A 274,150-nucleotide genomic window follows, 5' to 3' on the forward strand; every position below is an offset into this window, starting at 1 on the left:
CGGCGTGGCAGCTCGGGGTTCCTCTTCTCCGGCGTGAAAACCGGGGCTGAGCCGAGCATGGCGGGACGGGCCGCTGCCATTCCCACCCCAGCGCACCCAGGGTGCTCCCGCCGGAGCAGGATGGGCGCAGGCAGCGTCCCGTGGGTCCTGTGCCCCGCTCAGCCTGGGTGCGAGGTGCCAGGGTCCCCCCGCAACCCTTTCCAAACCTTAAACCCAGCTCCTGTCGGGCTCCCGTTGCTTCAGAGCACTTAACCCAGCTCGGCGGCATCGGGGCTCTCTGCCCAGGCCAGCCGTCAGCTAACCAGCCCTCCCCGGCACCCCAGCCTCCGATTTCTCGGCAATCAGGACTTAAGAAAATACAAGCTGACCCCGGGAGGTGAGAGGGGAGTGGGGAGGCGACGCTGAGCTCTCCGCCTGCTTCTCATTAGCAGCAGCTTGTTCTGCGTCGTCCCCGCTCCCCCGTCCCACCCCGGCGAGCTCGACGTGTTTCCCAGTGATGGTTTGCCCATCTCAAACCACCATGAGATGAGAGGCTGAGCTGTAGAGCATCCTTCCACCCGTCTGTCTGTCCCTCCTGGCAGGGCAGAGCTGCTCCACACCCCTGCACCCTCTGCAAGCCCTACCAGCGTCCCCGGGCACCGATCCTGACCCGGGAGGCAGTGCCGGGGGCTGCCCCCATCCCAGTCCCCGTCGCCATGGGACAGAGGGGGCTGTGTTTTCGGGTGGCGGAGGTCGGTGCGGGGTGGTGGGGTCAGCTGGTGGCGTGGGCCCCGTTTGCCGAGCCGAACAAAGGGGCTTTCTTTCGGCTCGGTCTCGGCGGGAGCGCGGCCCGTCTGGAAACGAAGCCGCCTGCGTCAGAGGCAGACGGCGGCAGGACGGGGGGTTCTTCCAGAGGGCAGGAAAAGCGGTGGCGGGGCTGAGCCGGAGCCCCCGGGGAGGGGGGAGACGAGACCTCGGGACCCTCATGCCCCAGCCCTGGGTTGCCCACACCCGTTGGCAGGAGGATGCTGAGTGCCCAGGGCCGATGCACGGCCGCTGTTCTCATCCCATGATGCCACCACGATGCCAGCGGTGCTGCCAGTCCGCCCCACAAGCCAAGCAACCCCCAACTTTGCAAAATATCCTTTTTTTTGGCTCTGACATGTGCAAAAATGCCCCATGGAAAGGCGAGAGCAGGCGCACGGGCAGTTGTTAAAGCAAAGAGCAAGAGACCTGGCACAACACCAATTTCAGCAGGTCGGTGTTGATGGCAAGTGCCATTTCCTGGCCTCTCCCCACCGTGCCAGGCACCACCAACACCTTCCCACAAAAGCCAGCGGTGCGACCCACCGAGACACAGGCAGCTCTGTGCAGCCCTACAGGCGCTGCTGGCGCGGCCGCCCGCGCGTGTTCTGGCACCGAAACGCACATCCTATTTCCACATGATGGATGTGCACGAAAATGTGTTTGCCTGCAGAGAGGGGATGTGGATGGCGGGAGGGGATGGGGAGCGGGGCTGGCAGGGGGGTGGGATGCACGGGTACGGGGCTGGAAACAGGCTCGGCTGGACTGGGGCTGGGTTTGGGAGGAAAGCTGGTACGTGGGTGTGTTGGTGCGTGAGGATGTCGGGCTCGGGAGTGTGTTGGAACAGAAGGGTTTGATTTTGTCATTTGAAATGGCTTTTCTGATCTCTTGGAATATAAAACGAAACGTTACCAAAGGGGAAAAATAAAAGGGAAAATATCAGCACTAATCGTTCCTTCCCACCCTGAAAAATCCCCTTCGCAGACACATTTTTTTCTTGCGTGTTTGTTTTTCAGCCTCAGCATGAAGCTGTGCCGCAGAGGCTCACATGTCCCTGTGCCACGGCTCTGCCGGCCCCAGGCTGCCAGGCGGCGATGGCCTTTGGGACAGCCACGCTGCGCCATGGTGTTTGGAGGAAGGAAGAAACCTCATAGAATCGTTTTGGTTGGAAAGGACCTTTAGATCATCAAGCCCAACCATTAACCTAACGCTACCAAGCCCACCACTAACCCATGTCCCTCAGCACCACATCTACTCATCTTTTAAATCCCTCCAGGGATGGTGACTCCAGCATTTCCCTGGGCAGCCTGTTCCAACACTTGACAACCCTTTCAGTGAAGAAATTTTTCCTGAAATCCAAACTAAACCTCCCCTGGCGCAACTTGAGGCCGTTTCCTCTCGTCCTGTCACTTGTTACCTGGAAAAAGACACCAACACTGCCTCGTTACAGCCTCCTTTCAGGCAGTTGAAGACAGCAATAAGGTCTCCCCTCAGCCTCCTTTTCTCCAGCCACTCCTCATCAGACTTGTTCTCCAAGGATGTAGCTCAGTGCTGAAATATTACAAGAGGGCACCCAGAGAGTGCCCGATCCTGCAGCGAGGGATGCTCATGCCCAGGGACCGTGAGCTGGTGCCCCCAGCCCTTCACGCCAGCCCTCAGCAGGAGCAGGGTGTTAGCCCAGGGGCAGGGGGATGCTCCGGGGGTGGTTCATGCTGTCGCATCTGGACCTGGCATGGCGACATGGTTGTGCTGTGAGGAGCTCCTGCAGGATTCGCTTTTGCAGCTGTACATCTAACGAGCAGCGTGTCCGTGGGCCAGCTCTGTGGGGAAGGGTGCTTCCAGCCACACGGGGCTTCGGGGCTCCAGCCCGGCCTCTCCGCGGCTACGGGCACAGGCGGGGGCTGCGGGGGCCGGAGGGGCTAAGCCACATGCGGGTGTCTGGCACAGCCCGTGCCCCTGCCTGTCCCTGGGCTTCAGCCCAGGAGGATTTGGAGCTGTATCCCTATTCCCACGGGGAGGCTAATTGACCCCCCGGATTCCCACTTTTTATTCTTTCTGGCAGTATTTGGTGTGATTTGTCCCCGGTGAGGTGTTGGAGCCTGCGGGGCGGCATGGCTGGAGCCATCCCAGCTATAGCCGCTGCCATCCCACACCGGCCACCGCGTCCCCGTGCAGCCCTCCCCGTGCCCTGTCACAGCACGAGGGACACCCCAGGGTGCCGATGTTGACCCCCCCACCCCGGGGGGGCTCTGGGCCAGCCTGCTCCACTCATTGCCCCGTCTCCACAACTTCCCCGCTCCCCGCCAGCGCCCCAAGCCCCAGACCCCGCTGATTAGAGACATTTAACATTCCTCCCAACGCCAAAGGGGATATTTTATCAGCAGGGTTTTTTTTTTCCTGCAGACTATTTTCTTTTCATGAAAACATTAAATGGCTTGAGAGATAAGGAGCAAATTTATAGCAGTTCACACCGAAGCAGCCAAGACACTGGCAAGGAAAAAATGCCTTCCCTCCCGCTACCCGCCTTCCCTCGCACGCTCCCCGCCCCGGCCGCTTCCTCTCATTCTCTCCAAATTCTCCCGACTCCCACGACAAGCTCGGCCGCCCCGTCCCGGCTCTTCCTGCCCCATGGCAGAGCTCGCTGCGAGGTCGCCCACCGATCCGGAGACCGTGGCACGAGGAGGTGCCGGCACAGTCCCGCTCGCCATCGCGCCGGGGATGCTTGTGAGCACTGCCCGCACCCCAGGGCGACGCAGTCCCGTGTCTAGAGGACACACAGCCTGGATCCATCCTCACACCAGGGCTTCTGGAGCCAGGCTGTGCAAAGCCTGCCTTGCCTTAAAAATGAGCAGGTCTAAAACCAGGTCAATGTTAACTGTGGGTCTGGGTGAGAACTGCAAGCCCTCCCCTTCCCTCCCCCAATAAAGCATCCCTTGTTCCATCCCTGCTGCTGGGAGCTGCTCTGCAAACCAGTCCCGGGGCTCACAGAGCTGTAATGTTTAACTTACCAAAATCTGCAATAAATTTTCCTCACGGCCCCCAATCAGCTGGCCCCCATCCGCCAGCGCTGCAGGTTTATGAGCTCTGAAGAGCTGTAAAGGCCTTTTACTGGCTGAGTTTTTTATTTCAAATTAGAGTGTGACTGGATAAACACCGGACAAAGTGCCAATTTACCGGGCACCCCATGGGGCTGGGGGTGCGGGGACAGGCTGAGCTGTGGCCTCGCAGGATGGACAACGTGTCCCTTCACCCCAGCCGAGCTGGGGGCTGATGCCTTCTCCCCCCCCCCGGCCGGCCAAAAACACAAGGGCTTGGGAAGGGGAACCCACTTCAGGTCACCCTGTGGGTGCTGGGGCAGGGGGTGAGCTCCAACGAGGGCCCCAGTGCTGAAGGGTCCACATAATTTGCAGAAATCAGGGTGCGTCGGCTGGCTCCTCCGTCTCAAACCCCGCTTGGGGGTTTGCCACCAGCTGATGTCCTCTCCTGCCCAGAAGGTCAAAGCCATCATCTCTCCTATGGGATGCAATGCCAGGGACCCCAGATGTCCCCATCCCACATTGAGGTGGCCGGTGGGATCTGCAGGGAGCAGTGCCAGCCACCCCCTGTGCTAGGGACCCGGAGGTGTCCCTCCCCTGCTTGCAAAAGAGGTGTCACCCTGTCTGACAGGCACTGTGGTCTGTCCCCAGGTGCCACAAAGGGAGACAGAGTGGATAAAAAAGAGTGAACAGCATGTGGGTATCCAATGTGGATATTTTCCAGCCCTCCCCTGCCAGCACTTTCCCTGCTCACTGCTCCGGGGATGCTCGTGTGTCCCCAGGGTGCAGGCAGGGAGGGGACACACCGCCAGCCCTCCCCAGCCCCTCTCTGCCACCGTTCGTCACAGCTCCACGGGGCTCTGCCGTGTCCCCGGGACGGGAGGGCTGTTTGGGGCCTCACACCCTCAGCGATGGCAGGGCTGGTCCCCCCCACTCCACCGCAGGGACACGCAGCGTGTCTGGCAAACAGGGACACCCCTTTCCTGGCCTCGAGTTTGGGGTTGGCTGCTCTTTTGGAGGGACAAAATCATGCAGCAGGGTGATCCTGGTGCAGCCGAGCAGTTTTCCAGGCTGTAATTAAGGGTGTCCCCCCCCGCAGGGAGGGGTCCTGGGGCAGAGGGGCTGCTTGCTGCCACCTCCAGCCCCCCGGGACAGACACACCGTGCCCTGGAGCCGAGCGCGGGGCCGTGCTCCCAGCGGCTGCGAGCGCTTGAAGGATATAGGTGGTTAATGCCTTCAGCATGTATGAAATATCCCATATGCTGGGAAACAAAAGGGGCTCTGTGCTATTAAAGTTTCATTTCCCCACTCCCCTCCTCCCGCCCCTCTCCCCGCTGTTCACCCTGCCCTGCGCGGCGCGGCTGGAGGAGAGCAGGCGAGGAGACCCCGGCGCTGCCGACCCCCAGCTCCCGGCCGGGACCCCGGGGTCTGGGCACGGCGGGGGGGACCGTGGGCTTCACCCCCGCCGGGCTCAGCTGGAGCACATGAAGAGCAGAGAGCTTTGCTTCCCCCCAGGAGAAAAGGCAAGGGGAAAGAGGTGAGCGTGGCGAGTACGAGCATCCCTGGTCTTACCGGAGTTGCCCTGGACTCTGTGGCCACCCCAGCAGGATGCTGGCCAGGGACGGCTCTCGGTGCCCGTGTCGCAGGACACGCTCCTCCGGCATGACCATCAGCAGACCCCAGGATGGAGGCTTTGGGCAGAGCCGAGGATGGAGGTGGCCTTCCCTGAGCCCCCTGCGATATTTTCCCCATGACCTCTCTTGGCTCCTCGGTCCTGCCCGGGATGGGGCTGGGGTCCCTCCTGCCCGCTGGGTGGGGCTGGGGATTTTGGGGGGGAGCAGTCTTTTCCCCAGGACCCCCTGGAGCTGCTGGGGAGAGGATGAGCTGTGGGGGCTGCGCTGGAGGGGACAGACGGGGAGGGGGAAGACGAGGGAGAGCAGGCGGGGGGCTCGTTGGCAGCAGGGCCAGCCCCGTGCCCGGGGGGACCCAGGCACCCCGTCGGTGTCCCCTCGCACGGACAGCCCTTCCTCACAGCCGGACCCCCGGGGCTCCACGGGGTTTGGCTCCAGCAGCTCCCCCGGGGTCCCGAAGGGGTTAAGAGAGGAGAGGAAAAGTGGAGAAAGAAAACAGAGGGCTGGGAGAGAGCCGCTCGGTCAGGGGCTGTTTGCACTGGCTTGGCTGTGTCCTCGCCGTGTTTATTCCTACTGCACAAGCGCTTTTGCCAGCACGAGAGCCAGACTGCCAGCGCGCTGCACACACACACACAGAGACACAGACACGCTGCTTGGGTCGCTCACACTGCACAGCCTCATCCTTAACGCTTCCCAGTCGCACCCTTCCCCTTCCACCTCCTGCCAGGATCCCTCTGCCTTATGAATCGCCCAGGGACCCCTCCGAGTAGCGATGGCTGGTGGCTGTGCCCCGGCCTCAGGGACCCCCAGAGCCCAGCGGCAGGCCTGGTCTCCCCCCTCTCCTGTCCCCACCCTGCCTGTCCCGGCCGGGCTCGCAGCCTTGGGTGAGCCGGATGGGAGCAAACCTCGTGTCCCAAGGCCACCAGCCCGCTGTGCCACTGAGGCCAAGGCCTGGGAACGGGCATGTGCTGGGGTTTGGCTGCTTTCCTGGGCTGGAGTGAAACCCCACCCCTCCCCGGGATGCTCTTTGTTTCCCATGGACCATCTCCAAGCGCTGCCTGGGGGGCTCAGAGGGACCAGACCCTGCGCTCGGGTGCACTCGGTCCCTGTCTTCTCACTGTGCTAAAACATCCTTTCTCCTGGCTCTGGCTGTCCCCAGGCTCTGTGCACCCACCTCTCCTCTCGGGTCCCATCCTGCCTCTCAGGGGTCAGAGCTGGGGACCACGGGACTGGCCGGGGCTGCGGGCACGGGAGCCGGCAGGGAGCTGCTCCCCATCTCTTAGCAGCACAGTCCTGATCCCCAGGCTTTAGGGCTGCAGGGACGCTTGCCGGGGGGTCACAGCGGGGAGGATGGGGCTGCCAGGGGTCCGCAAACCTCGGCTGAGCGGCCGGTGCTGACATTGACCTTGTATCTACGCGTGGGCAGGTCGTGTGCCATGATCCCGGCAGCCCTGGGTCGTGGCCCTTCGTTTGTCTGCTCGGGGGGAGCTGGGGGGGCTGCGAGAGTGGCAAACCTGCCCCTGAAACCAGGCAGCAGGTCATGCCACGCCAGCCCCCGGGACGGCCCGGGAGGCTTGGCAGCCCCTGGACCACGGGGGGCTGAGATGCTCCGGCTGTCAGTCGTCCCAGCTCGGGCGGCCCCAAGGTTGCCTAGACTGGATTTTTGAACCCCTGTGGGTTTTTCTGCTTAGTTAATGGGTCGTGGTTTATGTCTGCTGAGGCCAAGCTCCTGGGGCCAACATGGCTGAGCCCTAACCCCACTGCGGGGTGAGCCCAAACCCCACTGTGGGGTGAGCCCCAACCCCACTGCGGGGTGAGCCCCAACCCCACTGCGGGGTGAGCCCTAACCCTGCAGTGGGGTGAGCCCTAACCTTGCTGCGTTGTGAGCCCCAACCCCGCTGTGGGGTGAGCCCTAATCCTGCTGCGGGGTGAGCCCTAACCTTGCTGCGTTGTGAGCCCCAACCCCGCTGTGGGGTGAGCCCCAACCCGGATGGCTGCCTCCACCCCGTGTGTCCCAGGGGCTGGAGGGAGCCCCCGGTTCCTCACTCAGCCCCGAGCGGGTTTATAGCAGCGGGGATGTGCCTCCTCACCTGGCTGCCACCAGCCCAGAGCTTGGTCTTTAAGGTTGTCTTCTCTCTTGGACCTCCCTGGTTTTACATTTCATTTGAGCTTCGAAAAGGCCAAGCTGCAGTTTCATCCCTGGCTCCCCACAGCGACCTGCCAGGGCTCCAGCTGACCGCCCTGTGTCCCTGAGCAGCGGTGACCAGGGGTCCCTGGGGACGGCCACCCACCTCGGTGGCACCTTGGGCTTGCAGTAGGCTGCAGCTGGTGGGACCTGGGGTCTCTGGTGCTCGGCAAACCTGGTGTTTTGCTCCCCAAAACTGCTCTGAGAAGGGCTTGGGGCAGCTGTAACAGCCGGGCTGGGGCTGTCCTCACCCCCAGGGACACAGCAGCTGAAGCTGAAGGGTCTGAGATAAGCAAAGGGCAGGAGGACAGGCTGGGACCTTCTCCGTGCAGGGCTGTACCGTGCAGCCGGGGTGCGGGTGGCTCCCAGGATGGTCCGGATGGGACCCCCAGGTCAGTTGACCCCATTAGGGATGATGGGGGGGGTAGGTTGACTTCTGGACCCAGCCAGGAGGGCTGAGCAGGGTCAGTATTGCCCAGCTGGAGTGCACAGGCTGATGTTCAAGGGGTGTAAATCCCCACGGAGCATCGGGGTTTGCTGAAGCCCCCACCAGCCTGGGGCTGGGAGGTGGTTTGAATGGTGGGAGGAAGAGAGAAGGTTTGCTGAACACTGTAACCTGACAAAAAGCACCCCTGGGAGCTGGGGCAGTGGGGAGGGTGTAAACACACACTGGGGTTTGATATGGGAGGTTTGTGCTGGGGTACAAAATGCATTTCACTCCAAGTCCAGCCCCGCCTGCACTGTGCTGCCTTCCAAGGGACCAGCATCCCCCCCAGCCCCTCCAAGGGACCAGCATCCTCCCAGCCCCATCCTCTGCCCCAGCCCGCTCTCAGCCTCCTCGAGCAGAGAGATGAGCTGCCAGGGTGACTCCTGTCTTCCCCTGGATGGTGGAGGGACGAGCCCAGGGCCTGCGGGAGGAATCATGCAGCAGCACAAAGGGACGTGGAGAAGCGCAAAGGGATGTGGAGCAGCCCCTGCAGCCATGTCCAGCCCTTGCTTCCAGCGTGGGGTGGAGGAGGGAGGGGACGTGGCCCAGCTGTCTGGGATGCCACTGTCCTCCCTCCTCCTCTGCCCTTGCTCCGCTCCCCACTTAAGGAGGATAACTCTGCTGGTGCTCCACAGCCCCTGTGCTGTCCCCAGGCTTTTCTCCTGCTGCTTCTCCCCACCAGCTGTGGGCAGGGCACGAGGGCACAGCTCGGCGTGAGTACCCACGTGCCAAGACCAGCAGCCCCGTGTCCCCATGGGCAGCCCAGGGCATCGGGCACCACGGGGGTTGCACGGGGACAGGCACTCAGGAATGTTGTTTTTTCCATCCCGGTTTCCGCCAAGGTAGTAAATCAGCCCTGCAAAAGGCCTTTGTTTCCCCCAGCACGCTGGCGGCTGCTGTGCCTGCCTGCCCCTGCCTCCCCTGCCAGGGCCAGGATGTGGCCATCCTTGCCCACACTCCCAGGGCTCGCTCCGGGGACGGGGTCTGGCCTGGCCTGGCCAGGCTGGGGACCTGTCATGCCACGGGAGGTGACCTGGCATCTCCTCGCTCATCCTGGCAAGGATTTCCAGGGAAGCAATCACATCACATCCCAGTTCCCTTGCGCCCCTTCCCCGGGTGCTGGACCCCCACAGAGAGCCCTTACCCCTGAGGAGGAGGTTGTTCTCCATCCATCCTGCACATGCTCCCATTGCCATCCCCTCCCTGCTGGGAGATGTCTCGATCTCCCATGGAAAGATGTTGGGGTGGCACGGGGTGACACCAATGGCATGGGGTGACACCAAGCTGGCCCCAGCCCTGCAAGGCTTTGTGGTTTAGCAGTGGGGTCCTTGTGCAGGATGGGGGGTCACCCCACAAGCAGCTCAGCTGTCCTCCCCCCAGCACAGCTCGGCAGCACAACCCGGCCAGGTACCGAGGAGCCATGGAGGGGATATTGGATTGCAGCACATGGGAGAGTGTCCGGGCACAGGGTGACCCCGGCGCGGCTCCAAATGCCACCGGGTGACAGCTACACCACAAAGACGCCTCCCATATGGGCTTAAAGAAACGTGGGGACCCCCAGGGATGAGCGGTTGCCCTTTGGGCATGCAGCCGACGCAGGCTCCTTGCCCCGTCTGGTGCCACAGGGGGAAGATGCCACAGGGGGAAGGCGCCCAGCTCCCCCGAGGGGACATTCAGCTGCTGGCGCAGGAAAGGTGTGAAGATCCCCAGATGTCTGCGTTGCGGCTGGGCTATTTTGGAAAGGGACAGAGCCGATCTTGTGACCGGAGCTGGGGACTGCAAGTCTGGACAGCAAGGTCCTGCCTGAGTGACAGCGACCCGCTGCCTGACCTTGGGGAAACCCGAGAGCCCCCGCTGTGCTGGGGACAGCTTTCGCACCCCTTCGCATCCCCATCCCGGCGTGTCTGGTGATGATGGAAACCAAGAGTTGGGCAGCGACGTGGCTGGGGGCAATGCGGGAAACTGGGGACAGAGCCCAGGCTTTGGGTGCAAATCCAACCCCCACTCTATGGCATCCCTGTGGCCGGGCCACCCGCGGTCCCCTGGGCTGTGCACCCCATATTTGTACAGCTGGGCCACCTCCTGCGCTGTGGCTGGGACAGGACCAGCCCAGGCCACCGCGGTACCCCGGGTGGGTATCGGGAGCAGACAGAGACGAAGACTTTCTTCAGGCCCTGTCTCCCTTGGGCTCGGCAGCCTGAATGCCAGCAACGCCTGCCAAAAATATTTGTGTGGGAGGTGGAAAGTTAACTTTAGTTTTCCTTTTTTTTAATGGCGGGGGGGTGGCAGGGTGTGAGAAAGGCAGGTGGGGGGGCTGCGCATCGCCTGCCAGCGAGTGGGCAGGGAAAGATAGCCGAGCAAAAGGTCTCCCTGCTGCCAGATTTCAGTGCTTTGTGAATTGAAGGATTTATTATTTTTTATTCTTCTTCCCTCCCCTGGCACCATTTTGCAGATTCTCGCAGGGACTCGCTGCTGCTGGGGAGCGAGAGGTGCTTCCGCGGGGGCTGAGCTGGGTGCCAGTGCCGGACTCGAGCATCCCTTGCTCCCCGATCTGGTGCTGCGCCCCTGAAGTGGTCCCTGAAGTGACCCTCAGACCCCGTTACAGCCTCACTTTGTGGCTGGGGCTCTGCCCAGGCGGGCGGTTGTTCTCTCAGCCTGGTTTTGTGGATGTGGCTGGCAACGCTGCTCCGCTTCCCTGGTGCAATGATGCACCCGGGGCATATCTACCCACCCTACCCAGCCAGTCTGCTAGCCGGCAGGATCGGCCCCGCGGTGTTTGCTAGATGCTCGTTACCCATCGCTGTGCCCTCCCCGTGCTGCTTGCAGAGCCCAAGAGCCGTGTCCCGGGGGGAAGGCGGCTGCTCCGCCGGCAGCTCCATCACTATTCCCCCGCCGCAGTGCCGGGCTCAGACTGGCCCCCAGCAAAGCAGCAGACGCGTGATTTGGTATTTTGGTGGCGTGGGCAGCCCCGTCCCCGCAGCGTGTCCTCGGGGAACGCCGCCGCTGGGGTCTCGCCAAGGAGGGGTTTGCCTGGGGAACGCCGGGCCTGTGGGCGCCCATCGGTGGATGGGGGTGGCTTCGGAGGATGGTTGTCAAGGCGGTACGGGCTCGCCCAGCAGACTGTCAAGGCAACTCTGGTGTAGGATGGGCGGGAGTCGTGCTGCCCGAGAAACCTTCTCCCTACAGATGGAGCGAGGGGGTGGGAGCGGGGAGAAGGATCCGGGAGGATCTCTGCTGACCCGGGCTGGGCGGGGGCTATTTTCAGCAACTTTGTCCTCGTTTGAGATAAGCCAGCTCCCTCCAGCTCCCACAACTCACCATGTGTCTAAGGAAAGATGTGGGTGGCTTCCCGCAACTATTGGAGCTCCGAATGACGTAAAGAGCAGGGTGAGATTCCTTTTTCAGAGAGAAACATTGAAATTTCTGCTCCCCCCCCCAGGATCTCTTTGCAAAGCCGCGTTGAATAATTGCAGCAGAGCAAGGCAGGAGGGAGGATTTCAGAAAGGGCAGAAGATTTCCTTTGGGCGTTCGCAAAAAAATGCAGCCTCGTGTTTGGGAAATGCCTGAGCGCCTGTTCGGCAGCACAAAGCTTTCACTGGCTGTTTTCAAAACTGCCTTCGTTTCCAAAATAACCTTGCTAAGGACGGGAAAAGTTTTGCAGAGGAGCTGTGTGAGCCCCAGCTGAAGATGCAGGGTGTATTCCTGCCTGGGCTCAGCCTGCAGCGTTGACCTGGTGCATTTTCTTATTTCACTGAAAAACCTTGCAATAACTCAGGGAGGGTTTTGGGTCGAGCAGAAACCTCTTTTCCTCCCCGGCCGGGTGTTAGGCTGTGAAATCCATCGCGGTGCGTGTGCCGTGGGCTCTGCAGAGCTGGGTGCTGCTGCGCCGAGCGAGCGGCTGCGCAGGATTCACAGCGCAGGAATTTCCCCCGTGCGCTGTAATCCTGCCCCGGGAGCGATGACACCCCCCTCTCCCGGCTGATACCTCGCCTCTCACTGTGTCGGGGCCGTCACTCAGCAGGATTTATGCTCGGCGGAGGGGAAGTGGGTCTGTCTGCGCTTGTCCCGGCGCCGCGTGAGTCACGCAATGGTTAAACACAGCCTGGCTTTGGGAGCTGGGTGCTGGGGATTTGGCTTTCCAGCGGGATGGAGGTGAGAGCCAGGGCTCCTGCTAACCCTGAGCAAGTCCCTGTCTCCCCCTGAGCAGCCACCGTCTCCCTGCACTGGCCGCAAACGGGGCTCCCTGCAGCTGCGTCTGGGCTGCTAAAGCAAAGGGAGCCGGGCGCTGCCCCAGGGCGAGGATGGGTGGGCGAGGGTGCTGGGGTGATACGGGCGAGGTGCCCCTGTTCTTCACCCCCTGGCATCCCAGCAGCATGGCCATCATCGCGGGGAGACACCCCACACCACCCCTCCTGTCTGGGAATGGGTGCTCAGCAGGGAGCGTGGCAGCAGTGGGGTGCTGGGGCATCTCCAAACGAGCTGTTCAGGAGTGGTTGTGTCTTGGGGGGAGCAGTGCTGGGGCTGGAGCTCAGGCTGGGGACGCTGGGAGCTGCTCCGCCAGCTGCAGCCAGAGGAAATCAGTGCATGAGTCTATGCACAAGCATCCTCAACCCTCCCCTTTCCTTTTGCACAGGTCCTTGGACGCTGCTCCTCTGCCCGCCTGGACAAGAGAAATTCCTGCTAAATCCTCCGTGGTGACGTGTCTCCCTGGGGCAGATCGCAAAAGCTGCCCACTTCCGTGTCTTCCTGCCTGCAAAAAGAGTGAAGCTGGGCTCATGGCCGGCATGTGGCCACCATCCCTCTCGGACGCTGCCCGTGCTCCGAGGGATGCTGCCGGGGAGCAGCCAGCCCCTGGCCATGCCGAGCGGGTCTGAGAGGCCAGCGTGACGTGACAGCGAAGGACAGCGGCAACGATGCTGAAGGCCACGCTCCGGCAGCCCTGCCTGCAAGCCCAGCCCAGCTGCCCCACACCCGGCGAGGCCATGCAGAGCTCGTGTGTCTGCGGGACGGCCGAGGGGGACACCGAGGGGGACAGCAGCTGTTGGCAGGAGAGGGGCAGCAGAGCGGGGCAGAGGTGCCGTCAGCTCCGGGATGCTCCTGCCCCCGAGACAGCCGGGCAGGAGGGATGGACGGGGCCGTTGGGAGGGAAGGCGAGTGGGAGCTGCCAGCGGGAGCCTGGGGGGTTCAATGGGGACGTGCCAGGTCCCTCGTTGGACGGTGGCAGCCTGGCCTTGGCGGCTGAGCCTGCAGCCCCCTCAAAATGCCCCGTCTCCGCCCCAGAGCTGCCCCCTGCAGCAGCCAGCCCCGCAGCCGACCCCAGCCAGGAGTGGAAAGTGGTGAAGATCCAGCGGGTCCTCATCAACCCCACCGACAAGCCGAGGAAAGCGGGTAAGAGAAACCCCCTTTGGCCACCATCCCACACCCCAAAAAGCGCTGCTGTGCTCCCTGGGCCTGGGCTGCCACTGCCCAGCACGGTGGTGGGAACACCCAGCTCTTCCCAGGGCAGGACCTCCGCCGGGTTAGAGGTCCCAGGCTCCCGGCCGAGCCGCTGGGACTTTTTTAGCTTGAGATGATCCCTCTGGCCTTAAAAATAAGGAGGAATGCATGGCTTTTCTCAGGATGGGGGTGGGAAGGCAGTGGGCAGGTTCCCGCAGCCTCCAAGAGCTCAACTGAACCCTGAGTGGGGCACGAGCAGGGTGGGTTTCCTGGCCCTCACCCTGGCCTTGGGGCTTGGTGGGACCCTGCCAAAAGCGGGGTGATCAGGGCCAGCTCCTGGGGCACTGCCTGGGACAGGCACATCTCTCCCTGGTCGGTCGGGGTGGAGATGGCCAAGCATTGGTTACGTGGCTTGAGGCCATCTCTCTTTCAGCCCCTGGTTTAAAAATTAAGCGCTTTATTTCAGGCCGGTGGGTTCCTACAATGCTCTCTGCCATCGCCTGGCTTCACAGCCCCGCTCCGCAGCCGTTCCTCTCTGTGACTGTCCCTTGGGCCACAGTGACACAAACACAGGCGCATATCTAGGGTTACCGCAGACCTCCCCACCCGGGGGAGATGCTCCCACAGGATTAGACCCCTTACAAGCATCAGACCCATTTTTAAACCCCACTTCCACCCTTCTTTCTATTTTGCTCCTGCCCAGCTGTTATCTCAGCTGCCACGCGGCGCCGGGGCAGATGTGTCACTGTCCCCCTGGGATGGTGTTATGGGATGCTGCTGCTCTGCTCAGAGCCTGCTTTGTCCAAAGCAGCCCCCAGGATGGCGAGGGATGAGACAATCTGGGGATGCTCGACATGAACCTTGGTGTCCAAAATCTGTCCCCCACCTTTTTGGGGTGTCAAACGTCCTCAAAACCAGTGGCTCCCTGGATGGGATGAGGGCTGGGAAGCTCAGCCAAGCCCTTTGGCTCGCTGCAGCCCCAGAGTCGTGTTTCAGGGCTCAGCACACAAACCAGACGGATCCAAATACTCTTCCCCTCTCTCACGCTGCTCTGAGATGGCAGATCTGCAGCAGGGAAAGGTCAGGCCTGATTCTGTCCAGGCTCAGCATTTTCCTCGCCCGAGCCGCCATCCAGCACTTTTGCTGCCAGCCTGGAATTTTAAAGTAACTCAACAGGTTTGTTGGAAAGACTTTGTCTGTCCCGTTTCCTCCCCCTCCAAGTGAGATCACCACCAGCCACTGCCTGCGGGACCCGTCAGACTTTCCAGAGCCTCCGGGCAGGATGTCCCTGAGGGTCCTGGGCGCCGGCGGCAGCGCCGGGACCTTGCAAAAAAACCTGCAGGTTTGTGAAGGAGAGGTTTGGTTCAGAGCAGGGACAGCGGTGCAGGAGGGAGGGAAGGGCAGGTCCCCGTGCAGGTGGCATCGGGGCTGCCTCTGCAGCGGGGTGTTCGCAGGAGCATCCCCAGGAGGTGTCGGGGATTTGCTCCTCTTCTCCTTACCTGGCTGGGAGGAAAATACCTCTCCCTCCTGTGCAAGAGAAAGGGGTGCATCCATCCGCACCCAAAACCATGCAGGGGTGATCCTGAAAGCTGGGTGCAGCGCAGACCCACCCAGGCAGGTCCCGGGGGCCCCTTTGGTCCCTGTCCAGCAGCCCAAGGCCAGGCTGGCTGCTCCCAAATATCCGGCACAGCGGCCCGGGCTGGTTGGCACCTCTCGGGGCAGGCTGGGGAGCGCAGGAGCCCCAGGTAGAGGCAGCGGCTGGGAGATGCAGGAGGCAGGACTGGTTTCTCTGTCTGGTGTGCAAATAAACGGAAGGTTTCGCTCCCTGGGGGCTGCCGAGCCAGCGCCAGTCTCCCTCAAAAACCAGAAAAGCACAAAAAAGCAAAGAGGGGCAGGAAGAAAGGAAATTAGAAAGGCAAAAAATCAGGCCAAGAGCTCATCCTGCGGTGTGGACAGGGGCGGGAAGGGGGGGAGGCTGGTCCCACCGGTGACAGTGCCCAGGAGCGCTGCAGCTCCAGTGGGACCGGGGTGGAGGAGGTGGGAGGTGATGCTGGCTCCCCAGGAATCCTCATGCTGGGCTGGGGTTGTACCATCGCCAGGAGCAGGGCACCCCTGACAGAGGGCTTTCGGTGCTCTTCCCAGAGGGTCCCCAGGGCCGTGACACCGGTGCTGGATTTTTGCCCAGCTCTACGTACCCCAACACTTTGGGCACAGGGAGGAAACTGGCAGGAAGGGGAGGCCCTGCTTCCCTGCCAGGTAAGGTGCTGCAGGTCCCTGGCGGGCTGGGAGGAGGGAAAGGGGGTGAGTGGTGGGGTAAGGGGATGTGCAGGGCTGGGTAGGGGATGTGCAGGGCTGGGTAAGGGGATGTGCAGGGCTGGAGTAAGGAGGATGCCCCAGGATGGGGTAAGGGGTTGCTCAGGGCTGAGTAAGGGGATGCTCAGGGCTGGGCAAGGGGATGTGCAGGGCTGGGGTAAGGGGATGCTCAGGGCTGGGTAAGGGGATGCTCAGGGCTGGGTAAGGGGATGTGCAGGGCTGGGTAAGGGGATGCCGCGGCTGCTCTCATCCCGGCAGCGGGCTCAGGGCAGAGCCAGCCGGGATGGGAAGCAGAGGGGCGGCTGCCGGTGCTGCCGGGGAGGGGGACCCGTCCCGTCCGGTCGGGCAGGGGCAGGGGCCGGGACCCGCCGCCCCCCGGCCCGGCCCCCGCCCGCCGCCCCCCCCGGCCCGCTCCGAGGGCGGAGCTGCCGCAACTTTCCTGCCCGCCGCCTCCTCCCCGGTGCAGTCGGGCTGCGAGGGGCGGCGGCGGCACCGGCACCGGCTCCGCGGGTAGGGCCGGGGCTGGGGGGGCCGGGGGCAGCCGGCCGGGGGGGGCCGGGGCAGGGACGGGGGCGCCCGGGGGTGGCAGTGCAGAAGGAGGGGGGGGGAGCGCAGAGGGGGGTGCAGGGGGTGCTGGGGTCTGGGGGTGTCCGGGGGTGACGGGGGGTGCTGGGGGGGCACGGGAGGTCGGGGGTGCGTGGGGGTCCGGGGGTGCTCGCCCAGCGCACCCCGTGGGGTGCTGGTGGTGGGCGAAGAGCAGGCGAGTGGGGCCACCAACAGCCCGGGGTGGGGGAACGAGGGCTGAGCGGGGTTTCTCCCCCTATAAATTAGCCGGGCGGGTGTTGGTTCCCTGTGCCCACATCTGGGGGCCTGGCACGGGGCGTGGGAGGCACAGCAGGGGGATGTGGGGGACGTGGGGGTCCCCCCGGGGCTCGACAGGGTTGCACCTCTCAGCTTTGCGGAGCGTCTTCCCAGGCAATGTCCGCTGTCCCCCCGGCGGGGACATGATCTCCCCTGGCAGTGCCACCCTGCGCTGGAGACACGAGGTCTGTCCCTCCGGCTTGGCAGCCAGCGGGATGGATCCCTTACGGGTTGTGCAAGGGACAGGCGAAGGCCCCGTTTCATCCCGCTCCCCTCCCCGCTCCGTCCATCCGACGGGGACAAGCCGAGCCAGGTGACATTCTCTTGCCAGGCCAGTGCCTCTGGCTCGTGGCACCAGCCTGGCGGGGCTGTCACCGGGGCCTCGACAGCCTGGGATGTGTCACGGCGAGTCCGAGCACCAGCGAGCATAGAGGGGCTGGGACTCACCTGCCAAGGCAGGATGGGGTCCCCGTGGTACCCAGCCATGGGACGGGCTGACTCTGCTGCGCACCGGGCAGATGGGTGGCAGGGCAGCCTGGAGGAGGTCTGCCTGGCTCCAGCCTCCTTTCGCAAAGCTAAAAGCTTAATTTTGGCTGGCTGGGGGAAGGTGCTGCCTCCACTTTTGCGGTAGCAGCAGCCTCTTCTTCCCCAGCATGGATACACGCAGGGCTGGGGCTGCTCGCTGCATCCCCTCGGCTTGGCGTGCCCCAGGGAAGCAGAGCTGGGGCAGGGGCAGCCAGCCCCTATTAAAGAGCAAAAAAAACCCCTCCAGTCCCTTCTCCTGCTCCCCCCGGGTGGCAGATGGGTGCCCCAGGGCTTGGTGCTTGGAGACCGCAGGGTGCTTTGCAGCAGGATTTGGGTGCTGGGCAAGGCAGGGGCACGGCTGCGAGCTGGGAGGAGCGTGGGGCAGCAAACAGCTCCAAATCCAGCAAAGCCCTTGCAAACAGAGCCCAGGGAAAACTTGCAAGCGCATCGAATTTTCTCGCTGTGCCAGATTTTGTCACTGGCAAAGGCACCGGCGAGGAGAGGCTCAGCCCGGTGCGCCCTGCCAGGCGGGCGAGCTTTGCTCCCACCACAGCACCCACCGCTCGAGCCGGGCCTTTTCAGGGCCAGCACGGATAAAAACTTCATAGAGGTTTTATATCTGGGGTATAGGAGGGCTGGAAGCTGAGAGCAAGGGAGAAAATAGTCATATTTTTATCCATATGTTTGAATCGTGTCTGTTTCTAGCTAGCTCACTGCCTCTCTGTGCGACCCTCCTTGTTCTCCCACCTGCAGATTATTTGGGGTAACTCTGGGAGCTGGGGGGAAGCACAGGCTTAAATGTGTGCGAGTTAGTGCACAGTGCAAAAAAAACCCTGCACAGCTGTAGTTGGGGCAAAAGGCCAGTTGGCTTCTCTGCCAAAAAACCTGCTTACATTTCCTCGGTGACCAAAGCCCTCGGTGTTTGGGTGAGAACATTGGGTTCCCCCTCCCCAGCACCGCCTGGCTGTAGGTCTGTGTTCGGGTTGGTGGCAGGGAGGTGGCACGGTGGCGTGTCCCTCTGGAGATGGGGTTTGTCTTGGTTTAATTCTTGTTTTTGCCAGTGGGATTTTGCCAGCCAGAGGCACAGTTTGGGTTGACCCACAGCAGCCCAAGAGATGTTGGGAAAGGGGGAAAAGCGCCTGCGGGTTATGGACGGCGGCTGCCATATGGTTTGGGGTTTCTGGTGCGTGCCCTGCCTGGCCCTGGACAGCCCTAGGGCCAGCGGGTGGCCCGGGGGGACATCCTCTGAGCTGGCCAAGGTGGGCTACAGCATTGGGATGGCTGAGCATCCAAACCAGGCGCAGGCGAGGGACAGGTTTTGGAGTGACCCACCAGCCTTGAGTCCAAGATTTCACATGGCCTGTTGCATCCCGCTGGCCCCACTGGGACTCTGGTACCTCTTGGCTTCTCTGTACAAGGACTTCTCACCACCACGCCCGGTGCTTGCAGCCACTCAGACCTGCAAGGTGACAGCTCCCAGGTCGCTGGTTTTCTTCATGTGACATCCTGGCCACGTCAAGACCAGTAACTTCCCCTGAATCTGTCAGCTCGGAGAGCCTTGGGTTATCTCCTCTCCCTGCAATTTGGGGCCAAATCCTCATCTCATTCCAGCTCTTGGAGTCCACGTCAGGGCAGGGTGGGCCACAAGCAGGGTCTGGTACATCCTTCACCATCATCTGGTGTTGGATGGTGACTCCAGCCCTTGCTGGCAGGACTTCAGACGCTCTGCAGTAGCGCTGTGTGGGGGGACCCATCCTTTGCACGGAAAGCTGAGCTGGGAGGAATTTCTTTTTTTTTCCCATCTGGCCAGGAGGGGAGAGCAACAAAAATGCCTTTCATCACCCTCGTCCTCCTCGCTGTGGAGGAGAGAGCACAGTACGTGCTGCAGGCAGGGTGACTGACAGCTCGGTGAGAAGCTGTTAAGCCCCACGCTTGGGGGGTGTTGCTGGAAGTCACCCCTGGAGCAATGGGAAACCTAGGGAGCAAGTGCCTACATAAATACGTAGATAGAGATCTACAGGCTCCCCTGGCCCCAGCTGAAGTGCGTTGCGCCAAAACAGAACCCGGTGGCTGGTGGCCAGCTGCTCGCCTGCACCGGGAGCCCAGCGGTCCTGCGGGATGCAGGGAGCACCTCCCGGACCGCAGGGCTGGGGGCTACCAGGGGACCCCCCAACGCGGGGACGCGGCAGCGGAGAGGGCTGGCGGGGCTGGATTCATTGTTCTTGGAAGAAGCCAGGACATTTGGAGAGGGGAGACGTTTCCTTCCCTAAGGGCAGTGCAGTGGCGAGGCGGTGTGCGGCGTGGGGAGGAAGGAAGGAAGAGTGGAAGAGCACCAGAAGAGCCTGTCACCCTGTGGGGTTTGGACTGGGCCCCCGTTAATGGGCGGAAGCTGGTTTCCAGCCCCAGGCGCCCTCGGCCACCGTGGTTTTGCGTTCGCCTCCTCCCGGCGCTGTTCAGGCTGCCTTCGGCCCCGCGCTCCTCCTCCTCCTCCCCAGCACCTGGACATTTTCAGCGCGATGAGCTCCCTCCCGTCTGCCTGGGGCCAGGGGGGAGCGCACAGCCGGAGCCCACCCGAGGCTCCCCGGCTGGCAGGGGATGGCGGGGAAGGATGAAGGGGTGTTCCCTGCGGCCGGGAGGGGAGCGAGGGGTGATACAGCCTCAAGCTTTGCCAGGGGAGGTTCAGGTTGGACATTAGGAAGCATTTCTTCTCAGAAAGGGTCATTAGACATTGGAACGGGCTGCCCAGGGAGGTGGTGGAGTCACCATCTCTGGAGGTGTTTAAGAAAAGACTGGACATGGCCCTTAGTGCCCTGGTCTAGTTGACATGGTGGTGTCAGGGCAATGATTGGAATCGATGATCCCAGAGGGCTCTTCCAACCTGACTGATTCTGTGATTCTGTGATTCTGTGGGTGCAGGAGCCACTGCAGTGGTGGGGGTCCCTCCAGCCACTGCGGCACATGGCTAAAGCTCTTGCGCTGGGTCGGATAACCTCATCCCATGGCTCAGACTGGAGGGGAGAGGGGAGGGAGGTGGTCCCCACCATTCATCTGGGGATGGGGTGTCACTGTGGGTCAAGCAATGACCATCTGCAATGGTGCCCACAGAGAAGGGCTGTGGGGTCTGTCCGTCCGTCCCTGCGCTGGGCTCTGCAGCTGTGCACGCAGGGCAGTGTACAGTGGTGTTGTCGGAGCCTTCGGTGCGCTCCATCGAGCGATAAAAATTGGATGCAAAGAAAAATTATTACCCCATCCCCATTAGTACCCTGAGGGGTTCATTTCCAGCAGGCTGGGGTGGAGCAGCCCGAGAATGGCGGGGATGGGGTGGGCAGGGGCAGAGGGGTCCGCAGGGCGATGCTGGGAGCAGATACTGGGTGGGGGATGATTTCAGGTGGGGGATTTCAGGTGGGGGGCTCCCACCCTGCAGCACCCCATGGCCCGGAGGGACGCCTGTGCCTGGGGTGGCAGCAAGGGATGGGGATATCCGGGGGGCAAAATCCCGGGGTACATATCCCGGTGCTGGTCCCGGCTGTGCGGGAGTGTATCCGGCGGCTGGCCCAAGCAGGACGGGGCTGGCCAAGAGCTGACTCATCCCTCCAGAGCGGAGGAGATCCCCCAACGCCCCCCGGTTGCTGTTAAAAGGCAGTAGCAGGAGCGAGAGGCTGCGAAATGGCTCCGCCGAGAGCTCAGCTTCTTAGGCGGCCTCGGCCTCCGAGGAAGCGGGATGCTCGGCTCGGAGCATGGATTTCGCAGACATCTGGAGCCTGTGGCTTGTTTCTCAACGGCTCCCTGGCTGTGTTTCTGCTCCGTTTCGGAGATAAAGGCGGCGACGGTGACCCCGCGGAGCGGGAGCCTCGGTGCTGGCCGCCCTCCAGCCAGCCCGGCCGGAGGAAACCGCGGCCCCGCTCTGTGCCGCCGCCAAAGCAAATAGAAATGGGGCGTTAAACAATGCCGGGCGCTAACCGGGGGAGGTGTTGGCCGCCGGCGTTGCCGCTGTGGACGGGCTCCTCGTCTCCAGGAGAGAGTTTCCACTGGCATCTCTGCCTCCTCTCCCCCATGCGCAGCCAAAACGCTCCTGTCAGGCAGCCCAAAGGCTTCATCCACCCTTCTCCTCCTCCTCCCCAGCCCCTGTGGGGAGGCAGGACCATCCTGCATGCCTTGGCGATGCTGGGGCCAAGGCAGGGACTTGCTGGGTGCTGAGGGAGGTGGGAGGGATGAAGGGTGAGGAAGAGGAGCTGCCCAGCTTGCAGCAGCCCTCTTGCTTCACCGTGGGCTCGCTGGAAGGATTTGGCTTAGTCATCCATCCCTTCCCTCGCTGGTAGGCTGAGCCACTGCTGAAAATATCCTGGAAGGCTCCCAAGCGGCTCAGAAGGCAAGAAAATGAGAAACACATGAAGGAAGGGGAGAAGGGAAGGGATGGGAAGGGATGGGAAGGGGAGCGGGCGCTGGCAGCGCCTGGGGGAGCGGGGCTCAGGTTGGGCGGCCCTGGCCACCCACCTCCCTCCCGGGGCTGGAGCAGGGTCAAGCATGGGGGCTGCACCCTTGGGGAGGGGGCTGCACCCTTGGGGAGGGGGCTGCACCCTCAGTGGGTGCTGGGGTGATGCCGATGCTCTGCGTCTGTGTCTGTCCCCGAGCAGTGGCCTCGGCGGGGCCGGGCACGCTGCCCTTCCCGCGGGTGCTTCAGGGTGCGCTCATAGGAAATTGCTCACCCCGAGAAAAATGTGTTCCCGGCAGCACACATCCTCCTGGCCCGTGGGAAGGGCTGGCACCCTGACCTCCTGGCCAGCACGCTGGAAGCCCAGGGGCACTCCAGCCACTCGCCGCAGGGCTTTTGCTGGGCTTCTAGCACGTTGCTTTCAGCACTCGTGTAGGCTCCGAGGGCACGAGGTTGGTGCCTGGCTGCGTGTCTGTGTCCGTGTCCGGCGGATCAGGACCTGCACAGCTTCTGTCGGCTGCTGCCATCTCGTGTTGCTCCATAAATCAGCCCCCATGTGGGGCTGCCCACCGGCCTTGCCGTGAGGTTATGGCCAGCTGGCATCTCCCCACCCAGGCTGGGTTTGCTCTCCTGGCCGCTCGACAGGCTGAGAGTGCTGGGGTTTGGGGCGAGAGGCCGGGGGACGTGTGTTGGCCCCTTCCCTGCCCGCTGCCCATTCGAGCCAGGGGCCAAAACCATGTGAGCTGCAACCTGAGACCTGCCGAAGCCCTCAGAGAAATTCCTTTCCCATGGGGTCACCGCGGTGGGTGCGCAGAGCCCAGCCGAAACACGGGGTGGGAGGGGAGGAAAGGTGCTGGGTGTCCCCTGGCCTTTGCCGTCTGTCCCCCCGGCGTGCAGAGCTGCAGCTCAGCGTCTCGGTGGGGCTGCGCAGGGTCCCCAGCACCCCCGGACTGCGATACCCCCCTGTGTACCCCAGCCCTGGAGCATCTCTCCTGCCTTCCCCCAGCTGCTGGGAAGGGGTTGGGATGCTGGGGGATACCTGGAGGAAGGGCTGCCAGGCTGGGCTGAAGAGGGCTGAGATCCCCCGTCCCCGCTGAGCCCCCCCTAACCCGCCTCTCCCCCCGCCCAGGTCTCTCCCGCAGCGCCAGCCTCTCCGAGAAGGAGCTGAAGGAGGCGAAGGCGCGGAGCCGGAGGATCGCAGCGCAGCTCACCACGGCCCCCGGCCCCAGCTCCAAGGGCGTCCTGCTCTTCCACCGCCGCAAGCAGCGCGTCGACGGGCTCGCCGAGGCCGGGCATGGCGGAGGGCGGCCACTGAGCCCCGTGCCCTGGCCTCGGCACGCAGCCATGGAGGAGGACGAGGGGCAGGGGACGAAGGCAGAGCCCAACCAGCCCAGCACCCCAGGAGAGGGGCTGCAGGTGGACGCCTCCCCGTGCCGGGAGCCACCTGCCGAAGCCCAGCAGGTCCCGCTTAGCACCTACCTGAAGGAGAACATGGCATCAGCCACCACCAACGGGGTGCAGGAGCAGGCAGCCGGCAGGATGGAGAGCGGGGCCGGGGGGCTCGGGGGTGCGGGAGCCCCTGCGGGGCCGAGCACGGCGGCTCTGCCACAGAGCCCCGAGGAGGAGAAGAACGGCGAGGTTTCCGGCGAGGTGCCTGGCGAGGTGCCCGGCGAGGTGCCCAGCGCGCCAGCGGGGACGGCCACGGGGACGGCATCCCCGGCCAGCCGGGAGCAGAACGGGGCGCGGGGCCGACAGTACTTCGAGGTCCATCTCACGCTGGCCAAGCCCAAGCCCGTGAAGAACCGGACGGCCAGACCCTTCGGCACCCGGGCGACCCCCGCCAGCAGCCAGCCCCAGGAGGGACCCCCTGCCGCCGAGCTGCCCCCGCCGCCCACCTACGCGGAGACCCTGAGCAGCCCCCCGCCACTCACCCGTGTCCGCTCACCCCCCGCCTACTCGGCCCTGTACCCTCCCTGGGAGCAGAAGGTGCTGCCGGGTCCCCCCGTGGGCTGCGGGGTGAGCGGCCCGAACCCCCTGCCCAAAACGGGGATCCTGGAGGAGTCGGCTGCCCGGAGAGCCGGCAAAAAGTCCATGTTCACCTTCGTCGAGAAGCCGAAGCTGGGCCCCAACCCCGATCTGCTGGACCTGGTCCAGAGCGTGGACAGCAGGAAGAAGCAGAAGGAGCAGGGGGAGCCCGGTGCCGAGGAAGAGCCCTTCGCCCTCGGGGCCGAAGCCGCCGACTTTGTCCCCAACAGCGCGGCCAGGGCCGGGCAGCACCTCCCGCCGGCCGACGATGCTCCGGCGTGGTCCTCCTGCCTCAAGTCCCCCACCATCCAGCCCAAGCCGAAGCCGCAGCCCAGCCACAACCTCAGCGAAGCGAGAGGGAAGGGGGCCGAGCTCTTTGCCCGCCGGCAGTCCAGGATGGAGAAATTCATCATCGAGGCTCCCTCCCAGCCCGAGCTGCTGCGGTCCCCGTCACCCACCATGTCCCTACCTCCCTCCTGGAAGTATGATGCCAATGCTTGCCTGTCACCCATGGTCTCCAGACACCCCTCCAAGAGTCCCTCCAGGCCCTCCAAAACCCCCCCGGCATCTCTGTACGGCAGCAACCTGATGGAGAACGAGGTCTCCCAGAAGGAGCTGGAGATCTCCAAGCACCAGCCCTACCAGCTCCAGTCTTCGCTCTTCATCCTCTCCCCATCCAAGGCACCAGCAAGATCCATGCCCCGGGAGATGCCTCCACCCAGACCCTCTCTTCCCGACGCCTACCCCTACCCCCAGCAAACCTCCTGCCTGACCTCTCCGTTGCCTCCTTCCCCGGTTTGGCATCCCCCCGCTGTGCCCAGCGCTGGCCAGACCATCTCCAGCCCCTTCCCTGGCGCTGCCGGGGCTCTGCCCCTGACTCACAGCAGCCGTGCCGGTCCCGGAGCCCCGACCGAGGTGCTGCTGGCCTCCCCGTGCCGCCTGCCGCCCCGAGCCAAGGGGGGCTTCCAGGCGCCCCGGCCCTCCTACTCCACCAGGAACGCCGGCATCGAGCCGCAGGTGTGGAAACCTTCTTTTTACTACAAGTAGCAGTGGTGGAGAGAAAACCAGGGGCGTTTCAGGCTTCCCTCCACTGGCCGAGTCCTCCCTGTGCTCACGGGTGTGCCAAAAGCTGAGCCAACCACAAAAAAAGGGGGAAAAAAGGAAAGGAAATAGAAAAAAGAAGTAGCTGGGAGGCTGCAGTGCTGTGACAGTGGGTGAGACAGGCGCTGCCGAGCCCCGGTGTGATGGGAGCTGGCAGGAGCCGGGGCCGTAGAGCCCGCAGGATCCCAGAGAGCCGCCCGGAGCCTGCCCGGCTGGCGGCACCACCGGTGCTTTCTCTCTTCTCTCTCCTGGAAACTGTGTGGAGCATCGCACCTCTGGCTCCGTCCTTGCCTTGCCTCCTGCCTCTCCAGCTCTCGCAGCTGGCTCTGCCCGCTCAGCCGCGGCCCCTCTGTCCTGCCGGCTCCTATCGCCTCCTACCAAAGCAGCCCCGGAGGGGACTCGCTGCCTTTCCGCCTCACTGTGCCTGCTCCTGCCTCCTCTGCTGCTCCTTCAGCATCTGTCCTCGTTTGTTTCCACGCCGCAGAGGAGAGCCACATCCCCGGGGGAACAGCAGAGCCCCGTGGTGCCAGGGGTGCTGTGGGGCCCTTGTCCCTCCCCACGCTCGGGGCTGGAGCTGCTTGGCAGGGCCAGCTGGGTGATGCTCAGCCTGGTGCTCCTGGTCCAGCCGTCCCTTGCTCCCGCCGCTCTCCCCGCGGTAACAAGTTGCCTTTCGACTGTGCTTTTATTTCTCCTCCGTTTTTTCTTTCTTTTCCCTCTTTCTGAATACACTCTGCGCTGTCAGACCTGGCTCTTCTCTTTCCTGCCGGCGCCGGAGCAGCTGCGGGGCGATGGGCCCTGGGATGGCACAGGGGGGCTCCGGGCATCACCTCGAGGGAGGCTTGAGGAAGCTGCAGGTAGTGAGAGGTCCTGGGTGATATTTTGGGCGAGGATGATTGATTGCAGCCCCAACCTCCCTGGCTGGCGAGGGGGTGCAGAGGCAAATGCATTTCTGGGGAGCCCTTGCCGGGGGTGCAATGCACGAGGATGCATCCCCGGTTCCTGCAGGGCTGAGCCAGCACGAAGCGTGCTCCAGCACCAGTCCTGCCCTGTCCCCCTGCTCTGTCCCCCTAAGCAGTGCCACACTAACCCGCTCTCTGTCCCCTCCAGGAAAGGCGGCCGTCCCTCCCCGCCTCGCCCACCTGGACGCCCCGGCTGGCGCGGCACCCGGGCAGCCTGGACGGCTGGGCCAGCCCGGCCTCGGTGCCCGAGCTGGAGGAGGGACCCCCCATGTCCCCTCCGTGGAGTGAGAGGTCCCTGTCCCCGCTGCGGCAGGACGCCGACCCCCAGGCCAGCCGGCAGATGCAAGCACGGCTCGCCAGGAACATCATCAACGCTGCCCGGAGGAAAAGCTCCTCTCCCAAAGCCGGGGGGCCGGAGGGCTCCCGGCCCTTCACCCCCATCCCCGCCGGCCCCCCCAGCCTGCCCCAGTCCCCCCGGCCGGTGCGGCCGGTGGGCTCCAGAGCCCCGGTGCTGCAGGCTGCAGGCAGTGTGCCGGGGAGCCTGGGCAGCCCCTCCCCCATCCACAAAAGCCCCCTGCGATCACCCCGGGTGGACAGCCCCCAGTTTTGTGCCTCCCCCGGGATGCCCCGAGCTGCCTGGGCAGAAGGTCGCCAGCTCCTGCTGCCACCCAGCGTGTCCTCCTGCCCTGTCCCCGGGCTGTCCCCCAGCCCCAAGAGCCCCCTGCCATCCCCCGTGGTGGGCGGGCGGTCCCCGGCCAAGCGCTGCACCTCCCGGTCCCCGACGGACTCGGACGTCTCCCTCGACTCCGAAGACTCGGGGGCCAAGAGCCCGGGCATCCACGGCTTCAACCTCTGTCCCCGGGGCTGGACCGGCAGCCTGCGGCTGAAGCCAGGGGGGCTGCCCTCGGGGGCCCCCTGCACCTCCTAGACACGCCAGCCCTGGCCGGGCCACCCTGTTCCCAGCCCTGCCAGCCCGGGCGATGCCACCCGCTGACCCTAAACTGGGAACACCCCAACCCTGGGGGGCTGCAGTCCCCAAATCCGGTGGCCCTGCTCGCCAGTGGCCCCTCGGCTGGCCGGCGGGGTCAGGTGCCTCCCGCCTGCCCGCCGTCCCATGGCCCTGCTCTATTTTTACCCCGCTAACCTTTCGGGGCAGGACTGCCTGGTCAGCAGGCAGCGGGGGGAGCCGGCCCCCTCCCTCCACAGCCCTGCACCACAGAGCGGGGATGGGGACGGGCGCAGCAGTCCCCTGCGAGCCCCCCGTCCGCAGCACCGGGGTGTCACAGACCCCGGCACCTGCAGCTCTGCTTTCCCAGTGGCACGACCGGTGCTGCTGCCCGCAGGGTCACGGTGCACCGGGCAGGGCTGGGCAGTGCCGAGCGGGTGCCGTGGCCAGGGCACCCTCTCCCAGCCTCTCCCAGCCTCCAGATCCGGCTGGTTTCAACTGAAACCAGATTTTGGGGAGGAAAAGTTTATTTTTCATTCCACCCCCAGTTCTTCATTGCCTTCTTTTTTTACTTTTGACCCCTTCTCAAAGAAATTCCCCCAAATCCTTCCCTGGTGACCAAAAAGCCAAAGTTATTTATTGCCATGTCAAGGGGACCCTTTACAGCTGCCCTCCTGCCCTATCCAGGCAAAGAGGGACAGCCCCATCCTGCACCCTGTCACTGTCCCCATCCCTGTCCCCACCCCTGTGGGCTGGAGGGACCCACGGGGACCGGTGGGTGCTGCGGCAGCTAGGGCGGGTGGGAGGAGGTGGGGGGCTGTAGGGGGGGCCGAAGGAAGCAGTACAGGTTGCAGAGGGTTTGAAGGAGGTGTCGGTGCAGGAGGTGATGCTGAGAGTGTCTCGGAGACGAGCTGGTGTCCCCATGGGGAGCCCTGCAAGGGGCTGGGGGGGGGCAGAGGCTCCCCGAGGGCAGCGGTGTCAGAGGGAGGCATGGGGTGATGGAGAGGGGAGGGCATCAGGCCTGGGGAGAGCAGTGGGTGCCCAGGAGGGCGATGGGTCCCCAAAGCACTTGTCCCCACCCAGGGGTGAGCAGGGCCTGGTTGGGGTTCCAGGAGATGCTACGGCAGTGACCGCAGCCACCCCCCCAGGGGACACAGCCTGGGTGCCGGTGAGGCCAGTGCCGAGAAAGGAGGATGCATTTGGGCTGTCGGGGCCCTGGCACCCCTTCCCTTTGCCCAGGACACGCTGTCAGAGCCAGCCCACCCCTGTCCCCCGGGTCCCCCCCGCCCTGCAGCCTGCCTTTCCCAGGACACAGTCCCCCCCCCACTCACCAGACATCACGACCCACCTTTGCCTCACAGTTGTGTACCCAGCTCAGAAATAAACTGCGGTTATCCCACCCTGCCTGGCTCCGATCCATCCCGGGGGTGGACTGGGCACACGTGGCACATGGCCACCTCCTGCTGCTTCTGCATGGCCACCACCCTGGTCCCCAAATGTCAGCCCTGCGCCGTGCCGGGGTGTTGGCATCCCGGTCCTCAAGGGTTAGCCCTGCTCCATGGGGGTGGTGACAGTGTCCATCCCCGTGGGTCAGCCCTGCTCCATGCTGGGGTGATGGCATCGTGGTCCCCAAAAGTCAGCCCTGCTCTGTGCCAGAGTGACAGCATCGCAGTCCCCAAGGGTTAGCCCTGCTCCGTGGGATGAGTGGTGCTGTCCCTGTCCCCAAGGGTCAGCCCTGCTCCGTGCCGGGGCGACAGCGTCCCCGTCCCCAAGGACCAGCCCTGCTCGGTGCCGGGGTGATGGCATCCCGGTCCCCAAGGGTCACCCTGCTCCACCCCCTTTCTGAGACAGAAATAGCTGCTGTCCCGCAGCCGGACCTTGGCATCTGGGCTGGAGCCCAGCACGGGTTGGGGCGAGCGGCAGGGAGCCCCGGGGTGCCGCGGAGGGCCAGCCAGGGCCACCGAGCACTGGTGGCCACAGCTTGGCTTCAGCCTCGTCCCCAGCGCAGCAGGAGAGCATCTCCAGTCCCAGGCGTCTGGGCGTCCCCTGACCAGGTAGGGCAGGTGAGGTCCCACCCTGGGGCTAATGGGTGGGTGGGCGCACGGGGCTTGGGGACGTCCCAGCCTTGGTCACAGTGGGGGTCAGGGTGTGATGTCCCGTGGGACACAGCAGGTGCCTGGAGGGGGGTTGAGGGAAGGACAGGGTGCAGGTCCCAGGCTCGCCGTGCAGGTGAACTGGAGCTGGCAGGGAGCTGGGTGCCAGGCAGTCGTGGCCCCACAGGGACCCCCCGGCTCCCCAGGGCTCTTGGGGGAAGCTGCACAGCAACAGCCCGAGCCTGAGGGACACGAGATGCACCGAACAGGGCCAAGCCTCGCACTGGCTGAGCCGAACACCCCGGCTACGCGGGAGGGTGCTGCTGTGGGTGGGCAGTGCAGGGGGCTCCGACCAGGGCTGGTCTCCACCTGCCTCCTCGCGACGAAGCTGGACGCCAAGGAGCAGCCCAGCGCCGAAGAGGGGACAGTGACCCCGCACCCCGTCTCTGCGGGCTGGGCTCGCCGGCTCCCCGGTACGGGCAGGGCTGTGGCTCCTGCACCCTTGGGGCCAGCAGCTGAAAATAGCTCTGCTGAGGAGGAGGTGCTGGGGAGGGGGGCAGCCAGGGCCACTGCTCACCCAGCAGGCAGCAGGTGCTGCTCCAGGAGGGCTCAGGACATGAGGACACTGGCTCGCTGTGGGCAAGGACAGAACTGGGGACATTTTCTGCCCTAAAGAAAGGCAGAGAGGGAAGATGACAAGCAGGGGCTGAGGGGTAGAATGCTTTGGACATTTCCCTACATCTACTGAAGGGAATGGAGAGCAGCATGGGGATGGTGCTGGCCAGGGGTGATGCTCAGGGATGGTGGGGGCCAGGGGTGATGCTCAGGGATGATGGGGGCCAGGGGCGATGCTCAGGGATGGTGCTGGCTGGGGCAATGCTCAGACGAAGCCTGTCCTCTCCCCGCCACACGCCTGGGGCTGACGCGTCCCCACGCTCGGCATCACCCCAGGGCTGCCTCTCTCTTCCAGCCGCACAGGACCCGTCCCCCTCGCACAGAGCTGCCCCAGGAGTGCGGCACAAGTGATGACCATCATGAAACCGGGCCCTGAAGACGGTAAAGGGGGCTGGGGGTGCCACCAGGCCCAGGGCAGCGCTGCCCCCCTGCCTAGGGGCCAGGCCCAGCTCTGGTTGAGGCCACTGGCCCCACTCCCCAGGGCCTCTGTGCCTGCTTTCTTGGTCCCCTTTTGCCCTACAGCCCCAAGGGGCAGCAATTGCATGTCGAAGGCTGGAGGGGTCCATGCACGGGGGCAGGAGAGGCTGCTTGAGCCTCCAGAGCTGAGAGAACTCCCTGACAATTCCCCCCACCAAGGAACCGCCGGTCCCGGGTGCAGCTCCCGGCACGGGCGCACGACCAAGCCGTGCGACAGGGACCCCGGCGAGGGGACACGCTGTCCTTGTGCTGGGCACAGGGGTCCCCAGCGCTGCGGCAGCCTCAGTCACGGCTGTGCTCTCCCCCAGCCTCCCCAGCACCCCAGCTGGACCTGGGCAAGAAGGTGAGCACGCCGCAGGACCTCATGGTCGAGGAGCTCTCCCTGCGCAACAACCGCGGCTCGCGGCTCTTCCAGCAGCGCCAGAGGAGGATGCAGCGCTTCGTCTTTGAGCATCCCGGCGGCTACAGGCAGGTGGGTCTGGGGCTCAGCACCTGGCTCCGAGTGGGACAGCCCTGCCCTGGCTCTCGGAGCCGTTGCAGGGAAGCGATTCCCCGTGGGGCTGGAGGGGGGTCTCAGCAGGGCGGCTGTGCTCAGCTGCCCGCTGCACTGAGATGAAGCATAGACTGGTTTGGGTTGGAAGGGACCTTAAAGATCATCTAGTTCCAACCCCCTGCCACAGGCAGGGACACCTTCCACCAAATCAGGTTGCTCCAAGCCCCATCCAACCTGGCCTTGAACACTGCCAGGGAGGGGGCAGCCACAGCTGCTCTGGGCAACCAGAGAAGGGAGAGAAGAGCTGGGTCGGTGGGCTGGGCGCGGAGGTGGGCAAGCAGCAGGTTCAGCATCCACCCAAGAGCAAGGGTGCCGGTCCCCCCCTGCACCCACTAACCCCTCTCCTCACCTCCTGCAGCTCCCAGGGCCGGGGGCAGGCGGCTCACACCACACCGAGAAGGGCGACGCGGAGGGAACGGCAAACGAGGGGACGGTGAGTGTGTGGAGGAAGCTCCGAGGTGCTTTTGAGAGCCTCCCGTGTCCAGCCGGGGCAGGGGTTGCTCCCCGCGCCCACTGACTCTCCCCTCCGCAGGCAGGGGAGGACGCCAAGGGCCAGCAGAGTTATCACTCCGAGCTCCACGTGGCAGCCTCGCCCCAGGGCGGCCCCCCGGAGGTGCCCAAGAAGACGGAGAAAGTCTTGCAGATGAGCAAAGTCCTCAACCCCGACAATCTGGCCCCAGGTAAACGCCGCCTGCACCCCAAAGCTTACATGTTGTACCCTCAGTAACGTGGGGGCACTTCGAGCTGCTGCCTGCTGAGGGGTCCTCCCCAAAACCCTCCCCCAGAGCTTTTATACCTGTATCTATATAACATACATTTATATGTATGTGATCCTGCCCCCCAGCAGCAGGTCCTCTGTGGCCGTGCGAAGGCAGGGCTGTCCCCAGCTTCCCCTCCCCTGCTCGGGAGGTTGCCCCAGCCCAGCTGTGGCCACAGCAGCCCACACCACCTCTCCCTCCACACAGGGTATTCAGGACCCCTCAAAGAAGTTCCCCCAGAGAAGTTCAACGTCACTGCCATCCCCAAGGGCTACCGCTCCCCGTGGCAGGAGCTCCTTGGTGACAAGGACAACGCTGTGCACAGCGAGAAACAGCCACCCATGAAACCCTCTCCATGGGACTTCACAAGCTTCAACAGGTAATGGCAGCCAGTGAGCAGGCACCGCCAGCCTGGCCATCCCTTGGCCAAGCCCTTCAGCCTCAAGAAGCACCTACCATCCTGCCAGGGCAACGCAATGGTCCATGCCCTCTTTATACACCACAGGGGAGCAGCAAGGGCTCAGGTTGCTCTTTGCCTGCTCAGGAGCTCCTCCGTGATGCCTCTGCAAAGGTCCCTGCCTCCAGCAGCTCCCCAGATCTTGTCTCAGCTCCACCACTGGGCTTGTACGGCCTTAAGCATCTTGGTTTCATGGGGTAGCCTCAGGGATGATGGCTGAAATTTGGGAGGGCTTATCCTCACGCACATGGTCCTGGAGAAGGAATCGCTGCAGTTCCCCGCCGGGCTCAGCTCTGGGCTGGGTGCAGGAATGGCACAGGCAGTGCCAAGTCTCTCTCCTATTTTCCTTAAGGTATCCAAGCAGCTGCTGGAAGTGGTGGGGGATGTAAGGTTAATCTTCCCACAAAGTGCTAAGAGGTCACCAGATTCCTTCCAAACACCTGCTTGAGATTGAAGTCTCCAGGCCCGGGAGTTTCGGGTGGCTCAGCCTGGCCAGCCCCATGCCCTGCGGCTGCCCCCCAGAGAGCATGGCTGCTGTGCCTCCTCGCACCTCCCAGTTACGCTGGGGTCCTGGTTAGGACCTCAGAGCAGAGACCGCCAAGGAAAACCTCCGCTCTGGAAAGGTGCTTGGTGGGGATTCAGGAGATGGAGATCTGATGGTAGCAAAGTACCAGCAGCCCAAGGTAGAATAATGAGAACTGAACCTTTAAGCTGAACATCATTCCAGGGAATCTGCAAACCAAGGTCCTGGCTCTCCTCCTCACTGACAGCCTCTTTCATGAGGATGAAAGTACGCTAGCCTTGGTGTTCTGGCCAAGGTCACCTTCCAGTAGGCAAGCTCCCGCTGGAGCTCCCTTCGGGACACAGCACTGCTCCCCACCAGACCATCTGCCGCGGTGCTGGGCCTCTGCAGACAGCAGCTTTCCTGAGCCCACACCAGGGATTTGAGTTGGGGGGACACGGCTGCTGCGCTGTGAACGCTTGGGGCTGGGGGGAACCACAACCCCTCTGCGTGGAAACTGTGTCCTGATGGGCAGGGGTCAGCCTGGCCACTGGCTGAGCTGAGATGATGCTGCCACAGTCCCTTTGCCACCCTCCTCTCCCTCAGCCCGGGGCTTTGCCGTGGGGCATGGCGAGGTGCACAGCACGAGGCCGCGGCACGCTCAGCCCCCCATGATTCCCCTCCCACACCAGTGAAAGCGTGGCAGCGCACTGGTTTGCACTGGAGTGGAGCTGAGGGCGAGGAGGTTAACAGAAGGGACAAGAACCCGTGGGCAGCCAGGGGAAAGTGTGGGGAAGCACAGGGGCTGCGTTAGCTGCTCCCTCAGGGTCTCCTTCCCGGTTACTCCATCTCGAGCTTTCCTGGAGCAGTAACATCTGCGGAGGTGCCGGAGGGGGAGGACAAGGAGCTGCTGCAGACGCTTGGCTCTTTTCTTTCAACATTTAGCCATGTTCCTGCCTCAGTATTTATTTATGGACAGGGACTGGAGCAAGGGCATGTTTCTGAATAATGCTTTACGCCGTACCATTTCTCCCCTCTCACATGGTGCCTTTCTATTTAAAGTCTGGAACTGTTATTTAATACAGATGGATGCTAATTTAACACCGAGCCTCTCGCCACCTCCTCTAATTCTTCACTGAGGCACGAAGATTCAGAGAGCCAATCTGCTTTTAACTGGGCTTTTCATGATCTTCCAGGCTGTTGGCTTTTAAATCACTTCTCAGTTCATCAAATACCAAACTGAAGAAAAACGAGTTTTTTGGACCAAATCGGCTAGCGAAAAGCCAGCGGCATTGCCCGAAGCGAGGTGAATCCCAGCACAGCTCCCAGGGGTCACAGGGCAAGGGCCAGTTCACCATCTCAACAGCAGCTGCGTTAAAGCAGACTGATTTATTCCCAACTTTAAACGTTGAGGCTGTGATGCAAAGACCTTTGGCCACCTTGCTGAGGTGTGTTGCCTTACGAGAGCGAAAACCAAGCTTTGAAAAGGACTGTCTCTTCCCAGAAAGGAGAAAATGTCTGGAACAAGAGTCTCTCATGTACCTTCCCCCCACTTATTTCTCCTCTGTTGCAAAACTGTGCCACGTTACTCATGTTCGAGCAGCGCTTCCCAAAGCAAACATTCCCAGCTATGCCTCACGGATAGCTCAGCCTCCATGTGCTGCTCCAAAACCAACATTCATGGCTTTTCACGGGCTGGCACTCTCTTCCCCGGTTCTTTTCCACATTTCTCCAGAAAGGGATGACAGCTCTTGCCCCCGCACCGTTCCTCCTGTTAGTCATAGTTCAAGAGAAGCTGTCCCAGAAGGCAGACTGGAGCCAGGGCCAAGAGAAAGCCGTTTGCCTGCACATGTGCTAGAGCAATCAGGAGGCAGCACCGCCAGCCTCAACCCTCTGCAGAACACATCAGCTGCGGACCAGTCACCTTCTAAAGATCAGGGGGGTTGTCACCATCACATGCTCTCTTAATCTAACCCCTTTCACACACAAAACATCTCTACTGCTGTTGGCAGAGCCCATCAGGAGAGACTATGATAAATGTAGCAACACGCTTCCTCCCTCCCCTGCGCAGCCCCTGACGCTCCGACACCAAACCCCCCTCTCCAGCTGCCAAAGCTTGAGGGGAGGTTGGCTCTGTACAAGAGAAGCCCCTTGCTGGGCTAGCAGAGGCTCTAACGGCATCCTGGGGAGGAAGAGGAGGGTTGTCATTTGCTGCAGGCATTGCTACGTTGCTGCTGGGCTCAGAGTTAGTAAATCCAGACCTAATTTTTCCATCACCTTTACAACATGCACAGCCTCTCCTCGGGATGTGCTAAGTCTGCTTTTTCTCGTGCCGCAGGACTCCCACCCCCTTTGACAGAGCGCTGGTCAGTGACCTGTTCTCTGTGCCTGCCCTGGAGCTGGATAACCTGAGCGCTCTGGAGGTGATCTCCCACAGACCCAACTTCAACAGGACGCCGCAAGGTTGGGTGAGGATTCTACCGGAGAGCGACGAGCTGTAGGACGCACGCTCCCTTCCCCATCGCCACGGCTGCTTTTCTCGCTAGACTCAAATGTACTTCGCACTGGAGGGGAGAGGGGAGTGAGTATTCTTCGTGAAAGCCAAGCTAGTGGTCTCGGGTTGTCATCCTCTCCAGCGGGATTTGAACAAGCTCAAGTCTGGGACCATTTTGAATTCCCCTCGTACCAGCCGTTGTCACAAGGGCATTTAGTGCTAAGCTAACGAGCCAAGCTCTCATCGTTAATACAAGGAGATCCCCGTAAGCTCCCGCACAAAACACCCCGTACAGCCTGTCCTCTTCCCTGCCTCGTGGAAAACGGCAGGGCCGCCAGCTGCCACACACCAAGCTGTCTCGCTGCTTCTTCACCGACACACCAGACCTGCTCCAACAGCTGGTGCCTTGGCAGAGAACTTCCACCTACAGGACAGCTCTACATCTGTCGTCGTGGTCGGGACAGCGAGAGAAGGCGATAGTTCAACACCTGCAAGTTACTGGAGGCATTGGCACGTTAAAAGCAGTTACCTTGGGCTTGGCTGGACAACAAAAACCAACGAGGAACCGGGCATCTGCCAGTTTACCAACACACGTACAGCACATGGGGATAGATGGGAGGGGAACACTGGGAGCTGGAAACTCGTGCCACATTTTCCCACAAGCTATTGGCTAGCACTTGGCAGCTGGTATTTTCCCCTTCCTACTGCTATCTGCATGCCTTGCTTAAACACCTAAGCCCCAACACACCATTCAGGCAGGAAACTTGCATTGCTCTGTTCTTCCCGCAGAAGCAGGAGGGGACAAGCAAATGGAAAGAAAAAAAGGTCTGTTCCTTAAACATCATGAATTTATGATGCTCAACTGCTGTTCTGTTCCAAACCCCTCTCTCTCCTCCTTCGTCCATCAGCTGAAGAACCCGCGTACCCCTGGGGACATGGCTGGAAATAATAAATAAATTGTGATCATGTGAAGCCTGCTTGCATTCGAGATCTGTCTGCACAGCGTCCACGGGCCCTGATGGCAGAGGCTCAGGGCCAGGGCAGGGGCAGATGCTGCAGCCCTCCCCCATCCACCAGCCAGCCTCTGCCCGTCCTCCAGCACTGCCCTGGGATGGCTCTTACCTGACAAAAGCTAAAATAATTACCTGGGCCCAAAGCCCAGCTTTCTCCAGAGAAAGCCAGCCTGCCTGCCAGCCATGCCCTGCAGCCACGCGTGCTGTGCCACCGCCAACAGCCTGGCAGGGCTGGCAGCAGCAGTGAGACCAGTGGCATCGTACAGGACAGCACAAAAAAATAAAAGTAGCCCGCTGTCCTTGCCCGCTCTGCATCTTGGCTTTGGCAGCAGCCAAATAAAGTCCTCAGACACTGTGCCCCAGGAAGCAAGGTCTAAGCAAAGTGTTGAAAAATTCAAATATTTTAATGTATTTTTTTTAAACAAGCAAATGAGGCTTCAGAACAGGTCCCATCATGTTTTGCTTTACAGAAAGATGTCCACAGATCCATTATGTGGAAGCAGCTGACACACACATAAAACTTAAAATCCCCCAGCCACATGTACACACACCTTATTCAACAGCATGCTCCACGCAGGGGACAGTTGCTCTTGGACAAACACTCCAGTTGGAATACAGAAAAAAAAGTTTCCTGTCTTAATCAAAGCAGGATGAAGTGGGATCCATCTCACAGTTTAAGAGAAGATTGTAGCCACAGGCCTCAAAAGCCCCACTCATGCTCCAAATACACCCGGGACAAGATCGCAGCTGCACCACGTCCTCCCGCAGCAGCTGCCAGCCCCACCAGCGCAGCCCCTGGGGGCCTTCGCCAGGCTAATCCAGGCAAGGGTTAACCTGTCACTCCATGTCACACCTGCACTACCTGGGGGCTGCCCGCAGAACCTCACACTTCACTTGCTCAGGATGCGCAGGATTAGAAGTGAAGCATCAAAAAAGGTTTTGCTTTTTTGGGGTTTTTTTTAAGCAAGACGTCAGGAAAAAGGAAGGAGGACAATTATGTGGCAATAGTAAGGCAAAGCCATGGGTTTGGCACATCTGATAAGCTTGTTTTTCAGCTCTTATTCAGTCCTGGCTTAATACCTCATTAGAATAATAAGTCATTAGTTACCTGACATAGAGAAGAGTCTCTGGTTATATTTAAATAGTCCATAGTGTTCAGACTGAGGATATCAAATGGGCTTGAAAAGGGTTTGGGTTTGTTTTTCCAGAAGTTTATTTCAAAAGTGTGCAAAGGGGATACACAGCTAGCACTGTAAGTCTGGTACACCCAATCCACAGACCCCCCACGGCCCTTCTGTCCGCCCCCCGCCCCCCCACACTAAATGAAAGACCTGGGATGTATCAACGATCCAATTAACTAGCGGAGACACGGAGCTCGGTCTGCCCGGTGCCTGCAAGCAGGGAAATAAGGCTTCTCTAGCTCACCCACAGCTCAACATACAGCGCTACCATGGTAACTAGAAAATCGCATTTACTTAAAGGAGGAGGGTGGCAGGACGGGCTAGGGGCTGCTGTGCTTTCCCGCGTGGGCACCCATCCTCTGGGGATCTTGAGACGGGTAGTGGATGGGGCCTGGGGCTCTCATGAAGGGAGGCGGGGGCCCCATGGCGTGGAACATGTGCGGTCCGAAACCTGCAGAAACAAAGTCGTCAGGTTCAGAGAAAGCAAGAGAACGACCAGCGCAGATGTACTACTGCTGGGAACCACCGACAGAACACAGCTGGCTTACAGCTGTGCCTCAGAAAGGGGCACATCTCCTGCGACTCCTCAAATCCCCAAACTCCTTCCCTTCTTTCCAGTACACCTGGGGGCAATCCTCACCCAGCACGCATCCTTACTCACAGATAAAAGCTGCTGGGGGGACTGGACAGGTGTCTGGAATGCCAATCTAAATGCTTTCTACTCAACTGTGGAGCAAAGCAAACACATCCACAAGAGTCTGACATCCCATAAAAAGAGGGTCTCTCTTTATATATACACACAGCCAAATACAGGCTGGCATTCAACCAGCTGCAGAATCACCCTTTGAAGTTCACGTTAGTGTGGTATTCACGCAGCCAGCAAAAGCACTAAGTAGGTCTCAGTACCAGTAACAGGGATCTCTGACATGCCTGAGAATTAGCAAGTGAACACATACCACGAGAGGCAGCTCAGTTTAATTGAACTGTGCTGACAGCTCGTTTTAGATCATCGGTTTACATTGTATGATCAGGGATGAGGAAAATCAACTCAGGGCATGCATCAGTGCTACGACGCAGCCGAGCAAGGAGGACTAGATCGTCTAACACCACGTTAGACACCCCGATCTGAAGGGGAAACCCACGTACCTGGAGGTGGTGGCGGAGCAATGCCAGGAGGAGGTGGCAAGGCAATGTTAACCACGGCTGGAGGGCCACTTGGAGGTAGGTTGAAGTAATTTGCAGAAGCCTCCTCCTCTGCAGCTGGAGGAGGCGGGAGAGCTGCAGAAAAAGGACACGATGGTTATGGAAAATCTCTCAGTGAAGATATGCAGAGGTATCTGCCTTCAGAGGAGGCATAATCAGTTCTTCCACAAGGGCAAACTGCTGTTACTATTGCATGTATGAACTGGAACGAGAAGCAGGACCATACTGAAACTCCAGAACAGTCACCATTTTTCTTCACCCGAAACCAGCTTTGCTTTTTCCATCATACAGCACTCAGCCGATTAGGAAAACATTAACCAAGCCTTGTAAAGCGTGGGTTGCCAGTATCTCAGACCTACATAACTCTAATTCAGCTTTAACTTTTCACTCATCACATAAAGAACTCTCTTTTCATCAAGAATTTGCTTCCAGACAAAGCTCCTCTCCCATCCCAGCTGGATCTGCTGCAAACCTACTGTAAGTGCCTGCTCTGGGCTCACCAGTGCCTCTACTGGCCTGAACTCTGTTACTGCTCTCAGAGGTTTAACACCAGCCTCTCTCGTGGAAGCAGGTCAGCCCTAAGTGTTTCAGAGATGAAAACAAGTCCCTCACCTCCGGGAAGTCCTGGAACCGGCTCCAGCTTTATCCCGGATTCTGTAGTACCTTCCTTGTCCTTTTCTTTTCCTCTTGCTGCCTGGGACCTGAAAACCAGACAAGTTTGAGAACAAGGATGAGAAAAAGCAGGATAAGCAGATCTTCACGTCACAATAGTTTCACGTTATCTGATCCAGATCCATTGCTTCAGGCCAAAGATGAAAAATGCACAGAACATCAGAGACAGCTGGTACAAAGTGTGCAACCAGTGCTTACAGAAGATGGATTAAAAGCAAAACTACAGAAACTCAGCCGTAACCCTCGACCAGGAAATCCCTTACACAATTTGTGTCATTTGTGTCACCTCCAAGCCAAATCCCACTGCTGAAAGAAAACCAAACTGTAAGAGGACCCCAACTATTTACCAAATCAGTATCTGTTCCAACTTAATATCCAATCCTGCTCATCAAGACTGCATAAACAGAGTGAAGAATCTTGCAGCAGCATTCACAAGGCTTCCTCCTCCCACACTCACCTGCCCCATTTGACATTGAGCCTGCGACCATTGACGATGAGTTTGTTGAAGGACTTCTCGGCAGCCACCTCCGCAGCTTGCCGGGTGGCAAACTGGATGAAAGCACACTGTTGCCTCTGCACTACAGTTATCGTCCGAATCTCCCCAAACTGGTAGAAGTGATTTCTGTGGGGGAAAAAAAAAAAAAAAGATTATGAAACCTCACTCCTCCTAGCCGCAGGGTACATAGGATCTCATCGTGTGCTGAAACAGATATGCTCAGATCCCTTCTTTTCTCCATCACCAGTTCAGACTAATCATTAGAAATCAAGGCTCTTGCCCTGCTGTGCAATTATGGAGCAATAAAAACTCAGCAGCAGCTCTTCCCAGCAGCTAGCTAGAGAGAGGCTATGGGAAAGCTGCCCAGCGGAAAAGGACCTGAGGGTGTTGGTCAACAACTGGCTGAACATGAGCCAGCAGTGTGCCCAGGTGGCCAAGAAGGCCAACAGCATCCTCGCTTGTATCAGCAATAGTGTGGCCAACAGGACCAGGGAAGTGATCGTCCCTCTGTACTCAGCACTGGTGAGGCCGCACCTTGAATACTGTGTTCAGTTTTGGGCCCCTTGCTACAAGACATCAGGGTGCTGGAGCGAGGCCAAAGAAGGGCAACGAAGCTGATGAAGGGTCTGGAGAACAAGTCTGATGAGGAGTGGCTGAGGGAACTGGGGTTGTTTAGTCTGGAGAAAAGGAGGCTCAGGGAAGACCTGAGAGAGTCTACAACTACCTGAAAGGAGGCTGTAATGAGGCAGAGTTGGTGTCTTTTCCCAGGTAACAAGTGACAGGACAAGAGGAAACAGCCTCAGGTTGCACCAGGGGACGTTTAGATTGGATATCAGGGAAAATTTCTTCACCAAAAGGGTTGTCAAGCAGTGGAACAGGCTGCCCAGGGAAGTGGTGCAGTCACCATCCCCGGAGGTGTTTAAAAGACGAGTAGATGTGGTGCTGAGGGACATGGCTTAGTGGTGGACTTGTCAGTGCTGGGTTAACGGTTGGGCTTGATGATCTTAAAGGTCCTTTCCAACCAAAATGATTCTACGATTCTATGACTTTCTTGCTAAAAGTGTAACACAGAATCTCCAACAGCTCAGAAGGATGACTCATCTTTAAAGAGAGAAATTTTAATCAAAGCGTTTGAAATGTGTCTGTTTATCTGCTCTCCAACAAGCTGGCACTCCTCTGCACTTGCCCACCAACCAGTTCCCCACTACAGAAAACTAGCTTTATTTTTTGTCCCTGTAAGAGATATTTCCCCACTTCAAGACGAGCAGTAATCAAAGCACCAAATAAGAAGGCAAGGGCAATACAAATTCACCAACACACCTGAGATCCGATTCAGTGATAGTATCTCCAAGCCCTCCAACATACAGCGTAGTAATAGTCTTGTCATCAGGGGGGTCTAGGCGAGGCATGGTTGATGCTCGTTTCAGAAGTTTATCAGCCACAGGATCATTAATTCCATAGTAACGATCTTTGATGTTCTGATCAGCCAGAGGATCGTCTGGATCTGTAGGTTTCTCATGTCTAAGGTTTAGCAAACAAAGCATTTCATAACATCAGTGACAGCTGCATCAGATTAAAATGGCTATAACTGCTGCCTTCCCTTCTAAAGGCCTCTGGTCACTTATAGGCTTAACCCTGTTCACATAAACAAGCCAAAATGGAACAAAAAGCCCCGAGAACTTAAACTGCAGCCAGGACTGCCTCAAGTTCTGAATGAATGGCACTTCAGACAGCTCAGCATTCAGCACTACAGAATACAAGAGCTGGATTTCAAATGGGCTCTTGTTCCAATACAAAGATCTCTGATTGAGGGGACTGACGCCACGCAGGGGGAAAATGAACTGTGCCAGAGAAGATCTGCAGTCACTGCTTCGTCAAGACACTACAGGACCACGCAGCTAATTCCTCGCACACGAACTCGCCACAACAAAGGTTCATTCACTGCTGCGTGCCAACCCGATGCAAGTTCCACACTGACCCCAATCAGTGTCAGGTCTCCTGTCCCCTGCAGCACTTCCTGTGCCTCGAACCCCAAGGGGAGCTGTATCTGACCGCGGGGAGCAGATTCACTGTTTCAGCTGTATCTGTACCTGTAGGGACACTCCTCTCCTCTCTTGCATTCTCCTTTTACCCAGAAAGAACAGATGTGAGGACGGTTACGTTTATAGTAAGGAGTGGTCCGAGCCAGCTTCAGCAGCATGTCGCTGGTGGAAGTAGCTTTTCCTAGCGCACCAACTGGTCTAGTGCCATCAGAATTGGATATCTAAACAGTAGTTAAAACACAAATACTTATGTATATATCACCATTGAAAACTAATGCACAGAATCAGAGCAGGCAAATGAGTTTACAATAAGCTAGGCCATCCCTCCCCGTTCCTCCCCTACACACATCCACACACAGACAGCATGATGATAACCATGCTTTCTCACCTCTCGTTCCATGTTCTGGGTGTAATACTCTTTATTGACGTCAGACTTGGGCATTTCATCCTTCAGGGAGAGTCCTGCATCCCGGACTTGAATAGGCAAACCTAGAATGAAACAAACAAAAAAACCCCAACAAATCCGTATGAAGCACAAGCTGAAAGAGCAGAAATAGTTATTGCAGCCTGCATTATCCAGAAACAACTCAGCTACTGCCCAGGTACACCATGCTGCCCCCAAACCTCAGAAGAGACGTGATCATCGAGACTTGTTCTTCTCAAAGACTGTCCAGAGACAACCACATCAATGACATACACACATTTAAAGCCATTTCACCAACTTTCATTTCAGAGGCAAGCAGACCAGCTGCTTCTCTTAGTTTACATTTTTTGGTACATACCATATTCCAGGTCAAGCAGACAGGTTTGACAGACATTCTTCAGCTTGCTGCACGTCTGGCACACTTCTGTTTTCTTGAAACGCATACGAACCCCAGGGCACCAGCGGAACACGGTGAAGGGCCTGGCACAAATCTGAAAGACAGAAAGTCGACACTTGTATCACTGTCACACAGCAACGAAATTCCCGTTCCGGTTCTTGCAAGGAAACTTGAATTCCAAACACATTTAATCTCTTTAAACTGTAAATACAACTTCTTCATCTTAGCGCTGAGATTCAGACCTCAACAAATATTTGTTTCTATTTGGCGCCTTACTTTGACAGGAGAAAGTTTTAGGAAGGTTTTTTTCTTGTTGTTTTTGTGACTTACTACAATAACCCAAATGCTGAAAGCAGATCTACTCAAAGGAAAAAGAAATTCTCATTCATTCCAGGCAATGTCAGTGCAGAGCTATCAGAGATAAATTACCAATTATGTGTGCATCAGTCACCAGCAGAGCAGCAAGCCCAGTGACAGAGACTTTTGGCCCAGAAGACAACTACTGCTCTCTATCTTACCCAGTGGAATGATGCATCTGCTCCTGCTGCATGTACGGCTTGAGGAAGGGAAGCAAGATTTCAACACATACTTTCTCCCTACCTCAGATGACAATTGATAAAAGGGGCAAAAATCAACTTTAATTTCCTTCAGTCAAGGCTACACTAAATATTTCTTGCTCTCTCAGAAATAGATGTAGCTTGTTTCTTAGACAGCTAACACAGATCACCACCTAGCCACGAATAACATGTTCATAGCAAAACCTAAACTCTGGTTATTTATGCACCGCTTACAAGTAAAAACAAGCTTGCAAGAGAAAATACGAGAGCATTTAAAATGCTGAAATACTTTCAAATATAGTACAACAATATTCACAAAACCCAATTCTGATAAAAATGAGCAAATCCTAAGTCTGTCTGAACAGTCTTCAATAATTTTACTGTTTTAAGACTGACTTTGTCTAACGAAGCGTGCAGTAGACTGACCTAAAAATTTATGCAGTTACATAAACATTTTAAGCTATTAACCCAGACAAGCGCTTTTCTGAAGCCAACAGGTTTTTTAACATTAAAATATGTTATTCCTAGATGTGTGCCAATTTAGGTGCTTGTTCTTCAAAAGAAAACAAACATACCTTGCATTCTTTTCCATATTTTTCTTTGGTCTGAAATATAATAAAAAACAATAAAAGAGAATACGACATATCATCAATTCAACATAAAACATGAAACATATCATTTATAAGCACAGCGTTTTTTTGCTAATTATGCTGCTTTTAGACTCACTCACCCTGTGTTTTGGGTTTAAATCTTGGCAGGTCAACAGGACAAAAAGAAAAATCCTAAAAAACTCTCAAACTTGTTTTGTTTTAGAAACATTCATTAAAAACACAGTATTGTAAGTCCCACCTCACGTACTGATGAAAGGGAATATTAATAGCTATTCTTAAGCAAAGATGATGTTACATGAAGTAAGTCCATGAAACAAGCAGGTTTTGAAATACCACCTATACCAGCAGTAGGGTTCTGTTTCACAAAAATATCACCATCTCTCTCAGCAAACTTGGTGGAATGGAAACGCGAAGGGAAGACAATGTAAATGAAGGTCATGTGCAACAGGATTGAGCACAGGGAAAGGCAACATGAAATGGACTGACTCATCCTGCACAGAGGAAGCCCAGGTAAACAAACAAGGACTTAAATTACCGCCGGGCAGCCTTCATAAGACAGTTTTAACTTATTTTTGCAGGTGCATATTCTTCACATTTTAGAAATTGTGCTAAGCTATGTAATATTTCAGCAGCTCACTGTTCTCCATGTCGCACAACTCACCAGTACCAAAGCTTTGTTTTCTAGTATTTCCTGTACTCTAGACATTGGGCTACATCATCTTGCTCTCCTCTTGGACTGATTTATTCTTAAATCATGTACCTAATGCCATGACATCACGTACCAACAATGGCCAGAACCAAATCCTGTTGTGCAGAACCAATTACTTAGGAGCGCCCATCCACCTCAGCATCTCCTCCTGTAGCCAGGCTTATTTTAGTCCCGGATTATTTTAGTCCCCCAACAGTTCTAGGGCCAACACAGAGGAAAGGACTGCATGGTCAGACAGGTACATACCATTCGAATATAAGGGTTTTCTCCAAGACATGTCTGGCACAGAATAGGGAAATCCTGAATTGAGAAAGAAGGAAAATCAGTAATTTCCAACAAACTCTCTCATCACGACAGCATTCAAGTCACGCTCTGAACTAACACCGCTGAGTTTAGCTACCCAGACCGTTTGAAGGATGCAAAGAGACTCATTCAAAAAGAGTCACTGGGAGAGCTGCAAGCCATGACCCACGGCCTGTATTACAGAAGAACCACGACCTGCCAGCTACCCCAGCTTGAAGTAAAACTTAGAACCAACAAAGAGCATATTCTTGAGATCTTAACTCTCCACCGACCTGGCCGCAGCAGATAACATCCCCCCACCATTGTCCTTCAGCGCCTGGTGTTTGCACCGGGCCCACCCAGGAAAGGCCTCAGCTCCAAAGAACGCGGCCACGGGCACACGACGGGCCCAGTTCAGCACCCCCAGCCGCCGGGAGGGCCCCCCCCCAGCTACCGGATACCCCAAACCCCGGCGGGGAGGCGAGGGGGCCCGCCCAGAGCAGCCCGCTCCCTTTTCCAGCCAGCGCTGCCCATGAGGAGGGCCCGGGTAACCGCGGCAGCCCCTTCCCGGATAGGGGGGGCCGCAGGGCCGCGGCTCCCCGGGCACGTCCCCGCGCTGCCCCGAGGGCCGCCTCACCGCGCTCCCCTCGCCCTACCGCCTTGCCCGACCCCCGATCCCCCGGCAGCGGCGGGCCCCGGCGGCCAAGGCCCGCCCCGCTCCTCCCCCGGGCTCACCGCGTCCTCCCAGTTCTGCCGGTTGTAGGTGTTGGAGCCCAGCGATGTCGACATGGCGGCGGGTCCCGACCCCGCTCGGCTCCCCCGAGCCCCTGCGCCGCTCCGCCCCGCTCCCGGCAGGCCGCGGGAGACGGAAGTGACGCCACTTCCGCCAGCAACGCACTGGGGAGCGGACGGGCGAGGCGACGCGATGATGTCAGCAGCGCGTCGCGGGAGGCGCTGAGTGCAGCAGAACGGGCGGGGCAGGCGAAACCAACGGTAAGGGGGTGGGGGAGCGAGGGCGAGACCATTGGGGAACGGGGGGGGGGGGGGGGAACGGGGGGGGGGGGGGGGGCGGGGGAAACAGCTTTTTTTTTCCCCAATTATTACGTTTTTTTAAATGAACCGCAGCGTAAAAACCAGCAAACAGAATCCGAGAGCCACGTTTGCTTTATTGAAGGTCACTACACGACGCCAAGCAGTAAGGCAACAGTCGCCTGTGGGGAAGGGGTGAGCACTCCGGGGAGCGGGGACATGGCGACACCTTCCCTATGGCCTACGAGCACCTACGGGGAGGGAAGGACACTCACCGAGCTAATTACACCGCTCAGAAGATCATACATCGATGCACATGTTTGTTTTCCACAAGAAAGGCCAGGTCGTGTTTGCCTGCAGCAGCCACCGGCCCAACACCAGGGGATGGGGGCTGCGGGACCCCGGGGGCTGCGGGACCCCGGGGGCTGCGGGACCCGTCCAGCAGCTCCAGGCCTCGGTCAGCCGCCAGCTCGTCCCAGGAAGGCTCTTTTCCACATCAGTATCGCAAGTGTAGCAGCTATTTCAGCTACTGAAGAGAAGTCACGGCCAAAGGTGAAGGGCGTTGTTATCTGGACAGGTGAAGCCGCAGGAGGCGCGAGCACTAGACATTAACTACGAACTACAACTCTTAAACTCATGCTGTACATCTGCGTGTAACCTACGCGAGGTTGTAACGGCCACGCCTCGCTGCGTTGGGGCCGGCTGCAGGATCTCGGCTGTAAGGCGCGTGCCCCCTGAGGCACACCAAGGCAGGGGTCTCGCGCTACGGGAGATGTTCTGGGGTGCCGCACCACCACCTCCCCCGGCGAGCAGGCAGCCTCGTCCCGCCCTCCCGCGCAGGGGAGTTGCAGCTCCAGGCTGGCGGAACCATGGCACAAGCGTCTCGAGCACCACAGCCGTGGCTGGCTGGCATTCAAGCCTTCCCCAGCACAGCAAAGCCCGTAAGTGTGTAACGAAGGTCGGTGCCTGAACGGGGAACGCTCTGCAGGAGGAGCCATCTCACCTGCCTGCACTAAGCTACTGCAGTCACTGGTAATTCAGCGTCCTGGATACACTGCTCTTAATTACTCGTTTTAGCTTGGACTACAGCAAATTACATCCTGGATAAATCACCTCACAGTACAGTATACGCTAGGTAACATCTAACTCTCTGTCCACCTTTATACCTCCCTCCCACCCACCCTAACGGGAAAAAGACAACAGTATGAACTCGAACAGCTTCTGTAGTTTCATACATAACAGACCTAATCTTAACTCTCCCAGCTTCATACTCTAATCGCTACCCTATTAACACACGTTAATTGATCTGAAGACTGCCAGGCAGCCTCTCCAGAGCATCCCTGCCTCAGTCAACAGCTGTAGCAGAACCTGGGCTCGCAACGCATCGTGCTACCACATCCACCTGACCACAGCAGGCTGGGTTGTCAGACAAACACTACAGCACACTACATTTTGAGTTTAAAGGCAAACCGATCATTTCCTTTGTGAAAACAAATCTATCACGTCGGCTAAGCAAGCTACGCATGCCAGAGCAGTCGGGTTGTATGTCCCAGTCCCCCACAGCCAAGGTATCCTACGAGGAAGCAGAAACCAAGAGCAAGCATCATGCTGCTGCCAATAACTCATCAATAACGCAGCAGACATGGCCACCTCTTAAAACGTGCGTTCAGGGAGGGCATAGCTGTGTGAAGCAGTCGTTCACTATTGAGTATTTAACACCGGGTTTGTGGGCTTGACATGAAGAAAAAACAATATAGGTTATTTACTGTTGATAAAACCAAATTCAGGTGGGTGTAGTGCAAATCTGGAGAAAGCAAGATCTTTCTCTGGGCCGAAATACGTGCTGCAAGTTAGAACTAGCCTGTGGTGGCGAGGGGAAGCAGAGCGGTAGTGGACACTACGACAAGTGGAGAGAGAACAAACCATCCCAAACCACGGCACCCTCAGCCACCTCCTCGCGGCCTGGCCGGGGCCCGTGGCACACACCCACACATCACAAAGGAGCTCTCGCAGAACGTTTCACCGGGTGCTTTCCTGACTGCCACTGTCCATCCTGCGGCCAGCCGGCGGGGCGTGAGCGCTGGGAGCGTTTATGGGAGCACCGGGCCAAGGCTGAGCTCCACGTGATGGGTGAGCCAGATGACCTCAGAGGTATGATCGCCTTCCTCGCTGGACCGGATTGGAGCAGTGAGGTTTTTAAACTCGTGCTTCATCTTGAAACTCACGGTCACTTCGCCCTCTTCTTTCTGTGGGGTGACCTTGATGAAAACTCCTACCTTATTGGCTTTTCTGAAGGCAATAACACTGGAAGGCAGAAAACAAAAGAACCCTGGGTCAGCCAAGTTCTCAAACAATTGTTCTGAGAGATTTATTCTGACACCACGTAACAGGGATGCTCAAGTTTCTGGCTGAATACGCCCTGCCAGAACAGCTGCCCTGGTTTCTAGCTTACTTCCTGCTGCTCTTTTTGCAGGGGGCCCACAGACCCTCCTGCCTCACCACCAGAACGTGGGTGCCCCCCTTTATGCTGACAGCTGCTGGCACATCTGTCAAACAGATCATGCCCGCTTTGGCCATGGGAGTTATGTACCCAGCTGTGCAACAGGGAAGGGCCACAGTATATGGCTCCAGTTGCTCTCTACGAGGCTGCAGAACATACTCCATTTTAAGGCTGGAGGCAACTCTGTCACACACCTGACTGTGTAGTTCTCACCGCCACCATGAACCCTCTGCTTGCAAAGGAAAGGACAACACAGAGTACTGCTGAAGAAAATTAGTACCACCGCCTATAACTCCACTGCTAGAACAGCACACCTTGCCTCAAAGGGAACAAATGTCTCCTGAATAGTCCAAACCACAAGCAGAATATAAAGATTTGCATTGTTCATCTCTGACCACACCACTACCCCCTCAGAAGACCCCCTCCTCAAAATCCCCAAGACACGCTGAAGACAGAGAGGAGAGCAAGTTGCTTGGTTGAAGTGCCAAGTATTTAAGGGACAGGATGCCCACAGAACAGACAACACTCACTCAGGGTCATCCTGGAAGTCTTGAGGCTCTGCCAGCTCATCATATTCCGCCGCAGCATCTTTGCCAGCCAGAATAAGCTCCTTGGGAGGAACCGCCACCTGAAACAGCATGAAGAGAAGCAGCCTTTCAGCACTGATCACCACCTACACTGCAAGCAGGAGAGAGCCCTCCCCTTCTGAGGGCTGCGTTACTATGGTTTAACAGAAAAGTGATTCATCCTGGGCTTTCCTCCCTTCCCGTACCACCTGGTTACCACTCTACCAGTGAAATTGTGTATTTCTCCCTTGGGTTCTGGATCTCAATGAAGAGACACAATTTCAAAACACTTTATGATCTGATGTTTACATTGGTGACAATCACTTAAGCTCCAAGGAGGAAAATGCAAGACAGTCAGCAGGGACCAAAGGACATATGAAAAGTGTGACCTGTGGGAGGATAAATGGGAGTGGAAAGCCTTGGAAGGGGCTTGGGCTCACGCTGTGGGAGGGTGCAATACCTTGGCAGTGCTGTTGATGTTGTCAGGGTCTCCCTCCTCGCACTCCAGCAGTGTGACGTGCGTGATGTTCTCCACTGGATTGGTCAGAGTCAGAAGGACTTGGCTCTCCTGGGGAGATTCAGGAATCACAGTTCAAGAAGCAATTACTCTAAAATGTGTTACTGTTAGCACCTCCATCTTCTGTGACTGATCAACACCTTCAAAAACCACATCACATACACTCAAGGGATGGATAGTGAACACCCCCAGTCCCTAAGAAAGACGCCAATGCCATGCAGCACTCTTCCTTAATATAAGAAATGCACATCTTTGGAATCTAGCCAAGACCTCAACTCCACACCTTTTATTCTTCAGGTATTGGCATGTGCTTGCGATGCCAGATATCACACTGCAGGGTAATCTACTCCCGCAGAGTGACAAGTACATGCAGTGTTATTCCAACCACTCCCTTAAACCCTGCACTCTCTCTAAATGGAGTGAGCAAAGCCCTCGGGGAACAATCATCACACCATGTCATCTTCCAAAAAGATCCCACATCCGCACCCCCCGGCTGTGTCTCACCCTAAGACACTTCTGGAAAAAAAGTACTGACCTTCATGTAGCGCAGGTTGGGAATAGACATGATTCTCACTTCAGGGATGTAGTTACTAGAACAAGAACAAAGCAAATGACCATGATGGACTCTGTTGCTGTCTATAACCTACCTCTCGAAGTAGCGGGATGTCTTCACAGATATTCAGCTAACTCGTTCGATGCTATTAGAGCTTAGCTTACATTAAACAAGAATAAAGTGCCCTTTTGCTATATAAGCCTAATCCTACAAACTCCTGCTACTGTGTGGGGCTGGCACAGCCTGCAATGTCTTTTTCAAACTGCTGAAATCTTCAGCAAACTTTTTAGAAGATCAGGAACCACACCTACTACAGATAAGCTGGATATAATAAAAAGGTGATTACGCCATCCTAAGAGATGACCCAGTCATGCAAGAGGTCAAATGACAAGTACAAAAGAAATGAAATAGAAGGCATTAACTGAGCATGAATAGGCGGTTGTTCTCCCCAGTCCCCGTATCTTACTTACACAGCAACCAGCTGGATCTTGAATTTGATAGATGTTGGATTGAATTCTGGTTTGCTCAGGTTATGTTCACATTTCTAGAGACAAAGATATTTCAGTCAGCACACAAAGACAGTGTGCAGTCACAAGCCAAAGAACCAGAGCTGCAAGCACCGTGCCACTAGCTACGGCACTACCAGTCTCTAGCACAGAGCAGACAAAAACTACCTAGAGGTGTATATAGCCATCGCTGTGTCAGGTTACTAACACTCTGAAAATGTCATAACCAGCAATATCAGTGCAATCTCAGAAACACAAGATTTGGAACCTGGCTTAAAAATACTTGGACGCTCGCTGACTGCAGCAGGAAGAAGGCACAAATACCTGTAAGCCCTCTGACGTATGCTCCAGAATCCATTACAAAAATAAACAGTTGGAACTCAAGCCTGATCTCCTCATAGGCTACTCTTCAAATACAGGCTCAGCCTGGCATTACTTATTTCTGAGAAAGTATTCTGCATTTGCAAAGCAGTCTGCCTCTTAAATACTTACAATAATATTGCTCCATTACTCTGGGAACTAGATAAATATCCCTGCTTCACTGAGAAAGCAAGCAGCTTTTTGAAGACCATGTAGTAAGCCAACAGCAGAACTTGGATTTCATTCTTGCCTATCTTCGCTTCCCAGCTCTCTGCTTTTCTTCTCCGAAATATCCTCTTTCTGCCTTCACTCTCAGGGCATCTTCAGTACTCTGCGCTGCCTCTCACTAATATTTTGTCTGCTGACTTGATTATTGTCTTTAGTAACAGCAGAAATTTTTACATTCCGACTGTATTGGCAGCCTTCTCCGATTCCTTGGCTAGGCAGAGCTCACAGACCCTTACGCAAACCCACCTCTGTATCTTTATGCACCTTTGACAACGTTGTCCCCCTTTCACAATCTTCATCACGTCAGAGATGCAACAGCCTCCCTCATCTCCTAGTGCTGTTACCAGTAAACTTGGTTGAGAACTTTAAACAACCAGAAGAATTTGAGCACTTATATAAATAAATACACAGCCCATTTCCCACAATGCAAGTCCTACGAGCCTAGAAAAAGCGCTTTTGTGCATTTCATTACCTACCCGACAGCGCAGCGAGCGTTTGATCAGGAGGTGCTTGTGCCGTGGGTAGAGCTGGGAAGCACAGATCGGCTGGAAGTCAGGCTGCAGCAGACGCTGGTGCAGAGTCGTCACTGGGTGCACAACAGAAAGCAAGACCAAATTAATGTCTCACACAGGCACTGAAGCTCGAGCTCGATTGTACATACGCACTGGCCTAAGAGCAAGTATGCCACGCACCGTGTGCAGTCGTGCTGCAATCTCCAAGAAACTTAATTTCACCTGCACCCCGTAATTCAGAAGCCACTAGCGAGTATGACTGTTCCTAGCAGTGAATGAACGGAAGGTAGGAGTTGTACAAGGGGCTGCCCTGACTGGGCACGGTAACATTAGAGTAACATCAGTGCCAGCCCAGGAGAAACAAGGGACCCTGATTTCTAGTCAAAGCTCAGCTGGGGTGGAAGCAGGATTTTGTAATCATCTCAAAAGTTCTTTCCCCCGCCAAGGGCTAATCAGTTTTCTTAGCTTTGTTACTCTCACAGCTGGGTGCTGCACAAGTACAATATACAGCTTCTCAGCAAGGAGTCTGCATAACTGACTCTTGCATAGAATTAGCGACTACATAGTTCCCAAGGCAAGGAACTCCAGCAGCCAACTTCCCATGGGGTTCTCCCCAAAAACAGGCTCCTCACTGTTCCCAGTGTCTAACAGGCAGTGAGCCACCTGGCAGCCTTTCTCTCACTGTGGGGAACCACGAAAGTTGTCTTCTTTACCAGCATCATACTCTCACAATGCTGACAGTCTCATGAGAAAAGGAGACCAAGATGATCGAGCTCTTTCCATAAACCTTCCACTAATTAATTAATATTGGTGGACTTTGTAGGTCTGCAGAACTACCAAGAACATCCGTTCTACTTAGGACTACCTCAGCAGGAAGCCCACTTTGCTTCCTGTACCTGCTGTTTTATCCCATTCGCTCCCAAATTTCATTGACCAATTTACAGTGTCTGCTGATTAAATAACGAGCCAGCTAAATAACTGTCAAGCGTACACAAGCTGTTGCAAGCTGATGGCGAAGTAATGCGCAATTGTTACTTAACAGGTCAGTTAAGGCTCCAACTTCCCAGCAGCTCAGCTACTTCCTTATTTCCTGCTATTATTTGAAAAAGGATGTCAGCTCTTTTCTCCATCCAAAAGTTGACACTTCACATGCAGAGAAATTAAGGTCAGCAAGAAAATGAAACAACAGCTACGAGCTCTGACGTATTTGGCTCTGAGCTTTTCATGTACAACATGAAGCTGAGCTGCATTCAAAGTTACCATTTAAAAAGTCACAAATTTCCCACCATTTCAATCCCAGCATAAAAATTACTAAAACCTCGGGCCATTAGGAACCCCACTGACAAGTTTCCAGGCATTGCTCATGTTATAAAATGTAAGGGCAAAAAGTGACAGAATATTAAGATGTTACCTTCTGTCAGATTGATTGGTCTTGTGTAGTAATCCTCAGGAAGAGGTTCCACTTCTTCCACTGCATCAGCTGGCTCAATCTTGATCTCCTTCTGGTCCTCCCCTTCTTTCAGCCTGAAGCAAAGTGAGGGACAACTCGGTCATAAAATATGGCACATGTGCTCTGACAGAGAGCAACAGCAGTAACTGCATTATAACACAGAAGGCAGTGAAAGCCGAGATTGCAAGACAATAGTATCTGCACAAGGAGGTGAGCAGTCACTTGCTTCTATTAAGAGAAAGCAAACATCTGGAGCTACTGCACAGAGATGCCTGGGGATCTGACATCTCTCTAACGCTCCAAAGAAGAAAGCTCCTTTTGTTGCTATCTGCTAACACGTTCATCATTCTGAAGTTGCTTTATTGCTCTCTTGCCTACACCTTTCCACAAAGGTGACCCCAACCCAGAGACTCACGAGAGTCCAGCGAGGGCACTGATGGGTGCGCCGGGCCTCTGGCGTTGCAGCCTGGTTCCAAGGCCGTATTTGTCCTACAAGGTAAAAAGGAACTGTCAGCTTCGGGTCTGCTTCCCACCAGGACAAAAAGACCTACTGCAAACTCATCCTTTGAGCTGCATGACAAGCATAGGGAGACAAGCAAAGGAAAGCAAAAAGGGAAAGGTATTCAATGCTTACTGAGATTTTTTTTCTGCTCAAACTGTTAGTAAGGAGAAAACAATTACCACCGCGCTGCAGACAGAGAGACGCAGATGTGACTACTGCCCATAAAGCTTTTGCTCTTTCCTTAAATCACCAGCCTGCACTACTGACACATTTTCCCTTGATCTTCTCTTCAGAGCCACTGCATGTCAAGTAGTGCAGAATGAGAGCTCAACTGCCACAAGAACTGGGTCAACGTGGGTATGCCTCCATCTGAAATGCTCTGTAGCGCTACGAGAAGCAGCTGGAAGTCTCAGCCTCCTACAAACCCTGTTACCTACAGGTCTCTCTCACCAGGCACCACCAATTGGCAGGAATAGCTGAGCTACTCCTCAGCTTTCTACAGCTGAACTATACACAGGGTGCTTGGAGGCAGAAATCTTCCTTCTTGGCAGGACTGAAAACCTGAATTCTCACCAAATGAGAACTGTGAGCATCAGCCTACCCTGGTGATTCTTCATGGATCAGAAGACCAACGTTAGTGCCATTTGCCTCAGGCTGAAGGACGGCTGTGCCTCAGCCAAGCTTGGTGAAGGACTGCTTTTCAAGTGTACGTTACTTACCCAAAGACACTGCCCTATTTGTAAACTAACAAAAAAAATACTTCTTTGTAACAGATGTTACCCTCTAACTAGTTACCCTTCACGTCCGTTTGTTCTAGAAACATCCAAGTCAGAGGCCCTGAGGCAAGGTGAGGAGTAGGATCTGTTACTGCCCTTCAGTTGGTACCATGAGAGCTTGAACACCAGCAGAAACTGTGAAAAGACTTACCACTACGTGTATAGTGTGTTGCTGTGGAGAGCCCCCAAAATAGCAGCAGGTAGCAACGGAGACAAAAAATGCAGCCATAAGACACAAGCAAGGGCACAGAGCAAGCACAGTTAATAGAGAAGTAGCAAGCATGTGCAGAGTCACCCAGCTAAACAAAGTAAGCATTTACCTGCCAGTTACAATACACAAGTCATTCAGGCCACAACCAAGTCTTAAGGTTAATTTCAGTCGAGACTTCATGCAGAAAAGTGCCAGACAATCCTGAGCTAACTGTTAGGAGCTGTGGTATGCAACTGTCCTGAGAAAGAGCTACCACTGGTATCGTGATGGCGGTTGCACTGCATTTCACTGCTGGACAACGTATTTCTTTGCATGGCAAGTATAAACCCTTCTGGCATTATCAGAGAGGACTGTTAGAGAGAGAGGCAGTGTAATACATGATAATGAGCGTAAAGCTACTTGTCCCTAAAGAAATCCATGTGCCCTAGCACATTTTCTTCATGTTGTTCTCATTAAAAAAAAAAAGCTGAGGAGCCCTATTGTGCTATCAACTGTCTAATTCTCCATGCTGAGGCTGTTGGGCCTCACTGTTCCTGCTCTAAGAGCACTCTGCTCCCAGCTCACCGAAAAGGCCAGGGGCATGTAGTTTCGGCGTCGCACCAGCTTCTTTCGGTCCCGCTCGATCTTTTCTTTCTGAGCCAACTGCTGGTAATACTCAACCAGTTTGTTAATCTGGAGGGATGAAAAGGAACAGATAGCCAGTGAATGGGGAACAAATGCCACATGAGCTGCTGTTTGCTTGTGAACAAGCTGAGGTCCCTGCTACTTGTTTCACTCCATTCCTAGTACTAGCTGTATTTTGAAGGATACACATTAAAGCAGCCCATGTGTCTTAACATGTCTTGACCCCCACTGCGGGTGACAAACTGACCCTCCTTTGGGAATGATGTCTATTGGAGAGCAGTGCCCAATGCCCACTTTGCAGTTAGGCAACTGAGACTTTGTTCAGGCCATTTGCCGTGACTGGTCAGAGTAATGTCATGTGGCCAAAACACAGCGATTTGGATTAGTGGAGCAAATAGCATCTTTTCCCCACCCTGAGGCTGATCACATTTAGTGTAGAGCCCTAACTGGTGACAGGGAAGGGTAGTAAAGGTGCAGCTCTGTTTTCCAGATCCTAGACACACTCTTGATAGGAAAACAGCTTTTTTCAAGTACATAGGCAGCATATTCATTGGTGTTGCTTTAACAGCAATATTAGACATGATGTTTTCAACTGTGTTTCTTCTGAAAAGGAGATTTTTTTTTACTGCGATATCAACAGGAGAGCCTCTAAGAGGTCCTCCTTCCATTGAGTTCAGTCAAGGTGGACATTAGGAACTGGAACTGGTATCTGAAGGATTATATAGATGCAGAAAAAAGTGATTAAGAGGGCCTGGTGTCTCTAACAGCTCTTTCTAGCTGATGCGTCTCAGCCAAAGCATGGCCTTCCCCCTCACTCACCCTCTGTGTGTGAGGATTCTCCGGCTCCTGCCAGCCACCACTAGCTGCACAAGAAAGAGAAAAAACAAAGTCCTCAGGAGAAGATTTCTAGACTCCACACAGAAATCACATCTTACACCCAACTATCTCGGTCCTACTCATGAACCATGACACTCCCTATTTTCACTACACTTACCATCACAATTCTTCAAGTTCATGCCTGCACAAATACACACCTGTGAAAGCTTTTCACAGGCAGGTTTGGGCTGAAGGCACTCCACCAGCTTTTACACTGTGTTTTTACACAACTGCTGTTTGAGAGATACTCAGGACAGCACCTAGGAGTCACTTTAGCAGCAGGTACATGAGTTTACAAGAACGGTCTCTTATTACTGGCTGTCCATGTCCCTGCATCTTCAGCTCCCATTCTTCAGTCACATCAACACTGGAAGTCAAAGAGAATGTGGTCTACTCAGCCCCATTTCTGGAGCCTGACAGTATTTTTTGCCTGTCTTATGCACCAAAAAATAGACGAAAGCTTTGTTCCAGTGCTCTCATGAAGAGAAAAAACAAGTACAAACACTAACAACTCTGGAATAAGCCTAAGTGAACAAAAGTGACGTAAAATAAATTAGATGTTTACGCTGTCACACTGAGTGGCTTCAAAGACTCTGAAGGTACACAAACAAGCTCTCAACCATGGGGAGAGCACACCAACTAAGCCCCTCGTTTGACAGCTTTCTCACTAGTCAGGTAAAACGAGCATGGAAGCAGGTCACATGTTCCACTAATTCATCTCAGCTCTTCAGAGACCTCAGCAACAAACTGTTTTCCTATGAATTTCCAACTGTGCATCAAAACCTAGATGGATACTACATATATCGTGTGGCCAGAAACTAATCTGATTATCTGTTACCTTCAAAACACAAACTGGGCTCCTGCTGTTACTCAGTTTTCTGTCTTTGACTGTCACTTACCGACAGACTTGTCTGCCATGCCGACATCCCGAGAAGTCCAGCGGCAAAATCCACAGGCCAAGTAATACGCTTTCTTCATGGTAGTCTTGGCTGGGTCGTCAGGAAGAGGAGCAGGAATGCTCGTGGCCCGGGTGGAAAGAGTGTGCATGCAGCAGGGGCAGTCAAAGCAGTTAGCACACCTGTAAAGAGGAAGGTCTATAAGACAGCGCTCTGACAAGGATCCCAGGCCAAGGAAAACGCTCTCAGCAAACAAAGCAAGATTAAACCAACAGACTTTTTCATCCTATTCAACAGCATTAGGGAAAAAGGGCAACAGAGCCACCAACAGAAACAGGAGGGGTTCAGAGCCAACATAAGAATGGCAACAGTGAGAAACACTGGGTGATACTAAAAAAACCTTTGTATTATGAGAGCAAGTCATCAAAAAAACTAGAACACGAAGAGTGCATGCTGCATCATGGAAAGACACTTATTCCCCAAAACAGACTAAAATGTAACAAGAAGCAATGTAATCTTTGAAGAGAGTTTCAGATACACATGGTCAGGTGTTGATTAAGGAGCCATTTAAAATAGTGAGTCTTGATGAAAAAAGCCAAAGAGACCTTACCTATTCTTTTTCAGCTTGGCTTCGGCCGACGGCATGTTTTCCAGGCAGCTGGGGCAGTAGTGAGAGTCCACCTGATGAACAAGATGGTCACATCACACTTCCTGGCATGCATTTGTCTAGATAGCATGCCAGCAGCAGCCTGAAACTCTGCCATACGATTTAACAAGGCTTTGTGTCTGGCAACAGACAGGTGAAGTCAGTGAAGACTTGAGGCATTGTTTGATATCTGAAATCTGAGCCCATCTCAGCCAAATTTTGATCTTTAATAACACAAGTCTGAAGGTTTCTTAAGTCAGGATAAATTAAACTGCTCCGCCTAGTAAGTAGGAAAAGGACAACTGGGTATTGACCTTTTGAGGTTACCAGAATTTAATCTTTCAGCTTTAACAGCAGGTTTTAACACACTGTTGTCCATTTATGTCTAAATTTATTCTTCCCTTGTACTTACACTGGTCAGAAATCCATACAGTTCAGAAAACGCTTTGTATCTGTCTGATGTCACAAACTAATTTTGTTGATTAAAACAACAGTAAAAAGAAGAGAGTCCCCTCCCTGAAGGGAAAAACAAACTTATTCTTAAACACGGAAATGCACAATGACTACACTCATCCCACTACGAAGAACTCACGACAGATGCAGCCTGGTGACAAATCTATTTTCTACTCTTCAGAGGCTTTGACGTTTCCAAAGCGATGACTCTTCAGAGATCTGGGTTGCACTGTCATTCTTTTAAGGCTTTTCTAATCACAGAATCAATCAGGTTGGCAGAGACCTCTGGGATCATCGAGTCCAACCATTGCCTTGAAATCTACCGTAATTTCTTCATTCACCCGGACTTCCACAAAATCAATTTTACCAATTCTATTACAGCCCCCTGTGAAATCCCAAGAGCAGCCCAAGGATCAAGGCTTGCCCGTGTTCTGCTCTGCACAAAAGCAGCGCTCCTGGCAGGCCCCTGTGCGTCAGCAGACTATTGCCCCAGCCTGATGGTAACCTACAGCTTAAGGCTCCAGCTGTTCCTGGACAAAGAACAAACCCTCCCCAGCAGAAATCCCAATGTACAACGTGGGGGAAAAGCTGCTCCAGGTGGAAATAAATCCACACCGAACACTCTCAACCCCGCCTTCATTCTCAGAACAGGCACGATGCTCTCCCGCCTCAGCACACCGCCGGGGGTGGGTGCTTTGCTGCCCACGCCACCACACCCAGCACATCTCGGCAAGCCCTGGGGCCCTCCGAGCGCAGCTCCCCCCCCGAGACAGCACCAGCCCGAGCCCGGGACGGTGCGGGAGCTCCCGGCCCTGCTCGGTCTCCCTCCCAGGCCGGGCCCTGTGGGGCGGTGTGTGCCCCGGGCCCGAGGGGGATGAGTGCGTGGGAGGGGGCCCTCGTCCGCCCCGGCCGGGCCCCGCGGAGGGGCCGCTCCCACCAGCCAGGCCCTACGGGGGGGGCACATCCCCTACCAGGCGAAGCCGCCTCTCGCGGTAGCCCCCACCCCGTATGCGCGCGCCTCAGCCAATCACAGCCCTAACTCCGCCGACGGACAAGCGCGCAGAGCCAATCCAACACAATGCACCGCCCCTTCCCTCATCCGCTACCAATCGCCGCGCTCCATGGAAGCGCCACTGTGCCCACCCCTTTGTCGCGCCACCAACCAATGGCAAGGCAGACAGGAGTGAGCGGCAAGAGAGCCGCCCAATCAGTACGCAGAGAGAGGGCAACGTCCCGCCCCGTCCCACCCGGTGTGCGGGCGCGGCGCGGCCGGGCCGCCGTTACCTCGTGCGAGACGCACTCCAGGGAGCGGAGCTCGCTGCAGTACCGGCAGAAGTACAGCTGCGACAGCGGCGCCCGCAGCGCCTTCTCGCCGCGCACCAGGTACAGCACCCGCTCCGACTGCAGCAGCGACGCCATCTTCGCAGCGGGGCGGCCGCCGCCGCCGTCATGCGTCATACGTCACCGCCAGACGTCACCACGCCGCGCCCACGTGATCCGTGCGGGACGGGGCGGTGGCTGCCGCCACGTGGGGGCGGCGGGGCCGGGGCAGCGAGCGGGACCGGGGCCGGGCTCCAGCCGCACCCGGCGGTGCCGGCGGCCGCGCTCCGCCCGCACCCGGCGGTGCCGGCGGCCGCGCTCCGCCCGCGCTGCGGGGGCTTCCCCTGGACCCGGTCCCAGCGCACCGCTGTGCTCCCCCGTTCCCCCGTTCCGGGCTGGGGGGAGCCCCTGGGGGCTGCCCGGCCACTGTGCCCATCCCAGGGCTGTGGGAACGCGTTCTCCCGCGCTCCTCCCTTGGGAGGAGGCTGCCCTGCACCAGCCTTGGTGACCGAAAATTGTAACCGAGAAAACTCTCCAAACCAAACGATAGTTTAGAAAGCCGACGTTGGTTCATTGCAGACCGGGTTTATTGAGCCGCCTGATATCAATTCCCCCTTTGGAAGCAGTTAATTTATCATCTCGCGACTTCCATGTGTTTTTCTCAATGATTCTGTAACACCGGTAACATGACACATGCTACCGAACCCTTGTTTCAAGGTTAGAATTAAGTTCTCGTCTATGGCTGCGTGGCCTGTCCCTCTGAACCAACTCCTGCACTTCCTGACATCCCTGCAAGAGATACAACCCATAACTTAATGATTCCTGACTTAATCTTAAACGTAACGGTCCTTCTTTGACAGTCCATCCTGGTGATGAGGCTGGTTTGATCCTGCTGTGATGTATCCACGGATTTCGGTGACATGTGGGGGATCACTCCTAGCACGCACACCGAGAGACAAGAGCACACTCATTATATACAGAAAAAAATGAATATTCATATAATATCCGAGAGTTGTCTGCCTGCTTCCAGGGAATCTGATCCATGTTAATACATTGCAAAACTGCCTCTGCACAAGAGTTACTCAGTCAGCAGAACCAGGCTGTGCTATACTGATACCGAGAATCATCCCAAATAGGCCTGAATTGTTCTTTGGCACACACAGACTTGCTTATCTTTGGCACTCAGACCTGCCCGGCCCATCCTTAGCACTTAAGTTCCACAAAGGGGGCCTGTTCTTTACTAAATCGTTAAGTTACACAAAGCGGGGCCTGTTGTTTAATAAATTGTTTAAGTCTTGGGTATCAGTTTCACGGCCCACGTTCCCCTCTGAACCCACGAGGTGCCAGACAGCTTCATACCCCAAAGGTGGCTTCTCTTTAGTCTCAGGGTCGCTAAGATGGCATCCCAATAAAAACTATCATCCCCACGTAGGGGATCAGCAGAAAGGCGTGAGGTCTCTGGGTGCTGCGCTGTGTCCAGAGGGCAGAGGCTGCAGCAGCAAACCGCCTCCGCTTTGCTCCTAGGCACAGCGCCCAGGCGTCTGTGGTGGCCTGGCCTGTGGTGTCACTCCCTCATACTTCTGTTCCCCCTGGTGTCAGCCCGTGGCCTCTGCCCATGCGGCTCCAGAGGAAACGCCTGCCCACAAGGATCCGCCGCCGCTCACGATAAAAACCCCATGTGCTTTTTATCCGACAGCAGCAGCTGGAGGCGGATGTGCGGGTGGGAAGGCGGTGAGGGGGCTGCCCACCGGCTGCCTGTGCACGGCTCTCAGGGGAGCAGGGACCTGCGTGCCCGGAGGTCAGGGGTGCCTGAGAGCACCTGGTAGTGGTTTCCGCCACCCGCAATCCAGCAGGTTTCCCTGGGAAAGGCGGGGGTGAAGGGTGCAGTGCGTGGGTCCCACTGTGGGTGACACCAGGCTTGTGTCCCAGCAGGAAAATCAGAGCATCCCACCTTGCTTCCCGGGGCCAGCTGGGAATAGCTGCTGCTGGGTCTGCCCTTCAGCATCGCCGATGGAGCAGAATATTCCACGGGGCAGCAGAAACGCCGTTCCCAGCTGGCGGGCTGAAGTCTAACGTCTCCCCAGAGACACTCTCTGCCCGTGTCTCTGTACATCAGCCCCGCTCTGAAAGCCCTGGGGAGCGCTGGCTGGTGCCTTGCTGCCGGGGTTTTATGGAGGCTCTCGGTAGTTTTGGTTTTCCCTCTTGCCCCGGGCCTCGGAGGCAAGTGGGTGCATGTGAGCCACGCTGTTGGTGAGGCAGGAGGAGACCAGGGAAGGGGAAAAACGTGTTATGCTGTGAAATGTCCCCATAGCACCTCCCCAGCACCTGAGACCTTCGGCTTTAGCTCCAGATGGTCTCCCCCGGTGGGTCCCCGTCCTGGGCGGGGGGATGAGCTGGAGTGGGATCTTGCTTTATCCTGGTGCGGAAAAAAAGCTCCTGCCTGCCCTGCGCTCCCGGGCCGGGCGGGGCCAGGCGGAGACTCCCCCCTCCTCCGCCGGCGGGGATCCGGCCGCTGCCGCCGCGTCGAGCCGGAGCCGGGCAGCGCCGCAGGTACGGGGGAGCGGACGGGCAGGGGAAGCAGGCAGGGCAGGCAGGGCAGGCAAGGCAGGCAGGGCAGGCAGGGCAGGCTGCCGCCGCCTCTCCCCCGCAGCGGGGCTCGTTCCCCCGCCCGGGCTGCCGGAGCCTGGGGGGCTGCGGGCGGGCCGGGCCGGGGGGCTCAGCCCGTTGCCGTCGGTGGTGTCGCTGGCGGGGAGCAGCTGAGGGGCTCCCGGCGGGTGGTGCCCGGCCCCTCAGCCCCCAGCCCTGCTGTTAATTGTCATTAACTCCGTGACTCAGCATCGGGGGGGGGTGGGTGACGGGAGGTGCGAGGCTCCCCCGAAGCCAGAGGGGCTCCGGCTGCCCTGGTCCCACCGTGTCCCCACCCGGTGACCCACTCGTGAGTGACCAGCGGGACGCAGGGTTGTGGCTTTGCTTTATCAGCTCCTTTAACAACGGTAGCAAGTAACAGGGAAGTTTTTCCCGAGGCTTTTATCATGCTGCATCAAAGCACGCTAGAAATGCTGGGGCTTCTCAAAGGAGCCGTTACCAAAGCCCTTTGCTCTTGAAGAAGCCTGCGGCCAAGACTGGATGTGGCCACGGGGGTTTCCCTGGAGAGAGCAGCGGGGTGCTCAGAGCAATGGGGGGATTCTGGATATGGGAGGGACGGAGGGGGCAGCCCCATCACCCCTGTGCCTCTGCCTTGCAGGATGGACCTCCCTGACCCCGCAGATCCCGCCATGCCCAAGCACATCCTGGACATCTGGGTCATCGTCTTGATCATCCTGGCCACCATCCTCATCATGACGGCCTTGGTGCTCTGCCCGGCCACTGCCGTCGTCATCTACCGGGTACGGACTCACCCCACGCGCAATGGCATCGTCTGAGGTGGAGGCGACGAGGGACGGCCGGCTTGCCAGGCAGGGGACCACAGCTGTGGGATCCTGTGCTGGGGACCCCGCAGAGCCCAGTGGGGCACCCCGAGAGCTGGGGAGACGAGCAGGAGCTGGGGTGGGCCAGCACCCAGATGCCTACCCCTGTACCTGGCTCTCACCAGGAGAACCCACTGCCTCCTATTTACCCACCAAGCTCACGGGCACTGTCGGGGAGACGGCCTGGGCACCAGCGGGGAGATGTGTGACTTTGCGGATGTGTCCAGCTAGAAACGGCTCGCTCCCACGGGGCAGGCAGGCTGGTCTCACCTTCGCTGGTGACCTCGTCTCCTCCCAGGCAAGCAGCAAGGAGTAGAAATGCCCAGCAAAGGTATTTCTTCTTTGGAGTCCCAGCTGTCGGGGTGGTTGGGAAAGAAGGGTCAAAGCAAGACTGATGTGGCTTCTGGTTGTGCCTTTGGAGACCTGGCTAAAAGCATCGGTGACAGAGCCCGTCCTGGCTGCACAGCAGACGTGCAGCTGGCACCGGCTTCTCCTCTGTCAGATATCTGCTGAAACTGTAGGAAAACCGTACAGGGCGCTGGGTTCCTCTGGGTCTCATGGGGCGGAGGAGTGTGGGCAGCTCCTGCCTGCCTGCGCTGGCTGTGCTCGGTGCTCCTGCTGATGGCGAGGACCCCCCCACTCTCCCAGCACGCCAGCCTGTTCGGGGGGTCTGTGTGCCCCTCGCCTGGGCAGGCAAAGCGGGAGGAGCAGAGGGGTTCAGCCCGGGCAGCGGCAAGGGACCACGTACGCTCTTACATTGCCCCTTGCTATGAAATAAATGGAATTTATTTGACATGTGAGCGTGTTGTGTGGCTCTGTCTGTGCTACGGATCGTGTCTGGGTACCCGTGCGCAGGATCTGAGATACTTTGCAGCCTCTCCAGAAGCCCTCCCCACGCTGACCCCCTGCACCGCCTTGGCTCGAGCTCCCCGGGGTTATTGCCCAGCCTTTGAGCCCGGTGGCTGCAGGAGGCACGCTGCCAGCCCGGCCCCACTCTCCGGGAGTGCAAACCCAGATCTGGCTGCGATAGCAGCAGCAACCATCAGACAGCGAACGGGAAGCATCCCCAGGGGCTTTCTGACAGGGGCGATGGCTGCTTTTCTCCTGCTAGGGTGACCGGCATCGCTCCCCTCCACCAGCCTCGTGCCGGGCTCTGGTGTGTGCTGAGAGTCCTGGGGCCAAACCCGGGGACTCACAGCAAGACAGGTCACGAATAATGAGACGAATCAGGCTGGGATGTGGGGAAACGCTACAGTGGTGCTGGTGGGAATTGTTTAAATCCCCTTTTCTCTGCTCTAAAGAGCCACCAGCCCCGCAGTGTTGGAAACCCTACGTCCCATCCCCGTGCAGCTTGATCCACGATAGCCAGCATCAGGTTTGCTTCTGGCGTTGGGGCCGGAGGGGCAGGTAGTTCCCAGGGAAGCAGGACCTTGGGTGAATGTCTCCCTGCCCGGGAAGGGAGCCCAGCACGGGATGCAGCCCCCAGGGAGCAGAAACGCCTGCGCTGGAGCCGCCGGCTGCGGTTGTGCAGGGAGAGAGCGGACATGTGTTCCTTGCCCAGCCCAGAAACAAATTTCTCTTTCGAGCTGTCGTCTCTCTCTCCCCTTGCTCTCAAGTTGCAGAATTTGAGGCCAATAACCACAGTTATTTTCCTGTTGTTCCCCCCCCTCCCTCCCTCGCTGGCACGGTGGCAGCTGGAGGAGATGACGGCTGGGCTGGGTGGGAGCAGCCCCAGCTCTGCCTTCCCCCCATGCTCCCTTCCCTGGGGACACCATCGGGTGTGTGGGGACAGCCAGTGGCATCTGGCACCAGGAACCGGAGCTTTGCTATAAGAGAAATAGGGAAGAAGCCACAAATATTGGAGTGGTTTGAGAAGGAAGCCTGGTTTGGAGCAAAACACCCGAGAAAAGCACGCAAACACCCCTGTCCCTTCAGCCATGCCTTGTGGCTCTTCCCACCTCCCCATGCCCCTTGTCCTGAGAAGCCGGGGGGTACGAGAGGTTTCCTTTCATGGTAGGAGTTTTCTGGGAAGTGTCGAGCCCGTGGCAAACATTTCCAGGAAAGGCATTGCAAAGCCTTGGGATGAAAGGGTTTGCTCATGTCAACAACAAACTGCACGGAGCGAAATGGCAGCGGGGGGAGAGCAGGGAGAGGCTGGGACATGTTTTAAAGCATGAAAATGGGAGGGAGGGGGATGGATTTAGACTGATGTGTGCTGTTGAGCTGGAAATTCCTCCTCCAGGACTGAGCAAGATAAGCAAATCCCCCCATGGCCCTGACTTTGGTGCCTGGACCGCGCTGGAGCTCCGAGGCAGCGTTTGCGTGGGGTGATGTGGGCACGGAGGGGGTTCTGCATCCCTCGGGGCGCTGCCCTGCCAGCGCCAGTGGGTGCTGGAGCACGGCGGGAGCTGGCTGCCGGCTCACGGGGGCTGCTGCTGGGGGAGATGGGTGCTGGCAGCCCCGGCAGGGAGGAGGTGATGTGGGATGCTGGCTCTCACCTTGCCTCTGGGCAGCAGTGAGAGCCGTGCTGGGGATGCAGGCGCCTGGCTCAGCTGCCTTATCCCTGCCGGATAGGGCATCGCGGGCGCTGGGGCTGGGCAGGAAGGTTGTGGGGGGTCCCAATGGCAATTGAGCAGCAGGAGCCAACCCTGAAGATCTTGGGCGCTGTGGGGGAAGCGTCACCTGGAGCAACGGCTGATACAGGACCCAAACGCAACCCCTGTGGCCCTGAAGGGAAGCTTATGGGGTCCCAAACTGCCCTCTCCGCTCCAGGCTGCAGTGGGTTCTCTGGGAGCACATCGCAAACATGGGGACTGGTGGCTTGTCCTTCCCCAGCCTCAGGAAGAAGCACATCCCCGTGGGTTCGGAGCGTTTGGGGGGCTCCTCATGCCGGAGGGGAGAGCAGCAGCACTCAGCAGCCACCCACATCCCCTGCCCTGCTCGGCAGCAGCGGGTCACAGTGTGCCCCTGTGCTGGGGGGCAATGGGCCAGGGGCATTTCTGCAGGAGACAAATCTTGGCCTGGGAGAGAAGGGATGGGGATGCAGGAGGGGCAGCGCCTGCAGCCATAGCCCAGGGGGCATGGGGGCACTCAGGGAGGGGCGTCCCTGCTCCAAAGGGCGCTGGGGACCGTGCCCAGCGGGGAGGCTGCCACCGAACCAGGGCAATGCCTGCGGGAGCCCAGGGGCTGGGACTGGCGGCGAGGGCTGGGCGAGCTGCGGAGGTGGCGTGGGGGCGGCTGGGGCCTCTGGCCCGGCACAGCTTGTTTTGCTTTCGCCTCCCGTTGCACACCTAGAACAAAAGTTCAGAGGTTGCCCCGGGACTGACGCCGTGCCAAGGCTGCCCGAGGGGAAGCAGTGCCACTGCCAGCCGGGGCGATGCTGCCTGCCACTGCCCGAGCCCCTCACCGCTGTCCCCAGCGTGCTGCTGGCACCGTCCCTGTCACTCTGCGTGGAAGAAGCTCCTCGCTCGGCTCTGGGACAAGCCCAGTCAGCAGCAGTACGTGGTCCCCACCACTGGTTTCACGTTCCCTGTGCTCACCATGGCCCTGCAGCCTGGTGCAAGGTCTCTGCAGCCCTCAGCCCATGGCTCAGGGACAGCCGGGGAGGCTGGTGGCAGCGGCAGCATGGCGGCCGGGGGGCTGGAAGTGCCGGCATCGCTGGCCTCCCAGCCCCGGACTCCTGCCAAACATCTGCGGCAGGCGGGGGCTGGCTCCAGCCCGGCTCTGGTGGAAAAACAGCCGAGGAGGGAGGTTCATGTGAGGGTCAGCCCGCCCAGCGCCTGCCATTTGGGGTGGGGGACCCCGGCGCAGCGGGGTGGAGCGGCACGCTGTCCTCGGATGGTCTTGCTGGAGCCCCCAGCACCTTCGGCTCTCCCCTGCTGCCTCCGGCACGGCATGGCGGGGACACTGGGTGACGTGCCCAGGGTCCCACAGAAGCTCAGTGGTGGAGATGGGGCCCATCGACTGTGGCTCATTAAATCCTTCCCCTTTCCCCACCTCCACCAAGGCCCATTCGGCACCAGGACCCGAGGAGAGGGAACTTGGAGAAACGGGCCTTTTATTTTTATTTTGGTTTTAGGAAAACACAGTTCAGGGGTGGCTCAGCCTTTCCCTGTGTGTGGCGGGGATTAGGACATGTGGAAGGGACACAACCATGCCATGCCACCACAGCACGTGCTGCACTGCTCCTCCTGGCCCTCAAGTCCCTAGTAACAACAGAAAAGCCACTAAAGCCCCACACAAGCAATTAGGGGATATAATTAGAAGTGGGTGGCTGTTCCTGTGGTGGGAACTAGTGGGGCGGGGAGTGCAGCCCCGAGCAGCTTCCCAGCTCTGTCCTGGCTCTGTCCCAGGAGATGGCTCAAGCCCTGGCTGGGGTCAGCAGCGTGAACCGGCTGGGGAGCGCAGTACCCTGCCGGGGAGCGTGGCACTGTACTGGGCACACACCAGTCCCTGCGGCTGCAGGAGGCGGCCAGGCGTGAGCAGCATGCCAGCCAGGAGCTGCAGCCCCGTGGCCCCGTGGCCCTAAACCTCCCCTGGGCCTGGGAAGTGGGTGGGAAGGGTTGAGCCCCCGGTTTTGGCTCCTGCACACTTGCCGGTTTTGGCAAGGAGCCACCTCATGCCACCCATGGCCACATCAGTGAGGGGTGACATGAGCATCCCTGGGGCCAGCCTGGCTGTTGGTGCGTTGTGCTGGGCTCTGTGCAGCCCCCAGGCAGTGCCTGGGCATCTCAGGGGTTTGCCTGCGCCTAGGGGAGCACCCCACACCGCTCGGGGACGTGAGCCAGGGCAGGGCTAAGCCACCTCTCCAGTAGCGGTGCAAGTTTAAAGCTTTGTGAAACGCTGCCAGTGCCAGGGACCCGCAGCTCCCCTGCCCCATGGGTTCCCCGGGTGCCCAGGGGACGTACCCGACCCCCAGCCCTCCCACACCAGCTGAGGCTGCACTCGGAGCCCAACAACATCAGCCTTTCCCAGGACATGGCGTTCCTGCTGGTGAAGGACACGGGATGGGAGATTGCTCCCAGCCTCCCCTGACCCCGTGGCCCCGCTCCCCGGCCCCGGTGGTGGCTCTGCAGCCGGCTCAGGGACAGCACCCTGCCAGGGCTGGCCCTGCTTTCTAGCAAAGCCAGACCCCAAGCTGCCACTTGTCACTCCCCTGGGGCTCACCCACTGCCACCCCATCTGCCCTCTGTCCAGGCCAGCCCCCACCCTTGACCACAGCTCCCCCCCCAAGCCGGTTAATCCTCCCATAAAATAATATTTTGCGGGGTTTCAGGGAATTTACACCTCATCCCGGCTATTTCCCTTGGAGCCAGCCCAGGGTAAATGTTTTCGTTCCCCGGGTAAGTAAATAGGGCCCTGGAAAGTCCTGCCCCGGGGGACATCAGGGGCTAAGGGATGGCTGTGCCCCCATGGGGCTGTGCCCCCCCAGCCCGTCACAGCCCACCCCCCGGGAGGGTCCCTACTCCCGGGCTGCTTCTGGGAGCCCCCGAACTTGCTGCGCTGCGAGGCAGAGGAGCTGGGTTAACCCTTCCGCACCCCCGGGCAGCCCCCCGTGGGAGGGGGGACACCGGCCCCCAGCCCCGCCTCCCCGGGGGTGCTGCTGGGGCGGTTCGGTCCCCGCTCGGGGGTGGATGTCACCTCGTCCAGGTGGCCAGCGCAGGATGGGGACATCGCCTGCCTCCTCGCTCCCACCGTGCGGGTTTTAATCCGCGGCTCATATAACGCGTTGCATAAACCCCGTGGGGTGTTCGCGGGTGTCCCATGTCCCCGCCACGCCGAGGTGCCTCCATGGCACTGCCACACCCCCACCCCGGCCCCCTCCGCCCCCCGCCCCGCTCGGTGCCCGCCCCAGGGCCCCCCCGGTGCCCCCCGCCCCGCTCGGTGCCCGCCCCAGGCCGCACACGGTTAACGCAGCCCTGGGCCCGTCCTTCCTCCCGGCGATTGGCTCCCCCCGCTCAGCCCAGCGGCTATTTCTCGGCTGTCGGGCTCGGAGGTGGCAGAAGGCGACAGGGAGAGGTGTGTCCCGTGTCCCCTCGCCGCCAGCGCTGGCCCCGGGGCTGTGAGGAGGGTGCCCGCACCCCACGCCCGCCCCGGCCATGGGGGGCTGGTGCCGCAGCGCCTGGATTTTGCCCCTTTTCTTGGCTGGGCTCGTCCAGCCGGGGCAGAGCCAGGAGAGGGAGAAGGTAAGAGATGGGGCGGGGGGGGGAGACCCCCACGGGGGTTGGGGGGGTGTGGGATGTGGCATCCTGGGGACCCGCCTGTCCCCAAGGCTGCCCCAGGGGCAGGAGTGGGGCACGGCGGCCCTGTGATCCCCCCCCACCCCAGTCCCGGTGCCTGAATCACGGGGGGGATTTTTCTGAGCTTGTTCTTGCAAAGGGGCAATTGCTGTCCCGAGGACAGAGGGGGACAGAGCCTTGTAGCCCCCCAGCGACCCCCACAGGGGCAGAGCGCAGGGCTTTTCTTCCATGCACAGTGTCCAGGGGGGTGCACCCCTGTTTGGGGGGTGCAGGGGCTGCTGCGTCCACACACCACAGCGGGCAGAGAGCAGGGGTCACCCCTGTCACCCCCGGTCCCCAACCAGCCTCTCCACCCCGGGGCGGGGGGCAAACAGAGCCCTGCCACCAGGATCCCGCCAGCCCCATGGAGGCTGAGCTCCCCGAGCAGAGCCCCCGGGACTTTATCTCCTGCCAGATCCCAAAATAGCCCCTCGGTGGCACTTGGGTGAGCCTGGGTCCCCGATGGGAACAGGAGCTGGGCTCCCCTGCGTTAACCCCTGCGGCGCTGCAGGCTGAGGCTGCTCCACCCCAGCACGTCCCTGCCCCGCTCTGATCCAGCCCCGACCCCTCCTTTGCCTGGGCCTGGCTCGGCCATGGCACCGCAGCCGGGGCTGCTCCAGGGTGCTGGGGCTGCCCCTGCCCCAGAGGGGTGCGCGCAGGGGTGGTGGGGTCCTGCCCGCCTGCAGCCCTGCGGAGGCTGGGGCTGGTCTCCCCACAGCAGCTCAGGCTGTTTTCCAGCCTCTTGCCTTCCTGCCTCACCCTGGCCGGGTAAACATCCCTCCAGCTGCAGCCAGCCCCGCTAGCTGGGCGTGCACATGTGTGCACACGTGTGTGCATGTGCATGCACACGCCAGCCTGTCCCACCACCCCCTGACCTTGGCGTGCCGGAGCCTGGCTGCTGCCAGCAGCATTTGGGGCAGGAGACACGGCGCTGGCAGCTGCCATCTCGGCCAGCGCCAGGGCTGGACCCGCTGCTCCAGTGGGCGTGGGGTGGGCGAGCGGGGTGGCCGGCAGCCACCAGCCTGGTCCCACTGGATGCTCCTCGCCCCACAGGTGAAATGCTACGGCTCGGTGCAGGGCACCATCTACGACTACGGGGCCCTGACCATCGACGGGGACGAGTACATCCCCTTTAGGAATTACGCGGGGAAGATGGTGCTCTTCGTCAACGTGGCCACGTACTGAGGCCTCACCCTGCAGTACCTTGGTAAGGGTCCTGCGAGGCACAAGCACCCTGGGGGACAGGGCAGGTCCCCATGGTCCGTCCTGCCCCAGGGAGCTGGGGGAAGGGGTAACGCCTGCTCCCCAGGACCCAGCATGGCCGGAGATGCCCCGAAGGAGTCGGTGCAGGTGTGGGGGTAAGCCCAGACCCCTGCTAACCCCTCCCTGGCTCTGCTCGCATGCAGAACTGAATGCACTACAAAACGAGCTGGCGCCCTACGGGCTCGTCGTCCTGGGCTTCCCCTCCAACCAATTTGGGAAGCAAGAACCCGGCCAGAACTCGGAGATCCTCCCCGCGCTGAAGTGAGTACTGCGGCAGGGGCCGCAGGGCACCTGCCCCACCGAGCTGGGCTGGGGTCCCCAGACAGGTGGTGGGTGCATAGGCTGCAGTGCCTGCGGCTGTGACCCCCCTCCCAGCCTGGGGCTGCAGCCCCCCCAAAGCACGGGGCTTGGGGTTCCCCCACTACCCCTGTGCAGCCCCGAGAGCTGCCCGTTGCGCGACCCCCTGCCCACCCTCCCCTTGCAGGTACGTCCGGCCGGGGGGTGGCTTCGTCCCCAACTTCCAGCTCTTCCAGAAAGGGGACGTGAATGGGGCCAAGGAGCAGAAGGTCTACACCTTCCTGAAGGTGGGTGCAATGGGGGGGATGAGGGGCAGCACCCAGCTTGTTTTTTGGGGGGGCAAGGCAGTGATGCGCTGCCCCCCCCCATTGCAGAACGCCTGTCCCCCGGTGGCGGAGGAGTTTGGGAACCCCAAGAACCTCTTCTGGGAGCCTCTGCGGAACCACGACATCAAGTGGAACTTTGAGAAGTTCCTGGTGGGCCCCGACGGCGTGCCCGTCATGCGCTGGTACCACCGCACCAACATCGCCGTCGTGAAGAACGACATCATCGCCTACATGAGGCAGCAGCAGCAGCAGGAACAGCAGCAGCAGGGCCAGTAGAAGGGTGGCTTCTCCCCCCTGCCAGCATTCCCATCCTGTCCCCTCCCGGGACGCTCCCCAGCAGCAGGAGTAAACGCCGAGCCAGCACAACGCCCCCTCCATCGCTCCCATCTCTGGCACCCCCCCCGGCCGTGATGCTGGGCTGGGCAACTGGGTGGCAGAGCCCTCAGCGATGGGAGGGGGACGTTTCCCAATAACCCCATGTCCCACCTCCACCCCCAGCCATGCCATCTCCTCCTGGCCCCCAGCTTGCCCCCCAGCTCTGCCCTGCCACCTTGGGGGGGGCGGGAGGATGCAGGGGCCAGCCACCCTCGGAGCAGAAGACCACGTCTCCATGAAGGCTCGGCCCGAAAGCCCCCGGCACGGGGCGGGCCTGGCCCGATCCTGCTGGGCGCGGAGCAGCTCTTCAGTGCATTCAAGCTGCCCGCGGTCCCAGTGCAGAGACGCGCTCCTCTCCCAGCCGGGGGGGGCCGGCCCCTCGCCCCCCACCACAGAAATGCCAAATAAAGGCTCTGTAAATGCACAGCCCCCTTCTTGGCCAGGGGTGGGGGGAAAGAGTGGGGGGGGCACAGCAGCCAGCCTGGGGGGACAGGGTTCTCCCACCTGGAGAAATTCCATTTTTTTTTTTTTCAGGGCAACTGCAAACGTGGATTTATCATCACAGCCCAGCATTGGGGGAGATGACGGAGGGGGGGGTCAGTGCAGAGCACAGAGGGAGCAGAGACCAGCCCCCAGCGAGGAGCATGCCGGGGCGCCGTGGCTCCTGCTCTCATGCACGTGACAGCCACGCTTACAGAAATAGAGTTGGTTGGGTTTTTTTTCCCCTCCTGACTTGTTTTCCTGGAGCAAGATTTGCTCTGTGCAATTTGGCTCCAAGGCCATTGCTGCAGGGAAAGGCAGAGGGGAGGAGCAGGGGGGTCCCTGCCCTGACAAAGGTGTGGGGCAGGAGAGGGGAGGGCGAGGTGCTGAGCCCAGTGCCCAGGGGAAGGTGGGGGGCATGTACATGGGGCAACAGATCCCAGGGTGCCCACGCAAGGGCTGTGTTCCCCTTGCACTTGGTCTGGCCCCGTGGACCAGCAGCCCTGGCATCCCTCCCTGTCCCAGCACAGAGGCTGCACCGGGGGAAGCAGCTTTCAGGATAAAACCAGAGAGACTCAGCTACACTTCAGTCCTTAAATAAATACAAAGACACCAACCACCCTCAGCCCGGGCTGTGGCTGTGGCAGGCACCCACCTGCGAGCACGGGCTCTCCCAACGCCGGGAGAGTCCCTGCCGTCACCCGCTCGTCCAGGGGCTGAACCGAAGCCCCTGGACCGGGGCAGCTCCTGGCACGCTCCGGGGAAACGCCGGCTCCTCTTCCCCTGAAGACCTGGCTCAGGTTTACAGTGATACCAGGCCTGACGCCTCGTGGGGAAGGGGATGGCCACAGGGGACTGACCCTGCCTTGGCCGGCACCACGATGGCACCTCCAGTCCCTCCTTCACACTGTCCTCGCGGGGATGCGCTGCTGAGCCGCTCCAGGCCGCAGGTACAGTCATGTCCACCGCGAGTCCACGCATGGGGAGAGGCAGCCGGAGGAAGCTCCTGGGTATATACACATGGGCACACACACACACCCTACTCCTTGTCCACCGGTGCTGCAGCGCAGACAGTCCTTGGCATTAGGGCAATCCAGGACCTCCCTGTTCTGAGACACAAGAGATGGGTGGCATGGGGTGAGCGGGGCTCTTCGTGCCTGGCAAGCCCCATGGGAGGGATGCCAGCCCTGGGATGGCCATTATCCCCAAGCTCCCACTGCCATCACCCTGGGGGCTGCTGGGGCTCAGGCTCACGCCTGTCTTCAGATGCTGTGGGGATGGTGGGGGGGATGCAGCAGGGACCAACCCCCCGGCAGAATCATCCCCTCAGCTGAAGGGAAATGGCCACTGCCTGCCAAGTTGTCCCCCCATCCCTCCCCCAGGTGTTCAGACAACTGCCCAGGGTCTCAGGGTGAAGGATGGGGCACTCCCCTCACCAAGGGCCTGAGCCTTACCCAAGTCCTTGGGGACCGGTTTCACCCCAGCCGCTGCCTGGGCGTTCTGGCTGCGAGCCATGGCGCAGGGCGGGCGCCAGGTGTACTCGGGCTGCGGGAGGAGAGGGCACAGAAACAGCCGATTGTCAGAGATGTGAGTCACAAGGCTGCGCTCCACGGTCGATTGCCAGGGTGTGACAAGGAGGAGGAGGACGAGGGCTGAGTGTTCGTGTCAGGACACGTGCTCAGCTCCCTGCTCGGTGGCCCTGGAAGAGCCGCTCGCTTGGCAGCAAGCCCCAGACCCGCTCATGTGTGACCCTGTGCTTCCCTCATGCCAGCATGGACACTCACCGGAGGAAAATGGTGGAAGTTTTGTCCTGGCGTGTGCTCGCCCGGCATCGCTGACGGGTATCGGATCTGCTGCCAATCCTCGAAGCCGTGGTACATGGGGTGAGCCATGGGGGGACCGTAGGGGTACATGGGGTAGGCAGGGCCCAGCGGTCCTGGCAGCTGCTCGGGGTGCAGCCTCTCTCCAGAAGCCTGCGAGGAGCCGGGGGAGATGCTGGGGAGAGCCCCGAGGGCAGTCCACCACCACCCCCCATTGCCCAGCTCGGAGCTGCCCCTCCAACGGGCGACGAGGGCCAGGCCCGCAGCCCCTGGCCCCTCTACCCGGGAAGGGTTTTTCCCCCATCCCCACCTGTTTGTGCTGTTTCAGCAGCTTCTTCAGTTTCTCCTTCTCCTCCTTCTCCCTCTGGCAGTCATCCTTGGAGGCTCGCAGCTGGGAGCAAGGGGGGATTTAGTGCAGAGCCCAGCCTGCTGTCCCCCGTGTCTGTGGGGCAGGGGATGCTGCCAAGCCCTGTGGGAATGCCTGCACTGCCCCCCCCGCCCCATCAGACCCCCAGGAGAGAGGCAAGAGGAAGAGACAAGTGAAAGGAGATGCTCTGGCAGGGACAAGCAGCAGCAGAACCACCACTCCAGCTCTTCTGTCCCCACTCAACCCCTGCCCCAACACGAGTATGGGGGCTGTGACGCTGGGGACGAGTACAACTCTGACACACCTGGGAGGGACATGGGGTTCCCAGGGTGCTGCTGGTGGCACCCAGTGCTGCTCACCTGGTTGTTGGAGAGGACCAGCTGCTTCTGCAGCTTCTCCAGCTGCTGCTTCAGCTCTTCCTTCTCCTCGTTCATCCTCTCCCTGTCACTCCGCTCCCGCTGGAAGTCCTCCTCGAAAATTTTCACCTGGCAGGAGGGAGGGGTGTGGGTGCACCCGGCCGAGGGTGGATGGCTCCACCAGGCACCCCTGTCACTGCGTTGCCATCCCTGACCACACCAGCTATGCCAAGCCCCAGGCATATGGGTTGGAACAGTGGCCCATGGCTGTGGTCCCTCCAGCTGAAGGCCTGGAGGGCAGCAAGTTCGGCCCCCCCACTCCCCACCACCACGGCACAGACACCCGGTAGGACTGTTGGGCTGCTCTCGGCCACACCAGGCTCTTTGCCAGGGAGGTCCGGGGCACACGGCTCCCTCCCTGCCTCCAGCGGCTCCGTGTCCTGCCCTACCTGCTGCTTGAGGAGCTCGTTCTGGGTCAGCAGCTCCTGCTGTGGCACCTTCCCCGCCGGCTCCATGGCGCTGGCAAAGATGGGTGGCGGGGAGGCCTGGACGTTCAGGGCCTCCTCTAGAGCCTGGAGAGGAAGAGAAGGAGCAGGGAGGCAGGTCAGAGCAAGGTGCTGTGCCCATGACATCTCCAGAGGGCCATGGGCACATGCCCAGTGTGGGAAGTGGGTATAACCGGGCAAGAGCAAGAGGGACTACAGACCCCTCCAGCCCCCTTTCCTGGGAGCCTAAGGAGATGGGGTGGGCATCATCTGACACATGCTCCTGCCTGGGCAAGGAGCTGGGCACAAGGGGGTTGATCAGGGTCAGTTTTGGATTTGAGAGAAGAGGACGGAGAACATAAACGATGTTTTGCAGAGGGGCGGTTTTGCCCTGGCCCCCACCTTGTTCAGCCTCTGGATCTCCTTCTCCTGGTACTCCCGCTGCCTGGTGACTGGGGCCAGCTGCTCCTGCAGGAACCGCATCCTCTGCTGCAGGTCCCTCACCTCCACAGCCAGCCTCTCCTTCTCCGCCTGCAGGACCCAGGGGGGTGGAGGTCAGCCAGGGCAGGGTGACAGGGCTGGGAGCTCCCCACCGCCCTTCCCCAGGGACTCGCCTCCTCCGTTTCAATCCGGGACTTGGCCAGGAGCAGCTTGCGGTCGAAATCCCGTTGCTTTTGCTCCCGCTCCGACTCCAGCTCGGTCAGTGCCCTGCGGGCCTCAGCCAGCTCCTGCTGCAGGTCTGTGACCTGCCGGGAGGGAGCGGGGATGTTGGCCTGCCTGGAAGGACCCACACCAGGGGGAAGGAGGTGCAGGCAGCCCCAAAACCTTTCCCCACAGCCGGTCTCCTCCAAGTCTCTCAGCTTGAGGAGCTGAGGGCACCCAGTAGAGACATGCCCCCCAAGCACCCAGCTCTGAGCACCCAGCCTTACCTTCTGCTCATACTTCTGCTTCGTGGCTTGGAAGTGCTGATCCCATTGCTTATTCACCTCCAGCAGCTGCAAAGAGAGGGACGGTTGAATGGGAGCCCGACCCCAGCCCTGAGCCAGCCATGGCGGTCCCAGCAGCCTCCCATCATGAAAGCACCTCAGGGACCAGCTGGATGGAGGTCCCGGCTCCAGCAGCACTTCCCTGCAGCTCCGCAGCCCTGCTCCAGTCCCCCTGTGCCACCCCAGCCACGTGCCCCCGCCGCCTGCTCCCACCCTGCTCCTGGCAGTGCCTCCCTCCCAGCCCCATCCTCACCTCCCTGCGCTGGTGCTCCAGGATCTTCACCTTCTTCTCCTTGGCCTCCAGCTCTTCTCTGCCTGGTGCCTTCTCCACCATGGCCCCGCTCTGCTGGACGCGCACAGGGGCACCCTCAGGGCTTTTGCAGAGGCTGTGCCTGAGGCCGGCTAAACACAAGCCAGCTCCCCTCCCATGGCCTTCCCCATCCCCCTGAGACCCTGAGAAGTCCCGCTGGTCGTACTGGGACAAACTGGGGACCCGATTCAAATGAGGCCACATTTGCTGATGTGTCAGCAGGCTCCCTGTCTCCTTCCCAGCCCTCTCCGAGGGCGATGCTGCTCCCTCACCTGCTGCTGCTCAGCAGCTTCCCTCTTCCCACTCTCCTGGCTGCTCAGCGTCACCATCCTCCGGAGCTCCTGGTTCTCACACCTGTGGGCAGGGAGGGACGGGTCAGTGGGACAGGTCAGTGGGACGAAGCACCCAGGGCAGCCCCGTCCTCCTCCCCACTGCCCACCCTCACCTGAGCTTCTCCAGCGCCTGGTTTCTCTGCTCCAGGTCCCGTTCCAGCTTGGTTCGCAGCTCCTTGTTCTCACTGTGCAGCGTCTCACACAGCGTCTGGGGGGTGAACGCTGGCAGCATGAGGACTGCAGCCAGTCCCAGGAGCCTCCTTGGCCACCCACCTCCCACCAAGCCCTGGCACAGAGGTGGGTGTCCACCTCAGGGTGGACAGGAGGGGCTTGGTGGAAAAGAAAAAAAAGGAGGGGGGGGGAAACCCCAAGAAGAGCCCGGCCAGCCCTCACTCACCTGCAGGAATGATGTTCTCTGCTCGTTCTTGTGCACCTTGGAGGCCAGGCGCTTGAGCTCGGAGGCCATGTAGCCCATGCGCACGAAGACCTGGTCCTTGCTGGCCTCCTTGGCGCAGCCGCTCAGCGTGCTCTCCAGCTGCTGCAGCTGGGGCAGCAGGTTGGCGTCCTCGTTCGGCAGCTGCTCCAAGTCCTGGGGACGGGGAGGGGATGAAGCGCAGTCAGATCAGTTCAGGGAGCATTGCAAAGTTCCCTCTCGGGGCAGGTCAGCCTTGTCCCCCATCCAGGGCTGTGGCAGGGAGCTGGGCCAGCACCAAGAGACTCTACAACAGCTCTCATTACGCTGGTAAGTTGTGTTGACCTCATACAGGTTCGATTCCCAGCTGCCAGACGTGGGACACCAAGTCCCCGGGTGGAGGGGGATGTTACAGCAGCTCTCCCAGCCCATGGACTCCCCATGCTCCTCAGCAGACTGAGCAGACCACACTCCCAGCTTGCTGACAGCAACAGAGGCATCTCCACCTTTCATCCCTTCTCCCTGCCGAGCTCTCCCCCTCGGCACCAGGACTAGAAAACCCAGCTCCTGGGACTGTCTTTTCCACATACGCCCCAGTCTGTGCCATGAAACGAGGTTTGCTGCGTGAGGGGTGGTCTTACCTCAGCCCCCATCTCCTTCTTCCTCCCATCCCCCGGCATGGTGCTGCTCACCACAGCGCACCGGGAGCCCGGGCTCTTTGGCAGGCGGCAGCCAAGAGGGTGATGCACGGGACTTAAATGGTGACCAGGAGAGCCCGGGCAAGGGCGCACCCACCAGCATCACGGCACACCCCCACCCACGCACCAGGGGTGTCCCCAACGGGCTCGTCCTCCCTTGACGTGGCTGGCTAACTCTTCCATTGCCTAGGAGACACCGCCAGCACAACACAGCGCGGCACGGTGCCCAGTGGCACTGCTGGGGAGGAGGTGTGGACGCGCTGGCACACCTTCGCCTGCTCCGCTCCCGGCCCCGCTGACTCAGCCTGCTGCCCCTGGGAATGCCCCGGGCAGCACCTCGTGGGGCCAGGAGCCCAGCGTGTCCCCAGCACCCTGGCCCCGGGGTTTACAGCCCTGAAACTGCCATGGGAGGGTGTGTGCGGGACACAGCACAGCCGGCTCCTTCCGCCAGTGCCAGCCAGCAAGGGGAGGGCAGTGAGGACCCAAATCCAGCTGAGGCGCCTGGGAGAGCCTGGGTGCAAGCACAGGACGAGCACTCTGCTCAGGTGCCAGCAGCCGATCACCATGCAGATACCACCCCATTCTCCATCACCCCATGGCTGCACCCCAGGAGGGTCCAACGAGACCCAACCCCTCCTGGAGCCTCTCTGGCCAATGCCATCAGGGATGTGCAATGGGAGCATGTCCCCTTGCTGGCACCATGCAGCGCAAGCTGATGTTCGCCCCCCCTTGGGCTCCCCATCCCTGCTCCCCTCCCTTCCAGCACACACAAAAAGCCAGAGCAGGATGGGACGGGGCAGTGCCAGTCAGGGGGACATTCAGGTGACAGCAAACAGGGCACACAGAGGTGCCTTGGCTGGGGCAGACCCTGTTGGCAGTGATGGGACTTGGAGAAGAGAGTCTTCTCCAAGAGTCTTCCCACCCAGTGCGGGCATCAGGAGGTGAGCATCAGAGCATCGCTGACAGCTCCTCGGGTTGTCACAGCCCTTCCTGTCACTGTCACATGGCATCTGGAGACACCAGTGTCCCCATCTGGCTGGGGCTGCTTTGCTGGCCCCGTGTCCAGGCAGCCCGGCCAGGTCACTTGTACTCGGAAGCCCTCGCCGGGCAGCCTGCACGTTGTCCCCTCCTCTGCGGTCTGCCCAAGGGCCGCCTTGACACAGGTCCCCCAGCCCTGCCTGTGCCTGCTGGCACCGGGGCACACCGCTGCCTCCACACCCTCCCACACCCCCCGTACCACCACCACCGCCCCAAACAGCTTGACTCTCCACCCGCTGCCCACCAAACCCTGCAGGTAACCAGGGCCACTCACCGCTCTGCCGCTCTCCTGGGGAAACCCCTGCGCCTCAACAGCGACGATCTCAAACTCCGAGGAGGATCCCTGCAAGGGGAGGCAGCCAGGTCAGGTCTCCCCAGGGATCATGCCCCCTGCATGGAGTCAGAGACCACCAGGATGGGAGCACAGCCCCAAAGCTGACCCCTCCTTTTAGATTTATCCCCATTTCTAGAGGCTAAAGGCTGCCTTCTCTTGCTTTAACCAGACGGAGGGTCTTTTCCTCCGGCCACCCCAGCACCAGCTCTCACGTTCACCAGACTCACGCTTGGAGGAGATTTCCGTGCTTCTGTGCTCGGCTGGGTGCTGCCCAGGGCGGCCGGTGTGGAGCTGGGATCGGGGCCAGCAGCTGTGGAGAGGGGAGAGGACAGAGCTGTGAGCCTTTCGGAGACCAGGGCCCCTCCTCGCCCAGAGCGGGGACGCAGAGAGCAGGCACCCCGTGAGGTGGGGCACCTATGGATGGTTTCTCCCCCAGCTATGGGGATGGGATAGAAACCTCCCTCCAGCAGAAGGTTTGACATGCTCCAGAGACGACAGGGCTGCGAGAAACCCTCATGGAAGTCTCCTTCACACCCTCTCCCTTCCCCTGGGCCATCAGGTTATCCCTCCCCAGCGAGCCTCACGTGTCCTACCTCCAGTTTCCACCAGGTCCTCCAAGGAAGATGATGCTATCAGCATTTTGTTGTCCTTCACGAGGTCCTCTGCCTTCTGCCGCACCTTGGATGCCTCCATCTGGGACTCCTCCAGCAGCTCTCCTGTTGCGGGCAACAGAAGTATGCTCACCCTCCTTCCCCGAGTGCCTGCCCTGCAGCAGCCCCATCCACCAACACCTGCTTGGGTGGAGAAGTGCCCAGCATGGTGGTTCTTCATCCAGAAACAACCTTTCTTGGCCAAACCCAATGGCAAAGCTCTATCAGTGGCTCACTGGCTGCAGAGTCCCCCGTGCTGACACACAGGGGACTGGTTACGGGAGGCAGAAGGCCAGCACTGCATCTCTCGGAGGTCTCCTCTGCTTCCCAGAAGAGATGAATTTAAGCCTAGGTGGTGGACCTAGGGGTCCAGCCTGCCCACTCTGGGGTCTGGCACCAGCAATGCAATCCTCTCCTGACCCCGGGTGGCTGCTCCCACACCAGTGGGTCCCAGTCCCAGGTAGGGGCACAGTGACACGACAGGAATCACGAGGCAGGTGGAAATTTGGCCGCAGAAGCGAGACTCGAAAGCGGAAGCTGTGTCACGAGACTGAAAGCAAAACTGGGGGCAGGTGGGGGAAGGTGGTCAAGGAGGAGAAAGGAGGTGGCACGACCCAGCTGGAGCATTTCAACACTGGCACGTCCCTGCCACTGCAGGGAGCACCCAACGCTGGGGTCTTTGAGCAGCCCCTGGGAAAAGCCCCTGACACGACAGGGGCTGTGGGAGGTGGGGGCTTTCATCAAGAGCAGAACAGATCCTGGCATCTGTGACCTGCCGCTGCAGGACTCCGAGGAGCTGACCTTGCTCCATCGCTTGCCTTTTTTTTCCCAGCCATTTATCCTACCATAAAGCACCCCAGGAATTCAGCAGAAGCCTTCCTCCCTCTGCACCCCCGGGTGAAAAAGCCCAGATATCCTGCTCGACCCCCCAGGACGGGGAGAGCTTTACTGCTGCCCCGGTGCCAAGACCCCAGCTTCTCACAGCACCTTTCCGAACCGCAGCAAGAACCCCCCCAGCTCGGTGGGCACAGGCTGAGCTGCCCCCAACGCAAACCTCATCCCCCAGCCACGCAGCAGTTACCGATAGACTTGATCCCCTGCATCTTCTCCTTGAGCCGGGTGTTCTCCTCCACCAGCCGCTCGAAGGCCGTGGGTCCATTCTCCTCCGAGCCCCCGCCGGGGTCGTAGATGCGGTAGGGTCCCCTCCCTTCCATGCTCGCCATTCAGTCACCTACCTCCCAGCCGGGCATCCCTGCAAGGCAACGGAGCACAGTGTCACCTTCCTCTGGCTCCAGACGGTGCCACGGTCCCCTGGTCCCAACCGTGTGGGGGTCCGGGGTGCTGTGCCGGTGGAGGTGGCACTGCCTCACTGCTCGTTAGCCAGCGAAGAAGTGTCCCAGGTGAAGGCACTTCCCTCTCCAGCCCTGCCGGGGTGAGTGTGCCGGGGTGACTCACAGCCATGAGAAGTGTCACACGAGGAGGTGTCACCAGCAGCCAGGCTGGCGGCTGGCTCTCACCCCCGCGGGGCGCGGGAGTCCCTGAAGAGGTGGCAGCCGCCTGCCGCTGCATCCCAGGAGGGATGGAGACCCAGCCCAGGAGCATCCACCCATGGCAGCGCAGACCTGGGCACTGTCACCGGGGCACCCTGCTCGCTGCAGGGTATTTTTGGGGGGCAGAAAGGGTCGTGGGGGGCTGTTTGGGGAGAAGCAGTGTCTGCAGCCACAGAAGCCTTAACCCAGAGCCGGTGGGCTGTTTGGGCAGCACCGAGCAGGGGGCAGGCGAGCCCCAGCAGCCAGGCAGGGTCCTGCTCTGCCCTCCGGCTCAGCCAGAGAAACTGGCTGCCGATGGCACATCGTTCCGAATCGGGGCACCAGGAACAGAATCACAGAATCAGTCAGGTTGGAAGAGACCTCTGGGATCATCGAGTCCAACCGTTGCCCTGACACCACCATGTCAACTAAGTGCCATGGCACTAAGTGCCATGTCCAGTCTTTTCTTAAACACCTCCAGAGATGGTGACTCCACCACCTCCCTGGGCAGCCCCTTCCAATGGCTAATGACCCTTGCTGAGAAGAAATGCTTCCTAATGTCCAACCTGAATCTCCCCTGGTGAAGCTTGAGGCTGTGTCCTCTTGTCCTATCGCTAGTTGCCTGGGAGAATGTGCCGGGCTGGGAGCAAAGTACGAGGAGAGGAAACACCCGCACGCAGCGTGCTATTTGCTTTTGTAATTTGTTGCATTCGGGGGTGGCCCAAGGCCTCCCCCTTGCTGAGGTCTCACCTGGGGACAGTCAGGCAGCATCCCAGCACCAGGTTTTGCCCATCTCCTGGGGGTGACAAAGCAGCTGCTGTGAATTACAGCCCAACTTATCAAAAATATACCCCTGACGCCAGCTTGCTATAAACCAGGGCAGTGCAGCAGCTGAGATAGCCCCGGGGGTGATGCCAGCCAGAGCTGGGGTGCTGCCTGCACCCATGGGCACCCCAAGTGCTCCTCCACCCTCGCAAGCGGGAGGGGGCCAAGAGGGGGCACTCTGGAAGGGGAAGGGGGGGAAGCCCGTACCCAAAAGCGTCTCGACCTCAGACTAACGCTTATGCCACGAGCGAGGCAGGCTGAGCACCGGCTCGGGTGACCTGCCAGGGAGTGCCAGGGACTTTCCGGATGACAACTGCCACCTGGCAGCATCCGCAACCGGAGCGGCAATTAACGTCCACCTCGGCAGCAGGTAATTACGCACGGCCTCAGCAGCAGGTCTGCTTTTGGGAGATGCATCTGTCGGGAGGTCCCACCTTCCTCCTGCTCTGCGGGTGCTGCCAAGTCCCCCACCGCCCACGGCCCCGCACGGGGAGCCGGCAGCCCTGTCCCAAGCTGGAGGTGGTGACCGCCGGGAGCTGCCCAGCTGCAGGGTGGGCTGAGCAGCGGCTATTTCTGGAGCCCACAGCAGCTGACAGGAAGCTGAGGAAGAACCGGTGCAGTTTCCATGCCGCGGGTCCCAGCGCTGGGCAGCATTGTCACAGCCGGTACAAAAACCCCCCAGCCTGCTGCCATGGGATGAAGGACACTCCCCGAGCAGACCTGCTGGTGGGCAGGATGGAGCCCAGCACAGCAGGGCGGCACACATGTGGCTTGGGGACCCCGTGGCACCTCCACCCCAGGGAAGTGCCATTGCCTGCAGCCGTGCTACCTGCCTGGCCCAGCGGAGGACAGGGACAGTGTCACAGGCAGGCTGGGAACCTGAGCCCGTTTCTCACCGGTGTCTGGTCACTGTGTGCTGCTCCAGATCCAAACCTGGGGCTCTGGGAGGAGCTGGTTAGCAAAGCGATCTTGCAGTGAGCATCTTGCAGGGCACCTGTGTCCTCTGCCAGGATGAACCCAGGTGCGGGTCAGGGAAGGTGAGGACAAGCTGCCCTCCCGTGAGGGAGCCTTTCCCCATGCGGGTTTGCGGCAGCCTGAAATACCAGCCCCCATTTTCTTGCACTGCAGACCCCAAACCAGGACGCTCTCCACCTTGCCCCACAGCACACGTGGGAAGTCCCCTGCATGCCTGTGACACTGTGCAGTGCCTGCCCGCAAGGCAATGTGGCACCAAACACCCAAACCCAAGCTGCAGTGACCACCTCGCCCACCAGCACAGCTCACTCATGGCAACCCCATATTCTTCCAGCTGGATGGAGCCACCAAAAGCCTCTGCTATTCCCAGTTCTCATGGTTTTATCAAGGATTTTTCTACCCAGGGTCTGCACCCCACCAGGCAGACAGCAGGTCACCGGAGCTGTTTTCAAACAGTAGCCAGGAAGACAAACTGAACTGTCCCCAGCTGATACAAGCAGAGACCAGCCACAAATTCACCAGCAAATAAGACCCAGCAAGAGGGGAGGGTTTCCACAGCACCTGAGCCCATCTCTGGGGTCAGGGCGGGTTTCCCCAGGGTGGAGGAAGGAGTTGCTGGGACTGAGCTCTCACCCTGGGGACAGGACCCTGGCCCAGGCCACTGTTCCCAGTCCTGATTAGTTGTTGTGTGTTTTTTTTTTTTTTTTTCCTTAAGAGTTCCCAAAGGTGAGATTTATGCTGAAAAAATCTCACATTTCAATAAAAACACCATGGGAGGACTACAGACGAGCACCTAACGATGGTTAGAAACGCAAAGAAAACATGACTACCACAAACTCCAGAAAAAAAACCACCGAGCCACCAGAAAACACTTCTCTCTCTGCCAGTCAACAGTTTCTAAACTAATCTGCCAGTATTTCACAGCCCCGGGGGTTGAAGGCCAGACACAGACCACGGCTGCCCGGCTATAGCTCCCCAGAGGCTGCCAGACGCCGCGGTCACCCGTGGGTGTTGCTGGTTGCAAGTGGGGCACCGAGACCTTTAGGTAGTAAATTTTTATGACAACTCAGCAAAAGGAAACAATGAGAGAGCGAGTGGGCAGGGGAGACTCCCAGGCGAAGACAAAGGCAGGGTGGTATCTAAATAGCTGTGCTGCGGCTTGGGAGTGAGCTGGCGTCGTGCAGCCGTGGCCAGGCTGCTGCCCACCACGCATCACCGTCGCAGCCACTGGTGCCACAGCCATTGCCACACCGGCCACGCGGAAGCGAGAGAAGGAAATGATTCCTGCTTTAAAATGACCAAACAGCTGAAGATTAAGAACGTGGAGGATGCGAATCCTGCAAGTGGGCTGGCACCGCTGGAGGTTTGCTCTCGGCAGCGAGCCCCAGGGTGGAGACCAGGTTGCTGAAGGTGTGGGCTTGGCAGCCCATCAATTGCCACCCCACGATCCCTGGTGGGGGCTCGGCCCAGCCCTTAGGAGAACGGGGGTTTCCTTACCCCGGCGTGCAACATTCCCAGGCAGCCTCCTCCCCACCAGGACTGCACGAAGCGAGGGCAAAGCCCTGCAGGCTGCCAGCATCGTTTTCCCATGACCGGGGCTGCAGGCCCGGCATCCCTCCTCCTCAGGGGAAAAGCAAAAGCCACTCAGATAAGACAAGATGAAAAGATTTTTTTAATTTCATAATTTTACTGGAAATCGGCAAAATGCCACAGTCTCCAGCTCTGTTTCTTTCCCTCTCCAGAGCTCCAGCAGCTCCCCAGCCCCAAGGACAACTGCTGCTGGGCTGGTCTCATTTGCAGGGAAGCAAAAGCAGAGCTGGCTTTAGGAGGAGGCAATAATAAAGAGAGTTTCTGAGCACCGCAGTCCACTGGGCTGGGAGCAATAAAAGAAGAGGGAAGCAGGCATTGCAAGGCTCAGGTCTCAAAGGGAAAAGGTCTGAACCTTCACTTGAAGCATTTTTTTTCCCAGCCTGGCCAGCTGCAGAGAGAGGGTGGGAAAGGCAAGAGCCCCATCTGAAACACAGCAGATGTTACATACGTGCTCCGGCCAGAAATCCCACCCTCGCCTGAGAAACCCACCTCCTTCAGAGGCTTCACAAAACAACCTGCTTCCCATGAGGCTGCTCACAAGGAAAATAAAGCAGTTCCCCATTTGGAGCCTGGTTTACAAACACGGGTAACCACACGCAGCTGCAGAGCTCCTCACCACACATACAAGCTGGGGTGCAGGCAGGACAGGCAGCCAGACCGGGCGGTGGTGCTTTCCTGGGCAGCACGGCGGTGTTTTATGCAAGACCCTGTCTTCTGCTGCAAAGACATCTCACTTCATGTTGCCTGCTCCGTTTCTTACTCCCTGGAGAGCTCAGTAGCTACCATGGCTGCTTGACACAGCACTCGAAAGCAGAGCAAGGCACAGCCACCCTCTTTCCTTGTAGCTCCAGCAGAACCCAGGCTACTCCTGTCCAACCCGATGTGCTTCAGCCAGGCAACAACCAAGCAGCAGAAGACAGTGGCACCGCAAAGCTACACCAGCAAAGCTACCTCTGTCACAGAATCAATGAGGTTGGAAGAGACCTCTGGGATCATCAAGTCCAACCATTGCCCTGACATCACCACGTCAACTAGACCATGTCACCCAAAGCATAACAGTTGTTGCTTTAAAACGAAATATGCAATGCTGCAAGAGGAGATGGTTCAGCTTCCTCCACCCACGAGTGTTTTGTACCAGCTGCTGGCAAGCAACGACCCACGGCCCTGTGCTAAATAGGTCTGTTTGGTGTAGGAATGATGCCAAAGAGCCAGGAACGATGCCAAAGGCTGCAAAAAGCCTCTCCTCTATACTTATCGCTTACTTCACCTTGCCACAGAGGCAGCTCTCAAGGACATGCCTGGCTGGAGCCTTCCTGCCTCCAGAACTCACCCCAGCACTCAAAGTCCGGTCTCCTGGCTCCAGCATCCTTCAGCTGCGTTTGCCAGCGCTCTCAGTGAAATTTGCACTCCAAAAGAGCTTGTGGCAGCAGAACAGCTCTTATTCACCCAAGCAGATAGAAATAATGAGCTAAAGGGGAAAGGTTGTGCTTGCCTAGCTGATACAGGGAGCAACCTGTGCCAAGGGCACTGAGGAACGGGACCGCCAGTTCTCCGAGAGGCTGCAGGTCCCCACCAAGCCCCATCCGGAGCTATTCTCACCCAAAAGCAGGGCTGACAGGCAGCATCGTTTTTTTCCTCCTCTGCCCTCAGTGGGGGCCTTAGCCTAGAATTGAGGGAGGGGAGATGGGGGGACAAGCTGTGCACCATCGCCCCGAAAAAGGAGGGGAGGCAGGTAGGGATGCTGCCATCCTTGCTCCAGCTATTCCAGCCTCTGGATCCGCAGCCGATGTGGGCTCTTCCATCGCCTGGAGCCTCCCTGGAGGCTCGGCCGCCCGCAGCCCCTCGGGGTGGGCTCCAGGCACCGGCCCTGCCCGGGGCGGGGGACCACGAGCCCAGAAATAGTCAGAAGGCAGATACGTGGACCTGGGGAAAGGCCGGGGTTGTGTAAGGCAGGGCGAGGGGAGGAGCGAGCCCGGGGGACGGCAGCGGTGCGGGGCTGCCCGGGCCGGGGGGCAGGAGGGACCGCCCCCACCAGCACCGCCCCGAGCCCTTCTCCTCTGTCCCCCGGCCCTTGCCACCACCGGTGAGCCCAGGCTCCCCTGCAGCCAGCCTGCCCCTTCGGGAGCGGCGGGGGGAGCCGGCAGCCCCCGCAGAGGGGAAACTGAGGCACAGTACGACTATCGCGACCCGCCCCAGCACACCCTCGGGGACGGCGCGGCCCCAGCCCCCTCCGGGGCTTCACCCCAACGGCCCGAGCAGACCGAGAGCCCGGGAACTGGCCAGATACGGCCAACACACAGCCCAGAGGCCCCCCAGCCCCCTCCCCACTAGCAGGGTCCTTCGCTGGGGCGGCGCGACCCGGTGCCCAGTCGCCATCTCCGGAGCCCGGCAAGACGGCGGTGCCGCAGGCAAGGCCCCTCACCCTAAGGGTGGCAGGTCCCCGTCCCGCTCCGAGCTCACCTGCCAGCGCGCCCCCGAGGCGAGACAGGTGCCGCTGTCGCCCGCGGTACCGGTACCGCTCGCGGTGCCGCTCCGCTCCGCCGCCCGCACGAGAGGAAACGGCGAGGGGCGGCGGCGGTTCCGCCCCTGGGAAATTCCCAGCGTGACGGACAGGCCCCGCAGCCAATCGGCGCAGAGCAGCGGTTATAAAGGGGGAGGGCGGGCAGGCGATGCGGAGGGCGGTCTGTCATGGCGGGGTGACACGGTGCTGGTGTCCTCTGCGGGGTCCCTGGGGCTGCGCGGGGTCCCGCCGACCCCCCCGGCATGGCGGGGCCCTGAGGGGCGGAAGGAGCCGGCCTGCCTCCGCCTGTGGGGGGGTTTCCTCACGCCGGGGAGCGGCAGCCCCGAGCCCAGTAGCGGCTCCTCCGGCTGGTCGAGAGACAAAATGGCGGGGCCGAGGGCAGGGCCCCGGCGCGGCGCCTTTCTGGTGGGGGGCCGAGGAGCCCCCTTGCACCCCCGGTGCCGCTCGTGGGGTGCAGCCGGGTTGGGGTGCGGAGGGACAGCTGAGGGGAGGCTGTGCTGACGAGGCCCCGTGTCCTCGGCTGCTCTGGCAGCTGGGCTGTGGCAGTCCCGGCTCTGCTTTCAGCCCCGGCTGCCCTGCGAAGGAGCCTTGTCTGCTCCTGTGGCTGCAGGGGCAGGGAGAGCTCCCTAATGGGCCTATGAGTTACATTACCCAAGGACGTTGCACCCCGCAGCTGGAGCATTTGTTGTCAGGGATCCTTTTCCTCTGTGCTGCTGCTTTGATAATGGTGTGTGCGTGAACAACAGATATCAGTCAGAGGAGCAAGAACCCCAGGGAACACCTGGTTTCACGCAGCTCTTTGGGACTCACTTCGTAGCTACCTGACTTTCTTTCTTGTGTTGGTTTTGCCACGAAGGTTTTTTTTTAATATATAAAACCAGCAAAACAGAAGAAAAGAAAGCCTGCTGTAAGCAGACATGCTGCTTGCTCTCTGCCTGTTCTGACTTTTCCTCCTTTCTGTAGGTGGCTGCTACTGGGCTCACGGAGGTGTCCTTCACTGGCGATCGTGCCGTTTCCAGCTTTCCCAGTCCTGGCTTCCTATGAAAGCTCTGTTCAGACAGTTCCACCGCTGCTTGGTGATTTGGTGTTTTGGGTTGTACAAATAAATAAATAAACAAATAAGAACTCCTTTCCTTCACTGCCCTTCACTCCAACCGGGACGTCGCCCTGGCTGCCTGGCTGGGTTATGAGACCAATGTGCTCTTTGGCGGTGCTTCTGTCCGAGGTCTCAACTGGGGATGAGACAGCGGGACCCCACGCACAGGCAGTCTCTTCCCTTTTGTTCCCCGAAGGGCTTGTTTCACCCCAGAGGCCCAGTGCTATTCTGTAAATCCTTGGAAAACCTGGCTTCAAAGCTAAATGCAGTCCCACAGAACCAGAAAGCATCTTATTTATAAGATGATGTCTCAGCCTGCAAAAAATAGCCAAACCCTGCTCTATTTCTGTGAGGAGATGAGGGGGGTGGCATGGCCCTGCTTCGAAGCTGCCTGCCTTCCCCTCACTCCATCTTGGGCACGCTCGCACCGAAAAAAGCATCGCTTTACTCACCCAGACGGGTCGCGGAGCGGCTTGGGGCGGTGAGAGCCCTTTGGGCCAGGCGCTCTCTGGCTGTGATCCCCAAATGCAGGAAGACCGGCCCAGCTGAGCTTACTTTTAGGCATGGAGAAGGGGAATTCCCCATGATGGAGGCCCCAGACAGCCTCTGTGTGGTTTTGATAAGGAGCCAGGCACCACTTAAAGGGCTCTCCTGTGCTGTTCCTTCCAGGGGCTGCTGAGCCATGTCAGGTATTAGTCAGCAAAAGCGGGGGGGGCTGTCATGGAGGCTGTGATTCACTTTTGGACAACTGGAGAGCCTGGTTACATCATTCTCCTTGCCTGGTTTCTAAGCGACTTCACTGGGTTTGCAAACAATGTCGTGCTTCTCCCCAGGGAACCTGCTGCATCTTGCAAGAGGTGTTGTCATTGTCCCACGTGCCTTTTTGTCCCATTCTCATCCGTCTCAGGAGTCAGAGCAGGATGCATGTTCCCGGGGGAGCTGGGAAGACCCAGTCAGGTGATGGTGTGCCAGGGTTGCAGGTAGTCCCTGGAAACCATCCGCCAAGGTGTCTGATGGTCAGAGCCAAGGCTCGAACCATCCGGTGCTGGAATAAACACCAAAGATTTAAGAGTTTCTGTTGCAGAGAGGCTGATTCCCACTCCCCAGCTCCTCGCCAGCAGGCACAAAGTTGTACGTGGCAGGGCATTTGGTCTATATTCGTCAGGCATGAACTGTGAGACCTGAAAAGAGCCTTGCTTTAGTCCGGCTGGCTTGGGTGGTAGGAGCATGGGTGCTTGGCAGGAAGGGTGAGGAGCGGTGGGCTCTGGGGCCTGCCTGCAGCCCAGGTACCCGTGGAGGTGGTGGGCCCATGGCGTGCTCTCACCCAATGCCTCTCCCCCTCTCTAGCCAGCTGCGCTTTGTGTTTCTACCTTGAGGTCGCCAGCTTGGGCTGGCCCGAGCGCCAGGACGAATTTCGCTATGAAAACCAAAGGCTTTTGGTCCCGTTGGTCCTTCCTCATTCCTTCGGTCCTGCTGTGCTCACAGGGGAGAGGATTTACCTGACGGCAGCTGTGATTCACGAGTGTGCCTATGTGGCTGTGAATGAAGATGTGTTCACAGCTGACATTTTTACATACTAGGGGCTTTTTTTAGCACGGAGGGTTGGGTTCAGCGCCTTCATGGAGGCTCGTTCACATGAAGGTGCCCTGATTGCTTCCGTGTTTGCAGCCGTGCTGTGGGAAACGGGGCGAGAAGGAGCACAGGCTGCGGGTGGGGGTGGTGGAGCTCTCTTGCCCTCTGCTCCTGCTTGTTTCAGTGCAGGACTAGCTTCCTCCACGTTGACCCTGCTCCAGGGTGAGCAGGGTGGGCCTTGTGCGTGCCCGGCGGTGCGAATCCCGAGTGGAAGTGGCCCAGCAGCCCGAGGCACCCCATAAATCCACCTGTCCCCAGTGCCACTGGGCGAACGGAGCACATTTCAACCCTGTTGGGGCGATCGGGGTGCTGCCGATGGGTGCCCCTCGGCATCAGCAGCCGGGTTCGCTGGGGGCTGTGCTGGTCGGCTGGGTCCCCGTGCTCCAGCAGCGAAAGGAAGCAGAAGGCCGACAGTGACGCTGGGGGAGCGGGGAGGAAGCTCCGGTCGCAGGAGGGGATTTCCAGCACACTGCGATCTGCTGCCTATGCAAATCAGGGACTCGAATTAACCTGGCAGGGTGGGAGGGCTCTGGGATGGAGGGCAGGGGAGGCAGCCTGGGAGAGCGGGCATGGAGGGAGCGTGGAGGGGATCCGGGTGGGCGAGGGGTCAGCAGAGGGATGGAGGAGTGAGGTGCTGGGGAGAGATTTGCTCCCCCAGACCTCCCACAGCACCTGCCTTTGCAGGGGGCTGCAGTCACACCGTGGCTTTCCAGGGATGCCGGGCTGCTTTCACTTTGCTGGGTTTACCCTCTTGCTCCCTTCTCCCTCTGCCTCTGGCACGTGAGGCAAGGCTCAGTGTCACCTGTTTTGCAGATCACCATCCCCTGCCTCCTCCACAGCCTTGCCATCCTCCCCCTCCCTCCTCCACGGTCAGGAGGGGATGGGTCATGGTGGGGCCTGGTGCAGCCCCACAGCAAATGTGCCAAGAGCTGTGGGAACTTGGTCCAGGAGTGCTCAAAGGATTTCCTTGCGTGCCTTAAGCCTGGAATTATCTGGAGTCCAAACTTGCAAGATCAACAACAGGCACAGAGGGGATTTTCCCCTCTTCCTCTCTCACCAAGCCGTGTCTCATCTGGTTGCCATGCCTGAGACAAGGGCTCCTCAGCACTCATCCCGTCCTGGGAAGCCGCCTCCAGGGATGACAGTGTGGGGACAGCAGCCCTGTTGAGCTCAGCCGTTTCCCCAGCCTCAGCTCCCCGTGGGGAACAGGCTGCCCGGTGAGCGGCACCTGGATGTGAGGGACAAGGCTGCTCCTTTCTCCTTTGGCTTGGGAAGAGGAAGAGCAGAAGAAACCTCTGCCGGCTCCTAAGACTGAAGGCTGGGTTTCTCCCCTCCGGGGAAGGGGAGGGCGGTGGGTGGGATGGAAGTGGCTCACTGATGTTGCAGCGTTGGGCCAAGGACCAAGACCAACATCCCGTGTGTCTCTGCACCAGACGTGGCTCCTCCCAGGGTCTGGTAGTAAAGAGGATCTGCAGTGGCCCCCCGCGCTGACTCAGAGGGAGAGGCCTGACCCTCCGCACACCAAGCACGGGCTCGCGGGGTTTTTTGGATGTCGCAACCTGTGAAATCTGGTGTTGGCTTTGCCTGGAAGTGAGTCCTTGCCCCCGGCATTACTGGTCAATGTGCAGAACAGCCGTGTGCCGGGTGCTGGTGTGTAAATCCCAGACCCCAGCGGCAGCTTCTCTGCGGCAGCCCTGAAGGCTGGAGCGTCGGTGGCCAGCACGGACCTGCCTCCAGCCCTTGCCCTGCTCGCAGCCTAAGTCGTCCCCCTTTTTGTGCCAATCATTTTCTCCTCCCCTTTCCTTTCCCTGCCTTCCTTGAACCGCTTGCCTTCTTGTTGATCACAGAGGCAAGGCATGCGGTCTGCCACTGATTGCCCTGGGGTTGGGCTGGTTGGAGCCAGTGGATGGAGCTGGGGTTGGGCTGGTGGGAGCCAGCGGATGGAGCGGAGGTGTTCCTGGAGAGTACTACTCTGAGATGCATTTTCTCTAGAGACGGGGATGCCACAGGGATGAAGCTGCTTTGTCTTAAGGGTCTATGACCTGCCTATGTATTGAGGAAGGGTTTAATGGGGCAAAACAATCCTCACTCAGGGAATTTTTATTTAATTTATTGTCAGTTAACAGAAATTGCTCGTGAGTGATTTGGGCATTAAAGGAAATAAGTGTTCTTCCTTCCTCAGGCTTGGCTTACGCTAAACATATTCTTTCCCCTTCCTAGACTCAGTGTTCCTTGTTTCACTGCAGGTTACACTCACTCCATCCCAAATCCTTTGGCAAGGTGACAGGTCACGTGTAACCTTCTGGCTGCCACTTCTCTGAGCTTCTTACCGGGTTTCTTCCACTCCTCTGTGCTTCTCCATGTCCCAGGGTCCACAGCCTGTCTTGGTGCTGCCAGTCCCCGGGCTCCTCTCGGGTCACTTGGAGTCCTTCTAAAGCAACACCCAGCACCTCCTCCTTCCTCATGGCTGTTTTTAACCAGAGCATCTCATTTCTCTGGGCCTGGAGTCCTCAGGCTCTCCAGCATGGGAAGGGAGCAGGAGTTTCCTTCCGTCGCAGTGGGAGATGCATTTACTGTGATGCAGGACACCAAACGGGAGGAGTCGTCTCCAAACAGGCACTGGCTGCAAATTCATCAACCTCTGCAAGAAAGCATCGGGGGGGAGAAATGGGGAGAAAGTGCCCCAGGTGCAGAGTGAGCCCCAGAGGCCATGTTTGTGCTTCCCAGGATGCTGTGACCCTCCTGGCATTGCCCTGGGGTGGGCAGCTCTGCTGAGCTCAGTCCAGTTTGCGGTTCTCCCTCGTAGCAGCCCATCGTGAGCAGCCCAGGATGTGCTGCCGACCCCAGCAGCGTGGGGGACGGATGCTGAAATACCCTGTGCTTAAATAGGATATTGAGTGTGATTAAGTGTTTGCAGCGATTAAAATGCTGCTAGCTCTTTTCTGCTCCAGCTGTAGCAACTGCTGCTGGAGATGGATTACCACGGCGCTGGGGCAGGACGAAGGCTTTTCGGCGGCAGTACTTTCCAGGAGAGGGAGTTGCTCCGAGGAGGAAATCCCATCTCGCTCTCCCTCCCTGTCCCCAAACACTGTGTGACTCTGGTATCTTGCCCTCATCGTAGCAGCAGCCGGCAGTGGGTGCCAGGGAAATTCCTGGCCTCGGGACCTGTGTGCTGGGGTCAGCTGGGCTTCCTGGCAGTGGTATCGCCCCGAGCCGGGCTGGGGACTGGCCCCGAGGGGCTGCCTGGTCTCACCTGCAGTCCTGTGCCGCTCCAGGGCAGCCGGGTCATGGGTGACGGAGTCACCGGTCACAGGCTTATAGCAATCATGGTACAGCCAGAAAATCTACTGGAGTGTTTACGCCTGTGCCCCGGGAATACACCCCCTGTACATACCCCAGGAGCATCTGTTCTGGCCACAAGGAGGAGGCAGGATGGTGGCTCACGTGTTGCGACCCTGTGCTAACGTTGAGCAGATTTCCCCCCATGTTCTGGAGGAGCAGAGCTCCGCTGCCCTAACTCTGGCTCTCCCAGGGGTGCCGGGCTGTCTCCCAAGCCCCAGAACTTCCTTGGACGTTGCAGCCGGGTCCCTGAGAGCACCGTTCCCAGCTGCGGGGACGTGGCCAGCTCTGCTCCCCGCAGTCGCTGTGCCGTGCCTGGCTCTCCGGCAGCCCCACGCCTCTGCTGCGAAGTTGAGAGCTGCAGGGCTGAGCCGCGGGAAGAGACGGGCAGATGAAGATTGGGGTTACATCCTCCCTTGAAAACATCTTCTACATCTGCTCAAAGTCTTTGCAGCAGGTTCGTGGCCAAGCAGGCCACCTGTAGGCTACTGCCGGCCTGGGGTGGGTTCAGCCCCCCCCAGATGCTGCCTGGACGGGGATGCCCTTTCCTACTTACACACAGGGGCAAGACAGAGGAGCCCAAATCTCTATGGGAGAGGGTGAAAAAGCTTCAGCCAGGCCGTTTGCCCCCAAGAAAGGTGATTTTGTTACAAGGGGTTGTTTTACAGGAAGGCATCAAGGGAATTTTCAGTGGGATAACACCCAGCTGAGTTGTTTCAGCTTCCCTGGTTTGTCTCTACATGTTGCTGCTTCTCAACCTCAGCTGGTTTTGAAGTGTTATAATAATATTGTGTTATTATTCCTAATGCTGCTTTGATATGTTGAAGGTGAAGCTTTCCTCACCCAGCTGTTCTGAGGAAGACTTGGGTAGTCAAGACTTTTTGTGCTGACTTGGAAACAATTGAAAGTGCTGGAATTTCCCACTTTTGGAAATTCCAGTTCTTTTCTCCTGGGCGCTGGGGGAAGTGCAAACATAAACTGTTTTGGGGTGTAGCCTCTACGGCATGTGCCTGTCAACCACTTCTTCAGCGGCTTGAAAGCACAGGAAACCGCGTGCAAGGACGGATGGATGCCATCGAGTCCGATATGTATCTCTGGTTTATAAAAGCATCATCCACGCAACGGCACGAACCCTGCCGGGGGTTTTCAGAGGCACGAAGTGAAGCTCTCAGTGAAATCCCTGTGCTGCTGCCAGCCCCAGATGCATTTCCAGCCCCTCTCTCAGCAGCAGGGGACCCTGGGGTGTTGCTCAGAGGAGCTTTGGGGTCTCCAGGGCCCTCCCTGGGGCTGGGGCAGGGCTCCTGCCCACATTTGCTTGTGGGAACAAGGAAACACTGAGAGTCCTCAGCACGGGCTCAGTCCCACCCAACCCTGCCCCAGTAAATCAACCGCTCTTACCCCAGGGTCAGCAACAGTAAGGATTTATTTATGAGATTTAAAACTGTCTTTTCCATCTGGGTAAATTCCTGGGTTAGTGGCATGTTTGGGTATGAATTATTTTGCACCGAGACAGACAACAATCCCCCTACCCAGACCCCTCTGCTCCCCTCCCCTTGCAATGTGGTGCTGCTTTCCAGCGCAAAGTGAGTTGTCCTCTGCGGGGAACCGAGCGTCCCCTGAAGCCCCCGAAGCTGCAGTGACATCAAGGCGGTGGGTGCGCGCGTGCTGGCTCAGACACGAAGAAGGGGCTCCCGGGGCCGCCTTAGTCCTCCCCCCCGCATAGGGCCAGCAGAGCCTTGCGGTAGTCGCCGGAGGTGTCCTTCTGCAAGAGGGAGACCCATGTTAGAGAACCACCCACTGATGCCTGCCCTGGGGAAGCCCAGTTCCAGGTGCTGGGCATGGGGAAGGCGTAGCTCCATGCCCTGGCCACCCCGCAGGCATCCACGCAGCAGTGGAAGATGTCAGCACATCCCCTCTACAGCCAGATGTGCCAACGCTGGGGCTGGTTGGGGCAGGTTCCCCCTCCCCAGGCGATGCTCAGCCCCTGTGCTGCTCACGGCACCGCGCAGGTTCCTGCAGGGCTCATGGCCAGGGCTCAGCCAGACAAGGTGACAAGCTGGGGAGGGACACCCCTGTCCCCTCACCTCGATCATGTGGTGCAGCGATTTGTCAAACAGGTCTATGAACTCGCCCCGGATGTTCAACAGGTCGATCTCGCTCCGGGAAATCATGATCCGGGTGAGGGTCCTCTCATCCGTGCCGGCACCCTGCAAAGGGGAGCTTGAACAAATAACCCCGGAGGGACTGGGGCTCAGGGACCCTCCCAGCATCTCCAGCACGGTCCGAGCTGTGGATCTCCCCTTGGATGTGTGCTGGGCTTGCTGCCGGCACGACACAAGCCTGTCGTGTCCCCTGCTAACCCCAGAAGGCTGATGCAGTATTTGAGCTCAGCCCTACTCTGCTCTGTTGAGGACAGCCGGGGGCCAGACCCCATCGCTGCTGCGGGGTTCAATCAGAGAGTCCCAAAGGGCGTCTGCCCACCATAGCCTCTCCCGCAGCCCAGCCCCAGGAGAGCCCATCTGTACCTTCATGGACTTGTAGAGCTTGTCAGCGAAGAAGGCTGGCTTGTTCTTCACACTCCGGACTGCAACACACAGAGGGGAGAGAAAGTGGGCTCATGGCACCCAGAGGACACGTTGCAGCAGGGAGCTGTGCCACCCATTGGGTCAGCTGCTAACCCTCCTTGGTACAGGGCTGCAGGCTTGACCCCATAGGACACCCTATAAATTCCCCAACCCCACACCGCGCTGGGAGCCTCCATGGCCCAAAGGCAGCAGGAATCTGCCCTCATGTTGCCTTGGCAGAGGCAGGGGAAGGGGCTGCCTGCCCGCCGGGGAGCCTGGCCCCAAGGGAGCACCTGCCGGGCACTGACCGATGGCCAAGAAGGCGTCCCTCACATCTCCTGACATCCGCTTCCTGATGGCGTGCTCCACGTCGTGGTTGGTCATTTTGATGAACTCCTGAAACACTGAGGACGGGGAGAGAAGAGGGTCACTGCTGAGCCGCTCCATCCCAGCCCTAGACACCCAGGAGACCCCAGCCTCAACTATACAGACTTCTGGACCAGATGGAACCAGAGCAGGCTTTGGTGACCTCAACCAGCCACACTCCAAATGCCATCTCCTCCCACCACTGGGGAGACAGGGCCACCCCAACCTCCTGTTGCCTGGGAGTCCCATCCAGCCCAAATCAAATCACTCGTGTCACAGCTGGGGGTCCAGCAGCGATGGAGAAACGTGGTCCTACCTCTGCGGAGGTGCGGGTAGCTGCGGGTGCAGAGGATGCTGAGGAAGCGGGTCTCCAGGGAGTCGCTGGAGTCGTTGCTGGAGACGTCAGCAAGTTTCTGAAAGAGCAACCGAGAGTGAAGAGGGGGACAGGGGGACTGGCATAGCGGAGAGGGGCAAAGGTGTCAAAGGGCTCTTCCGGGGACAACCAGTCCTGAACACCCTTTTGCAGAGAAGGTGACCTCTCATGAACAAGAAAATAGCTTTTTTTATTTTGGCCAAAAAAGGCACTTTCTGTGCATGGATGAGAAGGTGAACAGCTGCACGTTTACACACTACCTCGGAGAAAAGAGGCTTTCCAGTTTTTATGAAAAAAGCTGTGCAATGCTCATGATTAAGACTTTTTTTTTGTCTTTTGGGGAGGGTGTTTTGCAGGTGACCAATATTGAACAGGGAATTCAGAGCTACCAGACACAGGAACCATCCTCCACCCTGGTCCACAACAGTGCTGCCCATGGGTGAAACGGCTGCTGCGGGGCCCATTCTATCGCAGTCGAAAGTCGCCCCTTCCTCATTCCCCTTTTCGGTGAGCCAGGGAAGCCAGCCCCAAGTCCCATGCTGCCAGGAACATGGGTCCTGCATGCAGGCAGCAGGCAGGATTGGTCCCTAGCCCTCCCAAAGTGGCTTTCTCTCTCTCCTGCCCAGCGCTGCAGGGAAGTGCCCTCGTGCAGGGCATCTGTCCCCTTGCCACACCATCCTCATGCAAGGACCCTGGAGCCCTGAGCAAGCGAATGCAGCCCACGTGGTCAGAGGAGCCCAGCATGTGGGACTGCTCCTCCCAGCCCCAGCCCTGCGCCCGAGGACCCCGGCATCCCCTCAAACATGCAGAAGGCTGAGGAGCGAAAGGGCAGGCACTCACCAGGGTCTCAGCAACGACCTGGTGGAGAGAAAGAGAGAGACAGGAAGACAACAGGGTCAGAAGGTGCTTCTCAACCTTTATCCTTCCCTGACAAAGCGAGGGAAGTCCAGCAAAATCCCCCCAAATGACCTGTCTCCATCTCCCCTGCTTCCCTGCGGGTGGGCCTGATCTTAGGACCTGTGTCCTCCTCCAGTTTGGCCCCTACACTGCTAGCTGGGATGGAGCGGAGGGTAGTCTTTGGCCAAGCAAACTGAGCTCCCCAACCCCTGGGGCTTGGGTACCAGCCAGTAGCTCCTTGGGGAGCATCCTTGCCTGGCCCCAGGCTGGCTCACACCAGCCCGCCCGCCTCTGGTGGGCGCAGGCTGCGAGAGGAGGGGAAGGGCAGCACTGCTGGTAAAACACAGCGTGGCACCAGGCCAGCGGCTGCCCGGCTGGCTCATCCCTCTCTTTGTCATCCCCGGCTCTCTCTTTCTCTGCAGCAGGTCGAGGCGGGCAGCAGTGCAGGCAGCGGGGTGCAGGCAGCGGGGTGCAGGCAGCGGGGTGCAGGCAGTGCAGCAGCCGCTCCCTCTGCCGGCTTGCGTTGGAGCAAGCGGTGCAGGGCAGGACAGCCAAGGGCGAGCTGGGGTTTGGCCCTGCACCGAGCTTCCCAGCCCCTTTCAGAAAAGCCTTGGCCCGAAGGAGCAGGAGGAGGCCAAGGTACACAGCCTGAGGGTCACGGGTCTCCTGGGACTGGGAGCTGAGCCAGGCGATGGGGCCCCAGCACCCCCCTGCACTGCTTCTGGCTGCTCAGCCTTCCCCCTTCCAGTCCTGGCTCACCACAGCCCAGTAAAGATAAGGCAATGGTCTGAGGGCTGAGGCTGGCATCCCAGCAGGCTGAAAAGCAGCTTCGGGTTCAGGGTTGCCCTGTGCACAACACAAAGAGGTGGATGGCTCCTGCAGACCAGCCCCAAGCTGCCTTTGAAGCTCAAGTGCCAGATTTCAGCATCAGTGCGTGTTGCCGGACCCCAAAGTGGCAGCTCTGCGTGACAAACTGTGCAGTCCCAGGCTTGGAGCTCCCCGGGGCTGGCTCCCAGGGCTGCTCGCATGGTTTGCAGCTTCTCTCATGGTTTGGAGCTTCCCTGTGCATGGAGCAGCAAAGCTCAGAGCACCAGAGATGAGGCCTGGGAGCTTTACCTCCAAGGTGTCACCTCCCCTGGCATCTCCCCCTGCAGCTTACCCAGACCCTGCCCCAGCAGCACGTGCTCCCCTGAGGATGCCATTTCCAGACCAGGGGATGCAACATCTTCAATTTTATTTTATGCAGAGCCTGTAAGAGCACTGCCAATATGATTCTTACCTTGGCATCTTCATGTGCCTGTGTGAGGTTCTCTGGTCCTTCGTCGCGGTTGCCCTGTGGTTCAATACAGAAACCATGGAGCTGGGGAGAGGGCATCTCCTGGGAGAGCCTCAAGCGAGGGGGTGGCAGATGGGGTCCAGCAGCGCTGCCCAGCCAGGCGGTGCTGCCCTGCCTTCTCCATAGCCACCGTCCTCGCAGACCCCCACCGCTGCCCATGGCAGGGAGGGGACAATCCCCAGCGAGACATCTGCCCTTACCAGAGCCAAGGAGACAAGAATCCTCTTGAAATGCCCCGATGTGTCGGAGCTCAGGTCATCTTCCAGGCGCTTGTGGTAGGCTGTGGAGAAGGGTGACGGCTGAGCCCTGCAGCCTGCCTGCAGCTCTGCTTCCCACCCACCAGTGCCTGTTGTGCCCGTGATCCCCGTGGGGCTGGTGGTGGCCATCCTCCAGCCTTTGCATGGCTGAAGCAGATGCCTCCATCTGCTATTTTCAGGCCCGGGGAGGAGGGGATCACCGCAGCAGCTCTAATGCCCTGGGCACAAGCGCAGCCTCTTGCTCCAGGAGCTCCCGAGGGATCATTGCGAAAGAGCTCTCAGGGGAGGAGACACTGGTGGCAGAGCTGGGGCATGTCACTGTGACGTGGAGAGAGGCCAGGACCAGCGCTCTGCTGGGGGTGACCAGCCACAGAGCCATCTGTTTAAAACCACAGGCTCTCTGGGGGAGAAGAGGCTGGGGATTTAACCTGGAGCTTGGAGCTCTTGTTCGCAGGGGACATGGATGGAAGGGAAAGAGAAGTGCAGGGTCTGGGGGTGTGAGAAATCACAGGATGGATTTGAGGACTCCTGGCAGCCTCATCCCAGGTTTCCACTTCTCTAATAAGGTTTTGGACTTGGGGAAGAGCTGCTCTTGCCTGGAGGGACTAGTAGACCTTCACAGCACCAAGCCATGGACCCAACCCAGAGATTAAAATGTTCCCTGGGCTCTGGAAAGGGCCTTGTACAGCGTTAAACATGGTCCCTGCCCAGGACCTGGGTGTTCCCCATGGCCCTCCTGTGCCGTACCTTCCTGATATGCGTTGTTGATAGCCGTGATCTCCTGGTTGTTCCGCGTGGCCATGATTTCGATGAGGACGCTCTCGTCTGTGCCGGCCCCCTGGAAGAGAGCGGCATGGCAGGGTGCTGCGGGTGCCAGCGCTGGATGGGGACACGGCGGCATCGCCCCACCAGTGCCAGGCAAGGAGGGGCTGCTCTAACCCCAGGGCTGCCACGTGCCAAAAGTCCATGTCCAGCAAATGGCCCCAAGGGCTGTTAGGAACCAGCATGGAAGCGTCCAAGTGTGCTGCTAGTGGGGTCCCAACTGGTGTGACTGGTGGACTGTGGTGCATGCCACTGGTTTGCCCCCACCCTGGCTCTCCTGTGGCTGCCTGTGCCAGGCAGGGCACTGCTCCCGCTGCGAAGTGGGGATGCTCTGTAAAGCAGTGGGAGGCCTCCCCGAGAGGCTTTGTGTACGGGGTGGCTAGAGCGTGCTGGGCTGCAAAGAGGCCAAACTGGGCTCCCAGTGGGTCCTGAGTGCAAACCAGGTCTTTGTGCTGGTGCTTCCTGCTCTGCTTTCCTTCCATATAGGAGACAGCCCGGGGGCCTGTGAAGCTGGGGTGCACCCACAGCCCCAGGCCACCAGCAGTGTGTGTACAACCACAGCGAAAACCACCCCGTCCTCACGTGCCGAAGCCGATACCCCCGGCGTGGCAGTTACCTCCACAGCCTTCCGCAGCTGCTTGGCATCGTACTGCGCCGGCGTCAGCATGAGCCCGAGGATCAGCTTGGCCAAGCTGCCCGACAGCTCGGATTTCAGGTCTGCCATCAGGTCCTGCAGAAGCGTTGGAGGGTTCAGTCCCCGGCTCCTTCCGCAGGGACAGACCAGCCGAGGCAACACCGGGGAGAAAACAGGGGAGTGTGGGGGTGGGAGACAATTGGGAAGCCCCTTGGGGCAGTTTAAGGTCACATTTTGAGGGGTGGCGCTGGGGAGATCCTGGCTCTGGAGGTCCCTCTGTGCGGGACCGAGGATGGGGCAGGCAAAGGGGAAGGGACACCCTCCCCTTGGGCTGGTGGTGCCCCCAGAGCCGGAAGCTGTTTTGACACCCTTGGGGAAGACTGAGTTGTCATGCTGGGGCAAATCGGGGTGCCCTGGCTGCCCACCACTGCCCAGGTGAGATTTCTGTCAGTGAGGGGCAGATCTTGGCGTGGGAGGGGGCGGGATGTGGGCAGAAGGAAGGAGCAGGGTGGGATGGAGGGGCCGGCAGTACCCTGCCATAGTGAGCCTTGTAAGCCTTTAGGATCTGCTGCCTCTGGGCGTTGCTCCTCTGCGTCACCACGTCGATGATGGCCCCTTCGTCTGTGCCTGCAATGACAGCAGTGACGCTGGGGAGAGCTGAGGGGGCCAGCAGAGCCACACCGTGTCACCGTGGGCACATCCCCTGCAAACCGGGGAGGTGGGGAAGGGAGAGCTCCCACAGCTCCAAAACCATCCCTTTATTCCCCCCGGGGCTTTCACACGGCCCTGCATGGGCCAGGGTGGGTTTGCTGCCCCAGGAGCTGTTGAGGAGCAGCAGGAAGGGGCTGGGCACATGGTCCCCACTTACCCAGGCCCTTCATCGCCTTCCTCAGCACCTGCGCATCCCCGTCGTCGTTGAAACTTCCCGCGGGCTGCACGGTTCCTCGCAGCTGTGGATGCACAGAGGGGTTTGGGTTCAGCCCCGAGCTGGGTGGGATGGACGGAGGGATGGAGAGAAGGAGGGATGGAGAGAAGGAGGGACGGAGAGAAGGAGGGATGGAGAGAAGGAGGGATGGTGCCACCCGGCAAGCTGAGGCCAAAGCAGGTTGTGTGTTAGTGCAAGCACCTGGGGCTCAGTGAGGATGTCCCCGCCACTGTCACCCCTTCCATCGAGGGGCAAACCGTAGCCAGGCCAGCAGAGAGCAGGGAGGAGACGGCAACAGACAGTCCCTGGAGTCTCGGTGTCCTGCTCGGTGTTACACCCGCCTCCCCCAGCGCGGGGACACCTCGGCCGGGGCTGGCTGCATCAGCTGAGAGCCAGGAGAGGAGTCGCTGAAAGGGTGCCCACTCCTGCCCTGCAATTCTATCCTCCTGCACCCTTACAGCTCCCAGCACATCTCCATCCTCCCCGTGCATGTGCATGTAGGGCTCAGGGTGTCTTTTCTGCGCTTCCCAAAGCACCCTTTTGTGGGTGCCTCTAGCCGCATGCAGGGTGCCGGCTCCCCGTGCCCCGGCCAGCCCTGGCGTCGGGGTGGGCTGCCCTGGGGAGCAAGAGGTCTCCGGTGGGCACCGGAGCCAGGGCTGCACGTGATGCATCGCACAGACATGCAGGACATGCTGCCCCAAGGGAGGGAGGGAGGCCTCAGAGAGAGGAGGGGGTTAGTGGAGCCCGTGGGGGGCAGCCAGCCCTGCCGGGGTTATGTCCCGCCAACCTCGTGCCCCAAAACCCGAGAGTGGCGTCGAGAGAAGCTGTGGAGCGAGAGGCAGAGCGGAGGTGCGGGGCCGGCCGTGCCCCGCGGCAGAGAGGAGCAGGGGGGGTCCCAAGCTGGCAGGGAGCAGAAAGGGGTCCGGGGGGGCTGGGGGGTGCTGACCTCTACTTTGGCCACCGCGCTAAGCTCCCACATCCGATAGGCCACCTGCGCCGCCTCGGGGAAGAACTCACCTGCGGCGCTGCAACGGGAGGGCAAGGACATGGGACGGTGAGCCGCGGGGACCCTGCCAGCAGCCACCCCCCGCCCAGCCCCGCACCCCGTCCTGCCCCTCCACGAGGGGCGTTTTGTACCCGCCGGGTGCCAGGCACGGGGGCAGGAGCCGGGTGGGAATGGGGGGAGGCGGGTGGTGAATCCCAACCGCCCCCACCGCAGCGTCCTCCCTCCGGGGTTTGTCTCTGCCCTGCGGGGCTGCCACGTGCCAAGGAGGGACCGTGGTGTCGTGGCTGGCCGTGCACAGGGGCCACAGGGCCCCCTGGGCCCAACCGCTGTCACCGCGGGTGCTGCCCGTCCAGGTGCTCCACCAGGCTCTGACCCGGAGGTTTGTACCCAGCACCAAGGGGATGAAGAGGGACAAATGGGGGGTCACAGGCGGTCTTACTCATCATCCCCTCCGCACAGCTTCAGCAGGGCCTTCTTGTACTCCCCGGAGGTGTCCTCCTGGAAAGACAGACGGAGATGGAGGACCATGTGGCAGGCAGGGTCAAGGTAGTGCCATGGGATGGGTCTCCCTGAGCCTTGTCCTCAGAGATGGACACTGGCACGGGGTGGCTGGGGAGGGGGCTCAGCCCTCCCACGGGCTCTGGCATCACGAGGGAGGCAGCACTACAGCCACTCGGAGGGTGACCGGGCCCCCCCGGCACTTACCTTTATCATGTTGTAGAGAGATTTCTCGTACTTGGTCCTGAACACCTCCCGGATGTCCAGCATGTCGATCTCGCTGCGGGACACCATGATGCGGATCAGCGTGTTGTCTCTTGTGCCCAGCCCCTGCAACGGAGGAGCCCCCGCATCAAGCCTGGGGTGGCCAAGCAACCCTGCTCAGCCCATCGATTTGGGACCCTCTATCAGATTTCTACCCTGGGTCTGAAGGGATAACTCCTTTGGAGGGAAGAGCAGAGACCCCAGGTCACACAGGTCCTGTCTTCATGGACCTGTGTCACCCTGCCCTCCAGCAGCACCCTGTGGCAAGGGGACCCCTCCTCTGGCTGGCTCCCCACAACACTGCGGGGGACCCCCTGGAGAAGGGGTGATCCACTCACCTTCATGGCCTTGTAGAGCCTTTCAGCAAAATACTCTGCCGTGCTCCTGACGCACTTCACTGCGGGGAAATTGAGGAACAGTGAGGGACGCCAGCACCCACCTTCACCAGTGCCCCCAGCGTCCGAGCACCCATGCCCCTTGGGCGCCATGTTCATCATTCCCACCTACCCTGAAGGAGCCTCCCTGAGCTCCCTGAAACTGGGTACAGCCACAACCCCATCCCCGCTGGCTCTTGTGCTGAGCCCTCCCACCCCGGCAAGGCCACCGGCGTGTGTTCACAGCACTCCCCACGCAGGGGCTGACTTACCCACGGCCAGCATCAGCTTCTCGAAGTCACCAGAGAGCTCTCCCCGGATGCTCCTCTCAATTGGCTTCCCAGAAATCTTCAGATACTCATCAAAGACTGTAGGATGAGAGTGACATGATGCCTGGAGAAGCTGCCAAGATACCTTCAAGCCCAACCCTGAGCTCGCAGGAGATGCTCACCCATGCGGAGGTGCTGCTTGCTTCGCCGGCCAAGGATGTAGATGAACTGGGCCTCGTCCGTGCCCCATTTCAGCTCACCGGCTTCCAGCAGGTCCTTGTGGGATGGGGAAGGTGGCAGAGCACAAGTCAGGATGCTGCTCATGTGGGGCTCTGCCCAAGCACAGGCATCCTTGGTGCCCACCCGCCTTTTGCAGGTCTACGTCTGGATGGTCCCAGTGCCACCAGCCCCGTTCCTGCCCAGATGCCACCTGTCCCAGTGACCTGCCAAGCCTCACCTGGGCATCCTGCTGCACCAGGTCCTCACTCACCACATCGTCCTCCTCCCTGGTGCCCTGTGGGACAGAGACAGGCTCAGCCCCGCTGGGTGCAGTCACCCACCATCTACAGATGCTGGACAGATGGACATACCTGAAGCAGAACAACGAGCATCTTCTTGAAGTGGCCCGATGTGTCTCCAACGACATCAGCCTCCAGGTCTCTCTCGTAGGCTGGTGGAAGAGGGCGAGGTCAAGGCCTGGAGAACTGGATCCCCTCACCTCTGCCCCTTGTCCTGGCCCAAGGGGACACAGGGCAGCCCCTGCTCTTCCCCAGCCCTCACCATCTTTGTAGGCGGCCACCAGGTCGTGGATCTCCTGGTTGGTGCGGGAGGCGAGGATCTCGATGAGGCACTTCTCATCCGTGCCAATGCCCTGCGGGCAGAGACGCAGCCCCATGAGCAGCGGGGCCAGCTGGGGTGTCCTCGGAGGGGCCCTGGCGGGGCTGCCCACCCCTTACCCCAATGGCATCTTTGATCTCCTTGGCGTCGCTGTAGGCTGGGGGCCGCATCAGGCTCACGATCAGCCGCTCAAACTTCCCCGTCAGCTCATACTTGAGGTCTGCAATGAGGTCCTGGTGGAGGGGGAGAAAGGGGCTGGGGGACCTTTTGCTCCACGACATCTCTGGTGTGACATCTCTGGACACAGCATGGTGTCCCTGCCCGTGGCAGGGGGGTTGGAACTAGATGATCCTTAAGGTCCCTTCCAACCCAAACCAGTCTGTGATTCTCTCTGAGTGGGTCCAGGGAGCGGTGGGTGCCTGCATGGGCTGGGTGGTGGCAGTCACTGCCACCTGCATCTGTAGTCGGGGCACGGACCAGGGAGCATTTCTACTGTTACCTTCCCGTAGAGAGACTTGTACGCTTGGCAGATCTCCACTCGCTGCTTGTTGCTCCTGGACGTGATGAGGTCGAGGATGGCATCCTTGTCGCTGCCTGCGGGGAGAGCCGGGAGTCACGTTTAGTGCCGTGGCTGGGCCTCACCCCCATGGCTGGGCTCATCAGAGCCATCCTGCTGTGCCCAAAGCTGCTCCCAACTCGGGGCCGGGAGGAGGAGCAGAGCTGAGCTGGCTCCAGGGAGGAAAGGGGAGCCGGGAGAGGTCCTGGCACTCTGCTGAAGCAGACAGGCAGCTGAGAGGGGAGGCGATGCAGGATGCCCAGCCATGCAAGGGTCAACTGAAGGAGTAGGGGACAACAGGGTGACCTTGGGGTGACAGTCCGGAGGAGCATCCATACCAAATCCCTTCATGGCATTGTACAAGGCCTCCGCGTCCTGGCTGGCATCAAAGCCTGGGAAATCCTTCACCGACCCCCTGTAGACCTAGGGGAAAGGAGGCGAGGAGGTGAGAGGGCAAGGAGCAGCCCCGGTGGGATGAGGGGAAGGAGAAGTTGAAGCTGAGCAGGACTGGGGCGAGATCTGCTCCGGCTGCCTGAAGGCAAAGCTCAGCCCCAACCATAAACACTTGTTCTTCTCCTCTGTTGCTTCCTTTCCTGTTTGCTCTGCCCGCTGTGCAGATTGTTTTTGTGCCGGCGTACACAGCCTTCCCTCTCGGATCTCGCTGGCATCACTCTCTGTTTGCTGCTTGTGCCCCATGTTCAAGCTGGGTACAACCCTCCCCACCGCACCAGCAAGAGCTGGTGGTTTGAAGGGAGGTTTCTTGAGCACATTTCGGTTCCCAGCTCCATCTGGGAGGGGTTCAGCAGGAAAAGAGGAGACCTCACGGGAGGGCTGGACACCCTGAGCACAGGGGAAGGCGTGGAAGGACCAGGGCGATCCCCCTGCAATGCAGCCGGGCCAAAGGGAGTTATGGGGGTGGATGTTGTGAGCAGGGAAACCCTCCGGATGCTGAGGATGCCCAAGCTCTGCGTGGCCTCCAAGTAAGGAGACACATTTACAGGCACAAAATCATCATGGGCTGCTAAGCAGAAAGCACTGAGAAGTGCCAGGGCTGCCAACAGCTCGTCCTGCCCCAGAGTGTGCCTTCCCGCAGGGCTCAGGCTGGTCCGAGGGGCCAGAGCAGAGATCCTGGGTGCAGGGAAAGACTTTCCTGGGAGCCTGAGAAATCCTGAGGGTTGGCGTGATCCACTTCTGTCTGCTCCTCTGCACCTCCAGGCTGCACAACGGGGAGCCCAGGCGTGACAGCCCCAAACAGAGACCTCAGGAAAAAGCAGGGACCGTGCTCGCCCTCCCCAGGTCAGCTTTGCCTGGGGAATTCAACCCGGGGAGCCTGGGGCTGGGCTCTGAACTGGATCAGCACAAACCCTGGGTGGAAGCAGATGTGAAGCCAGCCTGGCCCCACGTAAGGCGCTGGGACACGTCCCCATCGGAGGCACGGAGCGGGAAGAGCTGAACAGCAGTGTTTCCTCAGCCAGGCTGAGCCGGGGCTCTCAGCTGTGTCAGCACTCTGGGAAGCTCTGAGCATCCTCCCTTGGCTCTGCCTGTACCATGTGCCAACGGGGTGCGTAACCTCCCAGGGCTTGCTCAGGATCTGCTGCAGGGCTTGTTTAAAACCCCTGAGAGCTGTACAAACACCCAGGGCTGTTGCCAGCGTGGGCATCTAAAGCGGACGTGTCCCCAGAGAAGATGGGCATCGGGAAGGCAGCACCAGTGCCAGCATCCCGCACCCAGCACGTGCCTCCAGGAGTGAACCCAAGGGGATGGACACAGGGCAGCCTCGTATCCGTCACTCTTCCGGGCCCCATCCCAACGCTGCAGCACAACAGCTCCGCTGTGCATCTCACAGCTCGCCTCTGGACCCCCACTTTCCAGAGACAAACCAGTCCAGGCTGGGCACATCCCACAGCCCCTCTTGGGAGGAGCTCCTGGCACTGGGATCCCACGTGGCGGGGACCAAGTCGGGCAAGAGGAGACGCTGCCCTTCGAGGGCGCTGGGACAGATCGTATTGCAAGTGATTCATCCGGAGAGACGGATTTAGCCCTGCTTCCCAGCAGCTCCCAGACCCTCCTGGCTCAGTGCAAGCTGCTGCCCACACACGTGCCTTGCAGGGACATAAATAAGGAGTTGCAGGGCAAAAGAGGTGCCCGGAGGCAGCAGGAGGGGATGAAGGTGGCTGGAAGGTGCTGGAGTTGCACAAGTGGTGATGGGGAAACGAGATGTTGGCCCTGGTTAAATGGGGAGGAGGAGCAGGGCTGTGTTGCTGCCTGCTGAGCTGTCGAAGCACGAGCTGCCTGCCTTGCCACAGTGCTGCTGTGGAGGGGGCAAGGGAAACTGAGGCAGGAGCTCAGCGCTGTGTCACCCCACGCTCCCCGCGCTCTCGTGGGAACGAGCCCCAGGGAGGTGCAGAAACATCACTCGGGAGGGACGCAGCATCCTGCCTGCTGCGCCCTCCTCACACCCCCATCCTCTTCTCCATCCCCCACCTCAGCTGCCAGGGCCCCCCCTCCCCTCCTCCCGCTTCTGAGCCACGCCGGCCTGCCCGGGACCTCCCGGCTAAAAATAAGCCAGGCTGGGGCCGGGAGGGTGGGAGCAAAATTCCCAGCGTGGTTTCGCTCTCTCGCACCGCGTGGCTGCTCGGGGTCCTGGACCACCACAGGGGTGACACTCACCCGCGCTGTGCCTCAGTTTCCCCACCCAGAGGCAACCACCCCCTCGGCTGGACAGGAAGCTGTGGATAGTTGGGCTTGAGGCAATGATTACTTGATTTCTCCAGGGAATGGAAAGCAGAGCCTGGCCCCGAGCAGTGGAGAAGGGAGGCTCTGGGCTTGGGCTCCTCCCCTGCCTGGCACAGCGCAGGCTGGCTGCGCCCTGCCAGCCACAGCTGCCCACCCAGGCAGGGTTTTCCACCCACGCCGAGAGGTTTTCCTGGCTGCAAGGCAGCACCTGCTCACCCAGCTGCCACCTTACACCAGCCCCAGCTCGGAGCGGGGAGGAATCCAGGCCGGGGGGCAGACGCCAGAGCGGGGCTGTGCGCCTTGCAGCGGGATCGGGCACAGCCAGGGTTTCTCCCCAGCTAAAGCCCAAATCCCTGGTGCAACATCTCTTCTCCTCCCCTTCCCCCAGCCCTCCTTCTGTCCTCCAGCCTGCTGTGGTCCCAGAAGGATTTTGCTCCTCGCTGTCCCTGCTCTCCCAGCTCCCCGCCCCAGCGCTTCCCCCATCTCCGTCGCATCCAGACAGCTCTGGCTGGAGAGGCAGGAATGTAAACAGGCTCCGGGCAGCATCGCACCCCACGCACGTCACCGCCAGCCTTGCTGCACAATGGAGACGCTGCGCTGGGACCTGCCCCGCAGCACCCTCAGCACCCATCCCCGCCGTGTGTGGGTCACCCTTACCTTTCCTTTGGGTGCCATGGCTTCCCGAGCTGGAAATCACTGGAGCGAGGGCAAGGAGGAGCTGCGGGAGGGAACAGAAAAGCTGCCGTGAGCCAAAGCCCCTCTCTGCGGGCTGCGTTGGTTGAGGGGGGCTTCGCTCCATCCCTCGGGTGCTGCCCCAGCCATCGCTGCGGGTGCGATACCCGCGGGAGGGCAATGGCTGGGTGCTGCTGGGGAGGCTCAGGGAGATGGGCTTCACCAGCCACCCTGCGGCACCAGAACTGAGGTCCTTTGGTATCTGACACCGAGTTGGGGACCCCACGGGCTGGGGGGCAGTGGAGATGGGCCCCCACGCAGCTTCCTGCCAGCACGGAGAGAAACCGGGAGGGGAAGAAGGCGTTGAATACATGGAAATGGGCTGAGCATCCTCCGCGGGGCTGGCCCTCCTCGCTGCACCCCGCAATGCTCCCCCTGCTCCCTGCAGCCCCCTGAGCCCTGGCACCATCCCAGCTTCAGCAGCTGCTGGGGATGGCCCCATTGGTGCACGTTGCCAGGGCTGGGCAGCCCCCGCAAAGTCCCACCAGCTTTATCTGAGTTTTCGTGCACCGGATCAAGGCCACCGCCAGTCCCACGCACCCAGAGGAGCCCAGGAAACGGAGCTGAGTTTCCAGGGCAACTCGCAGGTTGTTTTCTAACACCATTTATAGCTGCAACCCGCTGCTGCGTGGGCTCTCCCCACCCCCTCCAGAGAAAGTCCCCAGACAGCGCCGTTTGCTCCGAGAAAGCTGACGAAGGAAGAGAAACAGCTGGAAAATGGAGCGCGGCCATGAGCGAACCGCTGAGTGTCGGCTGAGCTCCAGCCATGCAGCACGGCTCCCTCCTCGCCAGTGCTCGCCCTCCCTCCGAGACACGTTGCAGGAAAGCTCCAGGCTCAGTGGGGCCGCCCCAGGGGGATTCCTGCCCCCAGCTCAGCTCGATTTCACGCCATGGAGCAAGTAGGGGAAAATCATATGAACTTCCCCAGCTTGGCCCCGCATCCCTGTGAGAGCACCCGTGGAGGGGGAGACCCAGCCCCGCGGCCGTCAGTGCGGCTGGGTCACCCCGTGCGGGTGCAGGAAGCCTTCTGGGACCCGCGAGCATCCTTGCTGAGGGGAGGAAGTTTTGCAGAAAACCAGAGCTGCCTTCACCTCCCCTTCCCGTTTCAGCTGGGGAGGCTGCAAGCCTCGGCCGCCCTTCCCCACGGCTCCTGGCTAGGGGAGAGCCCCTGCGTGCCCCACGTATCGTGGGGCTGCGCTGCGGCTGGGTGGGTGTCAGAGGACCCCAGCCCCCAGCCTATGCAGCCTTTTAATACCGTTCAGAAGGTGCGTACGTGCCAGGGAATGGCGAGAGCCCTGTGTGGCACAGCCCTCCTGCCTCCCTCCATGCATGCGGCAGCCGGGCTGAGACCGCCCAACTCATCTCAGCAGTGGCGGAGGATCCCCGGCCACACCCAGTGCCCAGCCTGTCCCTGCAGCGCCCCATCCCTGTCCCCCACCGCCGCCGACACCTCCGCAGAGGCTGGGGGGCAGCCCCAGCCCTTGCCCTGCCGGCGGGCGATCCGGGGAGGATGCCCGGACACACGCCCCGCATCCGTGGGGCGGGCGGTGAAACCTGGGGGCTGCAGAGCCCGGGCATGGGGATGTGCCTGCACCCCCGAAACGATGGAGAGGTTTGGGTTATGGGAGTCCCTGGACAGAAAGTGCCACAAGAAACCCTAAACAACGTGCACAGCCCGTCCCCTTTGCAGAACGACCCCCCCTTGCCAAAAAGCCCCCATTCCCCTGCAGCGTGCACCCCGCTGGCCCCACCACGGCCCCACCGCCGCTTTGGGCTCAGGGCTTTCACCCCAGCAGCCCAACAGCTATTTTTGCAGCCTCAGGCGGGGCTCTCCTGGCATGGCCGCACGCGCCGAAGGCCGCGGCACACCCAGCGCCCCGCCGTCCTGCCCGTGGGGCGGAAAGGGAGCTTCACCCCATTAAAAACCGCAGCATCCGTCCTCCCCGCGGGGCAAGGGAGGTCCCCAAAGTCCCCTGCCCCCCCCCAGCGCCAAAAAGCCCCCCTGCCCTTCCAGAGCTCCGTGCCTCGGGGTGTCATACGGAGCGTTTGCCTGTGCACAGCTTGGTGGGTGCCGGGCAGGGGGATCCTCCCTGCCGAGGCCAGCTCGCACCCCTGCACCGAGGGACGGGCATTTCCGCGGCCGCCGCAGCACCGGGGCACAGACAAAGGCGCATCCCGGCCGGGGCACACCCATGGCCCCGCAGCAACCCCCGAAAAAACACCCGCCGGCAGCGCAGCCCCCCCCCAGGCTTTTGTTAAAAAGGAAGGATTCTTTTGCTAAAAAGAAAAAGAAAGCGAGGATCCCTCCTGCAGCCACCCCACGGAGCTCACCGCCCGGCCACGGCTGTCCCCCTACATGCCAGCGCTGTCCCCCTACACGCCACCACTGTCCCCCTACACGCCAGTTCACACTCACAAGCGGCACCGAGGTCTGTCCGGGCACACTCACGGGTGCAGCCGCCCACCCCACCGGCGAGCTCGGTGCGTACTCGTGGCCGTGCGCTCGTCCTTGGCGTGCAGCTGTTTCCTCCCGGTGAGACGTCACCGCTCACGAGCCCTCCAGTCCCCGCCTGCCATGACACTGGGGTCAGGGCCGCGATCCCACCCTCGCCGCCATGCCACACCTCAGCCCCTCGGCTTTGGGTGCTCGCCGTGCAGGGGCACCCGATGGCACCCACGGAAGCGCCCTGCTCCTGCCAGGGCGCGGGGAAGGGGAACGCTGGGCAGACAAGGCGAGCACAGGGGCTGCGTGCCAGCAGCGGTGACACAGTGCGGGGCGATAACGGTGATTGCACTTAAACTGCGGAAATTTCACCCCCTTCCGTTCCCCCCGCCCCGGTTTCCTGGTGAACGCTGGGGTGCAGGGTACCCCGCTGCCTCCCGGGCTGCTCCTGCTGCCAGCCACCTCTGCCTGCCCCAAAACCCCCTTCCCTGGTCGTGGCTGGGAAACGTCCATCCCTGACTCCCTCTGCAACAGCCAAGAGGGGGGGTTGGCCCCCCCCAGACCTCCTTAAGGGCTAAGGTGCTGAGCAGGGCTCTGCAAGGAGCATCCATGGGGCAGGAGCCGAGGTGGGGAGAGGCAGCTCGTTGTCCCCCCAGCCTTCCCTCCTGTGCTGCAGACACAGGGAGGAGAAGACCTTGCAGCACGACTGTGGGCAGAGACACAGGCTGAGGCTCTGGGATGCTCCTGGCAGGCTGCACGGATTCCTTCCCTGCCTGGCCCAGGTTAACCCTGCTCCCTCTACACCACCACCCTTTGCCCCCGCCGGCACAGAAGCTGCAGGAGGGCTGGAGGAGCTCCCCAGGAGCTGTGGGCAGTGGTGTCTCTGCTCTGGCTGGTACCAGCAGGAGCAGATCAACCCAGGGGCCCCTTGGAGATGTTGAAGGCTGCTGGCATGTCACCTTCCAGGCATCCCAGCCCCAGTGGTACCCACTGGCTAGAGCATCTCTCTGGGGCTGCCAGAGCAGCTGAGCTGCTCAGCCCTGCCTGTCCTGGGCAGCAGAGACCCCAGGCTGGGTGGGATATGCCTGATGACTGGGACACAGCCACAGGGCTGTGCCCCCTCGGGGGACTGGGGGCACCCTGGGAGGGGCAGACCCTCATGGCCAGCTGGCACCGGCTGCTCCTTTGTGCCCTGTTGTTCCCTCAGGCTGGCGTTGGTGTCTGCAAACCTTGCTCATGTGAGACAGCGTGGGTGACAAGGACAGCTTTGTTCACCCTGCACTGCAGGGCAACAGCCCTGCTCTCCTCCAAGTGCCCCTAGCTGTGTCATGGTGTGCTGAGCCCCCTGCCCCCCAGGGGTAGCCCAGGAGCTCCCAGGGTGCACTGGGGACATGGGGCTGCCCCACAGAGCCAGGGCAGGGCAGCCTTATGGCTAGAGCATACACCTATGCTTTAGGTGCTCTAGATCCTTCCTTGCTTTATTCCTGCATGGCTGAGGTCCCCTTCCTCTGCTCCCTGCGAGCTGAAGGATGTGCTGAACTACAACACAGCCTGAGAGGTTTTTGTCCCCAAATACTGTAAGCAGACTCAGCCTAAGCACTATCTACAATAACACGGCTGAGATGGGCACAGCAGCAGTGTCACCAGCTCTGCCAGGAGGCTGAAAAGGCTTCTCCTCTCTGCAGCTCTCCTCGCCCTCCTCTTTGACCTGAAAGCCCTGGTTGACATGATGTCCATCGGCATGCTGCTGGCCTACTTGCTGGTGGCTGGCTGTGTGCTGCTGCTCAGGTGGGGCTGCTGGGGACATGGGACGGGGCTCACCCAGCTTCTGGTGTTGGCCATGCCCGGGGCAAGGCCCTGGCCTTGGGGCACTGCAGGTGCACGCTCACGTGCCTTGATGCCCAATATCTGCTCTTCAGGTATCGCCTGAACCCAGCACTCGGGACACTCCTGCAGGGAAGGTCCCGGCTGCGCAGCTCTGGTGGGATGATCTCGTCCGCCCGGCCCTGCGTCCCACCCCGCGTTCCTCTGCTGTGGTGGCCTGGGCTTTGACAGCTGTAGGTACGCCCGGGAAGCGATGGGTGGGCTTTACGGGGAGCTGGCGTGGGGGGACCCACGGGGGACATCGCTGCTGTAGCACAGACTGGCAGGTTCCTGCCCTCTCCCGACTGCTGCACAGCCGGCTGCCCCACGGGGCCTCGGAAAACCTCCCGCTCCCTCCACTTCCCAGGCTGGCTGGAGAGCAAAGCTAAACCAACCATGAGAAGCCACCCAGCCCTGTACCCTTGTTGTCCTTTGTTCCTCCTGCCATGGCAGCTTGGGTGCTGCACCCTGAGGAGGGACCTGGGCTCAGCCCGGGGCAGCGCTGCCCTGACACGCTGCCGTGGTCCCTCCGCAGCCGCCCTGGTCTGCGCCGTGAGCTGGGGGGGCACAGCCGGGCTGCCCTGCCTGCGGGCCGGGGGTGCCTGGTGCATCGCTGCCCTGGCTCTGCCTCTCCTGGGGATCCTGGCAGCAGCTCTGCTCGTCTGGAGGCAGCCTCAGAGCTGGGAGAGAGCATCCTTCATGGTGAGAGCATCCTTCATGGTGAGAGCATCCTTCATGGTGAGCACACAGCCCAGCCCTCGGGGACCATCCCCAGGGAGAAGGAGCTGGGGGATGGAGAGGAGGCAAGTGCCACAGCCCCCTGGGGAAGGGGTGACGTTGCACCAGGGGTGTTCCCTTTGCGTCAGGTCAGGCAGACCTTTGCCGCGTCCGTGCGGAACAAAGCGCAGTTGGAGGCATCAGGCAGCTCCCGGGGTTTTCTGTAGGGACTGTGAGGGCTGCCTGGTTCTTCCCCCCATGTCTTGGAGGCCAAAGGGGCACCTCCGGCAGCCCCAGCTGAGCCCGGTGCCGGCTGCACAAATCAGAGCTGCTCTTCAGTGCAAAGATACCTGGTGTGACACCCTGGCTTGGTTTTGCTAGGGGTTTACTGCTTCCCCCTCAAATCCTGCAGTGCCTCCTGCCATGGTGCAGAACCTGTCAACCAAACCACCCTCCACGAGCATCCCTCTCCAGCACAGGCTGCAGTCCCAGCTCAGGTCCTCGAGCCTGACAGCCGGGCTGGGCTTCCTCTTGCCTGTCGGCAACTAGCCAAAGCAGCAGAGAGCCAAATTCGGCTGTGAAACCCCTGCCTGCGGGCCAGCCAGTACCTCTGGGCGAAGGCACAACCCTGTTGCCCTGTGCTTGGTCCCTGCAGGTTCCCTGCCTGCCCTTCCTGCCGCTCCTCAGCATCACCATCAACAGCGTCCTGATGGCCCGGCTCAGCGCGGCTGCCTGGCTGCGGTACCTGCTCTGGATGGCCATCGGTAAGCCCGGCTGCCCTCGGGGTCCCAGAGCTTGGCAGCAGCCCCTCTGGGGGAAGCGCGGGTGGTTTGAGAGCCCACGGCATTACTGCTGGCTGCGGGGCAGTGGTGGGCGGGTGGCGGAGACGCTGAACTTCAGTGTCAAAGGGTGGTGGGAGCACCCCGTCCCCTGATGAGTGGCCCAAGGGAGTGGGAACTTTGTGGTTGGGAGGGGAGGGAAGAGAGAGGACCCCTCCCACCCTGTTCTGCCCATTCCCAGGTTTCCTCCTGTAATTTGGCTACGGGATCCGGCACAGCGCCGAGAGCCGCCGGCCCCAAGGGGCAAACCCCTGGGAGCTGCCAGGCAGCACGGCCAGGGAGGTGGCCCTGGAGCCCTGCGGGATGGCACGGTGCCCATCTGCTCCGGGGCAATAAAGGGAGGGGGGCTGGTCCTTGAGTACCTGGCTCCCTCCACCCTGTGCCTGGGGGGGCAAAGAGGCTCCTTGGGCTGAGGGTCCCATCCCACAGAGGGGCACAGCCCTGACACGAGCCCCGGGGCCGTGTTCTCCTGAGACCTGAATCCTCACCGCAAGTCCCTGCTGAAGCAGTTTTGTTTGGAGAGGATAAAGCAGACGAGTGTTTTTGCTGCTGTTATTTGTTGTGGTTTGGGTTTTTTTTTTTTTTGCCTTTGAAACCTCTCCCTGCAGCCCCCCAACCTCCCCCTGTCCCCTCGCCCACCCTGTCCCTCAGCTGCTCACGGCAGAGCAGGGTGGAGGCTTCTGGTGCTGCCCTGACCCTCCACGCTGCCTCAGCACCCCGTGGCAGGCAGGGCTGACCTGCCTGTCCCACTGTAACCACCAAGGCACTACCTATGCTGGCTTTTTCCTCCTCACTGTGGGTAAGTCCTTTTCTGGACTCTTTTATTCCTCCTCCTCGGTTCCCAGCATTCCCCTTTCCCAGAGCTGGGCACATTCCTCTGCATCCCACTCAGGATGTGCCTTCGGGGCAGTGGGATGCAGTACCAGGTGCCCAGAGCAGGATGCCCAGCCCTGCCAGCCTCGTCTCCCTTCGCCCAGCCATCCTGCCTCCTTCAACTACAGCCAGGCAGGATTTGCTGGGGCGCCAACCTGCCCCATGACCTCTGCTTTGGTGCTGCAGCACCTGGCGCATCCCTCCACATCCCTGAGGTTGCTGTGTGAAGCTGGAGGCTGCCCCGCCACCCATCCCCAGAACCATGGGGATGCATGGAGCAGTGGGTGCGCTGGGAGGACACTGCTCTGACACGCGTCACCCTAATTTCCCACTCTGGGCACCCCATGGAGGTGCTTGGGTAAGAGCCGGACCCTGCATCCGTGCTGCCCTCCTGGCTGCTTTGTTCAGCTGCTATTTTCCCAATAAGGATCAGCACAAGGGACGCAAGAGGCTGGTGCAGTGGCCCTGCTAAGGGTCGGGGTCTACCCTGTGCTGGGAGCCCATTGAAATGAGGGAAGGATCAGGAAAAGGGGGACGGGCAGTGGGGGCCTCCTCTGGGTCTCCCTTGTGTGGCTTCATGACGCCTGCTCCTACCCTTCCCCACCTTCACCATGGCCCTGCTGTGAGATGCTCGTGCACCAGTCCCCAAAACCACTGACATGGGATTCTTGAGGCTGCTGCTTACAGACTTGTAATTGTCACAGCCAGTAGCACGTTGGCCTGGTGCACACACATACACACACCCCCCTACCAGCCCTGGGGAAGGGACAGGCCAGTGACAGCCCCCAGAGCAGTGACAGTCCCATCACACTTGTGCACCCAGTGGAAAGTGCTTGTGTGCACCCAGCCCTGACCCGCGGCCGTGCTGGCAGCGCCTTCCCCGATGAGGATGCGCTGGCTTGGAGCAGGGAGGGATGTGACTTGCTGGCAGCCGCCACTGAAGCCTGCTCCCCCTTGGGGGGACGCTCTGCTCCCTGAATGTGCACCCCCAGGCATGCAGCCTTTGCCTGGCTTTGGGGGAGAAGGGGGGGCTGGTGGTGGGGACAAGGAGGGCTTGGTGTCTGTGTGGCAGTGAGTGGGGGCACGCCTGGGCTGCAGGAGCGATCCCTGGGAGCCATTGCTGGAGATGGAGGAGGTGATGGGGAGAAGAGGGCAGGGGTGGGAGCCCTCCCCAGGGAGTGGGGCAGGTCTCAGGGGAGCCCTGCATTCGCTGGGAATGGCAGGAGTGGGTGGCATTGGCTTGGAGCAGCCCGAGCAGGAGCCAAGCCCTGAAATGGGACAGGCTGACATGGTCTGTAGCTGGGGCAGCACTGAGGTGGCAGATACACCCAGCTGTGCCTGTGCTGCTGCTCTGTGAAAGCCTCCATGGCTCAGCCCTGGGCTTGGCCACCCGCTTCCCAGGGATGCTCCTCAGGGAGTGTGGTACCTTAACACCATCACATCCCCAGCACCCTCCTCATCCTCCCGGTGCTCGTCCCCATCCCGTCCCAGTGACCACCTCGTCTTCCTCGCCTCGTGCCCCCGGGCAGCACTGGTGCTGGTTATGCTCAGAGCCAAGCGCTGGGTCGGGTCCAGCCCAATGCACGTCTGCGTGTCCTGGCTGACGCCTTTTACCCCTAGAAAGCCCCCCACAGCCGCCCACCAGAGGAAGGGGCGCAGGGATGGCACAGGGGGGTGGCTGGGGTCCATCAGCCAGGTCCTGCCCCGGCAGAGGGGCACTCGTGGGAGCAGCCCTGGGCTCAGGTGCCCGGAGGAAAGCCCCGGCACCCCCCGGCAGCGCGCGGTGCGGGTCGGCGTTGTGCTACGTGGCGATGAGGGGCACCTCGCCGGCGGCCATGGGGAAGGGGGACCCGTCCCCACTTTCGAGCACGCGGTACAGCAGCTCCTCCTTCTCGCGCCGAGCCTGCTCCCGCAGCTGGGCCTCCTTCTCCAGTGCCCCGCGGGCGGCCAGCAGCTCCTCCGACAGCTGCCTGCGGGCAGACGGCACGTGGGGCCACCAGGCGACGCGCCCGCCAGCCCCCTCCGCTCCCTGCAGAGCACCCGCTGGCACCTCTCCCCCCGTCCGAGATGCTGCCAGGGAGCCGGTGGGTGCCTGGGACCAGCACGTACCTCGCCATGACCAAGTGGTTCTGGGTGCGAACTTGCAGGTCTTCGTTCTCCTGCTGGAGGGTCTTCACCTTCTCCTCCAGCAGAAGGTTCCTCTCTGCCTGGAAGGGGGGCACGAGGGTGAGGAGGGGGCTGGAAAGCACCTTCGAACCCCCCCCAGCACCCATCTTGGGGGGAACGCTGGCTTGGTGGGATGTGACCCCCCCTTCCAACCCACCACGGTCTCCAGGTTCAGCAGCTTCTTGTCCAGGCCGTGGATGTGCTCGTTCTTCATCTCGATGACGAAGTGCAGGCTCTCCAGCTCCTGCTCCCAGAAGGGGCTGGGGCTCCCGTGCTCCTGCGCAGCACAGGGCTGCTTTAGCTGCAGCGGGGTGGGCACTCGGGGCATCTGCCATGGTTCACCCCCCCACACATGACCCCAGTGTGCCAGCACTCTCAGCCGGGGCCCTGCATGGCCCAGGGTGGGTTTGTACCCACAAGGCATGACATTTTCCCCATCAGTTGTGTTCAAGGCACCCCAACAGCCTCCCAGGGACAGCGGTTTGCTCCCCCCCTTCAGCTGTCCTGTGTCCCTCTGCATCTCCAGCCCCCCCTGCCCCCAGGGTCCATCAGAGAAGCAGCCCTGCCTTTGGGTCAGCACCCTGGAGGCAGGTCCCCTCCCCGACACCCCTTCCTGCACCTGGATGTGCTTCTTATAGTCTGTGCTCAAGAGTGACTCCTCCACCCGCTTCATCCTCTCCTGGAAGGACTTCAGCTGGGAATTCAGCGCCTGGATCGTCTCCTAGGGCAGCCGGGGAAGAAGCAGGATGGGAGGTGTCTGGGATTTCTTCCTGAGCAGGGGCACTGGTGGACTACAGCACCCGGATAACCCCGGGGCTGGAGGAGCCTGCGTGGTCCCCGGGCACACTAGGTGGCCACTGAGGAGCTTGGGGCACCATGGCGGAGCCAGCAGATGGTCCTCAAGCCCTCCACAAGCACCCCCTCCCCAGGGATTTCCCCACAGGTACCTGTAAGGCCGCCTGGGACCTGTGGTGGGACTCTGCCAGCAGCAGCTTCTCCTGCTCATGCGCTCTCTGGAGCTCTGCAGGGGGAACACGAGCCGAGCGTCACCGATGTGGGGACACCAGGGCAGTGAGCCCCACCTGAGCCCCACAACGCCGTGGAGGAGGGGGGCAGTGTCCCCACGACCCCACATGAAGCCAGGGGGACAGCGGCAGTGGGAGGGGAGTGGGCAGGGGGGCTGCGGGGAGCCTTGCTGTCCCGGCACGCACCTTCCAGAGTCTCCGTGTGCGCTCTCCTCAGGGCATCAAACTGCTCCTCCAGCTCCAGGTGTTTTCCCTGTTCCACCTGGGAAGCAGGGAGATGACAAACCCTACGTGTCTGACGAAGCGCAAGGGGTGCTCTGGCCCTCCCTGCCCCGTGGGATTGCCGGACCTGCACCGCTCCAGGCTTCCTAACCCCTTCCTGATACCCCCAAAACGGGAGAGCCCAGCCCAGCATGTGCCAGGTCCATGGCCGCTGCCTGGGAAGTCCTGGCTGGCCACACGCTCCCTGCCCGGCCGCTGCCCCCACCAGCACCCGCCTTTTCGACCGACCTGGATGTCACCGTCCTGGGCGACTCTCGCGGTGCCTTCCTGGCTGGCATCCCGCAGCCTCTCCTCCTCCTGGCCTTGGAGGAGTCTCGCGCTCTCCGTCCGCTCCTCTCCCACCGCTACCTTCTCCTTCCCGTCCTCAGGCCACAGGGCGGCATTGGCTGCAAGGCACACACGGCTGGGACCCGGCTGCATCCTGCTAGTGGGGCTGCTCGGGCATCCCTGTGCCCGGGGTTCAGCCCCTGCCCTCTTCCCTCTGGACAAATACCTCCCCCCTCATCTCACTGCTGCAAATTAGCACTAATTGGGATAGCGCTGGCGGGCTCAGAGAGGACATGGCCCCAACATAAGAAGGACACGGAGCTGTTGGAGCGAGTCCAGAGGAGGCCATGAAGATGCTCAGAGGGCTGGAGCTCCTCTGCTATGGAGACAGGCTGAGAGAGTTGGGGCTGTTCAGCCTGGAGAAGAGAAGGCTCCAGGGAGACCTCATAGCAGCCTTCCAGTACCTGAAGGGGCTACAGGAAAGCTGGAGAGGGGCTTTTTACAAGGGCATGGAGTGACAGGATGAGGGGTAATGGTTTTAAACTGAAAGAGGGGAGATTTAGATTAGATATTAGGAAGAAATTCTTTACTGTGAGGGTGGTGAGACACTGGCCCAGGCTGCCCAGAGCAGCTGTGGCTGCCCCCTCCCTGGCAGTGTTCAAGGCCAGGTTGGATGGGGCTTGGAGCAACCTGGTCTAGTGGAAGGTGTCCCTGCCTGTGGCAGGGGGTTGGAACTAGATGATCTTTAATGTCCCTTCCAACCCAAACCAGTCTGTGTTTCTATGACACAACTCGTTAGGGCTCCTGCCCTGGGGACAACCTGTCTACCTGAGAGGATGGGAGGCCATAGTCTCTGGGATGCCACCAGGTATGTCTGCCTGCACCAGCACCGTGTGGAGGCTGCAGCACTATCCCCATCCTCCTTGGCCCCGGCGCAGGCTGGCTGCCCTGGGTCTGTCCTGCCACTTCGTATCACGCTGAGAAAGCACAGTGGTGGGGAGACACACGTTTCCTTCTCACCATTCTCTCTCTTCAAGGCCGTGAGCTCCTGAGAAGCTGGTCCCCTCTGCGGCTGGGCTTTGAGCTGTCTCTGGCAGAGAGAGAGGGGGCTGGAGCAGGGTGGGGGGGACAAAGGGGGGCAGGTGGCTGCGGGCAGAGGACACCCTGTGGCCAGGCACCCTGCGCTGAGCCCTGCTAAATCACGGGTGCTCGGTCAGCCGTGGTCCCTCCCCGACCCGCCGCCCTCTGCCAGCCCCGAGCACCCATGGGTGGGCAGGCAGCCCAGAGCTCCTGCCATTCCCCTGCACCCCGGACACTTCACCATGTGGCATTGCCAGCCATCGGCTGGAAAACCTGGGGGAGGCTCACACCCCCCCGACACAGTGCTGGTGCAAAATAGGCTCCGGCAGGAAAACCCTTGGTGGAGGAGAGCAGGCGGCACTCGGCTGTGGTGCTTCCTTGCCACCCTCCTCCTGCCCTGTCCCCGCTGCCCCGGGATGCTCAGGGTCAGCCCGGTCCCCGGCACCTTGCAGCACCCCAAACACACCCACACAGCTGGACTTGACACAGCCCGTGCCGCAGCAGGAGTGAGAAATGAAAAATAACCATAACCCAGAGGCGATGCCGACCCCGCGCAGGGCTGGCAGCGGGTGAGGGCTGGCGGCGGCGCAAGTGGTGACCTCAGGGGCGCAGGAATGTGCCACCCAGCTCCCGCTGCTGCCGGGGCTGATATAACCCAGAGCTGGGAGCTGCCGTCAGCAACGCAGCTCTGCAGGATGCCTTCCAGCCCTGCGTGGGTTTAATTTAGTCACTTGGAGGGCAGGAGGTAAAAAAAAAAAGAAGAGATGGATGTATTTTTATCTGTTGCTGAAAGGTAGAAGCAAAGCTCGCCTGCTCTCCAGCTCAGCCTCCCCGGCGCGGGGCAAATCTCGCCTCTGATGCCCATCGCTGGGTCTTGCTTGCAGGCAGGGGTGCAGATGCACCGTGGGTGAGGGAATCCACCTGCAGACACGTTGCCGCCCCCCTTGAAAATACCGGTCCCCAACGAAACCCGCCCTGCAGCCTGCGGGGAGCCAGGGACCCCGCTGTGCCGCCCGCACCCTGGCTTGGCCCCGCTGCCACCACGGCATGGCCAAATACAGACCAGATTAGGGAGCCTGTCTTGGGGAAAAAGGGAGGCAAAGCAAAGAGGCGTCCCTGCCTCCACCTCCCCTGCAGCCCCCCTCCCGAAGCTGGAGGCAGGCGCAGTTGCCAGAGAGAGCAGGAGAACTCGGAGCCTCTGTGAAGCCACGGCTTTATCTTCCCTTCTATGGCGCTGAACGCGGCCCGGGCAGCGGGGCGAGGGGGCACCGGGCGGTTGGGATTCGCGGGGTTTGCTCTCAGCACCGACACGGCTCACCCTGCAAACGCGGGGTGCCCCGGGATGCCGCCGAGCCCCGGCAGCCCCGCCTGCAAAGGGTGCCCGGGGTCCTCAGCCTGCCCCCCGCACCCAGTGGGGGTGGATGGGTGAGACAGTCAGGGCTCTGCAAGCCCACAGGCATCACAGGAACCTCAAAAGCCCCCTCCCAGGTTTTACCACGACAAAGCAAAGGCTGTGTGGGGGGACTGTCCTGGCACGGCAGGGTCACACAGCCCCTGAGGGCTTTGGATGATCTGAGCCTTGCCGGGAGCGGGATGCTGGTACCTCCTCCAGGAGTGACCCCCAAACCTCACCTACCCAAACCAAACCCCCTGTGCCGCGTGCGTCCCGCTCGCCGGCGAAGGCGATGCCCGAGGACTGAGAGCCCAGGGCATGGGCAATGTCCCCAGCACATGGGCAATGTCCCCAGCGTGGATCCAGGCATTTGCACCTCTCCCCCATGCCCCAAACCCAGCCGGACAGGGCCTCAGGAGGATGATTTGAGACAACTTCACTGAACTCGGAAATGCTTAAAAGGAGCAAGAGGTGTGCCGGCATCAGCAGGCAAATCTAAATACCTGCCCCAAGGCTACGAGCCAGGCACCCTTCCTACCTCTAGGAGCAATTAAAGTAGTGTCTGGAGCTAATTTTACCCCTGAGCACTCAATTGTCCTTTGGGATGAGAGCTCTGCTGCCAAAGACAGTGAAAAGCAAAATGTGGCTGAAAACTAACTGAAATATAGAGGCACCTTCTGCTGCCACTTCCAGAGCAGCACATGGCACCCACGTCTCTGGTATCGCCCGGTGCGTGGTGGAGAGCTGGAAGATGGTCCCGGTATTCGCTGTGCGTACAAGGAGTGGGATGGAAGTTGCTCCAGCTGGGAATGGCTTTGGCCCAGGGAAGGAGCAGCCCAAAACGTCCCGCAGGTGCAGGCCATGGGCAGCTGCTTATCCTGGAAGGTCTCAGCATGGAAACCTCTGGCCTTGGCTTTGAAGAGGCTTGTGCCAAAAAATACCTTCTAGCTATTAAAAAAAAGCATCCACATTCTTAGAACTAAATATTTCTAATGGTCTGGAGCAAAACTGTTTATGGGTGGATTAGTGGTGATTTCCAGCAGAACCCGAGGCACCTCGGAAGGAGCCGGTGGAGGGGCAGCCAGCACGGCACGGGTGCAGCCTCTGCTTCAGCTTTTAGCGTGAGGAGGGGTTTTGTATTGTGTTTTTCTTCCCCTTTTCCTGTTTTACAAACCTATTAAGCAATGAAACCGTGCAGCATTACCGTCGGTGAAGGAAATCACAAAGAGGCAGGAAACCAGCACTTAAATCGCGACGCTGCTCCTGGGGACGAGGTTTTGCTTTGTGGCTGTGGAGAAGGGGGCCAGGATTTGGCCCATGACCCTAAAACCTTCCTGGGACCTGCAGCAGGTGCTCAGTGCTGCCAGAGCAACGCTGGCACAGGTCCGTGGGACCTGTCTTCGACTCTGCTGCTGTTTTTCCTCCGGCAAAGGTTGTGTTACAAGATGGCTATCACCTCCCGTACGGCCAGACCCGCGCTGCAGGCTGTACTCAAACCCTCCACTCTGTTGGCAGCCCTGAGCTTTGCGTCCTGACCTTTCCCTGGCTCTCGCTGCTACATATAGTTCCTATATCTCCAAAATAAATTCCCCCAGCCCTGGAAGGCGGCCAAGCCTCAGCCCTGATCTTTTGGGAAGGCGTCCTGGCCTCTCTCACGCTGGGAGCAAGGCTGAACGGCGAGCGGCGATGGCGAGCGGCCAAGCGTGGTGGATGGAGCCGGGAGGGGAAGGGACCCTCAGGGACGGTGCCCACAGCTCGGGGCCGGGCTCTGGCCGTGGCACCTGTGCCCATACCTCCTTATCACCCTGCTGCCCGCAGACCGGTGACGGGAAGGACGAGGCTGCCAAGCTGCCTCCCCCGGGGCACGCAGCGGCGCCTGGTATGCTGTCCACCCACCAGACACAGCCCGGCACAGGCTCCCCAAGGTCACCTCCAACCTGCGACCAGCCCCAAAAGCCTCCGCAGCCCCCAGCCCCGTGACATCCCAGCCCCATGATGTGCATCCTGAGTCTTCTGGGGCTAGCCCCTGGGGTTTGAGGGCTCCCCCATCCCCAGGCAACCCCAAGGGACCAGCTCTGCTAGTCCACCCATCAGCAGCAGGAAGGTGAAGGTCACCCTGCCTTTCGGTACCCTGGACACGAGAATGGGAGCAGGAGTGGCTCAATGCCTGCCCTCACCCCTTTTTGCCATAAAGGGGATTTTCAGAGCTGCTTTCGGATTAGCTTGCAACTTAGTCACAGCAGCAGGGCTGTTCTATGGGGCACAAATCGTGGTGAGCCACGAGGCTGAGCAGGAGAGCTCGAGAGCAGGCAAGTGCAGGAAGGGAGGCGTCTGCGGGCGATTGACTCTGCCTTAAATTTCCGCATTTCGGTAAACGTGCGGCTCTCGACACCTGGGGCCTCGGGCTGCTCTTTCTCCCTGTCCCATGCCTGTTGTTGTGAGTTCTGAGAGTCACAAACCAGCCCAGAAGTGTCTGATCTTATGACATAGAGAAGAGCGTGGGGTTTTTTTTCCATGATACGGAGAAGCAGCCAAGCCTGCGAGTGCTGTAAATAAAGGCACTTGCTGGCTCCGGGGCTGTGCGAGCTCCGCGCCTGCTCCCCCCGCACGTCCCAGCAGCGGGTTGTGCTTTGGCCGCGTGGTCCCGGGCAGCCGAGCTCTCACAGCTGCCTCTGCAAAGGGGGGCACGCCGGCACCCCGGGGCCTTGCCGACTTCCCTCCTGCCCCCGCCACCCTCCAGCCACCACAGCCCACCGACACCAGCACGCACAGCACATCCCACTGCACAAACAACCCCGGAGGCCGACGGCGGGGCATGAGAGCAGCGTGAGCACATCAAAAAGTAATAATAATCAGCAGCAGATAATTTCTAGACCTTAACTCGCAGAATAGCTCTTCAGTGCAGAGCAATACCCTGAGATCTGCTGGGGACACAGAGCAATCCCCTGCAGAAGTGTCAGCTTTGGCACAAGGAGAGCACAACTTTTGGGGCAAGGGGGGGATGCTGTGGGAGGATGGCAGAGCTCTAGCTGGGGGAACTCATCCCCATCCTATACAGGACCAGCATTTCCCACAGGCACAATCACCCCAGGTGCTGCACCCCCTTTAGTCTGGGCTTCCCCGTGACGTGGGGGCTCTCCCCCTGTGCCGGAGGGGTGCAGGAGGGTGCAGCAGGGCAGGTGGCTGCCAGCTCCCGCCGTGCCCGGTGCCGGCTCCCCCACCACCACGCCGGTGGGGTCCCATGCAGCCGGGGGACAGCTGCCCTGTCCAGCCTCGCCGCTCCCCAGGGCAGGGGGGACCCACGCCGAGTGCCCCCAGCACTCCTCCTCCCCAGCAGTGCAAGCAGGGCTCCGTGCAAACCCCGACCCACGCGAACCCCGACCCACGCGGAGCCCAGCCCAGCCCAGCCCAGGCCCCGCAGCCGCTACCTTGTCGCCGGCGGGGCAGCAGCGCAGGGCGCTGCCGGTGCAGCCCATGGAGCCGCGGCCGGAGCCCGCTCAGCCGCGGGGTGCGGGGAGCTGCATCCCCCGGCCGGCGGCACCGGGCGCGACGGGACGGGACGGGACGGGACGGGACGGGACGGGACGAGCCGCCCCAGCTGGGGCTGGCAGGCAGAAAAAAATAAATTAAAAAAAAATAATTTAAAAAAAAAAAAAAAGTCCCCGCAGCTGCTCGCAGGCAGCGCCGGGAGAGGGTGCTCTGCAGCCCCGAGCCGCGGGCACAGCCCCCGGCCGCAGCCTGCCCGCCCCCGGGGCTGGCCCTGGGCGCCCGGCGGGGTGCTCCGGCCCTGGGGCCGCTCCACCCTGAGGTGTCCCCGCCCTTCTCCGGCCCTGGGGCCCCTCCACCCTGGGGTGTCCCCGCCCCGCCCTGGGGATGCGCTGTCCCTGGGGTCCCCTGCACTGAGGATGCTCCGTTTTACTGTGTGCAGTTCTGGGCCCCCCAGTTCAAGACAGACAAGGAGCTACTGGAGAGAGTCCAGCGAAGGGGTACGGAGATGGTCAGGGCTGGAGCATCTCTGCTACGAGGAGAGGCTGAGGGAGCTGGGGCTGTTCAGCTGAGAAGAGCAGACTGAGGAGGATCTCATCAATGCTTACAAATACCTTAGGGATGGGTGTCAAGGGGATGGGGCCAGACTCTTCTCAGTGGTGCCCGGTGACAGGACAAGGGGCAACAGGCACAAACTGAAACGTGGGAAGTTCCATCTGAATATGAGAAAAAAGTTCTTTACTTTGAGGGTGCCAGAGCCCTGGCACAGGCTGCCCAGGGAGGGTGGGGAGTCTTCTTCTCTGGAGATACTCAAAACCCACCTGGACACGACTCTGTGCAACGTGCTCTGGGTGACCCTGCTTTGGCAGGGAGTTGGACTACATGATCTCCAGAGGTGCCTTCCAACCCCAACCAGTCTGTGATTCTGTAATTCTGTGATCCTGGGTGGGGAGAAAGAGGAGCAGGACCCCTGAATGGGGGGGTGCTCTCTTCTGGGTGGGGAGAAAGGGCAGCAGGACCCCTGCACCGGGGCTGTTGCTTTCACTTCATGAAGTTTCAGCTCGTGCTGGGATAGTTGTGTAAAGGTGGTGATTTTGGGGTTTGTTTTTTTTTTTTTTTTGTCTGGCTGGAGGGGGCTTTCGGTGTGGTCCATCCTGCCTGGGTTATGGCACCCTGGCAATCCCCCTCTTGAGCATCCCAAACACCTCAAATGCTGGGCCTGGAGCCAGGGTGCCCTTTTCCAGGAGGAAAACCTGCACTTTGGAAATGGGTCCCGAAGAGGTAGTGAAACACATAGATTTGAAAGTGTCCTGTCTAAAAATTAACGGGAGGAAAGGCAGGTTCCTCCAATTGTTTTGGTTTTGATGATTTTTTCGAATGCTGTGAAATAATAGTCATTTCTAAATGAACACACATTCTGACCTGAAAAAATCAACCATTGCCACCCAGCACTGCTGCAACAGGAGTGTTTCAACCTGGTCACGAGGCTGTGCCCATATGGAAACACTGCCAGTTTTTGTCAACAAGTTTCTATTCTGACATTTTCCAAATATCCCCTGGGAGAAGGCCAAGCAGCCCGCAGCTTGGGCTGCCAGCACGCTGGTGTTTCGCCGCCGCTCCGGCACTGCCTGCCCGGCCAGTGAGGCAGCAGGGGTGTGTGGTCGCCCTATCATGTGCAACTTGGAAGTGTTTTTTTCTGCCCTGGTAACCCTGGGACTGGAGAAATTGTGAAACACCACTTGGATGGGAGGGTGAGGAAGGTGAGGGACAGGCCCATGACTGCCCCATGTCTCCTCGGGACTGGTGGGACCAGTTGCCTGCGTCCTCTTGGGTAGGTGCTGCTTAACCTGGGTGAAGTTTCGTGAGTCACAGCAGCTTCCTGGCATCCATTCCTGCTGCTCAGAAACTACTAAGAATGTCTGTTCTTATCTTCCCCAGCACTTCATATGTAGGGCAAACCTCCTTTCCTGCCTGAGAGTACTTATTTGGGCTGAGGTGATCGGTTGTGGGATAAAAAGCTGTGCAAGGTGCTGCTCTCCACTTCTCCAGGGTTAATTAAAAATCCTGGTCCAGACTTTGGCAACTGAAGGCGTACAGGGGCAAGCACAAAAGCACATGCATATTTCCAGGCTGAATTTGCATCGCTGGGACCGCGGCTGAGAAGAGAAGCAACTGTGTGGGCAGCTGACAAGGAGCTTGTTCAGCTGCCATCACGTCTTGCTGGTGCACAAAGGTCCAGCAGTTTGCACATGTGCTCGTGGTAATTTCTGGGTTTACTGGGGGTGCACTGGGATGCCCCTGTGCCACAAAGCAGGGCTCTGGGTAAGGTTTCTTTTGCTAATGATGGAGAAAAACCAGAGGATTTGGTCACATCAGGCTGAGGCATCAAGGCAGAGCTGGGGCTTGGGGATGGGGGTGTGCAGCGAGGCTGGCTCCGGCACCCTGCTCCCCGGCCCCACACCCCATGCTGCCGCTGCGGGCTCTGGCATGCCGTGCTCGCCATGGCAGCTACAACCCTGCAAGTCTATAAATCACTAACTTTTGGAGACGGAGCCGCACCAGATCACGTTACATCCTTCCTTCAGCCTGCGGGCGCATCTGCGAGGCTGCCTGCTGGGGGCCCTGCCTGTGCTGCCCCAAAGATCTCTTATTTTAGGTTGATTTTAGAAATTTCTCAGTTTCTCCAGTCTTTCCTGCACGATATGTGTCCCTGCTGGAAAGATGTCCCATCTCAGCCCTGCTTCATCTTCCTCTGCCCCAATACATTGATAATTTGCTCCCTTTCCAGGGCAGCACTTAAACAGCCAAAAACTTTTCTGTCCAGCTGCTTTCGAGCAAAGCAGGGGCTTTCCATGGCATTGTAAGGGTGGGATTCGTGGCTGCAACAACTCATCCCCCTTTCCCTAACCAGAGGAGCCTGGGGACCTGAGGAGCACGTGGGGCTGGGGCTGCCGAAGGCTTCTCGCAGAGGGCTGGAGATGACAGGGACCGTGGCAGCGAGGGGACTTCTGCCGATGCAAAGGCAGGAAAGCGGAGGTGGTGCACGGCAGACCCACCTGCGGCAGCTTCGCCTTGTTTTGACGTTTGTCCCAACGTCTTTTTTGGTGTTATCGTGATCTCTCCGCAGGAACGACAGCAGCTGGAGAAGTCTCAAGGGTTTTGCCTGTGAAAGCAAGCCTAGGAGGGTTTAATCTCATGCTCAGCTCAATTGCCGTAAATGGGATAACAGCTGGGCGAACTTTGAGTTAATTTGTACCAATGGTCATTTAAAGTGTTTACCAAAGCTCATGGATAAGCGAAGTATTTATGCAAGCTGTTAAAGTGTCTCAGCTCTCTCTCCAGTTCCAGCTGGTAAGGACTGGGCAGGACGGGGTGGGTACAACGTGGTGTCAGTGCCAGCACGTGGGATTTCCATCTGGGACCTGGCCCTGTATGGTCTGTGTGAGCAGATGGGGTCATTCATTTATTTTGTTTCTTTTTTTTTTTTTATTTCAGAAACCCAATCGGGAAAAAAACAAGGGAGGGAAGATTTTGCTGGAAGGTTTTTGGGCAATGAGCTGACCTGTGGCAATGCCCAGTGGGTGCCAGCAGAGTTGGTGGCACAGGCGTTGGAGAGAGGGTGGTCTGTGGTTGCACCCTTCAGCCCCGCGCATCATTTTGCTGTTGTAAACGAGACCTAATGAAGTCATTAACGCTGTCACCCATCTGTGCTGGCTGCTCTTCTTCAATGCAAATCGAAGTTGTTTAGCCAGATCTGCTGCGACCTCGTGACTCAAGCTTTGCATGGGTGAGAGAGCTCAGAAAACTCTTTGAACTGCAGAGGATCTTGCATGTGTTGGAGCCCAAAATAAAGGTTGCAGACGCCTTTGGTGGGGATCTAGGTCACACATGGTTCTGCCTTGAGGTAGAGCAGCAGTTTCAAGTCATTTCTGCCCCTGCCTGTGTTTTTCCAAGCAAAAGATGTGGGTTAACCTGTCCTTACAGTCCCTTTTTTTCTCCACAGCAAGATGGAGTTGGGAAGGATGGGAATGGGGGAGTGAAACCTTCACCCACGCTGGTTGTGAGGAGCAGGAAAGCACTTGGCGCCGGGGGCTAGGGGCGAGGGGCTGTGCTTCCCTCCTGGCCCCAACGCGATGCTCCAGCCATGCCCACGCCTCTCCCTGCGCATCCCCATCCCTGTCCCCCAGCTGCTCCAGGGCCTCAAAATGAAAACTAATCTCGGGGGATAACTTTCCGCCCCACTCCCGGGCGGGAAGAACAGGACTATTTATTCCTCGCCCTTAAGCCTCCACAGCGGATCAGCGATGCAGTTGTTGGTGCCGGCGCAGGGTGGGCAGCAGCATCCGTCACGGCCCCTGCCCACTCCCGTGCCCTGCCTGCATGCTCCCGGCCGGCCTTGCTGCTAAATAAGGACGAAAGGCTAAAAATAGAGCTGAGGCAGGGGTTTGGACAAGCTGGGCCACCCTTCCAAGGCCGGGAGCGATACGGGGAGGCTGGCCAGCATTGGTGTGTGAGGGAGAGCTGAGCTGCCTGCGGGGAAGGGTCCCACACGTGGGTCCTCACCGTGCTGTGGCAGGGGGGGTGGTCTCAGACGAGACCTGCCACACTCGTGTCCTGTGTGCTCAGTTGGCTCAGCCCTTTCCAGCTTTCCACAGGGAAAAAAACATCTGTTCACCAAAATATATGGGAAAACCCCATGCTCCTGTGCCACTGGCTATGGTGGGGTACTGTGGGGCCATTCCAGCGTGATGCGGGGGCTCAGGGCAGCTCTGGCTGAAAAATGGGCACCCAAAAGGGGAAGGGTGGAAGAGAGGGGTGTTACATCTGAAACGGTGGCTGTGTGGGTGGTGGGGTTCTGGGGCACAGCCCAGCTGGGCACTGCCCGACACCCGGGTCCCCCCACTGCCCCCAGCACACACGGTATCACGTTCAGGGTCTCAAATTATCTCTGCCCTCCAGCTGCCGAGCAGCGGGGAGGGGGGGGGGGGGCACAGGGGGTCCTGAGTGCCTGCCCGGGGTGGGTGCCGACCCTTTGCAGGTGCCTGGGTCACCCAGAGCGGGGTGCGAGAAGAGACGCACCCCTGTGCGGGGGGGGGCGGGCGATGGGGAGATGGTCTGGTTGCACCCACCGAAGGTGGGTGGGGTGGGCGCACTGGTGGGGTGGGTGCACCTCGGCATCCCGCCCCGGCCCCCCAGCTCCCCGTGCCCGCAAAGGGTGCCTGGGAAGCCGCAGCTGCCCGTCCCAGCATCCCTGCGCCTCCAGCCCTGCGCCGGCAACACAACCCGTGAGAGAGGCGGGGGGAAGACAGGAGAGGAGGGGAAAAATCTGTGAGCGTACACGAGGGGAGGGAGGGGACTGGGTGGTGGGGAGGGAGGGGACTGGGCGGTCGCAGTCCCGGCGTCCAGGGCCTCCCAGTCTCGCCGCCGTCGCCACCAGCCCCGTCCCGGCGGCCGCCGCGCTGTGGAAGCCCCGCTCGGCACTCGGGAAGGCAGCGGCTGCCACTCGCTTTTCTCCCCGCCCCCTCCTCCTCCTCCTCCTCCTCCTCCTCTCCCCGGTGCGTTTCCCCCCAGCTCCCTGCGCGGATCCTGCCCGGGTGCCGCAGCGATGCTGGGCGCGGGGCTGGCGCTGGTGCTGGGCGCGCTGCAGCTCTGCCCGGCCGCGCTCGGGCAGCTGCTGGCGGAGCCGAGCGGGTCCCGGAACCGGAGCCAGGTGAGAGACCCCAAACCCTTCGCCTCACCCCTCTGTGGGCAGGGAAGGGGCCGAGGGGGTGCCCGGGGGGTGCTGGGGGCTCGGCAGCCCGAGCGGTGCAGGGAGGGGGGTAGGAAAGCTGTCGCCGTCCTGCTGGGTTTTGGAAGAGGTTAAAAGCATTTTCTGTCCCCGAAGGACGAGCGGAGGGGCTGATGGTGGGTGCGTGGCTGGGACTGGGCGGGGGGACAGCGGGATCCCGGGGACCTGACCGCGCTGGGTGGCCACGGCGGCAGGTTGGGGTTCAGCCTCAGAGCGGGGGGGGTTTCTGTTGTGACAAACCATTCTGAACCAAGGCCAGCGGCCTCTCCTCCTTGGGCTGAGCTTTCCCTGCAGCCTCCTCGGCTTTCGCTCCTCCTGTTCGGGAGCATTTTCCAGCTCAGGCTGCTGCTGCCTCCTCGTTCCCACGCAGCTCTGGGCCGGGCTCATCAACATATCCTGATTAAGATACAGCTGATTAAGATGCGTGACTCTCACGCGGTGCGGAGGGGAATACCTCAATTTGTTTTCCAGGAAAGTTGATGTTGCCCTGAGGAAGGGGAAGCTGGTTAGGAAGGCTGGAGGGGGCTGAGCAGGAGGGTCTGCAGCACAGCCATGTGCAGCCACACGCTGACGTTCACTCCTGTGGAGCCTCTTTGCCTGCAGACCCGCGGGCGAGGGGCTCCCAGCTCTTGCTAAGCGTCAGGGTGCAGCCTGCCCCTTGCCCCGGCTTGCCCTGAGCCCTGCGTTGTCCTGTCCTGCTCCTGGCTGGCGAGCGGGCCGGCTCCTTGCCTGCGTGGGCAGCGTTGCCCGCCGGGGCTGCCGGCTGGCGCCAGGTCATGCAGCCTCCACCGGTTCTGCGGCTGCTGAGCACGCAGGGAGAGCCCCGCGCCCGTGGCACCGGGACACGCGCTGCCCCGGCCAAACCTGCTCCGGGTGCGCAGCGCGGGCGGCCTCCCACCTCCCTGCCAGGCAAAGACCTACAATTAGGCTGGAGCCTGCTCGGGGAGGGAGCTGGGGTTGGGCTCTCACCACCGGCTTGCGGCAGGTTCAGGGGTGGCTGTTGCAGGCAAGTGCCGCCATCCCCCCGCCTTTGAACCGGGGTTGTGGGAGAAAAAGGCTCCGGCACCGTTGCCAGCCTGTGGCTCCGCTGGCGGTGGCCGGGGAGGCTGGTGGAACTTGGAGGAAACAAGGGAGATCTCCCAGCACGTCTCCCAGCCCGGCCAGGACACACGAGCGATGTACGCCCATCTGGGTGACTTCCCCTGCGTGTGGATTTTCATTATCCCGCGGGACAACACTGCTTCCCTGGCTCATTTGGACTGAACTGGCTGAGGTTCAGGCCCCTGGGGTGTATCAGACAGGGGATGAGCCTGGGTCGTCTTCCCCCTGAGCAAATGTTAAGCCATGTTTAAAATGCAACATGCGAGTGCGGTTCCCGCTCCTGCACAGGATCAGGTGGCTGGAGCCGGCAGTTGAGGGCTCATAACAGCCAGGCTGGTTGTGGCCGAGCTGGGAGTCTGTGCTGGCCCCACAGACCCCCCAAGGCACATCATCCCCCAGTCAGCGCAGCCACTGCCGCCCTGCCCTGGTCCGCACTTGCTCTCTTGCCTTCGCTCTCACACCTCTCTCGGTGCTGTTGGCGCTGGTGTGAAGGATGCTTCTCGCCTTGTTCAGTGCAAAGCGTTTGGAGGCAGAGCTGAGGCAAGGTTGGAAATTGCAGCCTGAGAACCTGCTTTGGGTGTAAAGTACATGCAGGAGGGCCAGAGGGAGAGTTTCTGCGATGCCCTCAGGCTCAGAGAGCTGGGAGTGCGAGAAAGGCAGAGGGAAATATTTATTTGGCATTTGAAGAGGGGCTGAAGGTCATTTTCTGGCTGTGTTTGTGAGCAGATGTTTGAGGGGTGTCGGGGGTCCAGCACTGGGGACACCTCCTACAAACCCAGGGCAAGGCTCGCCCTGGCTCTAACTCCTCCCGTCCCTCGGTGCCACAGGCTGGTGGCTTTGCCTGGGAGGACTGCGGTGGCGGGAGGGACCCCGTGGTGCTGCAGAGCCTCTCCGTGGCGCCCGACCCCATCAGCATCCCGGGGAGCCTGCGCGTCAGCGCGGCTGTCAACAGCAAGAAGGCCATGGTCTCCCCTCTGAAGGTACGTGCTGGAGATGCCTCTGTGGGACGAGGGAGGGCAGAGCTTCCCAAAACCACTGGCAGCTGGGAAACGCCCAGCAGTGGGTATGGGAATGGGCAGCCCTTGGGGGAACGAGGCACGGAGCGGTGCAGGGCTGAGCGCACCGGGCTCTGTAAGGCAGAGCAGGGTGATGGGCACGGGGAGACCCGGGGTGGGAGCAGACAGCCCATGGGCAGCTCCCAAACTTGTCCCAGTGGGAGAAGCCACCTGAGCGGTGTCGTGTCCTGGGGACATCATGACTCGGAGGGAAATGAAACCCCAAGTGCCCTGGGTGCTCCCGGCAGTCACTGCAGTGCTTGTTTTTCAGCCGCCAGACCCAGCTGCTCCCTCCAGGGACATGCCACGGCACCACTGCGGGAGCCCTGGGCCGGCCTGGCCGCCCTGCACCACTTCTGGGGGATTTTTTGGGATGAGACTGAACACGTCTCTCTGCCCAAAGTGTACGGGCTGCCTTGAGCAAGGCCACGGTGCTTGTTTGGGGCTGGGGCTGCGGGGAGTGTACTGGGGGAGCGTGGAGGCAGGGCTGCGGGGTGGGAGCTGCTGGGAGGCTTTGGGACAGGGCACCGAGGGAAAGGAGCAGGTGTGTTGGGTGCTGGGAGGTGTTTGCTCAAGTAGTCAAGCTGAGGTTGGAGGAAGAGAAACATGCACGTGGAGAGGAACTGAAAGCAGGAGGAGGAAGTGGGACACTGTGGCCTCATGGACACTCCAAAGAATTGCATAAGCAGGAGCTGAGGGAGATGGCTGGGGAGGGTGGGGTGGGACAGGCTGGAGGAGCCGTGGGTGCCCGTGCCGGCTGTACCGGTGCCGAACACCTTCCCTCCAGGTGGTGGTGGTGGTGGAGAAGGCGCTGGGTGACCTTTGGATCCAGCTGCCCTGCATCGACGAGCTGGGCAGCTGCACCTACAACGACATCTGCACCATCCTCGACAACCTCATCCCACCCGGCACGCCCTGCCCGGAGCCCCTGCTCACCTACGGCATCCCCTGCCACTGCCCCTTCAAAGCGGTACGCCCGAGACCCCCGGCTGGCGTGACGCCGGCAGTGCCGCCGGGTACCACCGTGCCCTTCGGCGTGGGGCTGTGGTGCTCAGCTGATGTCTTACCTACGTGTGTCCTCTCTCTGCAGGGCTCCTACTCCCTGCCAGCCAGTGACTTCGTCCTGCCTGACGTGGAGCTGCCTTCCTGGATGACCAACGGCAACTACCGCGTCCGGGCGGTCGCCAGCAATGGTGGGGCGGAGCTCGGCTGCGTCAAGGTGGCCTTCTCCCTTCAGGCCAATTGAGGGGTGGGGGGCCGTCCCTCCTCTCCCCACCACCTTGGTCCCCTGTCCCATCCCATCCAGTTGTACCCCATCTCATCCCACCCCATCCTGGTGAGGTGCCTCCAGGAGGAGGCAGCCCCCGTACCCCTGCTCAGTGCCCCCCTCCCCTCCAGCTGTCCCCAACCCCATCACCAGGGTATCCCCTGCTCTGGACAGGGTGGCCGAGGAGCCCACCCGAGCCTTTCAGCGCAACCTGAGGATAGTTATTTTTTATGTAGTTTCTCTTTTCTTAATCCCATGCAGGGAATTTTAGACAAAAACATTCCAGGGAAAAGCAATATTTCTTGGAGCAGTCCATGGGGAGGAGGGAGCGTTTGGAGTGCTGGGGGCAGGCGGGAGGGGTGCAGGATGATCTGCGGAGGGTGTCCCCGCTTGCCCCCACCACCTCCGGCCGGAGCACAGGGCTGTTTTCCAGAAGTGTCCCCAAAGTGGCCGCAGGAGCCCTGTCCCTCCCATGGCAGCTCTGGGTCTGCCTTTGGCACGTCCCCGTCCTGCTCGTGGGACCAGCTCGGCAACGCGAGGCGCCCGTGAGGTCACCTCCCCGTGCCTCTCCTGCGACAAACATCATGAGCACAACAGGACTGAACCCACACCAACCCCAGATGGACATTCCCACTCGCGAGGGACCAAGCGGCTGGTGCTGCTCCCAGCAGCAGGAGAGGTGGCTGGACGCCGCTCTGGGGAGGGGGACACGGCTGTGACAGGCAGCTGGTGCACAGCCTGGCTGAGGACAAGTCCCACTCATCTCACTTTGCCACTGGGACTGAGCCGAGGCAGGACGCTGCGCTGGGATGGTCGTTCCCGTGCACCGGCAGCAGCACCCCCACAACGTGGAGCAGCATCCCGCGCGTGGGATGGACACTGGGAGATGGCCGTGAAGACCAGCAGCCTGGGTCCTGTTTGGGGGCCCAGCAGCTCATCTCCTGGTCGTGGCTGGGGGCTGAGGCGTGGGCAGGCAGCATCCTTCTGCCTGCAGCTCCGGGCAGGGAGCGTGTCTGACATCTCCTGCCCACGCCAGGTCCCCGCAGGGCAGAGGTGCAGGTGGCCCACCAGCCACCCGTGTCCCTCGCTCCCCCGCTCCCCCTGCCTACTCGCATTATTTAGCCCCTCCATAGGCCTCATTTTCCTCCAAGCACTTTATACGCCTTAACTACTGCCGGGCTGCCCCGGCGGGGGGGTCCTCTGCCACACAGATGTCCTCCCACCGCCTTGCTGTGCCCTTGACTTGCTCCGTTTCATCCTGCTGCTGGGTCTGACCCGGGTTTGTTCTGCCTGGAGAAGCACTAACCCCGTCACCCCCTCCCCACCGCTGCCGGGGCAGCATCCTCTTTTCAGGCAGGTGCTGCGGCTTCTTAATAAATCTTTTTACCAGGAAGCGGAGCTGGTGCCTCTGGGTGCTGGGGGGTGACCTGGGGGTGACATTTGTTTCCCGTGAAGTAGCAGGATGTGGATTTGAGCTGGGGGAAGTGGAAGTGGTGTCGGGGCTGGGGGCAGCGGTGGGGGATGCTGCAGCCGCCAGAGCTGAGTGCGAGCAGGAGGCCGGCTCCTGTGCAAGGGGCGCAGCGGGGACCTGCAGGCGCTGCTTTTGGACACGAGTACACGGACCCCCCTGCCCCCGGGGGGGCACAGCCCACGCTGGGGGTGTCACTCGTGTCAGGGACCATCTCCCTCCGTGCCAGCCTGCCTTGCTCTGCCGGCCTTGCCCAAGGAACAGCCCCGCTGAGGGGGGGGGATGCTCCTCGTTGCCCACGCGTGGGGGGGCTCAGGGCTCAGCCCTGCCCGCACTTGCCCCACCCGTGGCAGCGGGGCCCCCCCCGCCACTCCCCGCAGCCCGCTCGCGGCCACCGCCGCGCCCGCCAGGCGGCGCTGCAGTGTCACGCCGCGCCCCGCCCCTTTGCGCCTCGCCCCGCTCCTCTGCGCCCCGCCCCGCCCCTCTGCCCCTCGCCCCGCCCCTCTACCCCTCGCTCCGCCCCGCCGCCCCTCGCCCCGCCCCTCTCCGCCCCGCCCCGCCCCTCTGCGCCTCGCCCCGCCCCGCCGCCCACCTCGCCCCGCCCCGCGCCTTCAGCGCTCCCCGTGCGCAGGCGCGGGCACCGCGGTCAGCTGAGCCGGCTGTCACGTGACGGCGCGGCGGAGGGAGCGGTCCCGGCGGGGCCGGGCGGCGCGGGGCGGCGGCGAGGTGCGGGGCCGGGGGGAGTGCTGGCGGCCCGCCGGGGTGCTGCGGGGGTGCGGGAGGGGGCTGTCAGCCGGCTGGCAGCGTGCGGGGGTGCTCAGGGATGCACAGGGGTGCTGGCAGCCCGCGGGGTACCGAGGGGCGCGGGGGGACCGACAGCCCCCGTGGGTGCGCGGGGTCCCGGGGGTGCTGGCAGCCCGTGTGGGTGCTGAGGGGAGCTTGGGCGCAGTGACAGGGCTCAGGGATCCGGGGGGTCCTGGCAGCCCTGATACATCACTCGGTGCGTAGGGGGGTGCTCAGAGCCGGGGGGTGCTGCGGCTTGGAGGGGTGCCCAGAGGTCCCTGGGCCTGCTCGCGTCAGGCATGGGTGCTCGGGGGTGCAGAGACGTGCTGGCAGCCCGCATGGGTGCTCAGGGGAGCTTCAGGGTGCTGGTAGCCCATATATGTGGCCATGTGTGTGTGGATACTCAGAGGCCGAGTGGGTGTGGCGGGGTGCTGGCAGCTTGCAGGGGTGCCGTGGGGTCCCCGGGGGTCCTGGCAGCCGGCAGCGGTGCCTCAGGGTGCCCAGAGCCTGCGTGAGTGTATGGGTCTGCCCAGGCCCTGCATGGGCACCCAGGGGTCGTGCTGGTGGTGCCCTGCGGGGGTGCTGGCAGCCCGCGCGGTTCCCCTCGGAGCGCCTGGGGTGCTGTGCAGTGTCTTGGGGCACAAGCCCCCCACAGTGTGCACCAGGGTGTGGGGCGCTAGTAAGGGTGTGGGGTGCTGTGTGGCACAGCGGGGAGGGTGAGCTGGAGAGTGCAGGGAGCCCCGTGCTCTGCGGGGTGCTGCTGTGTGGGGGCACAGGGTGGAGGGGGAGCGGGGCAGCGTGGCTGGGGTGGGAACTGCGGGGACTGGAGGGGTTTGTGCCGAGCAGCCTCCCTGCGGGGAGAAGCCAGGCTGGGGGGACCAGGCCACGCTGCGGAGCACTGGAAAGGTGAGTCTGGGGGTGACTGGGGCTGCAAGAGCACTGGGTAACACAGGGACGAGAGGACCGATGCTGTGGGACACAGCTGGTGTGGCCGTCGTGTTTGGGAGGTCTCATGCTGACGTGGGCACAGTGGCGTGGGGAAGGGGCTCCCTGCCTGCAGCCCCTCCCTGCGGGCAGGGGAGCGGGGCGAGGCGGGAGAGGGGTCTGGCAGCGCCGGTTCTCGCTTGTGTCACGCTGAGATGGGTCACAAGCAGCGCTTTGGAAATAAAGGATTCAACACGCGTGATGGGAAGCGGCGGTGAGTTTTGCTGTGCAGCTCGCTTTTCCGGAAGATTTCATGTTATTTGTTCTGCACGCAGCCCCCACTCGGTCGGGGAGAGCTGTCGGGGTCAGCAGCAAGTTGCATCTTGCTTTTGACTTCTGGCGTGGGGTTGTTACTCGAAGGGACAAATTGCTGTCACCGCACCCCCCTGCCCCCAGCTTTCCTAGGCGCTTCACTCACCACGATGAAATTGCTCGTGTGCGTAGGGGGGGGGAAAAAATGCACATGAAAGCGGCCGAGGAGTTGGGTTTAAAGTGGAAACCGAATGTGGCTGTTCCTGTCTTTGCTCTTTGTAATGATGAAGAAATGACGTAGCGGGGTTTTGCTTTGGTTTGAAGTATTCGTTGTGTGGATGAGACAAGTTTTGCAGCTTCTTCTTGTTGATTGTGGGGGAGCCAAGCGCTCGCTCCCCGCTGCTACGCAACCTTTAATCCAAACACAAAGAAGGCAAGTCACGATGAACGCATTTCCCTGGCTCTTCAAAGCAAAAAGCAGCCAGGCCTGCTTGGGGGGAAAAAAAAAATCACGGGGAGCGATCAGGCAGACTGATGTAACTGTGTTGTGTTTTATCTGGAGGATGTTGGGTACTTCAGATAACGTGCAAGCCATCTTTGGGAGGGGTATCCCTGCCTGACCCGACCCTGGCACCCCTCTGCCTGCTCTCCTTGCCCACTGCCAGCCCTCGGTGCTTGGCAAAGCCTCCCAAGTCTCTCTCCTGCCCCTTGGGCCCGTCACCGATGACAAATAGCTTCTAATGCTTCCCTTGTGTAAACTAACGCTGCCGCTCTTCCAGGTCCCTGCCTCGCCGCGTCGCCCTGCCCGCGGTGGAGCCGTTTCAGGGCATGGTTACGTGGCTGGGCTGTGAGGGAGGAGGCCGGGCAGGAGCGATGCGTTGGCTGCCTTCGGCCGAGCTCTCCGCTGCTCGGAGGCTGGTGTTGCGCGGGACAGACCAGCCCTGCTTGCTGCTGCCAGCGCTGCCCGTTGCTGCAGGAAATAAAGCAGATTGCCGGGTGTTGCTGCGGCCCGTGTAACTGCTCCCGAGCAGAGGGGTCTGGAGCAAGCATCCTGAATTGAGCAAAGTCCCGTACTCTCTGTTTCCCTTCTGGTCGCGAGGCTGGACCCTGGCAGTGACTGCAGCTCTTAGCTTTTTGGTTTTTGCGTGTTGCAGCCAGGTTTGCAGAGAGCAGTGATGAGGGGGGATGCCTGGGGGGTCTGGGGATGGAGCAGGACCCAGCAGCCCTGGGCTGAGCTTTACCTGCACGGCCAGGTGTTTAGGTCTGGCTGTGCTGGCTGCTGTCCCATTGTGCCAGGGCCGCGTCCTGCGGGTGCTTGTGTGACCTTGCAGACACCCAAGGAGCCCTCGGGCAGGAAACGAGCCCGTTTGCCGTAGTGATATTTCTCTGCTGCTTCCACTTGGCCCTGGGCTGGCTGCCCACCAGCACCGGGGGACGGGATGGGGAGGACTGGGACTGCTGGGTGGGGGTGATGCCTGGGGCGGCGACACCCCAAAGGAGCCTTGGGGCAGGGACCAAATCACCAGGCTGTGTGGCAAGAGGCTGACAGATAATTTCCCTGCCTCTGGTGCTCCTTCCTGGCAGGCACCCGGGGTGCTGGGTGCAGCCAGGGGGAGGGAGGAAGGAAAGGGTTTTTTGGGGAGGGGAGCGACAGGCTGTGCAGGAGCGGCAGGAGCCCTTCGGGGCACGTGTGGGAATGAAACCAGCCGAAGGCAGGAGGCTTGTGTCCTTGGTGAGGGCTTGTGCTGGTGCTCCTGGCTTGGAGGACCCAGCTGGGGTTTTCGCAGGAGCCAGAGCTCTGGGTTGTGCAGGAGCCCTTAGTCTTGCAGGCACCTCCGTGGCTCTGAACCCTTTGGGGCGGGCGGTTTGCTGTCAGCCCGTGGGCTGTGCTCCCGCCTGATGGAGCATCATCAATTTTAAATTTTTTTTTATTAAAAAGTCTTCCATTTTTTTAAAAAAAAGGGAAGTTAGGAAACTTTCCCTTCCCTGGCAAGAGCAAGCTGTTCCCTTGCAGCAAACTGTGTGGGTTGAAAGCGGTTGCTTTTTCCTGGCCATCCTTTTGACAGCCCCAGTCCTGGACACCCGGGCTGGGCACACGCTGCTGGCGTGTCCCTCCCTGCCCCGCCGCCTGTGGCTGCGGTGCCACGCTCACCACCCTCGAGCAGGGGTACGCGGGTCCCTTGCCTGACGGGAGCAAAGCGGGTCGCATCCAGGCTCTGCCTGCAGGATCCCGAGCCCGTCCCGCCTGGGTGTGCCCGAAACAGGGGCACGAGCCTGCGGGAAGAGCCGGTGGGAATGTGCCATGCACCTGTGACCTTGGGACATGCCGACTCCGTGATTGCTTGGGCGGGAGCGCATTGCTGTATAAAAGCCCTGGAGGAGACCTTGCTCTGGCAGTACGAGCTGGTCTCTGCGCCATGGCTGACCCCAAGGAGCCTGAGAAGGGGGGTGTCGAGCTGGGCACCCCTAACGCAGCTCCCTCCACAGGGACCATGTCCACCCGGCGCCTCCGCAGCGAGGACTACAACGACTACAGCTCCACAGACGTCACGCCGGAGGGGAGCCCGCCCGGTGGCATGAATGGCTTTGCCCACCCCGAGTCCTACCAGCGCTTTGGGGAGACCAACGGGACAACGTGAGTGACGCTTCCCTCCCTCCTGGGCTGGCACAGCACCCGGGGAGGGCGGAGGAGGGAACGGTGGCTCCCTGCTGCCAGCCAGCTTTGCTGGAGGGTGGTGGAGCTGTGGTTTTATGGGGGGAATCCCTCCTGGGGATGGTGAGGGCAGAGCTGTGGTCCTGCCTCTGTGGGTGCTGGCACCAACCAGGCAGCTGTCCTAGCGTGGCTCTGCTCTCTGGTGAAGCTCGGCAGGGTTTGATGCTTTCCCCAATATTCCCTCACTTCAACTAGGTTCCATAGGGAGCTGTGGTGAGCAAACAGCATGTCCAGCTTCAGAGGATACCTGGGCATGTTGCAGCTCTGCCCTGGGAGCTTCCTCATGCCTTATTCACTCAGGTGGGCAGAGGATGCTGTCTCTGCCCGAGGGAGACCAATCCCTTCAACTCAGAGACGTTCTTGTTGTGCAGCCCCTCGGTGCTGAGCAGTGCTCGCGCTGGGTTTTGCCTCGAAGCCAGTTCTGCAAATGCCCACCCAAAATCTGTCTGTTGAGTCTTTGCCTCCGGTCCTTCCTCAGTGCCACTGGGCTGAGCTGGGTTCAGGGGACAGGATCTGGACCTCCATGTGCGTTTGCTGCAGCAGCTCAGAGTGGCACTGGGACCCTGAGCAGGAGGAGCCGAGGGCTGAGGCTGTGCGTGGTCTGGGTGCAGGCATCTGCCGATGGTGATCTCTGCATCTGCTCTCCCTCAGGTGGTACCAGACCCTGATCCACCTTCTGAAGGGGAATATCGGCACAGGGCTGCTGGGGCTGCCTCTGGCTGTGAAGAACGCTGGCATCCTGGTAAGGCAGCTCTCAGCCCCGCTGTGCGGGGACTCGTGGGGCGGAGAGTCCTCAGGGCGCTGGGCAGCTCGCATGGCCGGTGTTAGGGCTCGGCTCCCTGCCGAGGTGCCTCTTGGTGCTCAGTGGCCTCTGAGCTCTTGCCCCCTGGGCTCGGCAGCTTGCTTCGTTTGCTGCTGAGACTGTTCTTGCTGCTCCTGCGTCGTGTTGGCTGCTCTCGAGGAGTTCAGCCTGTGAGTCAGGGCTGCGTTTTCCTCTGCTGGGGTCAGGCAGGGCGCTGGGTCCCTGCCTCCTCACCCAGCTGGGTGTTACCTCCCTGGCCCCTGCGGCATCAGCCCCTTTCTCCCACAACACTCCGCTCGGGTGGCATCTCCTCGCCCTGCTCCTGTGCGTGGCAGGTTCAGCACAACCTCCACCTCTGTCGAGCCCCTTGCTCTGTGCTGAGCATGCTGTGTGTCTCCTGAGGGTCCTGCGAGCACAGCACGCACAGAACATCGGCCAGCAGTTAAGGCTGGTGGTGGGAGAGGGTGGCATGCTGCTTTCTGTGGGGTTTCACGTGGGCTGGCCCAGCCTCACAGCTCTGCCCATGTAGAGATGAGTGGTTGTGATGCAGCTTTGCTGCCTGAGGGCTGAGGTCGCGCTTGGAGGTCAAGCAGCAGCCCCCCGCCGCTGTCACGTCTCCCCAGGCATCTGTCCTGATGCTCAGCTCCTCGGTGTCTGTACCATGCCCCAGTGACTGCTGTCTGTGTGGGAAGTGGGGGCACCTCGCTGCTCTGCTCTGGGTTTCCTCGCACAGCAATGCAGCGTTCTCATTGCTTGAATTGAAAAATAAAAAAAGAATTAAAAAAGAAAGCTGCCTCCCTTTGTCCTGACCATGACCTCTTTGTCACCTGTGTAACAGTGATGTGCAACATAGATAGTTTGAAAAACAGTCCTGGAAGTGCTTTGCTACGCCCAGACTGCCCCAACTTGCTCCTTCTGCGACATTCCTGCCAAGTTCGTGGCTCTCTGTGGGGTTACTCGGGCCAGGGGGCTGGTTCCTGGAGCAGCACCCGAGCTCAGGTTCAGCCTCCAGCGGTGTTTCAGCTTACCGAGCCCGTGGGGTTTTGTCTGGAAGTAAAGCCGTCGTGCAGCTCTGCCTTTGGCCATCAGAGTGCAGCCTTCCCCCTCTCTTCCCCTGCAGCTGGGTCCTCTGAGCCTGCTGGTGATGGGCATCGTGGCTGTGCACTGCATGGGCATCCTGGTGAGGTGCGCCCATCACTTCTGCTACAGGTAAGGAGCAACTCCCCTTCTCAGCAATGCTGCTCCTACAGCTCTTCCTTCCTTCCTCAGAAGCCCTGTGGTTTTTCTGGAGCCTCCCAGCAGAAAGTTGCCCATGTCAAAGCCTCAGTTGGGAACTGCTCCTGGGCTTTTTCACAGGAGCTGTTTTCCCACTAACGCCATTGTTTGCCTTGGGAAGCAGCAGGCAGGATCAATGGGACGTCCCTTCTCTCTCTCTTCTCTGGACAGGTTCCAGAAGCAGTTTGTGGACTACGGGGGTGCCGTGATGTACGGGCTGGAGTCGACTCCCAGCGCGTGGCTGCGGACACATGCTGTCTGGGGAAGGTACCTGTTCCCCCTCTCCAGGCAGGGGACTCGTCTTTAAGCCCAGCATGTGCTGCGGGTGGGACACTGAAGCTGGCTGGTCTCTGAGCTCTGTTGGCAGATGAGCAGAAGTGATGTAAAATGTTGTCTGGCTCACCTGCCCTGAGTGCTTGATGTCCCCCGGGGGGTAACGTTGGGGTCTTTGACCCAGTCCTGTCCCCAGCCAGATGTAGCTTATACTAAAGGAGTGGGAGAAGTAAATCTCTGCAGCATAACGAAGGAGTAAACACGTGCTGTAGTGCTGGCCCATCTTGTTAGACACTGAGCACGTCTAGTGGCTGCTCCCAGGGATGCTACCAGCCCTGTGGATGTCCCACATCACACCACACAGATCATTGCACAGCAGATGCTGGGAACATCCACCTATTTCTGTGTACAGGGAGCGTTGTCTCCAGCTGTGACAATTCAGCAGCAGACTGGAGATGCTAAACCCAAGGAGGAGGCTTTCCTCCTGAGGCTGGTCCTGACCCTATGGAGGGGATGGGAAGGGGAGACCGGAGACTGAAGTCTGCGAGATGGAGATACGGTCCTCTCTCCCGATCATCGAGAAGCGAGCTGGGCGTGCTCTGACCTGCACACCTCAACCCCTGGGGAGAGCAGCATCGTGGCAGTGCTTGAGTGCAGCCCCAAGCAACCCAGGTGGGCTCCTATTTCTGCATGGCCTGGCTAACAAACTGTCTGTTTTTTTTTCTAGGCGTGTAGTGGGACTTTTCCTGATCATCACTCAGTTGGGTTTCTGCTGCGTGTACTTCGTCTTCCTGGCTGACAATCTGAAACAGGTTAGCCTTACTCCTTCCTTGGTGAGCAAGGGGAAGGCGAGAGGACGTGTGGAGGCTCTTGGGTTGCTCTTACCTCCTGTGTCATGGCCCTGTTCTCCAGCAAAGTTCTGCTTTCTGTAGCTGATGCTGTCCAGGAAGGTACTGCTCCTCTGCCTGGGTGGTTTGGAGGACTGGTTTTCCCGTTCAGACAGGGCAGGTTTTTCTCAGAGTCCCTGTGACTTTGCTCTGCGTGCAGAGGCGCTGGAGCCATCCGTGTCACCCAGGGGACGCAGGGGCTGTTCCTGGTGAGGGAAGGCAGGAGGGGTGACAGCAGAGGGACTGTGCCCTTGATGTCCTGCCCAACCTTGGCTAATTGGTTTATTGATACTCTGTGTGGATGGTAAAGTATGGGTGCCAGGACCTGCTGTGACCTCTCTTCTCCCTCTCTGGGACCTGTTTGCATTCCAGTTTCTTTCCTCATCCCGTGGTTATGGAGCCTAATTACATCTTCAGGGAAAGAGTTTCCTTCTGCCAGGCGTCAGGAGGAAATAAACAGAAACCCTGAACCGCTTGGCTGGCTCCTGCACTGGAAGGAACTGGGAATAACGAGTCGCTGTTCCCAGCCTCCACCAGCTCGGTGCCTCGCAGGCCCTGCTCAGTGTTGTTCCCCCGTGTGCAGCAGCGATCCAGTCGCTGCCACCGCGGCCATGCCCTTTGCCAGCTCGTCCCTGATGCCCATCGGGTTCAGAGGTGGTTTCAGGGGAGTGAGGGGGGGCTCTGCGTGGGTGACGGAGGATGGACGGGCTCTGCAAGCTGTGGAGAGGCAGGGCAGGCAAGGGCTGGAGCAGTGCTGCCCCGTGGGTGCATGGCTCTGTGCTGCTCTCTCCCACAGAGGATGCTGATTTGTGCAGAAGCTCTTTAGCCTCTCCTCTGGGGCAGGACTTGCTCCGGAGCAGATTAAATTAGTTCACAGGCAGCCCTTTGCTGCAGTGGCCACGTGACTCCTGGTACCTGAACCAGCTTGGTCGTGGTTGTATTGGTGATCCACAGCGTGCCCATGCTCTTGGAAGGGATGGCTCGGCCACCTGGTTCCTGGGGCAGAACTGTCTCTAGAGGTAAGCACCTGGCCTGGAGTGCCTTTGGAATGAAAGACCCCAAGGAAAGGATGATTTCTCATGAAGAAAGCCAAACTGGGGGCCAGCAGTAGCTTGCAGATGTCCTTGCATGGGAACAAGGCACTGGGTGACTGAAGGGGCATATGTTGTTGAGTTTAAAGTGGTGCAGCAAGAGGAAAAGCACCTTTGAGGAAATGGCACTTAATGCCTCTCTCCTCTCTTCTCAACTGGCCGTGGGGGCAGCGCAAACCAGCCTCTGCCTGCGGTGTGCTCGGCTGCCAGGTTCACGTGCTCAGCGAGCCTGGGCTCAGGCATCTTGCTGTCTCAGCTCAGACGCCGTAGCTAGTCCCACCTCTGCTCCCAGCAAGGTGACAGGGTTTCACTTTGAAACTACCTGAAAACCTGTATTGCTTGGATTTTAGTTGACTAGCTGTGTATGAAAGTGAGCTGATGGGGTAGTGGTCTGACCCACCTGGGGTGGGCTACCCAGATCAATGGCTCTCAGAGCTGTACGATGGGGTTTCATCAGGTGTTCCTGTGCGTCCCCAGGTCATATCTGCAGCAAATGGGACCACCAATGACTGCAGCTCTAACAGGACGGTGACCATGACCCCCACCATGGACTCCCGGCTCTACATGCTTTCCCTGCTGCCATTTGTGGTGCTGCTCACGTTCATCCAGAATCTCAAGGTCCTGTCCATCTTCTCCATGCTGGCCAACGTGGCCATGCTCATCAGCCTCATCTTGATCTACCAGTACATCGTCAGGGTACGTGTGTGGCTGAGCCTAATCGGGTCCCCTCTGTCACTTCTGTGATGTCCCCTGCTTTGGTGGGCAGGGGGAGCTGGGCGGTGGGATGTTTGCTTGCTGTGGGGTGCTGCTCACTCCCGTGGGCACAGTGGTTACCCTCTGCTCCGCAGGGCTTTCCCTGCGGCATGGGGCTGCGACAGGGAGCGGTGGGAGCGGGGCCAGGTCCTCCCCATCATCCCCGCATCTGAACTCTGCGTGGGCTTTTTTCCAGGACATTCCTGATCCCAGAGACCTGCCCCTCGCAGCAGCCTGGAAGACCTACCCTCTGTTTTTTGGCACTGCGATCTTTGCGTTCGAAGGCATCGGGGTGGTAAGTTGGCGTGTGGCAGCAGGGCTGCCTGCACAGGAGGCTCAGCCCGTGCTCGGGCTTGCCTCAGCACCTGCTCTGCGTTGCAGCTGTATTTGCAGATGAACTTCTCTGACAGTCACCCAGATTCTGGTTTGATGCTGTTAGCTTTAGCCTCCAGGCTATCTCCTGGGTCAAACCCTGTTGCTTCCATCTGAGGCTGGAGGAGCACGCGTCCAAACCTCAGGAGGTTGGTTGCTGCTTTGAAGGTGGCTGTATCTGGCAGTAGCTTGGGCTCTGCTGGGAATCGCCCCGACAGCTGCCTTTGGCCCCGCTGGCTGACCTGCAGAGGAGGAATTGTCCTGACTTTTGTTACCAGGCTGGATCCTGGAGCTGCGTAAGGGGGAGGCCAAAAAGCATCACACAAAAATTGCGATCTGTTCCTCCCCACCCTGCTGCGGTGGTACCGTGATCTCCCTCCGGCAGCCCCATGCCCCCAGCCTGCTGTGGGCCTGGATTTGCATGTGCCTCTTATATGGGATGCTGTAAATAGATGGGCTGTGTCTGTGAAAAAAGCTGGGTGGGTGGGTAGAGAGCTTAATGGCTCGCTAAGATGTTGTGGGTTGTTTCCGGGAGCTCCCTTCAAAGGAGAAAAAAATGTTTTCATCTCCTAATATAAGCTGGCTGTGTAAACACAGGGCTGGAGAGGGCCAAATCCATTCCAGGAGGAGTGGTAACTGGATGCTGTACCCAGGGCAGAGGGCTGTTGCTGGCAGTGAGGTGCAAATGCTCTCTTCCTCACATGACTTGGAGGTGGATAGGCAAATAAAAGCTTTTCTGGTCCTGCCTCCTCAGCAGCTTTGCCATTGTGGCTCTTCTTGAAATCCCCGCCACCCAAGGACAGCTGTAAAAATGTTTGCTGCAGTCCTATATTTGAAAGCAAGTGTTAGTCACGTAGAGGTGAGGGACTTGCCTCTGTCCTTCCTTTTTTTTTTTTTTTTTTAATTGTCCTGCCTCCTTGAAATCTGTCTAGATAAACTTGATAGGAGAGGAGAAAGTGTCTTGGGCTTTCCAGGGTCTGCTGGGAAAAATAAGACAATTTATTATGATGGGCCTGTGCCAGTGGGCATGGCTGTGCTGTTTTGGGGTGCAGAGTTTAATGCGACCAAGGTATGGGGTGGGTGGCATCGCCCCAAGACACCAGGCACCAATGGGCTCAGCTCCTGCCAAGGGGAGGGAGCAGGTCCCTTCGTTGAGGCAAGGGCATGAGTGACCCTGCTGGGGACTTGTGCCAAGCATGAAGGTCTCACGTGGGAGCACAGAAATCAGATCTCCAGTACAGCGGCTTTTTCAGCCAGGTTCTCTGGGCTCCATGTGTGACCATCTCGTTCCCTGGTGTGGGGGGCTGTGCTTGGCCATGGGGCTGCCCCTCTGCTTTCCAGGGCTTAGGGGTGTGGAGGAATGGGGGCAACCTGCTGCTCTGTCATCATCATCCTCCTCCTCTCCCAGGTGCTGCCTCTGGAAAACAAGATGAAGAACCCCCGGCAGTTCCCAGTCATCCTCTACGTGGGGATGACCATTGTCACCGTCTTGTACATCAGCCTGAGCGTCCTGGGGTACCTGCGCTTCGGGGCGGACATTCAGGCCAGCATAACGCTCAACCTGCCCAACTGCTGGTGAGTCCCGGCGGGGAGGGAGGAGGGTCCCGACCAGGGAGACGGGAGAGGGAGCAGTGGGGGATGTGACTCCTTAGAAGAACTAATCTGGGTGAACCTGGGGAAGGATCAACTGTGCCATAGCCGAACTGTCCAAAGGAGCTTGTCAAGGGTTGTCTGATGTTCTTTCCTGTGGGGGCTGGGCTCTGCAGCTCCCCAAACCTGTCTGTCCTCCTCTGGGATCTGTCAAGGCCTCTTGAGATGCTCCAGTTGCTGGCTGGAGCCCTGCAGAAATACACGTGGCCGGACCCTGTGCCTGCTTACCTGGAGGGGTTATTTCTCCTCTTGCTGGGGCTGGTGGCTGTTGCAGGAGCTGGCCGGGCTGTGTGTAGGTCTGTCCTGGGGGTGAGTGGTTGCTCAGTGTCATGGTTCCATATTCATCCCAGAGGACGAATGCAAACAGTTTTGCTTGCCTTTGGGACAAGAAGTGTGGAGCACGGAAATTTTGAGAACAAATGACTTTTCCAACTTGCTTCGCTTGGGGTTATTTGAGAAAGTCCTTGACAAAAACCCATCTCTGTCGCTTCTTATGACACGCTGCCTTGGGCTGTCTGTGTGGTAGGACACGGTGGTGGCAGGCGAGGAGGAGCCGGAGGGAAGTTCTGCTTGATGTGCCCCAGCAGCACCTTCTGTGCCGTGGTGCGGAGCTGGGGCTGGGGCCTGGCTTTGATGCCACGAGGCTTCTTGGAAAGCCGTCCTGCAGCAGTGCAGTTTCTCCGGGTTTGCCTAGGAGCGCTCTGAAGTTCAACAGTTTCTCTTTGATGTCTCTGCTGGCTTGAAATCCTGCAAGAGACCAGAGTGAGAACTGGAGCTGGGGTGCCTGTCCCCCTCCCCAGCTGCCCAACACCTTGCAGCGTGACTTGCTGCCTCTTCCCCACTGCTGAAGTGGATTTGGGCAGGACTCAAATTTTGAGTAGCTGGTGGGCTTCTGCATGCTGACTTTGTAGAGCTGCGCAGCTGGGGCTCTGGAGAAAGCAAAGACTTAAAAAAAAGTAGAGCTTGATTTTGCTTTAATTATTGCTATGTGCGATTCTTTCAATTTGAGTGCGTGGACTTTCATTCATGCTGGATCTGTGTAGTGACTGAACGGCTGGTGTCAGTGTGGCAGAAGGTCTTGCTCCTGCCGAGAGCCTTGCCTTGTCCCCTGCAGGGGCTGGGAGCTCTGCCAGGTCCCTGCTCTCAGCGAGGAGGGGTGGGACCAGTGGAAAAACATGCTTGTGTTGTAGGGAGATCTGAATCCCACCGTGCCAAGCACTGTAGGCGTGAATCCCACGAGCTCAGCAAGCTAAAGCGAGGTGTGGAGGGGATGAAATGCTGCTGCTGCTCCTGAAGGTGGAAATCAGGTCGGATCCAGGTCTTGGGCTCTGCAGGGCACCAGGTCACGCCACAGCCTCTAACATCTGCTGACCTGTAATGCTGCCCGGGGGCTTCTGTGGGAAAGCTCAGCTTTGTTTGCTCTAACAGATGATGTTGCCTTAGAAGAAGGTAATGGGATTTCTGTGACCTGCAAGGCTACAGAAAGATTCCATTTCAAATGCATGTTTCTAGGAGTGTCCACGCTTTCTGTCAAAGAATTTTTCTGAAAAAAACCTGTAGGGTTTTTCAGACAGGGAGAAGAGAATAGCCCTTTGGCAGCAGCGCCTGGGGAAGGCTGGGTGTGCGGCCGGGCTGCTGCCGGGGAAGGTGTGCTGTGGTGGCTGTGACTCAGCATGCACAACGCTTCGGTGTTCACACGTGTTGCTTCCTGGCAGAACATTTGATGGAGGCTGTAAATATTGGACTTGGAAATGAGTTATCTAAAGTAAGGGCTGGGATACTCAGGCTAAAGCCTTGACCACTGTATTCCCATGCATTAAACTGTAGGGGATGGGTGAAGGCTTGGACACAATGAGCCTTTTGTCCATCCTGCTTTGCCTGCGGGTTTTCTCCCCAGCAGTAAAAGGCGTTGGGCTGCAGAAGCTGGTCATAAGGGGTTTGCGTGCAGCATGGGAGACAAGGCAAGGATTGTGGCGGGGATGCTGCATCCTTCCTTGGCTGTAGCCATCGCCTGGAGGTCTCTAGAACAGATTCGATGTGCTGGCAGTCGTTGAGTTACGGGATGACTAAGGACTTTTCCAGCCTCATTTCTCTATAACCGCAGCTTCCTCAAATGAGGAGCGCATCGGTTCCCAGTGCCCAGGTCTAACCACGGCCTCCGAAATACTGCATTGCTATGCAGAAATCCCTCCTTGCATCCTCGGAGGGGTTGCTTCACCCTGCCATCGGAAGAGTGAAGAAATGCTGTAGCGAGGGGGAAGATGTTTGGTTGCGTATGGCCACTTGGAGGTAGGTGATGTCAGAGCTTACGGTCAAAGGAGGGTATGCCAGTTCTTGCAGCTCCTTGGGATGGCCTGGCATGGCTCTGTGGGTTAAGGTGGTTGCTATGGTTGGCAGAGCAGTGCCTCTCCAGGGCCCTGCGTGGACCCACGTTTGCTGTGGGTCGAGGCTAGTGCTTGGACTCTTCCTCTTCTTGATATTTAAAGTGCCCTTTGAGCTTGTTGTCCTGGTCCCTGACCTGTACGGGATTGGTACCCAACCTTCTATTGTACCTTTTTAATAACATCTCTTAATCGTGGATTACCTTGGAGCACTTTATGGCTTTACAGCATCACTTCACTGAAAATACAATGATAAGATACGCAGGCCGTGGGGTAGGTAGCTCAAGGCTACTGTGCACTCAAGTCACGTGTTGCTGAGCGGGCACATTTTGGACTCTGTGATAGCCTTGTCTTTAGCTTGCGTATGGAATCACAGGATAATTTAGATTGGAGAGGGCATCATGAGGTCATTGGGTCCACCTACCTGCTCAAAGCAGGGCCAGCTTAAATTTCGAATATCAGTAAGGAGGGAGGTTCCCCACCGCTCCAGGCCCTTGTTCTGGTGCTTAACTACCCTTTTGGGATGTAGCTCTGTCCTGTTGCCCCCGGTTCTTCTGCTGTGCACCTCTGAGAAGAGCCTGTCTCAGTCTTCTCCATGCTCTCCTATTAGGTAGCTGAAGACAGTAATAACATCCTGCTTAACCTTCCCTTCATGCTGAACAAGCCCAGATCGCTCAGCCTCTCCTTGTGTGTCGTGTGCTCCAGCCCCAACTATCTTAGTAGCCTCCACTCAACTTGCTCTGGTAGGTCAGTGTCTGTCTTGTCCTGGGAGTCCCAAGATTGGACACAATATGCAAGATGCAGCTTCACAAGCCCCAGACAGAAGAGTAATTCCTACCCTTAACCTGCTGGCTGTGCTTTTGCTAACACAGCCCAGTATGTGATTGACCTTAATCACAGCAAGGTCTTGCTGCTGGCTCATGCTCCGTTTGCTGCCCACCAAGACGTCCAGGTCCTGTTCTCCTGGCCAGATGGAAAGCTGGACCCCAGCCCTTCACATGTGTGTTTGTTTGCATTTGAACTTTGCCTGTGCCACTGCGTTGTTTAGGTCCTGCTCCAAGGCATGTCAGCTATTCTCTCCAATTTGGTCTTGTTGTGAACTTGCTGAGAGCTCATCCAGGTCACCGATGAGGATATTTCCATGATTGGCTCTTGGCAAATCCCTGCTGACTGTTCACCCTGTCCAATATGTGCCTGGAAATGGATGCCAGGAGGACTTAGCTCATACTTTTCTGGGGTTCGAGGTGAGGCTGATTAGCTTGTGTCTTCCCTCATCCTTCTTGAATGTGGATATGATTCTTCTTCCCAGGCAGTGGGACCTCTCCCTGATCACCCTGCTCTTCTAAAGATGATAAAGTGGCTCCAGGGTGATGCTGGCCACAACGTTAAATACAATCTGATCTAGTCCCATGGACTTGCATAATGTCCCATTCACTTAGGTGATCCCCAGCTCCATCCTCCACTGTTGTGGGGAGTGTTTGACTCCACCAGACTCTGCCACTAGTGTTCAAAATTGTCTTGCATGTGAATGCTTGGATTTCCCTGGTTTGAGACTGTCGTAGCAGCTGGATGCTGAGAGCCAACACGCAGAGGGACACTGGCTTGGGCCAAAAGAAGGTAAAGGGGTTTATGAAGGCAGGAGGAGCCAGACACCTTCCTTAGCTTGGATCTACTTCATATTTGCCCAAGTGGTATGGCCAGGACCCATGTTTCCTGCTTGGTCAGCGTGTCGTGAGTTGGGGAACAGGTAGGACCATATGTGATGTAACTTGGTATCGCTTCTCTTTTAGAGAGGCTCGTTCTGCTGTCAGGGAGCTCAGGATGGAGACGGGGCTGGGAGATGACTTTTTGGCCATCCGCAACAGGCTCCCTCCTGCAGCCACGCTTGCCCCACTGCCACATCGCTGTAGGATCTGGGATGTGGCGAGATCTGACGTGGGGTGAGCCTAAGGTGCTGCTTGCAGCCTGTCTGCACTCTGCCTTCCTTCTGCACAGCCCAAACTGCTCTTTTAACCATCTTTGCCCCCCAAACATGGGTTATGCAGCATTCCAAAAATAGCTGCTCACTCTTGTTGTATGGAGGAGGTTGAGTTGCAGGTGGTAGCGGTGACGTTTGCATCGTGTTTGCTTTGTAAGCCCAGGCTTATCCCAGTGGTGCTGTCCTCTTCCCCCTCTTCAGAAGCCGAGCAGTAATCCAAATCTGTGAAATATTCATGGCTGCAGCCTCTCTGAAGCTATTCTTCATCTCCTGTTCTAAGATGGAGAATAAAATCCAGCTGTTTACAAAGAGGAGAAAAGGAGGTTTTTTTTTTTCCTTCCTTCAGCTCAGAGGCTGGGTTTCGTTAGTAAAGGTCAAGGTGAGGAACTTCAGGGGATGGGTGATGGATGCGACTTCATTCTGGATCAACTGGCCGAAAGTCAGGATTGCAGGCTCCTGGCAGGACCAGCGCTGGTGGGTATTTGGGTGTTGTCTGTGTGGGGCAATCATGAAGGCAGCCACCCTGTGTCACTACAAGGCCTTGCAGAGTTCAGCCCGGTCAAGTGACAGCTTGACCCAGGCAAGCCGCTGACCCAGCTCCTGGCCTGATGATTCCTTACGCAAAGCCCAGGCTGAAGCCTCTGATGAGGTGTGGGTTGCCCTGGCTTGGAGGTTGCGCTGTCTCCTTGCTATCTCTTGCACAAGATAGGTTTCGGTGCATTGAATGCATCACCCCTAATTTTGTGTTCAGGAGGGGAGACCATTGGGACACAGAAGTCCTTCTTGGCAGAGTGTTCCCCTCCTGCTTTCTGCCGTTGATGCCGTGGGGGCTGGAGGCAGGAGCGTGTCTCACTGGGTCTCCTCCTTCTCGTTTGCAGGCTGTACCAAGCCGTCAAGCTGCTCTTCTCCTTCGGGATTTTCTTCACCTACGCTGTGCAGTTCTATGTGCCTGCCGAGATCATCATCCCTCCCCTCGTCGCCCGGGTGTCGGAGCGCTGGGGCTGGCTCGTCAACCTCCTCCTCAGGGTGGCCCTGGTCGCTGTGACCTGTGAGTAGAGAGCAGCTTGTCTGAGTTCCCCTGTGAGGACGTGGCACCTCCTTCCCGCTGTGGGCTGCTGGTGCTGATGGCCTTCACCCCTCGCCTGGCTGCCTCTGGCCCTGCTGCTAAAGCCCTCACAGCAGGGAGTCTCCTGGACCTGACTAATGCAAGCCAGTGGGCCAAGGTGGCCTCCAAGAAGCAGCAGCAGTGGCCCTCTGCCCCCTCTGTATGGTACCGGTCTTCTCAGTGGAGGAGTAGTAAACTTCCCACATCATTTGAAGGTGGCAGGTCCCCACGGAGCCTCGGGCCTGGGATCCCCCTGATGGCATTTTGGGGGGCTAGCGAGTCCTATCAAGCTTTACATGAAACACTGCCAGCACCTGGTCGGGTGCCAGGGCAGCCCAGACCGGAGGGTGTTTTCCGTAGGCAGCGTGCAGCCAGGCTCCTCGTGCCTGCCTGACAGGGGCACGGCTGCAAAGGGTCACGGGCAGCGAGGGACGGGGTGTTCCTGTATGCACATACTGAAGACAGTTGAAAACAGCACATGGCCCATAGCCAAAGCCCCGATGTGCCTGTGGCCGCAGGGCAGGTCTGGCTGGCTCAGCCCCAAACAGTCCCTCTCCCATGATGGTATTTGGTACCTGCAGCGAGGCCGTGGTGGAGCAGGCTGCTGGGCTGGAGCCTGGTGGACCTTTGGGAAAGGCGTGGAGCAAATCAGGTGCAGGAATGTCTGATTTTGGCTGGCTTTGGTATCTGAAGACTAAATGCTTGCTGTTGTCAGCACAGCTGGGACGCTTGACTGAGCTCCTGGGCGTCATCTGCTGAAAAAGAGCTTTTCTCTGTGGCTTGACACTGCTGATGCACCAGAGTTGAGCATCAGGGACCTGGCCCCATGTCCCAGCTGGCTTTGGTTTGGGTTTGAGGAGCGTGGTGCTAACTCGAGGGCGGTGGAGCTGGCTGCTGCCGGTTTCTGGGCTCTCGCTAATGGTGGGCCAGAAATGCTGAATTAACGGAGGTGGGCAAAGCCCCATCTCCTCCCTGCTGAGTTCCTGAAACATGTTCTGCCTCAATGCCTACAGCTGGAGGGATGGTGCAGGGATGAAATCCTGCTGTGCTGAGCCATGGGCTCTGTCCGCCCCGGTGCTGCGGTGGGGCAGGCGTTGGGGTGTGCCTGGCCGGGGCAGCGAAGGCTTGGAGTGATGGGATGGCTTTAGGCAGTGGCTGAACCGTCCCGCTCAGGGGTAGGGAGGCAGCAGAGGTGTCGGTGGAAGGATGCTGGTTCCTTTGTACCTCCTTCCCTCACCCTGCCATGTAGGAGATCGCTGTGGCTGCTGGTGAGGATAAAAGCAATTAGGGGGGTTGCATGAATATTCATCAGATGATTGCATGGCGGCAGAACAAGCCCGCGTTGTGGCTTTGGCTTCCAAAGAGAGGATGCAATTTGGTGTATGGGTGTCTTTTAAGCTTAGACTTCAAAACCAGCACACTTAAAAACCCTTTGAACCTGCGGAAAGCGTGGCCGTTGCCCCTGGAGGCTTGAGGACTGCAGCTGGTGCTTCAGTTCTGCTTGTTTTAGAGGAGGGTTAATCGTTTTGTTTACTTTGAGTCCAAAGAGCGATGTGGGGTGGGCTGAGGATGCTGTTGGTGGTCGGCTGCTCTGCTCTTCCCCCAGGCTGCCGCAGCGGGGATGCTGCTTGCGGCAGGGCCCTGGCAGAGCGCTCCTTGGGCTCTGCGCAAGGCTGAGCGCCCGCATAAACTTCCTCCAGGTTGGCTCAGCAGGGACCTTGCCTGCTGTTCCCCGTGGTGGAGGGATGGTTCGTCTCTAGGCTTATCCAGGTGGCAGCAGGGCTGGAGTGGTGGCGATACGCAGGAGCATCTCCTGTTTGTGTCTGCCTGCTCTCAGTCTCCCAAGCCTTCCATCTCCTGCAGGGCTGTGGGTGGTCTTTGGCTCAGGGAGGCTCCAACAGCCTCTCTTGCCAGTAGCTGATTGCCAGGGAGTGAACAAATCCCTCCGGTAAGGAGCCCCGAGACGTCCCTTCTCCACTGAGCTGTAGCTGCCACAGTTCTAGCTGTCTCCTATTTTCAAAGCAAAAGCTTTCAAAGCAATAAACCAATTTTTTTTCCTCTGGGTCGCTTTGATTAAGCGCTGAAGTCTGCTTTGCTTGCAGAGAGCACTCTTCTGGTGTGCCAAGCTCTGGTTGCCCTTTCTTCAGGATTTGTTTGACCAAAAAGCAGCAGCGATGCTCTTGGGAGCCGACGCCGCCGCGGGCGGGGAGCTCGGTGCGGGAGCGTGCTGGCGGGCAGTGCCTGCCCCTGGGAAACGGGACCTTGATGGTCCTTTATTTCAAATCTGCTCCCCAAACGCTGGTGCCGTGGTGTTGGGGCGCTCTGCCAAACCTCCCGTGCCACCCCCGGTGCAGGGGGCTCTGGGCGGTGCCGTTGGTGACGCTGGGTTAGGGGGGCAGCAGGGACTGTGGCCCCGGGGGCTGGCTCGAAGGAGAAGGCACCATTCCTCCATCCAGGAGGAGCAGGCGTGTGCTGGAGTTTGCAGCCGCTAAGTGCGAGCTGTCAGGAGTCTCCCAGGGGGGTTTTCCTTGGCTGCAGTTTTTACCCAACAAATGTTCTCCCCCAGGCTGTGCTGTAGGCATGCTGCTGCTGGAGCAGCTCTAAACACGTGCAAACCGCACGGATTTATTCGGGGTGAGGGGTGATGGAGGCTTTTTCCTCCTGCTTTTATGGGGTTTCTGAGGCTTTACGGCTCCCCAGGTGTGGGGAGCAGGAGTGCTGGCTCTCATGGGGGGCTCTGGGGGTGCTGGTGGCCGCTCTTCTGCCAGTGGCATCTGTTTGCCGGGGCACCGGGCTCCGCTCAGCCCTGGAGCTCACTGCAGTGGTGCCCAGGGCAGCAAAAAGGGTTTGGTGTGTGTGCTGTGGTTTGTTAGCTCAATGCAATGGCTTAAATGCTTGTTGGGGAGGAACTGCTGGAAAAATATGCAGCCACGTCTTCAAAGCTCTTGGGTCAGGGAGAAGGGCAGAGGTATGATTCAAGCAGGTGGCATCCCTGCGATGGGTTTGCGTTTGCTTTGACAGAATCACAGAATCAATCAGGTTGGAAGAGACCTCTGGGATCATCGAGTCCAACCATTGCCCTGACACCACCCTGTCAACTAGACCATGGCACTAAGTGCCATGTCCAGTCTTTTCTTAAACCCCTTCAGAGATGGTGACTCCACCACGTCCCTGGGCAGCCCCTTCCAATGTCTAATGACCCTTTCTGAGAAGAAATGCTTCCTAATGTCCAACCTGAACCTCCCCTGGTGAAGCTTGAGGCTGTGTCCTCTTGTCCTATCGCTAGTTGCCTGGGAGAAGAGGCCGACTCCCACTCCACTACAACCTCCCTTCGGGTAGTTGTAGACTACTTTGACCCAGGGGAGGAGGGTCTCTGCCGTCTGGGAGCTGGCAGCTCTAACGTTGTGTCCGCTCCTTCTGCAGGCGTGCTGGCCATCCTCATCCCACGCCTGGACATCGTCATCTCGCTGGTGGGCTCCGTCAGCAGCAGTGCCCTGGCTCTCATCTTCCCCCCGCTGCTGGAGATTGCCACCTACTATACGGAAGGCATGCACCCCCTCGTCGTCGCCAAGGACATCACCATCAGCCTCTTCGGCTTCGTGGGTTTCGTGGTGGGGACGTACGAGGCGCTGGTGGAGCTGATAGCACCTGCCGCCGCCGTTGTGAACAGCACCAGTGTCATGGTGCAGTGACGGTCCCCTGCCCCGCCGGCCCCTCCGGGTGCCGTGCTGGGGGCACGTGGGCACCGGCGCTGCTCGTCCCCTGGGAACGGTCTCCCCTCTCCTCTCCTCATGGGGAAATGGGGAGGAGTTTGGTCTGCAAGGGGATGGGGCTGCCCACCATCACAGCCGCCCGTCTGCAGCAGGGCCCTGTGCTGGGCTCCGGCTGGGGTGGTGGGATGGGTGCTGGGGCGGTGGGATGGGTGCTGGGGCAGTGCCTTCCCTGAGGGCTTTTTGGGCAGGTGATACAGCAAACAGCTGCCTCGGCACCTGTGTAAATAATCCCTTTGAGAGGTGAGGAATCCTGGAGATGTAGATTTTGATTTTATTTTATTTTATTTTTTTAAATCCCAACCTTTCTGTATTTCCCCTGTCCCTTCAGTCAGGGCGGGGAACAGGGACTGCTTTTTTTTGTGCCAGTTTTTTTTTTTTTTTCCACCCTCAGCACTTTATTTTTACAGCAACAGAGAAACCTCAGCTCAGGTTGGAGAGCGTGGAGCTGCCTCCTCACCCCAGCCTCGTGGGAGGGTGGGCAGAGCCTGAGGTGCGGAGCATCCCGGGACCCCCCACGGTGGGATCCCCGGGCACGGGCATTGGCTCCTGCCGTGCTCCTGCTCTGAGGGGGCTGAGCAGGGCCTGGAGCCAGGCACTGGGCACGGCACCCCCCTGACCCGGGGGGGTTTGCTGACCCCTGGCCCACGCTTTCACCAATAACACCTCTTTTTCCCCGTCTAGCGCACACACCTAACGCGTGGCTTTCAGAAGCGTTGGAGAAACGAGGCGTGCGGAGAGCAAATGGGCTCGGCCATAACGAGGGGCCGAGCCGGTCGCCTTCGGCTGGGAGCCCTCACGGGGTGTCCCCGGGGGTCACCGTGTGCTGCCCGCACGCCACAAGAATCCATCGCCTTGTTTACAGTGCCCGAGCTGGCCCCGGCACGCTTTGGCTGCGTCTGCAGGCCGGTACTGAATGTCAAATCACACACAAAAACTCCATAGTATTTTTTTTAACCCTTTCTCTCCTGGTCCCACTCCCTCTGCATCCTCTGCCTCCACCCCAGCTCCTGTCCTCTGGTAGGATGCAGCTCTCCGGCGCTTCTTCATGTGCTCCTGTTGCCTCTTGCAATGTGGCTGGTGCGTGCCGGGGGGGGACGGTCCCTGCCGTGCTGCTGTGTCCTTCCTCGGTGAGCCCAGCTTCTTCCCTAGAGACTTCCCTTGCCTGGGATGTCTTTTCCTAGTGCTGCGAAAAGGTTTTGGCTGAGCCGCCCCTTTGCAGCCCCATGTCTGGGCCAACCCCCTCCCTGCTAACGCAGCATCCCCCAAACGCCGGCAGCGCGGCGGCTGTTCTCCTGCGTCCCGCCGCAGCTGTGTCTCCCTGGGGGTGGGCAAAGGCTGCTGGCGGTGGTGGGAATATAGAATCATAGAATGGTTTGGTTGGAAGGGACCTTAAAGATCATCTAGTTCCAACCCCCCTGCCACGGGCAGGGACACCTTCCACCAGACCAGGTTGCTCAAAGCCCCATCCAACCTGGCCTTGAACACTGCCAGGGAGGGGGCAGCCACAGCTGCTCTGGGCAACCTGGGCCAGGGTCTCACCACCCTCACAGTAAAGAATTTCTTCCCAATATCTAATCTAAATCTCCCCTCTTTCAGTTTAAAACCGTTACCCCTCATCCTGTCACTACAAGCCCTTGTAAAAAGAATATAGTGCTGGTGGGCTGCGTTCCCATCTGATGGAGGTTGAGTGAGGCTTGGGGTTGTTTTAGGTGTTTGACCTGCTCCTGTGAGGAGAAGGCTGTGCAGAGCGGTGTCGCTGCAGCCTGCGTCCTCGGTGTGTGGTGTTCCAGTGTCTTGCACTGTGTCCCCTTTGCTGGCTCTGCTTTGGGTGTCCCATGCTGGGACGTGGCCCCACGGCCAGGTGTGGGGTAGGTCTGTGCCACAGTGCTGCTCCTTTCCAGCCCCTTGCCCGCTCGCTGCATCTCTCAGGGCTCACCTCCTCCCTGTCTGTGCTGGTGAAGGTTTCAGCATGCTATGGCATCGCTTGGTTCTGGGCAGAGCAAAGCTTTAAGCCAAATCCTCCGTCTGGAGGACACCGTGGGGGGGGAGAGCAAAAACCCGGGGCTGCGGTGGGGAGCGGGCTGGGAGGGGGCTCCAGGGCACGCTGCGGGTGGGAAAAGTGCAATATCCACATCCATCGCTGTGTATTGACCCCAGCGTGGCCCTTGAGTGCAGCAGTGTCACACTTGGCAGAGGAGGGCATGCTGTGAGGAGCAGGGGACGTCTGATGCTTGCCCCCCACTCTGTTAGTACCCCACAAGAAGGCTGGCCGTGTTTCGGGGGACAGCTGTGTGCCGGGGCATGTCCCCAGCCCGGCACTGGGCATCGGTGGGTTTGCTGGCGGGGCCCCGAGCATCCAAACTCACTTTGCAATCAGCGGTGAAGGCCTCGTTTCCAAGGAGACTGGGATATCACGGCAGAATTAAATGGTTTTTGCAGTTCTTCACTTTTATCGGGGTGAGCAGGGGGTGTTTGGAGATGGGGCCAGACGTGCCGGCGGGGCATGTGGCCTGAGGGGCTCTGCCGAGCCGGGGGGCCTGACGAAGGACTCGATGGACACGAAAACTTGACACTTGTATATCGTAGGCTGCTCTGTAACCAAGGAAATTGTGTAAATACAGAAATAATTAATGTCCATGTCTCGTGCCTATGGATGTTGTTGGCGTGCAGCGTGTGTAGCTGCCCAGTGGAAGAGCTGGTGCTACACCTGAATCATGTATCTTACTTTAATCAATAAATATGATCTATTTTTTACGTGAAAAGGCTCTGGGAGGTGAGATGGGGGGTTGTCTTCCATGAGGCAGGTGTAAAACCACCGGGCAGGGCCTAGGCCAGGTGTGGAGAAGGCCTGGGGGTCTCCAAGGGGGACCCTGCTGTGCCAGGCTGGATGGGGCAGTGCTGTGGCATTAATGCCAGTGGACATGCTGCAACTTTTGGGACTCACCTATTTGTTTGTGTTTTTTTTTTTTTCTTTTTCACTCTTCTTTTTTTCTTCTTTTTGCAAACACCAAGTACAAGGGCTTGGGGAGGAGGGGGCATCTGTGGGAGAGCAGGAGACCTGGAGCCCAGCAGGCAGCTGGGGTCAGACCTTGCGATTTTCTCACCCCTGCAGCACCACACAAGAATTCCCTTTCTGCTGAGGATTTCAAATAAAACTCTTTCAGCTTTGCTGCTCTGAAAGTTGTAATTTTTCTTCTGAATGTGATTGTGTAAGTAGGTTGTGGGCAAAGCCTTCATGGGCTCACTGGGCTGCCCCACCAACACTGCCCCTTGGCTTCTTGGCTGTGTTCTGGGACCCAGCAGCCTGGTTTATGCTGAAAAAAGAGCCCCGCACGTGCCGATGGCAGCAGCATGGTGGATGCTGAGAGATCAAAGCAGAAAAAGCCATCCCAGGCTCGGAGACGGCCAGGCGCCACACCAGCATCGCTGCAGCTCAGCTTGTCCTCGCGCTGCTCAATAATTGATGCCATTGCGGTGTGTCGTTAGCAGGGCTGGTTGGGAAATGGGTGCTAAAAAAAGTTAATCTCTTGAAGCTGTGGCAGAAAAGTCTCCTTAAGGCAGCCAGACTGATGGGGAGTGCGGTCCCTGGAGGGGGATCCGAGGCCACCTGAACCCCAGGGCTGAGCACGGGCAGCTCCTGGTGACCGGGCTATTTCTGACCATGCAGTCACCGTGGCCAGTCCACGGCATCCTTTCTTGCACGGGCTGAGCGCTGCAGGGGTGCGTCCCTTCCATGAAAGGGCTTTGCTGAGGCTGCCCCTTCCCAGGTGACACTTAGCAAAGCATCATCTCCAGTGCCCTTGCCCTCCCCTGCCCTGCAGCTGCCAGCCAAGGTGACCCCGGGGGTTTAAAAGTCAAAAAGTCTAAAGGAAAATATCATCACTGTTATTTGTGCTGCTTCTGATGCTGGAAGGAATATTTTGGGTTTGCTTTATGGGAAAAAGCGCTGCGTGCTGCTGAGAAACTGCGGCACTGTCGCCGCAGGGGTGGGAAGGTGGCAGGGTGACAGCCTGGCCACCCCTCGGAAACCTGCCCAGGCCCTGAGCCAGCAGCAGGGGCGGGTCCCCACTGCGATACCACTCGTGCCAGGGCTCGTGCCATCCTGCTTGGCTGAAAATGCCAGAGAGCAAAGGCAGAATGTGGCGTTTATGAGCAGGAAACAGGGGCAGAGCAGGGCAACCCCATCTTTTCATTTGGCCGTAAGAAAATGCTGCTCCCCCAGCAAGCCCAGGGGTGGCAACCTGCCCTTCACAGCGTCCCATCAGCACGCGGGCGGATGACCCTGCCGTGGGGACCTGTCTACGTTTAGAATTGTATTAAAAATAACCACAGGGAACTGCAAAGCACAAAAGTCCATCCCAGCAGAGGAAAGCCGAGCTGGGGACCTGCATAGGTGCAGCCAAGTGCTCCCTCCCCTGGCTGTAATTTGGGATTCACCCCAGCTGTGGTGGGGTAAGGGGGCTGGGATGGGAGGGTTGGCTGTGCCAGGTGATGCTCGTCCTGCAGCCGGCAGCTCAGGCAGGGGGGAGGTAATCCTGCTCTTCCCTTCTCAGTCTCTCTGCGTGGTGAGCCCTCCTCGAGCTGGCAGGTAGGATGCTGTGGTGTCCCTGGGGTGTTTTGGGGAGGGGGGTGAGTCCCTGGCTTGGGACACGTTGCTGGTGACAGGATTTGTAGCCCAAGGTGCTGGGGCACCATAAATGGTGTGTGGTCAGGCTGGGGGTTTGGAGCAGTGTGCTGGGCTGGTGGGTTTCCCTTTTGCTGCCCCTGCCCAGAGGCAGCCCCACTCCTGGGCCTGGCAGAGACATTGCAAGGTGCTGTAGGGTGATTGAGGCTGGCGGGGACCTCGGGAGGTCTCTGCTTCAACCTTCTCCAGCCTGAAGGGAGGTTGTAGTGGAGTGGGAGTTGGCCTTTTCTCCCAGGCAACTAGTGATAGGACAAGAGGACACAGCCTCAAGCTTCGCCAGGGGAGGTTCAGGTTGGACATTAGGAAGCATTTCTTCTCAGAAAGGGTCATTAGACATTGGAACGGGCTGCCCAGGGCACTGCCACGGGCCATCACGGTCCCCCCTCCCAGGTCATTGTTGGGCTCAGTTGATCCCCGCAGCACTTTGCGCCCTGCAGCCGTTGGTCCTTGGAGGGTCCCCCGGGTCCTCCCTTTGCTGTCTCCATGGTGATAGCTGATGACATCACTGCCACTCAAAGCATCGCTGAGCTTTGGTGACATCATCAGCTGCTGCTGGGGAAGCCCTGAGGTGGGTGGTGCTCCCCAGCTGACCGTGAGCCCCTCCAGAGGAGGCTGCCTGGCATGCATGGGGGAGCGACAGCGGTGACAAGCCTGGGGCGTGTGGTGAGAAATAGTTGTCGAAGTGCAGGAGAGCTTTGAGAGGTAAAACAGGCAGCGCGTCGGGGGGCTGGTGGGTGCTGGAGGAGTGGCGAATGGCCCTCGTGCCCAGGGGATGCTCGGGCAGGGGAGTGGGGTGCGGGCAGGGTCTACAGGTGCTGGGGCTGGCTGCTGTGTCCCACCAAGCCTGTGCTGGGCATTTTGGGGACCTCGCTGCAGATATGCTTGAGTCAGGGGTGTTTTCCAGGTTAACCGGGTGATAGTCACCTCCTTAAGGGCTGTGGCTTTACTTTCAGAAATGAGATGAATTTCTGTTTTCCCAAGCGTGTTACGGGAGGCTCGCGCCTTCTCGAAGCGAGGCAGGCTGCCGTGGGTCTGCCTCCTTCCTCCGACCCTGATGGGATCCTCAAAGATGTGTTGAACTTGCTCTGTTGGTACTTCGAAGGCTCAAGAGGCCGGGGATTCTGGTGTCCAAAAGAAGCTGTTATTGCCTGGGCTGCCCTTGGCTGGAGCTAGGCAGGGATGTCCTATCTACAAGGGAATCCCTGAGTTATTGGATAAAATCATAATAGTAAAAAAATCCAAACTCTTTTAATACTTTCCAAAAATCAACAACAAAAAGTTACATCAAACAACCAGCCAAAGAAAACTTCTCATGAAGAAACGGTACATTTCCAAGTACAAGGACGTACAGGCAAACCCACCCTCACCAGCCTCGGTGCCCCGTCTCGGGTAGGAGATGCCCCACGCTGCTGGCCAGTCTTTGTGGGATGCACCAGGGAGCCCCAGCTGGGTGGCAGGGCCATGTACCGCTGCGTTCAGCATGGGACCACGACAGCCACGGGGACACATCTGTGCTCGCGTCCTTGGGGCAGGGTCTCCCTTAGTCCTGCAAGCGCAGCCCGACTGGGCCGGGGTCTTGCTTTGCCATTTGCTGCCCTGGTTTGAGTCTGTGGGTGGTTCTGGGTGCGGTGAAGCTTATTGCTTCATTTTTCTACACAAATGAATGCTTTTTTTTTCTTGGACTTCTGTTGGCCAAGTGAGGGATGTGCTGATGGGATCAGCTGCATTCCCTCATCTCTCTCCCTGCATTGGGGAGTAGCCATGGAAGAGGGTTTGCACCAGCTGATCCATTCCACTGGGCAAACTGTTGGCTCAGTGCAAGCCCTGGGAGCCTCTGCCATCCCACCTGTGGCGCTCCCAGGCTGTGCATCACTAGTCCTTTCGCACCTTCTCCACCACAACAGCTGCCATGCCTGCAGTACTTGCCATCCTCCTCCTCCTCCTCATCCCTGTGGCCAGGGAGCCCAGGGTGGGAGGAGGTGGCACACTGCGGTCCTGCGCGGTGTCGGAGGAAGTCTCCTTGGCAAGGAGGCACGTTAGTCATTGGCATCCCAGGAGCATCCTCTGTGTCCTGGCAGTGGCTGGAGCATTTCCCCTCCGTTTGCAGCAGGAGCACCGTGGGGGGAAAGATCCAGCCAAATTACAACCCAGCTGTGCAGGGGGAGAGGCCGCAAGCTGCGGGGGGGACACGTAAGCCTCCCTTCAGTGGCACATGCCAGCCCCCGTGCACTGTTCTGCATGGAGATGTGCTCCTCTTCTCATCTCGAGAATGAGTCCCCTGTTAAAACATCACCTCCTCGCAGCTCCCGTAGTCACTCTCCACCATGTCGGAGCCCTCGTAGTTGGGGGGTGGAAGGGGCTGGGCTCGGATGCTAGGCTGGTGGCCCACCTCGCAGTCCGCGTAGGAGGGCTGGGCCACGCTCAGGCGCATGCTCACCCGCTTGTAGCCGGGGTCGGACTGGTACGGGATGCCCTCGCCCTGCACCAGCTGGGCTGGGTAGTAGCTGATGGCCGTATACTCGTTCTGGCACTGGGAGGCTGCCATGTCCACGGGGCTGAGTGGCAAGAAGTCCTCCAGGTTCTGGTTGCTGTAGCGGGGCGGGATGGGGGCCCGCTTGTTGCTCTGGTCCAGCGGGAAGGGAAAGCCCCCGTAAAGAGTGACTGGCTCCGTGTCCACTGGCGGAGGGGGTGGCGGGGGGAGAGGAGGGTGGGAGGACGATGCTGGGGGTCCTTGAATGATCTCATAGTGGGAATATTCCTGGACGTCTGATGACAGGTACCGGGGAGGCCAGTAGGTCGTTTCTGCTGGGTAGACTGGAATAAAAGAGACTTGTGTTAGCTGCAGTTCAAGCTGCTGTTTTCCCTCTCTTGCACTCCTGCTAATTCCTTCTGTAGATTCTGAGCCTGCAGGAGATGCGGCAGACCAGGGAAGAGAGGAGATGTGGGGACAGGGGAGTTGTAGTGCTGCTTTGGGAACTGACAGGACCTGAGGGCACCCCTGGCTGTGCTGGGGCAGTGTTCCCACCAGCCTTCAGACATCCACTACTCTGGCACCCAAAAGACACACTTCATCACCCCGTCCAGATGCAAGCAGCTTGCATGGTGAAGGGATGGGGGCAGAGCAAGTGATCCACTGGATCTCTCCCTTTCCCTGTAGTCACTCTGGTGAGCTCTCTTCTAACAGCATCCTTTGGTGATGAATTGCACAGGGAGAAAGCAGTAACCTTGCTGGCCGGAGCCATGCAAGGTGTTTCCCTGAGGGCCTGATCCCTCTGCCTAGGAGCATTGATGCAAATGCCTCCACTAAAGCTCACACTGACTTTTAGGTTCTTAATTTTTTTCCCCCTAGCTTCATTATTCTCTTTTATGGGGTCTTTTGACCCAGGATGTGTGGGAATCCAGGCTATGCATTAATGGTTTCCCCGCTGATTGTGTATGAGACTAAGCAGGTTAAAGCTGAAAACTGGGATGTACTGGTGAGCAGGGAGGGAAAGGCCAATAAAGGACCTATAGCAGGACTTTGGCCGCATTTGCCCATGCTTTCCTTGGCTTTAACCAATGGTGTTGGTCCCTCAAGTTTGCAAAACTTTGATCCACTTCACAGAGGGAAGAAGGATGTGTAAGAGCAAAAAAAAAAAAGCTGTGGCTACTGACCCATCTCCTCCCTGGCCCAGGTGCACTTGATGAAGGACTCATTGTCGGAGTTGGAGGGGGGTGCAGCGGGGGGCAGGTTGGGTGCCACGCTGCACACGATGGTGCCCCGGTGCTTTGGGGCATTGGCCGAGTTGAAGGTGACAAACTCGGGGGTGCTGGTGGGTTTGCGCTGCTCTGGCGTGGCCCGGTCCAGGTTGTTGTGTGCTGCATCGCTGAGGATGTTGAGCTCGATGGGTGGCACGGCTTGGGTGCCCACACCCACGCTCTTGGAGAACTCGCTCTTGGAGAGCAGGTCGGGGTCCTCCCGGGCCACGGGCTTGTGTGCCTTGGCCCGCTGGCGGTAGCGCTTGCGGATGAGCACGAAGGCCACGACCAGGATGGCCACCCCCAGCACGCCGGCTGCGATCTCTGCGATCTCCTCGGGGCCCATCGCCCACTGCGTGGGCACGATGGCGGGGGTGATGATGGGCTGCGTGCAGTAGTCCCCCTGGTAATCCGATGGGCAGATGCAGTGGACAGAGCCCTGATTGCTCACGCAGCGCCCTGTGTTTTGGCATGGGTTGTCTTGGCACTCCTCGGCCAGCTTCTCGCACCTGTGGTGGGGACAGGATGGAGACAACCACCGTTAGCCTGAGGATGCAGCTAAAACTGTGTAATTCTCTTCAGGGCTATGACTTACACCAGCCAAGGATGCTCCATCCTGGTTTGCTCTCCCTCTCTTGTTAGACTTGTGCTACCTGCCTCTTCTGGCAGAGGCTCATGATCCTTGAGTATAAAATGATGCTTTTCAGGAGACCATGTTTTACAGGATGGTCCTATTTTTCAGTCATATGCAACAAATTAAAATGGGGGACTTGCTGCCTCAGAGAAGTGTTTGGAGTTTCTAGGGCTAACACTGCACTGAGACATGCTCCCATCCTGTTAAATTAGGGAGCCCAGGGTCACTCTGAGATGTGTTGACCTCTTATGAAGTCTCATATGTCCTCTAGGCTCTGTGGGGTCTCAGGGTGATCTGTGAACATCTGCAGGTTGCGGCAAACATTTGAGGAACATCTAGCCTGAGAAGTGGTGGATGGGCATCCTTGTTGGAGAGGCTTTTTTTGGCATTTTATGGAGCATCAGCAGAACTGACACTGAATTTCTGATTCTCTGTCCTGCTCCACCCCAAACAACCTAAACATTCTCCAACAGTACAGGAGACATTTCCTTCCAACTGTACTGATCTCCCAGTGCTAGGGGGAACATGCAATGCTTTGGGGGCTTTCCTTTCTTTGTTTTTTTCTCTTGTTGGTGAACAAACTCTGTGAGGTTTGTTTGTGTGGGCTCCTCTTGTTTCTTTGTGTTTTAGGATGTGAGCTGGTGTGTGCAAGATGCCACCCCAGGCTCCAGCTGGACGGCTGGTGATTTCAGATATTACACTGCCACCTATTGCTCAGCTACATAATTTATTCTAAGAGTTGCACGAATAATTTCTGCCTTTGCATTGATTTGAAGGGCCAATGTTCATCCTGGTGAAGTGACTAAGGCAGAAGGGTGAGCTGGACGTGATGCTGTTTGAGCCCGTGCTGGGCATCTCTCAGGGGGCAGGGCAGGGGGCTTGGAGGGGGTGCATGGCTGTGGTGGGTAACGCCGAGCAGCAGAGCAGCCTCTGCACCTGGGTTCATCCTCTAGCTGCAGATATTTGGCCAGCGTGCACTGACATTTCATATATGGGAAATGTATCCAAGCTGTGACACTGATGGTGAAGGATTTCAAAGTGATACGAACTGTAGAGTTCAGGGCCAAAGCCAAACACTCCAACAGCTCGTGATAACGGGGATCCGTAGGCTGCCTGACAGGAGAGGTGGAATGGCATCCTGCACCTGCTTCTCAACGTAGCCCACTGTCCTGAGCTGAGCTTTGAATTGGGTGAATCGTGGCTGTGACCTGGGACAGAAATTCCCCTTGGATGAGCCCTGCGGAGCTGGTCCTGGGCTGAAACAGCCCCTGTATCACCCAGGGCGGGTGTCCCAGGTACTGAGGGAGGGGGCAGCTCACAACTGTGCTAACCGGCCTCCCCCCAGCCTCAGGGCGTCCTCCTGCCACCCAGTGCAGTGCCTGCCTGTGCCCTGCTCCCAGGCAGCCCCGGCCTCGGGAGGATGCCACCATCGCAGCAGAGCTCAGCACACACCGCGGGAGGAGCAGCGTGTGGGGAGACACTCTCCCCTTGTGAGGAGAGGCTTTGATGAATACTCTCCTCACAGGCATTCAAAGCATCTGTGAGGAGAGGAGATTTTATTTTTTCCCCTCCAGCTCAGAGGGGATGGGCACAGAGGGGCAATGACCACATGATGGCAGAGCTATTTATGCCCTGCTCTGCTCAGCTCTGCCTTCAGACGCTTCCCTGCTGCGATGCTCAGGTACATGAAATTTGCACTTAAACCCAGAGTGTCTGGTGAGCTCCAGAAATGTGCAGTGCTCGTTGGCAGAGATCATGCTTTCAGCCCACCATGGGAGATCCCCCAGCCCGAAGCTTGCCCAGACCTTACCTTTCACCCAGGTACCAGTCAGGGCAGTGGCAGGAGTAGCCAGTGGCAGAGAGGGTGCAGGTTCCCCCGTGCAGGCAGGGCTTGGACTCGCAGGGACTGTCCCCCAGCTCACAGCGCTCACCAGAAAACAGCCCAGGGCAGATGCAGGTGTAACCTGGAGAGGGTGAGACAGTGCCATGAAGAGACCGTATACACATGGAAGAACTAGTGAGAACAGGGAGGAGCAGTGCCTAGTGCTGATTGTACACACAGAGGGCTCAGTCTGGCTACCGAAGCCACAGGAGGTGCTGGTGGTCACCCAAGCCATCCACGGTGGGCTGGTGGGTACCTTACAGGACCTGGAGCAGTTGACTGGCCACTCTGGAGCAATGCAATGGCACTAGAGAGCTATTTAAGAGACAAGTCAAGTCTGTCCCCTCCTGACACAGACCCTCTCCTGCCAGGGATGTCTTCAGGGTGCAGCTTTATTACATGGAGAAGCTGAGGGACAAATTCAGGTGAAAGGAAGGGGAGCCTGGCTGGCTGATTCACAGTTTCTGACTCTGCTAAATGTAATCCTCTGTAACTTATTGTTCTCTGAAGTCTTTGGTCCTGTGAGTTCTCGCGGTATGAAGCGCCTGTCTCAACACGTTGGGTTTCTCTTGCCTTCAGGAGGTGTCTGCTCGCAGCCAGAGAGAAACCCGGGGACTTGGAGGGGGCTGCTGCTGTTTGTGTTTTTGGCTGCTGTTTAGTGTAGCCCTAAGCATGGGAATGTCCCTGGCTGGGCCGAGCTCCTGCTAGTCACTCAGCTGGTGGTGCCATGCGGGAAGGTCAAAGTTTCCACCTTGCAGCACACTTGAAAAGTCTTTGCTACTCATCCACGAGCTAAACATCCCTGCTTCAGAGCACAGGCTGAACAAATGCAGACCTGTTCCCACATGCGTGTTAGTGGTTGTACAGCAAGAACGTGCTGACACTCGTGCGGCAGGTGCTGGACATTGCCTGTAGGGCTCCGTGTGCCCAAACACACGTGTTCCTGGATGCGGGGGTTCACATGTGTTTGCACCTGTGGTCCTGAGCACTGTGGTTGATGTGGTGGCTGGTCTGGCTTTGACCCTTTCTTCGCAGATGCGTTCTCACACGGCCACGTGTCTTACCCAGGCTCACTTGCACAGACCTGTCTTTGCCTGTGCATGTAATCCCACGCCTGAGATCCCCGGGCAGAGTTTTGCATAAACTCGCGCTGCATGCCCGTGGTCTCCCGGACCAAGCCCACAATGCTCAAGGAAGCCAAGCACCCAGGATAACCTCACAAACTAAACTCTTGAGCAACCCCTTCCCTGCAGTTGTGTCCTGTGTGTTTCTGCCTGGGGCCATGTCCCACAGACTCTTTCCTGGGCAGTTGGGCCATTTGCAGGAGAAGTTTATCACCTTGGAAGGAAACTATGGGAAGGGCACTGGATGATTGTTAGTGAGGGAGTGATTGTAAGCTCTCTGCAAAGCAAGCAGGTGATGCGCTGACTTAGAGCAGAGATGAGTTTTTGCCTTGTGGGCTTTGAGCCCCTTCCAGCCCAGCCAGAGGAGTTTTCTGTGTGGAAGGCCTCAAGAGTAAAGGCTGAGGTGTGAGCATCAGCCAGGCTGTTTGGTTTAGATGCACCTCGTGTCAGGCAAGTTCACCTGAACCAGGCAGCTGCTGAGTCGACAGGGCTGGGAATCTTCTTCCCAGAGGCTGCGGGCAGGGCAGGAGGAGGTGTGCTCCCTCCTCGCTCCTCGCTTGCTCACAGGGCAGGGTGTGGGCTTTGGCAATGGCCCCAAAGAGCATAGAGCTGCGGGAGGAGCTCCTGCCCCATGCAGCAGCCCAGAAAGCACTCCTCTGCCCAAGGAAGGGCCAAAGCGCAGATGGCATTTGTCATGATAGACAGGGCGTTATGGAGCACAGCTCCACTGTGCTGGAAGCTGGGACATGGGTGCAGGGCAGTGACACAAGGGTGGACATCGCTGGGAGCAGTTCCTCCCCCTGAGGCCACTGCAAGTTAGCCCTGTCCCTGTGATACAGCTTGCTGCGGTGAGACCCTCTGATGGAAGGAACAGGGCAGTGGTGAGACTGTCTTGGGAAAAGCCTGGTACCAAACCCCTGTTGAGCACGTGCTCAACATTAGCCTGAGACTCTTGGATTTGAGCTTACGGTTTTCCCATATCCCTTCCCGTAGCCTCGGGGAGTCACTGACTGCAGTGGGAATAGATGAAAATCGTGGCTTGTTTCTGCCCAGATACCATCGCTGTGTGATCCCATCTTGCTCTATTCCAGCCTCGCTAATGGCTCCTTAAGAAAAGAGGATGCAGAGGGGTGGGTGGAATTTCTATTTGCATTGGAGTTTTTGGCAACGCTGCGCTCTCCCAGGTCATGCACACTCCTTAGAAACACCCTCCTGCCCTCCAGGCCATGGTGTGCTGATGAGAGTCAGGATGATGATCTCATACCCCCCAGCTGCTGCTGCACCGACTCAGCTATCACTTGAGGTCCCCCAGGACAGGGGACCGCTGATTCTCCTCTGGAGTAGCCCTTCACATAGGGATGAATGAAGAGGTTGCACCTTTCCCTCCCCTCATTGCTTATTGCTCTACGTGGGACATTCACGTACCTCCTCCATGAGTTTCAGAGCACATCCCATTGTTGAGGCATGGGTTGCTGCTGCAGGCACCAGTGGGAGAGCAACACTGCTTTACTCCCACCTCCTCCATGACTTCCTTTGATTGCCCTTTCCCGGGCAGGAGAACCACTTCTCTGCCATTGATTGCAACCACGTCCAGGCAGCCCCTGAACCCCCGTGTGACTCTCTGGGACTGGAGTGGCTGCCGGAGGCCCCCAAATAGCAAGTCTCGTCTGCCCTGGGAGATGCTACAGGTCGCTGGCAGCTGGAGAGAGGCGTTTCCCAGTCCATCAATGAGCAGGCGGATAGTTGTGTTCTTCACCTCCAGGAAGACTGAGTGCCACTCACCGTCACTCACAAAACGTGAGGACGAGAGGTTCCCGGTGTAGTTCCCCCGGCAGCTGTACCCAAGTTGAGGCACTCCATTAACCATCTGCAAAACATGTTCCAGAAGTCACGGTTAGCTGTGATACAGGTGGCTGCTGTTTATGGAGGCTTTTGACATGTATCCTGCTGCTTGTTCCCCTCTCTCCCTGCCTAAGCATTGAGAGTCAAGATGAATCCCAACTTTCAGACTCCAAGGATTACCAGCTAGGCAAATGCAGCCTCTTTCACCCATATTAAGCTTTGCATGGATCAATTAAAACCTGTTTAAGTGACTGCAACCTCCTTTATTTTATAAGATGTCATCATCTCTCACACAACTTCACCCATGGTCCTTCCCTGCAACCTTTGACCAGTGTGCAGGGAGGGAAGATCATCTTTCCACATAAAGAGGGTGCAGAGCCATGTGTTCATACTCCTGCAGCTGCTCACCCCTTCTCCCCCCCTTCCTGAGCCTGATCAGAGCCCAGGTATTCAGACTATCCATAACTCCATCACCAGACAGAGGTGGACTCTTGCTCTGGGCCATGTGGCCTTTGTTCTGTCTCATTAGTAGCGGGGAAGATGCTGGAGTAGTTCCCCCTTTAGCACGGGTGAGGGTGCTGAAAGGACCTCATGGAGGAGGAGCACTGGCAGCTTTCTCTGGAGGAGGCAAGGAGGAGTTGGGAGGCAGAGAAAGGAATTACTGTTGTACCCAGCTCCTAACCAGCATGCTGGAAAGCCAGGCCAAAGCTGCTGATAGGTGTTGCAGTCCAGTCCTTGATCTCCAGCAGATGTGAGAGAGACAAGACATAGAGCTTCTAAAAATGACCCACACCAATGTCTTCTACATTAAACTGGGATGTCAAAAATTCCTATTTGTGGCCTAAGATTAATCTTTAAAACTCATATGGAGGAAGGAGAAAGGAAAGGTTAGCTGTGTTGTTTCAGGGTGAAGTCAGGGGTGAACCTCTCTTTCACATTTTTCTCCCCAGTGCTTTGTTGATAAAACTTCTCCCTCAGAGAAGCCAAGAGCTTATGAAGGAGGAGAAAAGAGGTGGAAGGAAACATTCATGGAAAACCTGCAGAGCTTGCTACGTAACATTGAGCAATTCATCTCAGGTAAAAGACATCTCCATGGGGGATATTAGAGGCAGCGCGGAGTGGTGATGCTTGGAAAAGGCTAGAAGAGGAGTGATCATGGGCTACACCGAACTCTAGAGGAGCCTACATACGATATGATGGGGCTATTCTGGAGGGGTCAAAAGCAAAGCAGGACAACAGTTAAGTCTTAGAGAAGTTCACAGTATAAATAAATCCCAGTGGGAGGAGAGAGCAACTGCTGAAGGAAGAACTAGATGCAGCTGGCACACGCCATGGAAGGGCCTCAGGGCAACACGTGTGTAAATCTTTTTGCACAATTGGCAAGCACACCAGAGAACTTTGTCACTTCACTTTATCTGAAGGAACATGATTTCATTTCAGATGGGTCTGTAGATTGGGCTTATCAATTTCTGAGGCTGGGAGACAGCCGAGAACTCGATTCCCTGGAGCAAGAACTGACAGACTGCCAAGTCTTTCCCAGCTTGCCTGGCTTGCCATCCTTTTGCTGCACCCTATTTCTGAACATCAGGAGAGCTTAGTGATTGAAAAGGCAATGATATGCACACCCTTGGGAGAGCTCATCCTGTTCACCCAATCTACAAACTACTGGTTATGATTCTTCCAAAGCTTTGGCTCATACCTAGAATACTGCAGTCCACAAAGCTTAAGATCTTGAGGGATTCCTTCAGTTTTTTCAGGCCAGATGGTCTAGAAAAGGTTTGATCCCTGAGATACTGTGAGTCAGGGAAGAAGTGATTCACAGGCAATTTTATGGTGGAGGCTTTATGAATGTTTCCTATTGAAAAGCTTGTGGAGGCACCTGGATACAGGAGATCATGGGCACACTGAACTCCATCAATGATGAGTCTTTTCTCCTTTGACTCTGTGTGTTAGGCCTGGCTCAGCAGAGTTTCCTGCCATCTCATCCTTTCTGAGCGCCATCCTGAGTGCTGAACTACTTAGTGACTTTCCTTCCCAGAGATGGAGCAGAAAGCTAGAGACCCTTCTTGAGAAGCTAAGTTTTTCTCATCAGCCCTTTACAATACAGCTTAAAGTCACTCTTGGAGGTAGGTACAGGACATATGGATGATGTTTCTCTGCTCTTGCTCTTAAGGAGCGATGGCTGCGGCAACAGGAGCTTGCAATATGTACTATGGGCAGGTCCCTGGGCACTGACTGCTGCGCAGCTCCCTGTCTGTGTGGGTCTTTTATAACAGTGGAAAGAAAAGTATTTCAAAACAGGAAGATGAGGCTGTGAAACCATGAGAAGGGATGAGGGAATTCAGGGTCAGGATGAACACTTCCATGTAGGTTACAGTGTGTAGATCTCAATGATGTGATTAGTCTCAGGGACAAATCTTTAAGCTGGTAAGTATGTCCTATGATCTTGGTGTCTAGTTAGGCTGATTTTAATTGATGAGGAATATACAAAAACCTTATTCTTTAGTCATCTGCTGCTTTTCTTCTGTTGCCAAAGTGGAAGAGGGAGATGATCTTTGAATGCTGAGTCAATTCAGTGTGCAGTCAGAGGAGAAGAGTGATCAGACTGACATGTTCCTGGCTCTGCATGTGTCTTAAACAGTGAAACCACGTGAAAAAAGTGCTTGAAAAGAGTGGGGGTGTTAAGAAATAGCATTTAAGACTCCTGTTTTGTCTTTTCTGTCCATTACTGTAAAGGACCTCTAATTTGAGGTCCATCTGATTAGATGCATGCGTTGTGGTGCAGGTGAAGTCTGGTGATATTCCCATTCTCGGAGCTCACCTGTGCCCTCCTCATCTCTACCCTGTTACTCCAACCCTCCAGCCCAATGTGGCTGCCTCCTCTGGGTGGCCATAGGATTGAGCCTTAATGTGGTCTGGCAAACGATTTGTGTGCTCAGTGGAAGTCTGACTCCACTCCTAAAGTCTGGGAGGAAGTTTGCCCTTTGCTACAGTGGAAACAGACTGGTCTGGGGAAAATTCTACCTGGTCAATTCTTTGTCCTGAGAGATGTGGTGTAAGAGAGGGGATGGAGAAGCAAACTCTAAGGAGAAAAGATGATGTAGATCTATGATGTGGATGTATGCTGCCGTCACACCAGAGACTAACATGTGCATTCACAAATGTAAAAAATGGTTCACTAATTGTGGTTGCAGCAATTGCCAAACTGGCTCTCACTTGGTCTTCCCAAGTCTTAGATTTTAGCTAGATGAATTACTAAGGGCACATATTATTGCATCTTCTTTCTGTGATTCCTTTCCCTAAAACAGTAAGTGTTTTTTTTTTGCTGGAAAGAAATCCCCGTGCATTGCAATATATACCTCCAAAGTGGCATGGTCAGTCCCATTAGCGTAGAACACAACAGCGTGCAGCTGGTGGGTCTTCAGGCGAAAGTGCATGTGCCAGGAGCCGATCTGTGAGTGCTGGTACGTAATGTAGCTGTGGCCCCCAAACCTCACAGCCGTTCCTGGAAAGAGAATGAGCAAGAGGTCTCATCTTTGTCACGCTTTGAGCCACAGCTCCCATTTGGAGCTCCTGGTATTTCTTCTATATACTCAACTGTAAAACAATCCTGCAATAGCAGCCTGGCTATTTCTATCCTATAGTACCTTCAAGGTGCTTTCAGCGTGGTCTACAACACCCATTTCCTCATCCTTAGTAAGTCTTTGTGTTATTCTATGGTATCCCCTACCATTCCTGCCCAAGCGATGCTAACCTCTATCCCTGCACCCTCCATTTATTTATTGAAGTACTCTAAAGTGATTAAAACAGATATGCTTTATTTGCCTTTCCTCAAACTTACCAGTTAGTCTGTATTTTGCTGACTTTAAGATCAACACAGGAGCTCAAAGATTGAAATTCTGATCACTGAGCTTTATTACCTGCTAAGTATGAGTGACTTTTCCCAATGAGATGGATAGATGTTGCTGCTATTTAATGAAATGCTACAGGAGATTAATTAAAAAAAAAAAAAGGCTGAATCAAACTTTCAAGCTCTAGGAGTTTAGATTTGGCTTTGAAATTGCAGGCAGAATTGTTGGTCATTGGGACAACCTAATTCCATGGGAAGTCCAGGTGCTTTACAGTGTACTGAAGGAAAACACAATATGCCCATGTTTATAGCGTGAGACACTACCAGGAAGGATTGCTCACCATTGCAAGAACAGATTTGCTCCAAGGTGTGCCGTGGGGTGAGGACGCTGAGTCGGGCAGTGCTGTAAGTAGACATCGTGCCTGGATCCAGCTGAATGGTTTCCTTGCAGACACGGTGGGCACAATCTGGCCCGTGACATGGCACATGAATTGCCTTCTTCATCCGGAGACCAATGAGTTGGTCCATCTCCCCAGCTGACACAGTGATCTTATTTGCAAGGACCCAAGGCTCATACAAGGAGCCATGTGGCTCCCCAACAGCCAAGAGCAGGTCCACTCCATCAGAGGTAGCTGCAGGCTGTAAGCTGGCCATGTGGATGTTTTGGCGCCGGGTGACAAGGATGTTTCCCAGAAATCTCTGCAAGTTGCGCCAATGGTCCCCCACAAAATCCTCAGGGGACATGTGGCGGAAGTGTAGCACCACCGCCTTGTCCAAGGCTTCCTGTGTGAAGCACCACACATGGACGTTGACGCTGGTGGTGGCTGTAAATGTACCATCGCTGACTGTCACGTTCAGAAGATAGTGGCCATGGGGAAGCTTGTCCCCAGCAATGATCTTCCCATCTGCAGACCCAATGGAGAAGACCCCCTCCTGGGGCACCTGGGTCACCAAAGTGTACACCAGCGTGTCATGGGGGTCTCGGTCTGTGGCATGGATCTTGCCCAGAACGCCACCTCGAAAGGCTTCCTCATTGGTGGTGATGAATATTTCCAGGGGAAGGGCTGAGGGGGCATACTGGCTCTGCTCAGTCACTTGGATATTTATAAATGCAGATGAGGACAGGGGAGGGATACCGCTGTCGGAGACCTGTCAAGGAAGACAGAAGGAACTGTTATAGCCACATGCTGACTTACTGCCACCTCATCTGACTGTTGGGGCTGATAAGGTCTTGTGAAGGAGAGTGCCTTGCAGGTAGCCATGGGTGGAAGCTGTCAGGCAGCGGGTTGGGAATGAAGAAGGAATGGGAAAAATTGGCAGCAGTGTTGGACCTCTGCCTGGAGCTGACCCCAGGGAAACGGCAGCATGCTTCCAGCATGGAGACTGATTGAGACCTTCTGTTAATGGTGGGGTCACGCTCATTTCCGTGTGCACTCATCAGCAGCTGAGGCATACCTGAGTGGCTCTGATTTCCTGACTATTAATCATCTTTAGTGACGCTGCCAATCTTTGGGGTTCCATGCGTAACTGAGTGTACGAAGATATAAAGCAGTTACACACGTCAACACATTTGCTCACCTTCCGGACTACTTAAGCCTGTGTCCAACCTCTAACAATGTCTGTCTAGCATGAGTCAAGGAACCTCAAAATAGAAAAATGCAAATAATCAGATTATAGGATCAGTTTTTCCCTAATCTTAGGCAGTTAGTGGTTGAGGTTTATCATATAATAGTACCTAGCTTTTAGAACAACTACCGTGACTGAAGAAGTATGTACTTCACATGTTATTATCCTTTTGTTTGTAGTGGACTATCCTTCCTGATAACATTGAAAAATAATTAATTCACTCTGCAACAATAGAAATCCTCTCTGAAGAGGAACTTAAACCACTTCTTAAATGACAAGGATAATTGGCTAAAGTTTGTAGGACGAGATCCAGGTCTCACTTTGAACTGGAAGTCACTAGAATGATGCTAGGAAAAGCATCTGCCTAAGGAAACTGCTGGGAGTGTTTCTCATGATAGTATTATCTGATTTTATCAATGCAGAAGCTGGCCCCCAGCTTCTTGTGGGCAGACTCTGTGGAGAAATGAGCTCTGGAGCTGGCTTCAAGCTGCACTACTTGTGCCTGGATTGGATTTAATTTCTCCAAAGCCAGAGATGTTTCCATCCAGCTGTGCCATCCTAATCTCATTTTGTTACTACTAAATCTGGCTGGGGAATTCAGAGACGAGGACAGTAAGGTAGGCTCTACCTGGACTTGTAATAGGTACTGTTCTTTCGTTCTTCTGTTCAGGATGGATGATGTCACTAGCAGACCATTTTGGGTGACATCAAAAGCCTTCCCATCGTTGCCCTGGGTGATCTGGAATGAATAGGGCGGTCCATTTTCTGGGGAGTCTCTGTCGCTCATAATCAGCTCCAGGACGCTTGTACCCACGGGAGCATTCTCCTGAAACGGGGAAAGATGCTAGTGGAGAAAGGCAAGCAAGGAGAAAAGGCCCAGGGGAACACACAGTGCCCCTAGAGCTGCTGGATCAGGAACAGGGAAACAAATCCCACACCCCTTGTGTATCTCTATGGTATGCACAGACTGAGACTCTTGCCAGCAATAGCAGAGACCCAGTGGTGGCAAGGGACTCCCTTTTATGGCGTTACATATACGGCAGCTAAGCGCAGACGGTTGAGCTGATGCCTTTGCTTTCCCCTTGAGTCATGTCAGCACAAGAGCAGATGAAAGCATATTTTGTGTATGTTTCTTTCTGAGTACCTATAGGTGTTATGAGTCCAAGTGACAACTGGGGTGCATCCAGCAGACATGACAATGCTTGGCCATGTGCTTGGGTCTACTCTTTATGTTGTGGTGTAGGCATGGACAATTGCAAAGGAGAAGGGGGCTGCAAGTGAGACTTGGGAAGTGTGAAAAGCTCTGCACTCTCTGTACTGAAAGGACAGGAGGTGCCTGAAGTTATTGGAAGGAGAAAATGGCATCTGTTGGCAGAATATCTGCCCCTGCAGATGCTACCAGTCCTTTGTGGCAATGAGCACAATGCAACAGCACGCTTCATCGCTGTCTCACCCCTTTGCTCCAACAGCAGCCCATGCATGAGTACCTTAGTACCCTGAGATGGACTAGGAGAACAAACAGCCTCCTGTGGCTGTGGCTTACCTGCACCACCACGCTGTAGTTGAGCTGGAAGAACCGAGGAGGGTTGTCGTTGACATCAGACACATGGACATGCACAGCGACATCACTGAACTGAGCAGGGTGACCGTTGTCTGCGGCTCGAACTGCCAGGGAATAGCTGGGGATCTGGAGGATTTATAGTGCATGATTACTTGGAGAAATAGAGGAATGGTGGCTTCTTCTCATTGATGTTTTACTCTGCTGCAGCTTGTTAAAATGCTTGAGGCCATGCATTGCACCATAACAATAGCTTTGCTCTTGGCTAGGGCTCTCCATCCCTAAACCTCAAAGCACATTGCTAAAGAAAATTAGCCTCACAATAGTTGAAGGGAAGGGAAACAACTTGCCAAAGATGGATGAGAGCAAGCTGGGCAAATATCTGTTGATAGTGGTTTGAGCTGCTGCTGCTTTACGAATGATTGTCCAGATGACCTTTCCATCTCCTCCTCATACCTGTTTTCTATAATGCTCTGATGCAGAGAAGCAGAAACCAACCATGCTGGTTTCCAGTTTGGGGCTGACTCTCACCCAGCCAGGTTGAAGAACCAGTGGAGCAGACCGCAGCCCGGAGTTGTGACCGCTGAAGGCTATATTGCCCTCCCTAAAGCCCAGCCTTCCTACAGCAGTATCTGTGAGTCTAGAAAATGAATGAATGAAAGACTTGCCTTCTGCTTGCAGTATTATGAGCAGATCATTCAAAAAACAAGAGGTAGCTGAATATACTGTGCTCCATCAGTCTTTTAGGGTGCATCTGTTTAAGACTTTCTGTTCCCATTTTCTTGAACTCACCTCCTCCCTGTCCAGATGCTTGGCGATGCTTATCTGCCCACTTTTGGGCTGGATGGCGAAGTGTCCCAGTGGGTTCCCTCCCACGATCGAATATGTGATCTGATTGTTCATTGCTCCATCCAAATCATCAGCTGACACCTGTTAGGAAAAAAAAAAGCTAGGACCCCTGGCTCAAAAAGACCTTGCCATGGAGAAGTGGAGGCAGGACCTCCTTGTCATTTAAGGATGTTGGTTTGAGCTTGCCTCAACTGAGGAAGAAGAAGGAAGGTGGTTTACATAAATGTTATTCATTATTTTTTTTCAAGACAAAACTCAACAAAGCTACAAGGATGGTTTTCTCCCTGTCTCTTTCCTGATTTTACCACCCCTGTGATGGTAACACTGGCCGGCTACGGAACTCCACATGGGTATGCCCTGGCCTCCACTATTCTGCCCAAGGAAGATTCTGCCTTCCCCAGGTCACAAGGATATTGGCCTTCTGCAGGCATTTTAACTCTCTTGGGAGGTCCTCAAAGCTCTTGAGCCCCCCTTAGGTATCTCAAGCTTTCACTCAAAGATGTCTTCTAAGGCAAACTGTTCTCCCTCTCTATGGAGTGTCAGGAATTCTGACAATCATCCTTTTTTAAAGTCATGCTTGACTCTTAGACGTTGAATGTCACAAACTCACTGAGGTGGCTGTGTCCAAGGAAAAGTAAAGTGCAAACAAGAGTAAATAATGCACAGCACAAGTAAAACAATAGGTAAAGACATCTAGCCTCATTCATAATCCTACCGTGAGGATGATTTCTCCAACTGCAGCATCCTCCCGGATATCAGCAAAGTAAGGGTCTTGGATGAACTCTGGTGCATGGTCATTGATGTCAGTTATGTTGATCACCACCATGGTCACATCGCTGAGAGAAGCTGAGCCCTTCCTTGTGCCCTCGATGGATAAGTAATACTCGTGACTCACCTCAAAGTCCAAGCTCCCATTTATGTATAAGGCACCTGCATTGGCAGATGGACAGAAAAGGACAGAAGATACTTTGAATGAATGGCACATGAGGTTTCTTGGAATACTGGAGATATACCGAGATGATTGTCAAACTACCAGCTGAAAAGGTGCTGTTGACCTAGCTTTGACTGGTTAAATCAGGATACTGAAAGTCATGGCATCACATAAAACAAAATATAATTGAACAGATTCTGCCATAACCTGCCTTGTTCTGGTAGCAAGTGTTTGAAGAGATGAAATAAACTCTCATTCTGGACAGTCTCCAGGAGTCTTGGTTGGAGGAGAACTGGGACAAAATAGGATCAGAGTCCAACAGTGCTATTGAAAGCTGTGACCAAGGCAGTAGTAGAGCATCACTGAACTCTGTCCCAGGCAGGACAAAAAGATGTGAGATGTAGATGGAGAGTTGTACAAGAGAAAGAGGTGTGCGGCAAGACACTGTGATTTGTAAATGAAGCCTGGGATGCAACATAGAAATAAGGAGGCGGCTGTTAATCTCAAAAAACGAGTGAGGAATAGGGACTAAGGACATAAAGTGAAAGAAAAAAAAAGAGACAGAATGTGCCTGGGTACTTCAATGCTTTCTTGGCTTCAGCACTGAAAATGTCACAAAATTATTCCCTGGAAATGACACTGTTCTGTGTCTTAAAAGACATACAAAATCATAAGAAGACTGGAGTGGAAAAATTAGCAAGAGCCTTGGGGACAGAGAAGCTGAGGAAGGAGCCGTGCATGAGGATGTTACAGCCAGGGGCAGAAGGCCCTTGATGACGCAGCCAAGGGCTTGTTTCAGAGAGCTAACATTGGCCTTCCGATAACAGGTCTTATCAGATCGCTGTGCAAACAGAGCAGTGCTTTATTTGGCTAGTAAGCCTGGCTCATGGTTAATAGATCGCTATAATCCACATTCATTGAGTGCTACCTAATAAAGCTGCCTGCTACCCTGGGCTAAAGGTTCCTTGTGAGATTAGGATGGAGAGACTTTTTTAAAATGAAACCAACTTCTCCCGCATTTTGAAGTGGAAAAATTTCCCCATCTTATTCTCCATGTTTATTCCCATGGATCCATCTCAGGTCCCAGACATATAACAGGAATCTTTCCATTCATTTCAATAAGATTTGTATCACTCTTCAAATCACTTGGCTGGCAAAATTTAGGGTAGAAGAGAAGACTGTATTCCTTACCCTTGTGCTGGCTAAAGACAGAGGAGAGCAGAAGTGCAAGTCAAATAGAGAAGAACTAGAGAAGACACATACAAGGACAGCCTTTGATGTTGGGTCCACCTGGACCTCCTTGGGGATGAGACCATCCTACCTGTGTTTGAATTGAGCTGAAATTTCCCGTGGTCATTGCCATTCACAATTTCATACTTGATCTCTGTGTTTTCTGTATTGTCCCTTGTCAATGCTGACAAGTTGAGGACCTCTGTACCCACAGCCACGTCTTCTTTTACCATGGCCACATATTCAGGGGCCAGGAAAACAGGCAGATATTCATTTAGATCCACAACGGAGACAGTGACAGTGCCAAGAGCAGAGAGGGGCTCTGGGGTGCCCCGGTCGGTAGCACAGACTGTCAGCTGAAACGCTGAGTGCTGCGAATCCTTCAGAGGCTTTTCCAGACGGATCACCCCTGTGGTTTCCTCAATGGAAAAGTGTCCATTGGCGGAGTCAGAGAGGGAATAGACCACCTCAGCGTTCAGACCTGGAAGGATAAGGGATAGGCTGCATTTAATTCATGGGTAGGAATGTTGCAGTTTTAATTATTATTTTTTAATTCATTAGGACTATGTGTACCTAAATGACCTTAAATTTCTAGGGAAAATGGAGGCTGGATGAACATTAAGTGTGCCCCTGTCCATCTGCATGTTCAGATATCTAGCCACCCTCACCATCATCCGATCAGCATCACCTGTCTGTATTTACTAGTGCTTCCTATTTTTAATTCCCTTGTTTCTAAACTCCGTTTCCTTTCATACCTGCTTCTAAAGCAGAGAAATATGATCTCGCTTCTCTGTCATTGTAAATTCAGTCTTTGCTGAAGAGGTTTATTAAAAGCTCCTTTCTTAGGAGCTTTACTTATGTTTCTGAGAACCTTCATGTCTTCAGAAGGACCTTTCCATCCATATCATCTACCCCATCCAGATCTAAAGCTCCTTTTTTCCTTATTACGGTCATTCTTGATTTCCATCTTGGGTAAAATTTCTGTCCAGTTTGGATCCCAGACAAACCGTGTGTCAGCTTGCACTGTGCATCATGGTTACAGTTACTGAGCGTGTCCTTGAAGTCTTTCTTTGCGTGTTTCTACAGATATTGCACTTCCTACAATGTCACAAAAATGCTGACGCCAGCCTGCTAGTCAAGAACATGTCAGCGATGAGATCCAGGCACATCTTTGCCAAGATTCAATCATCTATGCCCATCGCTGCAACCCTTCCCTAGGTTTCAAAGGTTTCCATTCAGGATGAAAGATGAACTCTACTAAAAGTAAATCCCATTCTGACTCACCTTCATCAAGATCCCTGGCAGCAACCACGGCGATGGGTGTCTTTGTTGTGGTGTTGTCAAAAACGGCCACGGCGCAGTGACTGGGGAAGAATCTTGGTGCATTGTCGTTCGTGTCCTCTACGATCAGCGTTATATCTGCCTGGCAGGAACGGCCTCCACCATCAGTTGCTTTTGCAACAAGATTGTACGTAGGTTTCTGTTCACGGTCAAGAGGTGCAGACGTGGTCAGTTCACCTGTTGGAAAGAACAGGAGATGGTCTTGTCTTTTGAAACGGCAGCCTAGGAGAGCTCAGGGAGGTTCAAGTATGCTGCCTTCCTGGATGCACCGTGGGAGACAACAGACTGGGTTTGAACACTGTTGTAATCCAGCTAATAGCAGTGATGTGTCCACACCACATTGCTCAGGGCTATTCTCAGATGACTGCCAGCCAGTGCCCTGGCAGGGCTTGGCATGGGAAGTCCTGCAAGTCAGGCTGAACTTCATGCAAGGGATGTCGTCACAGGATAAAAGTGCTCATAAAAAAATTGTACTTCTGAACACCTTTACAAACCTTGCTGCATCAAGCTTTCTGCAATGTAATGAACCCCAAGTGATCTCTAGAATGATCATCAAGACGCAGAGCTCACTCTCCTCTATACTGTATTGCAATGAACCTACCTGTTTGCCATCCCCTTCTAGCTTGGGAGAGCAGGAATGAACAGTCCTTTTGTCTGCTCAAGAGGAGATAAGTGTTGAGCCATGCGTGGAACTCAGGAGTGGGTGAGGAAGAGAATAAAAGCATCCCATTGCCCAGCTCTCACCTGTATGTGGGCCCAGCCGGAACTCCTCTGCACCAGGGCCGTGGAGGCTGTACGTTATCTGGGCATTGCTGCCGATGTCGGGGTCGGTTGCTGTTATTTTCAAAATGAAATGACCCGGCAGGGCGTCTTCAGAGACTCTCCCAGTGTAGAATATCTGGCAAGGACAGAAGGGTTCGTTGGCATCTGAGTCGTCTCCAAAATACCTTCACCTCGTATGGGGAGGAATGGACTAGCAGAAGCTTTGTAGAGAAGGATAAACCACGTGGTTTACAGGGGAGCACAATGTGCCTCACATTTCCAGCTGCCGGGGTGTGGACTGGGACCAGTGAGCTTATTTCACACAAGCCTTTGAATCTCCTTTGGGAAGCAACCACTTCTGTTCTTTCTCACCATGGGTAACATCCATACCAGCAATCAGCTCTCTACAATAACAAACCTCCCGATGGGAATCTCTCAGCTTAGCTGAGTAATTTACATGCCCCTATCCAGGAGGCTTCCTGGCATTGTTTATCTGCAAAAATTATCCTTCATAATGCTTAGGCACTCACTTACTACTAGCAAACATGCTTGGAGGCTAGATTTAATGTTCTTGCTTGACATGCAGCTTAATTAAACTTGCTAAGCATAATCAAAGCAACAGGATCGTGTGAGAAGAATTATGACAAGCCAAACCCTCTTAACGTGCCCTTTCTGTTCTTTCTTCCTTGCTATTGTGTTTTCTCCTTCCCAGCCGCTCCCCTTGTACCCTCAATGTCCCAAACCTGCCGTCTTACCTGGCCACACTCGGGGCTGTTGTCATTGATATCCAGAACAAAAATTTCCACTTCAGTGGTAGCCTGAAATTTCCCATCGGAGGCCATAACTTTGAGGAGATATTTCTCTGTATCTTCTCTGTCCAGAGGTTTCTTGGAAGAAATAGTCCATTCTCCCTCGATTTGGTTAACTGTGAACTGTCCTAGTATGTCTCCTTCTAGAAGGGGGCAGGAGGCAAGGAAAAGAGGCGTTTACTGAGTGCTGAAAATCAGAAGTGGTAAGGGAAGGGGATACAGGTGTGTCCACTGCTGGACCCTTAGGAGAGCTGAAGGACTTGCAGTGGTGACGCAGAGAGGACATTGGTGTCTTATCAGCCAGGTGGGGATACCTCACTACCTCACTGCACAGCTGAGAAATACCCTCCCTCTTTCTCTTGTTTATGCACTGTCTGCATTTTACACTGGGGAGATGAATGGGCTGGAAGGAGGAAACAACTCCTGATTGCAAAAATGTCTTGGTAATGTTCTGCAGATGTGCATATTCATTGTCTTAAAACCACATTGTCTCACCTTCCTAAAGCATGTCAGTCTTTCTTGGTGCATGTTCCTAAAGGGATCTGAGAGTTGCAAATACCCTGCAGACATTGGTTGGATCTTACAGTTACAGTACTGTGTATAGTTGTATTTCCTTTTAACCTATAGATGCATTTAATATATGGCTGTGCTTTCAGGGGCTACTTTTTGATTCTGTAAGAACCAAAAGATGAGAAATCAGTAAATCCAGGCTAGGCAGACTCTCCGGTCTACCAGATTCATGCTGCTCATGGGGCAGATTTTGCCCCTGAAGAATCCCTCTCTTCTGGCAAGGAGCTGGTGTCCTCTGCTGAACCCACGCCGTTGGGCAGAAGGAGGGAGCACGTTAGGTAATGGGAGGCAATGAAGAGAGCTGGCTGCAGGGCTTGTTTGTGTTAGACTCTGAAGAGCCTTGTACAGCCAGGTAAATTAAATTAACTCTCTTTCTGCTTTCATTTGCACTGCGGTGATGAGGTTATGAATCTGGAGGCACAATGAGACCTCTTCTAGCCCTTCTGGTGCTGGGAGACTCCAGCCCATGCTCAGGTTCAGTTTGCATGTGTTTGAAATCAGTGTGCATGGAACAATGGGAAGCTAGGCTCTGTGTTCACCTCCTCCTTTCTTTAGCTGCAGCGCTGTACTGCAGTTGTATTTATACGTTTATGGGTAGAGTTTGCTTGTAAGTACAAAGCAGAGAGAACATATGGGATTCACCGCTAACGTAAGCGTGCATCCTCTCAGGTATAAAGTAGTTGGAAGTTACTACTACCTTTATGATGGCAGAAATGCGAATACATAAATGGATTTAATCTTTCCTCCCAAAGGCTTGCAAATACTTAGGCATGCCATAAACCAGTTGAAAGTACCAGCGTTCCTGCCCTGTTTTGGATGGTTACAATAATAGATAACAGGCTGCAGCATGATCTGGCTAAATGTTTTGACCCTGAAGGGTCCTCATTTGAGTCCGAACAAACATTTTAATTTGAAGTACCTGTTCCAGGTCTGAGAAAGACCCTTTGGGGTCAAAAAGTACTGTAAAATCAAGCTTCTACTTGTGCAGATGCACAACAAACATTCCTTTTTTTGTTGTTTTACAGCAGTGGTTAATTTTTGTTGGCACAACTGATATTTCAGGGATGCAAGAGTCATCTTTAGTACTTCTTGTTAGCCAAACCCCTCACTAAGATTGACATGACAGTCTCAAATACCCACCAGTCTGCAGAGTATTAACTTTAGTATTAACCGTAGCCTTGTGAGGTCTACTTGTTTGTTAAGTCAGAGTTAAAGTGGCTTCATAGGAAACACATTTAATACAGAAATTTATACATGTCCTATTTGCATATATATAGTTATTAAAAAATACAGGCAGGCTTACACATACGTGTGATGTGTAAAATGACTGCACTGTTTGCAGGAGAAAAAGCTGGGTCAAAGAACTTAAATACAGATCACAGCATCTACGCGAGAAAAACCTTCCTTCCTGCTGTACCACTGCTCTGTCCTTCCAATAGGTATTGCAGTTACACTGTCTTAATTATTCCTCTGTTAAGAAAGTGTAAATAAATATATCTACAGTACTGTATAATTACTCATATATATATTATTTAGTTATTTCCAATTAAATAGGATGATTCAGTGGTGAGATAGTTATTATAATGATAATTCCACCCACTGCAGTTAGTTACTAAAGAGTTTTGGATACCTCAGACTCATATTTAGCTGAAGAGTCCAGCTCATGACAGAGCTAAGGCTTCATCTCCTGCTTCTGATAGGACTGTCAGTATAATGCTATTTCTGTATTAATATTCTGTAAGACAAGGTATCAAGTCCTCACTTTGAGATGATACTCTATTCTTGCTCACTGGAGATTTAAAGCCAGGAAAAACTCACCAGTTATGTAGCATGTGACCCGCCGGTTCTGCTCAGAGATGTCTGCATCAATGGTACTCAGTGTGACAACAACCTGCCCTGGCTCTGCATTCTCAATTACAGATCCTTTATAGAAATCTGAGGTGAACTGTGGAGCATTATCATTTTCATCAGAGACAGTGACCTCCACCAGGGTTTGGGAAGAGAGCTGGACTTTCCTGCCATGGTCAGTGGCCACAACGTAAAACCGATAGATCTCCTGAGCTTCGCAGTCCAGCTCTTTTAGTGTGGTGATCCACCCACTCTCACCATCAATGGTGAAGAGTCCTCGGAGGTTGCCAGATTCCGCTTCCAGACTGTAGGTCACCTGTCCATCACTTCCCATGTCCTGGTCATTAGCTGTCACTTGAATGACTGTGGTTCCTGATGGCATGTTCTCCATGACAAAAGCTTTGTAGGGATCTGCCTCAAAAACAGGTCTGTTGTCATTGACATCCTGCACTTGGATGTTCACAGAGACCAGAGAGACCAGCTCAGTGTCTTGATGTGAGCAGTGAGCCATAACATCGATCTGGTACCATTTGGTGGTCTCATGATCCATGGCCTTTTTGATTTTCAAAGCCCCTGTTTGTTTGTCCAGTGTGAACACCTCATCCTTGTTACTTTCTGTAGTGGTTCCCTTCACCAGGCTGTATATGATGGGATCCTCTGCAAAAGCTTTGACAGACCCTATTTCTGATCCCTCTGGAAGATCCTCAGATGCAGAGAACGTATAAAGGGGCTCAGAAAACCTTGGCAATGTCACCTCCCTGGGGACAATCTGAAGATTCACTGGGACAAGGGAGTTCCAGTGAGGGGGTCTGCCATCTTCAGCTTTCACCTTGAAGTTAAATGCTCTGTTTTCTAAACCAACAAGGCTCTCCTTGACCTTAACAACCCCAGTGGCAGCATTGATCTCCACAAGGTCTTCTGCCATATCTTCCACAGAGTCAACGGAGTAAATGACATCTGCATTTGCACCTTCATCAGCATCGTACGCCAGTACTTGGATGACAGGGGAGCCTTTACTTACATTGGACTGGATGGACAGAGTGTATTCAGAGGCTTTGAACTGAGGTGGGTTGTCATTCTCATCTGTAAGGATTATTTTGACAGTGCAGAATGCCACCTTCCCACCCCCATCCTTGGCCATGACTTTAATGGCGATGACTCTCTCTGTTGAATTTTCCCTGTCCAGTTTTTGAAGTGTGGCAATACGGCCTTTATTATCTATGGAGAACTTCTCATGGGCAAGTTTATTTATGATGGTATAGTCTATGGTGCCATATGGGCCACCATCTGGGTCAATAGCCAGCAGCTCAATCACTTTGGTACCTATCTCAGCATTTTCTGCCAGTTCTGCCTCGTACATGTTCTGTTGAAAAGAGGGGCTGTATTTGTTGGCATTGGTGGTATTGATATACACAGGCACAGTGCTCTTGAAAACTCCATCTGAAGCAGAAACTCTGAGACTGTAAGATGACTCCAAGTCCTTTTTGCAGCGGTTGAACATGGATATTATTCCAGAAGTGCTGTTGATAGTGAAATGCCTATTGTCATTGCCCGAGAGTATCACGTATTCCAGTCGGGTGGTGTCTCCACTATCAGGGTCCAGGGCCTGGACTTTTATCACGATGTGCCCACACGTAGCCATTTCGCTTACCTTGGCTTCATACTGAAGCTGGCTGAACTCGGGGGGATTGTCATTGATGTCTGTCACATCTACGATTACCAGGGCGTCACTGCTAAGTGGAGGTATCCCGTGATCTGCAGCTCTTACTTTCATGCGAAACTGTTGATTTTTTTCATAATCAAGTGCTTGAGCTGTTGTTATTTGCCCTGTGCTGGCATCAATATTAAAGAACTTGGCAGCATCTGAACCATCATCCAAGATCTGGTAGGACACCACTTTGTTTCTGCCTGAATCCTTATCAGAAGCAAAGAGCTGGACAACAGGGGTCTGTGCTGGCAAACTCTCCGAGACAGACGCCGTGTAGAGGATCTGAGAAAATATGGGGGGGTTGTCATTAATGTCCTCTACCTCCACCTCTACTCTGGCTTCTGAAAAGGATCCTAGCGCTGTGTCTGTGGCTCTAACGGTGAACGTGTGTTTTGTCTCTAATTCGTAGTCCAGCTGGCCTGTGACAGTAAGGACACCAGTTTTGAAGTCGGTGCTGAACAGTTTCAGGGAGTCTTCTTCCACAATGTTGTAGATGAGGCGCAAGCCTTCAGGGCTGCGAGCCTGTATGTGGAGGATAGATGTGTACAGGGGGATGTTTTCTGGCACCTTCACTCGGTAATACAAACTTTGGAACAGAGGGTTGGATTTGTTCCTCACACTGATCACAACCTCCTCTTCAGCTTGGAGGGGAGGTTCGCCTTTGTCCTTAGCAATGACTCGGAGGTTGTATTTATTTAAAGCTTGATAATCAAGAGGCTTCTTAAGTGAGACGTCTCCTAGGTAGGGGTCAATCCAAAAGTATTTGTAGTCCTCTGCAAATGAGTAGGTAATGGCTCCGTTATCCCCTATGTCTTTGTCTGTTGCTGACACCTGAAAAAGTACGTCACCTGGCTCTGTGCCGTCCTGCACCGAGGTGTAATATGGCACGTTCTCAAACTGCGGTGGGTTGTCATTGACATCCTCTACATAAACCTTGACTGTGGCTTGGGACACTCTTGGTGGTTTCCTGTTGTCCTTCACTTCCACAGCTACCTCATGCATGTCTTGTGTTTCACGGTCAAATTTCACACCCTTGGTCTGGAGTACTCCAGATGCCTGGATCATTTTAAACCTTTCCTTTCCATTCAAAAGCGAATAGAAAAGTGGTTCATTTAGCTGATATCCCTTGGCCCCAAGAATAGTGAGAGTCTTCTCATCTGTAGAGTTCTCCATCACAGTTGCTGTATATATGTCTTGATCAAATTTTAAGCCAGTACCTTGTGCTTGAGTTAAATTTAGCTTAACCAGAGCAGTACTCTTATATAACCCATCACCAGCTCTGACCATGAGTTCACGATAGCTTCCCAAGCCAGTAGTATTAAGAATGGAGATGAGACCTGTGAGTGGGTGAATATGGAAAGCATTATCAAGGTTCCCTCCCACGATGCTGTAGGTCACCTCCGAATCTGCATCTTTTGCCTGCACTGACAAAAGCTCCATCCCTGGGTGGGCAGGTAATAAGACAGACATCTCATAAGTGTCTTTGAAAAAGACTGGAGGTGAATCATTCATGTCTTTAACATGGATTGTGACCTTGGCTGGCTTGGATGCAAATAAGCTGGGACTTCCACTGTCATGTGCATGTACACTGAAGTGGAAAACTGGGGTGAGCTCATAGTCTATGTCAGCCCGAGTGGTAAGTGTCCCCGTGCTGGGATCTACTGTGAAATATTTCAGTGCCTCCGGTTCCAAAATCTCATAGACTAGCAGAGCATTGGAATCTTGATCAGCATCTGTTGCATGGGTCACGAGGGGAGCATTGCTTTCATCCAGAACCATGCTTTGAGATGGAGCATTCTCCATGATCCAGCCAACGAAGGAAGGCTTAACAAAGATGGGCGCATTGTCATTCTCATCAATGACATAGATAAGTACCATTGTGTCCATAAATGCTCCAGCCATGTTGGTGCCACGGACTTTCAACTGGTAAAAAGATACCTGCTCAAAATCTAAGCTCTTCTGAGTGGAAATAAGGCCTGATTGATAGTTCATGGAGAACACCCCATCTCTATTTCCATCTTTTATTTCATAGCTGACTGGTGACAAGCTTGTGGCTGAAACCTGGATCAGAGGAGAGCCAACAGCAGTGGATTCACTGATCTCTGTGATGTATTCGGCCTCTGGAAATTTTGGAGGGGTTCGATCAGAGGGTCTAATGCGGACATGCACTGTAGCAGAATCTTTAAGTTGGGGGAACCCCTGGTCTTCTGCCTTTACAATAAGAGTAAATCGCTCCTGCCTGGATGGGTCCAGTTTCTGGGCAACTGTAATAATTCCAGAATATGGGTCGATGCTGAAGAAACCTTCACCATTACCTGCAAGAAGAGAAATTACAAAGTGAAGAATGCAGACACCCTTCTGCATTGGTTTTGGTTTTCTGAACCTCTTTTCCATAGATGCTCCTGATTTCAGACCTAATTAACAACTGTTTCTTTCACTGGGAGACAACAATCTTCATTAATTTCTAAATAATTTTCATTCTAAGAACAATGAACTCATTGAGATCTATGAGCTAACTTTTAAATAAATCAAAATGTAAATTAGAGATAAATGCCTGTCTAATTTGAGTGCATTTAGCGGTGGTAGAGCATGTGCTTGAAGCTTTTGCCTCGTGTGCAGAACTAGGTAGCACAGACTGTACTAGTTGCTTCAAGCTCTGTCATGCTTATAATTACCAATACTTCAGAAGCAATTAAATTCCTCAGTCCTTGATCTAAATTGCAGTGAGAAAGATGGAGCAAAGGATGGCTTGTCTCCTGCAAAGAATTTACCTGCTAAATAGGCAGTGTGGCACAGCCATAAATATTTTAGTTTTAATCTCTAGAGTGAATAATAAAATACTTGCCCACTGAGATTGTACAACCCAAAAAGACCATCAACTAATGCTGAGAGGGTGCTCACCTTTCCTCAAAGATGTCTTTCTTGGTAGAACTGGTGGAAGTGATGTTGACTGCGGTGGGAATGGGAGTGCTTTTGCCTAACAACTGGACAAATATCTCTCCCTCAGTTCCCGTGGATGGGAAGAGTAGATTTTAAGTTGTTCTATCTTGTCCAGTCACATTTTTTCTTAAAATGGTGACTCAACATTGAAATGTCTTCCTAAGGAAGGATGCTTTTTCCATAATATGGAAATTTCCATAATATGGAAATTACTTGCTTGCTCTAGGTTTTCTCTGGATAGGAAAAAACTCACATTTTAGCAATGTGCAGCCATTTACTGTCCTTTGCAACAGCTAGAGAGTGATGGTCAACTGTCTGGCCACTAGCTAGAGCATAGAAATGCAGGCATGTTCATAGTCTAAATTGTCTTGTTGCATGGCTCTCACCTGCCTGAAGGGAGTAGTGGATTTCAGCATTGGCTCCTTGGTCCTGATCAAGGGCTCTGACTTGTATAACCTCTGTGCCCACCACTGCTGAGTCCAGCACTTCTGCTTCATAATGGATGCTGCTGAACTGCGGAGGGTGAAGGTTGCAGTTCTCCACATGGATGATGGCCTGGACAAAGTTCCTCTTGATAGGGACCTCCTGGTCTCGTACCTGAATAACAGAGGAAGAGCAGGTATGGTCACATCAGGGAGTAGGCAGCCTTTCCTGCACCAGGCTTCCAAGTAGCTCGTCAAGACTCTTACAGAGGGTGGTGTGTTTCAGTGGTACCAACCCCTTGGTTGGGAATAAGCCTGTAAGTTTCAGTGCCAAAACTCAGCCTTGGACTTGAAACCTTGGACTTGAAACCAAACATTAACAATTATCCACTGTGCTTTCTTGTACAAGAATCCAGTGACCCTCCAATGAAATTAGCAGGTGATGGGCTCAGCACATGGTTAGAGGAAAGCAGGGTGTTACCTAGATTTATCCAGGATGGTTATATAGTAAAGGTTAACACCCTGCTTTCCTCTTCCCTGTTGTTCTAGACAAGTCCTCCCTCAAAGGCTAGAACCAGTCTGAATTTCTCATAACCCTTATATCCCAGGGAAGCTGATGGTCTTAGCAGGATTTGGCTAGGACTCACCATCACTGTTAGGGTGTGTTGTGGCATGGGCTGGGAACTGAAGCCTTCTGCTGTTGTGAGGGCTCCACTGCTTGGATCCAACTGGAAAAGTCTTGTGCTTTTGGGGTCCACGCTGCCATGGATGGTGTAGATGAGCCCCTTGCCTTTGTCCTTGTCTGTTGCACTGACTCGAAGGATTTCCCTCCCCAAGGGGGTATCTTCAGGAATCCACACCTCGTAATGGCTCTCCAGGAACTGGGGACGGTGCTGGTTGATGTCAATCACGTGGATAAATGCCTGTGAGGGAGACAGCACAGTGAGGGCAGCAGAGATATGGGGGCATCCTGACTCATGCAGCCATGGAAAATCTCAGCTACCAACCCCTCTTGGATGTAGCAATGCACTAAGCCCTGTAACCATCACAGCTCTCCAACTCTTGGGGCTTTGCCATCCGTGGTGACTGGGAGTCCTTTTGTCCTTCTCCCTGAGGAACTCCTGCTGTGCCTTCCCTTAGTGATTTTCAGTTTGCTTCCTCTCATTTTTTTTAATCTCTCCGATCTGCCAAGCCATTCAGACTGAACGTGCTTGCACTTGGCACACAGGGAAACTGTCACAGCCTGCTGTGAAAAGTAGCAGCCGCTCAGCCATGGTGCCAGCTTTGCTGGCTGGTGCCTCCACACCAGCACTCATTAATTACACACCAGAAAGCGGACAGAGAGGGGATGTTTGGTAAAGGAAGGGAGGGGCTGGCCTATCTCAAGAGCAGCACATGTGTGGAGAAGGTGAGCAGAAGCAAAGTTTGTGGTCTGCACTTTTTAGCCCAATCTTCCCCTCTGCATTTAACAGCAAACCCCTGTGAATGGCCTGCCTGAATCCTGCCTGCAAAGTCACCCAGTTTCTTCTGTTTGGTCTCCTATCCTGACTGTCCTGATCCCCCTATTGAGGTGTTGACTGCATCTTAGGAAGTCCCAACCAAGTGTAATAATTTGCTTCCTTTAGCAAACCTGAACATGCCATGGATGTTTTGTACAAGCAGGTTTTTTGACATCTGCTAGCGGCCTTGAGTGCCAAAATAAATATAGGGATGAGATGCAAGGTGGCAGGGAATGCACACCAGGCAAGGTGGGGCTTTGTTTGTTTATTTGGAACAATACTTGAAGATAGTTGAGATAGATAGCCGTCCGTTAGCATTGCGTTTCACAGGAAGGGTAGTGTTCCTCACTCATCATCCCCTGCAAACCTCTGCAGTGAATTCCCACGATAAGCGTCACTGATGGGTGACTCACGTTCTAGGTCTTCCTATGCAGTGAGGGTTGGATTTTTGGATGCTTCTTATGTGTGCAGAAAACGGTTGGTGAAAGATCAAGCCCTGAATTACCCCTCCTGAGGGTAGGTAAAGATGGGCAAATGTCAGCAGCCATTTTAACTGGGACTTGGGGACATGCCTGAGAGCAGTGTGCCTCCTTTCACGAGTGCTTGCTTTTCATGTGGCAACTCAGAGGACACAGCATCTCTGCACTTGCCTCACTCAGCTCCATGGACATCAGTGCTGATATGTTATCAATGCTCCACGCGCTTGGAGCAGCACAGGGCAGGGCCTCACCTCACCTCTTGCAGTTGCGTCTGTGCTGGCTTTACATAGGCGAGCAAGTCCCAGGAATATCTCTTGACATGGTACCATGGACCCAAGCCTGATCTAACTGCATATATATTTCCTTCACGTCTTGGCATGTTGTCCCAGCCGTGTTGTAGTTCAATCTGAGCAGCTGAGAGCAAGTTGAGGTCTGAGAGTGTGAACAGCCACCCCAGCTTGGCTGGTGGTATAGATGTGTCCTTGTGTGCTGGCTGTGATCAATGGGAAAGGCCCAGGCTTTCCTAGACCATTTGTGTTCCCAACAACATAAAAAAAAATCTTAGCTTGGTACTTAGGAAAGGCTTGGACCACTCTGTAATGTAAGATCACAGCGTAAGGAGATTCTTGTGCCTGGCACCTGATCCGGAGCTCAAAGGAGTCAGAAGAAGGATTCCCTTTGGCATATACTCACTCTAGATGGGGTCTTTACTAAAGAAAAAATCATTACCTGGGTTTTGATGGTAGTGGACCCATCAGTGACTTCTACTGTCAGGTTATAGCTTGACTTCTTCCTTGCATCAAGGGCTCTTGCAATGACCATGCTGCCTGTGCTCTTTTCAATGTCAAAATCCATGTCATCATCACCACCTGGGATAAGGGAGGGATGAGAAAAGGAAATGGGGGGATTGTTACAGTTAGATTTCTATCTGGAGCAAGCTGCGGGTGCTGGCTGCCTCTGTAGTGGAAGCGATTCTAGGAGCTGCCTGGAGATCCAAAGGATGAGGTTCTCCCTTCCAGACCCACACACAAACCACACAAGGAGCTCATGCCCAGCCAGGCAATATACCTTGAATGGGGATGTGTAGGCATTCACTCTAGCTGTACCTCTTTGGCCACAGCTAGGTTGGGGACAATGCCATAGGTGAGGTTTCCCTCGAATGTGGGAACTAAATACAAAATGTGATAGATGGACACAGGAGAGAGGGAGGACATGGAGAAGCTGGACAGAAAGGTAGTCACAGATGGTGACAAAGGAGTGTGAGAGGGAAGACGAAGGGAATTAGAGAAAATGAGGGGGAGGGGAAAAGAGGATGCATGTATGCATGTGATGTCCTGGCTAGATTTGCACCAGTCACATTTGAGCATTGATGTATTTGCACAAGGTCTCCAGCTATGCAGCATCAGAGGCTTAGCATGGATCAGGGGCCTGCGAGGCTGAACAATGTTCCTGCTGGCTTCCAATTCAAGGTCACACTGTGGGCATATCAGCGATGGTCTTCATTGCCACGGTTGGGAGCCTGTGAGCTACCTGAAGAAGCCCAATACTTGAACAGTTGGGGAGGCAGACGGTGCTTCCAGGGTGAGCAGAGCCTGTTGCCTCCAACCCAGATGGCTGCATAGTACGGGGAACCGCAGGCCTGAGCAGCTCAGCAGCAAAAGGCTGTCCCTCACGCTGTGGCTGTTCAGCCCTGGTGTGGCAGCTCCTTTCTCATGCCTCACTTGCTAGTGGCCTGTTAGTTCTCTATCGCATGTGAAACACTGCTACTCTGGTCTGAGATATGGACAGGTAGAAACAGTTTTCTGCCATTTGTCCCAGGTTTCAACTTCTCCCTTCCCAGCTACTGGATGCTCTGGATTCTGCTTTATCCTCTTACCAGTTGGGAAAATCTTGGCTGGTGGTTAAATTACACATCTTCCCTTGTGGGAGAAATGCAGTGGTTGCCAGCCATCTGGACCACCACTTTCCTGCTGGGAAGGAGACAGAAAGAAACAGAGACAGAGGAAAAAAAGAGACCCATGGATGCCTTTCCCTGAGAAAAGAGAGAAGGGCTCCTTTTGCACGATGCCAAAGGGAATGAGGAAGGAAAGGCGAGGCCAGGAAAGGAAAGAGATGAAGAAAGATGCTGCTTTGTCAGAGTTTTTACAGACACCGTTAACCCCAGCGACAGAGCCTTTATGGACTGCAAAAAGTGAGGTTTTGAATGAGGTGCTGAAGGCTCATGGATCTCTGCATCACCTGCTTGGTTGTCAGATACCGTGATGCTTTGCTTCCCTAGCAGGGAAAATGAAATCCTGTCCTCTTCCACCAGTACAGAAACCAAGAGAGCCCTGAGTAGCACTTGGGGCACTAGGAACTGGCAAAGATGAGGTCGAGCGTACAGGCAAACACTCAGCAGGGAAACAATGGGGTAATGTTCAGAGGAATATACCGTTGTTCCGCAAACCCAAGCAGGCACTACTAATGCCAGGTAAGCCTTGCGCTGATGTCTGCTCCTTGTACTGGTGTATCTCTTGTTGCTTAATTGTATTTATACACTGTTATCCCTGCCCTAACATAGTAATGGGAACAACTATTCACTCACCCAATTAAGGCTTTGTCTGACGAGGGCAAGCCCTGCAGGCTGTGTCAGGGAAAGGCTGTGCAAGGCAGACTGGGGCACCACTTCAAAACACCAAATTACATGAGCACAATTGGCCCTCGTTCGTAGGACCAGTTCTGCACATGCACCACCTGACGAGTCTGCTGGGGTGACAGCCCACGTCCCCCCTACCCCAGCATCGTGTGTCTTAGAGGAGGCCCTAGAGCTTATTCACGTTTCATGTCTAAGTCATCCCTGGGATGCCGTGAGGTGGAAGGGAAAGCCCCACCAGTTAGGTCAGACCAGGTCTTTGAGGAATCCTTCCCTCTTGGCTCCCTGATGAGACTATGGGCTCAGCAGGGAGGGAGAGACGGGGGGTGTCTGCAAGACCCAGCCAGACACCTGGATCCTCGCAGATTGTTTCACCACAACCAACAGTGTCACTTGATTCCCAGGAGAAGCTGGGACTGGCGTGCCCTGTCTCTCACATGACATTGGAGAACTCCTCAAACGCTGGCAAGTTCCAGAATGTCATTTTAAATGTGTGTTAGATAATTGCACTTGGCACCGGAGCCCTTGGACGGGCAGATTTGTCTATGGCTGTTTAAGCCTTTTGGTGTCTGTGAGAAAAGCTTTCCCTGTAGCTCACCTACACCTAAAGCAAACAACTTCATTAGCTCAGACATGCGAGTGCTGAAAGCCAAGGGAGCTGGGGCAAATGCTCCCAGACAGTGCTGCCCTGCTTTAATTTCTGTGTCTCACCTGTGATATTAAACCACACTTGGCTGGGGCCCATTTCAATGCTGATCACTCCCACCATATGGTTCACAGGATCTGTTTCCATGACGGCAAAGTTAAAATGGGGTTCATCGAAAGCTAGTGGCTCCGAGGAAGGGCCGGGCCGGGCGACCCAGCTGATGTGAAGCCGCACATGGGAGGAAAGTGGTGGGCTGCCGCCATCGGTTGCCTTGACCTGCCGGGAGATGCACATGCAGTCAGGCAGAAGGCTGGTTTAGTCCATGGGAGCCCCATGGGGAGCTGCTACTCCCACCCACCCGGAGTTTCAGGTCCAAGTGCACCCAAAATCCCACAAAACAAATCATGACCCAGTGGTCTGTGCTCTGGCTGCTTCCAAGATAGAGCCATGCAACCTAAATTCCTCTTGACCATCAAGCAAATCTGCCAAGCTCAATCCACAGCAGAGACCTGGATTGCAAGCCTCGTTGCAAGGACCCACAGAGTGTGAGAGAGCTTTAAACCAATATCCAAGCCCCATGGCCTGATCAGACTGCCAAACGGAGTCACTGCTGAAACCCAAAGACTGTTCAGGTTCAGGTCCACATCCATATGTGATCATGGATCACTGTGCTCATCTCTGAAAGTACGTTGGACAGTTGATTTTAAATTTATACTCCATTTTTCATAGCTTCTTACCTTCACCTTTCCCGTCATTCCCTCCCAGTTTCTATCCCTGTAACCCAAGTCTGTCTCATTCAATCTCTCCTCCCACTGCTGCATTTTCTCCATCTCTTTCCTTCTTTTATATTTTCTGTTTCTGCAGCCTTTCCTCTCTTCCCTCTCCACCCATCTCTTCCCTCTGTTTCCCTCTCACCGTGAGTATGTTGTATTCAGAGGCAGGAAAAGCTTTCCTGGAGAACACAATGCCGGTTGTGGGGTTGATGGTGAATATCCCTTCCTCCTCCTCCTCGATGGTGTAGGTGATCTGGCTGTTCTGGCCCTGGTCACGGTCCGAAGCGATCAGTCTGTAGACTGGCAGCGGTGTCTCCGAGGCATCTCTCTCGGGGAGCTGCACCATGAAGAGCTTGTGGGGGAAACTGGGAGGACTGTCATTGGCATCCAGGACTTGTATCATGACTCTGCTGGTGGACTTCAGGGCTGGCTCTCCGTTGTCAGAAACAGCCACCTGCCAGCAAGAAAAGGGAGTAGGTGAGAGAGCTCTTTGTCGTGGCCTAGGACATGAGCAGCCAGCCTTCATACTGATGGGCAGTGACTAAACTAGGGTTTTTGTGTGGGTCTGCATTTGTATCTCAACATTTTCAAAGGCATTGCTCCTCTCAGCAGGGTAAAAGCTGGTGGCTGTAGCTGGCACTGTACAAGGCTTGTGCATGCACAGGGAGACGCGTCTGCAGGGCTCCTGCTTGCAGTGGCTCGAGGCAGTGGGTCAGATTGGTCATTAGAGGTCACACAACTGAAAAGATTTGTATTGCAATAGCTTGGCAAGTTATCACCCATCCTCACTTCGCTCCCAGCATGTTGCGTTGCAGAGAGAAATGTATTGTCCTCAATCACCCTGATAGACTGAAACTCCTCAAGATCCCTCTAATGTAAATATGCATAGCTCGGAGCAGCTAAGGATGGGGGCCGGTAACACAAAGCTACATGGCAATGTTTGATACAATGAGATAAATGAGGGTGGATTTCTCTGGCTTGCTCTTTCCCCCATAACTTATTATCCATCCTGCTAGAGGACAATTCCAGTCCTCTTCCTGCATTCCCACAGCTTCCAGAACAGGCCTTTTGCTCCAGTCTTCGGTAAGGAAATAATAAACCCCACAGTACTGCTGCAGCTGTCTCTTAGGGCAACATACACCATTTAATTAAGTTTCCCAGTAGCTGGGAGCTGATGAGATGAGATTCTTTCTCTGTGCTCCAACTTGCAAGGAAAGCTCTTTGAGGACTTAATACACTTGTAGGTAAATAAAGCTAATTACAATCATCATTACCCACCTCTAGGATATGTTCAGCCTTGTATTCTCGATCCAGCTGCCGTGAAGTTGTAGAAATCAGACCTGCCAACAAAGAAACCCTTTGAGCTCCAAGACTCAGCGTCCGAGGAAAGCCAGGTCTGATCAAATCCACGCGTGCCCCACATCAGCCTGCTCGCCCATCCTGTTTCGGGTTCCCTTTGTGATCAGAGGAGAGAGACAGATACCCCCAGAGGACAAGTTGTCCACTTCCAGTGTGAATCCCTCTGTGGAGGCGCTGCTCTCGCTCCTCTGATTACACAGACCACGGAGGAAGAGGGACACTGCCTACATCAGTTGAGGGTTGTCAAGGCATTTGGTGAGAAAGGCTGCAGGACCGTGAAAACAAAACTTTTCTTATGCCTCTAAGTAAGAATCATTCTGCATGTGCTGGCACAAGTTTGGCCTCTTAACAAGTCTCGACTCCTGTTTTCCCCTGTGCTGAACCTTGCTCTTTGTAATTTACAGTGTTTTGACAAAAGTTTGTCTTCTGTCTTGGGAAATACCCTCTATTCTACTGCTAGAGTAAATGTATTCAGGCTAAAAATAAGGTACACAGTCGATAATAATGTTGGAATATTATTTAAGCCTTGCTGAGAGACAGGATGAAGCCTCTAACAATTGCAACATTTGAGGGATTTCTAAAAAATACACACTAGTTCAACTGCGGGGAACAGGCTGGATGCAGGAGGGAGGAATTGTGGCTGTAATAAACTAGAGTTTAAACAAAACCATCATAATTGCCTCTTTTTGGCCTGTCAATGACTAAGCTGAGTAGATGCATGTGTGGAAAGGATGGAGTCAAGGCTTGTGTTTCCACGTCTGGTTTGATAATAGTCCTTATCAAATGTCTTGACTCTTCACCTTTGGGGAAAAGCAGCTCTAGACCATTTTCATGACTTCTTTACAGATGATGGAAATTGTATATATAATGTGTCATTTTCTGACAGTCATCAAGTTTGACACCTGTAAGTGTTTTTGTCCATTCCCCGCATCTCCTTCTCCCAGCGGTCGCTGTTATCACGGTGTTTCTTTCTCGCGGAGGGAAGTCCTGCTTCCTCTCACAAACGAAAATTAGGGTGAATTTTCCTGACCACCGCAAGCAGGGATACAGAGTTGTGCTGCTCTGGGAAATGCTTTGCATGGGAGGCAGCGTGCATTTGCAGTGGTGTGAGCACGTGCATTTGTGCATCCTGAAAGACTTGTAAATCGGAGTTGCGTGAACCCATCTCAACTCTTGTTTCTGGTCCAAAGCCAAAAAGATTTAATTAATAGTATTGTTTTCAATTGTGTCATACTTTGGTGAATTGCTGTCTGAGCATGATAGGGAGGAGAAAATTTCACATGGCTGCAGGAAACACCAGGTAGCTGAAGGAGGGAGCAAGGAGCAGCTGCTTGGAACAAGACTATTGTTAACCGTTTCCACTTGTTCTCTGGGATTATTCATATTTGGCACCAGCCGCTGCACTAAACATTTATTTGAAGCCTTTACAATCATAGATCAACACTTCTTAATGCGTTATGACAAGATGATTTGAAAGACTCTGCATGTATGTAATGGGTTTTTTTTTCTTCTCCCTAATCTTCCTTTTGACATCTCAGCAAGTGAAGAGGACTCAGCAGTGGCCTGAAAGCACACTGGCTGAGGAGCTTTTGAACCTCTCCCAGGCTCGTTGGAGGCTGTAAGGCTCCAATAGCAGCAAAATTCTTGATATGCATGGAAATGTTCTCTTAATGGGAGCCTAAAGAAGGAATTGCAGCAGCAGTTCATTGAGATCCCTGATGCTCCTGTCCACATTGCCAATAGGTTGGCTAGGACAGGGGAGCAAAGCCTAGAACTCCAGCTACCTCAGGGAATGGTTCATAATTTTGGCATAACAAGCCCATAGGACATATAGGTAGATATTGACAATGGAGCCACGCAATACTTGTGTGCACATGGGATATTTCTAGTCTATCAGATTGCAAAATTCAGTTGCAACAGACTAATACCTTGTTTTCACTTGGTTACTGCATGCCAGCTGATGGAAGGTAACTTAAACCACTCTGAAGTGATTTTTTGGATTTCCCTGGCCACACCCTGAAATTCTTTCATGACCTAATGATAAAAATAAGAGAAACCAGGATTGTAGCTGAGCTTTCTAGAGCTGGAGAAGAAGGACTGTAGTGAAGGCAGATGAACTGGAACAAAATTACTATCTTGAATGTCTGTACCACTGAAGATGCTCAGATCTCCTGGGGAGTAAGAGCTGACTCTACTCTCTATCACAGACCTGTACCGTAACCCAGTTGGGAGTCTTACCAGATGGCATTTTTGGGTTTAGCTTCAAATCTGTTGAGCCACAAGTCAAAGGGTTGGCTTCTCCTCCTGACCTCAGGCAAACTCCCTCTGTCCCTTACCCTGTGCCTAATGGCAGCTCCCAGTTCCCCTCTCCAGAGCCAGTTACCACTCTGCCTTGAGATCAGAAAGCTCTTGTGGTTAACGGTTAATCACTCTCATTCCCGTATGGAGCCATGGTGCTGTGCGGCTGCCAAGATGCACGAACTGCCAGCAGTGTTCACACGGCAGATGAGCACCCAGAGACAGGGAGACGGGGATCAGACACGGTGCTTGAGAGAAGCCAGCTGGAAATAATGCATATTTTTGTTTGTTGCTACTTGGTTATACACCCTGTGAAGCCAGAGGGCTAAAATGGAAGTGGAAACTGTTATTAAAGGGGAACTGCCATCAGCTTTCGTGGCCTGGGGAAACAGTTCCTCGGTTCTTTCTGCTGCCCCCTACAAGGACCTGGGAAGTTTTTAATGACAATGTTTTGTGTGTGTATGTGCACACGTGTGAGTTATCAGTGCAGTCCCTGCCCCTCTGGAAAACACCAGCTAGCCTGTCACACGGGACCTGCGATCGAGTGGGTGCCCTTTATTTGTGTACTTGTATGTGGCCCTGAAGGTTTCTGCTGAGTCCTACAGAGACGGAACAAAACTGTCAAAGGTCCTAATTGCACTTGGCCAATTAGCCAAGCTCTGCATTCACCTGAAGGTCCAGAAATTATCCCTTCTGTTGTTTGCGTACAGAGAGGCACAAGCTCTGCTCTTGCAACCTATCTACGCACAGCAATGGGAGAGGATTGTCTGTAGTTCTCCCGCTTGCTGCCTGGAAAGGGGAGAGGGGAAAGCTGGTCGTGTCGGAACAGGAGCAGCAGAATTAACAGTGCATTGTTGTCAGGGAACAAGAAATAATAATAACTTCTGCTGGCAAGAGCAGGGCTGGGGTGGAGGTTGCTGGCCCCCTGCCTTTGCTGTAGGGAAGAAAATCTAAGATAGTTAAAATAGCCAGAATCAGGTTTGTAGGCATTGGGGCTTTCACAAGAAGGGAAGAAGTTGTTCCCCTGAAATCCTCTTTCTGTTGTCTCACTGTTTCTTCCATTTCACCTTCTCTTCTCTCTTCTTCTCCTCCTACCACTCCCGTCTTGTTGTGACCCTGTTTTGCACTACTCGTTGCTCAGCTGGAGCCTGTGGTATGTTGGCTTGGGGAGCAGCAGTGCAACCATCCCTCAGATTTAAAAAGCAGGCTGTGTCTGGATGTTCTTCCATGCAGAGAAATGCTAGGAACCACAGGCATCCTGGGGAAGCCTGTGGACACTGACCCAGCAGGAGAAGGATTAGAAAAACAAGCACTAGATAAGAGCTGGAGATGAATAGTCCAAGGTAAAAGGATTCTCCAAACAGCCTTTCAGCGGGACAAATGGCTTCGTCTTGACTCTTCCTGCCACAACCTCCCAGTTCCTCCTGGTCCTGTGTGGACAGGAACCCCCTTCACACCAGGAACTGCAAACCCTGCACAAACCAAGCTGAAAACCTTTATAGCAAAAAAATACCCCAAACCCTACTACCTGCCCATCTCTCCATGTATCTATCTATCTCTCTGTCTCCCACAAACACTGCTCTGCACCAGCTGCCAGGCTGGGCTGGAGAGATTCCATCGCCGATGGCAGAAAGCTTTCATCTCACTGCTCAGTTTTATTCCCTCTTCTCATTAGCCTTTCATTTATTTTCCCTCTTTTTTTCTCCACCCTCTTTAGAGAACTGAGAGCTGGAAGAGCTTAGAGCCCTTCTGTGGTAGTTCAGGGATGCTGGAGGAGCTGAGCCCTGCTGAGGGACAGTGATCACGGCTGTTCCAGTCTCCTTGCAAGGCCTCAGGAGGAAAAGTCAAGGGGCCTTGCTGGGTATGTCTCCACCGGCCAACCCACCCCCGTGTCGAGATACTGGATCAAACACAGAACAAGCTGGCTCCAGGACCAGAAACAGGTTACTTGCAATAGTATGGCACTGTGCCCTGAGTAATTATCCAGGGCTATTCTGCAGGGTTATTCTGGGTGTAGACATGTCTGTTGTAACAGTAAATCAGGACCTTAATTCCTATTAGTGCACAGGATGAGAACAAGCTTCCTCCTCCTCTCCTTCTGCCAAGGGGCTCCTACCAGGAGTGCCCTGCCTAGGAGAGACCCAGACTGACCTCTGGCCCTCTCGTGCTCTGGCTTATTTCACTGCCGATGTGACTTATTTGTTCTTTGATGGCAGCAAGGGATAGAGAGAAGAGGTCTTGATCACAGTCTTCTCCACATGTAAGAGCCTCCCTTCTCATCCGAGTGCTGGAGGAACTCCTGACACATGCAGATTATCCTGTCCTTTGCTTAAATCGTGTGACCAAGAGCAGCAGCCTCTGTGGTTTCCTCTTGAAATTTCAATGTTTATCATTGAATAATGTGACAGAGATTCAGCTTCGTCACAGACAAGCAGCTCTGCCTACTCAAACTCTTTTACTGTCATAGGATTTGGGATTGACCACGGAAGGAGTATTGGCAATCTGGATCGTATATATCCCTGGCATTTCAAGAACTGAAAAATTCCTGGGTCTTTTTGTGATTATTTCCTCTATGTAGTGAAAGAAGAGATGCATTTATTGCATTTGAAAAAAAAGGGACATGTCCTAACTAAAAATCCAGAATAAGCCTCAGTGGTCTAGTAGCCCTATAGTGCTCAGATACTTGTGCTTTCTCTTTTCTCCTGTTCAAATCTAAGTAATTTGATTTGCACTTCACTGGGACAACCCTTTTTTTGAATACAACCCTGCACTGATGTGAATGACCAGGAACTGAAAGGCCAGCTGTTCCCCTTCCAATGCTGCACTACCAGGCTGAGACAAAAGATTATATTTTTATTCTACTTGATGGAAACTGTCATGCCCTCATCTGCAGAACAAAAATATCACAGGGTTTCCAATAAGGGAAATTTAGACAAGCTGTAGTATTCCTTCTGGCAGTAGTAGTAGATGACTTCTCTTCAGATAGTGTAAGCATGAGGGTATAAAATGCTCAGTTTATGCCAATGTTTGCAGGTAATTATTTGTTCTTTTGGGTGACATGCAAGTAAAACAACGGGTAACTGATTCCTCATCAGGCTTGGAAGCAGGTCCTTAAAAAACCTCCAAGCTCAGGGTTTAAAGAAGAGACCTCCAGCAACTGTCCAAGAGATAAGATCAGCTCATGAGTTTCTTACAGGACTGACAAACTTATCACTCTTCATATGCAAATTACCTGACTGTAGAGAGAGATGGATAGGAGATGACTCATAGCCGAGAGAGGGTTGGTTTTTTTTGCCTAAGATGGGAATTAAAGGTTTAGCTTAGAGGTGAGGTGTCTCATTAGCAAATGTTCAGATTTTGCCAGTGTGGCTTGTTTTACCATAAAACACAGCAGCCTTGGAGCATGGCTTTGTAGGGCTGCACTCACACTGGAGTGAAAGTTTTGCCTGTGGCATAGAGAAGGCTGAGTTTCCTGCAAGGTGCATGGGTGCAAGCTGGAGCTCAGCAGTTGAAGGGAGCTAGCCTGGTGTCCTGATAGCCGTTTCTGGTCCACATCCCATTGAAAAGGCAGTGGTCTTCTAAAACAGGGCCTCTGAAGGCACCTTTCCACGGAGATCAGCATTTGTGCAAGCTGTTTGTGGGGCTGAGTTGTGCGTAGTCATTTGGACTGTGTGGGAAAGTTGGATGCAGAGCAATGCCCTGACCTGGCTAAAAAGCTTCTGGGAGTGGAGGTAGCTACAACTGGGGTCAGCAGTGGTCAGAGTTAGCTGACGTCTCCAAGTGTATCTACATGGTGTCAAGTAGAGACACCCTATGAACCTCTTGCAACCAGAAGGGTTTCAGTGTTTCAGCATAACTATTTCTTTCTAAACAGCCCCCTCCTAGCCAGCTGTAGAGGACTGCCAGATAGCCATTACACCACAGGTAACACCTAACTGAGAGCTGCACTAGCCTTTTTCAATACATGCAGCTCCTTTCTCATCTAAGAGTAGGCTTCTGTCCCACTGCAGTAGGTGAACTGCTTTTATCATCCGCAGGACATCAAAGTCATGTAATTAATCCTCTCCCATACTCAGGCTCTGTGCCCTCCCTTCCCTCTTCTCCCAGGAGCTGATGGAGTGAAGGGCTCGGCACAGCTTTCCTTGCCAGACTGGCCCAATGTCAGCTCTGCTGGGATAGTTTGAGGAAGCTGTTTACACAAAACATTAGTGGGTTTTTGATGGCTCTGAAAGATCTGGTAATTAATCCTCAGATGAAAGATACAGTCTAGGAAGATGGCAGAAGAGGCTTACTACGCTTACTACGTTAATAGCTCCGGAGAACGGGTGGAGCCTTTAAATGCAGTGAGATTCATTTTTATTAATCCTGCCTTGGTCTGTCTCAGGAACAGATAGTCACCTCCAGAAGGGTGTTTCCTGTCTCAGGCTGTGCAATAGGGCACTTGTTTATAAGGGGAAAGATTAAAAGCAACTGCTTGGTTCTGTTTAGGGCTTTGAAAATAGCACATTTGTGTCATTCTAAGAGCCATCTGGATGCAAATAGCAGCCCTCAGGTTGAGGGTTTCAATCCTTAGCCTCCCCACACAGTGTATTTGGAGACTGGGACTTCTGCTGCAGAAGGAAGATGTGACAAAGGCAGCTGTGTGGGCTGTTTATATTGAATATGTAACATCCTCTCTGCACTTGGAAGCCTCAAAAACAGATGCTGAGTTGCGTCAGTCTTACCTGTAATGAGGTTAATGGTGAAGAGTCCTTGAGGATTTCCAGTTAGGATGTGAAAAGTCAGTTTTCCCTCTGAGCTAGAGTCTGGATCTAAGGCATCAAGCTGAAGGACAGATGTGTTTGGTGGGGAATTCTCCATCACAGAGGCATAGAAGACAGGTCTGGACATCTGAGGTGGGTTGTCATTGGTATCGGTGACTTCAATATAAATTTCAGTCGCAGAAGACAGAGGAATTGTTCCCATATCAAGAGCTAGCACTGTCAGCCAGTAATGAGACATTCCTTCTCGGTCAAGTGGTCCTGTGGTCCGGATGGTGCCTAGAAGAACGAGAGAAAGTGCTTGTGAGGGATTTAAGGAAATCAGACCACTTTGTCCTTAATGCCAGACCGCTCTGTGTCTCTAGTCTACTTCCTGGTCTTTGCTGCAGATGTAAAGGCTGTGAGATTATGTGGAAGGTGAGGGCTTGCTTGTGCTGAGGGTAATTTGGTACACAAGTGAAAAGGAAGATCTTGGTATTTTGGGGGAGGACAGACATTGATTTTCCATTATTTTAAGGAGACAAACCCTGCTTTCTCCTCCCCAGATACAGGGATGCATGTTGTACATCCCTGCACAAGCAAGAAAGATTTGAATGCGTGGAACTTTGTAAATAAATATAGAAAAGTCCTATTGGGTCAAAAAGTCAGGCCAAACACAGCATGTAAATTAAGCCTTTAAGATACACCATTAAAGTAAGTTGTCATTACCTGTGTCCTTTTCAATGCGGAAGACGGACAGGCCGGTGCCCTCTCGGAGGAAATATTGAACCTCTCCATCTTTCCCCTTATCGATATCTTTTGCTGTGACCATCATCACTGATGTGCCCTCAGGGCTGTTCTCCTGCACCCAGCCTTTGAAGACAAAGGAGGCAAAGCGTGGTGGGTGCAAGTTCTCGTTGACATCAAGGATGTTCACTTCCAGATGGCAGAGGGAAGAGCGAGAGAACGGCTTCCCACCATCACTGACCTGTATGGTTAGATTGTAAGAGTCCTTCTTCTCATAGTCCAGCTCCTTCTCCAACCGGAGTGCCCCGGTCAGCTTATCCACATGAAATATCATCTCCTCGTCATTAATGAGGCTGTACCTCACCTCTCCCCCAGAGCCACTGTCTGGGTCAAAAGCCTCCAGAAATAGGAGAATGGTTCCCACGGGCAGGTCCTCTGGGACTTTCACACTGTTGAGGGCTGGGAGGCATTGCGGGGTGTTGTCATTTACATCCTCCAGAGTCACAATGAGATCCGTAACAGAGAACAGCTGGTAGCCTGTTTTGGGCTGGTCCCTAGCTTCTATTTTCAGCACATAGCAAGGCCACAATTCTCTATCCAGGGCACCTGTAACTGCCACTTCTCCAGTGACACTGTTAATGGCAAACTTATCAGTAGGGGTTAGGAGAGAATACTTTATTCTCCCATTGTCATCTGTATCAGCATCTTCTGCTTTCAGTTGAGCTATTGTTGTCCCTGTTGCTACATGTTCTGGTATCGCCACCCAGTAGGCACCCTGTGGGAATTTAGGAGTGTTGTCATTGGTATCCAACACATTCACAGCCAAGAGCTTCCAAGATGATTTCTGTGGCGTGCCAAGGTCGTACACAGTAATGTTAAGAATGTAAAAGCTGGTTCGTTCATGATCTAGAGGAGAAAGGACTTGAAGGAGACCCAGTTCCAGGTCAATGGTAAAGCAACTGTCGTCATTTCCGTCTGAGATCACGTAGACCAATTTCCCATTAAATCCAGTATCAGGATCAATAGCTGAAAGGTCAACAATAGTTGAGTTGATGGGAACAGTCTCTATGATATCAATAGATCGTGGAAAGCTGTCATCAAACTTTGGAGCATTATGGTTTATAAGGTGCAAGTTCAGAGATGTTTCATCATCCTGCCCATGGCCTTGAGACTGAGACTCGATAGAGTGTATGATAGTTTCTGTCAGTTGTTTCAAGACTCCTGTTTCCTCACACTGCATTTTGACGGGCAGACCTTGGCTGACCACCGTAATGTTTACAGAGGTTGGCAAAGCGTAGTTCTCTCCATCTGTTGCAGTTATTTTCAAAGAGTAGAAAAGTGGCTGTTCAGAAGGAAGATCTCGCAGAGATATTCTAAGGGATATTACTCCAGAGATGGGATTCAGTTCAAAATGCCGTAACTCATTGCCAGACTTGATTTCGTATTTGATATGCTGCAGCTCATCACTGTCTATTGCAGAGACCGTGGCCACAGGGTTCCCAACAGGAAAGTCCCGTGGGATGGTGCCACTGCAGCTTGCCTTCTCAAACACAGGAGCATTGTCATTGACATTGCCTAGCATGAGGGAGACGTACACTTCTGTTTCATGGCGGAAGGGTGAGCCCCAGTCTGATGCCCATACTCGCAGATGATACCATCTTTGCATCAACTCATAGTCCATTGACTTGGAGGTGGAAATGATGCCAGAATAGGGGTCAATGACAAAGGGAAGCGATTTCTGGTTAGCTATTGTGTAGGTGACAAAGCCATTGTCTCCTTCGTCTTCATCTGTAGCCCTTACTGTTAAGACACTGGTACCGGGAGGAACATTTTCATCAAAGGTCCCGCGGTATGAAGACTGACTAAAACTTGGAGCATGATTGTTGCAGTCAGTGATGTCAATGACAACAGTTGTGGATATGTGACTGTTAACGGTTGTAACTTCAAGTTCAAAATGAGACTGCTCATGGAAGTCCATTGCTCTGACTGTAGTTATCAGTCCAGTGTGAGGATTGATTTTAAAGCTTGTGCTGTGAGGAGTAGGTTTCAAAATATATTTAAGATTTGGAAAGACTGGTGTGATCTTCACCATAACAACTTGGCTCCCAGCTGGGGAAAATTCACTGAGCTGGACCCGGTACACTTCTTTCTCAAATCTGGCAGAGACATACTTGGAGGGAGGTATATGGATAACTCTAATAGGAGAGAACAGTGGTGGCTTGCTCTTGTCCTTGGCTTGCAGACTGAGGTTGAAACCAAATGGGTAAAGTAGCCAGTTGACCTCTTTGGTTGACACAATCATAAACTCAGTGCTCCCAAAGTAGGATTTGATGGCTTTGAAATATCTTCCTGGATCTCCATCCACAAAGTCAACCGAATCTATCCCTGCTTCTGAGTCACCACTTTCTACAGACAGAGTTGCATAGAGAAAGTCATCAGCTGAGTCAGGTGGTGTCACCTTCACTGAGGAGATAGAGGGAGGTTTCTTGGCAGATGGCTCCACTTGGATCATGAGACTAGCCAGGTTCCCAAAGCCATTCCCCTCCGTGATCTTTCTCATTCTGTCCACAGCCAAAACTTGCAGATGGTGCCTGCCTCGATGGGTGCTGTTCAGCCTACCTGTGGTCATAACTGCTCCCGTGGTGGGGTGGATGGTGAATAGGTCAGACTTGGTGTTGAGGGCATAGTAGAACTCGGCATTCTGGCCAGCATCAGCGTCTGTGGCACTGAGCGTGCTGACCACTGTTTTCAGAGGAGTGTCTTCTCTGATGGACACTTTGTAGGAGGGGGGTGAAAAGAGAGGTTTCAAGTCATTTCTGTCCAGAATGTGGATCAAGACTTTGGCCCAGGCTTCATAGGCAAAGGTGCTCTCTGTGGCCTTGATTATTAACATATAACTGTCTTTGACCTCCCGATTTAAAAGTGCTGTGTTGCTGCTTCTGGTTCTTATTCTCAAGAAGCAGAAATCCCCGATCACGTACTCCTCTGTTTTAAAGAGACCGGTGTTGTCTCCAGACGCTATTCTGTATCTGATGTCCCACTCGGGGTCTGTCTTGTAAATACCCATTTTGACGTAGCTCTCCACGTAGGTCTTGGGGGCTGAATTCTCATAGATGGTGGCATTGTAGAAGAAGTGGGTGAAGTGCAGAGGGGAAGTGTTGCCTTTCTCACAGCTTGCCTTGCGGACCACACAGTGCATCAGGAAAACAGCAAAACTCAGGAAGTGCCTCTTGATAGTGACTTCCATGGTGTGGTGTCTCCTTGGGTCCTGCAAGGGTTAAAGGAAGAACATTGGTAATTTTTATTAAGGCCAATATCTTAGGGGAAAAGTCCCCATGAGCTCACTCACCTTCCTGCTCTCTCTACCCTGACCTTTGATGATGTGATTGTTATCTCAGCTCTTATTCCCTTCTGTCCCAGTGAGAGGATGATCCTCCCACAGCCCCATGCTGGCTCCCACAACATTCATGTTCTCTCCTTCAGTTTTTGCCCTTGTAGAAGGCAAAATGTGAAAAGCCATGTGAAATGCACTGATCAGCCTGACTTCTTATTCTGCAAACAATTCCTCCCTCCCTTCATTCTGCCTTCTCCCTAGTCACACAGCATATTTGAACTCCCCACCCCCAATCCAAACCTCACTTCTGTTTTGTTCTCCATCCTCCCTTCTCCATCTTAACTTCTCTCTCCTCACAAGTTCTTGAAAAATATTTTCAAGAGTCAATAACGAACTGTGACTTGATGTCTCTTCCCCATGGCTTGTCTTCCCTTTCCTCTCCCCCTCCTACAGCAATCTGTTCTCCTTTCCTGGCAGAGATGCCCTGCTATGTTGTGCAAATTCCTTCTGAATGGCCAGCTCTACAGGTTTTTGACAGCTTTAGCTCAGGTCCTACTCAAGTTGTATCTCATCGCAAAGTTCTTCTAATTCACAAGTCTGACCCTGGCTGCCTCCTCTGCGTTGCTTGAAAGAGCAGATTTCTAGCAAGACACTTTGACCATGTCACCTTCAGCCGTTGAGTAATCTCTTATGTTCCTCCCTTCTCATGGCAAAGCCCCAGGGTCAGGATTCCTGCAGAGGATCTGCCATCCATGACCACCTGCCATCAACTTCCTTCTCTAATGACTCCTGAACATCTGCGGCTCCATGATTTATCTCTGTGAACATGGTGTATCAAAGAAGGAACTGGGGAGCATATATGTGATTAACAAGGATGTAACTTTATTAGCGAGCTTTACAGAGCTTGTTAAAGGATCGAGGCCTGTTCTTTTCAAAAGCTAAGTGTGTGCTGCTGTGTGTGTATTTAGGGGTTGAAACCACGGATAAGCTAAATATAGGTGCATATATTTCCCCTAGATATCCCAGGAGATCTTTATCTAGAACTGTTTCTTCCTCTTTTAAATTTAAATTATATATCAAGTACCTGCCAGTCATTTGGCACATTCCTAATTTAAACAGGGAAGACTTGTTTTTCCAGACACTTTTTCAGGACTCATCTCTTTAAAAGCCAGAACTAGTTCAATCTATAAGTCAAGTCAAAAGCTAGGAACAAATTATTGGAGCCTAACTAACGACTAGTGTCATATTCTCTCACTGAGATAGCTAATTACCAATAAATACAAAGCTACAAATTTGATACTTCCTTCAAATCCCTTTTCCCTTGGTAAACAGATGCCAGTCATCCAGCAGTCTCCCTGCTGTGGTCATTTCTTTTTGAAACAAATAGTCTGAAGCTGAATTGCAGCCCATGTCACTAGGAAGTGAAACTACCAGAATTTGCAGAGAAGCCAATACAACTTGGATTTGCCATAACTGGCAAAATTTAAACTCTTTTTTTTTGATGACATCATGTAGGAAATATAACATAGTTCCAAATGTACAGCAAATGAAAGAAAATCTTGGAGGACAGAGCTAGGTGATCCATAAAGGCATGCGGTTCCTTCTGAGAAGTTGAAAACCATGTTCTTAAAAGCTCGGCTTGTTACTTAACAGTGCTCAAGAGTTTTGCAGCATGTAGGGACTTGCCTAGAGCTGCTCCCTTCCAACATTTTCAACTGCTGAACCTGGAAAGAAGATGTATGCATGCTGCGTGCGCGTGTGTCTGCTAGGACTGTGGAGCAGGAAAAGTCACATACAATTCAGAGTAGAATAAGACAGCAGAATCAAACAGCAACAAAAACCAGTGCTATTCCATGAACAGCAGAATTAATGAAGTCGATCACTTTGTATCTGGGCTAATTGACTTTTTAATTGAATTGTACTGAAATGGCAATGTGAACTCATCTCTTATAAGACATCAGAGAACCCACAAGGCAGAGACGTTATGAACTCCACAACCACAAGAAAAGCTGGAGCTAGAGCACATACCTTCTCGGGCACCAGCAATTCAATATGGGAGGATAACCTTGAGCAAGGAGTGGGTTTTCTGGCGTTCAGCAAGATGCAAACTTTCTTCTGAATCTCTTCTGGAATGTCCTTAACCTCACGCTTGCCTGTAGATTTCCTGACATCTAAGAAGGGCTTCACTTAGGTTGGTGTTTTTTCCTCTGTGGGGGGATTAGCAGGGTTTTACTCCTCTGTCCAGCTAATTATTTTGCAAAACCTGTCATGACCTCATATTTCTGAGAGCTTTGCTCTCAATTACAAGCTGGGCTGAAAGCAATCAATGGCTTCAGCAGTTATTATGAGGGATGGAGAGTAACTACACACATGGGGCATGAGGCAGAAGCCTCATTTCCACTGGAAATGATCCGAAACATTGAAGAGCACAGCCAAACTTAGGGAGAATTTTCTAGGAGGCATCACTATCAGCTTTTGAAGTCTAATAGCTTCTCTTTGTGGTAGGACCCATGCCCAAAGCCCCAACATTAGCACAGAGAGCCTGTTGTGTCCCCTGGCAGTAACTGCCTGTGCTCCGAGACGTGCTTCTTCACCTTTATTACTGCATCTGCATCTGCTTGGACAATTTCTATATCCATATTGCTAGGGAAATCCTATCACTGGGCAGTTCCATAGAAGCCCATGTTTGCCTTCTCTTAGTTTATCCTTTGGTAAAAGAATGAGATGGAGAGGGTTGGTGACACTAGTGTCCTTCAAGAGTTGAGTGTGCTGGGCTCCCAGAAGAGCTTGCAACTTTCCACCCTGGGACTGGAAATCATCACCTACTACTTGTAGCCTGGAGTTTCTTCTTTAGTAGGTCGCACTGGGAAACAATGGCACACTGGATGTTTCTATTTCTCCAGCATGGTTTTAATGTAAGTTGAAGAGTAATAGGTCTTCCAGAAGATAACTGTGCAGCCCCTGCTCTGTCTGCTGTTACTGGGAGCGCTTACACCACATTCACAATGCAAAACCATCCAGAAGTGGGACTGGGACATTTCCAAAGGCCGTGGTAAAGCTCAACAGAAAAATGGGGCACAGTGCTCTGAACAGAGAGCAAATCTGGTTAACTACTCCCTTGGCTCATCTCCAGGGAAAGCCCAATTGGAAGCACCCCTGGAAGGTGTCAGTAACTAACTAGCAGAAATGAGGTAGGTTTCTGTGACTCTTGTACTATGGATGAGAAAGCTGTGTATAATGTGAAAATGGCATAAAATCAATTTACTAGCACTTAAAATCCCAGAGGGAGGTGGGAGCTGGGCTGCCAAGGAGCAGCGCTGTCAAGCTCAAGGGTCCTTGCAATGGAGTTCAAGGATCTCCATGTTGAAACTGGGTGAAATCAACTGTGCCTGTGATAGACTTTTCCTGTAGATTAGGAGAAATGTTTTTCCTGTTTTTCTGAGCTGTGCTACCCCATGTCCTTGTGCTGACAGTAATTAGTGCATGATCCATGGGACCTGTGGCAAGGGCCATACGGACTTCAGGGCTGTGGGATCAGCTGCAAGCATTAAACAAACGCTCTCACCTGCCTCTGGTCCCTCATCTCATGAGATCAGTTATTTCTGCTCCTGAAAACTCTCTCCTTCTCTCTTTCATGGCTCTCCTAGGCAGAGATACTCTCCTGGAGCTGGTTGCGCATGGGGAGGCAGATGTGCTGGAGAAAGCCCATCGGTGGGATGTAGCGAGGCAGGTAAGACATGCCCCTAACTGAGGGAAATACCAGGGCATCGTTATGTGGTGATTCAGCCTCCTCTCCTAATCACCAAGTGAGGATCAGAGAGCCTCAAGGGGCTTCGCCCTCAGCCCTGTAGATGCAAACTCCCCACAGAGCGAGTAAACACTCTGTGTAGGTCTAATCAGAGCCTAAGCGTGCATCTAAATTTAACATCCAAATTGTGATCCTCTGTCAAAGACATGCCCAAATCTGTTGGTTTGAAATGAAGGAACAAACATAACACTGAGGTTCAAAGTGTGTGCGTGGGGAGGCTGTGGAGATGGGTGATTCGGGGGGGATCGGAGCAGGGCACGGCTACTCTGGCCGGCTGGGGCAAGCAGCTGAGGCATGGCCCGGGGGGTCCTCCTGGGGGTCTCCTGCTATGCGAGGGCTGCTGTGTTTGTTGGCCATATCACAGAAAAGTGCTGCAGCCTGCCAGGAAGCAGGTGTGGCCCCAGCCCCACCTTTCGATTCCCTTCAAGAGGAACATTTAAAAGCATTAAAAACCCAAAACACAAAACAAGGTGAGTGCTGAGTGCACCAAGAGCAGCATTCCCCTTGCTGGTTGTGGTGGGGGCTTGGCCCAAAGTTTTGAGATCAGAAGATTAGAGAAAAATCATCATTTTGATGGGAAAATAAGGACAGCTCTTCCCTTATTGCTCTTCTGCCAGCACACATCCCAAACCCTCTTACTTTCTCTCTTGATCCCACACTTTCCATTCTCTCTCTCTTTTTTTCTTCACTGCAAGAAACAGTCTTCTCCCCCCCCACCCCCCGCCCTGGGATAGGTACTGATCAAAACCATCCACAAGCACGTCAATGTCTTTGTTGGAGGCTACAAGCACTAGGAGCCGGAGGGGGGAGAAGGGAGATGTGCATGGTTGTTCAAATAATCAGTGATGGGGCAGTTTAATGGTGGGTCTGAATTTCAATGGTCATTGAGGAATAGAGACAGAAAGCAAAGCAAGTAAATCATATAAGGTGGCGGGTACGAGGCTTTGGGAAAGTGAATGAGAGTTGGGACTGTCTTTTCCTGGCTTGGGTGATAGCTGAGCAGAAGGGGTTCAGCTACAGTTGGGGCAATATCCTTACAGATGCCTGCCAAAAAGGATCAACCAGATTAATGATGGAAAGTCACAGATTAAAAAGTATGCTTCTTGTACAGGTGTTGAGCCACGTCTGTGAGACATTTTGATTCCCAGCGCTGAAATAACCCATGTACACACTGGGCAGGGGCTGAGATGCTTGGTTAGTATTTGCCCTCTCCTCCACCACAGCAATGCTGATGGGATTAGATCCTTTTCCCTTTGGTGCCTTGCTCAGTTTTGGTGAGTTCTCTACCGGTCACTCACAAAGCTGGTCCTGTGGAGTCTGAATTCTGTAGGGAGACAGGTATTTTTTGAACTGTTTTCTTGGACTTTGAAAAACAAACCAACCCATCCTTTCCTAAGCCATGGCATGGAGCTGTTCCATGATCTCGGCAGCATTTCTCTGAATGGGATGCTGAATCCAGGCTAGTGGCTGGCGCTGCCCTTGGAGATCCTGCTCCTGCATTCAGTTGTGCAGTCTCTGCTTGGTTGTGCAGTGAAGCAGAAGAAATACGACCTGGAGGTGCTATACAAAGCCATAAAACTAATGAAAAGAGCCCCTGAAATTATGGTGTTTCCTTCCTCAATGTATCTCGGCGTTTTCCAGTGCCTGTGGATGGTTTTTGAAGGGCTGCTGTTTGCAGGGTTGCGTTTGCACCAGCCTGCTCAGGGGCTGTGTTTGTGTGGGTACAAATTTTTGCTGGACTTGCAGATTCCACAGGGGTTCAGCCAGGCTGTTCCTTCCCCATCTCTTCTTTCCAATCTCTGAATGACTTGGATAGACCTTTGGAAATTGTTTCCAGATTCCTAGACAGCCTGGAGCAAGGCGGCTGATCGTTTAAAACCTGGTGTGCATGCCTTTTACAACCAAGGTCTGCCCTTGCTTGGAGTGACCTGTGAAATGCTGCTCCTGTCACGCAGCAAGTGGCCCATGGGCAGTGGCCAGACCCTGCGCCGTAACAATTTCGTGGTTCAGCTCTGTTCCTGGTGGTAAAGTGGCTGCGTGCTGATGGGGTGGGCTGTACTGGGAGCTGCTCAGCCATAATGTCGTGGAAAACCATGGGATTAATGAGTGTCATGCTGGTGTGTGGAGCAATGACTCTTGCTTGGACCACCCAGCATAGCAGGAGGTCACACACAGGTCCTTGAACGGAATGGATACAGTCCTACGAGCACTACTGAGACGTTCATCCCATCATCTGCCAGCTGGGCCAGGCAGGCACTCAAACCCTGGGGAGTTTGGGTACCCTGGGAAGCTTGGACCGGCAACCTCTAAGGGGTGTTGGAGGAATAGAGACTCTCTTGAAGGAGTTTGGGGGAAGCCTGTGAGTCATTGACTTGTGTGGGGCAAGCTGGGCCCCATGTTGGTAGACCTGGCATGGTGCTGGGACACACTTTTTCTCTAGTCAGGCTGCATTGCTGCAGGGGTTGGTAAAAAATGCTTCATTCTGAGACAGGGCTGCCTTCCCTGGGTCTGGTCTGCCACGGCCAGCAGACCTGTGAGGGGTCCCACTAGGACCACCGTTCAGGGCTGACAGCGGGAGCGTGGTGGGATGCTGCCTCTGGAGCAGTGAAGGCAGATGCGTGAGACACGGGTTAGTTGCTCAGGAGAGGAGAGAGCAGGGTGGCCTTCCACATGGGAAGGGTGGCTGGGAAGACTGCAGTTACTCTGATGTCCAACTCCTCCTTCCCCCATACAGCTGGATGCTTTTGCCACCTTTGTCAACGTGCCAGTTGTTGACAAGTTGGATGCTCAGATCCAGACTGGTTCTAAAGGCACCTCCCTCCATGACATCTTACTGTGGCCTCTCCCAGCCAGCTTCTCACCCCCTTCCCTACGGACATCTTGCCCATCACCCCATCCTTGTGGCTTTGTGCCCTGCTGCTCTACCTGCTGCCCTGGTTTGCTCCTCCACCGGAGCAAGCAGGCGCTGCGTGTCTTTGCCTCCAAGCCATCTTCTGTCCCTGAGCAAGGCATCACCTTGTAAGTGAAGCCAAAGGCTTTGTCTTGTCACCTTTCCACCTGTGATGTGCATTTCTGTCCAATGCTCTGTGAGGAACGCCAGGACAGCCTGATTTTATACTGCTGCCAACACCTAAGTCTGGCTCATATGTGTCACATAGCTGAGGTATCTCTGTCATTGTTGTAAGCCTGCAGGAGCTCCTCTGTTAGGCACAGGAGAACTTGAACAAACTTGAACTCCCTGTAGAGTTATAAGGGTCAGTGATCTTCATCTGTCTTGGCATTACAAAATCATACTAGGGCAAGAGTTAATAATGCAGCTCCAGAGCTGTGGGGGTCTGGGGTCACTGGAGGAGGTCTGGGGGGTGAGGGAACCTTGCAGTGCCAACTGCCTTGCTTCTGGCTCCTGTCCCAGAGGAAGTGTGACATCAGGGAGGCTGACTTGCTTGTGCCAAGGGTGGGGGAATCATCCTTACGCATTATTCCTCATCCCCTTCCTCTGCTCTCCCCTGACAAGATCAGCTGCTTTTCCCTCCTCACTGATCACTTCCTGCCCTCCCCAGTTATTGGCAGCAGTGGGGTAAATCCTGCCCCTGGTCCAGAAGCTGCCATGGCAGAGATAACCAGGGATGTGTTGGGGAGTGGTGACTATATCCTTGGCCAAGGACGGCAGCTAGGACAGACAGGAGACAGGGAGGAAACAGTGGATCCCACGGGTGGCTCTGATGGGAATGGGGTACCTGTTGCCTGTGAGGAAACAAAACAGTCCTGGGGGCTGGAGATGGGCAGTGCCAGTTGGAAGGGGGCTTGGTGGGAACTGCTCAACAGGCAGGGTGCGAGGGGCCGAGGGGCTGGGCACTGGGGTGCAGCAGCCCAAACATGTTGGCACAAAAGCCAGCTGCAGCGTGCTAGGTACTCTTGTGAGCGTGCCCTGACCCTGCTGCTCCTGGGACCATGCACCTCTTTCTCTGGGATTCAGCTTCCATGGAGGCTGTTAGTGCCAAGGGCCACATACCTCGGTCACTGCAAACTAGCTGGCCCAGCAGGCATGCCATGACTATCAGCACGGGCTGCAAGAGCCTGCAAGGGATCCTGGGCTCTTTCTGGATTGCTTACTCCTGCCAAAACTCATACTGAGCCTTTCACGCTTTCCTCATGCTTGGGATGCAAATTATCTTCACTGATAATCATTCCCCTGCCTTCAGACCACTGATGAAAGCTGGCGTGCGAGACCACATTGTCAGTCCTCTCTGCTACCTTTTGGATCTGCTGGCCAGTTTCAGCCAAATTTAACCAGATATGTAAAGACTTGAAAGGAGTTAGGTTTGCACAAGCTTGTGGAAAGCAACAGGAGAGAGGAGAGAAATCCAAATTAGGACTCCCAGCTGGAAGAAAAGGCTCTAATGTGAGCCCAACCCGATTATTAGACATCAGAGAATCCACACAAGAGAGAGCGCCCCAGGCAACCAAGCTTCATGAATTCTGCTGCTCACAAAACAGCTGTTTATTTAGGTGCTGCAAAGCCTGTGAGATCCTCTCTGGGATCCCAGCACACAACTCCCATCTGACCCACCGGAGCTGTGAATCAAGACCGGCCTCAGCTCCCACCCCAGCCTGGAGAGAGGAGCATCTCTGCCTGGTGTTTGAAGGGGCTCTAACCCTGAGCTGTTTGACCTTGTGAGACCTCACCCACACCTTATCACAACCTGGATGTTTGCAGTGAGGACACGGGCTACATCACCTGAGTGTCAGTAGTCCTCTGATGCCCTTTCTGTGATTCCCCATGGGGAACACACACATTACCCTACAGTTGGTAAAATTTGTTGGGAAGGAGTCCAAGGGCATCTTGGCGTGAAGAGCTGGGCAAGGGACCACATGCTCTGCTGGATGCAGGTGAGGAGCCCCGGTGCTCAGCAGGACATGGACCGCTCAGCTTCGCTCTGCCCTGCAGCACAGCCCTGGCCACCGTGCCTCCTCCCTCACCTTTTTCTCTCCTACCAGGCAATTTCCATTCACCGCAGACCTCTCCCTGCACTGATATGAAGATCTTCTCATTCCCCTGCCCAGCACCCTGCTGGTCCTTCCCTTCTGGTGCCTGAAGGTGAGCAAGAGCAGCTTTCCGCTCTGCCTGCAGCCTCTTTCACTCTGTTGCCATCTGTCTGCCTTGTGCTGCTCCTTCCGTCCCTCTCCCATGTTTGGAGGCAGCATAAGGACACAGAGGACGGAGAATGAATGAGACTATCGGGGCGTGATCCTCCCTCGTAGAAGGATGGCTGGCCAGCATGCCAGTAGCTGTGCCACAGAAATTCCCTGCAGCACTCACTCATTGAATGCAAAGAGATACCTGCAAGCTGATAGAAAACCTTCAGCTCCCAGACCTGCCTGCCCTGAGGAAACCTGCCTGCAGCAGCCCACCTCCTCTGCCGTATCCACAGTGCCATACAAGCTGATGTAAAGCCCGCCTCTGGCCTGGGGAGCTCAGGGTTTCACCGGAGAAAAGATTAACCCCTGAGACAGGCATGTTTGCCCAGGCTGGTCTCATTACCACAGCATGTCCTTGTCAGGGCGCTACCTCCCACTCCAGACTGTCTGCTGGAAACACGTTTCTGAAAGCTCTTGCCATTGCAACACCTCTGCGGAGCAGGCAGCTTGTGTGTGGACACTGCTCGTGGCACCTACATCAACCAGATACCAGGCTGGGCACACAATGTCCTTGTCAACCTGTGTCATATGGAGTAGCTATTCATGGCATAACCAGCCTGTCCCAGCCTGCCTGAGCTGCAGCATCTATCCAAGGTACAACCTGATCCGTCCAAAATAGTCCCACAACATAGAAACATCAAACTAGCCACACTTGGCCATCTCTCTATAATCTGTCTCCCAAAATGGCCAGTTTTGATTGCTTACTGGAGGAGCCCAAGAAACAAGGCACATGTAACGTGCTCCTTCTCCAACTTCCCAGCATCAGTGCAAGTACATGTTTTTTCTTGGCCTGTTGTGTTTAATAACCTCCACTGGCGCTACCCAACCCAAATGGATCGAAACCTTGTTTGAAGGTCTCTTTTGGTCTCTGCAATATCCTGTGGCAATGTGTTCCAGAATTTAATTATGCCCTCTGTGTGGAAAAAAAATACTTCCTTTGGTTTGTTTCAAACCTTCTGCTGGTTCAATTTCTGAGCTACAAACCTTCCTAACAGCCCTTGCAGCCTGCCCCTCCCTGGAGCTCCTTCTTCCAAGAGTTAGGGAAGAAAGTTTCTTTGCTAATAAACCAGTACCTGCCCATTGCCAAGGAAAAAGCGTGGCTGAGAGAAAAATTGCTTGCTCAGCAAATCAGCTTGCTAACAGACAATGGAGCATCAGTGTTGCCAACCCAGTTTAAAAAAAAAAAAGCACTGAGGGTATTTAATCCTCTTATGCTTGCGCATGGTACAGAAGAAAGCCCACTACTGCTCGAGGTGCAGCTGCACTCGTATACTCCACACGTGGCAAAAAAACAAAGCGAGGTGTGCGGAGCAGGGAATGCCATTTCTGTAGCGTGGAGGTAGCTGGAACGATCCTCTAGGACTTGCCTTGGAGCAGTTGGCAGGAGTGTAGGATGCAAAATGCATTAGTTTTTAACAGATGTTTGATTCCAGGTGTTACGCCTCCTTTGAACTCTCCCTTTGTATATGAATGATGCTTGTTTGTTTGGAGGGCTGGGAGACGCACTGTTTCTGAGAGCATTAGGGTTTGAAATACATTTGTGGTGCAAGCTGTAGCTAAGAGAGGCTCAGGAGAGGAGCAGATCCTGCTGCGCTCTCCCCTCCGCAGCCAGGGTGGTTGGGCTCACTTTCGCGACGTTACGGAGCATGTTAGAGCACAACAAGCGGATGGGGAGAAGCAGAGAGCCTGAAGCCCCGGGCTGGGTTAGAAACCTCTTGCCTGCTCAGTCCCTCAGGAACCCCAACCACTTATCAGACAGGCGGATGTCCCTGAACCGTTCCCGATAAGGTGAGGTGCGCAGCATGTTGGGAGATGATAAGGGTCCACAATACCAAGCCCTGTGATTTTGCCTCCCCGAATACCGAGGCAGCGCAGCCTTCCCCAGGAGCCCGATACAGACTGTTTGCTCTCCATCCCGAGGCTCCGATAACCTCCCAGGTCTCTCTAGCTGACAGCCTGGAGAACCGTGGCAGCTCCCTATGCATCCCATGCCTGCTCTTTGCCCCCCTTTACCCCCCGAGTGCCAGAGCAGAGGACCCAGTGGGCTCCATGCCCTCCTGCCTGGATCCAGGGCACCCTGGGCGAAGCAGGAGCCCATCGGCCACAGCCCTGCCTGTCCGGCAAAGCCTGCCCAGCTGTAGCTACCACACAGCCTGAGTTTTCACATGTCCTGGAAACTCTCATCCCTTTGCAGCAGCAAGCCCAAGTGAACACCAGCTTTTTTTTTTTTTTGTAAGAGTTTTGTCTGAAGCAACCCCTGTCCTGTGACAGCTGATCTTTGCCCCTCTGGAGCGCTACATGCCACCGAGGCTGCCTTTAATTCCCCCGTGAGGCTGATTAGCTGATAACTGCTGTTTGGAAGGGCCCCGTTTGCTCCAAGTGCCCAGGCCTCCCTCCCTGTATTTTCACCTCTTTTCTCAGTGCCGCGCATCTACACGGGAAATAACTCCTGCACACCCCGAACTGGGACTGGATTTGCTCTGGGGTTTCATCTTAGTTTGCCATCTAATAGAGAACAAAGTTGCATCGATGCCAACATGCACACGTTGATGTACGTGCTCCCGCGCGAAGCAGGGACGGTGGCTCTCGCTTTGGGTCCCTGGCTCATCTGCCCGCTGCGGAGAGGGACCAGGGCAGGCAAGGAGCTCCTGCCTGGCCATACAGGGAGGCAGGGCTGGGGGAGCACCAGCATCGCGTCTGCACTCAGGGGGTCTCCAAGGCATAGCTGAGTTCGAGCTGACAATGGAAGTGGCTTAATGGAGAACACGGAGACAGAGCTTGGAGCAGTACCGCCGTGTCCCGGTTAGCGAGGTTGGACATGGCCAACAGCTGAGCCTACAGCCAGACGCCATCACTCCTCCTGCAGCAGCACAGCCATTTACTCCAGCACAAGCATGTTCCCTGCAGGAATCCTGCCCCGTGCTGACACCTGGAGTGCTTCTCTGCTCTGTCCCTCCTCGCCTGCCTGGCTCAGCAGCGTGGCTTTCGTGTTTGCTACCCGGAGCCCACCTGCCTGCACTGGCTGCAGTGTGCTCAAGTTTCCCAGCTGACACCAGACTCAAACTCCATGCAAACACGGCTGAAGCTTTTCCTGGCTCCTTCCCTAAGCCCCCATGCTAGGGCTGTCAGAAGGGAGGAAAAGATGAAAGGCTCTCCCTTTGCATCCCAAATCCCTGTCTTTAGGATAAGGCTATTTCCAGCAAAGTTACTCACATGCAAGAGCAGTTTCATGACTAAATCTCTGCATCCTCCATGCCTTCCTCCATCCGTGCTGTACAGCCTGCTCCCTGAGTCACTTGAGCTTCCCACACCAGCGAGCAGCGTGCCTTACCTGTTGCAACAGGAGAGAGACTTCTCCTGAAGTTTACTGCCTCTCTGCCCTCACCGCTGAAAATCCTCTCCCACAGCAGCACCTTGCTGGCTGCCGGGGGTCCATGGCGCTTGCAAATCAGAGAAGAAGGCTCAGAGAAATTCCTGCAAGAAGGGATTTTGCTGGCTGTAACTCCGTCGGCACAGGTTGAGAGCAGCGAGGGAGAAAGTTGCAGGAGGTGGAACTGCCTCGCTGAAGAGCCAGCCCTTCCGTGACGGACTGGAGGAGGAGGAAGAGGAGAGGCATCGCCCGCTCCCTCGCTGGAAAAGTGCACTTGTGTGTGTGTGCGTGTGTATGTCAGACCTGGGCAAGGACCCAAGCCTTAGAGCCAAATAATTGCAGAGCTTTTTACTGTTAGATTAACTAGTATTGCCACGAAATCCAGGACCTCAACTGCAAGGGGAGTGGGGGGGGGCAGAATATGTCAGGTAAATCCCTCCAACGCACCAGAAAAACCTAAAGATTGTTTTTAACTAGCTGCCAGGTGGGTGTTGCAAGGAGAGATGGGGAGAAGGGGGTGGGGGAAACCTGAATCTGCCCTCAGAGCAGCTGCACGCGGAGAGGCACTTTGAAGGTTGTTGTTGTTTGTGTTGGGGGAGCCCCCAGAAACCCCAGCTGCCGCCAACAAGCCCCGGGGTGCTCAGTGCTGTACAGGTAGAGGATGAAAAGGTGGTCCCTGTCCTGAAAAGGCACAAGGCAAAGAAAAGGGAGGGAGGCAGCATGGGGAGACCAAACGTTGTACTGGAGCTTTGGGGGATTTTTATTTGTAAAGCAATAGCAGGAAAATTTGGGCTATCACATCCCAACTCTAAGGATGTTGTTTGGGGCTGGACCAAGGGGAAGGGACATGGACCCTTCTGTGGGTGTTCCTTGTCACATTGGCTAGAGCATGGGCAGTCTGTGTGTAGCTCCAGTCCTCTTTGTCCCAGTCCCCTTCCCCCTCCCCTCCTTCTTTTCCCCCCCAACCCTTCATGTACCCCCTTCACATTGCAATGGGGTTTGAACAGATAGAGGGCTAGGTCTCAAGGATGGAAATCAGTGTTCAGGTTTAGGTGAATTTTTTCCTTCTGCGATGTGTTTTGCAGAGGAAATGACCAGAAAGCTTTCTGTATAGTTTTAGGAAAACAAAAACAAGTAAAGAATATGAAAACTGGACAATTTTAACTTTAAATGGTCTGAACATGTGCCTAACTGCTCCTTTTGAGGCTCTGTGCAGGGAACAAGGATGGAAGTGAGCACAGGAGTGGGTAGAGGAAGAGAGACAGAAGATCCCATTAGCATCCCGTTTGAGGAGGAGTGGTTGGTGCAGACTCACATCTTACTAGTCACCAGCAGATCCCACAGGACAACAGGTTATGAATCCTCCAGCCACATGTACGGCTTCAACTGGAACTTGTCTCAAACTTGATGCTGTCAAATTAACTCACAGGACACCAGTCCATCAGAAAATCCATGTGATTTCATGGTCCAAATCCAAAAAGATATTAAGAGGTTGACCCATGATATGTTAGACTATTTGGGTTTGTCAGTGGAGGTGAGTGAGAGAAATCTGGTAAATTCACCAGAAAATGCAGTTTTGAGGGAATCAAAACTGTTCAGCATCTTAGACTAAATCTAGTGAACAGTTTGGACCAAGAATGAGAGAAGAAATTTGCACAGCATGGTGAGACTGAATGATCTGCCTGGGGTCACCCTGGGACAGTGCTGGGCTGGGAACTGATTCGTTAGCTTTTGTGCTACAAATGTTCATGTCAGGCGCTGTCCTCAGAGTATCTTAACTCCACTTGGAAAATTACTTTGATTTCAAGCTCATCATGGCCTTTTAGAAATAGTTTGAACTGAATGAGAAGAGGGCATAAATCCAGTTGGATTTACATGTGCAGCTTGTCCATTTTTCCAGCTGGTTTAGTCAGATGACTTCTAGAGGAACTTGCAAGGAAGTTTTGAGGATTATAAAAGTGATAGTAGAAGTAACAGTACCTTGAAACTGCAAATCAGCTTCTCTATGATGCCTCATGAGAGGAGGCCAGGTGATCAGTCAGTAATGGCAATGGGAGGTGCATCTGGTAGGAAAGAAAGGAAAAGTTCCTTCACGCAGCTGCGTCTCTTGCAACCATGGAAGGCAAGAAAATCAGGTATTGGTGGCTGGATTTCAACGGGGCTGAGGCAGGGCTCAGAACAATACTTGTATTATATTTAGACATACCAAGGTACAAGTGAGCAAACCTCTGGCTTCAGGGCATCAGCTGATTGCTACAAGAACCAGCATTTCCCTGTGTTTGGAGCCTTTCACAACTGGCCAGGTGCCTTGCTCCTTTCGCCTGCATCTGGAGAAGCAGATAACCCTGGAGACATTGGACTCGGGGACTTGGTCTCATCTAGTGTAGCAGGGTGTGAGCTCTCAGCCAGCAAGGCTGGAAGTGCAGTGGTTCAGCAAGGCAATAGACTATCATGCCATCCACAAGACAGCTCTCCTTTTTGCACTCTCATTGGTCTTCCAGGTGGTCACAGAGGCCCTCTTCCAGTCCTTTTTCTTTGCTGTGCTTTGCTGATGGAATGCTGTTTGAGGAAGCTGGTGCTCATGAGAGCGCCATGTATCAGGCAGACCATGCAGGATAGCTGGGCATAAGATAAGGGTGGTTATTACCCAATCCCCTTACAAACCACTTACAAATGCCCAGCAAGTGCAAAAGCCACTGATGGCAACACCTTGTTGCCAGCAGATTGGCGACACCGGGTCTTCCTTTCCACAGCGGTGGCAGAGCATGGTGCCAGCATTGTTTACTGCAGGGGATTCAGTTTCGGTTCTCAGGGAAGACTTTGTTCCCTGGCTATGGAGCAGAGAAACATCATATTAGCTCAACGGGTATAGATGGAAAAGAAAATAGACAGGCTTTTTGAGAACATGAGTGAAGGAGGACTTGATTGTCCAAAAGCCTTTCTGTTTTTCCAAATGTACCAGATGGTTTAATAAGAAATATTGCCTTTCCTAGTTAAATCATGGCATCGGGGTAGGCAGCACTCTAGCTCTGGAGAGGGGACCCCAAAATCCTCAGATTATAGTTGGCTAGGACACCAAGATGGACTCTTGCATTCTGTACAAAGGCAAACATGGGCTTTTAGAGTCCATTCGGATCCGTTACTATCCCAGTAATCCAGGAAGGGAAAGGAGCACAGGAGAACTTCTCCTGAGGTCCAACTGTTAATCCTCTATTAGTGGTGGCTGAAAGCCTGGGACTGGTGAAAACTGGATGTCTCTGCCTTCTCAGCTCTCCTACTCAACTTGAAGTCAGGCTGGCTTGGGAAGGAAAGTGTTGTGTGTCCCAAGGAGCAACTCCTGCAGAAAGGGGTGGGCTGCAGAACTACCTGTGGTTGCAAGCAGAGAGGATTGGCCTGGCTGGGGGAGCTGCACCAGGAGGAAAGAAAGAAGATGGAGCTGTGCCTGATGCCTAGCTTTGCCCTGAGTACTGCTTCACACCACTCAGTCAGTCAATCAAACAAGCCAACAAAGGCTCCATAAGCTGGTATTAATGTTTCACACTGCCAAGTCCTGCTGCCGGGATCTCGCCCCATCGGATGCAACAGGCCCTCTTCCAGGGCGTGGGGAACGTCAGAGCTCCATCACTTGGCTGGCAAGGACGCTCCTTTCTCCCTAATCACGGGGAGAGATTTCATTTCCTGGTTCCGCCCAAGATCTCCATTTGATAAAGCCAAGACGTTCTGCTGTGGGTTAGCTGCACGCAAAGAGTTTTGCAGAGAAGCGGCATGTTCAGGCACAGGTGGGGAAATCACCACGGGCCTCTCTGGACCGACAAGAAACACTTATAGGGGCCTCGCTGCCATTGGCTATACCTGCTCATTGCCCTGGGGACCAGATCTGCCTGCCTCCTGAACACATGCCCGCAGGCCCATCCTCCAGCTCATCCTCCTAAACGTGTGTCCTCCTGGGCCTGCTTATGGCCAGCCCCACCTGAGCCAGCTCTGCCCTGCATTACTGCTGTGGACCTGGAGGTCAGGGCAGCGCTGTCGAGATGTGGCACTGGGGTGTTTCTCCAAACCCTCGTCCAAACAGAAGTGATGGTGCAACCCCCTGAGGGGTCTGGCACTCTTTAAGTGAGCTGGCCCAGCTAGGGACCGAAATGCTCCAGCTGCTGCAGTGAGGCTGGGCAGCCAACATCATGGTGGGCACTTCTTAAGCGGTCCCAGCTCCCATTGCTCTCCCATGGTGCCTGACGTGATTTATCAGGCCACCTCCAAATATACAGCAAACATCCGCTCACCGGATGGGATCTGACGGACCCTGAGGCAGAGATGAGGCAGACGGAGAGTTACCGCCCGCAGGGACAAACAACTTCTGTTTCCCCTTTGCAAGAAGGAGAGCTGGTCTGTGGGTCTGGCCTTTGAGCCTCAGCGTCTGCTGTGCTGAAATGCTCTGTGGGTATGTTTGCATGGGAGCGTGCAGAGACTTGCAAGGGAAGGGGCCATTATCTGCCTGGAACAAGAGCAGCATTTTCCCCAACAAGCGGGAGCGTGTGTTCCGGGGGAGGGGAGGATCCAGCCCTGCACAGGAATCGGCTCCCTGTGCTCGTGTGTGTGCTGCAACCTCATCGACCAGCACTGATAATAACCCTCCGTGAAGCTGCTACAATGAGTCAGGATTGTTCCCGTGGAGCTCCAAACCACTGCACAGCTCCCAGCCGGGCAGAGCACATGGGGGAGCAAGGCGGGTGCTGTCTGTGGAGAGGAACACGCGGGTTGTATCTATCTCATCTTCCTGAAGCCTCCAAAGGGCACAGGGTGGATCCATCTCTCCCTTTGCAGCAGACCTTCCGAGTGGTACCCAGAGGCCCTAAATCACATCTCTCTGTGCAAACCTGATTCTCACTCTGAGACTCACACAGGATTTCCTTAGAGCAGCTCTAGGTTACCCCGGCCTGAGGTCCTAGAGGAGTCCATTCATGGGTGGGTTTGACTCAGGCCACCCATCATACTTAATTTTGGGGATAGAGGCTGGTGCAATGCAAACAAATGTGTGAATAGTATTGGTCAACCACTCCTTCTGGTCTCCCCAGCATCCAGTGCAGGCTCCACTAAGACACCATTGGCTTTTGAGGCTGAACACTAGGTAGTCCCTGCCCTTATACACGCAGGAGGGCATCACCACAGAGCTCATGCTGGAATCAGGCCCCCCACTCTCTGTGGTGTTGCACAGGGCTATTGTGTGGGACAGATCAAACACAATGGATTGCTAAGAGTGAAGGACATGAGGTTGTTGGCAGTGTTGGACGGGAATCCAAGTCTCTTCAGGCCCTTTGTGGGGTCACAACTACTGCTGTGCCATGCTCTCCTCCTTGGCTTCCCCACTGAATTCATGGTGCATGGACAATGCACACTGATTCCTACAGGGCACTGCTGACAGATCCCTTGCCCCTTTAAAAGAGATGAAGTCATCTGCCTCTGAAGCCATCTGGCACCAGGACAGAGTCAGAAGCTCAGTGCAACAGAAGGCTGGGATGTCAGCCCACGGAGGGGATGTCATCGCTCTACAGACAGATGGGACACGGATGGGAGGGGGCGAGATGCTGTGCAAGACCCCAGGAGAAGGTTTGGTGTTTCAGGGAAGGCAATGAAGACCTGCCGGCAGAGAGTATCGGGGTGTGCCGTGGTCCCGCTTCCACTGTCCGTGCTGAGTGGAGCCCCATTGGGAGGCAGGAGCTGCACACCTGGGAGGGCACGGGCTGGACCACGTCAAGGGCTGAGCTAGTGAGTCAGCGTGTCTCCTCCTCCCCCTCTATCTGTCTGCGCAGGGCAGGCATTAGCTCATCTCAAGCCAATCGGTCTCCACCACGTGCCGGATGGCTGATCTCATCGTTGGCTGCGGTGGCGGTGACTGAATCCGGAGTGGCGTGTGACTGCAGTCTCTGCAGGGCAGAGAGAGGAGCCACTACGTCCCTGCGAGGCACGGGGAAGTGACCTCAAGCAAAACTGCCCACCAGGCCTGAGCGGGTGATTTCATCAAAGCATGCTGGGGGACGAGGCAAAGTCCTTGCTGGTGTGCCCAGGGAACAGCTTCTCACTTCCAGATCTGGCAGAAGGTTTCTGTCTCAGTTTCCAAGGTAGTATCACTGGCCTTACGTGCCCAGAGTGTCCCTTGTATCACAGACTCCTTAACCTTCCCAGCTTAATTAGTTGGAGAGCTGGTGCTCTTCCCAGGATTTCACTGGGTTATGCTATCATCCACCAGGAATGTCCCAGGCCACCATAAGTCTTTCAGAAGTTTCTGCACTGCAGCCCCTTCTCTCCACCATGCATTGTGTGGCATAGTGGCTTCCAGCCAAGGCAGGGCCCCATCAAGTCCCTCCTTGTGGCTCTGTTGCTGCAGTGGATGGATTAATGCAGACATGCCTTTCCATCATCCTGGCTGAGAAACCAAGTTCGAGGTTGGTGTTTGTGCAGAAAAAAGAGGTTGGTGGAGGTGTCAGTGAAGAAAGGTGGAGGGGAGAACATGGGAAATGGTTGGGTCTTTACTATGGGGTAGGGAAAGAGGACAGCGAGTTAATTTACCTGAAGGGCAGAGCAGGGACAAGAGGTGAAATTACAACCCCATAAGTTCAGGTGTTTATCCAGGGGGAATGAGCTGTTCCCAGAAGATGCCCATCTCCTCTCACTGGCACCACACAACTAGCTTAGACAGGATGTTTAACTTTTAGTCCAGTGCACTGGATCGCACTCCTCTCCTACTTTGTCTTGCTTTGGGAAAAAAAATCTGTTCTACTCCAGCCCAAATCCTTTGTACCCTCTTCTCCTTTGCACAGCAGTCTGTAAATGTTTCTCTATTAATCAGTTGCCTCAGCCCCATGTTTTCCTGCTCCCCTTTCAGATCCTCGCTGTCTACCACATCTCCTTCGGCTTGGTGCTGAGACCTGATGCCCAGTCATGCCTGTTGAAGCCAGCCTGGAACTTCCTTGCTCCCAGGGCCTTATAAAGAGGTGCCGTTGTGCAACGGAGCCTTGTACCAGGAATGCAATCCGTGTGATGGTTATCTCGATACCATCCTCGCTGAACCAGGGGAGCCTGAGCCAAAAGCAAAATTTAGAGCTAAACAGCTCTTGTTTACAGGAAGCCAGAGCGCAGTGCCTGGGCTTGTACCGGTGCAGCAGGAGATGTTGCTATTGTCTCAGACTGCAAAATATTGATGGATGGCGTATCCCTGATATTTCCCAGGGACGTTGTGGGAGCAATTTCCCTAATTTCTGAAGCATGTTGCACAGCAGCCCAAGGGGAAAAGTGCTTGCTTTGGCTGAACTGGACAATCAAGCAAGGGTCATCAGCTTTATTGACTGTTAAGTTTGGCCATGATCACTGCAGGCTTTGCAACCTATGCAGCACCCTTTGTGCCTCGGTACGGAGAGAGTTGGGGTCTCAGACATGTAAAGGGTGGTGGCCACTAATGGACACAGTACCAGCAGCCCAAATCTCCATGAATTTGTACTACTGAAGAAAGCCACTGTCCAACCTCTCACCAATTTCTCACAGAGTATCAAAGGAGAGGAGACAAACTTCTCTCCCAACAGTGAAGCTAGTTTTCTTGGGGTATTATTACTTTCCTTCTGGGTTTACAAAACCGGGGTCCTACAGGCAAAAAGCTGGTGGACTGCTCTGCAGAAATGGGTAAAGAGCCTCATCTCCAAGGCTTGTCCTGCTCTGGGACAAGGCAACAAACAACTGAGAGAGAAAATCAAAATGGCTGACTGCTATCCAGATGTGAGGGAGGGCTTGCCCACATCTGGCAGGGAGTGTTTCACAACGGGAACAGCTTTCCTCAGCCCTCAGCACACAGCTGGGGGTGGCTGTTGCACCCACAAACAGGATGGTCCAGTTCCCGTGGAGGCAGAAGATCTGTTTGGCCAGTTTGATGAGTCAGAGAACGTTTACCAAGACCTTTTTGTGTCAGAAAATGTGTTTTGATGAAAAGAGGAAGAAGTTAAAAAAAAAAAAGACTGAAAAGTGAGAGAAATGCAGATTGCAGAGGCATTTCCCCAACCCAAACAGCAAATCTTAGTGCTGAGGGATATCATCCACCCCCGTCGGGCCAGTCTGTTTGGGATTCACTGGTGACGCACTGCCTGCTTTCAAGCAAGCCATGTTTGCTAACTGCCCATGGAGTTACAGGTAAGACTTTGCCCATCTTTGAAACACTTTGCTCAAACACTCAGAGAAATGTCCGAGAGGTTTCCCCTTGGACTTGTGCTGCTGGTTTTTATCAGTCCTGGGCTCCTTCCCATCATTGCTGGGACAGGAGGATAGGGACATCTGTAGGGCTGACAATCTTCTTGGTAAAACATTTGTGATTGATAAGAGCAGGAAGCGCAGGGCACCTCTAGGTGTTGATGTGGGCCCACCACATCTCCCAGATGTCTGCCATCTCCCAGGGCCTGCATCCTCCAGGGGAGGCAGGGGGATCTGCTAGCCTCCTTTTCATTGGTGGGGAAACTGAGGCACACAAATGTTCAGCTATAGTTACAAATATTTTAAGCCGAACAGGGATTAGGTGGGTGAGGGGGAGCAGAGGAATGGAGAGGGGACCTGAGGACTAGGAGGTTTGGCGGGGCCAGAAGATACAGGCTACCAAACGGCTGCCTTGGGAAGGAGAGCCTGCCCAGCCTCCTTTGCAGAGCCAAACCCTCTGTTTTGTCAGGGTTGGCGAAGGTGCTTACAGAATCACCGACTGGTTGGGGTTTGAAGGGACCTCTGGAGATCATCTGCTCCAACCCCATGCCAAAGCAGGGTCACCCAGAGCACGTTGCACAGGGTCGTGTCCAGGCAGGTTTTGGATATCTCCAGAGAAGGAGACACTCCACCCTCCTTGGGCAGTTCCAGTTACCTTGTCACCCTGTCCAGCAGATCCTTTCCCAGTGAGCTGGGCACGAGGAATCAACTCAGTCGCTTGAGATGAAGGCTGGCTACATTAGTGGATAGCAAATACAGTGTCTCTTCAGCATCCCCTCTAAACACAGCTGTCTTGGTTTGCCTTGAATCTGTGAAAGATGTGCGCAGTGAGGCCATGCATGGGAAGTGGATGAAGGCAGCAGGCACCTCTTGTTTGCCTGTGACACCAGACAACGTTGCCCTGAGAGGGCTGCAGAGCAGCCCCATGGTTCCAGGGCTTTGCTCGTGATGCTGACTCTGCCCTGAGGTCATGGTGCCCTCTGAATTACCCCAGAAAGGAGGTTTCTCCATTTTTCTACTATGACAGGGCTCTCCACCACTGATGTTGGGTTGGGGCTTTTGCTCTGAAGCAGCTTTGAGTCTCCACCCTTCCCTCCTCCCCCCAACTCGTGCAGTTCAGGCATAGCGTGAGCCAGAGGAAGGGTCGACCTTAATTAGAATAAATATGAGAGGCAGTCTGCCAGAAAGATAAACAGAAAAAGGGCTGGGCAGGAGGTGTGGAGAACCATTAAAGCTTAGGGGCTTTGCATTAATTATCATATTAAGTGTTTGAACGGCAAAAATACCTATCTCCTTTTTCGTGTGCGTTCACTTTAAAAAAAAAATAAAAATCCTGCTTAATTGCTCCACTTAATTCATTAAAGGATTATAGCAAAGACTAAAGGAAAAAAAGTGAAGTAGGATGGGTGGTTCTGGCATCCTGCTCCAAACCATCCGAGAGTGTTTTGGGGGTAGCACAGAGTGCGAACGTGACTCCTCTGCCCGGTGCTCCTGCTCCGTTCCCAGCAGAGCGGGGTGAACCCTGGTGCCCAGGACCTTGAGCAACCTCGACCACTGGCACCGATGGGTATCAGGAGCGCAGCCCCTCTTCCTTGCTCAGCAGATGCAAATCCTCCCCAGCACTTTGAGAGCGCTGAGTCCTTTGCAGGAGGCTTTGCTGAGATATCAAGACGCTCTCCAGCCTCTTGGCTGCACATTTGACAGACTCTTCTGACCCGTTGACAGTACCAAGCCATCCCATAAACCAGGGTTTTCTTTCTTTTTTATAACAGAGCTGAAATGCTGCAGCAGGAGATAATGATGATTTTTGCAAAATGCCCTCTGTGTTCATTTGCATTGAGCTTTAAATGTAAACCTGGGAGGCAGGTTTATCTCTCAGGCCCATTTTTATTTGAGTTCCTAAAGTTTAGAGGTCAAGTTTGGTGTATGCCATGCTGATGTGGGTCTGCCTGCATTGCCTCTGGGCAGGGACCGTGCTGGCAGAGAAAGGGTTAGGGGAAATGGTGCTGCTCCTGGTGCAGGTGTGGGGAGTTTGGTGCCTGATAAAGGGAAGGGGAGCGGCTGGCAGGAGGTTAAGGTTAAGGGCAGGAGAGGAGATTGCCTGTTGCTTCTCTGAGAGTGCTTTGGTGTGAACGAAGTCAGGCTGGAGTGGTGACTTTGGAGCAGAAGAAGGCTAAAGGTAAGTCCACCTCTGTGGGACTAGCTGTCCTGAGGAGTGGAGGAAAGTGCTGCTGTGAGCAAGGGGTGTGGGGGATCTCACAGGGCAAAGAGAAATAGGAATGGAGCCCTAGAGCCAGAGCATGTGTGTGAAACCAGCTTTAAACTATTACCTTGTCCTGGGGAAGGCTGGTGGCTGAACAGCCCTGAGAGGCTGTGTTTGGGGGTGAGGTGTTTGGGATGCTGTTGTGGGGCCCCCGAAATCAGATCACACCCCCTGAGCAGTTTATTTGCTGAAAAGAGGTGGAGGCTGCCTTCTGCTCTGCTCCTCACGTCTCGGCAAAGGGCTGGGTTGTGGGAAGCGAGCCTGTGCACGAGGAGGCCAGGACAACGTGGCAGTCCTTGGTGTGGGCTTCCCGTGCTGCCCAGAGTGCATCACCTCCCCAAAGCAAGCTCCCGCAGTGCCTGAGGTCACCATTTTAACACTGCCTCTCCCCAGCTGCCAGCTTGCCCTGAGCCAAGATGGGCTGGGGAGGGGGAATGAGGTATTGCAACCTGTTCCCTCCAGCAATGACTGTGTACACATGACTCCTGAGTGATAGCAGGGGCTGTTCGGAAGGCAGGGTTTGGCCTGAAAGGGGAGCAGAGCATCTGCTGCTCTGGGGTGCCCTCAAATCAATGTGGAACAGCTAGGTGGGCTCAGGGAAGGCTGAGCACCCTGGCAGGGCTCAGCCCCTCTGCAGAGCATCCCAGGTTCAGCCAACCAGCCCGGTGTTCGCTCCCTTGTTCCCTTGATTGTCTCTCTCTGACCTTATAACTGACCACAGGTGGTAGTGGGCACCTCACAAAAAAGCCAGATTGAAGCTACAGACTTGTGTATGTGAGGGGGGAAACAGCAAATCATCCTTGAAACAATGCCTCTTTTCAGACCCTTGGCTCCTGGCAGGAATAATTAGTCCTACCTGGGCGGCTCAGCCTGGCAGCAGCTCTGCCTAATCCTGCCCAGGTCGGGGCAAATCTGTGGATTGCTCAGCTGTGGGGTGACATGAGATGCTTCCGCAGCCCGCTGGGGAGCTCCTGTGGCTTGTTGTGGCTCTGGAGGAGGCTGGGAAGAAGGGGCAGGTGATGTGTTTGTACAGGCTGGCACATCTGTATGGGCAGGCAGGAGCGCTTGGGAGGTGTGGGTTGTGCTCTGCTCTTAGGGCAGTCCCCGTGGGGAATGCTGAGGGCTGATCTGCGGCGGGGATCGGGGCACAATAAGGAATCAGCCCCAATGGTCATCCATTGGTGGGTGGGAAGAGGACTGACTACTTGTTTGTGGGTCAGTCTTGGTATCCCAGAGCTGGAATCAAGGCAGAGACCCTGACCCAGGCGTGCTGCAGCGGCTGGTTGCAAGCAGCCCTGTGCCCTGGACATAGTTATTGTCTGCAGAACGACTGCCCTTGCCCGCGGGTGAAAAATAAGGGCTGTTCAAAGACTCTCAGGGTCTGAATAACCCTGTTTTCTCCAAGCAGAGGAAAGACAGCATGATCATGCTCTCTGGAGCTGTTTGCAGTAGTGCTGCTCAGATTACACGTGTGTGCAGAGATTTGATTTCAGGAGTTGTCAGCAATTGGGGACTTCTTTTTGCAAGTGAATCTTGTGCTGTTTTGGATGTGATATTCATTGTTTGAAATGCCCTTCTGGAGGTTTTCCCTTACCAACTTTTATCTGTCTCCGCCATCATAAATATCATCTCATTTTCTCTTTCAAATGGGTCTTGGAATGAACGCTGTGGGCTGTCTTGTACCCCAGACTGGGGAATTCAGATTTTATTTGCAACATGCCAGGGAATTTTATTTTCCAGTAACGACTTGTGCAGTAATTGTGAACTTCCTCTTACAACAGAGATCTACCTCCCCGCTTCCCTGGTGAACACTAGCTTTGGGAATGGAGGCTGGAGCAGTGCTGGTATTTTTCAGTGGATTTTCTATAGACCCCTTGAAAATCATAGAGTTTTAGCAAAGCTGCTGCAGGAGGACAGGGACTTGGATGCCTTTTGCTGCACAACATCTGGAGGGGGAGATGCAGGAAGGGCCATCGCAGCTGGACCTGCCCCGCAGGGAGGATGGAGAGGAGAGTCCCCTCTTATCTCCTCCACCTTCTTCCTTCCCTGCCCATCTCCTATTTTCCACTTCCTTTGCCTCCTCTGGGCAAGCTCTGACCCACAGCCTGGCCCTGGGTCACCTCCTCCTAATCGGGGATCAAAGCCAAGCTCACACCTACAGCTCTGGCAGGGAGGGCAGCGCTGCCCTCTTGCACGCCTTGCACGCTGCCTGCCCGGCTTGTGCCTGCCAGTGTTGTCTGATGGCTCCAATTAGGATGCGAGAGGAGAGTTTACTTAGCCTGCTCCTGCCAGACCCCAGGGTGATGAAAGTTGGTTTGTAAAGGCAGCGAGATAGGGCTGGGGAGGGGATCAAAGGCATCCTGCCTGCCTACAGGAGCAGTCGGTGATGCAAAGCGCAGGGCTGCGCTCTCGGAGGCGATGCTCGGCCCTGCACACCTCGCCCTCCCAGCCCTGCTCACAGGGGAAGGCCCTGGGCTATGCTGGGGACAGGCATCCCTTTGCCACCAACCCCTTCTCCTGCATCAGGGACCACAGAGAGGTGGCCGTGGTCCCTGGCATCAGGGGGCTCTGTGGCCCTTCCTGGGGGGACACAGGCAGCACCCCAGCGTGCCGCTTCCAAGGGCAGAGCTGCAGGAATTGCATTACCATTAAAATGCAGCTTGCGCTGCCTGGCAAGCATGGAGCAGCCTCTGTTCCCACGGACTCATTTACCTGCTTGGAAGTGGAAAGTGTTCAGTACCTGTCAGGCTCTGCTGAGCTAATTAATTTATTTAATAACGATGCTTAGCTGGTCTCCAGGCCTAGCTGCTTTGCATCCCAAAGGGTGATGATTTTTTTAGAAATTCCCAGTGGAGATGCGCTTGGTTTATTTATATAGATAGATATTAGTTTTTCTTTTGTTCTCTGTGTTGTACAGCATCTTACACAATAGGGTTCTGGCTCCGTACCCCTGCCCTGACATGCTGCTGTCACACACGTGAGCATTCCCATTGGTCTGGGGACACTCCTGCGCAACTGCTCAGTGAATGCTGTGGGCTCTGCCCTCTAGGAGAGTAAGTCCTAGGGCCCCGTGAACCAGAGCTGCAGCTCGAGCTAACGATCCAGCTTAATCAACCTGCAATCTTCCAAGGACTGCAGTCGCTAGAGGGAGATGGGGGAGCCCCTGCTGCTAGCCTGGGTGTGAATGATTCACGGGCACCCTGTTTCCCTTCCTCTGCAGTCCTGGGAAGAAATCCAGCTGGCTGGGGGGGCGTGCGGGAGGACACCCTGCCAGCTTTCCATCATGGCTGTTGTCATTTTGGCATTGATGCTCCCAGCTGACACGTTCCCCTTGGCTGCAGCCGGATGGAAGTAGGGACCAGGCTGTGCCCCAGACTAGGGACATGTCTTTCCTAGCAGGGATTAGGAAAGCCTTGTTACCTTACTGGGAACCTCTGCCCGTTTTTACTGCTGCCTCTGGCAAAGCTGTTGGGACAGTTGACTTCAGGGAGCTTGTGTCTTGTTGCAACACAAAATGGAAATGCTGATCAAGGCTGCCTTGCCTTCGGGGACAAGCAAGAAAACATGGGTGTGGGAAAAAGTCTGTTATCCTGTAGGGCAAGTGCAGGGCATGTGGCTGGAATTACCCAAAGCAGTGCCCATGGAGGCATGCAGGTGCTGGGGACACTGGCTCACTGCTGGGGCATGGGTGCAGGTCTTGCCCTTGCTGCCCTAGGGACCAGGGAGAGGAGGGGAAGAAGAACGTGCCATGGGTTGGTTTAGAGCCCGGCCAGTGCTGCTGTCTGGCATGGGTACATCTCTGCCAGCGCCTGGCTCCGCAGCAGAGTTCAGCAAGATGCACTCCGGCATCATCCAGCCCAAACCTTAGGTGACCATCCTGTTCACATGGGGACTTCTGTGGGTGGATCCTGTCCTGAACAAGAAGAACAAGCTCCCAGCAATGTGGCTGGATGAGGATCTATTCCACTGGAGCTCAGCCAGGGCTGGGATGCACCAGCCTCGCCAGCATAGCGAGGTGCCCATCGCTCGCCCGATGCTGTTCCCCACGCTTCCTCACCACTCTGCTCAAGTTCGCTCTCCTCTTCGCCTTGAGACGGACCTGGGTGTTTCCGTGACTTGCACCCCTGGTTTGTGCCCCGGCGGGTTGCTCTCCTCCTCACGTTCCTGATTCCTACCCCAAATTGCATTTTTCTTTGCCGGTGAGTCATGTGTTGTGCTGTTGCAATATTCACCTTGCCGCGACCTCCGCAGGAGCCGTGTCCCTGCACGCAGGAGCTCACTCGGGGCGCAGTGATTCAGCTCGGATCAGAGGATTTGCACCTCTTCCCTGTGCCCAGCTGTGTGTATCCAAGAAAGCACTTCTGCCTGGTGGGGAGTGAATCACCCAGGAGTGGCTTACCCAGCCCTGCCTGCTGCGAGCAGGAAGGGACGGGAGGAGAGGGGAAGGGGAACGTGGCTGGGAATTCGCTGGCAGGGAAACCTTCCTCCTGCACTCGGGACCAGGGCTGCTTTGCAATGCAACGCTCGGGTTTTGGGTCGCAGAGGAAGAAGAGTCAAGTGGAGATGTAGCATTTGGTTGCCCTTGCATAGGCTTGCAGGCCACCCTGGCGCCTGTCCTCCTGCAGCAGAGAGCAGCCGGTGCCTGTCCCACTCCAACTGCATGGGCTTCAGCTTGTCTCCAGCCTGGTGGCTTGTTCTCTGCTGATGCTTCAGGCAAGCTGGAACATGGCCACCACGGAGAGGCATTGTCATGCGTTGAGCTGATGCTGGGCTGATCTCTCTGCCGGTTCCCACAGCTGCTCTCTGGAGCTAGAGGCTGGGGATTTTTCCAAGCTGGTACCGGGCCATCCTGCCTGCTCGGCTGTCATCTCCAACAGGCAGTGGGTGGCATTTTGAGCAGAGGGAGTGAGCTTTCACTATGTTCTTTTCTTGCTATATTATTTAATTTGCTGTAGTCTGATTTGCTGTGAGCTGGCCCGGAGAGGTTAAGGGCACCTAACTTGAGAACTGCCAGAATAAATACAAGTTGTGGCAATGACATTGGTTTTAAAAGAAAGCCACTTGGTGAGTCTTCCCCTTTGACCTGTCTGTTTTGGTGCACTCTGTAGCATGATGAGCGTTACTCACTTGGAGCAAAATCATGGCAGAAGGGAGCTGGGAGCTCAGGGTGAGGCCACTTTGGGCTCCCCAAAAAGCTGATGTGATGAAAGACCCCAGTGAGCATCTGTTTAGATGGGGTTTTCAACAATAAATCCCTATCAGGTCAGAGCAGCCTTATGGCCAGTCACTGAACAGCCTCCTGCCCCAGGAAGCTGTGGATGTAGTCTGGGAGCACTCAGAGAAAGGGCAGGACCGGTGCACGGGCCCAGGTGATGGGGACCACAGTCAGCCCACCTGTGGGTTGCCCCACGCCGAGCCATGCTCTAAGGTGCCTCCCAAGCTCCGTGCTTGGCTGTGGGTCTGACTTGAGTTTTCCAGTGGGAATATCAGCTGGGATTGCTGGGCCTCACTGCTGGCTCCATTCAGTCTGCCCGAGGAGTGATCTGGACAACAGCAAAGCTGTATCTGATCTGGAAACAGGTCCCTAAAGGCCAGCATTGATGCGCTCGCCTGTATGTCCCCTCCCTGGGTCACATCACACTCAGCTCGTTGCCTTCATTTTCAAGATGCATCATGGCTTATCCCACTTGGCCAAGCGTCTCTTATTTGATACCAAGCAATGGACTGTTGCCTCCTGGGCTTGGGAAGAGGGCTCCCAACCTCCCCCTTGGTGGTGTCACCATCCTTCAGGCACCTCCTTTGTGCTGCTACCCCTGGCAGACACATGCACATGCCTGCAGCTGGTGCTGAGGCATCCCAGGACGAGGGCTGCGAGGTGCTGTGGTAATTCACCTGATCAATAACTGCAGGGGATGAATCTCAGATACGCATCTCTGAGGCAAGGCAAGAGACCTGCAGCTCATGTGTTTCTGGCACAGGAATCAAGTGTCCCAGTAAAATCACAGTGCCTGAAAATTAAATGGTAAATTTGACCCTGATAGGCGTGGGTAGGGAATTTCCTGTAAACTGCTGACTATAAACATGGCCATTAATATTATTCTGAGAGGATCTTGTTCATGATTTATTAGACCTGTGTGGGACAGGCCCATAAAAGACACATGGAATAAATCAGGTGAAACCCTGAAATGACCTTGAGCTGATTCACCCCCCGCTACTGCAGCAAGGGCAATGGGAGCACAGCAGCCTGCAGGTAGGCTTTCCACAGGCATGCCGTGGTGCTGGCCAGGACGGGGTCTGTGGTCTGCTGACGGGACCTGGCATTAAGAGAGGACACGAGCAGGAGGCTGGGAGGTGAGTTGTGAGAAGCTTGGTTCTTCCAGGGACCTGAAACAGGCAGGCTACAGCAGCGTGCAGCTCTGTGCCCTGTGTTGCTGGTGGAGGATGGGGGGTGGGAGGGAGGCAGGCATGTTGCTACAGTTCTGCCATTACCACATCCAAAATTATCGTTCGTATAAAACAAGGCGAGCAAACAAACCTCAGGAGAAATCGGGACTTGTCTGGGGAAGTGGGGAAAGGCAGGAGCCACCAGGCAAGGGGGAGCGGCGCTGTACAGGGACTGCTCCTTCAGGTGGTGGGCTCCTGCTGCTGGCACGGCAATTTAACCCATCTTGCCTGACCGTGCCCTGAGGCTGCTGGACACTCCTGCAACAATTGCACGATGTGTCCGAATTTGCCCTGGTGCAGTTTGGAAGGGGAAGATGTGGATGTAAAGGAGCCCGGGATACCTGGGGAGCAGCTCTGCTGTACTGATGTAGGAACTTCTCCTTAGCCCCAGGCAATTATCCAGCAGCAATTATCTCCTGTGGGTGCCACCCAGAGTGAACCTCTCGCTGGGTTTTATTTCCTGGGCATCTAACGACTTGCCTGAAGAAAGCTCTGCTGTAAAGCCTGCATCACCCCTCTCTGTGCATTAGTATGAGGGTTTGTGCCTGGCTGACATGCGCTCGGACCGGTGCCAGGGAACAGGCTCTGCAGAGGGCACTGAAGCAGCAAAGGGACCATCTGCCTGGGCTCCAGAGCACCCTGGGCTGAGGTTTAAAGCCTAGGCTGGTGTGTAGGCATAAATTATCTTCTCATTCATCATCCCCATCTCCTTCAGACTCTGGTGGGCCTTTTCTGTCCATGGCTGTGTAGGGAGGGTCTAGCTCCACTGGGCTCGGTGCTGCGCTAAAAAATGAACGTTGTGTAGCATCACTGCCCCCGTTGGGCTGAGGGTGGACATTCATTTGCCACTGAGACTTAGGAGAGGTCATCAGGTATTAGGTGGCTTTTAATAGGGAATTAACCTAAGGACTTAAACACGAGGGCTCTGGAGGGGGTGGCTGAGCTGACCACTGGGGTCATTCTGCCTTCTGAGGGGCTTTCCCTGGTAACTGGAGAGCATCTCCTTTCAGTTGCATATTCTTGCTGTTAGTTTCTTTTAATGGAAAATAACTAATTCTGGGGTTGTGTTGACATGGAAAGGAAAGGAGGACAAAATCTGGGGTTTGCTGTCATGATAAATAGGTACCCTTCTAGGGTCACGCGCATCCTCAGAGAATGAGGTTATTCCTCAGCACCGGTGTCTAAACTTGCCTTGTCTTTGGTAAGGAGGTAAATGACATCTTTATTGGACATGTATCTATCTGTGCTGCAGGTAAACAGCTTGAATATCCTGGGTATCAAATTGGAGGGGTAAAGTCCTTGAAATGAGTAATTCAAAGCACCAGGAGAGCAGGTACTGAGAAATAACCAGTTCCTTGACTGACCATGGGAAACCCAGCCTTCTGGTTAGCTCCTGCAAAAGCTCTGCAGCCATGTAGGCAGGCAGATGGATGGTTGAGATCTTCTAATATATATTGGCCAATACTGACATGGTTTGGCATATGTGTACATAGGATGACTGTGGATAGCCTAAATATGATTGTTGAGCAATAGTTTGCTGTTATACAAATCACACAGATGTTGCACAACCAGGGAGGGGCAATGCTTCAGGTGTCCCAGTGCCTCGGCTGTGGCTCTGCTCGGCTGAGAGTCCTGCTTGAGCAATGCTGTGGGAGCACAAGGCAGGGCACACGGTGCTCCTTGATGTCATGTCGTCTTCTAGGCATAGGGGACAGATCCTGCACCCTATCTCTTGCACTGCTGTCACAGGCAGAAGGGAAGGATGTGCCTGGCTACATGACACACTGCTAGTAGAGGTGCCTGTCCTCTGTCCATCAGCCTCCCCTTGTCCCTTCATTTAGCATCAGTTGGAGCTGTGCAAGGGCACAGGAGCTGTGGCTGTCCCATCAGCAGACATAGGACTACCCTCAGATAAGCTTGGGGCCAAGTTTTTCATCCAGTTTTAAGTCTGGAGAACCTCACGCTTACAGCCTCAGGGTGCAAGGAGCCCAGACTGGCTGCAGCTGGGCCTGCACCCCGTCGTGTCGATGCACTTTGGCTCTCCTGCTCGCTGCTGCTGGGTAGTCTGTCAACGTGAGGTGTGCAGATGTGGATCAGCACTGGCTGATCCTTAAACAGGTCCAGATTGCTATTATTGTCCTCTTAATACTCCTTAAGCTGGCTGTAGAGGAAATTCTACTTTAGACACACCGTGTGCTTCCTGCCAGTCCTTAGCACAGCTCTTCGTAGTACCAGTTTCAGCAACGTGCAGGATTCCCAAATGAATAGAAAACTATGGGGCATTGCTTTGTTAGGCACTCGGAAAGGATTTCCCGCTGCAAAAGCAGAACTCAGTGTTAATGGGAGAAGGTATAAAGGGATTAGGAGTGAATGCACCTCTGTGGCAGAAAGGACAGCCGAGCGGTACGTGAAAGTGCAGTGGAGTTGGACTCTGTGTCCGTGTGGGCACCTGTGCGAGCTGCCTGGGCTGGGGTACAGGCAAGCCCGGGGTCCCCAGAGCTGCAAGAGGGAGAGCCGAGCACCCTGGCTTTGTAATGTTTTCTCTGTGCCCTCGGGAGCCCGTCCCAGGGCAGATCAGCCTTTGCAGCTCCTGGGACCGAGGAAAGCTGGGACCCGTCTGTGACTAACCCCTCAGGGGAGGGGAAGAGCCATCAGCCCACCACTTATTTTGTCTGCATCCCCAGGGGCCTGATTCAGGGTTGCTTTAAACCACTAAGTCCAAGGGGCTTAAGGTAGACAGAAACTACCCATTGGGTTACAGTCCCCTCTGGGTGTGCAGATGTGGTTTTAGAGGTAAACCAGGTGCTTGCTGACTGTGCTGGGCATGCACTGCAGATCTGGTTGTGAAGCCTGGGAATCAGGACATCCATCAGGGCAGGTGCCTTGGGCCAAGGCTGGTGTAAAGTGACGGACAGGCCCTAGTTCCCAAAAAACATGTGCATTGAGCCAAAGCTTGTAGTGCTGGTAGAGAGCAGGGCAGGCCAGGAGGCTTTCTGCAGTGGCCGTCTGGCCAGGCTCGGCTCTGAAGCCCCAGCTGGTTGTGGTCCACCATATCCAGCATAGCATGTGTCCATGGACATCAGCCCCGCAGTACACAGGGGAGACATTTGCTCCTTGGCTACACGATTTGAAATTCTTCTTCTCTTTGCTGGCAGAACAGGAGAATATGTGGATCCTTGCAAGCTCTGATATCTCTGATTTATCTCCTTCGTCTAAATGCCGGAGATCATTAAGGACAGGGAAAAGAAAGCCCCTTATCTGACTGTCAGCAGCGCTGAAAGGGCCCTCTGTATTACCTTGTGGTTTATAATCTCCAAAGTATTTCTGTCCAAATTTACCAGAGGACAGAAAGGCTATAGGGAACACAGAAACAACAACAGCATGGACACAGCTTGCTCTTGCTTACACAGGGATGGAGCAGCATTTTCAAGGCAATTAGAGCATGAGTTTTCAGCGGGCATGCGAGCACCAGATGGATAAATACCCTGTAAACTCTTAACGTGGATGTACCTGGCCAAAGTCTCTTTCTGATATGGATTTATACATGTATGGACTGCATAAACAGAGTGTAAAGGCGAAGTGGCAGCAGGTGGTTACACAGAAGAGTCGACCTTTCCGAGTGTGCGAGGAAGCTTTTATTCTTAGGGAGATGTGTGGACCTGTGTGAGGCTCAGGAGAGGGTAAACTGAAGGTGGGGGAAAGTCTGCTCTCTGCCAGGGCCTTTGATGAGAGCCAATTCTGAAGGCAGAGTTAATTCCAAGGGAAAGAACATGGGTGTTTGAGTGGTTTCAGGATCAAGGGATTGCCTTCAAAGCTGGTTGGTTATCTCGTGTTAACCTAGGGTAGGTGGTGTAAATAAAACAAGTGACCTGGAAAATACACCAGGATTTCACATCCCTGCTTTCCCTCCTGCAAGGCAGCCAGCATGCGGAGGCTCCGGCATCTGCTGTCGGCTGGCAGGGGAGCAGTACTGATGCGAGCGTATGACACCAATGATAAAGTTGTGCATGTACAGGATGAGTGTGTTTAGGTACACAGAATAAATACACATGTCAAAACATCTTTGTAAGGTGCTAAAGCAGAAGTTTATGCAGAACATATTTATATGGAAATACATCTTGAGTTAGTAAACACCAGTTTGCGCTCTTCTCCATGTATGAGCATAGGTGCCTTTCATGGCATAGTATCAACATGACTAAGGGGGAGTACTCCTGCTAATCGAGATCAGAAAAGATATGGAAGCGCATAAAAGAGGGAGATTACGCATTCTTGTCAAGCCTTCAAAGATGAATTCATGCACTGGTATATAAATATGTGGGGTGGGGGGAAGAGATGTACCCAAACACATCAACAGGGAATTATACCCACGGAGAGATGAGCAGTCCCCCTCTTTTTGGATGTACGTTTAACACCTTTGTGATGATAATTAAAGCCCCGTTTGGGTGTTACATCTTGCGATTTACTGCGGTCTTATAAATCTTTCAGCAATTTGAAATGTGCAGTGAACAAAGTTATTGCAAAGGTTTGGAACAGAAACAAAGAGAAGGTGCTGCACCCCATTCGGCAGAGGGTACCTTGGTCTCTCTGGAAGGAGCAGCTGATAGGCAGGGAGAGTAGGAGGTCCCACAGGGCTTTCCAACCCAGGAGACAAAAAGCCATTGCCTGTGGACCCTAATTCCTCCCACCGAAGGGAGGCACCCATCTCAAATACCTTGCCCCTCTGGTTGGTCCTTACAGTCATGGAAGGGGATCTTGGGCAGGCTGATCTCTCTCCAAAGGGGTAGACCTTTTCCAGTGGCTCCACGCCTTCCTTGAGAGCCTGAAGATGGGAGGGATGAATGTGGGCCTGGAAAGCCACCTGTGAGGTAGGCAGTGTTGTTGGAAGCTGTGGGTGGAGGTGGGCAGAGTGCAGCTGGGAGCAGACAGAAGGGGAGTGGAGGTGGTTTTTGGGGTGGAACTGGAAATGGAAATGGAGCTGGTGAGGTATGCCTGTGAGTGACAGAGAAATGGAGCAAAAAGAATTAGATAACATGAGTGAAATGGGTGGCTGTGGCAAGAGGCACTGGAACAGAGAACAAAAACAGAGAATGTGGGACAGAGTCTGGAAGGAAGAGCTAGAGGTCTGGAGGACTGAGTGGAGACACAAAGAGGAGAGGGGAAAAAAAAGAAGTCACAAGGAGTCAGAGAACAAAGAAGAGAGCTCTCTAGGAGAATGAACAAGTGTGAGAGGCAGGTGGGCCAGGGCCAGGAAGGCTCCACTCCACCACAGAGCATCCCTGCTGCAGGGTGCACCCAGGTGGCTGGTCAGGGAGGAACCTTGAGGAGCGATCTCTTCCCAACCAGTCTGAGCCTCTGTCCTACTGGCAGCGAGAGCATTGCAATGGGTGTCTGTCTGTGGACATGCACAAACCACATCTCTTCCCCACCCTCTCCGTGACCCTGGCAGGGTGCTCTCACTCACTGCTTCCAGGAGCTCAACAGGCTGTGTCAGCAAGAAAAAGGTTGAGGGCTCTGTCTAAAGTAAAGCTGTGGCTGCAGTGTGATGGAGGCTGACTGACCATCGTAAGACCTGGATGGCTCCTAAGTTTCATCAACAGGTGTTAAAGCTCCTCTTTGGAAAACACAGCTGGGAGGCAGACAGGCATGGTCTTGGGGGCAGGATGGGACTCAGGTGAGAAATTAAGACAGTGCATGGTATGCAGGGAAGATCAGTCATTGCGTTGCTGCCCTCCTTCCAGAGGGCTGAGAAGGGCCATCTTGAGGACAGTTGGCTTCACCAGAGACATGGTACTTCAGCATGCTCCTATCGATGTGCTACCACCTGAGCAGGCAAGAGAAAAGTCTTATTGATAGTCCCACAGCTAAGGAAAGAAGGAGTGACTGGGACAATACCTGGGGTGCAGAACACCACCTGGCTCTGTGGGTGATGCTCAGGCTGCCCTGCCACCATGAGGGCAGGGAAAGGACAGCACGGGGATGGGATTGTTGCAGAGAAATGTGATCTGCCTCTAGCCCAGCAGTAACTACCATGTCACACATGCCAACGCAGTCCTTGTCAGTCAGACCGCTTGCTTGTGCCGCCCTCTTTGGGGTTTGTTTTGCTACTCCAATGCTGAAATGTTTTTCTTCCACTCTTTGGCCAGCTTGCCTGATGTCCAGTTGATGTTTGGTGGTACAGTGGCTCTGTCACAGTGGTGACAGCAGTCCTGACTATTCCTGCCAAGAAATCAAAGCTGAAGAATGTGGAAGTGGAGGTGTTGGTAGGACTGAGGGGTGGAGAGGCACCACAGACCATCTGCAGAGAGCATGGTGTTGTCTGTGCACTCGACAGTGAACACCATTATTTGCCCAATGGAGATGGTGATTTCTGGCTTCCTTTCTGGAATGAGATCATTCATTGGATTCCCACCAAGAAATCAGCACTCCCTCTTGCAAACAGTTCAACCCTGCTGAGGGCATCTGTGCTGATTATAGCTGTAGATTAGTCTCCAAGAACACCAAGGGCTGATTCTTCAGAGAATCGAAGCCTGGCCACTTGTGGGTGGATAAGGAAGTAAATAAAAGGATGAAGAACTTGATCAATCAATGCTTCCCTGTGCTGGTATGACTCTTGTCTTCACCACGGTCGGGAGAAATGGGAGGCACTGGAAACGAGCAACATGAGCAAAACTGGAAATGAGTAAAAGCCAGTGGGAGGCTTTGAATTTTTTTTTTTTGCAAATGATCACCTGTGAGATCATTATTTCACCATTTCCAAAGCAGCACATGGCTTAATTCTGGGTTCTGCAAGGAAGAAAAATTTTTGTTTCCAGGCTATTTCTGATCCCTTAAATGATCTACAAGAAATCCACCCATCTCTTCTGAAGCAACTCAGGACCAAACTAAAAGTACTTAGTTAAGAGCTCTGACCCCACAGCTGATCCTGTTCCTGGGGTGCCTGCATATAAATCAACTCAGGTGGGCAGCTGAGACCCTTTGATTTGTGCTCATGTTTTTCACCCTTGATCCTCTCCAGGTCTCTAGGGAGAGAGGTCACAGGCAGGGTTTTGGTAGGAGAAAGCTCCAAGAGATCAGTGCTGCTCCTTCCCAGCACCTGTGGCTGAGAGGGGAAGAAGAGACTGATGGGGCCAGGAGAACGAAGGCTGATACTAGCCTGTGGGTGAGCAACGGGCTTGCCAAAGAGGTGGGAAGCAGAGCCTCCTGTTTAGCTCTGGGGAATGGTTGACTTCACTCCAGAGAGATGGGGGTAGAGCTGGGGTGGCTACTGGCTGTGGCACGTCTCTGGTGATTTAGATCTGGAGATACGGGGGAGGTTGCTTTGGCTCCTGGAAACCCCAGCAGAGAGAGGCAGAAAATCCCTTCCAGCATTTCCTGGGAAGCCTTGTGGGCTCTGGAGAAGACAGGCTGGGAAATAGGCATGAGAGATGGGTGTCCAACCCGACAGAGCCTGGGGCACTGGGAGAAGATCTCCAGCTCCATGCAGAGAGCAGTCTGGGGGCAGCTGCCTCCCTGGGCCCTGTGCAGCCGGCTCAGTGGGATGGAAGGGAGACAGGGAGAGGGTGTGCAGAAATGGGCACGGGTTTTGGTTGGCAGTGGGGTTGAACAGATGACTCCCATGCAGAGGCACCCACAGGGTTGTGGCGCGGGTTAACAAGCCCAGCTCCTGTTTTCTGTGGGGCTGGTGGGGAGGTGCCTGTGGGGCTGGGAAGAGACACAACTGCCTGGACCCAGCTTTACACTGGTGTAACAGTAACTGGGATGGAAGAGGCTGTGCAAGGATGAGCTGAGCCCAGGGAGAAGCAAGAGAGGGAGCAGAACAAGGAAGGAGAAGAAAAAAGTTGTCAGATAACCCAAGAAACCTTGTTAGTGTGTGTGCACACGTGTGTGTTAAGCATGGCCCTGCCATGCAGTCACCATTCTGTCTTCATGCCAGGGGAAGATCTTTTCTCTCCCACCTGGAAGGAAAGAGGAGATATTCACAAAGAAGCAACCACAGGGGTGCCAAGGCAGGTTCATTCACTCTTTTTGCAGATCCTTTGGCACCGTCGTAGAAGGAACCTTTTGCAGCAGGGGTCTTGCCTCATCCCCACCTCGTTCCCTCTGCGCCTGTTCTTGCCAGGCAGAGCTGATCCCTCGCCGGATCCTCGCTGGGTCCACTCACAAGCCTCCCCAGACGGGGCCAGACGGGTAAGCCAGACCTCTCCCAGCTTTGGCAGCCCAAGGCTGGCCTTTCCCCAGCAATTCAACCATTCCTCCTCTCCCAAATGGAACGTGCCCCGACACCTTTGCCTTGAACTGAGCTGCATTCAGGAGCCTGGGTTTGCCCACACATGTTAAAGGTACGGCTGGAGGCGAAAAGCAGGGAAAGCCAGCCGTCAGCAGAGCAGGGCTCGGTGCTTGCACCCAGCGATGACTGTGGAAGGGGGGTTGGCTGCTGGTGCAGCTGGAGCAGCAATGTGTACCCTGGCTTCCCATCAGAGCTCCTTTCCAGAAGAGTTCCTCCTCACCTAACATTTGGGTTTTCAAGCCAGGACTGAGCATCCTTGAGGAGATGAACCACCCAGAAGAGGAAGGTTTGATCTGCCAAAGGTTCATTGCCATGGTACTGCAGCTGCTTGGGCCAGTGGTGATGGGGTCTCGAGGCAGGGATGGAGGGAGTCGGAGAAGAGATGGGCACAGCGGTGTGGGAGTGCCAGGATGAGCCGAGCAGCGCTGGGGGCTGTGGAGGCTGCTTGGCACTCTGTGTGCCCCTCCCCAAAGGGCTTGCCCATGTGGGCAGCAGCACGGGCAGGCATTTGCAGGTGTGAGCTGTATGCAGAGCACTTCCACCCCTGCCAGTTTTTAGGTAGAGAGGCAGCCAAGGAGAGGCGTATGGTCTTCTCCTCCCCTTCTCTTCTACTCTTTGTATATGGAGGGAGAATATGATCTTCATGCTCCTCCCAGTGTGCCAGGATCTCCAGGGGAAGTGAACTTCCATGGCCAGGGGTTGAAGTTTGCCAGCACTGGCTTGAGAACTTCTGTAGGCACAGGCCCTGTGTTATGGTTAATGTGCCAGGGATATGGGCATCTGCCTCTGAGGAGGAGTTAATCAGAGCCCTCCAGATTTCCCCTCTGATTACTACAGCATGTTTCTTCCTGCCACAGGCAGTTCATCAGATGCCAGCTGCCGGGCTAAGGAGAAGGATGCAAACAAGACATGTTAAGTACTCCAGCATCCAACCTAGATGAGCAAGCTGTAAAGGAAAAGGAAATTATTCCTGTGGAGCAGGATAAAGGCTCACCAAACAGACTGCATGTGGGCAGTGCTCAGAATAGGGAACGGCCCTTTGAAGGGCATGAAAATCTGCACCAGAGCTAAAACCTGGAGCTGGCTCCCAAGTGAGAGGGGATCATCTAATGGTAGATAAGGTGAGGATTTCATTAGGGGCACCATGACCAAGAGGAAACAACAGGAATCCTGCAGGATGCATCCTGCTCCTCAAGCCCAAGCAGACAGGGCGTGATCGCAGATGTGGTTAGTGCAGAAGAGCAGCAGGACTGGGGCAGACCAAAGGTCTGCCTTGACTCATCTCTGCGCCCAACAGCAGATGCTTCAGGAGGAGGGAGCATGGCAAGTATTGTGTGGTGATACTTGCCCCAGATATTAACTTAGCTTCCAGACAGTGTCCAGCTCAGGTGCTTCTGAGCCAAAGCAGCTCTTCTGGGGTCATTACTGTTGGGGTAGATGGAGCCTTCGGTTTCCAGGAGACCCCTCATTTCACATGAGGGAATGCACTATGTGGCTGGTCAGCACTGGATGCTCATTCTAGGGAGTCCTGTGTTGTTTTTACAGTCCTTCTGGCTGTGAAATGTCCTACGAGTGGCTGGCACAGGCCCAGGGACCTGGGATTGTCCCACTGGCCATGACCATCGTGCTGTGGCTGCCCTCGGCAGGCCGCAGACAGCTGTCATCGTGCTGTGGTCAGGCTTGCGTACGGGGAATTTCGGCCCTGTAGCTGATGGCAGCGAAGCCTCCAGAACCCAGGCAGTAAAGATGATCAGCGAGGTGTTTGGGCAAGAAATAACAAGAGACTTGTATCGTTTCTTGCGTCTAACTGAAGCAGTGATCAAAAGGAATATGAAATTAAGAAAAATGTAGGGAATGCACATAAAAATGTGTCCTGGAGCGAGTCGTTTCTCAAGAATCGCAAAAACTCTGATTCTATGATTCTTGGGAGCACAATATCGAGGCTGACAGAAAGTGGGCTTAATTGGGAAATGGCCATGATTTATGTGGTAGGCCATGAAATAGAAAATAATGTGACTTGTCCACGGCCAGTGCAGAAACTGTATAGTCCCCAGCACAAATAATTACCTACTGTGCAATTACATTGGCACCAGAGCATTTGGGAGGCAGACGTACCCCAGCTCCTGTTAGACTTCAGCATCACTGTGCAGCAAAGTAATTGTCTGTTTGTGTGTGTCCTCACTCTGTCTTAATGCTACCTGGAGGAATGTGATGTCTTTGAGGTTTTATGCCCCATCAAATCAAGTTAAAACTAGCCATTAGGTTCAAAAATTAGAGGGAACGGTGCTGAGGCAGGTTAATCAGCAAAACACAAAGCCTGGGATGGGTTAAGCCGTGTGTCCTTTAGACTAAAAAGTGGTGCCTGCTCCAGAAAGGATGGGGGGGCTCGGGCACCCTGATATGGGATAGGATGTAGCCCCGAAGGGGACCAGGGCTGCGTTTTACGAGGCCACCTCTCGCTGCTGCTGAGCCGCTCCGGTGCGAAGGGCAAAGCCCTGGGCTGGGAGATGCGCCCGCGGGAGCGGGTCCCTCCTCTCGCCCTGTGCCCGGGCAGCCCCTGCCCCAGCGGGGCCGTTCCCAACCCGTGCTCCCGGCAGGGGACCCCCGGGCCCCCCTCCCGGCGCACCGCGCTCCGTGCCTTGCCCTGCCGCTCCCCCCGCCGGCCGCGCCGCGCCGCTGCCGCCCGCCGGGGCGTGGAGACGGGCCGGGGGTGAAGCAGGAGGAGGTGCCTCTGACAACTTAGAGGGGGGGTGTCTGCCTCCCTCCTGTTCTCCGTGTGGGCCGAAGCAGGGACATGCACCCCCTGAAATGTTTTCCCCCGGTGTTGGCTCTTCACTGGAGGTAGGGCTTGTTGTTACTGAGTTTGTCCCTCTTTGAAATATCACAGGCTGGTTTAAGGCAAAAGAAGGCTGCGCAGTGGGTGTAGGTGGTTCAGGAGCTGCTCAACAAGCCGGAGCAGGGCAGAGGGATGGAGGTGGTCCTGGCACTGTCCCCACCAAGCGCTGTGGGACCCACCCTGTGCCAGACCCAGCGGGTGGTGATGAGATCTCCCATCAGCAGCAAGTCAGGGTGTGCTTGGGCTGCTGTGAGAAATATCAGACTGCTGGGAACAGTAACTCCAACAAACCACTGGAAATAGTAACTCCATCAACCCCACTGCCGTGAGCCAGCTGCAAAGCCCTTGCTTATATGGCTCCATCTTCCTTTGCAGAACTGATTTCAGCTAATGAGGCATGAGCAGGTGTGAAATAGCAGCCTCCACACATGCTTCAGGGTGGATTTAACCCAGTGGGTTTCCAGTGGCACTGTTAGCTAAAGCAGAAGCGTCTCCAGGAGCAGCTACACCTTGCAGAAGTTGAGCCTTGGAGTCCAGGCTGTCTCCAGGTGTGTGACTGGCGTAGTCACAGTGATCCTGGCTTGTCACCTTTTTTGCATCACCTGCGTTTTGAATATTTAAGCCACAAACCTTAATGCAGCATGTATGCCACAGTTAGCTTCTTTCATAAAAGTAACGGTCAGGAAAACAGACAGAAAGGCACTAATCTCTGCATGAATCTTTTTGTCTTCCTCGTCTTTTCTCTGCTGAATACAGGCAGGACAATGCTCAGTGAACTGTTCTGTGGTGCTGCCCTGAATAGCTACAGCAAAATTAACCACCTCTGCCTGCAAATACGCTGTAGCACTCGGGTCGGATTGTGCTTGCGTCAGGCTGGTTTTGGATCCAGAGCTCTCCGTTATTTTTCTATTTTCTTTTTTTTTTTTCGAGTTTGCAAACTGTGTCCTCAGTCAGCACTAACCACAGGGAGAATTTCCACTTGGAAAGTACAGGCGAGTTTCTTTACTGCTCTGCAGGCACTGGAAGGCTCGATTTTGGCTCTAACAGGGAAAGGGCTGTTCTGTTCCACCCTTGCTGACCGTCTAGGTCTGAATGCTTAAAAAGGCCAGCTTATTCCTCAAGTCCTGATGTAACCCCACATGGCATTTGCTCCAAGGCAGTGAAATCCCAGCAACTTGATACTTCAGGCTGTGACCTTTGAAGGGTTAAGGGAGGCCCAGCTGCAACCTCCTGAGCTCGCTTTGATGCTCAGTTAAAGCCAGGACAGCTGCACTTGTAATAGTGCTGAGTTGGGTCCTTTGGGCTCTGCCAGACTGCTGGAACGGAGTATTGTCCCCTGGGATGGGAAGTGGCCTTAGGGATGGGTCCCTTCGCCTTCCTGAGCTGTGATAACCAGCTGTCCTGGTGGAGCTTGCTGTGATTTAGAGCCGATTCCTGCACAAGAGGGGCAGGCAGAGGAGAGGAGGGCTGGGAAGCCTTCCCTTGCAGGGGAGCAAAGCTGCCCGAGTCTGTCCGGCGACGCTGGCGGGGAGGGCTGGAGCTGGAAGGAATGCGGCTGCGTCTTGGCGGAGGAGCAGGAGTTTCTGGCTGAGAGGGAGCGACTGGAAAGCAGGTTTGCACAGGGCAGCTGATCTCCTCCGGTCCTCACCTGTCTTGCTGTCCTCCCCGCTACCCAAATCCTCTCTCGCCAGCTCTCCTGGCCCGGAGGTGGTTCGGCAGCCGATGGCTGCTGCAGCCAGCTGGATCTCTCGGGTGGGGTCATGGGCAGTGATGCCCCTCGCTGTGCCAGGGCTGCCAAATCACAGTGGCAACCTCCGAGAGCGGAGGCATTCGTTGTGTCTCCATCGGGAAACCCACCCCTGGCTAACGGCTCCGGAAAGCAGTGTGGCTGGGTGGAATGAGACCTGGGGTTCAAGGCAGGGGTGAAAAACCTTCGCCTGGTCCCTCAGGGCACCAGCTCTCCCACTGGAGAGCTTAGCAAACACCTGCAAAGTGACGGTCCCCGATGGGAGCCACCCCATGACCCTGCGGCTGGGGCTGGAGCGGAGCGCATCCAGCAAGGGGCTGTTAGCAGGGGACCTCACTGCTTAGCCAGAGCTCTGACAACGTGGATATTTTTAGCCCGTGCAAATGGCAGTGTTTATTTTCTACTGTTGTGCCTTTTCGCCTTTCCCAGGGATTTTATTGCTCATGAAAGCAGGGGCTGTAGAGCCGTGCGGGTGTCTGTGCTGGCTGCTGCAGTGACCCTGTCTGCCTCCACTGCTCCAGCCCCATCTGCCCGTGCATTACCCATCCGATGTCCCCCAACAAGCCCATTTACAGTGAGGTGACGGGCTGTGACTGGCAGTAGCCCCTCGGCTTACCTTGGCCCAGACCTTTCCCTGGGGCTGGGGTGCCTGTGTGACACCCTGAATGCATGTGTGGGGTTGGAGATGCATGTGCAAATCCCCCTCGTCGGGATGGGACAAAACAGAGGAACATTGCAAGCTCATTTATTGTCAGTGTTTCAAATCAGTATCTTTTTATTACAGAGACTCATCAGGTTGCTCACACTGTGGCAGGAATTTAATAATATAAGGCACAGGGAACATTCAGAGGTAAAAAAAGAGTTCTCAGCCTGTGAGATTTAACCATCCCTTCGCTCCTGTCAGGACCCTCTCTATAAAGAAAAATCCAAACACCTTCTCCCTTTCTTCCCGCCCATCCCTTAAACCCCAAAATCCACAACAAGAAAAAATATTACAGTCTTTCCCTCGAGCGTGTGGCAAGCATGCCTCTTTCTGTGCAGAAACGTCCCTTCCAAGCTTGCCATAGCTTCCCTGGGAGAGCAGGGCTGGAATTTAAGCACGACCAAGGCAGAGGTGGGAAGTGCTCAAGGGCACTGTGATTTGGGGAGAGCCTGGAGCTTTATCTCAGCTACAACAGAGTCGCAACAGCAAGGTCAGCCACACGCACCCCGGGGGAACAGGCGGCCGCCCCCAGTCTCCCTTTGCAGCACAGAAAACACAACAGCAGCACAATCATTGAGTAATGGTAAAGCACGTAGCGCTTTCAAACCTTTATTTTTCGAGGGGATTTTACAGGATGGGATGCGTTTCATTTTATTTGTTTTAATTTTTGTCCACTTTCCTATTCGTTTGTTTGATTGGCCCTTTTTTTTGTGCCCAATGATTGTTAAATTCAAGCCCTGGGAATGGAAAAAAAAAAAAGGGGGAAAACGAAATCCTGCCACTCTATGTCTTTCTCACCCTTCTCCATCCTCCCTACCATGACCTGGGTGACCACAATGTCACCCACAGCTGCTCTGCTCGAAAAGCCCAACCCTCCTACATCCTCTGGCTCTGCCTTCCCTCACTGGCGGTCTGTAACTGGGGGCGGTGAATCAGCTGGGAGGTCTTTGCATCTACGCTGATGTGTCCAAGAACATGCTGTTAGTAAGAAGTTAAGAGAAGTCAATCCGAGAGTGGATACTGAGACGGAGCAGATATTTAGGAGAGGAATAGGGTCAGTCAGAGAGAGCAAGGGCTGGTAAGAGCATGTGGAAACAGCCGAGTGAGTAATCTAGTGGTAATAGATCAGGCTACAACGAGGACTGTTATTTCTCTTAGCACCGTTACTACATATGTTTAGATCTATATTAGCACCTTGTTCCCAGGGAAAAACAAAACAAAAGCGTTTTAAAAACCAAAGGAAGTGGGAAGGTTAAAACAAGACAAAGTTTGGCAGCAGAGGAGGAAGCTGGGGGTTTAGATCACAAGATCCTTGTCTATGTCCTCTGTGGAAGGAAAAGAGAGAGACGAGGTTAGGAGGCGGATGCTGCCCCACACCCAGATGCTCCCAGGGTCCCACTGCTCTGCGATCCCCCCTCCCCGCTCTCCCCTGCTTTCCTTCCCCAGGACCGGCTGTACTGCATTGCTTCATCCCGAGTGGGGGCTTTGGGGGTGCTTTTCGGTGTCCCCTCCACCCCTATTCCTCCCCTACTCAGTACTTACGCTCCTTAATGCCGAAGCAGCTGGCCCACTCCTCCAGGGCGATGTACTTGTCGTTGTCCAGGTCGCAAGCCTCGAAGAAGCGGGTGGTGCAGTGCTCCATGGGGATGAGGGGGGCACGGAGAGGGGCCAGCTCGGTGTGGGACAGGTACTGCCAAGTGACCGTACGGTCACGTTGCTGCCCATTACCACCAGCCACCCTCCCCAGGAGGGGAGATGCTCTGCCAGGTGCAGGGGGCAGCACAGGGCAGGATGCTGGCCCCAGCTCTCCGTCTGGTTTGACTGCTGTCCCAGTGCCCTCCCAGTATCTGTCACTGAGTGTCATGAAGGTGAAGGACTGGTGTCTGCTCTTGCAACTGGCTCTGCTAGTCACAAAATAGCCAGCAGCTGGGGGTCCTCACCAGCTGCCCCCACCCCTTGTGTCTGTGTGTGTGCTCGCTCTCGCACCCGTCTCCAGCTCACAGCTAAGCCAGCAGCTGCTGTTTCAGCTGTTGAAGTTATCCCAGAGCCTTTGGACTAAGATATTTTAGGGAACTATCATACGACAGTAAATCCGAGAAGACAGAAACTCCTCGTGAGGGAGATGGGAGCAGCTGGGGCTGGGGGAGGCCCCTCTTTCTGCAGAAGAGCTGTTCACAGAAAGTAGGACTGCCTCTGCCCCACCCTGGTTTGCCCCAACCCCTGCCAGATGTGTGCAGGGGTTGTCCCTCCACAGGGCTTTGCCTGTGCCTCTACCATCAGTGATCCACTTGTGTGACATCTCCAGCCTTGACATCTTCTGCCACCAAATCACCCTGGTCCTCAGGCAGGAAGGGGTCCTGGTAGGGGCCTCTGTCTTACTCTGCCAACACTCACCCATCAATGGGGTGCTGGTCCAGCTGCCCAAACTGCCAGTGCACAGGGAAGATGTACATGTTGTAGTTCTTCTCAAAGTCGCGGGCCAGCAGCTCCACGGTGTGGTCACCAGCCTCCAGGCGCTTCTCGTTCTCATGGATCTTCTTCACCTGTTGTAGGAAAGGCCAGGGAGACCTTGTCAGCAGGGGAATGGGGTGCAAGGTGGGACCCCAGGAGGGGTTTTACATGGGGTGCCCACAGGTCATTCTGGATGGGCTCCCCATGTGTGCTGGGCTCCATTGGTGAGGTGAGCTCCCAGGCTCCCTCCCCAACACCTCACCTTGAGCTTCTGCTTCTCAGTCAGCAGGTTGTTGTCCTCATCACGCTCGTACAGGGTGATCAGCACGTTCTTGAGCCAGTCCCGCATGCGCAGGGGGAACTCAGTCAGCTCTGTGTCCAGGCAGGCAGGGATGACTGGAAGCCATACATGGTGGTCAGCACAGTGCCTGGACATGCAGCCCCAGTGCCCTCTCACCTCAGCCCTGCATCTATCTGGAGCTTTGGTCTGCCTCAGCCTATGGGCAAGGGGGCTATGCTCAGGGTAGGGTTGCCCTTGTCTAAGGGAATGGCTCCACTTACATTTGCAAGGCCCAATGTAGTCCAGGTGCAGCTTGTGTCCCTTCTTGGTTCCCTCCAAGGTGCACTTGGTGGCAAAGAAATGGCAGGAGGAGTCATAGGTCTTGTTGTCGGTGCCACAGACCTGTGCAGGATGGGGAGATGCTGTGTGAGGGACAGTGAAGCCCAGCCCTGCTGCAGGGTCATCAGGGAGAGCCTCCAAATGAGACGTTTCCTGTGGTGGGTAATGACTCTTTGGTCACTACTGGCTGAGGCCAAAGGGGGACCTGCCACCCCGACTCTGTCTTCCCCACTGTCTCTGGCAATGTCCCACGTGAGGTCCCTCCCTGCTCCGGTCCATCAAGCAGCTTCTGCCCTCACCTTCTCGAAGATGCCGGAGGTGGCTGGGCAGCTGGCGGGGTCCTGGCACACGCACATGGGCGAGTTGTTGTCATCCACCTCGCACACCTTGCCGTGCTTGCAGTGGTGGTTCTGGCAGGGGTCTGGGAGAGGACAGGGAGCAAAGTCAGAGCCTGCTCCATCCTCACCTCACACGAGCTGTGTGGGGCATTTCAGCACAGAGGGAAGACTGTCACTTCAACGGGGACAGCCCCAAGCATCTCTCCCTGCACTGGGAAGATGTGAGGGTCTCCAGAAGGCCATGTTAGCACTTGGGCTAATCCTGGGCTACTTTCTGTAGCCACACAACACAACATCTTTTCTGTTGCAAAAAGAGGTTATGGAGAATCCTGTGCAGGAAAGAGGTCATGTACCTCTTTTGCTTTTAAGTGTGCATCTAGGTTGGCATCGTCCTTGTGCTGCAGCCCTTTCCAAAGAAGTCCCTCACTGTTCGGGGTGGCTGAAGCTCCCTGATCGAGGGAAGGGACGGGGTGTCTGCCCACTGGAGGGCAGGGGAAAAGTGACTTACTCTCTGCGACAATCTCCTCTACATCTTCTGTGGGTTCCTCGAACTCTCCCACCTCCACCTGGACAGGGTTAGCCCCCACAGGCTCCTGCAAAAGAGGTCAGTGTTTCTGGTAGGGGTGCAAAAAGAGCTGGGCCCCGTTCCCTGTGGGCAGAGCAGCATCCTCATTGCCCCCGATCCCCTGTGCTTTGGAGACGCTCTTCCCAGGGCAGTGTGTGCTGCAAGGGATGGATGATGAGGAGGAGCAGAGTCACCTACCTCTGTGGTGGGGTCTTCGATGACCTCCGTCTCATCGGGCAGAGCCTCCTGCTGCAGGGGAAAAGGACCATGAGCCGGGGTCGGTGGGGAGGATGGTCCCAAGGGGCATGACCCACCGGGGCAGCTGGCAGGGCCACCCTTGGGTTTCCTCTCCCCCCACTGCCCCCCATCCCTCAGGGGTTTATTTGTTATAAAAGAAAATCCCCATCAGATACATCGGACGGACAACCCCGACAGCAGAGAGGCTCCCTTGTCTCCCGTACTTACCGGAGCTGCCAGGGCTTTGCCTGCCAGGCAGAGAAGGAAAAAAATCCAGGCCCTCATCTTTCAGCAAACCCTGAATAAAGGAGAGGAAAAGGAGGATGAGGAAGGAGGCCGCCGCGTGCCGCCTGGCTCCCGGCTGAGCTCACTGCTGGCAGTCCAACACTGAGAAAAGGGCGTCCTCTTTGTTTCCTGCCTCGTCTGTTCAATATTACAGACCCACATGCTGGCTTTTCCAGCTAAAACCTTAAGCCAAGTAATGTTTCCAAGACAAATTCTTTTGATTTTGCAAAATGGGATGGCGGGGGTTTAGATTTCTGTTGCTTTCCTGGATGCCTTTAGAAAAATTGCAGGCAAAATGGCAGTTCCCTTGTCCTTCACAAGAGTGTTTTTAGACCAAAACCCCCCATTCTCATGTTAAAAGCCCCTGATATGAGCCCCAGGTACAGCAATGAAACTCTCTTACCATTTTATTTGTCAATCAGAGGAAAAATGAAAATGGAAGAAGAGAGAACGGAGAGACAGTGAGATGGGGCACTTGAGAATTAAATCCTGTACAAAACACCTTCCCACATGGACACAGACATCCCTAGGGGTATCAGGGACCAGTCCCCCATCCCTGGCACCCCCAAATGTTAGGGTCTCTGCTATATTTTTTCCCTTTGCTGCTCAGATCTGAGGGTCCCCAAACTGGGTTTGAGGGATCTGGGACGCTTTGGGGTTGTGTCCTGCCAGGAGATGAGCTCCAGGAGGACGAGCCCTTTACACCCTCCCGATTTGGGCTGTTGCAGGGACTCCGTGGGACGAGCGAGCCAGGCAGCCCAGCTAACACCATCCGCGATGCGAGCCAGAAGGAGAGCGCAGCTGGTGAAATCGCCCTGTCCTTGTCCCCCCTTGTTCCTGTTTGGCAGGATTGAGCCCCTCTGTGTGAGGGCAGAGAGGAGCTCAGTTGGCAGCTTAATATGCCGGCGGCATCCCCACTCCTGCCAGCGAGGGCTGCCCGCTCCCTTCCGCCCGCCGGCAGAGCGAACACCCCCTGTTTGTCTCCTGCCAGCCAGGGGACTGTCCCCCTGCCAAGGCTTCTGCTGCCTCCCTTCCGCTCCACCTGCGTGGCCGGGGCATCGCAGCCCACCGGCTCCCTGGGGCTGGGCTGGGACAGAAAGTGCTGGACAAGGTGTTTTCTTCTCTCCCAGCAAGCATGGATGGGTATCTGATCTTCCTGTGCATCCTTTCCCTTCCTCCCCGTGCACGGCAGCTCTCTGGGTATAAAACTGTGCCAACGCCGTGCTGCCAGGGCACCAGCCAGGCTGGGCTGTGCTTCCTAATTTAGCAAGGTTTGGTCATGCAGAGGCTGAAATCCTCCTTCCAATCTCAGAGCCTCACCCAGACCTGGGTGCCTGTGCAGAACAGGTGTCAGGGCATGGAGGGCAGCTTCCCGGGGATGTCAGAGGGCTGGTAGCATGGGGTGATGGGGATGGCTGCCATGGTGGGATGGAGGACCTGTGGGGAGAGGGGCTGTGGCTGGGGATGGATGAGCCCATTTGCTCTGGTGAGGCTGCAGCTGAGCAGCTCCCTCCTCTCCGGCTTGGTACACGCCGTCCCTTCCCCTCGCCTTTATTTGCTCTGGAGGCTGCTGAGAGCTCTCCTGGCATTTGCCAGGAGAGATCACTGGTTCTTTGCTTCTGGAGGGATGGTTGGGGAGGGGGGGAGGTGGAAAACTACTGCTGAATCTGGCCATCTCCTCCCTTGCTGCCATCCCCTGGCTTGTAAAGGCTTCTCCTGGGCTTCTCCCCAGGGGCTTGTTTGCTTTGGAAGATGCTCTGAGGTTCAGAGATGCTCGCTGGGCAGAAACACAGCAATGCCCAGCCTGGAGGAGAGGGCACTGCATGTACATGTGGAAGATGGCATTAAGAAGAACCCAACCTCAGACCAAGGCCCTCTCAGATCATTTCCCCAAGCCTCAAAAAAACCCTGAATTTCAAAGTCTGGCCATGCAGTAAGCTGGGGTCAGGGAATTACATACTTGCTAGGAGCCAGCAGACAGTCAGAGCTTCCAGTGTTGTGTTTGGAGGAAGAAGGAGCACGAAAGAGTCTGAGCAAACAAGCTGTGCAGAGCTGTCTCGCACCGGAGATGGGAAAACAAATTTATTTGAAAAACAACATCCTCCTGGAGGCAGAGCCTGTGCACAGAGCACATTGCAGCTCTGTGAGCCCCTGGCTGTTTCACAAAGGCATGGTCTTTCCTGAATGCCTGGTGACCAAATGCCCTGAAATAGCGGCTCAGGAGCCCTGCACACAGAGCTGCTCCAGCAGAAGAGCCTGGCCCACAGTGCAAGTCACGGGTGCAGGTCATGGCAGGGTAGGTCCCTCCTTGTGGACCTACCATGGTCCTGCTGTCCAAGAGGATGCTCTTTGGAGCTGGCTGGGCCATCCCATGAGCTCAGCAGCCATCCCCCAGCCAGAGGGGCTCGGGGGGATCCCTGCGAGGGGCCCTGCACTGGGAATGCCTGGCACCGCTCTGCAGGAGCCCCGCTCAGGGCAGAGGGCAGCAGGAGGTGATTTTGGGCAGAGGAAAACAGGGCTGGGAAGGAGATTTTAGCAAGCAGGGACTTACACCCTCCTGTATCCTAAAGGAATCAACAGAAGCCAGCACTTTGCAAGACACGCTGGAAACCAGCGCATCCTGGGCACAGAGAGCGCTGCTGAATATACAATAAGAGAAGCCCCCGCAGTGCCCATCCCCTCCGCAGGCCTGCCCTCCTGACTGCTGAGGGTGGAGCAGGGTGCCTGGCACCCACGGGCTACAGGACCCATGGCCTGCGCTGCCTTTCTGACACTTGACCCTATTTGCATCCTGAGCGGGGACTTCAGCTCCCAGTTGCTGTGTAAACACAATCTCATGGCTCCCTTTCTAGTGCGGCCCAGGCCATCCCTCAGTGCCGGCTGCTCGTTGCATTTTGCAGCCATGGGGTGTAGAGAGGTCTGAGGACTGACCCTCAGCACCTCCATAAATTCAAGCAGGCTTACTCCGCAAACCTCTGTACCTCCCTCCCCGTAATCCTGTAGGCACCATCATGAGTTTCTCCTGCTAGGTAAAAATACCCCACAGTCGATGCACAGAGGAGAGTTTTGGGCCACTGAGCTCTCTTCGGTCCCTCTTGTGTCCTCCCGCCCAGCCCGGGGGCCCTTTGCGGGCTTGGGGGAGGACAAGGGCCAGGCGGGTGCAGCCTCCAGAGGAGGCTCCGTGGATGGTGGAAGTGTGGCCCATGTGGCGCTGGCCCTGGCCGGGTTGCATAAGCCCTTTGGGATGCCAACGTTAGCGCAGGGAGGAGTCTCTGCCTGGCCTCTGACAGCTCCTCCCTGAGGCACACTGGGATAACCCCGGCTGCCTCCATCGCTAACCTGGTCGAGGGGCGCCGCTGCCACCTCCCATTGCCAGCAGCTGAGAGCAGGAAGCGGTAATCGTGGGCAAAAACTCTCCCATGTCTCGGCTCCCCACCTGCACCCCAGCCCGGCCACGTGGGAGGCAGCCAGCCCCAGCAGCAGGGTTTGCTGTGCCCACCCTCCATCTGCTCACTGCTCTTCCAAGGCTCTGCAGGGTCTGACATGCCCCAGCACTCACACTGGACGTAAAAGTAGGACCAGCCCAGAAAAATCTTCCAACTACAAACCCCACCGTGGGCCATAGTGTTCAAGATGCAGATGGGTGACCAAGTGTGGCCACCACAGAGATGCAACGTGAGGGCTGTGACCCCACTGTCTGGCCCTGACCTGGCCATGCAAGCAAGACCCTCTGAGCTTTACTCAGCCAGCCACTCCCGGGCTAACATTCGGTTTGAAATCAGAGTTGTTTTCATGATGTCCCCATAAAGCTCCCTGCTGAACAGGTCCCTGCATGTCCGGGCTGTGCTGCTTGGGGTGCCGGCTCTCTGGATGTGCTGCAGCTGCACTGGGTCCAGGGGAGCGGGGCAGGAGCGGAGGGCTGGGGAGAAGCCAGCCTGGCTCCTGCCACCTGCACAGTCCCCTCGCACGCAGTGTGCAGGCTCAGAAAGCCAAGCTAGTTTAGATGGATGTGAAATTCCCTTTAGCTCATGCACACACTTACATACTCCCAGTAAAACACAGGAAAAAAAAAAAAAATCTATCTACCACATCTGTCCATGCAGAGTCACTAAAGACACGTCTACACCCGCGCGCTGTATTAACCCATTCCCCTCTGCAGGGAGTTAGCTGAGCAGCTCTGATTGCACTTAGAAGTGCTCCAGATCTTACAGGGCTTATTGATAGATGGGCAAGAGCCCATATGCCACTATAATTGAGTGCTGGCTTGAAGCTGTCGTTGTTTGTCTAGGTTGCAAATTGCATCCATAATGGGAAACAATTAAATTAGTACCAAGAAAAGTGCTCGGATGAGACCTGGGCTGCCAGCAGCAGTGCCTAGCTGAGCCCCTGGCAGACCTCTGTTGGAAGGGCAGGCGATGCAAGCAGTTTGCTGTCCTGCGGAGCTTTTTTCTTTTGTTTGGACTGGACATGGGGCAGTGCCAAAAGCAGCGCGGATAGCTCTGTGCCAGGTGCAAGCGGTCCCTCTGGCTCCCGGGGAATACAGCAAGCTGATCTCGGGCAGCTCCACCAAGGAGAGAGAGAGAAGAAACTGCCCGCTAAATATTGTGCAGAAATGCAAACCATCTTCAAAGCATTCCCTCGGCTCGCCCTGCCACAGCCGCGATAACAGCCCCGACATCCCTCCGACCAGAGGACCCAGAAAGGGTTTCCATGGGAGCCGACATTCCTCTGGGGCTGAGTCATGGAAGAGCAGAGGGTTGTGGAAGGAGGGGCTTGAAAAAAAGTTTGAAAAGTTTATTTCTCCTCTTCCCCCTCCCAACACCGCCCGCATCCCTGCTCCTGCCTATGTGGCAGACAATAGCTTGGCTTTCACTGCTGCGCACAACGCGACAGCCTTTTATTTCCACTTAAAACTCGCCTGATCGACCCTAACAAACGGCTGCGGTTTGCTTCTGTCCTTTGGAGGGCTGCTGAGTTTTTGGGCTGTTTCAAGTTGGTAGTAACTGAGCGCTGGAAGCACCGGTGACCTTCCCGGAGCCCCCGATTTCACTCCAACTTGAAAGTGTTGCCTTTTGGTTTGGGTGGGAATTCAGCCCCCATCGTGTTAAAGTTTCCTTTTCTTGGCTGGATGCAACAGAGTGGAGCTTTCTTAGAGGAGGGACACAAAGAGCAGAGTTAGATTGCCACGCACGTCACCGGGACGGGAAGGACAGCGGCTGCCTTTAAAGGAAACAAGCCCTCGTCTCTTCTGCGTGGACCTAAGATTGTGCCTGACTGAGCCCAAGATCTTAAAAACTTAAAAAAAAAAACAAATCAAAAGAGCTTTGTTCCTCCTCTCCTGCAACCTCTGTCTGTCTAACGGTTGATCAGCTGGAGTTCAGGCAAACCAGGGCAGCAGGACTTGAAATGGTTTTCAAAGTCTGCTTGGAACAAAAAGGCGAGTGTCTTTTTTTTTTTTTTTTTTTTAGGATAAATAAGAGCGGCTGTACTGACAGAAAAAGAAGAAGCTGAGATCAATTCGACAGCTCTTTTGTTCTTCCTTTAGATATTCTGGTGAGTAAAACATCACTGCCAACGCACCTCAGGCTGGGTGTAATTGGGACTGGTCTTGTAACTAGATCTGATTTGCTCTGCAGGTTGGTTTGATGTGGCCCAGACCTTGGTCTCACACATCTCGCTAAAGGAAATACCCCACAACTGAAAACCCCGGAGGGGAAAAATGGAGGAGAGAGAAAAATTAAGGCAAGTTAAAGCTTTACAGTCAGATGTCACCCAAAGTGTTAAAGCTGGTAAGCTGGCAGGGAAACACAGTAACAGACTCAGTTTAGGAGCGGAGATGCTGCAAAGAGGAGAAAGAGATGAAGTCAGGAGAGGTCACTAAATGCATCACCCGGGGTGGGGAGGTGGATGCCGTGGGACCCCGAGTGATGCATTGCCAAGCACTGGACGCACCCCATGGGCTGGGAGAGCAGGTCCCGGACAGGGACCCCCACGAGCAGGGCTATCAGGAGCCCCATGCTGGGAGAAATAACACGGCAAAGGCAAACACGGAGTCTCGGGCCATACCTCGCAGTCCTGGCAGCTGGGCTGAGGAAACTTCAGGCGCTTGGACGGGCTGGAGGAATCTGCAGGTTTTAGAAGGAGGCAGGAGGAAGCCAAAGGGTGGGCTGGGTTTCCTGCTGCCTCTCCTCCTCCTCCTCCTCCTCGCTATCTTTCCAAATCGGTCTCTCCCTCTCTCCCCAGTGGGCAGTCCCACCCACCCCAAAGACGGGCTGAGGCACTGCCTGGGTCCGAAGGATAGACCAGAGAAATCAAGCAGGGCTGGAGCTCAAGGGGGCCTCTGGCAGGGACAGGTCAGCCCCCAGCACAACCTTCCCAGCAGAGTCATTGTCACAGCAGCTGCCTGCGCTTCTGCGATGAGTTTGTCAGTTCTCTGGCTCTCTCGGACTGACAGCATGGGGGGAGCAGGGAGGAATACCATCTCCCTGCTTGGTTTGTGCACCTCCTAGCACCCTGACCTACTGCAATTAAAATGTTAAATGCTGTTATTTCACAACGGGGTAGTTCAGTCCCTGAGTTCATGTTTCCCATCCTCAGGGGGATGCAGAGGAAGGCAGGAGAGTCCTCACTTCTCCATCCTCTCTCCTACCACTGCTGCCATCTGGGACTGCCTTGCGGGGAGGGAGAGGAAAGAATGATCCAGAGGATGTGGAGAGTTATGACATGGCTGAAATATGCTCCAAGTAGGCAGAGAAATGCTGGGCTGGTAGATGTGACCCTCAGCAGATTGGTCTCTCTGCTGTGCTTATCGTCCAGCAGATCTGGACTGATTGAGCAAAACCCACAGTCGAAATTGCTGGTCAATTGAACCCAATGGTCTCTTCAGCCATCACTAAGTATTTTGACCTTATGGATCATAACTCAGCTGGAGCAGCTGCCCAGCCAGAGGCAGCCAGACAGCAAAGCTCTTTGGAGTTGACTTTTCCCATCCATTCCTCTCTATGCTCAGGATGAAAACCCAGCTCCTCTCTCCTTGCAGCCAAAAAGAGAGGCTGTCAAATTGCTGGAATTTGGGCGTCCCTGAATAGTGTCTCCATGATAATATACAGGGCTGTCCTGAGCACTGCAGGTAGTCCAGCTCTTTGCAGCTTGTGATCCACTTGTGGCACCAACCCTCACCCTGTCCAGGGCGATGCAAGGTTGATCTCCAAGGGCTGCTGGAAAGATGGTGGCTCATGTAGCCAGCAGGACTGAGGACAAGTCATCATGGCACCAGCAGTCTGCAGATGCTGGGTGAAGGACACCCCAGACCATAACAAAATGCAACATCGTGGTTTTGTCTTGGCTGCCTGGGGTTTGGGTTCATTCCTCATGATTACACGCTATTTTTGAGAGGGGCTGAGGCACTGATCTGACTGCTTAACTCTTCCCACTGATGTTGCTGAGGATTTAGATGTCAGCATAGGAACTGGTCTGTCACAACTTGCCGGGCTGTGCTGGCTCCTTGCTCTGTAGAACTCCTGTTACGTTGTGATTTGTGATTCTTTATCAGCTCACTCCCCGTCTGGCCTTGCAGCACTTCGGCTGCCTGTGAAAGAAACAGATGTAAGACTAAACATCCATATGGCCAACAAGAAACAAAAAGTAAACAAAACAGAAAGGGAAAGGGGAGGGGAAAGATAAGGGAGGGGGCCGTGAGAAACCATCATCACTTCCTAGGGAGACGGTCAATCTCTGTGATCAGGCAGCTCAGGAGGCTGGTGGCAAAGAATAAGAGAAGAAAGTCTTCTTCACCCACTTCTTTACTTGGCTACACATCACTCAAAAGCCATCCCTGGGTGCTGATATGTGGATGTCGATATCACTCACAGGGACATCCATAAATACCCCACGTGATGCTCTTGGGTCCATGTGGAGGCCAGCTTTGTGGTGGTGTCTAAGACCCCTTGGGTCCTTCCAACGCAGCCAACCACCTGTGGCATCTGGAGCATCTTCTCCTCCCACCACAAGTGTCCATAGCTCCCACATGCAGCTCAATGCCACTCGTAGGTCCAGTTTGGCCCAGAGGTCACACGTCCCCTAAGCCAAAGTTTCATTTACTTGATTTGCACCCTGAGGAGTTGAATGCTCTCGTTGAATGCTCTCTGGGTTGGATTAGTCACGGCTCGCATTGAAATCGTACAGCTGCTGGTACTTCTTCTAAGGAAAAAAAAAAAACAGACATCTGGAAAAAATTTTAGGGTAAAAAAAAAGAAGAGAAAAGAAACCACGTCTTTTCTAACTGACAACGTGGCAATTGCTTAGTGCTCTTCACTGTAGCCTGAAGCTAAGCCCTCTTCTAAGGGCTTAGACAAATGACAGTGCCAGGAAGATAATTATAACAGGGATTTCTTTATATACGTGGCGGCTTAAACCCTGTTTTTGAGCGAAAGCAAAAAGCAGCCTGCTGCAGTGATGCAATCACATCTGGAAATGGCCCCCAAGCTCATGGCGGTGAGCCCCAGGGGGGGTGGGAGTGAGGGGTCCTCACCATCCTCCATGCACATGGTGGGAACAGCCAGGTCCTGCGTCTTGCGAGGGGCACGCTGCCAGGCCCGAGTGTGCATTGTCAGCCATAGGATGGAGGGGGATGGCATGGAGAGGGAAACAAGAGCCTGGAGCAACTGGCTGACTCTTTAATCTCAGCAGCCTTAAGAAGCTCCAGAAATGACTGAGAGCTTGCAAAGGAAGCCCTGAAAAGTCCTCTCCACAGTTATAAGGCTTAGCGGGGCCATCAAAGAGGTATCAGGCTGCCAAGAGGAAAACTGGTCCTCACACATTCTAGAAGGTCATCTTATGCTATCTGGGGCACTGGACTCCAGGGGCCCCATCAGCCCAGGAGCCCTCGCAGCACCAGTGATGTGCCGGTGATGCCAGCAGGGTGGTTCGGGCACAGCTGATGCACCCCAGTGCTCCTGGCACCCCGTCCCAGCTCAAGTGACCGCACAAACTCCGATGGAAATAGCAAACAGGACAAGACCCCTTGAGGCTTGAGCGCAGTTTACAGCAAAGCCAAGAGGTTTGCAGGGCTGAGGTTTGAACTCCAGCTAACCCCAGTTCAAAATCCAAATTTCTTCATCCCATTTCAAGCCTGGTTGGGTAGATCTGGGCTGGTACAGTTGAGAAAAGCCCGGTGCTCTCCAAGAGAGGAACAATTCTGCTGCGAGAGAAGGAGAGAAACATGAGTGAGCAGCTTGGTGGAAGCAACACAAGTGAGGATTAATAATCCTGCTGTCTCCTACTCACAAATCTGTCAGTCTATTGCCCTGGGAGGGATTTTCTAATGAGTTTTTCTGGTGAGGATGTTTCTGCATTAATCACTGGTGGATGCTGCTGCAAAACAATGAACCCAAAGTGCATATAAATAAACAGGATGCCCTGGAACCACTGCGGGAATGTCATTTATGAAGTCTTCATCGCTGGGTGTGCGGCTGGAGGCTGAGCTTCTCACAGGCACAGAGCAGCATGGGGAAAGGCCATTGCCCCTGGGGTGGGAACCCAGCACCCAGCTCAGGAAAAGGCGAGTGAGATGAGTAAGTGCAGAGCAGACAGGAATCTGCTTATCCCCGGAATGTCCCAGCTCTCCTGCTATCTGCCAGTGTGTCAGCAGGTCTCGCAGGAGGGTTTCTGTTTTTTTTCCATTTCAGAAGCAGATCAAAGACAGAAAGGCTGTGCTCTCTGGACTCGCACTGAGCAGCTGCATGGCCACTGGAAGCACCATCTGCACAGGGCAGGATGTTCCCAAACTGTCCTGGGAAGTTGCCTGAGGGTGGCTGTCTTTGTCCTTCACGGGGCAGGGACTTCTCCATGGTGGGATGGTACTCTCCCCCTGGGCTCAGCACTAGGATTGATGCCTGGTCCACATGGAGAACACTGACACCCGACCAAGGTCTCTTCCAGTGCCTGGACCAGGAGAGCCTGAGCCTCAGTGCTCTGCAGATGGACTGAGGGTGAGCTGGCTCAGTGGGGCGATGCAGGCAAACTGGGTGCTGTCTCTACCAGAAGCAGACGGAGAAGGAGCAGTGGATGTTGTTGCAGATTTTCAGCTGTAAACCAGAGGCCTGTGGGGCTGGGGGTGGGAATCCATCTGTGCATGGCTCTGCAGTGAGTCACTACCTGGGAGGAGGCTGCGGAGCCAGGAGGCAGGACATACTTGCTGTGGGATGGCTTCTCTGTCGTGGTGTGCCTGGGCTCTCACAGCTGTCCCCTGGGGTCTCTGGCGGAAGGCATTTCCCATACCCCGTGGGAGGGATCTCTCCCCCACCTCTTTCAAACTACCTCTGCAATGATCATCTCACTCACTTGGAAGCATGTGGGGCTGCAGGCTTGGGAGAAGCCTGTCTGTCCTCCCTGAAACCAAACTGAGTCAAAGAAGCAGGGGGGAAAAAAAAAATCCATCAGCTTCCTCAGCCATGGTGCAAGCAGGGAGCTCTGTGTGCTGCATCTACCCCTACACTGGGCTGGATGTCTCTCGTGGGTGTCAGGTCTGCACATCACAGCTGTGCCTGGCCCCAGCTACACCCAGAGTGGGTGGTAGATATAACTCCTCTGGCCATAGCCCCTGTCACATTCCTGTGGCAGAGTCCCCACAGCGCTGCCTGGAGCCATCACACCAAGCACCAACAGACAGGACAGGTCTTTTGCCGCTTTGAAGCTCTCATGTGTGGTCTGGGCACATCCAGCCTGGCTGAGCTTGGTCCCAGTCCCATACCTCCAATATCCAAAGGACATCATTGTCTTTCCTAAAAGGACTTCTCCCTTGCTGCAAGGAGGCTGTTCTGTATTAATCCTGAACACGGGGGTGTCATGTGCCTGAATTACAGTCCAGTGTTTCAGCTGGACTTCTCCTTTGCTCGGGACCTTGTGTTGGAGACGTGCCTGTGACTTGCAGAAGATGCAATAAAGCTTCCAAGGGAGAAGCGCAGCAAACGCCACTAACTCGGGGCAGTCCCACCTTGCTCCTGGTGTTTACCTAAGATGCACTTTCAAGTCCTCTTGGGCCTGACAGATGCGGCTTGGCAGTTTTTGAAGGCTATGAATAGAGCTGCTTAAGGAAATAAACAGGAATCCACCTTTGAGCCCCTGGGACATGCGGGGAGAAGGAAGCTCCTGGGCTGCAGTGGCAGCAATTCTGCATGGATAAAGACAGCCTAAAAGTCTCTCCTAAAAAGGCAGCCTTGATGGGAGGTACAACAGGCGAAGCTGTGCCAGCTCCAGGATATCCAAACTCCATCTGGAAAGCAGTGGCAATAACCACAGTCGAGGGAAAAACCCAAAAGGCATATGCCAGGGTTCACAAGGCTCTCTGGTGCCAGCTGCCTCTGCTTTTTTGGGTCATGAGCATGAGGTCCTCTGAGAAAAACTTGATTCTCAGATGAGCTGGCTACATACGCCACAATCACTGATAACCAGACCCCTTTTTAATTTAGTTTAATCAGCTCCACAACCTCACATTCTTGGGAGTGAAAGCAGTGGGTTTTTTTCTGGGCCTCGTCCTTGCTGGGGAGCCCCTTGGTGATTTGCTGGGAGCCCAATTAGGTGGCTCCCCGCCGGGGATGTGATGCCGTGGGCAGACTGGTGAGTATCCAGCAGGGCTGAGCGGGGAAGGGGCAGAGCTGCCATGGATCAGGATCACGGCCGAGGCAAAGCAGGCAGCAGGTTTGGTGTTTGTCCTTGGCATAATTTGCTGGCTGTCGGAGCACGGTAACTGGGAAACATGGGCTTTAAAATGATGGCTGCCTTCGCTCCAGGCTTGTGCACTGCTGAAGGCGAAGAGGAGCAGGGAAAGATGGTCTTGGGGAGGGCAAGGCACGCTGGTGACAATGAGGCTGGGCCTGCTCGTTAAATTAAAGCCTGGAAAGTTTAGCAGTTCCCTGTGGAGGCTGAAGAACACGACTTTATTGTCCTCCTATTAACCCTCATTGCTGGCAAAACCCTATCAAAATATTCCCCCCTCCCGGCCAGCCCTGCCCCGCAGTAACTCAGTCTGTGTATGGCCTTGGTGCTTCCCCATCACCATCCCCCATCCCCTGCCAGCTGTACAGCCCTGGCCATCCTGCTGTTGCATAAGCCACGATACGCAGCTTCACGCCATGCAGAAGGGTCCCAAGAGGCCACGTCCCCTCTAGCACCGCTCACAGATGAGCTATTGCAGCACCCCTGGCTGGGAATGGGACTGTGCTGGAGCTCCAGCTGCATCCCAGCACAGCGGGCAGGGCGCAGCGCTGGGGTGCCCAGGGTGCCTGGCGTGCTCAGGCCACCGCCAGCTGAGCCTGCACGTATCCACCCTGAGAATCCGCATTTTTCAGTCTATTGCTCTGACACTTTCTGCTTGAGATGAACTTGCTTCAGAACAAGCCCCGGCTTGAGACGTACCAGACGAACGAGCCAGGCTGCAGATGCAGGAAGCTCCATAAACAGGGTGTCCCTTAAAGGAGACAAAGTGGGATTGATTTTGGCAACATGCATTTGGGAGGATCCTGTACAGAGGAAAAAGCCAGTCACAGGTAGGCTTAGAAGCTGGCCAAGAAGACATAGGGGAAACAGTAGGACATGCTTTTTGACAGCAAGGCTTTGGAGCGGGATGTCTGGGGAGACTGAGCCATCCCCGCCATGAAGCAGCCGTGCGAAGGGCTGTCGGGGCAGGGCAGGTCGGGCTGGTAGGGGCAGCACTGACAACCACTCGAGGATATTAGCATCAGATGACTCTGATTTACAAACACAGCTGCTCCAGGCCAACACCAACAGCGAAAGCACTGACCTCCCTACCATGTCTGCTTGCTGGCTTCCTCCAAATCATCTCTAAGTGCACTTCGGAGCCCCTATAAACTCCCCTGCCCAGCCTGGATTTTACCGTGGGGAGTTCAGGTCCCTTAAAATCTTTCTACCTTGAGCAATTCAGATCAGGCCACACATAAATACTCTGCTCCTTGCAAGGGCCAGTCAGTGGAGGAATCATTTGCTTCATCCATCTGTTAGTTTGATGGGATTTCACTGATCAGAGGGCAGAAGAAACCCAAGAGGACACAACCCCCTCAGCTGGATGAAAATACAGCTGCCATATGAGGGCATATGCAGGAAAATACCTCATCTGTCATTGCTTCAGTGTGATGAGTTCTGGGGATCTCAATTTAGCCCTGAAACTTGTTTACTTCCCTTCAGAAACCACCATCCAGTTTGGCCGGGGTTTGGCAGAAGCCGGCGTTGTGGGCAGGAGCGGCACTGCGGGCAGGATAGCTGGGCTGTGGGAAGGCTCGGGGCTGATGCTGCACCGTGTCTGTGGGCTTGGGGCAAGGTGGGATGTGGTCAGCCCCAAAATAGCGAGGTTGTGCGGGGCCCTGAGCGAGCGCTGTGACTTTCCATCCTGTGCCTGGCCCAGAGCTGAGTCCCTCCCTCGGGACCTTCTACTAAAATTAGCAGCGTTCCCCTGTGCCGTACGCCCTGCGTCTGTTATCAGCAGCTGTTTAAGGAGATGGACGGACCAGAACCACAGTTTAAAAAAAACATCAGATCTGGAGAACTCCCTTTTAAGCTTCTCTTTTATGGGAAAAACTGGTGGAAAAAATTCTTCCCTGAAATGGGAGCTCTGGGGAGAGGCCCCTGGACTCTTTCCTTTGTGATGCTGAGACCGCTAATGAACATTAATCTTATTAGGTGTTTGCAAAGACTAACCAGAAAATTACAGAGGAGAGAGATGAGCATTGGTGATGTCATCCTTGCAGCCCCTTAATTTCTGACTTGCCCAAAGGTGCCCGCCGCATCCTCCCTCCTGTGCTAACCTGCCTGCCCATGCCACCCCAGGGAGCAAGCTCACCCAGGACTGATTAACAAGATTAATGGAGCGGATTTTTAATGGTATGAATCTTCAAAAAAAATCTGTTCACTGTGAGGAAAAGGGGGGAACTGGGAAATTAGGGTAACACCAGCTTTCTCGATGAGTGAGATGGTGCAGGGAATTGTCTGGGCCTCTCTGGAGATACCCAGCTGCAAAACAGGAGGGAGAACACACTGTGCTTTGGGATTATTGGTGGTCACCCGACTGGATCCAGGCTGCTCGCACCATACCTGCCGCAGGGACGTTCAGCTATTTCCTTCTCTAATGTACACGGGGTGGATGCAGCTGGACAGCAAGGGCATCCCTGCAGTGGGCGAGGGAGCTTGGCTCCCACGCGTGCCATGGGGCTCCTTTCCTGCTCCTCTCCCCCCGGTTAACTCTGAAGAGCGAAGGTCCTCGCTGCCTGAGGTGTGCCTGGACTGACACTGATGTCATCTCACTCAAGGTTTGCCCCCCCCCCCCCATGCTGTTCTTCCTCCAAGGAATTAAAAATAGCGAGTGCTACTGAGAGAATCTGTGCTGCTGCTGGATGGCAAGGGGGGGTGAAAAGGCTGGACGTGATGGGACATCTCTTTCTCTCTCCCCTCCCCAAATCCCTCCTTGTTCAACCTTTTCCAGTGGAATCAGAAAGTGCATCCCTCCCCCCGACTTCGCTGGAGCTCTGTAGAAGAAAGGAAGGGAGGGACTAATGGGCAGCAAGGTTTCCTCTCCCAGCCTGTTTTTTTGCACCTACCGATGGCCGCGTCTGGAGCGTGGTCCCAGGCTGGCGTGTCAGGGAGCAGGCTCCAGCCACCTGCCCCAGCCCAGGGCCTGTTTCAGCATGGGACAGGGACCCTTTCCCTCCCCACTCCCCACACGCTGCGGGGTTGAGCTGCTGCCCAGCCGGAGGGGCATAGAGACAATACCAGGCGTGGGAGCAACGCCTGGCTTTCATTTTTATGCACACACACAAACAAGTTTGCTTCTCTGGCAGGAATCGGTAGCTCTTCTATTGGGTTTGTAAATCTGGAAATAACAGCTGGAAGTTTTCTGCATAACCCCGCTCTAGGGATGCATTTTAACCACCACCCCCCGCCCCGCGTTGGGTTGGGTTGGGTCTATTGTTTGCCACAGCAAAGAGTGGTTCGTGCCCAGCTCCCTTTGCTTCAAAGTGGCTCTGCCAGCATCTGTCCCAAGTGCAGCTCCTGCTGTTTGTTGGAGCTCTGTGAGGCTCATGGGGAAGGTTTGCTGCCTTCTCGCTAACCCAGCCTCTCTGCTGAGCTGCCCGGCATGCAGCTGAGCACCCACCTCTCCACTGGCATGCTGAGACCCTGTTTAGAGAAGTTGCGGCCAGACTGGCTCTGCCAGGGAGGAAGGAAGCAAGTGAACAGCAAGAGGGGCTTGGAGACCCTCAGCTGAGATGGTTGGTGGGGTACAGGGGCCCCACCTTTCTGGTTTTCCTCTGGACACACCAGGAATTGTAGGTCCAGCTGTCCCCAGCAGGTTCATGGTGGAGGTGGCCCTGGGTGGCCAGCGCTAATGGCAAAGGATGATGATCCTTACCTGGGGGTGCACATGCCTCTCTTCAGCTCATGGACCCTTGGCTAGGAGCCAACAGGTCAGCAGAGAGCCTTTAAAGAGTCAGAGCTGGCCTCTTGGCTTCCTATGCTCTTGCTTTGACATATTTTGGCCTCAGGGCAGGGCAAGCTTGGAGGGCTTCTCCTGAAACTGGAAAGATAAAAACCTCTGCAGTAGTAAAGCCAGCGGGGAGGGCTCTGGATGAGCCACATCTCTGCTTTTTTGGCTTCTCCCCTGGCAAAGGACAAGCTGAATTAAGTAAGAAAAATGGAGAGGAACTGTGGAGAAATAAGAGCAGCACTGTGAGTCGAGGACGCTCTGGACTCAGTCCTGTCCCGGTTGCCCTGGAAATTGGATCGTTCCCACCAAGCCGCCTGCTTTGCTGGCTGCTCCTGGGAGGGCATGAGCATTTAGCACTGGTCAGAGGCAGGGGAAGCAGGGGAGGAAAAAATGAAGGGAAATATAGATGCAAATACTGGCATTGGGGTTTTCTCCACCAAAGGGAGACCCCAAGCTCTTCGCCCCATGCCTTTGCGGGGTTGATATGAAGAACAAACCCCCACCAACTCAGCTGAGACACAAAGGGAAGGAAAAAGCCAAAGGACCGTGGGCTCTTTGTAGGCCAGCGGTGCAGCACGAGCCTGCAGCGTGGCTCGTCTGCCAAGCCCGGGAGAGCCAGCACCAGGGACACCAGGGCTGCTCCCTGCACTACCCTCCCAAGCAGGCAGTGCCCCAGGCACCCCCCTCACTGAGCCCTGCCTGCCCTCGAGACAGCCCCGTGTCCCATGCAGACTTCTGATGCAATCGGTGGGATCACCCGGACAATAGCTGTGTGCGTTGGGTTTTTTTAAAGCTGTGCACAACAGATTAAGCCGGTGGCCCCTGTTGTGATTGCTGGGCATTGTGCACCATGCTGACGCTGGCTTCTGCGGGCCAAGCTCTGCCCACGGCCAAGCAGGAGCTTCGGAGGGGGGGGGAATTTTGGTTCAACTGAAACGGGGCAGGCGGGTAACTGGGCACAGTGGATTCCTGCTGCATTCAAGCGTCTCCTTTCATTCACAAGGGAACGAGCTGCATTTGTTTTAATATTTTCTCATCAGATGAGCTGACAGAGATGGTCCTGCCCTGGGAGTTTCACACTAGCTGGGAACTGGGAACTCTGAAATCCTGCAGCATCTCTCTTCTGGCTGTGCTCTGCCCCAGGGACAGCACAGCAACCCACTGGCCTGGACTAGTGAAGACAAAACCCGAACTCAGCTGTGTAGCACCCAGCAGTCTTTCGGGAGGTGCTCAGGAAGAGGCACGATGAGCAGAGGGACAATGGCAGGAAGGGCCAGGCTGAAAGCTCCTGCCTACACAGACCAGTTTCCTTTGTCCCTTCCAGGTGGCCGGGGATGGGTCCATGTAGCAGAATGGTCACAGAGGAGATCTGCCGTCCCCAAAGCAGCCAGGGGCCTTGTATTGTGGCCCGTGTATCTTACAGCCCCTCCGAGGGAGCTCCCCACTCATGAGAGCTGGCTCCCTACCTGCTCCCCATCACTGCCCCAAGACGCCACCGCCTGCAACAGCTGTGGGGCTGTGAACCTCAGCTCTCCAGAGTCCAATAAATTAAACCTTAGTCCAAAAGGGGCTTGGGCTGTCTTTTACAAACAGAGGCAGCACAAAAGCTGCCTTTCTCCCTCTCATTTGACTTTGTTTTCTCTCCTTCCCCATCTGCTTTTAGCCAAATGGTTGAATAGCTTCAGTATATACTGCGGGAGGCTAAAGCCAAAGGCTGGAGCACCAGGGAAGGATGCAGAACAGCAGTGCCCTGTGGCCGCTGCCTTCCGGAGGGGCCGGGAACTGTTTGCTACCCTTGCTCTGTAATCCAGCATTGATCACCTTGCTGAACCCTTGGAGAAAGCAGCTCGGAAAGAAAATATTTGTGCTCTGGCTAGCGCACATGTGCACATTTCCTGCTCTTGAAGTCCTTAATTAAGCCTGTTTTTTGTTTGGTTGTTTTTTATTTCTGTTTACACTGCCACAGTCTCGGAGGCGGGGGGGAGGTCGGTCAGGTCCCCGTGTGTTTTGCTGTTTTGGAACCTGCACTGTGGAAAGCTGCCTGTGATGGTCACAGAGGGAATCTGTGTGTATCGACAGGGGAGTGGGAACCAGCAAAGGCCTTTGGGTTGCTCTGTACGTCAGTGCAGCAATCGTCAGGACAGCTCAGCACATCACCCATTACAGAGCGGCC

General features: G+C 56.0%; 13 protein-coding genes across 19 annotated transcripts; 6 read left to right on the plus strand and 7 right to left on the minus strand.

Annotated features, from left to right (window-relative positions):
• The first annotated feature begins 13,019 nt into the window (after nt 1–13,019).
• Nucleotides 13,020–27,451, plus strand: SYNPO (synaptopodin). Its single transcript, XM_068408419.1, has 4 exons — nt 13,020–13,509; nt 15,700–15,813; nt 22,818–24,730; nt 25,922–27,451. The coding sequence occupies exons 1-4, from the start codon at nt 13,035–13,037 to the stop codon at nt 26,699–26,701; spliced, it is 3,282 nt and encodes a 1,093-aa protein (XP_068264520.1). The 5' UTR covers nt 13,020–13,034; the 3' UTR covers nt 26,702–27,451.
• A 1,137-nt stretch (nt 27,452–28,588) lies between these two features.
• MYOZ3 (myozenin 3) lies at nt 28,589–35,700 on the plus strand. Of its 4 annotated transcripts, none has more exons than XM_068409180.1 (7): nt 28,589–28,782; nt 29,783–29,868; nt 30,273–30,436; nt 30,876–30,950; nt 31,050–31,197; nt 31,483–31,654; nt 34,573–35,700. In XM_068409180.1, the coding sequence occupies exons 2-7, from the start codon at nt 29,838–29,840 to the stop codon at nt 34,733–34,735; spliced, it is 753 nt and encodes a 250-aa protein (XP_068265281.1). In that variant the 5' UTR covers nt 28,589–28,782; nt 29,783–29,837; the 3' UTR covers nt 34,736–35,700. The 4 variants fall into 4 exon arrangements, with proteins under 4 accessions (XP_068265281.1, XP_068265280.1, XP_068265284.1 ...); XM_068409179.1 differs by having other exon boundaries at nt 28,589–28,773; XM_068409181.1 differs by lacking the exon at nt 28,589–28,782 and adding an exon at nt 29,424–29,525.
• Nucleotides 35,701–36,930: 1,230 nt separating this feature from the next.
• On the minus strand, nt 36,931–45,172 carry RBM22 (RNA binding motif protein 22). The gene is made up of 11 exons (XM_068408916.1): nt 45,051–45,172; nt 44,280–44,333; nt 43,289–43,318; nt 42,118–42,250; nt 41,724–41,824; nt 41,384–41,556; nt 40,614–40,814; nt 39,255–39,419; nt 38,738–38,826; nt 38,069–38,200; nt 36,931–37,373 (listed from the first exon to the last, which is right to left on the minus strand). The coding sequence occupies exons 1-11, from the start codon at nt 45,102–45,104 to the stop codon at nt 37,243–37,245; spliced, it is 1,263 nt and encodes a 420-aa protein (XP_068265017.1). The 5' UTR covers nt 45,105–45,172; the 3' UTR covers nt 36,931–37,242.
• Nucleotides 45,173–45,461: 289 nt separating this feature from the next.
• Nucleotides 45,462–58,986, minus strand: DCTN4 (dynactin subunit 4). Its single transcript, XM_068409192.1, has 13 exons — nt 58,805–58,986; nt 57,032–57,102; nt 56,425–56,603; nt 55,469–55,512; nt 54,590–54,697; nt 52,952–53,025; nt 52,498–52,610; nt 51,051–51,160; nt 49,951–50,024; nt 49,463–49,517; nt 48,871–48,978; nt 48,375–48,472; nt 45,462–47,648 (listed from the first exon to the last, which is right to left on the minus strand). Exons 1-13 carry the CDS (start codon nt 58,976–58,978, stop codon nt 47,435–47,437), a joined length of 1,422 nt encoding a protein of 473 aa, XP_068265293.1. The 5' UTR covers nt 58,979–58,986; the 3' UTR covers nt 45,462–47,434.
• Nucleotides 58,987–61,342: 2,356 nt separating this feature from the next.
• On the plus strand, nt 61,343–63,081 carry SMIM3 (small integral membrane protein 3). Its single transcript, XM_068409485.1, has 2 exons — nt 61,343–61,390; nt 62,085–63,081. The coding sequence occupies exon 2, from the start codon at nt 62,086–62,088 to the stop codon at nt 62,260–62,262; it is 177 nt and encodes a 58-aa protein (XP_068265586.1). The 5' UTR covers nt 61,343–61,390; nt 62,085; the 3' UTR covers nt 62,263–63,081.
• A 5,195-nt stretch (nt 63,082–68,276) lies between these two features.
• Nucleotides 68,277–71,270, plus strand: GPX3 (glutathione peroxidase 3). Its single transcript, XM_068408534.1, has 5 exons — nt 68,277–68,492; nt 69,639–69,792; nt 69,992–70,109; nt 70,333–70,432; nt 70,520–71,270. The coding sequence occupies exons 1-5, from the start codon at nt 68,406–68,408 to the stop codon at nt 70,745–70,747; spliced, it is 687 nt and encodes a 228-aa protein (XP_068264635.1). The 5' UTR covers nt 68,277–68,405; the 3' UTR covers nt 70,748–71,270.
• Nucleotides 71,271–71,906: 636 nt separating this feature from the next.
• Nucleotides 71,907–86,613, minus strand: TNIP1 (TNFAIP3 interacting protein 1). Of its 2 annotated transcripts, none has more exons than XM_068408533.1 (18): nt 86,494–86,613; nt 80,196–80,366; nt 79,058–79,180; nt 78,692–78,774; nt 78,405–78,473; nt 76,380–76,571; nt 76,096–76,190; nt 75,923–76,004; nt 75,594–75,683; nt 75,284–75,349; nt 74,969–75,100; nt 74,757–74,885; nt 74,319–74,441; nt 73,873–73,998; nt 73,457–73,537; nt 73,111–73,299; nt 72,781–72,871; nt 71,907–72,435 (listed from the first exon to the last, which is right to left on the minus strand). In XM_068408533.1, exons 2-18 carry the CDS (start codon nt 80,335–80,337, stop codon nt 72,410–72,412), a joined length of 1,839 nt encoding a protein of 612 aa, XP_068264634.1. In that variant the 5' UTR covers nt 80,338–80,366; nt 86,494–86,613; the 3' UTR covers nt 71,907–72,409. The 2 variants fall into 2 exon arrangements, with proteins under 2 accessions (XP_068264634.1, XP_068264633.1); XM_068408532.1 differs by having other exon boundaries at nt 75,594–75,686.
• A 7,413-nt stretch (nt 86,614–94,026) lies between these two features.
• ANXA6 (annexin A6) lies at nt 94,027–110,703 on the minus strand. 2 transcript variants are annotated; one of them, XM_068409735.1, is made up of 26 exons: nt 110,484–110,703; nt 107,993–108,053; nt 104,938–105,022; nt 104,543–104,637; nt 104,163–104,276; nt 103,987–104,077; nt 103,797–103,876; nt 103,664–103,720; nt 103,389–103,482; nt 103,210–103,305; nt 102,902–102,960; nt 102,507–102,629; nt 102,241–102,299; nt 101,742–101,820; nt 100,739–100,820; nt 100,403–100,497; nt 99,853–99,966; nt 99,162–99,252; nt 98,358–98,437; nt 98,101–98,154; nt 96,765–96,782; nt 95,868–95,964; nt 95,494–95,589; nt 95,147–95,205; nt 94,706–94,828; nt 94,027–94,383 (listed from the first exon to the last, which is right to left on the minus strand). In XM_068409735.1, the coding sequence occupies exons 2-26, from the start codon at nt 108,008–108,010 to the stop codon at nt 94,324–94,326; spliced, it is 2,019 nt and encodes a 672-aa protein (XP_068265836.1). In that variant the 5' UTR covers nt 108,011–108,053; nt 110,484–110,703; the 3' UTR covers nt 94,027–94,323. The 2 variants fall into 2 exon arrangements, with proteins under 2 accessions (XP_068265836.1, XP_068265837.1); XM_068409736.1 differs by lacking the exon at nt 96,765–96,782.
• A 4,772-nt stretch (nt 110,704–115,475) lies between these two features.
• On the minus strand, nt 115,476–124,581 carry CCDC69 (coiled-coil domain containing 69). Of its 2 annotated transcripts, none has more exons than XM_068408862.1 (9): nt 124,444–124,581; nt 119,563–119,632; nt 118,504–118,661; nt 118,180–118,255; nt 117,916–117,989; nt 117,588–117,689; nt 117,126–117,245; nt 116,912–117,009; nt 115,476–116,768 (listed from the first exon to the last, which is right to left on the minus strand). In XM_068408862.1, exons 1-9 carry the CDS (start codon nt 124,489–124,491, stop codon nt 116,213–116,215), a joined length of 1,302 nt encoding a protein of 433 aa, XP_068264963.1. In that variant the 5' UTR covers nt 124,492–124,581; the 3' UTR covers nt 115,476–116,212. The 2 variants fall into 2 exon arrangements, with proteins under 2 accessions (XP_068264963.1, XP_068264964.1); XM_068408863.1 differs by having other exon boundaries at nt 116,519–116,772.
• Nucleotides 124,582–129,880: 5,299 nt separating this feature from the next.
• GM2A (ganglioside GM2 activator) lies at nt 129,881–135,109 on the plus strand. The gene is made up of 4 exons (XM_068408883.1): nt 129,881–130,211; nt 132,218–132,370; nt 133,233–133,415; nt 133,536–135,109. The coding sequence occupies exons 1-4, from the start codon at nt 130,107–130,109 to the stop codon at nt 133,689–133,691; spliced, it is 597 nt and encodes a 198-aa protein (XP_068264984.1). The 5' UTR covers nt 129,881–130,106; the 3' UTR covers nt 133,692–135,109.
• A 726-nt stretch (nt 135,110–135,835) lies between these two features.
• LOC137667838 (proton-coupled amino acid transporter 1-like) lies at nt 135,836–156,343 on the plus strand. Its single transcript, XM_068408965.1, has 11 exons — nt 135,836–135,906; nt 139,687–139,834; nt 140,564–140,654; nt 141,835–141,923; nt 142,161–142,256; nt 142,990–143,074; nt 144,718–144,936; nt 145,190–145,288; nt 146,774–146,940; nt 152,253–152,422; nt 155,903–156,343. The coding sequence occupies exons 2-11, from the start codon at nt 139,692–139,694 to the stop codon at nt 156,169–156,171; spliced, it is 1,428 nt and encodes a 475-aa protein (XP_068265066.1). The 5' UTR covers nt 135,836–135,906; nt 139,687–139,691; the 3' UTR covers nt 156,172–156,343.
• Nucleotides 156,344–163,217: 6,874 nt separating this feature from the next.
• FAT2 (FAT atypical cadherin 2) lies at nt 163,218–209,019 on the minus strand. Its single transcript, XM_068409260.1, has 24 exons — nt 205,755–209,019; nt 205,011–205,325; nt 197,908–197,969; nt 196,772–197,083; nt 195,922–196,132; nt 193,290–193,447; nt 191,248–191,523; nt 190,565–190,775; nt 185,501–189,553; nt 183,059–183,255; nt 182,286–182,439; nt 181,485–181,718; nt 180,292–180,681; nt 178,755–178,969; nt 177,983–178,120; nt 177,176–177,319; nt 176,261–176,458; nt 174,348–175,155; nt 173,516–173,661; nt 169,740–170,181; nt 167,119–167,272; nt 166,229–166,244; nt 164,591–165,077; nt 163,218–163,750 (listed from the first exon to the last, which is right to left on the minus strand). Exons 1-24 carry the CDS (start codon nt 209,017–209,019, stop codon nt 163,218–163,220), a joined length of 13,119 nt encoding a protein of 4,372 aa, XP_068265361.1.
• Nucleotides 209,020–252,570: 43,551 nt separating this feature from the next.
• Nucleotides 252,571–262,704, minus strand: SPARC (secreted protein acidic and cysteine rich). Its single transcript, XM_068409546.1, has 10 exons — nt 262,554–262,704; nt 256,431–256,500; nt 256,164–256,214; nt 255,909–255,993; nt 255,362–255,483; nt 255,005–255,125; nt 254,706–254,839; nt 254,385–254,535; nt 253,535–253,681; nt 252,571–253,317 (listed from the first exon to the last, which is right to left on the minus strand). The coding sequence occupies exons 2-10, from the start codon at nt 256,485–256,487 to the stop codon at nt 253,289–253,291; spliced, it is 897 nt and encodes a 298-aa protein (XP_068265647.1). The 5' UTR covers nt 256,488–256,500; nt 262,554–262,704; the 3' UTR covers nt 252,571–253,288.
• Nucleotides 262,705–274,150: the final 11,446 nt, after the last annotated feature.

This window comes from Nyctibius grandis, chromosome 10 (assembly GCF_013368605.1).
Source record: "Nyctibius grandis isolate bNycGra1 chromosome 10, bNycGra1.pri, whole genome shotgun sequence".
NCBI classification, from domain to species: domain Eukaryota; kingdom Metazoa; phylum Chordata; class Aves; order Nyctibiiformes; family Nyctibiidae; genus Nyctibius; species Nyctibius grandis.

Excerpts from the sequence above, each read along its gene's own strand:
- MYOZ3 (XM_068409180.1), top strand. The coding sequence starts at position 29,838 with ATGACCATCATGAAACCGGGCCCTGAAGACG. Across the intron at positions 29,869-30,272 it reads GAAACCGGGCCCTGAAGACG|CCTCCCCAGCACCCCAGCTG; the intron begins GTAAAGGGGGCT and ends GCTCTCCCCCAG. Across the intron at positions 30,437-30,875 it reads ATCCCGGCGGCTACAGGCAG|CTCCCAGGGCCGGGGGCAGG; the intron begins GTGGGTCTGGGG and ends CACCTCCTGCAG.
- SYNPO (XM_068408419.1), top strand. The coding sequence starts at position 13,035 with ATGCTGAAGGCCACGCTCCGGCAGCCCTGCCTGCAAGCCCAGCCCAGC. Across the intron at positions 13,510-15,699 it reads CGACAAGCCGAGGAAAGCGG|AGGGTCCCCAGGGCCGTGAC; the intron begins GTAAGAGAAACC and ends TGCTCTTCCCAG. Across the intron at positions 24,731-25,921 it reads ACGCCGGCATCGAGCCGCAG|GAAAGGCGGCCGTCCCTCCC; the intron begins GTGTGGAAACCT and ends TGTCCCCTCCAG.
- FAT2 (XM_068409260.1), bottom strand. The coding sequence starts at position 209,019 with ATGGAAGTCACTATCAAGAGGCACTTCCTGAGTTTTGCTGTTTTCCTG. Across the intron at positions 197,970-205,010 it reads CACCATTAACCTCATTACAG|GTCTGATTTCTACAACTTCA; the intron begins GTAAGACTGACG and ends CTTTGTTGGCAG. Across the intron at positions 167,273-169,739 it reads CTCTGAAACTCATGGAGGAG|GTTACACCTGCATCTGCCCT; the intron begins GTACGTGAATGT and ends CACCCTCTCCAG.
- DCTN4 (XM_068409192.1), bottom strand. The coding sequence starts at position 58,978 with ATGACGCATGACGGCGGCGGCGGCCGCCCCGCTGCGAAGATGGCGTCG. Across the intron at positions 57,103-58,804 it reads TGGAGTGCGTCTCGCACGAG|GTGGACTCTCACTACTGCCC; the intron begins GTAACGGCGGCC and ends CTTGTTCATCAG. Across the intron at positions 48,979-49,462 it reads CCAACCTGCGCTACATGAAG|GAGAGCCAAGTCCTTCTGAC; the intron begins GTCAGTACTTTT and ends GAATCTCCCCAG.
- GM2A (XM_068408883.1), top strand. The coding sequence starts at position 130,107 with ATGCTGGGCGCGGGGCTGGCGCTGGTGCTGGGCGCGCTGCAGCTCTGC. Across the intron at positions 132,371-133,232 it reads CCATGGTCTCCCCTCTGAAG|GTGGTGGTGGTGGTGGAGAA; the intron begins GTACGTGCTGGA and ends CCTTCCCTCCAG. Across the intron at positions 133,416-133,535 it reads GCCACTGCCCCTTCAAAGCG|GGCTCCTACTCCCTGCCAGC; the intron begins GTACGCCCGAGA and ends CTCTCTCTGCAG.
- SPARC (XM_068409546.1), bottom strand. The coding sequence starts at position 256,487 with ATGAGGGCCTGGATTTTTTTCCTTCTCTGCCTGGCAGGCAAAGCCCTG. Across the intron at positions 256,215-256,430 it reads GCAAAGCCCTGGCAGCTCCG|CAGGAGGCTCTGCCCGATGA; the intron begins GTAAGTACGGGA and ends TTTCCCCTGCAG. Across the intron at positions 254,536-254,705 it reads CTGAGAAGCAGAAGCTCAAG|GTGAAGAAGATCCATGAGAA; the intron begins GTGAGGTGTTGG and ends TTCCTACAACAG.
- ANXA6 (XM_068409735.1), bottom strand. Across the intron at positions 99,253-99,852 it reads AGCTGCGGAAGGCTGTGGAG|GGGGCCGGCACAGACGAGAG; the intron begins GTAACTGCCACG and ends GCTCTCTTCCAG. Across the intron at positions 94,829-95,146 it reads AGCTCTACAAGTCCATGAAG|GGTGCCGGCACGGATGAGAG; the intron begins GTACAGATGGGC and ends TCCCCTTTGCAG.
- CCDC69 (XM_068408862.1), bottom strand. The coding sequence starts at position 124,491 with ATGGGCTGCACCGGCAGCGCCCTGCGCTGCTGCCCCGCCGGCGACAAG. Across the intron at positions 119,633-124,443 it reads GCTGCCCCGCCGGCGACAAG|AGACAGCTCAAAGCCCAGCC; the intron begins GTAGCGGCTGCG and ends TCTCTCTGCCAG. Across the intron at positions 117,690-117,915 it reads GGTCCCAGGCGGCCTTACAG|GAGACGATCCAGGCGCTGAA; the intron begins GTACCTGTGGGG and ends CGGCTGCCCTAG.
- TNIP1 (XM_068408532.1), bottom strand. The coding sequence starts at position 80,337 with ATGGCGAGCATGGAAGGGAGGGGACCCTACCGCATCTACGACCCCGGC. Across the intron at positions 73,538-73,872 it reads TGGTCCTCTCCAACAACCAG|CTGCGAGCCTCCAAGGATGA; the intron begins GTGAGCAGCACT and ends CCTTGCTCCCAG. Across the intron at positions 73,300-73,456 it reads TGCTGAAACAGCACAAACAG|GCTTCTGGAGAGAGGCTGCA; the intron begins GTGGGGATGGGG and ends GGCTCCTCGCAG.
- SMIM3 (XM_068409485.1), top strand. The coding sequence starts at position 62,086 with ATGGACCTCCCTGACCCCGCAGATCCCGCCATGCCCAAGCACATCCTG.
- LOC137667838 (XM_068408965.1), top strand. The coding sequence starts at position 139,692 with ATGTCCACCCGGCGCCTCCGCAGCGAGGACTACAACGACTACAGCTCC. Across the intron at positions 144,937-145,189 it reads TCTACCAGTACATCGTCAGG|GACATTCCTGATCCCAGAGA; the intron begins GTACGTGTGTGG and ends GCTTTTTTCCAG. Across the intron at positions 145,289-146,773 it reads CGTTCGAAGGCATCGGGGTG|GTGCTGCCTCTGGAAAACAA; the intron begins GTAAGTTGGCGT and ends CTCCTCTCCCAG.
- RBM22 (XM_068408916.1), bottom strand. The coding sequence starts at position 45,104 with ATGTCGACATCGCTGGGCTCCAACACCTACAACCGGCAGAACTGGGAG. Across the intron at positions 41,557-41,723 it reads CCCAGAACATGGAACGAGAG|ATATCCAATTCTGATGGCAC; the intron begins GTGAGAAAGCAT and ends ACTACTGTTTAG. Across the intron at positions 38,201-38,737 it reads GGTTCCAGGACTTCCCGGAG|CTCTCCCGCCTCCTCCAGCT; the intron begins GTGAGGGACTTG and ends CTTTTTCTGCAG.